We start from the raw sequence: 224,089 nt of genomic DNA on the forward strand, positions 1-224,089 counted from the left end.
TTGACCTTTTATAAGCATTTAAATAGAGATAAAGAGAATATTGCACTTAAATTAAGAGATGAAAGAAGAAGCAGGAAGGAGAGGAAAACCCTCACAAGGCTTTCTTTACCGCACAGCAAAGCCGGGTTACATGTGCCTCCTTCAAACTGGACAGTTTTAGCTTCTCAAAACCACATCATGTAAAACAGCATTTCAATAATGAGTCGTTTTCATGTCAATACAGGAGAACTCAAAAGGTACGCATGCACAAACAGGCCGGGCTCAATCCAACGGAGGGCGGTATTTATCTCAGATTTTTTTCTTTTAAATGTCTGGATGCAGATAAATGTGAATAACTGATAAAACTGTGTTTGCATGAGTGAAGAGAAGAGAGCACCTCAGGTCTGGCAGTTTGGGCTTTGAGTGATCAACCGATTGTTACAGTGTTACAGGAATGCAAGAGTGAGGTAATGTGAACTTTGACCCTTTTTTAAAAATCTGAGCAGAAAGCACAAGCATTGACACTGATGTCTCTCCGCAGGTGTTGTAGACAACCTGTGTGTCATGTGATGCATGGTAACCAAGGCAACCAGGAGATCCGAGTCCTCCGTGGAGAACGTAAAGGTATAATCTGCATCTTCACATTCAGGCCGATCGGGTGCAGTTTTTAAAAACAGTCGCCTTTCGTTTACATGTCGTCGCATGCAGCTCCTGTGCATGCATCAGCAGATGAGCTGGAATTAAATAAATTAGCTGGAGGTTCACTGGGATTTCATCAAATTTAACAAATAAAGTCTAAAATGTTACTTTAAATTAAAAAGGGGGGGAAGCTTTGCTCACTGGTTTGCCTTGTGCTTCTTTAAGTGACAGCTGGAACTCTGAGTCGGTGCTTTAAAAGTGCCGTTTCACCAGGGCCGGCCCAAGGCATACAAGAGTTAAGCAGCTGCTTAGAGCCCCCCACACCACCAGGGGGCCCTAAGAGCACCAAGGTAGCATAATTTAATAAAATTGCATTGTAAATAACACAAGCTAAATTCTATTACACATAGAAAAAATTTCCCATATTGTTTTTTGTTACATAAATAATTAATATCATCCCATTTATTTCTGCTGCCTGTTGGGAAAATATAATATCAACTGTAATGAATGTAATGACTGTAATGTTAGTGTTTATCAGCTGATGTTACTTTTAAATAGCTAAAATATGACACACTTAAATACACTGCAAAAACACAAAATCTTGACTAGTATTTTTTCTAATACAGTTATTTTAAAACACTTGAAAAACTAACTCATACGTAACAAGAGGATGTTTTAGTCAATAATTCCTTAATGGTGATGAAAAACTATTATTTACTGCTATTCCTTGCTGAAAAGTTACTTGTATGTTAGTGTACTAAGATATTTACAGGAGAAACTAGATTAAAAAATTACTTGGTAAGATTTTATTTTTGCTATGCAACATTGATTCCTGAAGCAATTAGCAGTTAATTTGTACTTTTAGTAGATTCCATCAAATCAAATTCAGTTATCTTTGTAAAAAGTTACTTGTTAGTTAGTTTTGCCTTAATTGAAGTGTACTAAAATAACTGCATTAGAAACCAGACAAAAAGTAGTAAGATTTTTTGTTTTTGCAGTGTACAACTATACATTTCAAAATCTAAATGTTTTTTATTTTAGTTTGATGCTTCTGTAACGTTAGAATCAACAGCCATAAAACACTGATATGATGCAAGCTAATAAAGTATGCAAATGATAACAGCATAGAGATAATGAAGCATCTGGTGTTGACATGTTGGTATAGGGAGCCCACAAAAAATCTACTTTGGGCCCCAGAAAGGCTTGGACCGGCCCTGTGTTTCCCTCTCATTTCATACCGACATCTTGGGCCTCCGCCGCCCGTTTTTCTTTCAGAACCGCAGAAAGGCACATGTGGGGTGACGGTCTCCCATCAACCAAAACAGCCATCGTCTTCTTCAACACGTCCTCGTTGTTCTGTAAAAGCCTCTTTTTTTTCTGAGCTCTGAGCTTCAGGATGTTACGATATAAACATGTTTTTAGCGCTTGCAGCTCTCTGCGTGACGATTGGCTAACTGGAAAAGTACATCAAAGACCACAGAAATGGCTAAGGAGAGCTTCACCGTAAGAAAAAACAGCCATCAGGAAGGTTTTAACTGGTTGAGAGAACAGTAGAAATATCAGAACTCACTACAATACAGATTTTTGATTATTATGTACCCATTGCTACAACAAATATAGTCTAAAAGGAGCGCTGGGATCTAGTTTTCTATCCGTTTATGTCACCGGGAGGCCAAAAACTAAACACTGTTACTGTTTCAACAGAAAAGAGCAAAAAATGACAATCTAATCAGATTTTTTTTATGTTTCTGGATTTAAAGGTAGTTCTGGATCTCATCTTAAGCAATGGGAATCGGAGGACTTGTATTTATTTGATCAATTAATTCATGTCTATATTCCTCTGCCAGAAAAAGTCAGGTCACGACTGGTATTAGCTAAAACAAAATTGAGAACTGCTGCTTTGATTTCTTCAAATTTGTGCTTCTACTGCAACAGTTTAAAGGAGCAGCCTTGTAAAAGTTTTCATGTCCCTGAAAATCTTCCACCTTCTGTCATCGTACAACCACAAACTTCAGGGTATTTTATCTGGAGTTTATGTGACAGATTAGAACAAAGCTGTGTGTCGTTGTGGTGTAGCAAGAAAATGATAGATGGGGTTTCAAAATTCTTTAAGGACAAAATCTGGAAAGTGTGGAGTGGATGTGTTCTCGATGACGGCATATTAGGGCCATTCTGGGTAGAAAAAAAAGTGCATTTACGCCATAAAATCTCAAACATTTTTCAGATTTTTTATTTATTTATGAGCATCAAAATTTGAAAATTAGCTAGACAAAAAAATCTAATTTTGAGATCAATCTTCAAAATATTCTAAAAAAATGAAAAGTTATGAGTTTCAAAAGTTGAGAATTTTGAACTTTCAGAAATTTAGAGTTTCATCCAACTCCAGTATGTTGGATGAAACCGGATCATTTGGGGAGGCGTAACCGTCTTATCAAACTCTGATCTGGACCAAATTGGTGAACTCTGATCCGCCTAAAAGCTGAAGTCTCACTTCAGTTCGAATGCATATCTGAACGCCAAACAGAAAGGCAGGGAACAGACTACCCTGCAGGGCATTCTGGGTAAATACAACCAAAACAAACATGCTAGTCTGGCACTAGCGGGAGAAATGACTGGTGGTGTTTTGCTAACAACAAAATAGAAATCCTACAACTGCTAAAATCTGACACTGCTTTGTTTTTGTTTATATTATATGAAGAAGGAAGTTGCATTCAGTGTCTTCTTCTGAGGTTTTTGTGTCGTTTTCTTCAGTGATTCTTGGTGCAGCGCCCCCAACAGGTTTTTTCAAAGGGTTTTAATTCTTTTAATGCAGAAAATGTAACAAATGTTACAATTTTGGTCCCCAATCAAACTGAGTTTACCAGACTACCGGTGTGTAAACACTCTTAATTCCCAGGGAAGGATGCTGGTTTGTTAGGTCTCCAGGCTGAAATGTTCTCCTGAATTTATTAAAGAAATTCTTTATTAATTCCTTCATTCCTTGACATTTCTTCAGTTTATTTTTTTGTGTTGTACTTGTTGCTGCCTCTTGGCCAAGGCTTCCTTCCTTTAATCTCAATGGGTTTTTTATTCTGGTAAAAAAAAAAAAAAAAGTTAAAATAAGTTTTAAAAATCTTTGTTGGTTGTCTAGCACATGGCTGAAAATGCAAAAGACAAAAAAATTGTTGCAACTTTGGTCCAAATCGAACGGAGTCAAAAACACCCTGCAACTCCAAAATGAAATCCAGTGCAACCAGTTACCCTGATAAATCACCTAAAATGGTGAAGGCAGCATCATGCTGTGGGGTGCTTTTCTTCGGCAGGGACAGTGAAGCTGGTCAGAGTTATTTGGAAAATGGATGGAGCTAAAGGCAAGAAGACTTGAGAATGATAACTTATGGGAAGGTTTAGATAAAAGCAAAGACTCTGAAATCATTTTAGTTCCTATAAAACACTTTGAAGTTTGTGGTTGTAAAATGATTAAATGTGAAAACGTTCAGGGTTATGGCATAGCAGAGATATTCATGATGTTTACTAAACCACAGGGAAATGACGACTAGCTGAAAAGTACCATTAGGACTCCAATGGCGATGGTCACACCAAGCTTAAAAATCAACAAAAACACTAATAAAAGTTCTCCAGATCTGCCTCTGCTTCGCTGTGCGGCATAAACGACCGGAGCAGAGACACATCGGGTTGCATATCAGGATACAGAAAAGAAGAACCAGAAAGGATCTACAGCAGGGAGGTTATGGAGAGAGGAGAGGCAGAGGGGATCCTAAAACTCGATCTTGCAGGCTGGAAAAGATTCGTCCTGCATGACGACGGTGCTGCTGGAGGCCAGAACCATGATGTTCAGCTCCTGCTGCCTCTCGTGGGTCTGCTGGTACCAGTCGCGCGTCACCTCTGTGTCGTGGGTTGGGATCAGCGTCACCTGAGAGTGAGATGGGAGGAAAGAGCTTACATACCTTATGTAAAATGAAAACAACTTGCCAACAGGTGCAAAATTTTAAAAAATGATGCAAACGCTTCCTGTTGGTCCTCCAGACCACTAGGGGGAGTTGAGCACAAAATCATAACAGACTTTCTGTAAAGACGGGATGTCCAGAAGAAAGAAAAGAAGTGCTATACTTTATGCTTTCTACAATAATATGAAATGATTTCTTGCTCCATACTCCCCCTAGTGGTCTGGAGGACTTTTGCAGCGTTTTATTCTTGCTGTTTTTGTGATATGCATAATTTTTCCTTTTGCTAGTCTTTCCTATGATGCCATATTAGGGCCTTTGTGAAAAACAAAGATGAGTACATTTCTGAAATTTGCCTTTTTCTAGAAGATTTCTGAGCTAAAGCCCAAAATTGATTTTTTGAGTGAAAAATTACTCTTATTTTGTATATCTAACAAGGCCTAAGACGCTGTCTTATATTCCTGCAGTTGCAACATTTGTTTTTGGTATTTCTTGTTTATTTTTCCTTTGTGTGTTTTGGAGTTTGCATCCTTCATGTGTTCCACATTTTGAAGTTTGTTGTGCGTTTGCTCCTGTCGGCCAACATATAAGCCATTTTCTTATTAAAGTCTTTAAACATCAAACAAAAGCACATTTAAACATGACAATTGTCATAGAATTCATCAACTCTTGGTTTTAGTCTGAATCTGAAGAGAAATCCAAGTTATTCTGTTGAAAAACACAATTTACTTGAAAATAGGAGTAATGTCACATCCTGGGGCTCCTCTGCTCTACATTGACCAGAAACAGGAAACTGTGGACAAAAGCTGCTTTCATACCTGCAGGTTTGATCCCCACTGAGCTTTGGCATCCAACAAAGCATCAAGGACCGCTCGGCCAGGTTCACCTCCTGCAGCGTCGTTGCCGCTCACTACATAGTACGCAGAGCGAATGCGTTTGAAAAACTCCTGGTCCACGTTCTTAGCACTGCAGTGGTTGGGAATGTAGGCTAGATCCACATAAATCGGAAGGCCGGGAGCGGCCGCCGTGCCGGACTTCTGGGAACCTGAGAAAACAAAACGACACCATCACTTTTAGGCAAACACACAGTCAGGCAAATGGTTCAGTTCAATCCAATTTATCTCAAAGTAATACAATACAATTAGTCGCCATGTTTTCCTTAAATATTATTACAGCAACATCAACATCTAATGAAATTATGCTTTGTGTACCCTGGTTGATTCGATCCAAACCAGTAGATAGAAATACGGCTAATTTACATTGTGCTTTTTTTTTTGTGCAACATTTCAAAGGTTTTCTTAAAATTTGCATGACAAAAAGTCTATAACAACTGGAAGATCTGGCATCCCATGTAAAAACATGGTGTTTTCTCAGCTTTACTAGTACTTTAACTGGAACTGTAGGCTTTGACAAAATGAAAATCCTAAGAAAATCTTATATCCTTCACCAGAAATCTAAAAACAGGTTGCCAATGGGATTTTTAGTGGCATAATAATCCAAAACATATGGCCAAATCATCACAAAAATGACACAAAACTACCTTCTTCCATGGCTATGAGCTTGTGCTATGAGGAATAGATTTTCAAAAAATTATTCCTTTATGATATTTCAAGGGTTTTAATGAATCTCTACCAGAGTGGCACTTTATTTTAACATATTGATGAAATGTAAAGAAACCTAACAGATTATATCAGGACATTACATTTGCTCACCTGAGCTGGTTTTGACCCCGTTTGTCAGCCCTTTACTGGGGTTGTAGCTTGATCTTGAGAGGTCGTCGTCCTTGGAGCCTTGTCCATCTGATAGACGAGACATGCGCGAGCTTTTGTCTGCGTCCTTTTTCTTCAGCGAAGCACTCCGAGGTGACGGCGTCTGTTTGACAGGCATTGGGGACCTCTTACGCCTTGCTGGAGATGCTGATTTTGTTTTGCCTGAAGACTTCTTCAGACTTTTTGCTTTTGGTTCCTTTTTCAGAGAGCCATTGCCTAGAGAGTCAGGATCCACCATGCAGACATCTGGGTGGGGTGGATGAGGGAAGCGGTCCAGGAGGGGAGCAGGAGGAGGGTCATGGCTTCTCTTGGAGGTAGAGTGATGGCTACCTCGCCCTGTGGCAGATTTATCAATTGGCATGTATTCTCCATCCTCATCTGAGTCCATGTTGCCTTCACCGGTAATTGATGGGTACTCTGCAGTGCCAGGATGCAGATCTGACTCTGACTGAGAGGGTAAAGACTCGCTGACAGAGGTGGGCGGAGTGTCCTCTGTGGCCAGACACATCCCTGCAGGCATACCACCAGACTGATGCAGAGAGCTACTGTCCCTGCTGTGGGACTGGTGAGTATGGGGTTGCTTGTGAGCCCTCCTCTTGACTGACAGGTCATGTTCATCTCCTTCCTGTGACTGATCGCTCCTGCAGCCTTCCTCCTCATTGTCCTCGTCACTGGAAAGCCGCCTCATGCAGGGGTTGATGAAGGACGGTGACAGGTCTTCTTTGCGCTGCCTGAATTCAGAGGAAGAGTATCCAGGAGAGGTGCGGCTGGTGTAAGAAGAGGTTGCTCCAATGGGTAATTCCTGATCACTGTCATCATCATCATCTTCCTGCTCTCCTCGGCTGCACTCTTCTGCATAGAACGGTGAGCAGAACTGCTGATCAGGTGAAGCAAGTGAAAGTGGGCGAGGAGGATGCTCCGGCTCCATCTCACATTCCTCCTCAAACTCGTCATCATGGCGGTAATGAGGAGGGGAGTCTCCAGGTACCATCCCCATCTGAGGCTTGGGCATTTCCCACTCATACGAACTCCGGACGTACCCTGCTGCTCCCTCTCTAGACTCCACTCTGGCTGAGCCTGAAGGTGCTCCGGCTCCTGTTACCCCAGTAGGAAGGGGGCTCCTGGTGCTTACCTCTGTTGGGCCATTTGTTGTGTCTGGCTTGCTTGTCTGGAGAGGTGTGGACATGTAAGAGCCAAGAACATCTGGCAGTGCATCACTTGTCTTTGCACTGAAGGCTGGAGCAGCTGGCTTGTCACAAAATGGGAGACTACCAGTAGGAGCACTGGAAGGAGACCTCTGAGTCATTTCACGCATATATGTCTCCTCATCCTCCTCTTCACTGCTGTCAGTCTCTTCAAAGTAATGCTTTCCTTCAATGTCAGGCCGAGGAGAGGAAGTGACACCAAACAGAGCAGCACTGGCGGCCTCTTTATTCATAGAGAAGTCTGCAAAGGGACCCGCTGAGGCCCCAAACCCAGCAGCTGTGTCCAACTTGGTATCTTCAGGCCACTCAGGTTTAAAGAAGCAGTCAGCTTGAGGCCCTTTATCAGTGACTCCACATAATGGAGTTACATGTTCCTTCTTCTCTTGAACAGCGGCGACAGATGAGGCCATTGGGAAGGACTTGACTTCCTCAAAAGGACTAACAGGTGAGAAGCGAGCTAAACTGGAACTAGACTCTGCCGTTGTTGCTACAGTGATTTGCTTCTCAGACACTTCAAGATAATCATCTTTGGCACCAGCTGAACTGGAGAAGGGAGAATCCATAACAAGAGAGTGTTCATCTTTAAATGAGGAGTACTCAAACAGAGGTTCAGCGGACGCAGGTGTCTCCAGCTCCTCTCCAAACTGCCGGCTGGTGGAGAGGGAGCCTGAGGTGGAGGAGGAGTAGCTGTAGGCTGAAGATGAGGAGTAGCCAGGGGCAGCTGCTGTGGTTGTGTACTGAAAGTTTGCTTCCAATGAGCTCTTACTCAAAATATCTGGTGTCTTCTGTTTCTCAAATTCAGTATCAACTGTTTCGCTTTGGTAGTAACTCGATTTTGAAGAGAAATCTTCTTTTTCTTTGTCTCCACTCTGACTTGACAGAAACGACTCTTTTTCATCGGTTCTGTATGGGTATTCAAAACCTGAAGAGTAACTAGATAAATTGGTAGCTCCTACATCCACTGGCTTTTCACTGACACAGGAGGAGTCAGCCTGAGCTTGATATTGAGCTTTAGTTACTGAACTTGAGCTGGTTTCTGTGATGCTCGGCTTTCCCTGACTGTTGTAACCGTACCCTGCCATAGAAACCATAAACTCAGGTCTCTTTGAGGCTAACATTTGACTTACTGGACTTTGTACTTCCTTTTCAGATTTCTCTTTGGCACCTTTCTCCATGTCAGAATCAATGCCATCTTCATCCTCCTCCTCTTCATCTTCTTCCTCCTCATCGTCATCATTGATAACTTCATCATCATAATCTTCCTCATCTCTTGCTGTTAGCTTTCGCATATCAATTTCTAAGCAGGCCCCTTTCTCACTGTAGCCTGATGCAGAAGGGACGCTGGAAGTGACTGAGGAGAATGTTGGGGGCGTTGAGCCAAGAGTTTGGTCCTTTTCTGACGACAAACATGTGGTCGAGGCTTCAGGTCGGTCAGCAACTGAAGGGAAACGACTAGTCTGACTGTAAATAAATGTCTCTTTTTCTTTAACATCTGTTTTAAATTGATCAGTGACAGATGTACTCTTGGGCTCTAGCCATGAAGAGGAGGAGTAGTCTCTTTGTTCTTTCTCTAAAACCTTGTCCGATACTGCGTCCTGTGATGGAGGCTCATGTGTGTGCAAATCCTCTTCATCCTTTGAAGGTTTTTCTTCTACCTTTTCTTGGGACTCCTCTCGATACAAGTCAGACTCCTCTGAGCTTGTTTTGCTGTCGTAAATATCACCATAAGAGAATGTTTTTCCGTGAACATATGGTGTATCCTGTCTTGTGTACACTGCTCTCTCTCTGCTCTCTCTGCTCTCTTTCTCTGGATATTCATAAAGACTGAAATGGACACTTTTCTCTGACTCTTTAATTTCAACATCTGTTGTCTCACCTTTGTCTTTTTCATCTGAAAGGGTTTTAGAACCTATCCCACCTGGAAAATCATCATCTTTTTCATCTTCATCAGAAAACATCACTTTTGGTTTGGGTTTGTCCGTTGTGCTAAAGGACACCTGCGTCTTGTCTGAACTCAGAGCTTCTGATTCTGTCTTTGCAGGTTTTCCCTCGAATGAAAAGTCGTCATCTAAAAAGCAACCTTCTTTTGCTTCCATGAGTTTAGCTTTTAAAGTGGGCTTTAACTCCTTTTTGGTGTAATAGTCATCCTCACTGTCCTCATCAGATTCCTCCGATGCTTCGAAAGCTGTCTTGTCGCCTGGTAAGCCGATAAAGGAGGTATTGTCTGAGATGGTGACTGATCGGTCAGTTTTCTGAGCGTCAGCTTTAATTGCATGCAGTGCTTCATCTTTTTCCTCTGGTTTAAAGGGTTTTTCTTCTGTTGGAGAGTAACCACTGCTTGTGGGCACTGACTGTGTGGGTGAAGCCAATTTCATGGTGCTGTCATCAGGACTAAAGCATCTCTCCTCACTGTCCTGCCTGGATCGGGATTCTAGCCCAGGGGAGAAAGATGGAGGGGGTGAGATAGGCTTTACATCAGCAGCAGTCTTAAACGCTTCTGTGCCGAGGAGAGTCTGGTCTTCCTTGACAGTCTGCGGAGGAATGACAGTAGAGGGATATTTTTGTTGCTCCTGGTGCATCAGTGAGGCAGCTTGTTCATAGCCCTCTTGAAGTTTACCCAGAGGGATGTCAACATTTGGAGTTTGGTCCTCATCCTCCTCTTCTTCATCTTCTTCTTCTTCATGGACGGTTTTGGTCTTTGCATCACTCTCTATCTCCGGAATGTTAGGCTGGTATTCATCAGAGGACGGAGACTTAAAGCACTTGTCATCTTCCAGAGAGGATGTGGGGGATATGGTGCCTGCTGAATGGAGATAGTCTTTCCCTTGGGCAGCCTCCGCACGTGATGGAGCGCTGTTGACTGTGTCCAACAAGAGGGAATTCCTCGCAACGTCTTCTGTTTGAGGTGCCGTCACCGAGGCAATTGATTGGTCCTCAGCCACAGATGTGGCGAAAGATGACAGTCTGTCATAGTCTGTGATAGATGTTGCAGAAGAGATATGCTCTTCTTCTGCAAGAGGAGCAGCAATTATGGCAGGGTATGGCGCAAGCTCAGGTTCCTGACCAAAAGCTTTAGGTTTGACATCTGGAACATCAGAAACTGCAGAGCTTTTCATCTCTTTAATACCATGCATGGATTCAAATGTACCAGGAACATCTGGAACAGAAATGTCGTAGGAGCCCACATCATAGCGTAGTTGTGGAATCTTGTCTTCAGTTTCCTCATGGATTTCCTCATCGGAAATCGTCTGCTCTGTCTCTGAGTAACCAGGGATGGTCTCGTCTTGGATAAAGGAGAACTGCTCAGAGGCAGAGGCTGGTAGGGGTGCTGCGGTCGTTGGTTTAGTTGGTTTCACCTCCTCTGTTTTAAATTTCAAGACCTCATCATCTTCTGTTCCTTCTAGTTCCGCTTTTTCTATCACATCACCCTCCTCCTCTGAGCTCTCACTTTTCTTTGATCTGTCAGTCACATTTTCTGTTAAAAAGTCATATTTCTCCATTTTCTCCTCCTCATACTTCTTGTCAAAGCCATGACTCACATCTTTTAGTTGAGAAGCAGTAACTTGTTTGTCATTTTTGTCTTCTTGGATGACAGGGGATTTAGATCCAGTAGGCTTTATCTCAGTGGTTGAGGATGTTAGTTTCTCACTTGTTACAGCTTGAGGAGAAACCTTAGTGTCTAGGTGTGCTGGGGATTCAGGCATCGCATCATTCTGGACATATCCAGTCTTCTGGATGGACATCTCCTCTTGTTTGAGTGCCTCAAAGTCCTCAGTGAGGTCCTCAGGTGAGGAGACAATGGACCTGTCAGCCAGAGCTGCCGCTGCAACCTCATCCAAGATGTTCTTTGGAACAGGCTTTTTCCCATTTGTTTCCTCTTTGGCAGCCTTATTTTTATCAGTTTTGGGTTTAGCCTGACTCTTGGCCTTGTGCAGCGTTTTTCTCACTTCAGGGGTGAGCGGCTTCAGGTCGGGTTTGGTGATTTTTCTAAGCTCTGGTTTACTTGGCTCCTTCTTCTTGTCTTCCTTTGCTTTACTCTCTTTTTTGTCTTCCTTTCTTATTTTTTCATCTTTCTTTACCTTTTCTTTCTTGGTGTCTTTTTTCTCTTTGTCTTTCTTTTCATCCATTTTAGATACTTTCTCTTGTTTTGAAGATTTTTCCTTGAAAATTTTCTTTTTTGCCGTCTTCTCGGTTCCAGGAGCCACTTCGCTGTTTTTCTGCTGTTTGGTGGCTTTTAAATTATTACTTTTAGGTTTCTTCTCTTCTTTCTTTTCAACTTTATTCTCTTTAGTGGTGTCACTTCTTGACTCTTCCTCCTGCCTGCTGGCTTCTTTCTTAGATGCTTTAGTATGGGGTTTAGGTGAAGATTTGAGACTCTCTTTGCTCTCTGTTCTGGACCTTATTTTAGTTTGCTTGATGATTGGAGGTGGCACGCCAGATGATATGTCTTTTTGAGTGGCCACTGGGTATCGCAGGAAGTCCAGATGTTTCAACTTCTCAAGCCCCTCAAAAATTTTATTTTGTGGTGCATTTCCAGGAAACAGCACACGCACTATCTTTTCTGTGGGTCGATGTGGGATCCAAACAATTAGAGCAGTGACTGACGTTAAATAGGGCACAGATATTTCTCCCTCCTTCCCGTTGGGCATCATGATTCCTGTCTTGGCTTTGCTATTCCCTGCCCATTTTTGCATCAGAAACTGCATTTCTTTGCTTTCCTTCACCGGGTTTAAGACGTACATGTCTAACTTTCCCACACCAAGTTTGTGGAACAGTGTTATTGGTTCAATAGTGTTACTGACTATCCTGTGAAGAGGTTCAGGAGTGATGCCAAGCTTATTAAGGTACTGCAGAGTGAGAGATGCCTCTTCAATGCTCCGCTTTACCTTGAGAGTAGACTCCGGCATCTTTAGCTTCTCTGGGACGTTGAAAAATACAATCCCAAGTTCAGGGGAGATCAAGTTCTTCATCCAGTCACCATTACTACTGGAGCCAGACCCTTGGTTTTTCTCTTCCTCCTGCTCCGCAATTTTTCTCTGGAACAGCCCATTTATGCCCGGCAGGTTGTCTGCACCAATGTGGGTGAGCAGGACGGAATCGATCCTGTCTAGGTGTCGAACTAGTTTCCAGAAGCAGGACTTCCTCTCTGACCCGCCGTCCACTAGGATGTTGAATCCATTGACGGCAAACAGAGCTGAGTCCCCCCTGCCTCCAGGAAATATGTAGCAGCAGGGTTTGGACAGCTTTAGAAACCCACCGGAGGTCGGCGGCTCCAGAAGCTCGAAGGGTGATGGTACATCCACCGTTTCCGAGACATACTCTGTGAACTCTGTGACCCCGTCCATTTTGGGGAGTTGGGGCTCTGGGTTTAAGCAATACTCGAGAATATTAAGCAGTGGCTGCTGCTCCTGGCTTTGGCCCAGGGAGCTCCAGCCCCCGTCTCCCTGACAGGAAACAGTAAGCCTGGACAGCAGCTGCGAGGAGGCCCTGGACAAGACTTCAATAACCTAAAACAGAGAGAGAGAAATGTCAAATCAGATGTCTCTGAATATAAATAATGCTCCAAGGTATTTGAAGTCAAAAGGCCTACTTGAGGGTTGGAGATTATGTCAGAAAACTGTTGCCAACCGAAGACTCCACTTTGCAGAAGAATATCGCCTCCCTGGTCGGAGCTCTGGCCGCTCAGAATTAGCAACTTATTAGTAGCAGTGTCAGTGATCAGAGCAGTTGTCTGGGTAAAAGACATGACAAAAATCAAACCGAGGATTATTGTGATTCATATTTTTGCAGCATGATATTAGCTAAGTTCATAGGTAAAAGAACAGAGCTCTACAGTGACGGCTTGGTAACATTTTCTGACAGATAAAGTTCAAATGTTCAAACCCAAACTGAAATATTGGGTGAAATGAAGTGAATATTTTCACTGTTCTTGTACTGATGCAAGCTCTGCTTCACTCAACTTCAAATATGGAACACCTTAGGAGAGGTGTTCAACGTTTCTCCTCAAGAACAAAAACAGGAAGGAAAGCTGAGAGATCTTCAAAATTTGAGATGCTTCGCTGCTTTAACCTTTGTCAACCTTTACCTAAGAGATGGATGGATGGATGGATGGATGGATGGATGGATGGATGGATGGATGGATGGATGGATGGATGGATGGATGGATGGATGGATGGATGGATGGATGGATGGATGGATATAGAAACGGATGGATGTACCCTTAAAAACGGATGGATGGAAGGTTACAGTAATGGACGAGAGGATGGATAGATACCAAAACAGATGGTTGATAGATTCAAGGATATTTAAATAAGTGGATGGACAATGAATGGATGGAAGGATTTCTTCTGCATGTGAATAAACCCGTTTTTCATCCAGAACCGGCTCAGAGTGGCCGAACAGAACCTCGTCATGGCGTCTTGACTCACCTCTAGAGAAACCGCCTCCTGTGCCGGGTTCACCAGCACCACCGTCTGCAGGACGTCGCTCTGGTACCGCAGCGTTCTCTGACCTGCAACCAAACAAACCCAAACATTGAGTCTTCCTGCCTCCCCTCAAACAGCAAACAGCCGATCTGACAACCAGCAGCAGGAAAAACGTCTAAATGACTCCCAGGCAGTCGCAATATCACTTCAGTTCACTTTATTTTGGTAAATTATCAACATTACACACAGAAAACTAAAAGCTACTTTACAAACTCATAATTTACCAAAAAAGGAAAACCCTGCTCATGAACTCAGCAGCCTGCAGTAATGAAATACATCTTCAGTCCATATACATACACACGTTTACATGTAAATATGAAGTATATACATGGATACACAATACATGTATACATCTACATGACAATATATACAACATTTTAAAGCTCACCAAGAAAAGATGTAATTTGAGATCATCATTCAATTCATTTCATAGTTTTTAACGCCAATAACTGACTTTATCTGACTTTCCTCTTTAGCATGATTTAACTTCAGTCATTTTTGAATTTTAAATCAAATCAAATCTTCATTTTAATTGTATTTCCGTTATTATTTCTGCTGTAACTCAAAAAGTTATAATTGGAAGTAGAAGGTCAGTTAGTAAAAACTGCTTTGCAGTTAAAATATATTTTAAAAAATCAAAGGTGTTGAATTATTCATCTTCACTTTAATGTTTGACCCAAATCGATTAGTGACTCTGCCCCGATTCCCTTTTCAAACCAACATGAACGGGTTAAATGAGGTTAAATAAAGTGGGTCCCTGAGGCCCGGCATCCTGCATGGTTTAGTCTCTCCCTGGTTTAACGCATCTGGATCAAATGATGGATCATTAGAGGCCTAAGAAGAGCATCGACATGCTGAGAAGGTTGTTGGTACCACCAGGGAGAGAACTAAACATGCAGGATGCCGGCCCTCCTGGACCCACTTTGGGTTAAATTATCAAAAATCACAACAGAACAGCAGAAAAACCCGATCAGCGTTGAGCCTGATTGGTTGTTTCTATGGTGAAGCTCCACCTGCTGCTGCTGGTTACACTGACCCAGTGCTGGCTGAGGAAGACGCATTGCAGCATTTCTGACAGAGGGAGGGAAGGCAGAGGGAGCGCATGCACGCAGCATCGCATGCTGCATGAGGACAGGCCAGCAGCTGCTTCACAAGCATGCAGCCGCTTCATTAGAGGAGGCTAGATTTAGCAGGAAGCATGTTGACATCAAAACTGCCGAAGCAGAAACGTAAATAAACCCTCAGATCTCCATTTTAAATCATTGAAAACAATCTAAATATCCTGTGAAAAGCATCAAAAAGAGGAAATTTGTTGGTGATGGTGTGAGAAAAACAGATTTGATGTGATATTTTGTTGTAGCTTGCAGAATCAATCAACTGGAAGTAAAATAAAAGCCAAGGTCAGCATCTTGCTTAGTTATTTATAACCTGAGCTCCTCGAGTTCTGCATGAGCCTTCAGTGATTCCCTCCCATCTTGTTCCGTTGCTCTTCATTCTTCCTGAAGATCTTTTAAAGTTTTACTTTGGTCAATTTTCCCTCCATCTCAGTCCAGAACCCGACATTTACAGCACACTGGCTGTGAAACATAACTTCTAAATATTCGCTCTAAATTCAAATATTTATCGATTTTTCTATAGAATGCAACTACAAAATACTTTCAAGAAATTCACCCATTTGTGGATTTATTTCTGAACGTGTGTCAGAATTATTTACCGTAAATCCACCGATTCACATCTAAAATAGTCAAAAGAAAATGCGGCTCAGGAAGCGGAAACACCCAGGCTAACGATACTTGGCTGGTGTTTGCAAAAAAATGAATTAATCTCAGAATTGTTTCTAGAAAAAAAACTTTGAGTTTGAAAAGTCAAAAATTTGCTAGAAAAACAAGAACATTTTTAGTTTAATCTCAGAAATTTCTAGAAAAAGGGACATTTCTGAATATGAAACAAATAATTTGGTACAAAAAAACTATTGAAATTAATCTCAAAGATGTTCTAGAAAAAACAAGGAAATTTGTGTTTAAAAAGTTTAAAATATGCTAGAACAAACTCCAACATTTAAGTTCTACATTATGTATATTTTCCTTCCAGGCATCCAATATTAATCCCTTAATATTGGTGTTAAATGTTTGACCCAACGTGACTTTTAAACAGATCTAACCCGATTTTATCTGGTTGAATGTTGTTGCTCTGTGCAGAAAAGAAGGTGCAGAGGAAGAAACGAGCCGTCTGATGGTCAGTGGGCGCACATCACATCACAGCCGGCCTACACACTCCTGCATCTGGTGCATGATGGGTAATGTTCTGAAACGCAGCTGCATGTTTACATGTCGACTCGCTTCCAGGTGGAGGTATATGTAACGAAATGTAAAATGTTAATTTCATTAGATGTAAGTGGACAGTGGTACATACAGTATTTACCATAATTAAGTCAAGATGTTGTGATTCTGGTGCAGAAGTTTTAAATATGACTGAAATGTTTCCTGAGGTTGGTGAGAAAACAAGCAGACTCGATTCATCTGAGTTATTTTCAGCCTTTAAGTTTCCCAAGCAACAAAATGCTGCTTTATTTTGACCTTCAGGGTGTCGCTCTTTGTTTCTCAGCCACTGAATGATGAAGTCCTCAGATAACAAAAGCAATAAGTTGGCTTCATTATGAGAGATTAGAGAGAGTCGTTAATCTCAGCAGGGCTGCTGGTGTCACTGCTGTAATTACATCCACATCTACAGGAGGAAGTAATTCAGTCACATATAGCAGCACTTTATTATTTTTAGTGTTTATATGGTAACGAAATGATTCAATATGTGAAAAACTATGGAATGAATTCAGATGTTTTCCACAGCACCACGTTTAATTTCATACTTTCTACATGAAAACCTCTGAATACAGTTTCTTACTAATCTAGACAAACTTTTCTGTTTTCATTAATGCATTTAAACGGATTTTTTACTCCAGTTTAACTGCGAGTTTCAGTTCAGGACAGGAACTAAAAGTGAAACGAGAGCAAAATCCCTAACAATATAGTAGAAGTTGGGACTGAAACCGATCGGTTAAACTGAGCAGGATGGTAAACGGGTCATGATGATGAAATAGGAAAGGACCAACGAGCAATGAAGAAAAAGAAAAACCTTTTTAGATGTTTCATATAAATCTTTATGGGTGTTTTTCACGCCTGATATTCCAGTAGACTCGATTTGATCGGGAACCAAAATTGCAACATTTGAGTCAAACCAACCAAACCCTTTGAGCAACCCGTTCCCCTCCTCACCTGTGGGGGCGCTGCACCAAAAGCTACTGAAGGAAACGACACAGAGGCCGAGTGCAACTTCCTTCTTTATGAAACGGAAATAAAAATGGAGTGGCATCAGATTTCAGCGGTTGAGAGGATTTCTCTTTAGTCTTTGGCTAAAAACCACAAACCATTCTTCCCGCTAGCGCTAAGCTAACACGTTTGGTTTTGTTGTATTTACCCAGAATGCCCTGGGCTGTAGTCCACTTCCTGCTTATGAAGCGGTTTCCAGCCGCACCAGAGTTCACTTCAACCAATTATTTAAAGAATTGATTAATCCCAATTAATTGTTTCAGTCCTAATCAAAATATAAAGCTGACCCAAACTTTCTCTTTTGATTATTTTTTCCATAAATACATTAATTGTATAGCTAAAGGTGCTTACTTGGAGATTCTACAGAATTTGAATGAAGTGAAGTTGAGTCATTCTGGGTTTAACATATTCAAAGACAAATCAGTTTTTTATCCTAAATGTAAAATGAATTTATCTTTTAAACAGTTTTGGTTTAATTACTGCTCTAAATATGTTCTTCTTTTAGCAGTTAGGGTTTTTTTTTCTGTATACTCCAGTTAACAATCAATTACTAAAGTAGTTGATGACTATTTCAATAATCGATTTATCACGATTAATCTGATTAATCGTCTAAATAACTTTTCAAAATAAAGAAAACCCAAACTTTATTCTTAGATTATTTTTTTGTTAACTGGTTAGTAATTGAATAGCAAAAAATGCTTAACAGGAGATTTTACAGAATTTGAACCAGTTGGAGCTAAAACTGCCATTTGAACAGGTTTTAGTTTTTCAGTCAGTTTTGACTTAATTACTATTCTGAAAATGTTCTTTAAGCAAATGGCTTTTTTTTTAGACTGAGTTCACCCAAGTTAACAATTAATCGATTACCATATTAGTTGACAATTAAATCAATAGAGATAGCAAAGCCGCTGTCATGGTTTTTTTCAGCAATTTTCAGCAGAAAATTGGGAAGAAGACATTTCTCTTCTTCTTGAGCCAAACGCCCCTTTCTCATGCCGCCCTGGGACACTGCCCATGTGAAAAACCGCCACTGACTGAGACCCAGTAATGTCTAACCTGCAGCGTCAGCGTTTCTGGTTTGCTCTGCCAACCGCTGCACTCCACCTCCAGATGGGACGTTCAGTTCATTTCATTGTTACATAACTTTATTTACTTCATTCTGCTGTAATTTACATAAATCTGGAGGTTTTACGACGTAAAAACTCAAACTGAGCTGCTTTAAAAACCAGCTTTAAAAGCATCCAACCTGCCTGAAAAATGTGAAAACAGTCGATGAAGGTTTTTGTTGAAGGTGAAAACATGACAAACAAACTCCTGAAATGAGCTGCGTCTGTTTTCTGTCTTCGTTCTCGGCTGGAAAAGACTCTGAACTCGTTAAGAGGAGCAGGAACTCATTTTCACTGCCAGCCGAACATCTTCTCACATACAGACAGGAAACAGTCTGAGGTGTTTATCTGATGCATCCTACAGTTTAAAATAACTCTCCCTATTCTCTTTACAGATGGTATTTGTTAATACTTTTCATCCATTTTGCAGTTTTTACCTTTAAAACAGATGTGTGCTTTTAGAAACACTTGCTTCTAATGTCTTTAACACAAGCAGGCAGGAGGTTTCATCAGGTTACTTTTCAACTAAAACTAGCTTGTTTTGTTCAGCTTACAGTATTGTGTTTTAATTCTTGCTAATCACATAGTTGCAGATTTTGTTTTTGTTTCAGTGAAGATTTGTGGCCTTAAATTCTTTTTATAAATAAAATTTTGATTTTTATTAACAACATATTTAATGTAGAAAACATTAGACTGAGCTCAAAACATTTCTAGAAAAAACATGGACATTTCTAGGTTTGAAAAGTTAAAAATTGCCACAAAATCTCAGAAATCTTGATATTTATGTCAGAAATTTTCTAGAAAATCAAGGAAATTTCAAAGTTTGAAAAGTCAAAAATGTTTCAGAAAAACTCAGAAATGTTGAGATTATTCTCAGAAATGTTCTGAAAAAAGGAATTTTTTTTCTCAGAATAGTGAAAAAAAGTTTTCTTTTGAAACTTTTTCTGAGAAATTTCTGATAATCTCAAAATTTTTAGGTGTTTTGGCATAAACTCTTTTCTTCTCCCTACAATGGCTCTAATCCAATCCTCTCCTGTTGCTGAGTGTTCGGTTCTGTTCGGTCCGTCCCGCCTGACCCAATCTACCGAGCTCAGCCCTCGGCCTCGCCCAGGCCTGAAGCATCATGGGAGTGCAGAGAAGGAAGGGCTCAAAGAACCTGAGCTGAAGTCGCTCCGGTCGGATGACGACTGCAGGAGATCATGTCCTTCAGAGGCTTTTTACCGAGTCAGGCTGACCTGGGAAAGACGACACCTGGAGCCGCAGGACGGATCCCGGTTAAAGTTCTGGACTGTAAAACGTGGCTGGTTGCAGCAAATCTGGAGAAACTCCTCAGATTTTAGCTCCTCGTCTGGTTCATCTAAACTCAAGCAGCACATTTCCATGATGAGCCGGCCACAAAGCCAACCTTTCTGAACGGCGTTTTACTGGCTGTTTAAAAATATTCTGCTATTCTGACCTGATTCTCATTTGAACTGTTTTCTATGGAGTGCCAAACAGTCAAAAATGAACAGCAATAATTTGAGGTTTTTAAAGCCAATGATAAGAGAAATCTGAGTCATATTTTCACCATGCTATTCATTCATCAGTAAATGTCACAGTCCCAAACTAAATATATAGTTTGGAGCTAAATATTTAGTTAGCAGCCTAAATGTTAAGTCGCAAAGTTAATTGTTAGCCATCAAGCTAAATATTTAGCTTGCTAACAAAACAAAATATTTAATTACTAAGCTTAGTAAAGTCAAAATGATGCTAAATATTTAACTTGAGGACTAAATGTCAATTATTTAGCTCCAAACTATTTATTGAGTTTGAAACTGACTGATGAATGAATACCATGGTCGAAATTTATCTTATTATTGGCTTAAACTCAAATTATTGCTTAATTGTTGTTTGTAACTTTAACTAAACCAAAAGCACACTGTTGCATTTACAGACTGAACAAAGTGGGAATTTCCAGTTGTGAAGCATTTAAACAGGAAAAAATATTTAATCTAAAGATCACAGATCTGAGCCAATCACAGGGTTGATTTCAGAAGCACATTTGTGAGGTCAGACACTGATGTTGGACAAGCGTCTCCTCTCTAATTCAACTCAAAAGTGTTGTGTTACGTTCTTCTGCTCATTGTTCCTGCCTGCATGGTGAACCGTCATGTTGGAACAGAAAGGAAGCGTCTGAAACCCTCCAGAATGTCTGGATCTGCTGAAGTATTTCACTGAGCCCAACGGCCCACACCATTATCCCACCACCACCGAGCTTCACAGCTGTTCTGACATTGTCATCTTGGAATATTTCCATTCCATCAGCATTATGCATTTTCAGGCACATGGAGACATTTTACAGCACAATCAATTAACTGTTACCTTCAGTTGTTAAAATTGAATCGTTTTAACTCAAAGAATTCAGTTCCTCCCACTCTTACCGTCAGACTTTAGACCCTGTGCTGAGCATTAATAAACCATACTTCCCTAAAACTCTGTCCTGTCTCATCATTCTTAATAATATTTCAGCTTTTAAACTTGAGAGAATTTTTTATTATTGTAGATTTTGATCAGGTAAGGCTGTAGCAACTTTTAAAGGGGCAGTGTTGTGTATTTTCCAGGCACAGAGACATTTTACAGCACAATTAAGTATCTGTTGCCTTCAGTTGTTCTACAAATGCTACATATATAAAACAACGTTTAAAAAATGGACTTCGCAAGTTAACAGAAAAATCAAGTAAGAGTAGTTCTACTTCAGCATATTTTTACTCAAGTAAACGTAAAAAGCAGCCGTCCAAAAAATTACTAGAGTACAAAAGTATTTGATAAAAAGTTTACTCAATTACTGAGCAACTGATCAAATTATCAATCATTTATATTTAGAAATCACATCATCAGATGGGTCAACATGTAAAGTTATGTGGAAATTTTGGGTTTTTTAAGGACGAAATGAAAAATAATTCATATAAGTAACAAAAATAACAAATCAAGTAAAATGAAAGTTTTTCCAAATAAGTTTCTTTCATTCAAAAACTCACAAAACTTTAACAAAACCTGTCTGGATTTTTGGTTAAAACATGTTTTTAATTCAGTGGATAGAAAATCCAGAAATTTTTACTCAAGTAAAAGTAGAAATACTTCATAATAAAATTACTCAAGTAAATGTAAGAAGTACAGCGTAATCAAAATACTCCTAAAAGTACTTTTTGTTTTCAAAAAGAGTTACTCAAGTAACGGTAAAAGTAACTAAGTCCTACCCAACTCTGGACTTAACACCTTGAAATTGGGTCTCTGTCTCTTTAAGAAGCTCCTGCTCTTCCTGACAGAACAACGCTCCTCCATTTGTCTCATTTTATGCTATTTTATCATTTATTTTTGTGTGTTTATTCCTTTTTGCTTTTTTAATTATTTTTAACATAATTTTTACATAAACCTGTTTTGTTTTTTAAATTGTATCCTGAACCAAAACGCTTCATTTAACCCGTTAATTTAACTAATTTATGATTCTAAAAGTGATTTGTCTGGTAGAAATGTCCTTATATTTGCTGTTTCTGTCCCTCCGAGCTATTTTTAGGCATTTTTCGTTGCATAACTCAGAATTAATCCTGCACATTTTGCTCATGAATTAACTAAAATGCTCCACAGCTGTTGCCTTCAGGTCTGTTTTCACCACCATAAAATAAAAATAAAGAATCAGGTCACCTGAATCTGCTGGGCTGCGCTGAGAGCAGCATGAGTCAGGGAGGCTGCAGGCCTCACAGCCAAACAAACTGCAGCCTCATCTCAGAATCACGGAAAAATCCCAAAACATGAAGCTGCCCGGGGACGTGTGTGGAAATAAAGATGCATTTCACCCTTTCTCCCATTTTAAGCACTATTTCAGACACATAAAGCATAAATTAACCACAACATGCATGAAATGTAAATGTAAACGAGATGACAACGCGAATGGGGAGATGTTTCTGAAATCCCGCAACGATAATCCGAGCTAAACGCGCCAGATGAACGCAGAAACGCTTCAGTCTCAGCTGAAGAAAACCTCCTGCTTTTTTCTTTTAAACTCCAGATTTCAGTTTTTACTCACGTTGCACGAAGCGGAACCAGAACCTCGGATAATTTTATTGATTCAGGCAGATTCCTTCAGTTAAACTAATGATAAAAATAAGCTGAATCTAATCCTCTTTCAACGCAGCCCAGGCGCGACGCGTCTCCGTCTGACGGACGGACGGTTGGACGGATGGTTTAATGGTTGGATGGATGGATGGTTGGATGGATGGTTGGATGCCTCTTACCGTCCTTCAGCGCCGCGGGTGCAGCAGGGAGGGGTCCTGATGCTGCTGAGGATGAAGATGAGGATGAAGGCTGAACGGTCTGGATCGGTTCAACCTCCCACACTGAGCTGCTGCCTCATGCTGCCTTCAGGAGCCGCTCGGAATTTGTACTTGTTATTGTTTAACGAAGTGGCAATGAGGCGTTCAAATGCTAAATCGTAGTAGTTGTGTTTAAATATTAACGCTAAATTAAGCAGATTTTTAAAATGATCATTAAAGCGAGAGATTTGGGTCAAAGGTATTAATGCATATTTGTAAAAACGCCAGAAATGGGGAGAGTAGCCAAAAATCATACTCAGGTAAAAGTAGCAATACTTTAACATATTTTTACGCAAAAGTGAAAATTACTCAGATAAGAGTGAAAAAGTATGAGTGAGATAGTAACAGATCAAAACATTATTAAAATTTTAAAATTACACCATCAGAATTTAAATTTATGTGGAAATTTTAAGAACCAAAATGAAAAATAATTAATAGAATTTATCTTTTTTTTGGCAAATCAATTTCTTTCTATATAAACTTTAAATTGTAACTTTAACAAAAACTACAGGTGTGTTTGCTGAATATTTGTTTTCTTATTTTTTTTAAAAAAAAGCTCATTCTTCATTAAATTAAATACATTTTTTAAATTTCCCTTTGGGATCTATAAAATGTTTTTGATTTGAATTAATTGAAGTTACTCACAGTGGGTAGAGATACCAAATAATAAAATCACTCAAGTAAAAGTATAATAAAATACTCCTCAACGTGTTTTTCCCCCAAAACATTATCTGAAAAACCCAAATAGCAGATATTTCATAATTAATCAGTAAATTAATCTTTCCTAGGTGAAATGGTCCAGAAGTTTTGTTATTGCAGCTTTTCTGACTCATTTTGTGCTAAAATTATCTTCATAACAGGCAGGAAAATTACCTTTGTAAGAAACTATAAAAAGGTTGATGATTCAGAGGTTCCAGAGTTGTTTTTTTTTTTTTTTTGCTTAAAGTTTCTGAAAATGTTTCTTTTTTCTCTTCTTGCTTTATGGCAGCAGACAAAAAAAAAGCTTTCAAAAGACAAAATCTTGTGTCTTTAAATGAAGTAATGTGCAGCCCAGCAATAAACAATCAATAAATTATAAATCATAATCATAAATATTAAGGAATAAGTAAATTAAAAAAACATAAATCGACATTTAAAATAAGTATATTTATTATTATTATTATTCATAAATATATTTTACTTATTTATAAAACAAAATCAATTTCAAAAATACTTTATTGATTACAAAAGAGAAATTAAATATTGTTGTAATTCATATTGATTGAAACTTTTTCATAAAGTTTTTGTAAATGGTGAAGCTCCTGACATGAGAGCTCTCCTCTAGCAGTCTGTATTACAGCGAATGTGAAGAAGCCTCTGACTGAAGACAGTGTATTTGTCTAAGACGGAACCACAGCGCTGTTGTAATTTAACTCTTTGGTTTCTGGTGTAAGTTCAGTTTTGGAGTTTTAAATGAAAAGAAAAATCGATTATATCAAAAACTTGTTTTTTTTTTATTCTCAAACTGAAAGTTTACAGTTGAAAGTGTAGTTCGTGTGGCGGATTATTTCACTTATAACGAAACATTTTTCCTTGTTACAAGTGACATAATCTGCCAGAAATAGAACTTTGTCATCAGTATTAAGTAACTACTGACTTAAAACAAGCTCATATATATGTTGAAAAGTTGCTTGTAAGTTTTGTCTTATTTCAAGTGTTTTATGATGTCTTCCGAAGAAATAAGGCAAAAATGCTTAAAATATTGTTTTTGCAGAGCAGAAACAGCGGACTCAGAATCTGCTGACGGTTTGTAGTAAATGCAGCCATGTCCAAATCCAACGCTTTGTTTTTCTCTGTTTTTCAGAAGATTTGGCATTTATTTGATTTGCTGTTTCTAGTTGATGTTGTGTTGTTCTACACTTCATACATATTTGGGAAGATTCATTTTCAGCTGAAGCCTGTAATGAAGTTCTGTGTTGAAGTGAAAACTGCTTCTGTTTCTTACCCAATAGCAGCAGTAAACATCAGCCTGTGACGTTTATTTTAAAAAATAAAGGTTTAGTTTGATGCAAGCTTGCACCTTTTAGACTCAAAACTAAATAATATTTCAATTAAACAAATCTATCTAAATCCTATGTGTTTATTGTTGGGTATTAAAGGTAAATGAGGCTGAAAATAAAAAGGAGTGACTTAGAAAAAAACATTTTGAATTAATGCAGAGTCGTCAGTGAACCCAGATGAACTAAAACCCAAATAGACTCAGAAAAGTCTGTTTGTCTAAATGTTTTATGGACTCTTTGCTCTCTTGTCTCTTTGTTCCTGAAATAACATGGAGAATAATTCTCTTTGGTGCAGAAAATGTTTATTTCAGGAAAATAACCTTCATCCTCTGAGTCTATAATTAAACCTTTTCTAATAAAGGAACAAACTTCAGTGGGATGAGGGTCTTTACACAAAAACATAATCCTGCAGATTTGCCTAAATTTTAAAAAAGGTGAACTTTGTCCTGTAAACTTGTCCTTAAATGCTGATTTAACTCGTCACAATAAAACTGGAAAATAATCTCAATCTGACGGTTTCAGCGTTGTTAATAACTCATCTACTGCAGCAGTAAACACAGAACTAATGGAGTCTGGTTTCATTAGTGTCTGCAGATTAGTTCAAGCTTTCACTCAGATCCTCCACTGACCGAAAAACACCCAGTGGAGCGACTCAGTCCAGCCCTCTGCATCCTAAAGAATTCATATTTTAGCATAAAGAATGTCAACCTGAAACTCTTAAATCCTTTTTTATATGATTAATAATTAATAGGTATAGCACTTTAACATTAGCTTTCTCTAAATACTATGGTGGTATATCACATTAGCATTAGCTTCCACTAAATACCATACTATCTTTTCATTAGAGTCCACCGACTACAATGTTGGCATAGAACGTTAGCGTTAGCTTGCACCAAATAATACGCTGGTGTAGAGTTTTATTATTAGCTTCCACTAAATATCACACCCACCGCTTTAATGTTTCTGGAACAAGTGTTTAGTTAGTTCTTTAGAGTTAGCACCGCTAACTTGCACAGTTAGCGGTGCTAACTCTAAATGACAAACTGTGTTACATAGCAAACGACATGTTCTTTAAAAATAAACAATCGGAAAGCCTGAAAAACTGCAGGTTAAAATCTGATTCAATCCTCTAATTGTCCCAGAATATGGAGCCCAGGGGATAAATCAACACTCTTTCATGATTTTAGCAAAGTCTTCTGCAGGCTTCTGTCATTACAACATGGTGCTCTCTGCTGACCTCCTGTTTTCTTAATGTCTGTGCAATAAGCCAGTTAATGAAACCGAGCTCCTTCACAGCTGCTGTAGCAGCATCGTCTCCGATGCCTGTTGGTCTCCTCTAAAGGTCACGCAGCTCTTATGGCCGACCCGCCACGCCTTTTTTCTCCCCTCAACCGCTCAACGATGCCAGGCGTCCTCATCTTCTCTCCCCTCCCTCCTTCGCCGCTTTACATCATCCCTTTAAATCCGTCTTGCACGCGGCAGCTGGACGTAGTATTTTTTTCCTCCAGTAGTAGCAGATTAATGCATTTTCTGGGAAACGTTCCCGATCTGTTTGTCTCTGAATGACGCAACCCATCTGAAGGTCAAGAGTTTTCTCCTTTTTTACATGGAAATTCTGTTAAACATTTATAGATTTAGTTTGATTTTGCTTTCTTAACCACTCTGTAGTAAATACAAAAAGCAGCTTTCTAATCTAAGAAGGGGAAAAAAGCTTTCAAAACCAACATGGCTCCATTAAATAACAAAAAACTATTTTTTGTGGTGAAGTTTCTCCAGTCACACCCATGCCTAATTACCACCAGACCGAAATAATGAAGAAATAATTAAGTAAAACACATCTGACAACTTGAAGTCGGCTATAAGATGTCAGAAAACAACACATCTGCTCCCGATTTAAAGAAACAAAGCCCCTGACATTAAGTGATGAGCGCCGCTAGCTAAAAAGCTAGTTGCGCTAACCTTAAACCACTAATTATGAACTTTAGTTCTGCTAATGCTAAATCAACTAATTGCTACATCCACATAGCAATTAGCAGAAGCAACATAGCTCCATAAAATAACAAAAAACTAATTTTTGTGGTGAAGTTTCTCTAGTCACACAGATGCCTCATTACTATCAGACCTGTATCAACAAATAATTGATAAAGTAAACACATCTGATAACTGGCAGTCAGCTTTGAGATCTTAAAAAACAACACATATACTCCCGATTTAAAGAAATAAGATCCCTGACATTAAGCAGTGGGCGCCGCTAGCTAAAAAGCTAGCTGCACTAACACTAATCATAAACTTTATTTCTGCTAATGCTAAAGCTTTACATCAACATAGCAATTAGCAGAAGCTAATGCTAACTTCAACCATGTTGACACCCACCATATATCAATGACACATGTTACATCATAGCATATCGCCCTCATCAGGGCTAAATTAGTCATTACACACCAACCTGTTAGTTCAGTGTTGCTAAATCTGTTGCTAATTTTGCCTAATTGGCCAGGTCAGGACAGAAGCACCTCAATAGATTTTAAGCTGTTTTAAACGGAAAGCAATGCATTATGGGAACTAAATAAAACAAACCAGGTGAATTTTTGCATGTATTTGTTTAATTAACACCTTCATGTAAGTGTTGTATTTTTCTGTATAGCTCACATTTGTTGCACACTTTCCATTTGCTCAGTTGAAAAAATAATAATAATCTGAGAGGAAATAGCAGAATAAAACGTCCTCTCAAAATAATAGCATAAACATTTTCATCCAGCTGCTTGAAGAAGATAAAACTTCAACAAAGATTTCAAAATTTATTCAACTGAAAGTTGTGCAGTAAATTAGCAGTTCAAAATTAATTCAAGGGAATTGATGAAACAGTCGTTTCATTCAAATTAAAAAGGTTCTAGTTCATTTAAAGTGGATAAAAAATGTGAATACAGCCTTGATGGAGTGACTCTGAAAGGAGAGTTTGAATCGACGTATCTTCATGGAACAGCAAAGGAAACAGGGAGTGAGATATTTGTTGTTGCCTGCATGGAGCATTTTTCTTACCACTTATGCCTGCAGCCTCTCTTCTTTCTGGCACAGTTCGCATTACAATCATTAAACACTCAGAAGTCATGCATTAGTGTTAGTCTGTCTGGTGTGGATGGAAGAACCTGAAACAGGAGGGGCAACATCTTCAGGAACAACCCCGGCTGCATGAGAACGATGGGGCAAATCAATAAACAGCGCTGAATTTTAAACCGGGACACACAGGCAGCGCCTACAATCAATAACGTGTCTGAGTTTTTACTGCTATCTGAAATACATGTAAGATATATTGAATTACAGTGTTATTCAAGATGCATGTAAGTAGAATTATGACTAGCCAGAACAAAAAGCAAGATATTGCAAATTTATTTCATGACTAGTTATAATTTAATAGTACATATCTGAAATAATATTTCAGATAATCAGTAATTCATTGTAGATATCTTGAACGGAAGCTTACATACAACCGAATGGTAAATCTGACGTCATTTGATCCAGTCGAAATATAAATAGAGATATCTTAATTTACTAATCCGTAGTCATAAACCGATTTCAAATATCTGGACTGTAAGTGTGGTGAAACCATTTATGTTAAAACGGTCTGCCATAGAAACTGCGTTTCCATAGACCGGAGGTCATCATACAGGAGCTGTCCTAGCTAGCTACATTAGCTAAGCAAGTACTATATACAGTTAGTACTACAGTGAATATCACTGATATTTGTCCTAGTAATACACAGAGGTGTGTAGAGTACTCAGAGAATGGTGATGTACTTTTATTGTTTATAAGTTAGATAGGAATGAGGTGAGAGCTAGTTCTAAGCTTGTGGTTTGTTTATTGTTGTCATAGCAACTCCTTAGCAACTGCCTGCCAAGATGGCTGTCGGTTACAAAGTTTCCGAAATTGTGACGTCACATTAGAGCTATTGTATGTTTTAGAATTACGAAAATACATTGGCTTTATGGAAATACGCCATTTCGATAAAATTGACGGGTTTTTTTTAGCTTAATTAGGATTTTTTTACGGCCATATTGAAATAGATGTATTTTGCAAAGCACTTCATGCGATCAACAACCAGGTGTTACTGCTGGCAGAAGAAGACGACAAGAAGTGGTAGAAGGATGATGGTGCAGCTCGATTTTTATCTGTTACAGATTTTTCAAAAATTAAATCTTCAACGAAAAAAAATTCTATTAATTGATAAAATTGTTATTACCCAGGCCTACCTTAACTCCTAATCAAACCACGAATCGTGTTTTGATGAGCTATGTAAAAACTGTGATTAAATCATCAGAAAGCTGACAGCAACACAAGCTGCATGTGTGAGGTTATCATCCGAAGGTTTCTGCTTTTCTCAGCACATTGCGATGATTTACTCTGCATCTGAGAGGCTCCTCAGGCAGAAATCAATAGAGGAAGACTACAGCAGGCCAAAGATGTGCAGCGTGGGAGAGAAAGTCATAAAAAGCTCTTCTGTTGGTTCAGCAACACAAAATTAAATCTCCCTACTGAGAGAAAATGACATAAAGACCAGACAAAAATGACATTACATGAGTTGTAACAATTATGCTGTGTCTGCAGTATTACATTACTGTCACTTCTCTATTACTTTAGATAGCCTTCTGTGCCCTTTTCCCCTTTAAGGGAATGTTGAAACTCTTAAAGTGGGATTCTGGGAAAAAAACTGAATAGTTTTAGTGAATTCAGTTTAGAAAATTAGGTGGTCAGACCAAATAAGTCAACACTTTCCAAACGGTTCAACCAAAAAACCACAATCAAGCAAGGAACACAAATTGTCTAAAAAAACAAAATCACTTTTATCATTTAGTTATTTTGTAGCTGAAGTAATCAACATTTCAACCATTTTGCTCAAATGTTGATTTCAAGGTTTTAAAAAAAGGACAAAATGTGAACTAATTTACTTCAGACCCAAAGAATATTCTTAAATAGCTTGACATGAAACTACAGAGATGTGTTTTTTTTAGTTTTAGTGATTTTACAAGATATGACCATTGGTGGTTAACATCAGTCCATCGACTTCTTTCTGTATTTATTAAATAATAAATGTCCCTAAACAAACTGCGGAGCAATGAGCCGTTGGCAGTGGTTAAAAATTAAACTAAGCTAAAGTTAAAAACATAGAAAACATGACAAAGTTACTGTATGTAATTGATTTTGTTTAGAATATGTGCTAAGATAAAATAAGAAATGTAAAGAAAACACAGAGCTGATCCTAATTTACACCACGGTTATTGACGGCAACAGAAAAAGGGGGAGGAGCTGTCAGTTACGGGTTGCTATGGTAACCACCAACCGTCAAGAGCAGCACAACAGAACCGGTAAGTTCTGTCAAGAGGAATCAAGTTTTTGACAAAACAAAATGAATTTGAAGAGTAAATAAACACATTTTGACAAACTTCTAAATTTTTTAATTGTTTAATATTGCAAGACAATTATTGTTTTGCAATATTAATATTATTAAAATAAAACCCAGCTGTTACATATGTACATTAATCCCTCAGATAAGTGGTTTCAGATGATATTTGTACACCAGATCTTTGTAGCGTTGATGGTCCCTGTTTCCCCTGAGGGTCTCTGATTCCACCCGGTTCTGTTTCACCAGTTATCAATCCGCAGAGCCGCTCCACTGGGCCTCTATTAATCGCGCCGTGTGGGTGACAGCTTCATTCATCCTCCTCTTCCTCCTCTCTTGGGGAGAAAGGAGATCTTTTATGTAGCCTGGCTGTCTGTGTGCCTCATTGTTCAGCGAGGAAACAGTGATGTCACCAGCTGAGAACCAATCACAGACCTCGATTGATGAACTGACCAAAGGCTCAGTGGTGGTGTGTAGTCAAAGTCCGAGGTCTGGCCACACCCCGTTAGCATGCTCAAAAACTCACCATTTGTTCAAATTTTACTGCTCTATCCCTTAAGATCATTCGAACCAGATTTGAAGCCGATCGATCCAAACCTCAAGGATGAGTTGGAACAAATGCAGAGTTTACATATGGCCAAAAGAGGGTCAGCATTTCAACTTCAATCCAAGATGACCGACTTCCTGTTTGTTGTGCAGCAGTGGTTCCCAAACTTCTCAGCCTGTGACCCCAAAATAATAACACTGCCAGAGGCTAGCAACCACCTAAAAATATATATATAAAATGTTTTCCCTCTACTTATTTAAAAATAAATATGAATAATTTTAAGATGAACTAAAATCCGTATTAATATAGAGTTTTTAATGAAACATTTAATGATATTTTAATGTAGCTATGTATTTAATATTCTCCCTCTTGGCCCTAAGTACACTTCAGGAGTCGCATCACTATGATTCTGAAAACCATCCACAACCCCCCAGTTAGTGTTTTTATGGCCCCTCCAGGGCTCCCGACCCCTACTTTGGGAACCCCTACAGCAGAGTACAGTACAACAGAGTTTTGAATAGACAATAGCAATTGAACCAGTTCAGGTAGCAATATATGACCACAGTGGAAAACATATGATGTGACATAAAGTTCATCCAAGTCATGAAAATGGGAAACTGTTTGATTGAAAAGCCTCAAAAATTGCGGCCATCTTGAAAAATTATTTATTTTTAATCATATAAGCTCCATTTTCATTGGTATGCTGATTAAATTGATAGTGATTTCAGCTGATATAACGAGTCAGAAAAAATGCAATAAGAATATTGTAAACTATATAATCTCTTAATTTATAATATGCAATAATCTGATAACACACCTGCATATTTTAGAAGTTACTGCTGTTAAATCCTCTGCTTTTCATCACATTCTGCTAGTAAATTTAAATCAACTGCTGACAGAATCACCAAAAATCTTTAATTTTCCTATCTGATCAATTTTACAGTATTTTGTTTTACTGCCACGTCTCTTTATTTGTAAGTATCTAAATTTATAAACTTCTTGATTTTGATTATACTTTCCATCTGACAATTAATTCATCACAACTTTGGTGTATAAATTCACACATTGTTCATAATTCTGCACCATCCGTCCCACACTCCCATCATTTGATCATCTGCATGTTTTTTCTGATTAAGTTATATTTAGAGGTGTCATGATTTTACACATAATTACAGAAACACTCCACATAAAAAGGGGCCCAGTAAAAATGAGTGAAAAGCCTTAGAACAGGATCTCAACCCGAGTATATTTTTATATGAATGTGCCTTAAGATTAAAAAAATATGCTTGTGAATGCAAAATAAAGCTTTTTAAAAAAGAAAACATCTTATTTGAACTGGTCATAAACAAAAAGAATGAATGAATGAATAATAATTAAAAAAAACATAAATATATGAAACATTTAAAAATAATAAAAAAAACACTTCTGCATTTCATGAAGTTGTATATTTCCAGCTGACTACGATTTAAAGCAAATTCATTTTTTTCATGTAAATGTATTTATATTCTTCATATTAATTGATAAGTGGATTTTCATGTTGCTCAGTTCCTGTCTGCAGTTTCTTTTCATTTTCTCAGATATTCAGGTGAAAACAGATGAAAACAGTTTGAATGGTTAAAAAACAATATAGTCAGTCAGAAATTATCATAAATAATCAGCTGATTTAACTTAGAAAACTTGCATGAAAAATCAAAGATAAGCCTCTGTTGCTGTGTTAAGTTAAGTGGAGGTGACCAGTGAGTGGTGGAGCAGGTTTCCTCTCTCTGTGCTCTTTGTGTCTGGGTTTGTCGGCCATGTTGGCGGCGCTGCCCCCACCAGCCGCTGCGTTAGTATTCATGGCACGGCGTCGGGAGCCGCAGTGTGACGGGCAGAAACGAGGAGGCCGCTTTCCAAAAGGTAAACACAAACGAGCTGGGGGGATTTAAACCCCCTCTGAACCACATCTGAGGACTGACCTTTCAGATTAAAAGCACTTCCTGATCGCTTTTCCACACTGACCTTTCAGAAATGTTTCTCTGCCAAGCAGTCAGAAACACTCCCTGAGTTATTTTAAATCAACGTCAATAAGAGCAGCTCACAGAAGGGAAAATTATAAAATAGATTCCACAAAACCTTACCAAAACTATTATCTATAAGCAGGGTCAGTCCAAGGCATGTACGAGTTAAGCAGCTGCTTAACTCGTAAATCAAATGAAAAATGCTGATTAATTCGTTTTTACAAAGCAGCAGAAATGTGTTTTAGACAAAACTCCACTCGTATTCTGTCCATCCAGACTGATCACAGCCCACACACACACGGCTTTACACACCAGGAAGTCCTGCTGCCGTTCAAAGCTTCTGCAAAATGATCGATGAACTGAGTCTGACCTTTGACCTGAGGAGAAAACTGAGCGGTGTGTCTGTTCCTGAACAGCTGTAGCTCCTTATTCAGGTCGCAGACAGACAGGTCGACGTTCCAGGAAAGCAGACCTGATACAGAGGAAACAACAAACAGAAAGAGATATAAGCGGTCATATTCACACTTCAGGTTTGAGGCATAAATCTGTATATTTTTGAGTTCCAGTATTTTTTTTATTTAAACAAAAAAACAATAAGCTAAAATGTACATCTCCAATATATATTTTGTATAAATACTGAAATCTGAAAATAGTCTATGGGTCATATTTCTTTTCTGACTTGAAATGCAAATTAATTTTTGTTGTAAATTATTTTGTATTTTACTTAAAAAGTTCTTTTATCATTATCACAACATTGCTAGGCCTGTCACTGAAACTTTGCTGGATGATAAATTGTCCCAGAAGTTATTGAGATAAATTATAACATTGTCATTTTGAGCCCATTTTCAAGTTATATAACAAGAATGTTATAATGATTGATTGATTGATTGATTGATTGATTGATTGATTGATTGATTGATTGATTGATTGATTGATTGATTGATTGATTGATTGATTGATTGATTGATTGATTGATTGATTGAATGCATTCTCAAAGATAAGTGAACTTTGAAGTCTAACAAACATTTAGCCCTAAACTTGGAAGACATTTTAAATATCCAAACAAGTACAATGAATTATAAAGTTTCTGTAAACAAAAGTAGTCTTCAAAAAAGTGCTAGTTGAGACCAAAACAAAAAACTGAAAATTTTTCATCCAATTTTTGGTAGAGAGAAAAGAGAAAAACAATAAATCATGCAAATGGAAATTATTAATAGTTTTATTTTATCATAAAATTCATTGATTTATTTCTTATTGGCCTAAATATCAGCCACATCAAGGTTCCAGGGGCCACAAAATGGCCCTCGACCCGCACTTTGAACACCGCAGTCCGAGTAAAGCGGTTCGGTTTTTTTTTGTTTTTTTTTGTCTCACCTCCTGTGATCTGACTCCGCGCCGCTTCCAGGTGATAGTCTGTGGAAATCTCTCCGATCGCGATCAGCACCCGGTAGTTTCTGTTCCGGACCGCTGGGACGTCGATCCGGTCCGGTTCTGCCCGCTCCGCCGAGCCCGAGGTCTCCATGGTAACAGCGCCGGCAGCGGACGCCGAGCTCTCTCCCATCTCCATGACAACTGCATCCGGAGCGAGCATCATGACGGTGCAGGATGGGCTCTGGGCGAGGCAAAGCGTCTGATTGGATGGGCGTTGATGTGGCTATGTGACGTCATGGCTTCTGATTGGATGGATTTCAGGAATAATTTTGGTCATATTTCATGCGGGGCAGCAGGAGGAGGCGACGCAGAGACATTTCTAAATTTGAAAACGAGTCGATTGGAGATGATCCGTCTCGTTTTTCATGTTCAAACCCCGGAAATAAACCCGGTCCGCAGATCAGAGCCGCTCCGTTTCTGTCGGTGTCACTGTGAGTGCCAGGCAGCGCGTTTTCTGACGGACCTTTATTCTCCAACAGAGACGCGTCTGTTGCAAGAGATCCGCGCTGACAAAGAGAGATCCTCTTATTTTAGCCTTCATTTGCATAAACTGCAGCACAAAAGCTGAAAGTCGGCCATTATGATGACAATAACTGCGCGCACGTGACTGTAGTGAGACACAGACAGTGAGACACGGACTGGTACTGTGGGTTCATCCAGTTCACACGACAACACACAGACACAGATAAAAAAATATAAAACTCCAAAATGCTGACTTCATGCTTTTAATATTCATTTTTAACATAACAAGCAATAAAAAAATCTTTGGACTATGTTTCAATTGTTGACATCTTTAACATGATGCAGTGAACTTTATGTTACGCCCATTTAAATGATTTATTTTTTTTACCAAAAGCAAATGCAAAGAAGTATTAGACACACAGGCCAGATATTTAACATGAGGTAAGTATCTGGATTAATTTAATTCAGTTTAATTGAATTCAATTCATTACAACTCAGTTCAGTTGCATTGATTCAATGGGGTTCAATCAATTCAGTTCAGTTTGATGCAGTTCAGTTCAATTTAAATGAATTCAGTTTAATTCAATTCAGTTTAGTTCCAATCAATTCACGTCACTTCAGCACAATTAATTTCAATTCGATTCGTTTTTTTTATTCAATTCAATTCATTACAGGTCAGTTCGATTCCTTTCGATTCAGTTCATTCAGTTTAGTTCATTTATTTTCAGTTTAATTCTGTTCATTTCAATTTAATTCAATTCAGTTTAATTGGATTGAATTAAATTATTCCAATTCAGCTCAATTCAGTTAAATTATTAAATCATTTTCAGTTATTTCTTTTTTATTCAGCTCATTCCATTTTCATTTCGTTCAGTTCACTCCAATTCAGTTCATTTTAGTGTCATTTAGATTCCAATACGGAGCCGTTTCATTACGGCGGAGCTGAATTTAGCTGATGGCATAATGGAGGAGTACAGGCAGTATCTGGAGCATCTGACAGTCATTTACACCAGAGACTGGAGCAGCTGCACAGGTTGTGTTGTAGATGCATTATTACCTTTGATTGGAGGTTTTCACTTCTTGTTATTTTGAGTCAAATAGAGAAACACCACCATGTTTAACTGTGAGGATGGAACGAAGAAGCTTGTCTGTCTTCTGCTGTAGGGCAGAAATGTTGGAGGTTCAACTTGAAGTAAAAGAAATAAATAACATAATTAGTCCTGACACAGATTTCTCTTGTTGCTTTTATTTAAAAAAGTAAAATAAAAACAACTAAAGAATTCATCTATTGATTTGTGTTACCCGGAGTGAGTCAGCAGTCTGCTGAGCGACACTTCAGAGCGTCTGCTGCCCTCTGCTGGCGGGAGGAGTTACTGCAGGAATTGATCTTAAGATTTCTTCACGTCTCCGAAGCAAGACCAAAATATATAATAATTTTACATAAATAAATTGTATCGAAATTGCTTAAAATTACAGTTTAAAAATATTTGCTTTGGGTGTGTCTTAAGCAGAGAAAGCATTAGGAAGATTGTTTTATTTCTAACAAAGTAAACAACAAGGCGATGCATGCATTTTTATTTTCCATATAAAATAAATTAGCTTGGAGATTTTTTTATTTAAGGCCTAAATTATGATTGCTTCCTTTCATGATATTTTATTTAAAACAACATTTTATTTACAAGTTATTTAAAACAAGTACAGGAAAAGTTTTAAGGTCAGAATAAGATTAATTTTCTCATTTGTTGTTTCACTTTTGGTTTGTTTCCCTCTGAATTTGGATTCCTTCAAATTATCTTCACATTTTTTCATTTTAATATCCAAATAGTGAAATAAATAATAAAAATAATAATCCACATTTGGGTGTGTTTTCTTGTTGCATCTCTACATAAATTGGCATGGATTGGATGATTTCTGGCTGATATTAATAAATGCTTGTGCATCTTTACGTGCCATGCGTCCCACACCCTGACTCTCAGCAAAACAGAGGCACGGCAGGGCTGAGCGATGTTTGACGCGCTCCTATTACAACCAGCGGGACCCTGAAACAAATTGGAAAGCCCAGGAGCGGACATATTGATTCCGAAGGTAACGCTCTTTTCTGTCTCTTTTTTTGCGCTAAATCGGGAACTATTGTGCAGCATTGAACAGGCGCGGATAAGGATCCGTGTGCGTTTCCGCACAGCCGGAGGTGATTAGACATTTTGTGCGGTGCCTGCGCATTTCTTTAATGTAGATGTCTGCAGAAATTAACGACGTAATGCTGAAGTTGTCGGCGCCCGCTGCTGTTCGGGGAGGCTGCAGGAGGCGCATCGAGAGCGGCGTCACTTCATTCTAAAACCAGAGGCTGCATCACATCTGATTTTCATCTTAAAGCGAAAACACCTAGGATGTGTTGACCCAGCCATTTGGCTGAATGTGGCATTCACGGGTGCGTTGTTGCCTCCCAGGATGTCTCCACTTAATGAAATGCCGGTCAGCATCCCTGCTGCTGCTTCCTGGAGCTGAAGCCCTTTGTCTCACAAGAAGCACTGAAAACTGAAAAGGATTTACACCTGAAAACTGATTACATAAGATTAAATGATTAGAATTTGAGAAAAAAAAAGGCACGACCACTAATCCTAATGAATGAAGTTGTGTAGCAGGGGCGTTCATTGGATTACTACAGAGGGCTTCAGGTGGGATCCACAAAGTAATACAGAAAAAAAGATATAAAAATATCTAAATATTTTAGTAAGTTAAATTTTAATCAGAAAGTTTTACATTTATTTAACTAATTTGGTTAAAATGGCAAAAAAATATACAGCAAATTTATCACACATTGTTATTTTGAATAATTCTGCTCATAAAACATATATTTAAACTGTCACCATGTAGTGACAGTTTATGAGACAGATAATATGTGAAAATATTGATCTCCTCCATGTGCTACTACTGCAGTCTGAAGAAATGAACCAAAAACAACCAATCAGAACCAGGAGGCGGGTCTTAGCGCTCCCAATCATGTTTGTGTATTCTGCTTAATGTGCTAATGGTGGAGAAACAACTCACCGTTACAGTAAAACTGTTTATCTCCCATCATTGGTGGGTATGCTAACTAGCCTTAGCATTCATGCTAGCTGCAGCGTAGCAGAGAGCAAGAGGGAGAGAGAGGATGAGCAGGTCCACATGAGATTGTGATTGACAGAGCTAATAGCATCTCTGTCAACTGTGCAGTAGACACACTCAAAATGTGGTCCAGGGTCCTTTTACATGAGTTACTGCATCAACTTTGTCAAGCCCAGTGACAGTGTCGATACTAAATCATGCTTGAAAATTTTGGATTTTAAAGTCACTGTTAGTGAAAAATATTTGACATGAGTTAATTTTTTGAGTCTTAAGAGTATTCAAAGTTAATTTTGATAAGAAGAAGCTCAGAAAGTTGTACTGTAGTTTTTTTCTCATTTTGCTAATATTTAGTTTGGTCACTCAGAAGAAAGCTAGCTACAATTAGCATAGCATAGCAAAGTAATAATTTGCTTTCAAAGTACTCAAAAACGTTGTGGCAGCATGATTGATTGTGAGGGTTTTAGATGACTGTGAACGGGTCGTTTAAGCTAACAGAAGTGCTAACAAACAATTTGTATCATAATGCAGTTTATTCAGCTTTTAACTAAAAGGCAGCCATCTTTGACTTTATGGTTTATTTTGGTGAGAAGTCAAACTTTATGAGTCAAATTGTTTTTGAATACAGTTTTTTCTCATTTTCAGAATATTTAATTTGGTCACTAAGAAAATCCCACTTCTCTACTGAGTTGCAGCTGGTTTAAATTTTCAGATTTTTATGTAATATTTGAGTCACTTTCAACTAATTTAACTGGAAAATGTATCTAAATTGTTTTAGTCATTTGCACACTGGATAAACATCATTCTGCATGCCAGACGGTGGCTCAGGATGTGAATTTAATTCACTATGAATGTTTTTATACATGAAAACCTCAAACAGGATTTGAACCAGTGACCAGACCTGCAAGCCATTCACTCCAAAAACACAAAATCTACAAACTCTTATCTGTTTTTGGTGGTTTCTTGTGCAAATATATTCAAAACTACTTAAAAACTAACTTAATTACAGGTTCCACATTCATAAAGTGTAGAACAAAACAGCATACCAAATAAATGGCAACATTTCTGAAAAACAAGCAACCAGACAAAAATAATGGGTTTGATTTGGACATAACTTGATTTGGAACAAGAGTCCGACAGTAACCTACAGGCAGTTTCCACACTGCAAAAGTTCAAAATATTAAGTATGTTTAGTCTAGTTTTCAGTCTGAATATATTAGTACACTTGAAATAAACAAGGCTAACTTACAAATAACTTTTCAGCAAAATATAGGAGCTTGTTTTTGGTCAATAGTTCCTTATTATGGATGAAAAAGAACTAATTCCACTGGAAGATTATTTCACTTATAACAAGGGGAAAATGTTTTAACAATCTGAAAGTGCAACTGGAACTTTTTCATCATTATAAAGAAATTATTGACCAAAGAAAAGCTCCTATATCTTGCTGAAAAGTTGCATGCAAGTCAGTTTTGTTTTATTTGTAGTGTGCTGAGATATTTGCAGTAGGAACTAGACAAAGGACCAAAAGTATTTGGTAAGATTTTGTGTTTTTGCAGTGTACTGTCATAATATTATTTCTTTAAACCCAGAGGAGACGACTTGACCCGACCTTTTCCGGATGTTTGACGACGTTCTGTCATGAGCGATGCTTTCATATTTTTCTGAAAACCTTACTGGTCTCTATAAAAGCAGGTTATTAATAAACGAACTTTAATGTCTGAGTCTGTAAATGATCCTGAGAATCGTCACGGCGTCGTTGGGTCCATTCGGATCTGAGTACCACGCCTTCCCGGCAGCCTCAGTCAGTCAGACCAGAACCGCTTTTTATTGTCTCGCCACCAGAAACCTCTGTGATCTGCATGAGCTTCGGCTGCTGTGCTACTGGAATATTTGGTCTCCATGGAAACAGAGGCTGTAAAAAAATTATGGTGATGATGATGACAAAGTGCTGCTCAAACCTGCAAATTACAAAATGCATCTAATCTAAGATCTAAATCAGCATAAGAGAGTGATTGGATCTGCTGAGACTCAAACATGAACGCGCTATTTAAGCGTTTTGCTTGTTTGATAAGGAGAAAAGAAACATTTCTACAAATCCGCCATTAAGATTTATGACTCTGATGGTGATAAGGGGGGAGGATCGGAGGCAATAACAGCTGGATATAATGAGAACAGGAATAAAAAAAACCTCTGCAGCAGCTCCATGCTGAGGGTGATTTCAGGGAGGAAGTTAACCTATATCTTATTTTAAATGAGTCCTTCCAAAGCCCACAGGGATCCGATGGAGGTCTCAGAGATCCCGCTGTGCAGCGAACGCCCCAGATTTCTATTTTTCTTTACATGATTTATCTCAGCAGGTGCAGAACTCTGCAGTATAACATGTAAAACCTTGAAATGCCCTCTCATTTAAAAACACTTTCTGAGCCTCCAAGTTATTCTTTATACTTTGCTTCATTATAATCATTGTTTTGTTAGACTTTCTGATGTATTTCATGAGTTTTCTTTGAATGTCTGCTAAATTAAAACTCAAGTATTAGTTAAAACTTTTATTAAAATGACTGAAACCAGACAAATTGAGTAAAGAGGAAGAAGTAAAGCATTAAAAACTACAAAAAAATCCCTTCACGGATGATGTTTAAAGGTTTTTGCTGGTGCGTCAATGCTATTTTTCTACATTGTAATTACTTTTTTATGTTGATAATGTTGATAAAATATATTTAAGAAATTGCAATTTGTCTGGAAATAATTGCATAAAGACAGAAAAAAAATGCTTAAATCTTTAACTTTCAATAAAATTCTGTATACAAATTCGCATGAGTGTGGAAATAGGCCCAAATTTTTACACTAACCACTTTATAATTATTTTAAAAGTAAAGCAGTAAAAAGGCTTGTTTTATATTAGAATTGAGGATACCATCAGTCGGCAAGTCAAAAAGTAAAATGCGAATGAGAAAAATGGTCAAATGTAATCATTCCCATACCGACGCCTCAACAACGCGTTTGAGTCTAAAAACGCCTGGCAACCATAAAACTAATCGACGTTTTGTGACGTCAGTGTCGTTAAACCAATGAAATCGCTTTTGTTAAATTTTTACCGCGACGAAGCGAGCTGAAGTGGGTGTTTCTGTTTTGAAAGAAGATCCATAATGATTTCTTAAAGGAATATATGAATCCATATTTTAATACTTTTGAGCTCTTTAGGTAAGTATAAAAATGTTGTAATGATTTCCCTTCCCTGTTAATGTGATTTTCTCTGGGATTGTAACCAGACAAACCCTGAAATGTTGATGGGCGGAGCGTTAGCCATTAGCTTGTAGCTGAGGCTAACATGCTAACACCGGTGGGCTCAGGTAGCAGGAGCGGCTGAGGTCTCACATGTCGCCCGCTTTGTTGTCTCTCTTCTGGCTTGGCTAGCTCACAACAGTCGCCGTCTCCTGCCCTCGGCCTGACCTCATGGATCCCGGTGGAAGCGAACTGGACTCCAGCCTGCCTCAGCCGGAGAACCCGTGCCTGATAGTGGAAGATTCCCAGCCGGACAGCGTCGGCCTGGAGGACGACCCGGAGAGCAGCTACCGAGCGCTGCTAGCCCGCCGCCTGTCCAGCCTGCAACCGGCCGCCCGCAGCCCGGTTCTGGTGAGATGGATCTTTAAAAGCTGCTGGTTTATTTCAATCAAGTTGGAAAAATAAATACATTAGGATAAAAAATAATATTATCACACCATTTAAAAAGAAGTAGCATATATCTCAGTATATAACATGTTTAGCTATTTCCCCTCAACTTTCTAATAGTAATTTCTTTATTTTCTGTTACAAATCCTACTTTACTAGTTAGTATCCCAACAGCTACAAGTATTTACTCCATATTCATCATACTTAATCAGAGGCAGAAAACACCAACATTTTACTCGAGTAAGAGTAAAACTACCTCAAAATATTTTGACTCAAGTTAAAGTAAGAAGTAACCCTAACCCTCCAAGAAATGACTCAAGTAAGAGTCAAAAAAGTATTTGGTGAAAAGTCTACTCAAGTTCTGAGTAACTGATCAAAAATGATATCATCCAATGGACCAAAATATAAATTGGAAAAGGACCAAAATTACAATAATTCATATAAGTAACAAAAAATAAAATCAGGCAAAAGAAAAATGTTCCAAATCAGTTTCTATCAATAATGAAAAACACATTTATGAAACTTTAACAAAAACTGTAGGTGTGTGTGTTTGGTTAAAACATGTTTATTTTTCATTCAGTGGGTAGAAAATCCAGAAATTTTATTCAAGTAAGAGTAGATATACTTCATAATAAAATTACTCAAGTTAAAGTAAAAAGTAGCTTTTCCCACTTTTTAACTTTTAAAAAGTAGTAATAAATAAATTCAGAACAATAAATTAAGTGCTTATTCAGAGCAGCTCTTGACACTTTGATGCTTTATTTAAAAAAAAATTAATTATAATTTTTTTACTAAAGGTGTTTATTTTCTTTTTCCAGGAACTGATATCATCACCACCAGGAAGTAGATGCTCCCAAACTGACAGCCAATCAGAGAGTAACAACCAGGCCGAACCAGGTACGTAAAATAATCCATATTTTACTACGTTTGCATTTTCATCTTACCTGTAATGTTTTAAAATATGTTGTTTTTTTGGTTCAGAGGTCATGGCTGCAGCCAACCCCAACTCACTGCTGCAGGAGGAGAGTCAAGTTATCAACGTCTGTCCGCATCCCAGCAAGAAAAAGTAAGTACTCCCTGCTTCCTGTCCTGGTTCAGGTCCACATTTAGTGGAAATATTACATGGGAAGTGAAATAAATGAGGGTGGAGGAAAGTACTGGATGTTTATGAACTGGTGCTGCTGGTTTCCAGTTACATAATGGACCAGTTCAGATGTTATGATGGGTTTGTTTTTTGTGTTTCTGTAAGATTCAACTTTGTCCACCGTAGTGGCGCCACCTGCCGGTCACAGCAGAGCTTATACACTTGAGTAGGAAAAGGAGAACAGATTTTATTTTTATTATCAATAATTCATGCAGAGTTTCTCTGGAGTGAGGAAACGATTCAACTTCACAGATAAAGATAGAAAATAGAGGAAATATTTACAGTTTTTATTTTCATTCAAATGTTTCATTCTTTCCTTCTTTCTTTCATTAATTCCTTCTCTTCATTTCTTCTTTTGTTCCTTCCCTCTTTTCTTTTTTCTGTTTTTCTTCCTCTCTTTCATCCCTCCTTCCATCTATCCATCCATCCAGTGGAATAACAATGTTTTTTCCATTAATCTCTCCAGGTTTGTACCTGAGGATTCTGAAATGGATCCTGGAGCCGATTCTACGACTAACTGTGTTCAGTCTGACGGTCGGTGTTCCTCCTGCTGAACACTGAAGTTTAAACTAAATGTTTTCTGTTTTTATGCGTCATATCAGCTCCTTCTGTGTGTTTCCAGGTGGATCGTCTCAGTTTGGGTTTCTGGAGCTCTCACAGAGTCAGGACCTAGAAGCTGGCGGGGATCTCAGCCATCACTCTGAAAGTAAAAACCCAAAAAATCTCTTATTTTAAAGCAGGAAATTATCACATTTACATGTATTTCCTGTTTCTGTTGCTAGATGAAAATGTTTTATTGCATGCTAACGGTGTTGACACTCATCAGGCCAACATCTGTGTGTTTTTTTTATTTCAGAGCAGCAGCGTTTTGCCCCCAAAACTTTGCCGCATCAAGATAACAAAGCAGTGAGGTAATTAATTTTTAATCAAACGATTACATTTAATTAATTTAATTAAACAATTAAAAATAAACTGAAATTAACCAGATAAAATCTGCTAAACTTTGAGATAATAAGACTTTAGCCTTTCTTTTTTAGCTTCTTCAAATGCTAACCAGTGGTTAGCACTTCTGCTAATTTGCTAATAGTGGAGCTAATGTTTTTGTTTAGCGTTTTAGCATTTTTGAAACTTTGAACTGAAAGTGTTTAGTGCACTTAGTTTCCCCTAAATGTATTTTTCCAGATACATTCTAGAGAAATAATTTACTTGGTTGTTTTGTTGACATTCTTCAAGTGCTTTAAATTTATGCTCTTATTTTGAAGTCTGTTTACACAGCACTTCCATTTCCTCTCATTTTTTACTACATTTTTAAGTTAGTGGCACCACTGGTATGAACCACAAGGATTTTTATATAATTATATGATAATAGTTCAGACCTATGACAATATTTTACCTGATCATAAAATGTTCAACCACAGAACTCCTGGTTAGCTAAAATCACAAGGTTTGAGGTTAGCATTTATTCTACGCAAATAATGACTGAATAGTGAATAAAAGTGAGAAAAGAACAGTTTAATTCAGTGTTCCTTTGCATATTTTGTATTATTGTGTATTGGCTTGCAAATGGGTTCCCGGTCAGAAGCTAATGCTGTGGCAGGAGAAAGTTTGGGAACCTCTGGTTTACATAATGCAGCGTGTCATTCTCCGCTAATAGTGGAGCTAATGTTTTGGTTTAGTGTGTTAGAATTATGGAGATTATGGTACAAAATGTAGCTGTAATACATTAATAAAATGTTTAAGAAGGCATAAACTAAAAGCGGCCCCAGAGCAGAGCCCAGAGGGACACCAAATCTAAGTTTAGCGCTTTCTGATAAACATCGCTGTCCTGCAGGTCGGAGGTTAGCTCCAGCAGCTCCTCAGAGTCCATTTGCCAGACGGGTCGCCAGCTGACCGTCCAGGTTCTGCTGCACTCCCAGAACCTGCAGGAGTCCGAGGAGCGGGACCAGCAGGACTGTGACGTCCTGTCCTCACAGGAAGATCTGTTCGACGCCGACAAGTCGGGTATGTTGGTTTGGCTAGCTGCGTTTCTGCAGTGAGCGTGTAAAACCGGTAAATAACTGCGTCAGGTTGAAACCTCTCAGGCGGCGGTGTGGACAGCACGGTGTCGGAACCGGAGCAGCCGGCTCGGCCCACCTCGACGCCGGCCCACAGCCTGCAGCTGCTGCATCTGTCCGGACAGGGAACGCTGGTCCCGGAGAGTCTGTCCCAGTAAGTCACCAGCAGTAATCTGATTACTTTTTTCAAGTAAAGAGCAAAGTAAGGGATTACGAATCCTGAAAAAGTAACTAGATTAGGGCTGAAATAATTAATCCAATTAATCGTGATTAATTGAAATAGTTGCAATTTCTTAAAACATCAAAATTAATTGAAACAATCATGATTAATCTTAACAATATTGATTAATCAAATTAATTGGGATTAATTGAATCAATCGGAATAAATTCAATTAATCGATAATTAAAATAATCACCAACAGTTTTAGTAACCAATAAATTTTTATCCAAAGCATACAGACTCTAAAAACACCCAGAGCAGCAATGAAGCCAAACTTTACAAAGAAATAAATACATTACATTTTAAAATAAAACTTTTTTGTAAATGTGTTGTTGAACTCCCCAAGTGGCAGTTTTAGTTTTACCTGGTTGTAATTCTGTAAAATCTCCTAAAGTTCCAATTATTAATCGGTTTATGGAAAAAATGATCAAAAGAGAAAGTTTAGTTTTTGTTTTATTTCTATTAGGGCTGAAATGATTGATTGTTGTTTGGTTCTGTTTGCCCAGAAGCTCCGTTGACTACGTCGCCCCAACGCCAGACAACTTCCCCCACACTCCTTTAATCATTCCAAGCTCGCCGACCGAAGCGGAAAACGAACGCGACGGTGAGTGAGTGAATTTAAATCGGCCGGTGAGCAAATTAAAACCGGCTCTAATGACCTGAATATGTGCAGAGGACATGGACACCTCGCTTCCGCCGGAGGAGCGAGCGGCGGCGACGGACGAGCCGATGGAAATGGACGCCGCCTCGAGGCCACACTCACCTACCTCTGCTCCGGTCTCCCAGAATGCCTCTGGTTCAGAGCGAGCGCTCCCTGTGCCGTCACAGCCAGAGTTCTCTCATGTACGCATTTCCAGAGTTGGGTAGTAACTAGTTACATTTATTTGAGTAACTTTTTCAAAAAATTGTCCTTTTAGAAGTATTTTTACTGCGCTTTACTTTCTACTTGAGTAAATCTTCTGGACTTTCTACCCACTGAATGAAAAACAAACATGTTTCAACCAAAAAATCACCAGATGCAGACAGACTAGTCAGTTAGCAAACAGCAGATGGAAATGCTGAGCTCATTATAGGAGCTGCTTGTCAGTGGTAAAAACGTTGTTAAAGGGTTAATAGAGGAGCCATGTTGTGATGACCTCTGAAGGCGGAGCTTCAGAAAGAGCAGGAATTCATTAAAGAGACAAAGGCCCAGTTTCTAGGCGTTGAATTAGGAAGTCAGATTTAATCTAAGTCATATTTTATATATGTAGCATTTTTTTAACAACTGAAGTTAGCATAGTTATTTGATTGTGCTATAAAAAGGAAAAAACTCAATACTGGCCCTTTAAGAATGAAAGCAGCAACACTCACTACTCTTTATTAACTCATATTAAAGACGTGGTTTCACCATCCTAACCTTTCTCTTTGTTTCAGGATGTTTTTGTTCCAACACAGAGCCAAGAAGCTAGCAGGAAGTCTCCATCATTGCCTTCTGAGACCCAGTCTTCGCTCCGGGAGTCGTTTCCCTCGGCGCTGCAGCTTTCTGTGAACGCCGATAGCGGCGACCCAGTTCTGGTGGAGGACGACAGTCAGGACACGCAGATAGAGGAGCTGGAAGAGCCGCCGGGCGTCGACGCCGCGGCTCTGGAGGAGTCACAGCAACCCGGCCGGACTGAGCCGGACCTGCCGCATGAGTCCGACAGGCAGCAACAGGAAACAGAGACAAATGTGAACGAAAGTAGCAACACTAACCACTCTGATGCGGCGGCGAACAGCTGCGTGCAGGAGACACCGTGCAGCACCACGGAACAGAACCATTCGACGGACAAAAACAAGATGGACGACTGTGAGGAAGAGGAGGTCATGAAGGAGGAGAACGCTGGTGGCGCCTCAGCGATGGCGCTGGTCCTCTCCGAGAGTCAGCTGATGTCCCCAGAGCCAATGGAGGAGGAGGAGATCCAGGACAGCGTCGTCGTGGCAACCAACGGAGAGAAAGACAGGGCCTCACAGCCGGAGTCCGGCATTTCGGAGGCCAACGGAGCCAAACGGGTCATCACGGCTAACGGCCACCGGCAGCAGAGCCAGGAAGAGAGAGCGGAGGACGCCCTGGGCGGGCGAGAAATGGAGGGCGTCAAAGACAAGAGCCTGAGTGACAGCTCTGGAGGTTAGCGCTGCTTTTATTCACGTAAAAACGTGTTTTTTATGTCTGGATGATATGGCTGAAAAATAATATAGGAGTTTTATTTTAGTTGCTATCAATAATTGGGGTCGGACAATAAATCAGTAATGATATATATCACGATTGACACGTGATCAATATCAATAAATAATGCATCTGATAGAATATTAAATATTTTGGATATTCACTGAACTCTGATCCAGAACCGCACAGCATTCTGCAAGATGCAGGCAGAGGAAAGATGTTAGCTGCTCAAATTCTCACAGCTAGCTAAGCAAAGTTGGTGGAATCGACTAACTCGCTGTTTGGTTACCTAGCAACTGACTTGTTCTTTGGTTACCTAGCAACAACCTGCTGATGAACTGGCGCAGCAGCAGTTCCAAATCTCCCCACTTTGCCTCTTAACTGCTTAAAAGTGAAAAATAACGACGTGGAAAGAAAACTGGATAAAACAGGAAGGGTCGTGCCACTGGTATGGCAATATTTCAGATATTTAAAACAAAAGAACTAATCAGTAATTATTGATATCGAAGGATGTGAAATGCTTATATCGTGATACGTTTTTCAACAATGTAAACTTTTTTTATTTCCAATTTCAAATCCTTTTTTGAACAAACTTTTTGGCCCCAGCTTAGCTCTGTATTACAGGACTAAATATGAACTTTGACCTGAACATTTTAGCTCTGGTTTGTCCTTTGTCTAAATATGAGTAAATATTGCAGATTTTTACTTGTAAAAATGTTTAAAAATAAACAAAAATCTCAGTGCCATGTTCTGTGATGCATTGAAAAAGTTGCATGAAATCTTTAGAAAATTTTTCCTTATATTTAGTTTTCTTTGGGTATTTTTTTGTATATTTTATTGTTTTTTTGCTTCTTGCTCCTCTCAGCTGGTGTCTTCCTTTCTGTCGCAGACATTTCTTTCCACTTCACTCTCCCTAAAGAGGGCGAGCTGATTGGTCCGGCCGTGGGGTCGACGCCGCCGCCGGTCAGCCAGCTGAAGCAGACGCTCAGACACAGCACGCCCATCGGTGGGTTTTCCAAACCGGGAAAACAATGCCGCCCGCTGTCAGACAGCATCTGGAAGGTTTGTTTCTACGTTTTTAAAAATTTTATTTGACTTTTTGCGCAGAGATTGCTCCCTTTTCGGAGAAGCCGTGCGGTGGGGGCGACGACGCGGCGGCTGACGGGGAAGACGGGAAGCTGAGCCTGAGGATGAAGCTGGTGACGCCGGTGGAGGAGGGCGGCTCCGAACGCTTCAGCCTGCAGAGTAAGAGCCTCACGCCGCCAGACTTCCTGTCGCCTTCTGACTTCCTGTCGCCTTCTGACTCACATAACTCTTCTGTTTAGAGCCGGTGCTGTCGGAGGAGGAGGAAGAGTCGGTTGCCACGGTTACGACGGTTTCCACGGCTGTAACCAGGTAACGGGGACTCTCTGACCCCGACTCCTCTCTGAAGTGAAACCCTTCATGAAAGATTTCACCGCTAGCAGCACACAGAGCAGAGCCGAGTTCTGAGACAGAGAATTAATTTCAGAGTTTCTGCAGATAAACTCTGAGTGTTTTAGGTCTAGAGGAGGACGGAAAAAATTACTTCCTTCCTAGCATCCTTCCACGTTTCTGAGGAAACCATGTTTAGCTGCTGGTTTGATCCCAACTGATTTGGGTTTACTGTGTTTATTTGCAGCCCGTCGGTGTTCACTCGGGTTCGGCAGGCTCACCGGCAGCAGGGGGCGGAGCAGGACGCTCACCCTGGAAACAACGCCGTCCTCAGGCAAGAACTGTTTTTGGATAAATTAGGCTGAAACGTCATGAGTCAACAGAGTAAAGAACAGAGGACTGAGCATACATCCCTGAGGAACTCCTCTGATCTGTCTGTTTCAGGGGGAAACTGTTCGCCTCGCCACAGAGGAACTCCCAGGTTTCTCCGCTGGGATTCAACAGCCTCCCGAACAGCCAATCAGAGCCGTCGCAGCCAGATGCGTCGTCGGCGCCGCAGAACAGCCTTAAAGATGCCGGCGTTCCTGCGGAGCCGACCAGGAAGAGGCGAGAGCCGTCAGAGGCTCCGGACCTCCGTCCTCTGACCAGCGTGGAGGTGGGGCAGAAGGAGGCGTCCCAGAAGACGCCTGACGGCGCCAACTCTGCCACTCCGTCCAGCAAGGTCAGTTGGACCGAATGGAGAACAGAGAGGATCTGGATAAAAAAACATACAGCACGGTGGTGGAGGGCTGGTGATGGGGGATTTGATAAAAGTGGTTCTACAAGGTGTAGGACTGATGTTTGTCCTTCCTTCAATTTTTTTTCCTTTCTTTATATTAAACTTAACTTCCTTTCTTTCCTTCCCTTAAAATATTCTATACTTCCTTTTTATGTTTCCTTCCTTCCTTTATCTCTCAAATTTCTTACTTCCTTGTTTTACCTTCTTTCTTTCTGACCTTCCTACTTTCCTCTTTACCTTTCTTTCCTTCATTCATTTTTATATTTGTTTTTTATTACTTCCATCTTTTCTTCCTCATATATCTTAACTTCCTTCCTGTATATTTTTCTTCCATCCTTTTATAACTTCTTTCTGTCCTACCTTCCTACTTTCCTTTGTCTGCTTTTCCTTCCTTCCTTCTATCCATTTTTATATTTCTTCTTCTTCCGTCATTTTTATGACTTCGATCTTTTCTTCTTTCCTTTCCATCCGTCCATTTATTCATTTTTTTTACACCTTTCCTCCTGTTTTATTCCTCCCAGTCCAGAAGAAGGTCTCTGCTAAAGAATCTGCAGTGCTGCATATTCATAGAAAGTTGAGTGGAAAGAAAAAGTGCAGCAGCCACAGAGTTAGTAGCCGCATCATTGATCAGATTGTTGTATTTATTTATTGTGGGATCTGTTGTGTGCTGGAGGTTCAGTCTATCAGAATCGGACTCATCAGAACCTTTGGTGTCTTTCAGGCCCGGCAGCGGATCGCCTCCCAGCAGACCGGTGTGGATGGGTCGGGCCCTCGCTCTCCTGGCGGCCGGGTACGGATTCGCCGTCGCCCTGATGGTTGACAGGAAGTGCGCCGCTCTCTCTAACTCTCTGCGTTTGTCTCTGAAGGGCGAGCCGGAGACGCCGTCGTTCAGGAGAACCGCGGCGCCGGCCCACCGTCGGCACGTCCGCACCATCCAGGAGGTCCGGACCACCGTGACGCGGATCATCACAGACGTTTACTACGAGGACGGCAGGGAGGTGGACCGCAGGGTCACAGAGGTACCAGGGGTCAGAGGTCACTGGGGGCCGGCACCGGTTCTGACTTGATCTGATACCAAATGTTTAAGTTTACTGGAAGAGTTCAGAGGTCGTGACGCCGGATACTCTTCCTTGCTACTTGCTACTTCTTTCCTTCCTTGCTTGCTTCCTTCCTTTTTTCCTTCCTCCTGTTTACATTTGTTATGGTAGGACAGCTCCTTCCTGGTTTCCGTTTGGTGTTCGGATTGTGTCATTTTTGTAAATATTCCTTACCGTTTCTGAAAAAGCAGAATTCAAAGAAAAGTGAATATTAGATAAAATAATCATTTTAATTGATTAAATGTCATTTAACGCCTGTATTAGGACGTAAACAGTCCTGCTGAAAACGACTGACTGATGTCCAGAAAAAAGTCTCTGCTAAAGAAGCTTGAGTGCATTTAAGCATATTCATAGAAAGTTGAGTGGAAGGACTAAATCCATCAGAATCCCTTTGTATTGGACCCATCCTGCTTGTTGTCAGGAGAACGAGGAGCCTGTGGTGGACTGTCAGGTTCTGGACAGCGACATTTCTCCGTGCCGCACCGGCAGCAGCTCCATGACCTCTGGTGACCTTGGCGACATCAGCTCTCTGTCCTCCAAGGCCTCCAGCCTGCACCACAGCTCCGGCGGGACGAGCGGCAGCACCGGCCTCAGCAGACCCGACTTCGTCATGCCGCCCAGCAGGGGGTTCCGATCCGTCAGGTACCGCCCCAACCAGTTCTCCTCCTTTTTTCTGTCCTCTTCCTGCATGCAGAGCCGCCACTCCTTCACTTCTTCTGACTTTCTAACCTGATTTCTCAGTGGTTCATTGACCTTCGCCTGGTCCAGGCTGCCACAGGCGTCAGTCTGGGTCCGTTTAAAGGGGCAGTATCGTTTCTTACAGGCTTTTTTATAGCACAATCAAGTAACTATGTTACTTTCAGTTAATGTAAACATGTTGGAGCATGACGGCACACAAAAAAACTGCTAGCCGACGATGGCTAGCATTGTTTTTAGCTGTCCTGCTGTTAAAATACCATGCTAAGTCTTAAATGTACGTACACCTGATATATAAAAGAAAAATGGACGCAGTGCTTTGCTACAAATTGTCAACACTTCGACAACTAGATAAGATTTTTTTTTAAATAGCGAGGGAGAAGAAAGTAGGGCAGTTATGCTAGCTTGACTTTGATTATCTTAACATGTGGATGTGATGTGGAATTAGGTGTTTTCTGGTTCATTTAAAAACTAAAAACAGCCGACCTGAACATCAACTCTCAGACCATCTGTGAAGCAGGAGTTTAAACTAGTTAATCAACCAGTGTTAGATTAGCTAATAGCTAATAGCAGCAGTAGCTGCTAGCAGCTAATAGCAGCGGTAGCTAATCTAACACAGCGATCACATATTAGTAATTGCAAAATGAACATTTTGCAATTAGTACTCCGTTTTAGTACTAAAAACGTACTACTGTAACGGACTGAATGTTCTGTTTCTGTGGTGGAAATGTTTGAGAGATTTTTGGTGTTGAATACATTACATTGATGATACATTAGTGAAGTTGTTGTCAGTTAGTTGCTATGGCAACGAGTCTGTGTGTAGCATAGCTGACACAGAGAACGAGAAAAAGAAAGAATACAAGTGATTTTTAGTTGTTTTTCTGCATTATTTGTCCTTGTGCTGTGACCCACTGCACTGAATTAATCAGACCTCCAGATTTTATTTGAACAGAATCGTTTTACTGTGCCAGCGCCGCTACAGAGGGCATGTAGAAGAATCATCTTTTTGCCCTTCACAGTTATGCACATGTGCAAATTTTCTTCATGAAAACAATATCATTAAACATGAATATCAAAATGCTACATATGTCAAATATGACTTGAAAGAAATTTTACTTCCCAGTGTTACCCCTTGAAATTGGGCATTTGTCTCTTTAAGAAGCTCCTGCTCTTTCTGAAACTCCACCTACAGGAAGTCGTCACAACATGGCTCCTCTATTAACCCTTTAACAATGTTTTTACCAGAGACGTAGCTCCTTTAATGAGCTAATTGCTGCTGGTTAGTCTAAAGGAGCTGAGTGGGGGAGGAGCTGCGCCTTGAAGGCGGGGCTAGGCCCACCCAGGCGTTTTACACACTGAATGGTTGCCATGGAGATTAAAGGATTTTTCAAACATGCATGAAAGAATCGAAGCAACATTAAAACATGATGTAAAGCTTAAAAAAAGCTTCTTTAACATGATACTGCCCCTTTAAGACGTCCGCTTGGGTCGACGCCTGTGCTGCCGGTCCGACTCCGTTCGTCCCCTCTGTGTGTCTGCAGCCTCAGGAGGGGAGGTGGGCATCCACAGAGGGGTCACAGGGGTCAAAGGGCGGGGTCGGTGGTCACTGTGGGCAGAGGCGGCAGCAGCTTCGTCCCGCTGACCCCCAGAGGAAGGGCCCGTAGGGGCCGGCCCCCGTCCCGCTCCTCCCCGTCCAGGTGAGTCCGGCCTGAGGCTCCGCCCACAGCAGGAGGGCCGGCTGCACCGCCGCTCCTCAAGTTAACCCTTCGCTTCCTTCTGTTCTTCACTAACATGCCTCACACAGAGAATCACCAAACTGTGTTTGCTTTGTTTTATTGAAAAAATAAAAAAATAACCCAAAAATTATTCATCTGTGATGAAAATCACTTTTCTTAAACTCGGGGCGTCCAAACGTTCAAAACTAAAATTAAACAAATAAAGCAATCTTTTTTTTCACATTTTAGGAAAGAGATGTAATTGGATGTTTGCATGTTATCTGTATTGATAACAAGGCATTTAGTTTTCTCATATTTTAAGCTGCATTTAAAAGATTAAATTTGTTGTTAAAACAGATTTGAGTCACTTTATTTCAAAATGTTTGCTATATTTAGCCATTTTTTATATTAAAAGCTGATTTTGGTGCAACAAAGTTAATGTTTCAGTAAAAGTCTCTAAACATCTACTTATAAAAACTATGTACTTTTATGTGGCATGTTGCATTTTCCATTGGAAGAAAATTATGTCTAATAATTTTAACTTGATTACAAATAAAAAGTCTTGACTGAACTATTACATTTTAGGCAATAACATGTTTAATTTCTTATTAGAAAAAAAATATTATTTCTTTGCACCTTTTAAGGTATATCTAATATTGTATACTAAGGCTTAAATGAATTTTTTTAAAACCTGATTAATCAGCAGAATAACTAAATGTCTCGCTCAGACAGCAGATCTTTGATTAAATCAGATTTTTAAAACTTTTTTATGGTTGTTAATGGTACTATTTAAAGATGACCCCAGACCTCTTTATGAGCAATTACTAGTACAAACTACTAGTACTAACTAGAAACAACCAATCACAGCCAGGAGGCGGGTCTTATTGCTGTCAATCATCCCTCCCCTTTGTTCTCTGCTGCGCTGCAGCTAGCATAGTCTGTCATGAATGCTAGTTAGCCATCATGGCAGAAAAATGGTTTTTATGCAACGATAAATTGTTTCTCTGCCATTATCACAATTAGCAGCGTTTACATGAGGTAGATTGACAGCGCTAAGGGGCCCTCACCCAGGCAGTGATTGGTTGTATTTGGTCAGGCGCGGTGCGTTTCTTCAGACGGCAGTAGAAGCTCAGGGAGGAGGTAGAAGAGAACGATTTGTTTTTCTCATGTTAAACTTAATGACATGGTGACAGATTTAACAAATACGTAAAAAACATATTTCCTACAAAAGCTACACAACGAAGGTTTAGAGAGAGTCAAAGAAAGGCCGACAGTGTAACTATGGAGGAACGATGTTTGACTATGTTTCTGTCCGTCTCTTAAAGGGGCGGCGGCGCCGGCCCGCTGCAGAGGCTCGGCGCTCTCGCCCAGACTCACTCCTCCTCTGAGGACGAGCCGTTCGCCTGCATGCTGCCGCCGCGGCTCCCCGCCAGCCCGTCGGACGCCGACCCCCCCGGCCGCTCCGACTCCCTGCGCTCGTCGCCGGATGCGTCGCTGTCGGCCGGCAGAGGCTTCGTCGGTCTGCGCGTCGTCGCCAAGTGGTCGTCCAACGGCTACTTCTACTCTGGTCGGATTGTGAAGGACGCCGGGGACAGCCGCTTCCGGCTCCGCTTCGACGATGGCTATGAGTGCGAAGTGGCGGGGAAGGACATCCTGCTGTGCGACCCCATCCCGCTGGAGACGGAGGTCACGGCGCTGCTGGAGGACGAGTACTTCAGCATCGGTGAGGAAGATGACTCGCAGTTAATCAATCAGAGGAGATGTTTTTGGATATTTAAAATGTCTTCCAGTTCCGAGTCTTAAATATTCACTAGAATTTAAAGTTTATTGATCTTTGAGAATGTGTTCTTCCATTATGTTAGGTGAAAACGGTCTCAAACAGCATCATTCTTTTTATGGCAATAACTTCTGGGACAATTTAACATCCAGAAATATTTGTCTTTGTGACGGTGCTCCTGTCCTCTGCAGGGGTCGTGAAGGGCCACAAAACGGAAGGCCAGGATCTGTTCTACAGCGTGGAGAAGGACGGCCAGAGGCAGTGGCACAACCGGACGGCGGTCATCCTGTCCCTGGATCAGGGCAACAAGCTGAGGGAGCAGCACAGCCTGGGGCCCTACGAGCCCACCACCCCGCTCACCAAAGCCTCCGACATCAGCCTGGGTACGAAACTCTGAGAACCAATACGCCACACAGCATTGCTTTAAACATGCCACACCCACAGGGGGCGGTGTAGTGCTAAGCTGAAACCTGTATCAGCCAATCAGATTACTTCTAAACAACCATGACTTCCTGTTTGGGGCCAGAAGGTTCACTGGTGTGGACAGGTTTATATATAAATACTTTAAAATAATGTATTAGCATATAAAGTTAATAAAACACAAGATGATGTTGATTGTAGATAGAAAGAAAAATGAGTAAATTTACCCCTGAAATCTCAGAAATTTTCCAGAAAAGAACAAGAAAATTTCTGTATTTGAAAAGTCAAATTTTCCTAGAAAGAAGTCAACAACTTTGAGATTAATCTCAGAAGGTTTCTAGAAAAATCATGGAAATTTCAGTTTGAAAAATTTAAAATTTGCTAGAAAAATCAAAAATTTTTAGATTAATCTCAAATATTTGAGGTAAAAAAAAATTTAAATTTAAGTTTGAAAAGTTGAGTTTCATTAGTTAAAATTGTTCAACTTTTCAAACTTTTTTGTAGAAAAGATTGACATTTCTGAGTTTGAAAACATTTTCTACAAATAAAATCTCAGAAATGTTCAGATTGATCTCAGAAATTTTCAACAAAAAAACATAGAAATTTCAATGTTTGAAAAGTTGAACATTTTTGAAATTTTTCAAACTCGGAAAAATCCATGTTTTGTTCTCAGATATTTCTGAAATTAATCTCAACATTTCTTTGTTTTTTTTTCTAGAATATTTTTGACATTTTGTCAAACTTGAAAATATCAGTGAAATTAAACTGAGTTTTCATGTGGCTGAAAGGCCCAAATGCATAAAAGTATATTAATTTTCCCTGGAAATATGGCTCTATGTGAAGGAGGTTTGAGTCAGTAACAGAGTCCGCACTGAAGAGTGTTGTCAAACTGAAGTTCTGTGGTTGAAGTTAGGTCCTTTGTGTTCCTCAGATAACCTGGTGGAGGGGAAGAGGCGGCGCAGAGGAACCCCAGGGGGCGCCAACACGCCGAGCCGCAGCTCCTCCGGCGGCGCCCGGACCCCCGGCCCGTCCGGCAAGAGGAAGCTGGTTCCGTCCGAGGAGAACAAGACGCCGTCTAAGAGGGGGCGAAGAGGGGGAGGAGCCAGAGCTGGTACGGGGCTCTGCCCACCTGGACCGTGACTGGATCTAAATGGACTGGGGGAGGGGCTTAAATGGGGCGGGGCTTCATGGATCCTTGGATGAAATTTTGATTTTAACGAGAGGAAAATTATTTTTGTACCCAAGATTATTGGGGCCACAAAAGGACAAAAAGAATTCTGATTTTAATCTTAGAATTCCATTTTTTTCTCAGATTTTTTTTCAGAATTTTGACTTTTTTTCACCAAATTCTGATGTTTTTCTTTCTTTGAATTATTTTTTTCAGAATTCTTACTTTTTTTGGAATCCTGAATTTAATTCTCTGAGCTCAAAAGTCAGAATTCTTCATTTTTTCCTTGCTGGCCCTAATCCTCTTCTCTGTTTTTGGGATTTTAACTTAAATTATGATATTATAATGTTTCCAGTAAAATCTTTTACAGAAGGACTTTTAGGGTTTTATTTTTTCTCTGAGGGTTGCTTGAACTTCCTCCATCAGAACGTGTTTTAAAGGCTTTGATTCCTGATTGTTTGTGAAATCTGTTGTGTGACCCGTTACCATGACGATCTGGCCCACTCTCGGCCCGGCGCCTCCATCCTCCTGAGTGACGTCTGCTGCTGAGGCTGAGCGGGTAACGAACTGCTGACTGGTGTGTGTGCACAGGTGGAGGGACAATTCACCCGGTGTCTGTGACCTTTGACCCTGTCGGGATGCGTTTGGTGGTGAAAAGAAGATCAGATTAAAAATTTTTATTTTTAACAGTTCTTTTAGTGAACTGTTCATTTACTGACCAGTTTGTTTCATCCAGCTCAGTTTTCCCGTCACCGTTCAGCATCGACTCTGGAATTATGGGATGTTTGAAGGAAACTTCAGGATTTCTGCCTCAACATCTAAAAAACTAGAAAATATAATCTGTTGGCCTTCAATTCATCAATCTATTTTAAAAAATCATCCATCCATCCAAAACTTTTCTTCTTCTACACATTAAAAATGATCTAGTGATTCTGTAGACCTTTGAGTTCATCAGTTTTAGATCCACACACGGAGAACATGAAGGAATCCTGGGATTGGCTCATTCTGTTTTAAAATGGCCGCCCTTCCTGTTCCTCTGTAACGCTCTCTGCTTTCTGGCTGTTCTTCAGGCCAGCGGCTCAGCGTGTGTAACACGTCCGGCAGCGGATCGGACCTGCCGGGTCGGCCCAGCGACGTCGTGGAGACCCACGGCCCGCTGCCCCAGAACTCGTCTCTGTTCATGGGCTTCGCCTTCATGCTGACGGCGTCGTCAGAGGTCGACCGGATGACCAACAAGGTCACCAGTGACGACGAGGAGGGTGAGCTGCATCAGCGCTCCAGATCCAGAAGCTTTTTTTTTTTTTTTTAGAGGGTTTAATGATCGATCTGGAGTTTCCTGGATGATTTCTTTTTGATGACGCTTTATTCTCGGCCCAGATTACGTCCAGACGGGTCCGTACAACAAACCGTACACAGAGTCCCAGCTGCAGGCCGGCGGCGGCTTCATCCTGCCCGACTTCAACGAGGAGCAGGTATGATCTCACAAATATCAACAAGTTTTCCTCCTTATTCTTCAGTGTCAGGTCTAAATACCTATTAAACAAAACACAGGAAAGACAAGAGAGTTAGATTCTTTGTTTCTCGCGAGGAGAGCAGACAGAGATGTGCTTTCAGTTACAAATCTCCAACCGCTCTGAAAAACACATCTCCCGCTCCTCTATTTTATTGATTGCAGGATCCCTGCCACACGGGGCGCTGTAACTCTATGGGGTGGGGTCAAAGCATTCATCATATGGTTGCAGCGCTAAATAACATTCACTATCTAGACACATGTTATCTATACTCTAAATCTTTCTTGCTCCAGGCACGGTGTGGAATAAGACACGTTGCATAGCTTCAAAGCAACGGCTTTGTATCACAAAGCAGAGTTTGTTGCAGGATTGTAAAACTCTGCTGGGAGCAACTAACACCTCCATTTCCCAGGGAGTCCTGCTGAGAATATCTATCACCTCTCTCTCTCAAGGAAGCCTTAGGAAAGAATCAGAATTATTTAAAACACACAGAAGCATTACTTATACTAAAAATAAAAAGTAAAACATATAAGTAAACATTATCTAAATGTAACTACAAGGCTACATAATACAACGAATATTTGATAATACTAGTAACACAATTTACCCTAACATTCAGTAATAAAAAGTGTTTATTCAGTTAGTGCAGCTCTCTTTTTAAAGATTTTATTCAAAGGTTCAGGGTTACCCTGAAGCAGTTATAATTTATTAAAATATTCAAGTACGAGGAACAAAATACAAACATTGTGACGTGCCTTTTGTTTGTGAACTTTATGCCTTTAAGCTGCGGTATGTAACTTTTTTAAAATATGTGTTGAGACTCACCATGTAGTGACGGTTTGAGACAAATTGTGAAAAGTTTGATCTAATTCACCTCCACCACATAGTTCTGTCTCGTATCGACCCGTTTGTTTTTTTCAGTGCAAGGCGGCCTATCAGAGCCTGCTCATCGCCGACCAGCACTGCCGTACCAGGAAGTACCTGCTGTGTTTGGCCAGCGGCGTTCCCTGCGTCTCCCACATCTGGGTGCGTGACTGCTGCAAAGAGAACAAGCTGCTGAACTACAGGAACTACCTGCTGCCGGCCGGCGTCGGCCCCGACGACGCCATCGTGGAGTGGTGAGGCGCCGCCGCGCTAGCTTAACCGGGCCGCAGATTCTGTTTCATACATAACAGGATTAATACACTGGGGGGGAAATCAGACTCTACTGTCAAACTTTGACTTTCTCTCAGAATTCTGACTTTTTTCTCTCAGTGGCCCTAATCCTCCTCTTCCATCATTTCAGGTGATTTTAATTAGTTTTTTTTCTCTCAGGCATCCGCGCTGCAGCCCATTCAAAGCACTCCGGGTCCTCCTGGTGTCCAAGAAGCCGAACGAGTTGTGGGCCCAGCTGGTGACGATGGGCGGAGCTTCATCCGTACGGCAGCACCAGACCGACGGCGATGCATCAGGTACCGGTACCGGACCCACATCCCAAAATTCTCCCTGAAATCTCAGGGGAAAACATGGCCGACCGTTGGACTAAACATGGCTGACTGTTGGACTAAACATGGCCGACCGTTGGACTAAACATGGCTGACTGTTGGACTAAACATGGCTGACTGTTGGACTAAACATGGCCGACCGTTGGACTAAACATGGCTGACTGTTGGACTAAACATGGCCGACCGTTGGACTAAACATGGCTGACTGTTGGACTAAACATGGCTGACTGTTGGACTAAACATGGCCGACCGTTGGACTAAACATGGCTGACTGTTGGACTAAACATGGCCGACCGTTGGACTAAACATGGCCGACCGTTGGACTAAACATGGCTGACTGTTGTTTCTTCCTTCCACAGAGATTCCTGCCGGGAAGTACGACGTGGTGGTGGCGGACCACACCTGTCCGCCGGCGGTGGAGCGGAGTGTGACATCACAGGAAGTGCCGATTGTGTCTCCGGAGTGGCTGGTCCAGAGCGTAATCTGTGGGGAGCGTCTGGGTTTTAACAGCCGGCCTCAGTGCTCTTCCTCCTCCTCCTCCTCATAATCTGACTGTAAGGCCTTGGACCAAGCTCAGTGTTCTGTTGCATGCCTCTGCTGTACATAAACGTGTTTTTATGGGACAATAAATTGTGACATGTTTCATTTTAACTTGCCTGGGTTTATTTTTACACAATATGTCTACATTTACATAAGATATATCAGTTACGCGCTGGACAGAATATCTGCAAAAGCTGCACAAAAAAGACTCATGTTGGTATTTAATTATATAAAATCATTTTTGAGTCTGGATGGAAACTGATCACATATAAAAGGCCCAAAAAGCTTCCTACATGTTTCAGTTTCTCCCTTACGACGGCGTATTGGAGCCATTAAGGTAGAAGGCAAAGAGTAAATTTCTGCAAAAATTCAGCTGTTGAGATTTTTTTTCAGAAGTTTTCTTGAAAAAACTTAGCTATTTCTGAGCTTGGAAAGTTTTTTTCTGAAAAAAAACCTAAAATGTTGAGCTAAATCTCAGCAATTTCTTACCTCGGAAAGTCAAAACCATGCTAATTAAAAAAACCAGGACATATTTTGTGTTTCTTTTTTGAGGAAATAAAAAGTAAATTTTCCTGCTGAAAAATTCAACAATATTGAATAATCTCCAAACTTTTATTAAAAAAACAACAACTTGGAAATGTTTTAATTTGAAGACAAAAATTTGCTAGGAAAGACTAATTTTGAGAGTAATCAGAAATGTTCTAAAACTGAATTTTTCCACTTTTCAAACTCAGAAATTTCCAAGTAAAAATTTCAGTTATTAGCAATGAAAGATTTCCTGAGTTGTTTAGTGAAAATTTATTATTTTTGTCCTCATCTACTTTGGCTCTAATACCTTCATCCTCCCAGCTGAACACACCTGGATGGAGACACTAAATCCTCACATCACACTGCAGGTATGAAGAGCCCCAAAATACCTTCAGAATGAAATAAAGTCAAATATTTATACTTTTCTAAATTATGAAAAGAAAAAGAATATAAATGCATTAAATAGATTAGATTAACATGATTCTCTATGAAATTGAACATACATTTAAATATTGACATTGAAATTTGAATAAATTTTATTTCAAGGAATATGTGGGCATTTAATAAGTTGCAGTGCTGCAACTGATTGATTCATAGATCAGCCAATCTTTTTTTTTTCAAATTTTATTACAGTTTTATGAAAGAAGTATTTCACTATGACTTATTTGTTCTTGCAGGCGTCTTAATGAGCCTGCTAGTGTGTCCAAGCAGGAGAACCCTAACCACAGCCTTATGTGCAACATTCCCAGTACTTCAGCCCAAAAATATATATTAAATTCTTCCGATCTTGCAGTCTGTACTTTACTAAGCAGCTTAAATATTCTTTTATGTGAGAAATGAGCCTTAAATGCTGCTTTACTTGTGTGAAAAGTCCAAACGGAGATTGAAGCAACGAGTCCAGAGGAGTTTGAGATCGAGGTTAATTTTCTGGCTATTTGATCGTCTTCCTGCTTCTCTTAAACCCTGGAAAGAAAGATTTTATTAGATTAGATTATTAGATAGTTTGAATCATCCTACGACAGCAGATCAGGGCCATTTTACATAAAAAAAGAAGTAAATTTACGCCGAAAAATCTATGTTAATTTCTGAACTTTTAGAGAAAAAACAAGAAATTTCTGAGTTTAAAAAGTCGAACATTAGCTAGAATTAAAAAAAAACTTGCTAAAGGGTAGCAAGCTTTTTTGCTACCCTTTTAGTAAAACAAAAAAGAAAAGAATCAAAAAATTTGGTTTTTAATTCCATTTTTGAGTCGAGTTACAGTTTTAAACGTTAAGAATTTAAAGAACTAAAATTTTCTATAAATTTGAGTTCTTTTGAAACTCAAATTTCTAAAAAATTTTTAACTGCTCAAACTCAGAAACTTGAAAAAAAGGAAAGAGATTAATCTCAAAATCTGAGTTTTTTCTAGAAAATTTCTGATATTCTTCTCCAAATGTGTGATTTTTCTTGGCAGAAATGTTCTCCCTTTTTCCTTTCTATGTACACTGGCCCTGCGTCGCCGTGGTATTTGCTGTAGGAGGTTCTGGTTGCAGTGTGGGTCGTACCCGCCCAGCGTGCCGCCGGCCTGTGTGTAGTACTTGTTGTAGTCCAGACGCAGCAGCAGCTGCGCCAGGTCCGAGTTGATCTGATGGTTTCTCACGCTGGAGAGGATTTTGAAGAGCAGGGACGACTGGCGCCGGAAGCCCTGAAACGACACGGCGTCAGCATCGAGTCGGACCCGCGGCCGGCGCCGGGTGGGCGGGGCTTACCTTCACCAGCAGGTCCAGCTGCTGAGCCGCTCCGCGTTCGTCCAGCGGCGCCACGCTCTGCCCCACCAGAGAGCAGAAGCTCTGACACAACTCCAGGATCTCACTCAGACAGTGGAAAACCTGCAGGCGAACGCACTGGAGGTCAGACGCCAACTGGACGACCTTTGACCTTCTTCAAATCTAACAACTTAGTGTCAGTCAACTCAGCCATGTTTGTGCAGCAAAACTGATTTTCTTATGATGCTTTCGCTTTGAAGATATTAATGAAAGTTGGAATCAAGCAAAATGTTTGTGCAGCAAAGATTTTAGTTTGTGTTGCTATTATTTTAAAGATAATAATTAAAATACTTACAGAGGTCATCCGAGGTCAATCATTCCCACTCCAGCCTCACATTTAGCTTTCAAGAATATTTTCAAAACAAATGCAGCACAAAAAAAATGCAGCACAAACAATTGACATCAACTTGATTTGGGTAACATGGTGTGGTTGAACTTTTTATCTTTAAACTATCATTAATATGTTTAGAACAAAAGCAGCACAAATGACGTACCGGCTTGAGCAGGATGAAGGACTGAGCCAGCAGGTTGCTGAGGAAATGGTCGTGGGCCAGCCGGATGCTCTCAAAGTCTCTGGTGGAGTTGATCTGCTGCAGCAGCTGAGTGAACTGAGACTCCAGGACGTCCACCTGGAGACGACAAGCCGTTAGCGATTCAAATGATCAATTAATGACCCAACGTTGACTGATCTTATCTTTTGATGACGACTAAAGTTAGTCGACCTTATAAAATAATGGATAATTTATAAGCCATCATTTTCTTCAAAACCTGAGTTTTCTCCTCTAGGAAGACAATCGACTGCATTTCCATAACATGAAGCATGAAATTTTACATAATTTTTCATTGTGAACCAGATTTTTTATATGTTTATATTTCAAAACAAAACTGCATAAAGTGCATTTGTAACTCCGGACTCGGTTATGGCCGCCATTTTTAACTCTGTAACAGCTGGATAAGGATGAGCAGCAGCGCCCTCAGCTGGAATGCGGTTATACTACAACACTAAAAAGGTCTAATAGGACACTTTTAGTTAATAGATTGAAACTCATTTTAATCTAATAAACCATTAATCAAGAAGTCGGTTAATTGTTTGCAGCATTTGGCTGCAGCGTCTGACTGTTCGCCAGCAGCACAACTCTGAACCAACATCTTGTCTAGGCTGAAAAATAACATCTGATGTTTTTCATACCAGATCCGATTTTCTCACTTTCTTCTCTAAAAAAGAAATTACATATGACAGAAAGTATTTCCAGAAAGAGGTTTTTATTTCAGTCATCCTTCTTGTGAATTGTACAATGGAGTATTAAAGCCAGGATAAGAGAATTTTGGTTTAATTAGGAGAATAAAGTTATAGTATTACCAGAATACAGAAGCGATTTTACCAGAACATTTTATATTACGACAAAAAAAGTTTTTTTAATAAGGAAAACGCTTCTATAGTTATCAAGTATAACTTAAAAAAGATGTTCAACATTCCTCATTTAAATTTTTTGGTATTTTTGTGAAAACATCTCTTCATTCTCCTTGTATTGTGACTTTATTCTGGTAGTATTAAAACTTTATTCTCATATTATTTCGACTTTATTGTTCTACTTCTGTATTCTCGTAATTAAAATCTTAGCCTGGCCCTAATTGTACTCCGTAGAGTTGATCTGAATTCAAACTCCAAATAAATAAAAGCTGTAAAACAAGATGGCCACCCTGGGCCTGCTGACATCAGCAAGGAGTTCTTTGGTGAAAAACAAAAATCCAGATATTTAAAAAAAATAAACAAATTTGTATAATCAATAAAACGGACCTATCGCCCAGATCTAGTTTTACCTGTAGGTAGTACTGCAGGTTGTCGATGAGGAACACCATGTGGTTGCGGAGCCTCCACTTCACTGCATCTGATTGGCTGGACTTCAGGTGCTTCCTCTGCATCTGCAGAGCCCAGCAGTGCTGCAGCTGCGACTGCACCCGCCGCACGCTGAGCAGGTACCTGAACACCACGTTGTACCTGACGCACAGGAAGTGGAGATGAAGGCTGACGTCAGAAACCCAGAGATTAGAGCTGCTTAAAGGGCCGGTGCTCTGTGTTTTCCAGAGACAAATGATCATTTTATAGTATAATCAAGTAACTATGTAAACTTAACCCTAATCAAATAAATTTTACTTCCTGATTTAACCCCTTGAAACTGGGCCTCTGTCTCTTTAAGAAGAACCTTCTCTTTCTAGAAGTCGTCCCAACATGGCTCCTTTATTAACCCTTGAACAATGTTTTTACTGAGAAGTAGCTCCTATAATGAGCTCAGCAGATGTTTGGCTCCACCAGGTGTTTGCTAATTGCTGTTGGCTAGTCTGAAAGAGCTGAGAGGGGGAGGAGCCATTTTGCACATTTGAATAGTTGCCATGTAGATTTGTCAAACATGAATGTGTAGCAGTGTAATTGTAAAAGGGGAAGTTTATTGCGGAAGGAAATTATATGAGCTTTTATTTTGAAAAGACGTCAGTTTCACTGTAAAACAGCAGGGTAATTTCCGATTTTGAAATTATGATTTCATTTGCATTTAATGTGTTGTTGTGACTGTAACTGTGAATTGTTATCTTTGCTGTTGAGTGTATTAACCTCTCAGGTTGTTGTGAGTTTAACGGATCGTACCGTTACCGTGGGTGAAATGTTTTCCCACGCTTCCAGATGGTCTCTCTTTCCGTTTGGAACCCGTGAGAGAAGGTATGAAGTCTTTTCTGTGCGTAATAAGTGTATTTTATGTATCATGAGTGATAGTTAAAACACTGTTTTTGTAAAATAATGTTTTATGGGGCAGTTAAAGTTTGTTAAAGAATGGTAGGAATGTATTAGCAGGTATTTAGCACCTCTTATGCTAGATAAAACCTTGCAAAAAGTAGATTTTACGTGGTACTGCCCCTTTAATGATACGCACTTCTCCAGGACGGCGGGAGTGAAGAGGATGTGCAGCGGCCACTGGACCTTGTAGGCCAGGCCGAGGGCCGCCCAGCCGGTGGGCGGAGCCTCCCGAGGAGACGAGTCCTGAGGAGGAGTGGCTCCGTCTCTGGGACCCGACGCCTCTGAAACACAAACCAGAATAAATCTCACTGGAACCAGCTTCAGAAAACATGAAACTAAAGGAGCTCTAAATGTTTTTAGGCTCTTCTGAAAATGAATCGTCTGTCTGTAAATGTTTTAACTGAGGAGTCTTAATTAATTTATTTATGATTGTTAACTTTTTCTGTTTTCTCTGAATTTTCTGTAACCTCTGTGTGTCGCTGCCACTACAGAATTTGAACTGGGTGAAGCTAAAACTGGAACTTGAAGAGTTTTGGGTAGAATATATTTACAAACAGGCAATTTTTTTAGTCTTAAAATGCAAAATGTATCATTTTTGTACAGTTTTGGATTATTTACTGGTCTGAGTGTGTTGCTCTTTCTGGAAATGGCCTTTTTTACAGTCTGTATGCTAACGATTAATTGATTACTAAGTTAGGTGACGATAATTTTCAATAAGTTGTACAAAAAAAGTACTACAAAATACACTATAAGATGATGAATGGAGCCTGTAATCCCCCAAAAACTTTCAAATGCCTCAAATGTTACAGAAAGTACATAAAAATAACCGGCTGGCGCTTTTTTCTTCAGTATACTAGAATTTAATAAAAGTTTCAAACAAAGAACCTTGTGAAGTAGCAGAAGAATGTTCTTAAAATACTCCCAAGGTACCAGAAAGTACTTCAGAATAAGTACTTTGAAAGAAAAGGTACCAGAAAGGAAACTTCTGGCATCATAATTACCACATTTTCAGCTTAAAAGGCATAAATTATTCCAAAAATAAAAAAAACATTTTTATATATGAGAACAAATATTTCTGCCTCACAAACTCTCCAACCAGCCTTTAAATCACCGGGTAGCGTTTGCTGCCGATGTTTCTCCGCTGATCGGCTGAATGGTTTGTTGTTTGCAGTGAGGTTGTGAGCTGACCTTTGGCGTCTTTCCCCTGGTAGTCCACAGTGAGGTGCAGCAGAGGCAGCAGGTTGTCGTCATCCAGGAGAACCTTGTGCGCCGCCTGCTGGAAGGCAACGTTAACGTCTGAAGGCAGAAAGCACAGAAACATGTGAAAACTGCAAAATAAATTTTAAAAATAACTTTAAACACATTTACCAGCCAGAAGGTAGGAAAATAAACAGACAATGAAACAATAAAAAAAACTAAAACCCAAAAAGAAAAATATAAAATACAAGAAAACAAACAGCATAAAAAGGAAAGAAACAGAATTGAACAGAAAGTAAAAAAGAAAAACAGACAAACAAAAAACAGAAAGAAAAATAAAACAAAAGACAAACAGAAAGATAAACAAAAACAATAAAAAGAAACAAAGGAAAGAAAGACAAGCAGAAAGAATGAAAGACAAGACAAAATCTAAAGACAAAGAAATAAAGGAAGGAAAGAGAAAAAAGAAAGCCAAACAGAAATAACTGTGCTAACCCCTGGGTGTGAGTGTCTCGGCAGCCATATTTACCGTGCTCAGTGACCGCTGTTGGCGGCGCCTTCAGCATCTGCTGGGCGAGGTCGATGAAAACCTGGTAGAGCTCCCCGCGGCCCAACAGGTAGAAGTCCTTAACGATCTGGAAGAGGCCGGGAAACGTCAGCACACATCCATCCTTCAAAGATCTCTGCTCCAGAAAACAAACGGCATGACCACAAACCTTGAGCTGCTCCAGCAGATCCGCCTCCTCCACCATCAGAGTCCAGAGATGCTGCAGAGCAGAGAGACGTGATCTGGACCGGCCAGCAGGCAAGGTGCCGGCGGTAGGGCTGGGCGATTAACCCATTACTGATCAATAAAATTAGTGCTTTCTGAAGATTTAATTTTTGGAAAATCAGGATTTTCTTTCCACCAATGATCTCCTTGGGTTTCAAAAGTTCCAAAAATTGACTTTTAAAGGGGGCCTATTATACAAATTCACATTTTGCATATGTTTGCTCTCCCATTTGGGTTTTTATTGTTTCTAAAAAACAACCCAAGTGCTTAAAAAAAAAAAAAAGCCGTTTTTTTGGCAATAACTTAAAAGTGTTTCTGGAGCCGTTTTTAAAGCCCGTCAGATGTAATGTGATGGGTCAGCAGGCACTACCTCGTTACCTAGCAACTCCAGCCTGTTACCTAGCAACCCAAGCAGAGTTCCAGCACGTACAATGGCTGCTGGAAAAGAAAAATGTTATTTCAAACATCTGAACCGACCTCGGCCACCGTGCTCCGGATCCCGTCGATCACATTCTCAAAGTCCACCAAGCTGAACAGAGGCTGCTGTTTGAGTCTGTGCAGCTCGGCAGCAAACGCGTCCTCCTGGTGTTTCAATATGGAGCCTGAAACAGAACAGTGATCAGAACCAGGAGGCGCTCTCACGATGCTGGGCGCAGGTCTGCGGGTCAGTACCAGCTCTGGACGGGCTGTGGTTGTGGTTTTCAAACATCTGAACTGACTCGCCCACAAACAGGATCTTCTCTGCCACCCGGATGGGAATGTAAGACGGCAGCATCTCCGTTCGCAGAGAGAACTGCTGCAGAGACGGCGCCAGCATGTTCTCCTCCTCGATCAGCCGCTGAGCAAAAGACAAAAGTTAGAAACCATCAAGTCAAGTTTATTTTATTTTAATAGCAACAAGGCACTACAAAGTTCTATGCATCATAAAAACAGAAAACAGCAGATCTTGATGCGACTTTAATCCTTATCACCTTTATTGAAGAACAATTTCAAAAAAATGTCATAATTCCTTTTATTTGTTGTTTTGTTTATTTATTTTGGATATTTAAAATGTCTTCCAGTTCCAGTGTTAAATGTTCATTGGAATTTAAAGTTTATTGACCTCTGAGAATGTGTCCCTGCATTATTATTATGTCATTACATTTATATTAAAATAAAATGTTCATTTATGGCAACAATTTTTGAGGAAATTTATCGTCCAGCAAAATTTGTTACCATTCTTTAGGTAAGATTTGAAGCAGTAAAGTTCTGTTTGCAGCGCCTCACCAGGTCCTGCAGCTCTCTCAGCTGTTTTCCACTCAGACCGCCCAGGCCCAGGTCCTCCTCCTCCTCGTCCTGGTTGGCGGCGGCGCCTCCTGCGCTGGGGCCCTGCTTGATGAAAAACTCTTCGCTTTGGTCCAGCAGCAGCCCGTGCAGCATCCAGGCGGCGAGCTGCTTGTACATCACACCGTGACACACGGCCAGAATCCTGCAGGAAGCATGAAGAGAAGCACAAGAGGAGGGTTTTGTTCTGCATCTCAGAGTTAAACAGAAAAAAACTTTGAAACGGGCGCGGACTTACTTTTCTAAAGCCATGCGCACTGGAGGAAGCCCCCCGCAGCTGTGCTTGTACACCGTCTCCAGGATCTGACAGCCATGGATCTAAAACAGCCAGACGACTCTGTTAACCGACTGCATTTTAAAAACATGAGAATGGAGCTAAATTGGTGCCATAAAGTTTGTTCAAAAGAAAAAAAAATGGCCTAAAACAAGTTTTGAAACTGAAAAGTTAATTGAATCTGGAAAAAAAAAAAGTTTTAAAAGTGAAATACATTTTTGAAACAAAATTTGAAAAAATAACGTTTTGAACGTGAAAAAAATACTGAAAATAAAGATAAAAACTGGAAAAAAGTTTTCAGTTTTGAAGCTGAAACTTTTTAAAAGTTTCATTTTTTTAGTTTCAAACTTTATTTTAGTTTTAAAATATTTTTTGTTTCTTTATGTTTTGTTTTTTTAACAAATTTTATGGCCCTAATTTAGCTCTATACAGGAGTCCATTTAAGGAAGAAATGGAGTCCTTGTCACTGGTTTTCTTTGTCATATCTGAGTGACAAGGACTCACTCAGATATGAAGAAAACCAGTCTTCTAATATCAGAAGATATGTCAAAAATCTCCAATGAGTTTCTGAAAAGGGTTAAATTATGAAGAGCTGCATTATATACCAAATCACAATTATCATCGCAGGGTTATTGTGGCCATCAGTATACATCAAAATGAAATGTTTTAGATCATAAACTCCTCATAAACGCTTCTTACCTTCTGTGACTTTATAGTTTCCACCACCACGATAACAGAGGGAAACAGCAACTGAAACTTAATTTAAAAAAAAGCAAAAGTTCAGTCAAACTGTCACATTTGTAAAATACTTAATCGTTCGTTCCCTGAGTTACCTGATCGAGCTTGTAATTCACGTGTGATATCGTCAGATGTGGGTCTCCCAGGAACTGAAACATAAGCGGAAGTTAAACGAGCGTCCTGTTGTGTGCTAAGCTAGGCGAAGTCTTTGGCTGCGCGGTGATCTTACTTCCTGTTCGAGGTCCAGCAGCGCCTGTCGGTACGGCTGCAGCATAGAGTCCAGTCCGGTGCAAAACGCTCGCAGGTGGATTCCATGAAGACCCGTCTGGTTCGGCTGGTTGGTGTGATGTTCCTGAAAAACACAACATTTTAATTTAAAGTTAAACAATTCCAGGTAAACATGAATTAAATGGGCAGTTGGACTCATTGAGTTCATCATTTTTGCCAACTTTAATGTGGAAGTAAAGTTATGTAACATAGAGACTCACTTGTTGATGAACGTGGCCGGTGTGCTGCTCTATGAACTCAGTGAAGCGAATGTAATCTGAGCCCAGTTTACACAGCCGGTTCAGGACACTGGTCTCACTGGGGTGAAGGAAGGGAAGGTCCTGGGACACCTAGGAGAGAAACCACATATCACGTTTAACTGAGATAAAAATTACAGTTTGTCAAACTAATATAACCTCACCAAGCACTGCAAAAACATAAACTCTTACCAAGAACTTTTGTTTAGTTTCTAGTGCAAATATCCTAGTTCATTTTAAATAGAACAAAACTAAACAAGTAACTTTTCAGCAAGATATAGGATCTTTTTCTTTCTTTTCATCCCTATTAATGCCTTAATAGGGATGAAAAAGTTCTAGTTCCATTTTTTTAATATAATATGGAAAAATGTCTTGTTAAAAGTGAAATAATCTGCCAGTGAAACTTCTACTTATTCATCAACATTAATTATTATTTACTGAAAAGTTACTTGTAAATAAATTTTGTCTTCTTTCAAATGTACCAAGATATTTGCACTAGAAATTCTACCAAAATACTTGGTAAGATTCTGTGTTTTGCAGTGTACACAGAATTCCTGATGCTTTAGAGAGGAAACTGCTGCGGCTCATCAATCTGGGAAGGGTTACATGGCCATTTCTAAACTATTTGAAGTCCTTAATCCTAAAAAGAAAGTCTGTTCACAATCTCAAGTGGGAAAGCATTTTAGATAACCATCAATCTTGCCGGGAGTGGAGAAATGACGAAAGCGCCATTTCAGAATCTAGTATGTTTTCACACAAGGAATCTCACATTTGCATCTCATGTCCTGGATACTCAGAACAGCGACTGTTGAAAATCTGCAGCTGCTTGTTTAACTTTTCACAACCACCTTTTCCTTCAACTCAACTTCCCATTAAGATGTTTGGATGTAGCACTCCCTTTTATTGGACTGTCTGCTGGACAACTGTCTATTCAGCAGTCTAACCCATGATTATGTAGGCCAAAATCTCACATTTTTCATCGGCTTTATATAATATTTAAAGTTTGTGAGAAACCGACAACTAGATTTTCGCTTCCTGAAAGCCACGACAAATAACTCTGTGGACTGAATATATTTATTTGTGTTTTAGTCTTTTAATTAAATTACTCAAATCATTTCTCTCATGTAATAAAAAAAACAGCTCAGAATGAATGAAGGGTTTAAAATTCACATAACAGCTAGCTGGAATCCATTTTGCAGCAGTTTTACCTGTAAACCTGTCCGCTTGTTCCATGTGAAGATGGTTCCGGGGTATCCGCTGAGCGCCAACAGCAGCTCGTGAATCATATTTAATATTTAAATTATTATTTTTTTAAAAGCCCGATAACTCAAAGCAGAGTTTTATTTTTTCATTCACGGACAAAAACAAACCGCCATCAGACTTGAGAACAACCGGAAACCGTCACTGGATGAACGCTAGCGCTTCCGCGGCTGCTATGGTTACCAACAGCAGCCGAACGTAAGCTAGCCAACGCTAACTCGTTTGTGTCTGTTTTAAAAATATTAATAAATATGCCTCAAAAATCGGACTGGGTGGTTTAAAATTTTTCTTTATTTGCGAATGTTATGCCATTTGCGAATGTGAGCCGGTAGTTTACGTCCGAGTTGTGGGGATTGTAGTTTTTCTCCTAAGTCGCGGCTCTTACGTCACTGTTCGACAATGTAGCTAGCTAGCAGCGTATCGCAACAGAAACAGCGCAGCATGTGAGAGTTTCTTAATGTTAAACGAGGAGATATTGACTCCAAAACAATGGCGGCCTTGTTGCTTATCCCGTGTAAGATAAACGATGCTTTGTAGTTCTACGTGGGCCTTCTGGTTTAGCTAATGTTTCTCGACTTGACGTTTGGTTCAACTTATCGTCAGCAGGTGAGTGCCACTTTTTAACATTACTGGTCAGTTAAATTAAACAACCAGGTGAGGTAATAACAGCGCAACACGAAATATTCAACGGCTTAAGCTATCCTTACTTGATTTTCATGCTGGTTAATGCTAATCTGAGTCGGTCTAACTTGGGTGCTGCTTTGATTCAGAGCGGAAGTTTTGGAAATCACTGTCCCTGTGTCCATCAGGGATGGCGGGGGTGAGATGTGGAGATGACGTCTCAGAGTACCTGAGCCAGAATCCGCAGCTGGCCCAGTGGATCGAGTCATTCCGGGGCTACTGTGAGAGCAACAAGCAGTGGTCTGCTCGGAGGGAGTTCATTCTGAGGAACATGGAGGCTTTCCCCACGGTGAAGCCGGGGACCTGCAGCAGCAGTTTGGACAGACTGCTGTCTCTGTCCATGGTCTGGGCCAACCACGTCTTCCTTGGCTGCAGGTAGGTCCCTGAGGGCCGGCCCAAAGCCTATGAGAGTTAAGCGGCTGCTTAGTGCCTCCACACCACCAGGGGACCCCAAGAGCACCAAGCTAGCATTATAAAAACTATATATTTAAAATGACATTAAATAAAACAAACTAAACGCTATTATACATAAAAAAAACTATTAATTTTTTTTATAGTTGTTGCACAAATAGTGTTTAATATTATCTTATTTTGAGTATAATGTCCTCCCAGATTTTGCATCAAGTTATTTTCAATATTGCACACATTGATATAGAGTAATGTCTGTAATTTAATATATTGTGCAACTTTATTTTTATGCCATACTGCCCAGCCCTATTGTGATGACTTATTTATTTATTTACTATAAATAAATTTACAATTTATAGATTTATTTTCAAACCATTTCCGATTTAAATCAGTGTTTTCTCACTAAATAAATTAAAACAGAATACTTTCAAAAAGTGGTTTTTATTTAAATCGTCTTTTCTGTAAGTTGTACAACGGAGTATCAAATTCCAGTCATAATTTGATGCTGATGAGTTTAAAGATTAAGTATTTATCTCTAAAACCAATACCAAAGTATAACTTCACAAGGTGCTCAACAATCCTCATTTAAATTTTTTGTTAGTTTTCGTGTAGAGTTTTCATAAAATTACTACTTTATTCTGATAATTAAAAATCGTTGCTTGGCCCTAATATTCTGTCGAGTGACTTTGTGTTTATTCACCATTTTAACTAAAATGAGATGATTTTCAGCTTTACCATCAAGAAATGAAGTCAAACATTTTTTAGCAGTTAATAACAAAGTTTACTAATTTTAGAAATCAACAACCAGAAAACGGTACCTTCTGAGCTTTTCCAGCTTCTCTGCACATCCGGCTGATGTAACTTTGCTCTGCTCTCCGTCTCAGTTACCCGCAGGCCGTCATGGACAAGATCAAGGATATGGGCGAGGGAATCGTCGTCCAGGACCCACCGGTCCACAAAACGACGAAAGACGGAATCACAGCCAGAGGAAAGCGCAGCGCCCCAGACGGTGATGAAAACCACATTTCCATTATTGTGAATCATAAAAGTGACGCTGGTTGGGTTTTATTGAGCAGTTTGAGTTTTGTTTGTTCTAACTTGGGATTTTAAAAAGGACATCTAATTTTGATGGAGTGTTTACACAGTTACTGGCCTTCAATTTTTTAAAAAGCCTTAAAATAAATGAATCTGGATTTATCTCATTCACAACTAATGGCGGCCATTTTCTTAAAAACCTGAGTTTTCTCTTGTGTCGAGATGACTGATTGTCTTCATAAAGGACAACATTTTTCATATGCTGAATAAAAAAAGAAACGTATGATCAGTCAATCAAGTCTATTTATATAGCACATTTCAGCAACAAGGCAGTTCAGTGTGCGTTGCATCATAAAAACACAAAAATATTAAGTCATTAAAGACACCACACAGTCAACAATTGAGAAAACCAGGAAACATTTTATATATTGCTAAATGCCATAATTACACATCAAAATATTGGTCAGTGTTTCATTTGTTATGGTTCAAAAGTAACTCTAAACATCTGGGTTTTTAGTTGAGATTTAAAAGAACTCAGTGTTTCTGCAGTTTTGCAGTTTTCTGGAAGTTTGTTCCAGAGTTGTGGTGCATAAAATGCGAGTTATGGATTAATTGAGATTTTTTTCATTACAAGGCAAAATTTTTCATAATATGTTGAATTAATATGTTCAACATATTTTTCACAATATGTTAAATTTCATAATATGTTCTATTGAATTCAATTGAATGAATTCATTAAATTGAATTCAATTTAATGAATTCAAATTGTTAAATGCTGATTGAATTAACATAAAATTGTGTTTTTCTGACATTATTAAACTTGGACAGTCCTCAAAATCATGTTTTTATTTATCATGCAATAATCTTTTCAGAAATGCTGGCAATGCCAGTTCTTTAGTTCACTTCCTGCTTTTGGAGCGGCTCCGGTCCGCTTGGCATTCACATATGTATTCAAACCGAACCAGAGTTCACTTCAACCAAACCGAGACCGAGGTTTCGAGGCGGACCAGACTTCAATTATGTATTCACACATCACACGAACTGGACTTTCTAGGCAAACAGACTGGAGTTGGATTAAAACGGTCTAAACAGGGCTGGTGTGAACACAGCTTAGCTAATCATTTGGATCCATCCATCCATCCATCCATCCAGCCATCCATCCAGCCATCCATCCATCCATCCATCCATCCATCCAGCCATCCAGCCAGCCAGCCAGCCAGCCAGCCAGCCAGCCAGCCAGCCAGCCAGCCAGCCAGCCAGCCAGCCAGCCATCCATCCATCCATCCATCCATCCATCCATTCATCCATTCATTCATTCATTCATTTATTTTCTAACACCTTTGTCCCTAGTGGGGTCGGAGGGGTGTAGGTGCCTATCTCCAGCGAATGTTTCAGGTGAGAGGTGGGATACACCTGGACAGGTCGCCAGTCTGTCGCAGGGCACATTTGGAACTAATTTTAATCTATTAAAACATTAATCAACCATTAATCATAAGCTGATAAATTGTTTGCATCGCTAACATGTGACCAGGTGAGAAGTTTTCTAGTTGATGGTTGATATTTTCCTCACCATCGGCTCTTTGTTCATCATTAAACATGTCTTCTTCTGCATCAACAACATTCTGTCTTCATTCCCAGACGGCAACCCTGAAGGTTGTGTGAAACGATCCAGAACCGAGGCCGACAGCCGGCCGTCCGGGAGAGCGGCGGCGCGGTCTGCCATCCAGAAGTCCGGGCCGCCACCTCAGGCTCCGGCGGAGCAGCAGCCCTTCTTCAACCGCCTCTACAAGGCCGTGGCGTGGAAGCTGGTGTCTGCCGGCGGCTTCGGCCCCAACCTGGACCACTTCGAGATCCTGCGTAGCTGCGTGGAGTCGTGCAAACAGACGGTGACGTGCGTGTTCGTGCCGCTGAAGGACATCGAGGGCCTCCCGGCAGGACGCACACAGAAGGATGGCCACGTGTGCGAAATCCGCTGCCAGACCGTCTACATGGGCACGGGCTACGGGCGCGACGAAGCCGCCGCCAAGGCCATGGCTTCCAAAGAGGCACTGAAGGTGTTCCAGGGCCGGAAAGTGACGGTAAAGATCTGCAGGCGGCGCTACAGAGGCAGGGAGGTGGAGGATCTGGTGCTGCTGGACGAGCTGCCGCGGACTCAGGGCTTCCCTCCGGCGCTCAGCTACCCGTTCCAGGACGAGCCGCAAGACGAAGGTCCAGACTGTTAGCCAAACCCGATGCATCTTAAAACAAAAGGAAAGCGTTAAATTTACAAAAAAAAAGGCTTCTTGACTGATTACAACCAGTAACAAGCGGCCATGTTGTTGGTTTTGTTGCTGCTGATTTGTAGTTGAACCTTTGACTCAGTTGAAATAAAACTATCACTTTTACTTTAGTTTCTGAACAGTTTCAGCATTTTTAGTGACAGGAAACATCCAAATGAAGCAGATTAGAAATGCTACTATTTCCTTTCTGACGGTTCCAGTAAGCCCTTTAATTTTAGGGTTTCCTTCCTCAACCTTCTCTATTGCACTTTAAGTTATTTTTGACCAGGACTGGAGCTCTCTGCACTGCAAAAACACTAAATCCTACCATTTTTTTTGTCTAGTTTATAGTGCAAATATCTTAGTGCACTTGAAAAAAAGACAAAAATAATTTAGAAGTAACTTTTCAGTCAAATATAGGAGCTTATTTTATGTCAGTGATTCCTTAAATTATGTACTTAAAAAAAATAACTGAATTATTTAATTCGTTAAATAAGGAATTCTTTAAATTGTAATTCCTTATTTTACTTGAATAATTAAATAAAAAAATTAAATAACTACTTATTTAAATATGTGAGTATTTATTAAAGTAAATAGTTATTTAAATAATTAAATGATTATTTAAATAATTGATCATTTGAATATTAATGATTTGTTATTTCCATAATTCTAAAACATAATCAATAGCTATTTTAAAAAAGTTAAATATGATTAGAAAAAAATTACATAATTGTTTTAATTATTAAAATAATTTTCTTGTGATAAGAAAAAAAAGTGAAATAATCGGCCAGAACTTCTACTTTTTCATCGTTTTTAAGGAATTGTTTCCAAAAACAAGCTGAAAAGTTACTTGTGAATTATTTCTTTTATTTCAAGTGTATTAAGGTTTTGCACTAGAAACTAGATCAGAAATACTCTGAGATTTTGTGTTTTTGCAGTGTGGCAGTCTCTGGTGCTGCTGAAGTTTAGTTGTTTTTTTTTTAGTTTTAATAAAAAATAGGAGCTAAAGCTGCAAACATTTGCGCAGAGTTGAGGGTCTCCGGTCATTTCCCAGATTCCTGCAGTAGTTGCGTTTCTGTACAGCGAATAGTTAAACTCTGTGGCTTTTATTTGTTTTTCAGGATAAAATGTTTGCTGAAGTTGTTGAGGTTTGTGATGTTGGAAGGATTTACATTGAGAGGGTGAAAGGGCTGCTGTGAAATTAGTTTTTTTTTTGTGCTTTTTGTGGCTTTTGTTCCGGTCCAGGTTGATGCTGAGAGGAGCGTCTCCGCTGTTGGTGTGTGTTTACACATGTGCTCCTGTTTCTATATATTTTTAAATAAAATTTAACCGAGAGCGTTGAGCAGTTCTGACTTTTCCAGGCTGGTTTTGAGCAACTTGTGTGTTTTTTTGGATTAAAAAGAGAATTATTAACAGACTTGTGTTGATCTCTGCACTTTTTCATGAAGTAGATTTAAAGATAAATAACATTCAGAATTCAGTTAACTAGAAATGAAAATACTGACTTTTCTGCATTAAGATCAAATGATGAAAATATAGAAGAAATTAGGTTTTAAAAAATTTAATTATAGTAAAGCAATGTTTTTTGTGTAAAAATAATTTTTTGTTTGCTTGATTTGGAAAAACTATTAAATCAGCTTAATTTTAATTGCAGCAGTTTTTCAGTTGATGGAATATTTGGTGTTTTAAATAAAATGTTAAAAAAGAAGAAAAAATAGCCGAAAAGGTTGCAGTGAATCTGACTGCCAAATTTGATCCATTTAACTTCAAACCTGAGTCTAATATAATTAATCTTTGTATTTTCATAATTAGGTACTTTGTGTTACTTTTGACAATAAAAACTAATTTGATGTAAATTGCAGGACTGACTTAGTGTTTTTTTGTCTTTACTTAAAATTGATGGATTTTGCTTGAATCAAATACTATTAGGAAATAATTTATTAGCTATGTAAAATAGATAAAAAATTCAATTTTGATTTAATATTTCTTTAAATGTTAGATTAAAATTCAAAAATAAATCTTTTAATAAACTTGAAAATAATCATAAGCAATTTTTTTTATATATAATCCTGTTTTGTTTGTGTTTTACAGTGGTGTCCCCAAGAGGGGGCAAGGCGGGGCCATGGACCCTCATTGAAAAATGCTGGACACCCCGGAGAATCATGTTCATGTCATAAAAAGGCATACAGAGCCATATTTTTTCAATGAAGGCATAAATGTAAAACCGAGTAAATAAATACCAAATACAGTACATAAAATTATATATATATATTTATTTAATTTTAGGCTGTTCCAAAAAGATACAATTAAAATCTTAAAATGTAATGTACAACACAAAATATTCATCCAGGTTTTTGCTTTCTATAAAATGTATTAGTACTAGTGAATAAAAATATCCAGTTTTTTCCTAAATTGCAGTCTTGGACAAGCCAATTTAATAAACCTAGCAAAAATAAAGCAAGAGTGAGCAATATCCTGTTTTTGTTGCTAATAAGATTTTTTTAAAAATCTAGATAATTGAACTTGCAAACCTTGAAAATCTACAATGATTTACACGTCGATACACAAATTTGACTGCTTTGCTTACTTTAAAACATTGAATGCTTATTTATTTAGCAGGTAAACATACAAAATAGAATATTTTTTGCAAACATTTGGTGACCAATAGCAAGTCTCAACATGATGTTTTGGACCATCATGCATGCCACTTTAAAAAAATGTTTTAGTAGTAAAATATGTTGAAAAGAAAGTTTCATTCTCCGCTTTGCCTGCGTGCGCTGGTTTGTGTTTGTCTGCAGATCATCACTACATTTATATGAGCCATCAGGGAAATAATGAGGAGCTTCTCTTTGAAGTACAAATGTGCCTCAACGCAACAACGTAGGAAGTGACAAGCAGATCACATCAACTAATGAAAGGAGAAACACACACACACACACACAGAGCACATGTTGGGTCAGCTGTGTTGATGAGGGCTGGAGGCGTTCGACTGGAGGAGGATATCATGCATAAATGTCACCAGATTACTTCTGATGCTGACGTCTACAATCATCTTTAATGAGAAACTGACTCAGTTCTGAGGTGAAGGGAAAGTCAGCGCATACCTTCCCAAATTATTAAAACAGAGCATGGAGAAAACCTGATGATTGAGCTGGTGACAAAAGGACAAAAAATAACAACCTGAAAAATAATATTTTTTCTTTCTTTTATCCCAGATATTCACCAGAAACCAGTTTAAACATTTAAACCAGAAAGAAAACATGACAACCAGTAAAAACGTGATAAAAACAAGAGGGTGTCTGCATTAAAGTTGTGGTTATAAAGAAAGTAGAAAATTTGAGCAGGTGTAAAAACTGATTCCAGATACTGAAGGTAAATCTGGGGATGAACCACTAGAGGGCAACAGCGTTCAAATAAAGCTCGGACTTCTCCCGCTTTTCTGTTTATCGGCAAAACAAATTTTAACAGCTGTTCCCCAACAAACATTTAACCTGTACAAAATATCAAAAAACGACATTTTACATTCTGAATAAAATGTTTGCATGTTTAGGTCGTTTACAACACAACTGTCCAGTTAGTGGAGCAATTTTCTGAGTTGAACAGCTGAGTGTTCAAACTAGACAATGAGCAGCAAAAACTGGTTTTAAACTGAATGAAGTAACAAAAATCTTGATAGAGTAACATTTTTCATCTCGATTTCTGCAGTCTGACTGGTATCAGCTGGAAAGTATTTAGACCATCTTCTGCTTGAATCTAATACTTTATTGGATTAATGTGCTAATAATTACTTTATTTAATATTTATGCCACAGGTGAGTCAGCTTCTTTGAAACAACTTGACATTTTCTGCTATAATAGCATGAAATTAATCAGTGCTCAAGTGCGCTTCAGATATTACATTTATTTCTGGAACTCTTTGTATCTTAGCCCATTTTTAAAGGTTTATTTATGTATTGAAAGTAGGAAGTAGCATTTTGAGCTTCATATTAGTTAATCTGCTCTATTTATTGTCTCCTCTGTCTTAGCTTTTCCTAATTGACAAAGTAAATAGCACTCTCTGTGTGATGGTGGAAAAACATGGTGTTAATGTTTTCCACCATTAGAACATTGAGCAGCATACAGGAGGGTGATTGACAGCGCTAAGACTCTCCTCCTGGCTCTGTTCTGCTAATGCTAAAGATAAATGTTAGCTCCACTAACTCTAACCCTCTGCTAATGTGATATACAGTATCTGGTATACTGGTTTTTATTGGCCTGTTTCCATTAAGCAAATTTATTTTTGTAATCCCAATTTGTGCAATTTTATGATCAATGGAAACGCAGCTACTGTTCCCCACTGAGATTCGTCCCGATCTTCTGAACCCTCTGGACATTGCTGGGCCGCCGTTGTTGACATTTTTCTTCAATAGCTGCGTTTCCATTGACGATACAGTTGTTCAAATTGGAATTTCAAAAATATGAGGTGGCTTCTCGGTTGCATCAAAATTAGCGTATTTTGCAAAACTGCAATGGAAATACTTTTTTGCATCTCACGAGTCACATGATCACCAACTGGATGCTACTGCTGGCGGAAACCACAAAGAAGACGGCAGGAAGTGGTAGGAGAATAACAGCGCAACATGTTTTTATTGACTTATTGAGTGAACAAACTTATTCACATGTGACTTTAATTGCAGTTCTTATTTAATGGAAACACTGCAATTGAGAGATTGAGTTTTTTTTTTTTTTTACATTAGCAGAATATAAAAGTGTTGCTCACATTTGCAATGGAGACACAACTCATGAGACATGAAGGAAGACATTCAGGTTGCTGTTGCCGGTTCAAACGATTCTCAACCTCCTTGGAAAGATTAGTAAAAGGTGCTGAAAAGAAACAATGATTAAATGTAATGATTGCGTAATTCTAATTTAAGCAATTATATGCTGGATGGAAACACATCTAATGACATTTATCCTACTGTTAAAGATTCTGTCTAAACTAAGTACATTAACAAATAAAAGAGCTGGATATTTGTTTTTGCAGGATACACTTTGCAACCTCCCCAACCCTTCAAGGTTATCAAGACAATCCTGATGGGATCCAATCCTGCAGGACTCGAAATGACCATCTGTGGAAATCTAATTTCATCACAAGCATCCTGCAGGCATCACAGAGCAGCAGCTTCTCATGGATATATTCTGACTGTTCAGCCAGAAAACCATCGGATCGGAGAGAAAATACAGTAATCATAGACTGTTGTATGCTGCAAAATAAGGCATATTTGAATTGCCACAAATGGTTCTGAAATCATCCTTTACAAAGAAAAACACTGCAAAAACACAAAATCTTACCAAGTATTGTTGGTCAAGTGTCTAGTTCAAACATCTTATTAGACTTGAAATAAGACAAAACTAACTAATATAGTTGCTGGTTTTAAGTCAATAATTTAAGTCAAACGTTCCAGTTCCACTGTCCGATTATTTCACTTACAACATGGGGAAAATGTATTGTTATAAGTGAAATAACCTGGTAGTGGAACCAGCACTTTTTCATCTATAATAACGAATTATTTACTCTAAAAAAGCTCCTGTGTCTAGCAGAAAAGTTACTTGTAAGTTAGTTTTGTCTTACTTCAAGTGCACTAGAAGCTAGACCAAAATTACTTGATAAAAAAGCCACTTATAAAAAAGAACAATCTGGACAAATCACTAATGCAGAATTACAGGCTGACCTCTGACCTCCCATTCATCAGCAAAGTTATTGAAAAAGCTGTGTGTAAACAATTAACTAGCTTCCTAACTATAACCAACCTCTTTGACTCCTTCCAGTCTGGTTTCCAGGGTTACCACAGCAGAGAGACCGCCCTTGTGAAAGTGTTCAATGACATCCATATAAATACGGACTGTGGCAGAACCACAGTGCTGGTTCTGTTGGACCTCAGTGCAGCTTTTGACACCGTTGACCACGACATATTACTGAATCGACTGGAGAGTTGGGTCGGACTCTCCGGTCCAGTGCTTAACTGGTTTAAATCCTACATAAAGAACAGGGATTTCTTTGTTTCAATTGAAAACTTCTCATCAAAGAGGTCAAAGGTCACATGTGGGGTACCCCAAGGTTCAATCCTAGGGCCCCTCTTATTCAATATTTATATGTTCCCACTAGCTCAGGTTATAACAGGAAATAATATTAGCTACCATAACTATGCAGATGACACACAGCTCTACATTACGATGTCACCAGGTGACCTTTGACCCCATCCAATCACTGAACAGATGCTTAGAACAGATAAATGTGTGGATGTGCCAAAACTTTCTCCAGCTGAACAGAAACAAAACTGAAGTTATTATTTTTGGACCTAAAGAGGAATGATTTAGAGTTATAGATCTAGAGTTGTAGAGCTAGAGTTATAGATCTAGAGCTATAGATCTAGAGTTATAGATTTAGAGTCAATGCACAGCTTCAGTTATTACAACTGAAAACCAGCAATCAGGCCAAAACCTGGGAGTAGTGATGGACTCTGACCTGAACCTCCAGAGCCACATAAAGACAGTTACAAAGTCGACCTTCTATCACCTGAAGAACATTTCCAGGATTAAAGGACTAATGTCTCAGCCAGATCTAGAGAAACTCATCCACGCGTTCATCTTCAGTCGTATTGATTATTGCAACAGCGTCTTCACAGGTCTGTCCAACAAATCAATCAAACAGCTGCAGCTGATCCAGAATGCTGCTGCTGGCGTTCTCACTAAAACCAGGAAGATAGAGCACATAACACCAGTTTTAAAGTCCCTCCACTGGCTCCCTGTAGCTCAAAGAATAGACTTTAAAATACTGTTGTTAGTTTATAAATCACTGAACGGCTTAGCACCACAATACATTAAAGATCTGCTTTTATTGTATCAACCTTCCAGACCTCTCAGGTCTTCTGGTTCTGGTTCTGCTCTGCATCCCCAGAACCAGAACCAAACGAGGAGAAGCAGCTTTCAGCATCTATGCACCACAAATTTGGAACAAACTTCCAGAAAACTGCAAAACAGCTGAAACACTGACTTCTTTTAAATCTCAACTGAAACACTTGGCCAGCCAGCCAGCCAGCCAGCCAGCCAGCCAGCCAGCCAGTCTTTTAAATCTCAACTGAAAACACTTGTTTAGAATTGCATTTGAAATGTAATCAATTACAAATTTATTGATGTAACTTGACTTAATGATTGATTCTATGTTGCATTGTGATTCTGTGTTTGTAATGATGTAAAGCACTTTGAAATGCCTGCTGCTGAAATGTGCTATACAAATAAAATTTGATTTGATTGATTGATTGATACGATTTTGTGTTTTTACAGTGTATGGCCGTCCTGGAGGAGAGAGGTGCTGTTACATAAAACAAAAAAACTTCATAAAAACAAATTTATTTACTAAGATATTTGCTCTAGAATCTAGACTAAAAATATTTTGTTTTCTGCCATGAAAGGCAAAACATTAAAACACTGGAAGTTTTACTGTTCCAACTGTTACTAGGAAGAGCTTAAAAAAGCCCCACAAAGAGTTTATTTCTTTGTTGTTATTGATTTGGTAAGAGAAAACCTTTTTTTGTTTTGTTTTGTCTAGACATACCACTTTTCTTTCAGAAATAAAAAATAAAAACCTTAATCCTGAATGCGCCTCAGTCTCTTTTCAAAGCAAACAGCTCGACTATAGAAAAGTTTCTTTGTGGCTGCGGCTGGGGAAAAGGCTGTTTATCTTATTTCCGGAGCAGCAATACTTTTCCCCGACAGCAAGGATTTGTTATTGATTCTCCGGGGAATTACCGCTGATTCCGATAGAGATTGTAAACGTGGACAAGAGTGTTTCTCCCCGCCCACGTCGCGGCCCCTCCAACCTGCGGCGGCTGCCCGTCGGTGAGGACGTTTGTTTGCGTTTGATAATTGGACAGAATGACAGATGGCGATGTTGACAGAAGCAGGAAGAGGCGCGTGATGATTTAGAGAGGGATTGATGGAGACACAAAGCAGGAGACAAACGACGCAGCCTGAAACAGAGAGCGGCTCTGTGAGAATGATGGCGGCTGCAAAATGCTCGATACGACGAGAGGAGGCGATGCTTCCGGCAGGGCGGCTGATTTATGACGTCTGAACAAAACGTAAACACGATCAACCCAATTTCCTATCATGTTAAATAGTTAGAGCATCTTATGTTTGTTTGTAAAGGATAAATGTCATCAAATCAACAAAAATACGTCAAAGTTTGTTTGGTCAAAGATGCAGTGTGTAACTTTTAAAAAGAAAAGTATGTTTTTTCTGTATTTATTGTGTCGTGACAATATGATATGAGAAAAAAATTGAGCTACTCTTTGAGCTACTGTCTGCAAAAAGCGCCGATCCAGTCAAAAATAACCAATGAGAGCAAAGAGGAGGGTTTTAGCGCTGTCAATCACTCACCTGTATGATGCTCAATGTGCTAATGATAGAAAAACAACTCACTGTTACAGGAAAATTGTTTATCCGCCATCATCGGTGACTATGCTAACTAGCTTTAGCATGTTTGGCAGGCTATGTTGTAATGAACCAGCTGGATTTGCAAATAGCTTTTCCTAATTGACAAAGTAAATAGCACTCTCTGTGTGATGGTGGAAAAACCATCAGCACTAATTGTAATTGTCAGCACTTTGGAGTAAGCAGAATTAATATTTATGCCTTGTGCTTTAGGGTTAGCAAAACTAAAGTGATTAGTGCTTTAGCATTAGCAGAATGAATGTTCTTTATTAGTGCTTCAAGGTTAGCACAACTAATTTTGTAGTTTGTGGTGTGCACCACTGGTAGCTGGTATTAATGAATCTCACTTCATCTTCCGCTCCTTATCACTGATGAGGTGACTTGACTTCATTGCAACTTCCAGATAATCAGGGTCACAGCTGAACTGGGACCAACCTCCATTTCTCCTTACTAATAGGTGATGGGGACACATGGAGGTAGCTTCCTGGTATTCTTTTGGGCCACAGGAGATCGTACCACCCCTAACGTCACCCCTAGGATCGTAAGGTTACTCAAACATTCCTCACCTCATTAAAGGACGGGTAAAATTACGATGTGAAAACATTTGATAATGAGCAGACCGTGTCTGTCTGGAGCACAAAAGCTTTTATCCTCCAATTCAGTCTCTGACAGAATCCAGTGAATCCTCAGAGGAATTAACAGAAAAGCCTCTCTGTCTGCTGGAAGTATTGCTTTTCAAGAAATAAGATAAACGGTCCAATTTACAACCTTGGCACAGACGAGCCGCACCGTAAAGCATTTCTTCTCATACAAGAGACACTTACTTCCTCCGACTGTATCTCATCTCTTATGTTTACATTTGAAACAACTTGGCGTTGTTCACAGACTCGCACCATGACCTTATCTAACTTTGCAGCTCAAAGTTACGTGATTATATAAGCTGCCGTCTCATTGGCTCGGTGTGTGGATGAATTTAATGAAAGGACGCTGGTAGAATGTTCTTGGAACGGTTCATCCTCCGAATGCTTCATTAGACGCCGTCATTGGCACATAAAAAAAGACGAAAGCTTTTAATGAGTCAGCGTGGCGCATAGGAAACAGGCTGCTAGTTAAATGTGTTGAGGACGGCCATGTTTGGAGGCTAAAATGGCAGGAATCCATGGAAGTAAAATCTTTTAATCATTCGACTGATTCTGCTGCATCTTGACTCGATGGTGGAGATCAGAAAGTGAAGCCAGGAGAAGCAATGAATGCCTCACTTTATGTGAAGCATTTAGACATGTTTAAATAAGTGTAAATAATAAAATTAGGGATGGTTAAATTCCCTTCAGCTTCAGGGGCTTTGAGTAAACTGGGTGACTGCGGCATTGTTAGTGTCTCATTTTCAGGCATTAGAATAGATCAGAGTCTCTACTGCTGTTCCTGGAAGATGCTGTCAAAATTCAAAGCATTTGTTATAAAAAAGGTAATGTAAGAGGTAATTCACACCAGTTGTGTTTAGTCTGCTTTAATCCAACTCCAGTCCGTTTGCCTAGAAACTCTGACTTGTTTAGGGAGTTGTTAACGCTAATCAACCATAAAAATCAGACTCTGTTCTGTCTACTAACTTCGGTCTGAGTTTGTGTCGTTTGGGTTCGGTCTCAGTCTGGTTTGGTTCGAATTCATATGTCAACACTAAGCTGACAGGAAACTGTTCCAAAAGCAGGAAGTGGGCTATCACACAGGGCATTCTGGGTAAATACAATCAAAACAAAAGTGCTAGGTTAGCACTAGCAGGACAAATGGTTCATGGCCTTTTACCAAAGACAAAAGAGAAATCTTGCAACCGCTAACATCTGACGCTACTCTATTTTTGTTTCCATTTGGAGAATGAAGTTGTGTTAGGCATCTTCTTCAGAGGTTTTTGTGTTGTTTCCTTCAGTGGTTCTTGCTGCAGCGCCCCCACAGGCGAGGAGGGGAACAGAGTTTGGTTTGGCAGTGCAGAGAGAAAAAGAATCAGCGGCTGAAAATGTAACAAATGTTACATCTTGGTTCCCAGTCGAACTGAGTCTAACGGACTGTGCTGGAGCAGAGATGCATGCAAAAGTTGCAGATTAAGTTTTGGTTAAGGCCCCGTATGACTTTGCTGCACACTTTCTAAGAGTTTTGACATTTTTCTGTGCGCTAGAAGAAAAAATCAGCAGGTCACATTAATTAGCAGCTGTGACTTATGCAATAATAATCATGACGAATGTTTTGTCAATCCAAGCATGAGAGCTTTTGACAGATTGGCTGATGGCGTCTCTGTAGCAAAGGTCAGAAAGCCTCAAAGCGTGAACGTTTGCAGAAAAAACCAATCATTTCTCAGCAGGTAAAAACTACTTGAACTAGAGCTGATAAAAATAAATTATTTTGATGTTTAAGTGAGAGGAAACAGATATTTTCACAGGGTAAATTATGTTCTATAAGCAACAATTTCTGATTTGGGTGAGAATAAATATGAATTTTAATGCTCTTTCTTTCTGTGTGAGTTTCTGTCCAGCTATCAATGATTTATTAGTTACTATAAAGTTTCTTCCAGGACAAATAAAGAAACAGGAAGGAGGATTTTGTTGACTTTAGGAGCTGAAACAAGCAGAACGTTGTGCATCATTGATGAGAGGCAGCTGAGAATACGGAATAAACACATTAATGGTGGACATGAACAAAACTAAAGGAAATATCTACTAATACATTTAATATTTTTCATGTCACTCTGTCACCTGTAGTGGAGAGGATGGATTTATTTTTTATTCATTTCTAAATTCATTTCCTCGTGGGTTAGGATGAAACTTGTGAAGTCTGTGGAGGACGATGAGGTGCGTCATCATTTCTGAGGTGAAAAAAGTAAAAATTTAAAAACCTAAAGCTTCTTTCTAAGTGTCTCTGAAATGCTGATTACTCTGGACCAGATCAGGACTGATGGGGATCCAGTCTGGTCCTATTGGAGTTTCTGGTCCTGCCATTTTGTTGGTTTCTGTTTCTTGATTTGCTTTTTGAAAATGTAAAGGTTCTGTTCTTTTCAGCCGCCTCAGATTCATAAAATCGATCCCAGTTTGTTGGCAGATGTTTTATTCTTCATCTTCATCTTCTTTTGTTTTGTTTTTTAGTAATCTTCCACTTCTTTTGCTATTTCTGGTTCATTTTTCTCCATCTTTCTCCTCTTTTGATTGTTTTTTATTATTATTTTCATTCTTCCCAGCATTCAAATTCTTTTCCCTCTGTTGTTTTCTTCACTTTTGAATTTATTTTAATCTTTGTTTTTCATTTTCTTTCTTCTCCCCTCTTCCACTTATTGATATTGATTGATATTTTCTCATGCTGGTAAGCTGCATTACTTTCTCATTCTCTTTCCAAAGCTACTCATATTTTATTTTTACCAGGTTTACCTGCACTTGTACTGTTTCATATCTATGTCTTTGCTTACAGTATTAGCAGTATAAGTAGAGCAGTTCTTCCAGATGTTTGCTGTTTATTTGCATACAAAGCAGGACGTCTTATGGATTTATTCCTGTATTATTGATACTCTTTCATTTCCACTAATCCGAAAGTCAGACATGATTTTATTTAGCATATCAGAGTGGAAATTGAATATCCCTCTTTTTATATTTTATTTGTAAAATATGTTTTTTTACACTTCATGTTTTTGCTATTTATAGATATTGTTTATCTATAATCTATTTTTGTATTGTTTTGTTTTTTGCCTTTGTTTTTTTGTCAGCATTGTTTTGTTTTTTTTGTGTATTTTACCCACGTTGAAGACTATGGATGTCAGGATCTGCTCCTTATCTGTGTTTATTTTGAGTTTCTGTCTCTTAGTCTCCGTGTTGTCCTGTCTCCCCTTGATTGTTTCCAGGTGTTTCTTGTCTCCTTGATTACCCTCTGTGTATTTAACCCCACCTGTGTTCTTTGTTCCTCGTCGTTGTCTAGTTTCCAGTTGTCACCTGTAGTGATCATTGCTCTCTGCTTCTCTGTGTTCTGGACTTTTGGATTTTGGATTTGCATCTTATTAAATCATCTACTTTATCGCTACCTGGGTTTGCTGCCTCTGCCTCACCACCACTCACACCGCAAAACCTGACAATGGAAGTGCATTTGACAGAATTGTGAAACTGAAGTCAAAATTCTGAAAAAACTCAGAATTTTGAGGAAAAAAAATTGAGAAAAATATCAGAATTCTGAGTTTGAAGTCCAAATTTTCAGAAAACAACTCTGAATTTTAAGAAATAGCATTCTGGGAAAAAAGTTGGAATTCTTTCTGGGGTTTTTTCAGTGGCCCTAATTTTCTTCCGTAGAAATCTGGTGATAATTTCACTTCCACTTTCTGCGGCCACATGTATTTTCTTTCGCCCTAATCAGATGCTCTTAATAATCCAAAGTGATAAAAGAGCAAAGCTGTGTTTTAAAACATAACAATATGCAAAACAAAATCTGTTCCAGCAGTTTTATTCCTACATTTCATTGATGAAAATACTTTTATGATCTTCTTGCGGAGAGTTTACAATTCCCCTGAAATCATAAATAAAATTATCGCTTTTCAGTCATAAACAAGTGAGTTTTATACTGCAGGTGCAGGAGCTATTTGTTTTGAATTTTTATGAAGGTTGTACAGCTTTAAACAAAAGTTAATTATTTAGAGTGAGGTTATAAACGGCTGAAGGTTTGTGACTCATTGTCAGTCTCATGAAGTTCCGGTTAAATCGATGGTGTTTGCGGTTTACAACACCACAGAATGCTCTATAATTATGTTTTATCTGAAGCATTGCACTTTGTTGTGTCACAGAGAAATTAAATTGAGGGCTGCTGCCAGTGTCTACACTGAGGCTCAGCTGGTTTGTTGTTGGTTTTTCTGAAAAATCAGCTGCTGTTCAGGAGCTTATAAATAGAGCTCAGCCTTTTGGCGTTGGGGTGTGAGTTTTGGCTCATTTGGAGGTTTAGGAAGCAGAGCCAGGTGAGTGTGATTACAACAGCTGCAGCTTCGTCTGACTTCCTCTGAGAAAGCTGTTCTGCCAGGAATCTCAGGCAGCTTTTCTAAGTTTTAAGTTTTCTCATGTGCTTAATGTATTTTTCACACGCGATTGGCTTTAAATTAGCAAAACATTACATTATTTTTACAGAAAGGTGGATACTCAATGAAAATTGAAAATGTATAATAAAGGAGATAATAGGGTTATTTTACTGTAAAGTAAAATATCCTGCATGAGCAGAAGTTTTTCTTCTCTTGGCTTCAAATGTCAGGACTGGGTTATTTGGGTTATTTTGATTATTTGTTTCTAATTCTATTATTAATTTTGCTTCAGTTTCTTGTTTCTCTTCAATCAATCTTGTTTCTATTTTTATATCTGATAGTCTGGTAGACTCGGTTCAATTTGGGACCAAAATATCTGAGTCATACGATCTAAACCTTTTGAAAAACTTGTTCCCCTCCTCGTCTGTGGGGGCGCTGCACGAAGAACCACTGAAGGAAACGACACAAAAACCTCTGAAGAAGACAATGAGCACTTCCTTCTTCACGAAATGCAAACAAAATGGAGCGCCGTCAGATTTTAGTGGTTGTAGGATTTTTATTTTGATAAAGGAACACAAGCCATTTCTCCCACTTGCGCTATGCTAACACGTTTGTTTTGTTGTATTTACCCAGAATGCCCTGCGCTGTGGTCCGCTTCCTACTTTTGGAGCGGTGTCGTGTCCGGTTGGAGTTCATATTCGGACCACAGCAGAGTTCCCTTCAACAGAACCGAGACCGAGGTTTGTAGGTTTGTTGGTTTCGACATGGATTAATCCTCACTCGGCTCATTTTTCAGATATTTTGGATATTTTTTTCTGTCTTAAAAATCAACTGTTGAAACTATTTTAGTCTCTAACTCATTTTCTTACCTAAACTTTACTCTTTTCTTTGTCACACAGCTAAATAAGCTGTCAGTCATGAACAAGGACAAACTGAGGGAAACATTATAGAAACTCCAAGACAGACTTTTATGGTGCTGTATGATAATGTTTGATTTGAATCGTATCATTCAGTTTAAATGTACTTCCTTTCATTTTGCAAATTGATTGTTTTCATATTTTATTATGTTTCAGCCACTAAGATGAATGCATTTCATTGGGATTTCCTGACAGACCAGAATGATGTACACAACCTTTCACAGTGGTAGCCATAAATGAATCCAGTACAGTTTAAGAAATCAGCTAATTAGTAAATAGAGTCCAGTTGTGTATAATTTATTCTCAGAACAAATGTTGCTGTTCGGTGAAGGAGAATATTAGAATAAGAAAACATTGTTTATTCAAATCCAGCTCTTCTTATTTCTGTAAATAATTAAAACACAGCTAATTTTTAGTGTTTGTGTAATTTATGGAACATAAATGTGGCAAAATATGATTTATGCCAGACATTCAACACGTTGTGTAGTTATGCTTTTTTTATTAGAATAATGCTACACGGGCTAACATTATGCTTGTTAGCATAATGCTGCCTTACTAATTATTGAAAATCTGTGTCTTGTTTTGTTCACAAACGTTTAATGGCGTTTGAGTTATTTTAAAACACAAAATATTCAAAATTTTAAGTCTTTACATGTGGAATGTTGGTAGAAACGTAATCAGAAATACTTATAGCTTATGTGATTACTACTGAATCTTATGGGGGAACTAATTATATGCGTCAACTAATTAACCATAGATTATTTTTCAGATTTATTTCAGGCTTTTATTTTTGTTGTCAGCATCCTGCAGCTGCCCAGGGGGAAATGAAAGGAGGCTCGGTGTTTCTGGCTCGGTGTCAGCCTGATGTCACTTTCTGGCTCATCTCCGTTTCCTCTGAGGCTCATCTGGGTTTAATTTTAAACATTTTAATGATATTTTATTTTCTGACCAGCCTGAGGATGCTTGATGTCACAACACCTGATTATCCAGCTCATTTTAACACATTTTTAAAGAACACAGCCACTCCGCTGCTTTAAAAAACAACAGGACTTTAATATCATGACACATAAAACATTCAGCTGAAACAAAACACAGCGGATGAAGGGCATAATATTGCTGGTTTGACATTACAGTGTGCTTATGGTCCCACGGGTTGAGTTTATTGAAGTTGAAGTAAATATTTACAGAAACGTTTTATGATATTCTCATCCTCATGTCATTTTTTTGTTGTAAAATAACACGGAATGTTTTACTCCTAATAATACAATTTCTACAGTTGTTGTAAGTGTTGGACAGTCACTCCAGCTGCGCCTGAGCTGTGCAGTAAATAAAAAAATCTGAGCGTAATTACAAAGGGGTTCAGTGAAAGTCTTCTCTTCCCGAAGCTACATTCCGATCCGGAGAGGCTCATAAGCACTTCAGCAGGAAGAAGTTGCAGAAAGCTCCCCGGGGACAGTCGCACATCTTCCCGATTCGTGCGCCTTTCCTCACCGCGCACTGCTCTCCAACGTCACACTGACGGGGAGACAAAAGTGGAAGATGTTTAATTAAATTATAAACATATATATGAAAAGTTTGGTGAAAAAATGAAATACGTGTTTTGCATCTACCGTTGGGACTTGACCAAATTTCTTCTCCCACGATGGAAGTCGTTTAGCCTGCAGCTTTTCAAGAACTTCTTGGAGAGCTCCAAGCTGTCGGAAAATAGAAAGTTCAGATGCAAAATGTTATTATCTGCACATTAAAAACTACAATTTACGCCGTTTTATTTTTAACTGGGCTTAAATGAAAGTTTATGTGAAGAAATTTCAAGTGAAAATTGCGTAAAAATATCTAAATATCCGGGTTTTTGCAAGGACTCACCAGCTGCTTTTCACTGGTCAGGTTCGGTCCTTTCGGGTAGAAGTCCCGCAGCGCTCTGGGGCTCAGCTCCTCCTCGGACTCCGCATCCAGCAGCCCCTGCGCTCCGGCTCCGGCGGCGCCGGCGGAGAGCAGCAGCAGCGCGCAGAGGAGCGCGCCGCTCAGCATCCTGGAGCTCTGCATGGTCCCGGTGCGCGGCGACATGTGGCCCTTTTCCCCGATCTCAGATAGTACTCAGGTCCTCCGCGACAAACACCTTTTTATGTGAGATGCTCCATCTGCTTGCTCCACCTTATTCTTTGATTTTTTTTTTACCCCCCTCGTTTTGTCATGCGTAACAGCCGCCTTGGGTGAGTCATCCCGTAAAAGTTGCTGGGCAAGAAAAGCTCAGAGAAGTCAACAATAACAGCATGGGGTTGTTACTGACAGAGTAATGGATTACTTGAGCAATAAATAGGAGCTTCGTGTAAACAGCAGGGAGTTTATTCTCAGCTAACCAGATTATCTGAAACCAGCAGTAAAACATTAAATCTTTAAAATTACCCTAAAAATCCCCATCAGTAGCTGCGTTTCCATTAACCATAAAATTGGTCAAATTGAAATGAGGAAAATTAATTTCTTTAAATTGAAACAGGCAAATTTTGAAAAACAAAACAAACTATTTATTTTTAAAAAGGTTTTGCACTAAGCTAAGGTAGTTTTTTTATGTATCGAAATAGATGGTTTTGGCAAAACTGCAATGGAAACAGTCATGTGATCGGCAGCCGGATGTTGCTACTGGCGCAAACTATGAAGAAGACAACAGGAAGAAGTTTTAAAATGCTTTTTAATGGCTTATTGTTTGAACAAGCTTATTCAAGTGTGATTTTAACTGTTTAACTGTTTATTTAATGGAAATAATTGTGGTTTTTTTTACATTAGCAGAATATCAACAAAGATCTGCACATATTTTTAATAGAAACCGAGTTAGTGAGATGTTTTAATCCCTCATTACATCAGATGTAGCTCTCTGTAGCTCATTTCCAGCGTGCCCTGCGTTTAAACTGTCTCAGGTTATTCTTGTGCAAATGACCCAGGTTTAAACGTCATAATCTTCTTTTGTTCCATCACATTTTCAACAGACCGCTGTCTGACATGCAAAATAATTCCTCTCAAGCTTGAAATTAGTCTTCAGCCTCACTGAAAAGTGGCTGAAAGAATCTCTGAATATCAGCTGTGATCAAACTGCTGTTGGGTGAAGGAGCCTGAGAGAAAGTTTGTTCTTCTCACTGAGAATATGTTGATGCTGAGATGAAGTTATCGTTTTTCCATTTCATTTCTCTGACAAAAAACAGAGAACTTCTTCCTTTGAATTGAGATTTTTTTCATTCTCACCAGACAAATTTGCTCAAAATCTCCTTTCTAGGGAAGAATAAGAAATATTTTATTTGTTTTTCTTCTTCTAATTGGCATTCTGTGCAATGATGTGTTTCAGAGAGTTTGGAAACGCCTTTTCCAGATTGATGGGCAGCGTCCCAGTTTGGATTTCGAAGTACATTTGTTATAATATCTATGCTGATGACACACATCTTTATTTTTCTCCATTACCACCTCACTGTAGTTCACTTTAATCACAGAACTGCTGTGGTTTATACAAGTGATCACATGTTTCCAGTATAAATGTGTGCAAAACTTTAGCCATATTCTGCTAAATAAACCAAATTGTGCAATTGCAGTGTACCGTAAATACGTTTGTTCCCACTATTAGTTATTAAAAACATGTTGCACCATCATCCTCCTACCACTTCCTGCCATTTTCTTTGTTGTTTCCCTCAGTAGTAGCATCTGTTTGTTGGTCATGTGACTCTTGTGATTCTGTTTCTGTTGCAGTTTTGTGAAAATTTTTTCTGAAAAATTTGATTTTTTTTATCCCTGTGTTTCCATTAAGTAAATAATTCATAATTCAAATTTGTATAATTATACGGTCAAGGGAAATGCAGCTGCTAATGAAGATCAGTTAATTAATTGCACCTGACTGCTATATCTTTCTGAGTTATACAGATTTGTTTTCCTGCATTGCAAAAAATACTAAATCTTACCAAATATTTTTGGTCTAATTTTTACTGCAAATATCTTCGTACATTTGAAAAAGGATCAAAATTACTTTTCAGCAAGATATAGGAGCTTGTTTTTAGTCATTAATTTGTTCATGTTGATGAAACAGTTTAATTCCTTTGGCAGATTATTTCACTTGTAAAATGGGAAACATTTAGTTCTATAAGTGAAATAATCATCATGTTTATCTACAACTTTTCCATCAATGTTAACAAATTATTGACTTAAAACAAGCTCCTATATCTTATTTAAAAGTTGCTTATCAGGTAGTTTTGTTGTATTTCAAGTGGGCTAAGATATTTGCACTAGAAACTAGACCAAATATACTTGGTAAGATTGAGTATTTTTGCAGTGTATGCCTGTATTGGAGCATAAAGCTGCTGTTTACCTTCCTCTGACGTGACTTCCAGTGCATGAAAAGGAGTTTATTTACTCCAAACCAGCCTGGATTTGTTTACACGTGTTTAGCGTTCACTCAGACAAGTCGACATTTTCTTTTCTGATCATTTATTGTAAGGAGTGCAGTCTGCAGAAAGTCGAATCTAATCACCTAATGACCTCGGCGGTGCAGCGGAGCAAACGAGAGCGCGGAAGCGTCTCCTACAGAACCGAGCCATTGAATGTAAACGATGCACCGCACAAAAAACTAATGAAGTCATGTTTGTGAATGAAATGGCCCGGTTGTCCTGAATGAAACGTTAAATTGGCGTCTCAGTCGTTAAAGCCGGTGTAGGGAGGGAGACGTGAGTCATGCAGCTTCAGGCACAATCAAAGCTTCCTGCTCCTCTATCTCCATCAGCTCCGAATCCAGCAATCGGTGCCGGGTTTAAAGCTGGATCACTCCAGAACAGGATGAAGGACACAACTGGAGCCACAGCAAGCAGAGGACAACATGCAGCCTTCGCCGTGTTACAGCATGAGAGCCCAGGTCTACTTTTAAACACATCATTTGCATTTTGGCCTTTTATTGCCTTCAAATAGCTTCAATTTATCTGGTTATTTTATTCTTTAATATATTAAATGCTGGGCTGCACAGTGGCGCAGTTGGTGAGTTCTCTCCGGCTTCCTCCCACAGTCCAAAGTCCTCTAAATTCTCTCTGTGAGTGTGTGTGTGAGTGGTTGGACAAACATGGTTGTTTGTCCAGGGTGACTCCGCCTCTCGCCCAGAACGTTAGCTGGAGAGGCAGCAGCTCCTCCCGACCCTCTAAGGGACGAGGGTGTAAGAAAATGGATGGATGGATATTAAATGCCATCAATTTATGCAATTCCAAATTGCAATAATTTTACCAGTTTATTTGCATAATGAGGTTGTCTCTTGGGAAGAGTTGGGTAACTAGTTACATTTACTCAATTACATTTACTTGAGTAACTTTTTGAAAAAAAATTACTTTTACGAGTACTTTTACTACGCTGTACTTTTTACTTTTACTTGAGTAATTTATTATCAAGTATTTCTACTCTTGAGTAAAATTTCTGGATTTTCTACCCACTGAATGAAAAACAAACATGTTTTAACCAAAAATTCACCAGACACAGACACAGCTGTAGATTATATTAAGCTTTAAAATTGCACATGCCCTTTTTAAGAAGGATTTAGTAACGTATTTGTGCGTTTACAGGTTTTGTGATGCAGTTTCTTCCTTGTACTAAACTTTCTGTGTGTATTCTTGCTGTCATGTCTACAGACTTGTCTGCTGGCTGTTTGGTGTTTCACTCACTAAGGCTCACCAGCACCTTCAGTTCCCATTAAAGACGAACCTGTGGAGAGCGTTGGGTTCTGTAAGTACCTGGGAGTTATCACTGACATTTACTGAAAAATCAGATTTGAGAAAATACTGATATTTTGACATAGATTTTTTTTTACTGTTTTGATATTGTTGTTGTTTGATTGCATGTTTTATTAAACAGTTTTATTGAAGACATTGTAGCGTTAGGGCCACACTAAGGAAAAACAGAATAAAGTTGTAATATTATGACTTTATTCTTGTGTTATTTAGACTTTACTCATTTTTTTTTAGATTATTCTCATAAAATGTTAGTTTTCTACTATTATGAACATTCTCATATTTTCACTTTTTTCTAAAAGTATGATTATATTCTCATATTATAACTTTACTCTCATAATATTATGACTTTATTTTCAATTTTTTTATTTCTCAGTTTGAAAAGTTTTGACTTTTGAAATTCAGATTTCCAGACTTCAAAATTTTTTGACTTTTCAAATTTAGAAAGTTACAAGTGTTTTCCAGAAGATTTCTGAGATTTTTTTCTAGCAAATCTTCCGCTTTTCAAACTCAGAAATTTCTTTGTCTGTTCTTGAATACCTTTTTAGATTAATCTCTAAACCTTTGAGTTTTTTCTAGCAAATGTTCAACTTTTCAAACTCAGAAAATGTCTGAGATTAATCTCATATTTTCAGACTTTTTTGGAGGAAACGTACTCATGTCTATACTGGCTCTAATACGTCGTTCTGCTTACTGTTTCCATTTGTTTGTCCAACGGATCACCACCATCCTGAAAAGAGAAACGCTCACCTTCCTCTAACTCCTCCCCCAGCCTGACACTTCACCCAGTGACACAAATATAATCAGAACTCATTTTATTTCTAAGTAAATTCAGTTTTTCCCCCTTTTATTAGACCTTAAATCCTTAAAAGTTGTTCTTCTGCTTAGCCGCTGCACCGTGTTTGAGACTGGTGAGTTAACACCAACTGACAGAGAGTCTAATGAGCTCTCTGCCTCCAGTATCTCCAGCAGCTATTAGCCCAAGAAGCATCCAATCAAGCTGTTTGTCTGTCACTCTGTGTTTGTGTTGCAGTTATACATTAATTCATCCATGTTGAACCTACAACTGCTTTGCCTCTCATTGCATCAATCAAACCTGTTTTAAAGAAACCTAATCTAGTGCTTCGATAATAAGTAATGACAGGCACATATCTGACCAGACAGTTTTAAGACATTTCACCTTATAAATTACAATTTTTGGTCTATTTTTGAGTTATTTGGTTAATATAAACCCGAGAAAACAAAACAAAAATCAGATCTGGAGGTCCTCAAGGCTCCGTTCTTGCACCACCATATATATATCTTAATCAGAATATAAAGAGAAAACAGTCTGATGATTCATTCCTTAAGTGCCCAATGGATCTAATTAGCATCATACCTAAATTTACACTAATGAAATTTACAATGTTCAAATGTGTAATCTAATAAATTGACCATCTAACTCGCATCAAATGTTTTGAACATTTTGATATGAATTCACGCATTTATTCAGAATGGACAAAATACTTTGTTTTGCAATCCAAGAAATGTGAGGTTAGAAATGTGGCTAAAGACCAGAAAGCTAAAATAAAAATTGGTGTCACTATGGATTCAGAGTTTAATTTGAACAACTAATCAATGTCTATTACTATTTCAATTAATACAAACCATTAGATATCGCCAGAATAAAATGTTTTCCAACTGAACTCCAAACAGAGAAAATGGTGGATGTCTTTATTTGCAGGAGATGAGATTTCCTTTACATGCGGCTCCCCAACACCAAGAAAATGAGATATTTTATTAAATACTTAACCTTTGTTGTTTAATCACCAGACTGGCTAAACAAAGTGAGGCAGCTTTTAGTTACTATTCTCATCAACTCTGAAACAAACTCCCTGAAAACTGAAACTTTTGGTTTAGATTTGTTCATATCTATCAAATCTTCACTTTTCATGTGTTTTTAATGCGTCGTACAGTATTTCCTATAAAACACGTTGAATTACTCTGTGTGAATGCTGCAGCGAAAATAAAACCTCCTTGCCTTTTGTTTTTTCCATTTGATCTTCACTGACATCAACACCCACTACTCCAGTATCGGAAAAATAACAGCTTTATTTTTGACCTCATATCTCACAAAGGTCAATCTATCAAAAGCTAAAAAAAAGAAACGTGGGTTGCTTTCAGCCTGACCCCTGATGTGGCTGTTTGTGAAAAATGAGGAAGAAGAAAAACAGAATTTACCAAAATAAAGGAAAACGATAAAATAATCCAGGTAGTTTATATAATGTTATAGAAAGTATTTGTGTTCTTGCAGGTCAATTGCAGAAGATAATCCTCCATGTTTGATTTCCTAAAACAGGAGAATAAAAATAATTTCCATTTTGTGCCACATTAGAATCAGAAATGTTCTCAAAGGGTCAGTTATGCCAGAATGCATATTATGCACATGCGCCTTATTATAGTGAAATAATCTGCCAGTGGAACTAGAACTTTTTAATCAATATTAAGGAATTACTTACCTAAAAACCAGTGTCTTATATCTTGCTGAAAAGTTATTTGTAAGTTAGTTTTGCATCATTTCAAGTGTACTAAGATATTTGCACAAGAAACTAGACAAAACGTTCAAATCAACACTGGTATAATGTAAGCTAATTACAAATTATGCTAATGATAGCAGCTTTGTTACTCATAGAGGATCATAGGAATAAAGAAGCTTCTGCTGTTGACATGTTGATATGACGGGCCCCCCCAAAAAAACCTGTTTAGGGCCCCAACAATGCTTGGACCGGCCCTGCTTGAGGGCTATTACATGGGAAAGTTTGGGTTTAGACCTGCAGAGAAAGATGGCAGATTAAAAGTTCTAGTTTTTATCAGTGAAGCGTGACTTCCAGGATTATTCTCGCATCAATTTGACGTCTGCCAAGTTCTCTTGTTAGCAGCCGTCCAGCAGAGAACACCTCCAGTGGGAAAGCAGAGCTTCAGCCGTCCTGCATGAACCGACCGGATCTCACATATAGGAAGGAAGAGTGTCGTCCTTCCTGATTGGTCGTCGGCCCGGCTGCTCGCGCTGTGCGGATCGAGGTCGGCCGTTAACGTGGTGACTCATCACTAATTGCTGCATCTCGAGTCCCACGAGTCGTTTGAGAAGGAATAAGACCAGCATGATTAATGAGCATCATTACAGCGCCGGTGTCACGTCGCCGCAACGCAAACTTCACCGACTGCCGTCACAACTAATTTCATGACTGAGTGACTCATCAGTGTAGCTGCCATGAAAGCAGACATGGTTTCAAGGCTTTGTCTGCCATTTACACCCGGATGTTATGCTGGTTCTTCTTCTTCTTTTAGGTTTTTTAGTGGATTATTAAGATAATGTCTGGATCAAAACTATTCGGGGTTAGTTGTTGGTGGCAGTTATTTTACTGATCTTTGTGGAAGAAACACTCCCTCTGATTGGCTGCCTTCATCAGTGTTATTATTGATCAGTGCTGCTATTGATCAGTGTTATTATTGGTTTGTCTGGAAAAGATGTGTTATGTTTCCAGGAGTCACAGATATGAACAAAAATAAAGCTTCACAGGAAATGCAAACATCCAACAAAACATCTGTCCGTCCGTCCGCCAGTCCATCCATTCATTACACACAAATACACACCACACTTTTCAGATTTTGTATGTAGCTGCGTTATTTTCCTTCCATCTCACAGCGATGAGCTGTTTTATGTCGGTCTATCAGATTAAATTTTTCTGTCTCTCTCTCTTGTTCTTTCTTTGTTTTCATCCTTTAATCTTTTCCAAGAATTAAAATAAATATTTAAAATAAACTGCTGGGCACCAAACCTCCAGCAGACGTCATTTCATCTTTAATTTCTTTCTTTGTGACCCAAGACTCCAATAATTCAGCTGCTCAACTGGATGCTTAAAGGTTTCCATTAACAGGCGTGAAATTATCACAGACCTGGAAATTCAAACCAGAGGCTGAATTACGCAGCACAAATTGAGTTTTTTTCCACGTAATATCATTTTAAAAAAATGTATTTAGTATTCATGGAAGCAAAACTGAAATAAGTTTGACTTGATTATTAATATCTTGAAGCTCCTTCATGACGGATTAATTATGAATCAGACTAGAATGTCCAAAAGTTTCCAAAAGAGAAACCAGATTGGGGATTATTGACAATATTTGGCAATAATATTATGACCCAAAATTGGAGATTTTGCTTTTGTCTTCTTTAGACAAAATAACTTATAAATACAACTTTCCAACAAGAAATATGAGCTTGTTTTCAGTAAATAATTTCTTAATATTGATTAAAAAAACAACTAGTTCCACAGGGAGATTATTTCACTTATAAACATTTTTTCTCTCTTGTAAGTGAAATTATCTTCCAGTTTAACCAGAACTTTTTAATCAATATTCAGAAATTATTCACTCAAAAAAAAAAAAAAAAACCCTGATATTTCGTGTTGGAAAGTTGTAAGTTAGTTTTGTTTTATTTTTAGTGTACTGATATACCTGCACCAAAAACTAGATCAAAAATACTTGGTAAGATTTTGTGTTTTTGCAACACTACGTGTTTCACCAATAGCAATACTTTCCCCGTATTATCAGTGAAGTAATATGAATGAATAAAAATACTTTATTGAACTTCTTCTGGATCTGACCGTGGTTCTTTATAAATTCATTTGTTAAAGTTTTAAAGAGTTTCTTGTTAATAAAGGTTCATGTGGATATGAAACATAAACCTTTTTATTTATTTATGGTATTTATTTTTTACCTGTATTCCAATTAAAAGTAGAGAAATGTTTTGTCTAGCTGTGAAATGAGTTTCTACATTTCTCTTAAAGGTTTGCAGAATCTTCCTCTTCATTATTTTCTTTCTTTCTGTCTGAACGATGAAGTGAACTTGGCGTTCTGCAGCCTGCAGGCTCATCTCGTCCAGCTGACCTCCCATGCCTCCTCTAGTTGCCAGTTATGGCTCTGAAAAGCCTGAAATATTTCTGCCGGTATTGATTTCTTTTGCTCCTCTGACTGGCAACCGATGGCTTCGTATCTGCGGACAATCTCAGAAACGGCAGATTGGAATTGATTTAATTCCCAGTTGAGTCGGAGTGAAGTTCGGACACAAACATTCCAGGATTCATTTGTTTTGTAACCGGATACAGATTGAACTGATTAACCTGCAGCAATCATTCATCTGTTGTTCATCTACAAAATTATTTATTATTCATATACCTAATAAATACTAAATAAGTTAAAGCTTAAATGTTAGATTTGTCTCCTAATTGCTTAATTTATAACATTCTGACTCCTAATAGGTTGTCTCAAAATGGATCAATAATAATCTGTGGATTCAATAATGAAGGTGTGTTGTTTTCTAATGGAAATGTTTCATTCAGCTGCATGAATTATTTCAGAATCCAGGAAAAAACCTCTTTTTCAGTTCTTCATTTCAAACACAAAGTAGAAAAATGAAAAGGATCCATTTTGAACCTTAAAGCTTTACAAAACAAGCTGTCAAAAGAAACTGGCAGATTTCTTCAAACCCTTTTGATAATTTCATTGTTTGCCCATTTATGTTTATTTCATTTCTTTGGGCTTAAACACAAAGAAGTGTTTATTCTTGTGTTCTGTTTTTTTGTGTATTTAGATTTATTAATTTACTTATTCTTAGTTAGTCTGTTTGTTAGTTTGTAGCGCAGCTGAGCTTCGTCTGAGACGTTAAAGTTAAATTGAACATTTTATTTATTTTCCAGCCTTGTATGGAGAAATCTCTAAAGTACAGGAGATTCTGCAACTGCAATAAGGATTGGGAAGAAAATAATCTGTGGTTTCAATCTGTCAGTGCTTGAAGTTTTGCACTTTATGCTATTAGGAGTTTTCAGTTGGACACAGAGGTGAGGATGGTTTATCTCAGCTGTTTAAATGAAGCCCACTGATAAATAAGCAATATGCTTCTAAATAAAAATGCATTATGGTATTGTATTAGTTTTTAAATGTGCCTTTATTGTGGGGACTGAACTGATTAAAGACATATCTGACAGATTTGTTTTGGGGGGACTAAGCTGTCAGTAAGTCCTTACATGTTTTTGGACTGTATATGAACGCTGCAAAGAAAACACTGGAAGACGAAGCATCGTCTTGCAGATGCGCAATTATTGAAAAGAAGATTTCCTGAGAGATTTCATAAAACAGCCTGAACTTTGCTGGTTTTGTTAAATGCTACCTAAAGATGTGCCCTATTTGAGAACCTCACATTTTCTTTAAATGTTAACAGCCACTTGTTACGAAAGCGAAACACTCCCACTCTGTCAAAAACAGCATAAAAGTATGTTTTCCTTTGCTCCTGTAGGTTTGTTTGCGCGTAAGGCTGAAGGCGGGCGTATTTTTGTATTTCTGGACACAAACGTTTTATGCAGAGAAGCAGCAGGGATGAGGAAAAAAATTCCTCTCATTGCTGGGAAAAAATGTCACTACAGTTTCTGCGCACTGCAATTACACAAGGATGAACAGTGTGCATTATTTAAGGACAAATGTTCACCGTGTAGGCAGACAGAAGCGAAAAGGTCCCAAACCCGCAACCCTTAATTACCTCACGATGACGCACAGGGCTGACAGAGCGAAACATGTTTTTACTCATCCTTTGTCCCCCTGGATTCAAAAGCAATGGGTGGAGTTCAGCACTTTTCCTCCAAAAAGAGTTTATTGTTCATAGAAAGTCAGTTATTTCTCTGCTCTTTTAAAATTCCTAGCCTTAAAAGCTGAAATATTAATCCCAGTGACAGAGGATCAAAGCTGCCTCATCATCCCTTTAACAGGCTTGAAATGCTCTGCAGAAACATCCTGAGTCCCCATCGCACCTGGCAGCCTTTAAGGGACTTATGATTTATTGGTGAGGAGTGACAGGTTATGCAATAATTATCTCCTCCACCCACTCAGGTCTGCAACAGATACCTCTCAACACGTTAACGCAACAGAACATGTCAAATAACGAGACTTTAATGACAGTAAGACTCATATCAAAGGATTTCCTTCCTTCTGCAACTGATTGGATGTGTAAAATATTCTGATTGAGGACAAATAATGGAAGAAAAAGAGGCAAAATTTGCTGTGATCACATTTTTAACTGCAGATTAATATTTTTATTTTAAGGATGACCGTCTCTTTTTGCTGCAGAACAGGAGTGATGGATGCTACTGCTGCAGTTCCAGCTCAAACAGAAAGCTGCTCTCTGCTGATAATTGTGTGAACAGAAAAGCTGCATGATGCCTCCTGCTGAGTTAAAACACCTCGTCATACCTGGATGAACGACCAGGACCAAACACAACCTGCCAGAAAAGTAAAAAAAAAACAGGCAGGTTTTCATGTATGCTTACAATCATTATCATTTCATGCTGAATTAGGTTCCTGCTTCATCAGATTTTCAATCTTATTGGGATTTTTCAAGGATTATTTTGAGTTTTTGTGAAAACGGGATTGTGTGGAGTAATCAGAAGCAGTCAGTATCTTACATACGACACACATTGAGGTCGCGGTGAGTTCAGTTTGAAGAATACATAATTCTCATGTAACATCACACCTCTGCAAACTTTGTAACTGACAAAGTTTGCTGTGACAACAACTAACAAGCCACAAGCTTAGAACTAGCTCTCGCCTTCTTCCTATCTAACCTATAAACAACATAAGTACATTACAGCTACTCTGAGTACTCTGCCCTCCTCTGTGTAATGCTAAGATAAATATCAGTGATATTTACTGTAGTACTTACTACCGAACTAGCAAAGTTAGTTTAGCTAATGTAGTTTTTGTCTGCCAGCTAAGATGGACATGTAGCCTACATGTTTGTTACTACATGTACTTACTTTCCTAGTCATCAGAACCATAATCATGTATTTTTCTTTCTCTTTATTCAAGAGTGTCCACATTTCTTTTTTGTTTTGGAACTGCCTATGCATTTCGCTGCACTTACCTACCAAGATGGCGCGGATCACTTCTGGTTCAGATGTGACCACGCCATCATGTGATACTCAGCCAGAAGTTTAGATACTTTAAATTTAAAAATGTTCAAAAGTACACAGACATGGATGCTTAAAGCTGCAGTATGTAACTTTTATAAAATATATTTTTTAACATATTTGTTGAAACTGTCACCATGTCGTGACATGAAACAGATAATTTGTGAAAAAATAGCTCTTCTCTGCTTTCTTCCAGTTCCAACTAGAAATAACCAATCAGAGCCAGGCGGCGTGTCTTAGCGCTGTCAATCCTCCTCATGTATGCGCCACTCCCCTTCCCAACTTGCTCTCTGCTATGTTACAGCATCTTCCTGATAGAATCTGACACGAATGTTAATGCTAGTTAGCATACCAACCGATGACAGCAGATAAATGGTCATTTAGCAGCGTGGTCATGAGTTTTATTGGCATCATGAAGACCCTCCTCCTCACTCTGATTGGTTGTTTTTTGATTGCGATTGGAGGAAATCGATCTTTTCACAGATTATCTATCTTCTCTTAAACTGTCACAACATGGTGACAGTTTTAACAAATATGTTAAAAAAACAATTTTTAAATCAATGTTACTGCTTTATGGTAATGTTTGTATTATAAATTTGTTCGTGTTCTTCATATTTTCTAATGTTTTCATAAAAATTAAGAACCCTGAGATAAAACAGTAATTACAATATAAAAATAAATAAATTGAAATGTACAGAGGAAGAACTGTTGGTCCAGGATTAATTTAGCAGCAACTCTTTGATTTTAGCTTATTAAAAATATTCTGCATGTTTTTAAAACCTCCTGAACAGGTTTAACGTTTTCATTTGCCAAATGTAAGCTAAAAAAAAAAAGAAAACTTTGAGCTTGACGTCAAATTAAAGCAGATTAGCTATTATTATCATTATTATCATTATTATTATTATCATTATTATCATTATTATCATTATTATTATTACTATTATTATTATTATTATTATTATTATTATTATTATTATTATTATTATTATTATTATTATTATCATTATTATTATTATCATTATTATTATTACTATTATTATTATTATTATTATTATTATTATTATTATTATTATTATTATGAGTTGCGGAAGCTGCGCGCGCCGCAGTGATAGCTGTACGGCGCGCGCAGCACTGGACGCGGTGCGCTCGCGCGCAGCACTGAACGCGGTGCGCTCGCGCGCAGCACTGAACGCGGTGCGCGCGCAGCAGCGTGTTTATCTCCGGGTTTGTGTCCAGACTGAAGAGCAGCAGCTGTTTCCACAAGGAGAAGATAATTATCAAAGCAGCTGAAAGCCGGAGTCAGCTTTTCCTCCGTCTGATGAAAAGAGGATTTCACCTCCTCGGAGGGGAAACTTAGAGACTCTCCCACAGCAAAAAATATAAATATATATATATTTTTAAATAAATAAATAAGAGGCCTGGTTATATTTAAGCTGAAAGCAGGTTCTGCTTTTTAATGCGGCTCGTCAAACTCTAATCTGAGTTCGGGAAACTCGTAAAACATGCTGACTGAGTAAAAGCGGGGAAACTTTGTGAGCACAGCAGGGCTTTGCTTTCGGCTTCATCCTCCTCCTAAATGTGTCTGGTGGTTGTTTCTGCTGCTGATGAACAACCGAGTTTCCTTCACCTGAGCAGGGAAAGGTCGAGGAGAAACTGCAATATTTCCTCTGCTAGACGCCCGAAATGTCAGGGCAGCTGGAAGAAATACGACTCAGAGTCACTCATCCTTTATTTGATACTCTTAAATTATTCACATCATTATTGAGTCACTGCATTATAAAATATACCAGTATAATGGAGCTCATCCTTAACCAACACAGATACATGCATAAATGCACTGTAAAACCTAACATTATGGTTGTCGCAACGTTTAGCTACTCAATTCATTTGAGGAAACCGATTACAAGGAGATTTCTGAGATTGAAAACTGGAAAAATTACTAGAAAAAAACCTGAATTTTGAGATTGATCTAAAAAAAATTATAGGAAAAAAACATGGAAATGTCTGAGTTTGAAAAACGTGGAAATTAATTTGTAATTTTTGACTTTGCAAAATTTCTTGTTTTTTTTCTAGCAAATTTTTGACTTTCCCATCTCATACATTTCCAAGTGTTTTTTCTAAAAACCTCTGAGATTAGTCTCAAAATGTTTCCGTTTTCCTAGGAAACTTTTGACTTTTGAACCAGTTTTCAAATTTTTAACATTTAGGAAATTTCAAATCTTAAGTAATTTTTGACTTTTTAAGTAATTTTTTTCTGAGATTATTCTAAAAATTTCTGGGGTTTTTTAAAGAAAATTTTTGATTTTTCACACGTATATTTCCATATTTTTCTCGAAAACGTCTGAAATAAATTTCAAAATTTCTGGCTTTTTTTTGCAAAGGTTTGACTTTTCTAACTCTTTTCAAGGTCTTTATCTGGGATATTTAAGAATCTCAGAAATCTTTCTGAGATTAATCTCAAACTTTGAGATTTTTGGCAGAAATATTCTCTTTTTTCTGTCTAGTGGCTCTAATACTCATGTGGCCCTTCAGTTTTGGGGTCGATTTGCAATCGCAGCAGAATGCTGAGTTTGTAAAAGTCGTTCATTCATCGGGAGTCATTAAAACCATCTTTCACACCAACACATAAAACCAAAATAAGATGCTGTTCAACAAGCATCCAAAACTAATTACAGGCCCTGAATAATTAATCCTAGATGGCGGCTGATGTAATGAGGACATTCGTCACCCCGCTGCCGGACCTGAGGAAAGTATTTCTGTTCGACACTCAAAGTAGAGTTATGTCCCAACAGAGAGCTGCTTTCTGCTCCCAGTTACTCTCTGACAAAAGCATCACCTGTGTCAGGTCGCGTCCAGGTGAGGTCCAAACACAAACTGCGGTCCTGAAGGACGCCCGCCGTCATTCAGCCGCTGCTTTGACATTAAAAACACGTCGATAAAAAGCTTTAAGAGGAAACGCGTTGGTCACTTCCTTTGCCCTTTCGTGGAGCTGAGGTTGCCATGGTAACCTGTGCCTTTGTTTAGGGTCTGAAAAGGAAAGGGTCTCATTTTGCTGCTTACATTTCTGCATTTTCATGCGAGTCTGCATGAAGAACTGCGACCAGAACCCGAGATCTGACTGACTCAGTCCGGAGCAGAGTCTGTTTTTAGATCGTGTGGGTTTTTTATTTTAATCCTGCTCAGAGATAAATCTGAAACTTTGGCTTTTTATCATTATTATTAGGTTTTCTGCAGATTCAGTTATAAAAACCTGGAATCCTTTGCACTTCTATGCAAAAAAGTAAGATTTATAAAGATGTTTTATCTTAACACTGATTCTTTCTTTGATCTTTTTCCTTCTAAAAGCCGATTATGATTTTGAATTCAAGTCAAATGGGAGAATTAGTAAAAGAGATAGATAGATAGATAGATAGATAGATAGATAGATAGATAGATAGATAGATAGATAGATAGATAGATAGATAGATAGATAGATAGATAGATAGATAGATAGATAGATAGATAGATAGATAGATAGATAGATAGATAGATAGATAGATAGATATAGACTGCAAAAACAAAATCATAAGTATTTTTGTTTCTACTACAAATATCTTAATATGCTTACAAAAAAAGGCTAAGATAACTCACAACTAACTTTTTAGCAAGTAAATAATTCCTTAATATTGTTTATTAAAAGTATAATCAATATACTTTTTATAAAGTACATAAAAAGTATATATGCATATATACTTTTTATATATAAAAGTATATATACTTTATAATCGGCCAGTTTTACTTGGGACAAGATATTGCTCCCATGTTATCCGTGAAATAATCTTCCAATAAAACCATCAGTTTTCATCAACATGAAGAAGTTATGGATTTAAAACAAACCCCTATTTCTTGCTGAAAGTTACTTGTTAGTTTTGTTTTATTTATCTTCCGTATGATGTAGATTTTGCTTCTCAAAGATTTATTATAAAACTGTATCTAAATATATAGAGATGGACAGAGAAAAAGAAATGTATAAGAAAAAATATTTTTTAAATTCTTGACCAAATACCAACGGACCATCTCAGGTTTAATCAGGTACTAATAATTTTTTTTATTGTTGTGAAATGTATCATTTCTGTTTTGTCAAAATGTGAAAATAAAATGTAACAGTTTCTTCCAAAACATATAGTTAAGAAAGAGCTTCAAAGTTTCACTTTCTTCTTTCAGGTCAAATAGTCGTTAAGGTTTGTGTCTAATGTGATTTCTTGATTTCTTTTTCAGCATAAAATCTAAAATCAACCCGCTGCTGGGATTCTGGATCCCATCTAAACCTCTGACGTCAGCGTTAATGGGTGAACTGGTGTTTCAAACTGGGCCTTCTTTAGTTTTCCTGCACATTTCTGCTGATGACCAGCCAACTTTACCAAACGTTTCTTAAAGAAACAGCGCCATCTTCTGGTCGGAATGAGTAGTTGATGCCTTAAATAAAAAGGAAAACATTCTTTTTTTGTTGCGCATCCATCTGGTTTGATCTGAAGATGAAAGTCCAAAAGCCTTGAGTTATATTTAAATTAATGGACCCACATCATTCATAATGAAAACCCAGAGGCTCGTTTTGCGTTTTGCCCGGAGACGAGCGTGATGGATCTGTTTCATAAGCTCTGAGTCGCTCATGAGACGAACATATTTTACATATTTAAAGCTAAGTGCCAAACCGACGCAACGCGAGTTCTGGGAGATTCAAACCCATTAAAAAAGCGAAACAAATCTGCGCAAAAACACTTCAAACTTCGTCTATAAAACATCCTGTCAGAGGACGGGTCGCTGCAAAACTTCTCTTTTAATTCGTCTTTGAAACAAAAGTTTTCAGAGTGAGATGAGTTTTACTGTAAAGTGAGGAAATATTTAATTAGTAACAAACTGAATGTTTCTGATGAGCTTAGAGGATTTGATTAACTTCCCATGAAGACAGAAAAGTTTCTGTTTTCATTCCAACAGTTTATTCTCAGACTGGAACATGAAAAAATCTAACCTTTAATTTGAGAAAAGAGAATCCAATATTCAGAAATAACAGTTTTTAACAAAATCACTCATCCAGTCCTTCTAATGTAACTGAAGTTATACTTTAATTTAAACTTTGCTATCTGCAGTTTTCAGAAAGATAAATGAATAAAATTGGAAAAAGGAGAGAACATTCAAGTTGATAAAATTATCTCCAAACACTCAGAAGCTGCATTTGCATTACAAATGTACACAAAACATTTTTGATAATTCGCAAATTGTGGAAAACAAAAAAACACAGTTTTGCATTTGCTGTGTTTCCATTAACTAAGAAATGCAACTAAAATCACACTTGAGTAAGTTTGTTCACGCAATAAGTCATTAAAACATGTTGCAACATCACCCTCCAACTACTTCCTGTCGTCTTCTTTGCCGCTTCCGCCAGTAGCAACATCTGGTTGATCATGTGGCTCATGTGATTTGAAAAACGTGTTTCGCTGGTTTGCGAAATACACAAATTTCGATGCGACCAAATGGCCGCCTCCTCCTACCGCCAAACAAGAGGTCAATGGAAACGCAGCCAGTGTTGGAGAACAGCAACAGAACGAGGCATCTTGGGGCCAAGAGGTCTCCATGGCAACCAGCTGCTGGCTACATGGAAACTGGCGGTCTGAGAGGCATGCTGGGAAAAAAAAACATTTCCAGTCCAACCATAACAAATGTATTTTGTGGAGTTTCTAAGCTCTGGTGGAACTTCAGCTGGAACCTTGTGGAAAGAAAGTTCACCTGACAGAATCAGCTATTTTTAAACGACAACTAAATATTTTAGGCTGAAATAGCTTTAAAGGGGCAGTAATATGTGTTTTCCATTCATATAATGCCACTTTATGGTCTATTCAGGTCACCTTCAGTCATTATAAAAATACTATAAATATCAAAAATGATGACAATAGAAATTTTACTTCCTAACTTAACAGCTTGGAATTGGGCATCTGTCTCTTTAAGAAGCTCCTGCCCTTTCTGAAACCCTGCCTTCATTAAGTCATCACAACATTTCTCTATTAATACATAAACAATGTTTTTACCAGAGTTTCACTGAGAAGTAGCTCCATAATGACCTCAGCAGTTCCACCAGATGTTTGCTAATTGCTGCTGGCTAGTCTGAAGGAGCTGAGCGGGGGAGTAGCTGGACCTTGAAGGCAAAGCTGCGTCCAACCAGGCCAAGAATCAGTCATGCATGAGGAAAATCAAGGCAACACTCCAGGTCTGTTTTTGATGGTGGAATAACATCAAGTTATGACGTGAAGCTCAAAAAGGTTCATTTTTACATCATTTACTTTTTAGCTCTGGAGGGAGTTGGCAGCAGCACTTTTAGCCGTTTTTATGAGAATTATGTTTATTGGAATAGAATAAAAACAAAATTCTTCGCAGGTTTCTGAAGCAGCCTACAAGTTCACAAAGTTTTGGTTTCTCTGCATGCGCTGAGCTGCTGAGCTCAAAGGGCTTTTAAAACGTAACTTTGACTCATTACCATATTTAACACAGATGTCTGACGAGTCTTGTGACATCATTTGAAATATTTGGAAAGGAACTTTCATCCGTCGAAATGTAACTGAAGATATCTTAAATTATTATTTTTATTACTAGCCAGAATGTGAATTCAGATATCTTAAATTATTATTCAAGATTGTCAAATTGCAGTTGTGTCTAGTCAAAAATAATTATGTAAACTGACTAAACTGATTTTATGTCAAAACGGCTTGCCATAGATCAGTTATGGACTGATGAGGTCAAAAAATATTCCAGATGTTCTTTCCAGCTTGATTTCATGACAAAAACACACTTCATTTTTTGCTAGGCGATCTTTAAATGATCTTTATGGACACAAGTTTCTGAAGTTAAATCCAAACCAAAGCCTGAAAAAGAAGTTTGCTGTAAGAAATGAAAGAAAGGGAAGCTGCTGGTTTGCATGTTGACTATGGGTTTATTGGACAGGCAGCATCTGCATGCTTCAGGCCGCTGTCAGGAGTGGAAAACACATGCTAGACCTCAGGCAGCAGCGGCGCACGGAGGAAGACAAATGACGGCGGATGTGGACAGTAATTGGGCGACCGGGCTGGAAGCTGAAGGATGTTCAGCCCTGCAGGAAGTCAGGAGAAAGAAAAAGCTCCTCAGATGCATTTCAGCAGGTAAGAGTTGCAGTTGGCGCCTCTTCCGCAGTCGCAGAGCTTCCCGATGCGAGGGCCGAACTTCACGGCGCAGCGGCCCCCCATCCCACACTGAGGGGGACAGACAGGCGGTAAAACTTTCCAAATTCAGTCAGAACTAAATGTTTAAAGCTGCAGCATCTAAATGTTACAAAAATATGTTTTTTTCATCCATACTTATTGGTGTATTAGGGCTGCTGTAGGTGAAAAAAAGGAGCACATTTCCACCAATAAACTCAGAAATGTTAACCTAAGAAATTTTCAAGAAGAAACATGAACATTTTTGAGATTGAAAAGTAAAATAATTGCTAGAAAAAAACTCTGAAATTTTGAGATAATAAAAAACATTGACAAATCTGAGTTTAAAAAGTCAAATATTTTGACTTTTTAAACTCAAAATATTTCAAATTTTGAGACTAATATTTCAGAGATTAGTCTAAAAATTTCTGAGTTTTTTCTATAGCAGTTATTTGACTTTATTTCCAGTTTTTTTAAATTTCTGAGATGTTTCCCAAATTTGTTTTAGCTTTTTTTAAGGGGATTTTAAACTTTTTCAAACTCAGATATTTACTTGTTTCTTCGAACAGTTTGTTGTGAGGCAAATAATCTGTCAAAGAAAAAATGTTTTCCTCCATCTCCTTCCTGAATTACTATCGCAGTCTGCAAACATTTATTGCTCCCGGTCAAAATCAACCAATCAACACTAGGAGGCGGGTCTTAGCGCTGTCAATCAACCTACTGTATGCTGCTCAATGTGCTAACTTATTGCAGGAAAACTGTTTATCCGCCATCATCAGTGGCTATGCTAATTAGCTTTAGCATACGTAGCAGGCTATGTTATGTTGAACTAGCTCTAGCACAAGAGTGATTGACAGCACTAAGACCCGCCTCCTGGCCCTGATTGGTTGTCAATAATAGTGCTGTATTTCTACAGCTAGTAATGAAAATTTTAACAAATATGTAAAAACATTATTTTATAAAAGTTACATACTGCAGCCATATTGAAGCCTGATGTCTTTTGTCATTTCTGTCTATTATTTCAACCTTTGATTAAACTTTCAAATGTTTTTCCTCTGAATAAATTGAAAGCATAAATCAGAGTCAGAAGAGGGAAAATCAGCTAAACGTTTTTCATCGGAATAATTGGATCTCGCTCATTAGCTCAAACTGAGTCTGTAGTTTCAGCGTTGATTGATTTTCTGAGAGGCTTTCATGGCCTGAAATCAGGTTTAATCTTTATTTGAGCCGTAATTACAGAGGATTGTTATCTTTTAATTAGTGGCAGCAGGTTTGCTTTTCAACAGGCTTTTAATGAACAATGAGCAGAAAGATGTTTACAGCACAGAATAATGACTCAGCAGACGTTATAAATGAGTGAATGGAGCTTTAAAATCAGCTGCATTGCATCAGTTTAATGCAGGAAGCGGCGCTCACCAGCGGGATGCTCCCTCGTTTCTCTGTGGAAGAAACCCGGCTGTGGATCCGACCCAAAAGAACCTCAAGAGCTTCCACCTGCAAAAACAGCAACAAAAAAGGATTTTAAAGGTTTAGAGAAATTTATTTACCTGTAGAAGAGAAGAAAAATGTAAAGAAGATGTTATGGATTTGTTGTCAATTTAAACATTTTTCCTCATTAACTCATTTGGTATAAATCTGCTGCACAAAAGACGGACATTCATTATTGTGCAAAAGTTTTTGTTGCAATATATATATATATATATTTCTTTGCATTTTTTGTATTTTACAGAAATATGTTATATTTCATGTTAAAAAGGGACATATTTTAGATAAATGACTCTTTTGTTTCTGTTTTTCTTGTTTTCTTTTCAATCTTATGACAAATTATTCATTATTATTCATCTCTTTTATATATTTTTTATTTTTGTTTGGAAGTTTTTTCTCGTTTTTATTGATTTATTAAACAGATATTCACAGATTTAATCTTTCTCCACAGGGTGATGACATGATGCCTGGTCACTTCAGTGATTACTGAACAGTTATTAGTTTAATCAGTTTCTTAATGGACCACAGAATTGGGGTGTGAGCAGAATTATACTTTATTATATCTTATTCAGATTGTGAAGTAAATATTCGTCATCCTATCTGTAATGCGCCTTTGGTCATTTTGCAGCCGGTTGCTGTTTTCATACGACAGTTTTTTATTAAAAACAAGAAGCTTGATGCAGCCAGAGAAACCAGAGCAAATAAAATTATAAAACTATCAATACAGATCAGTTTGAAAGATAAAGTTTAATTGTAAATATATAAATAATTAAAATATATTTATGCAAAATGTGAATTCTAGAAATCAACAACTCTGAAAATGAGATCCCAGATAAACAATACTAATAATCATTTTACAAATTTCATGTCAAATCACTTATAGACTCATCAGACTGCAAAACAAAAAGTATTTTTTTGTCTAGCTTCTAGTGCAAATATCTTAGTTCACTTGAAATAACACAAAACTAAATAAAAATTTACTTTTCAGCAAGAAATAGGAGCTTGTTTTAAGTAAACAATGCCTTTAAAAAGTGGCAGATTAATTCACTTATAGCATCTTAAAATATCTTTTTCCAAATGAGATAATCTGCCAGAGGAACTAAGCTTTTATTATTTAACATTTGGTGTTTTTGGAGTCACTGACCAGGTCTCGGTCTGCAGCTGGGTCCAGTTTCTCATCCTGGAAGTCGTCTGCGGAGACGTCCGGTGGCGCCTGGCCGTGACACCGGGCCCACAGCAGGCTGAGGAGCAGCAGAGCCTGGAGCAACCCGGAGCTCTCCATGGTGCTGGAGGAGGAAGAGGAGGAGGCGGAAGAAGGCAGCAGATCAGATGGAGGAACGGAGAGACCCGGCCGCTTCAACAGCAGAACCTCTCTCTCTTGTTTTATGCAGAATGGCGAAGCTCCGCCTGGGAGAGGCCAAAAGGAGAGACAGAGTCCAACAGTGCAAAAACACAAAATACTACCAAGTAACTTTGGTTCAGCTTCTACTGCAAAAATCTTATTACACCTGAAATATAACAAAAATAACTTGTAAGTAACTTTTCAGCAAGATATCAAAGCTTGTTTAAGTTAATAATTCCTTAATCTTGATGGAAAGTTTTAGTTCCACTGGCAGATAATTTCACTTTTAAGAAGAGAAAAATGTTTCGTTTCAAGTGAAATAATCAGCTGAACTAAAACTTTTTCATCAAAATTAAGAAATTATTCATTTAAAACAAACTCCTGTTTATTGCTGAAATGGGAGCTTTCAGTCAGTTTTGTCTTATTTCAAGATATTTGCAGTAGAAACTAGTTTGTGTTTTTGAGGAATCCGAAGTTTGGTCTGGGGGCCATTTGAGGATTTTTGGATGATTCGTTTTTTTTTATTAAAGGAGCCATTTAACAGCACAATCAAGTAACTATGTTACAGTTGTTATAAAAATGTTATACACATGTCAAATATAGTTTAGGAGAAACTGACTTCATAATTTAACATCTTGAAATTGGGCTTCTGTCTCTTTAAGAAGCTCCTGCTCTTTCTGAATCTCTGCCTTCATCCCAACATGGCTCCTCCATCAACCCTTTAACAATGTTTTTTTACCAGCGTTGCTCTGAGCAGCAGCTCCTGTGATGAGCTCAGCAGCTCCACCAGGTGTTTGCTAATTGCTGCTGGCTAGTCGGAAGGAGCAGAGTGGGGAGGAGCTGTGCCTCGAAGGCGGAGCTAAGTCCAGCTAGATGTATAGCACAACTGAAATATTTAAGTTTTTAAAATGTGTTTAGACGTGCTAGACGTGTTTATATTTTGCATCAACACGGATTTACAGATTTCTTTTCTACAAATGTACACTGAAGAATTTTGCCAATATAAGGGCTCACTATACTCGCGCTGGTAGCAAATATTGTGCCAAGAGCTCAAACATCATCTGTCAGGTTTCGGTAGCTCCCCTTCGCTCAAGAATGAAGTTATAATCTCAAAAATAATATTTTATTCCTGGCAATTTTTACTGAACTAAAATAAAAAAATTTGGTTTGATTTATCTCCAATTACTGAGAAAAAGAAAATATGTGTCTTTTTATTTGGAGTATGCAAATTTTTGATTTTAACTATTTTTTATTGTTGTTTAATTGTAATCTTTATATAATAAGGTATGACACGTTGATATTATAAATCTCTAAGATATTTTACCCTGAATGAGAGAAAATCCCACTATAGATTTAAACCTATTTACCTAATGCTTTATATTTATTAAGTATATAAAAATAAATTAATATTTAATTAAATATACAAAGAATATTGAAATATTCATTTAAAATTTCTTGTATATTTAAATACATATAGAATTGTATATTTTCATATTTATGCAAATACACATAAAGTATAAAGCTAAATAAATATAATTAGCATTAGGTAAACTGAAAGCTACAGATCCAGTAAAGTATTATTAAATTACTGGATTTAATTTATTAACGGGACGGATTTACTTATTTTTTTGACTAAAAGCAGAGTTACTTCACATCTATGTCCTGTTGTTGGTCTTTCACTAAAAATAAAATAAATGCTTTATGTTTGTAAAATGTAACTTTAGGCAGTTTTGTGGTGCAGTTCGCGTAATGAGCAGCAGGGGGCGCTGCTTCTTCAGCCGCTGCGCGCCGCTGTGTTTCCTGAAACGCATACTTCAGGATTAAGAACACACCCTGCTGCAGTGACATCAGTGAGGTTAGAAGAAGCAGAAAAAAAGAGAGCCTCCGTTCAAACTGTGTAGAAGAGGAAACAAGAGGGCCGAAGGGTCCTGAACGGGTTTCTGTCGGAATTTGGCGCAGTGCAGAGTCTGGAAAGAGCGGATCAATCCGTGCGCAAAGTTTGAAATCTTCTTGTGAGGCGAGCCGTGGAGCGCGGAGAGTTTCTCTGAACGGGAGGATGTCAACTTCAGACGACGTAGACGGGCAGCGGCCGAGATATGGCTGTAAGTTTCTGACTCTTCACGCTTCGTTTCTAATGAATCTGCGCAGTTTTCAGACTCTTCTGGCGCAGAGCGGAGCCGCTTGGCGCTCCAGCTCGTTTCCTCCTCATGCAAACTCTTAACAGATTCCCTAAAAGTGGCTCCAGCCCTCCAGGTTTGGCGTTTACCTCTGACAGCGTGTTCACAGCTTTATTACGACTTCCGCGTTTTCTCCGCAGCAGTGCGGCGGGAGGAGGCCCGTTTTCTCGCTCTGCACAACTTTTCCTTTACAAGTTTTTAATTTTTATGGATTAATTTAATACTGACACGAGTCAGGATCAAAGTTTCCCAGATTCTCAGGAAACCAGTTTCCACCGCCCGCAGGTCGGCGGCTGGGTCACCAGCTGGCAAAGTTTGGAGAAAATCAATGAACTGATCCTCATTTCTTTTGGTTTCACCAATAAAACATCAATATTCCCAGATTTATTGATTAAACTTCATTACACACGTTGAACGCCAACCCTTATTTCGCTTTTGGAGACATTTTGAAGTCATTTTAGCTCTTTTTTTTTTGGTTCTCACGCAATTACGTCTTACTCCTCTCTCTTTTTTCCAAGTATATACGTTTGTGGTGAAACATTTTTTGGCTTTGAGCCCTAAAATATTTCCCTTCACTTTAATTTGGGATTTAAAAGCTGCGGTCTCGCTGGCACACTGTAAAAACACAAAACCTTATCACGTACAGTATTCTTGTCTAGTTTTTAGTGTCAACGTGTTCAAAACCAACTAAAAGTAACTTAAAGGAGTTTGTTTTAAGCAAACAATTCCTTAATATTGCTGAGAAAGCAAATCTGCCAATGGAACAAGTACATTTTGTATCAATACTAAGGAATTATTGGCTTAAAACAAACTTATATAAGTTAGTTTGGTCTTATTTAAAGTGTACTAAGATATTAGCATTAGAAACTCGACCAAAATACTTAGTAAAATGTAGTTTTTACAGTGTGATAACTGAAAATGTAACTAAATTTAAACAGTGTAAGTTAGGAAAATAGCCTGGTCGCCTGATGGTGTTTTATTGGTTGAATCGGAAGTTTTCTTGGAATTTAAGTCTCTTGAATTGAGACAAATTGAATTTACAAGTAACTTTTTACCAAGGTAACTGAATTTAATTAAATTAACTAAGACTACAAATGAACTGTTAATTGCTTCAGGAATCAGTTCTGCGCTGCAAAAACTAAATCTTACCAACTACTTTTGGTCAAGTATCCACTGCACGTATCTTACGTCACTTTTAAATAAGACAAAACAAACTTAAAAGTAACTTTCCAATAAAAACAGAGCTTGTTTTAAGTAAATGATCCCTTAATATAGATGTGAAAAGTACCAGTTCCTGCCAGGTTATTTTATTTGCAACGTGGGTTAAAATGTATTTTTATAATGAAATAATCTTCCAGTGGAACTAAAACTTTTTCACCAAAATAAAGGATGTTTTGACTTAAAACAATCTTTTATTTCTTGCTGAAAAGTTCCCTGTAAGTTAGTTTTGTCTTATTTAAATGTTCTAAAATGTCTGCAGTAAAATTCCTGGTAAGGTTTTGAGTTTTTGCAGTGCATGCTGACATGAGGAGCCCTGACGTGTGTTGACTGGTAGATGACTAATGGATGAGGTCGGCTTCTTGTGCAAGATGTTTGGAGGAACCACCTTCCTGGACGGAGACATTTTTTTCCCACTCTGGCGTTTTATCGTTACGTTTAAATTAAGTTATCAGGATCTAATTGGAGATTCACTCCACAGATTGGAACTGGGCCGATTTCTCCGATTTCTCCTGATATTGTGAAGATTCAACTTTTATTCTTGGTCACTGAATGCAACAAAACTAAAAACGATGAATATTTTTGGTTAAAATGTAACTTTGATGCATCGTTTTTCTGGATTTAAAGAAGGCTGGGATGATAACCTTGACTAAAAACACAATATTATCAAAAACGAGAAAAAACCCAAAATAAATAACATGAGTTAAAAGGGTTTTGTCTTGTAAAAGGACAACCTGCTTTCATCCAGCTGGCTGGCAAAGCTCAGCTGTTTCTGTTGCATTTCTTGTTGCAAACTTTTGTGTTTTTCAAGCAGCAACTTTTTAAAACTTTTGTTTGAACTTTAATATTTAAAAGCAGGACAGTTGAGGCATGAAAGTAAATTAATTCTTTATCTGGATTTAAAACTGCTTCCATCAAAGAACCTGAAACTTTTTAAAAATATTTGTTTAATCAGATAAATTGATTATTGTAATCGATAAATTGTTAACTGGAGCACACCGAGTCAAAGATGGTCGTTTGCTGAAAGAACAACTGAGCAGAAATGAAGCCAAAACTGAACAATAAATATATAAATTTTGCATTTAAGATAAAAATAAATTATTTTTCTGTAAATATGTTTCACCAAAACTCCTGACAGGCAGTTTTATCTTCACTTGGTTTAAATTCAGTTAAAAAATTATCTCCTTTTAAGCACCTTTTGCTATCCAATTATTAATTGGTTAATTGTTTTTAGATTAACCATAAATTAATATAATAATATAATAATCAAGATTGTTTGATTGTTGGAAGTATTTTTAAACTGAAGATTTTTCCTTTGCTACAAATGAATGAATTTGTTTTTTGCATTTAAGAGAAAATTGGTGTTCAAATGAAAAATGTGGCAGTTTTTAAAGGTCTGACTAATCATTAGAATAATCAATTACTAATCATTAGTTGCAGGGAATCAGTCAAAATCAAAGATCAAGTTAAACCTCCAGAAGTTATTTCTGTCGTTTTTACATTTCTAGGCCTGTCATGATAACTTATTTTCCTGGACGATAAATTGTCCCAGAAGTTATCGCGATAAATAATAATTAAGTAACATAATGGTAATTGAATAATAGTAATGGAGGAAAACATTCTCAAAAACTTTAAATTCTAACAAACATTCAACACCGGAGCTCAAAGACATTTTAAATATTCACAAATAAATAAAACAACAAATAAAATGAATTAGGTCTCCGAAACAAAATTTCTGCAGTAAAGTCGACTTTTCAGTAAAAGTCTCTGGATAAACTTGATTTTACCTTTTGACAAAACTTGGTTGTGTTGTACTTTACATTTTCCTCTGCAGGAAAATGACGTTGGTAACATTTTTTGTCCTGATTGCAAAGTTTACGTCTGCGGGGCAAAGTAATATCGTTTTTGAATTGCAGTTGGGGGGCCGCACAAAATGAGTCCGGGGTCCACAAAAGGCCCCCGGGCCTCACTTTGGACAGCCCTGGCCTGCATGGTTCACACACTGTGTTCTGTGTGCAGCCGTCCTGGATGGCGTGGAGCGGCTCACGGCGGAGGAGATGGACGAGCAGCGGCAGCAGAACATGGCCTACGAATATCTGTGTCACCTGGAGGAAGCCAAAAGGTGAGAGGCTGCTGGGCCGAACCAGAACCAGAACCACTGGGTTTCACTTTCCACCAGCCTTTCTGTGACTTCTTTATGATCCGTTGATCATAAAGTCGTTTTCGTGGACTTTATGGCTGGTGGAGTTTGTTGGTTTTGGGTTTTCAAGTCTCCCTCTGTTAGTTGGAGTTGATTGAGATTTCAGACATGGATCGTTTATCGTTTATCGTGATAAATTTGTTACTATGATGAGAGTTTTGATTTATTGTCACAGAATTTGAAAATATGATCAGAAGCTGTTACCAAACGCAGTTTAGGGGATAAAATCACATTTATTTGTGTCCTAATGAAATTACAAATGGGAATGTTGCTGGTGTTGATTGGAGTTGGACTTTTATTGTATCGTTTATTATTTATCGTGATAAATCTCTTACTAAGATAAAAATTTTGATTTATTGACACAAAAACGTCAAATTAATTGTTTAAAGGCCCCAAAACTCTGAATGGATCATTTTACAATTTGTTCAACTAATAACTAATAGATGTGAAAATATGATTAAATGCATTTAAGATTTGCAGTTTAATGATATTTATGCGATTGGTGGACTAAAAAGACGTATTGCAAATGGTTATTTTGCTGATTGAATTGTGGTTGGTGGATTTAATGATGTTTAAAACTCCTCCAAACTGTCCAAATTATTAACTTTACTATTTTTTTTCTACTGTTTCTTCAGTTAAAGTATCAATAAATGTGAAAATATGACTAAATGTATTTAGGTTTTTCATGTTAGTGATATGAATCAAACGTCTTTATGTGATTGGTGTCTTGAAGAAGCAGATGGGAATGTTTTTCAACAGCAGCATTTGTGTTTGTGGGGCTGTAATTACTGTGACTCACAGTCACAACCTAAAATGAAGCAATAAATAGTTTTTACTGTTTTATCATTGTCATAGCATTACCACAAAATATCAAAATAAAACTTTAAGTCCATCTCAGATTATTTTTTTAGTTTCATGCTGGCCTTGAGGTGAACTGGAAATCCATGCAGTTTCTGTGGATTTCTACTTCAGATAAATGCTTCTGATTAGATGTTTGGTGTGACATTTCTGATCTATATTTGGAAAAATCAAGTGTTGGTTTCAGATTTGAAATCTGCAGGAAGCTGCAGCGATAGAGAGCGTCACCACTAAAATCTACCTCTCACGGTTTCTTCTGTGCAGCTCAGTGAGGTGGAAACTTGTGCAATTGTGCAAAAATGAAAACTTTTTAGAAACTATTTAATCTAACATATGTAACAGATTAAATGTTCTTGCTGAAGTATATTTAATCTATCCAGTTTTTTTCTCTTAAATGAGGGAATTCAGGCTGTTCAAAGGGAAACAAAGCCTTGTAGTAAACTATAAAAACTCTGAATTAATGGCTGATTAATTCAGCCATTAAGGTGGAGTTATATATTAGTTTTTTTCCAAGCAGGAAGTTCTCAGATATTTACGTCACCAAGTTTTGTACTTAAAATGCAAAAACACAAAATCTTAGCAAGTATTTCTGGTCTAGTTTTTAGTGCAAATATTTTAGTTTCACTTAAGTTAGTTTGTCTAACTTAGTCATTAGTTAGACAAACTAACTTATAATGAACTTTTCAGAGAGATTGGCAGATTATTTCACATAAAACTACTTCATTTTTATCAATATGAATAAATTATTGACTTAAAGCAAGTTCGTATACATTGCTGAAAAGTTACTTGTGCGTTTGTTTTTGTTTTCTTTCCAGTCCACTGAGATACTGGCAGTAGAAACGAGAACAAAAATACTTAATATTTGTGTTTTTCAGTGCGATACCTGAAAATGCTGCTGTTTTTAAACACTGGGTTTAGCTTTTGATGAAAGGAATATATAATAGTTTTGTCTGTTATCAAACGCCACACTGTAAAAACACAAAATCTTACCAAATATTCTTGTCTAGTTTCTAGTGCGAAAAATCTTAGTACAGTTGAAATGAGATAAAATTAGTTGAAAAGTGCCTTTTCAGCAAGATGCAGGAGCTTGTTTAATTAAATAATTCCTTAATATTGATGAAAAAGTTCAGGTTCCACTGGCAAATTATTTCACCTATAATCAGGGTGTCCAAAGTGCGGCCCAGGGCCGTTTGGGGCCCTGTCGAGGATTTTGTGCGGCACCCAAACTCAAAAATAAACATCTGAAATAAATATGAGATACAAAAACAGATTCTCATTTATTAACAACGACTCTGTATTAATTTGGAGCAACTAGAACCACAAACATTAACCTACTTTTACTCAAATTCAAAGCATTCAGAAAATAATCAGCCTCAAAGGTTAGAAACTAAATGCAATTCTGCAAAACCTTTTTATGTTTTGGTCTAAAATCTTATTTAAATTTATTATTGAGCAGATAAACTTAAAAAAGGCACAAAAAGTTTGATTTAAAATACATTTTAAATCAAAGTGAAGTGCTTTAAACGTAACCATTTCGGCCGTCGATATTTACACCAGAAACTAGACCAAAATACTTGGTAGGATTTTGTATTTTTGTGTTTTTGCAGTGCGTTAATGTTACACGTCTGTTACTGCTGGTTAATGACTAAGTTGTAACGCGGCTCTGACCTGCTGGAGTCGCATTAATGGAGTCAAACCGGAGCCCACGGTTCTGTTCTTCCTGTGGGAAAGTTTTCCCTCTTTCACTGCGTGTGAATCAGGAGCTTAAACAAACTCTGTTCTGTTTTAATCATATTTCTGTTTAGTATTTCAGAAAACCTTTTGTTGTGTTGCATGAAAAGTCTCTTTCAGGGATGTTTGATCCTCCCGCTGTTGTTTTTCTGAATTCAGAGTTTATTGACACAAGTCAATGAAAGCAGAGTAAATATCGTGACCTTTAACGTAGAAAAATGGAACCGATGCTTCTTTTTAAAATCAATATTAAGGAATTATTGACCTAAAACAAACTCCTAAATCTTAATGAAAAGTTATTTGTATATTAGTTCAAGTGTACTAAGATATGTGCACTAGAAACTACAGTATATTGCTTGGTAAGATTTAGTTTTTTGCAGTGTTAGTTGCTTAGTGGTGAAAACAGAACTGAGACAAAGTGATTGAACTAGACCTTCTTATGTTGGTGGCGCTGTTATACATCGGATTTAAGGAAATTAAAATTGTTAGTTTATCTGTTTAACGTTTGGAAACGACTGCAGGAGCTTTTTAATTTGATGGCTCAAAATTGAAACAACCTTTTCAATTTCGTCTCTTTTGTTTTGTAGTTTTTTTTTTTTTATTGGAGAATAAAAAATAATCAGATTACTTCTCAATAAAAGTCCCACTCATCACTGCAAGAACACAAAACACCAAATTACCAAGTATCTTTAGTCTGATTTGTAGCATCTTAATGCTTTGAAATTAGACAAAATTAACTTACAAGTAACTTAAGATATAGCAGCTTGTTTTATGTCAATGATTCCTTAATATCACTGAAAAAGTTCTAGTTCTGCTGGCAGATTATTTAACTTATAACAGCATATTTTTACATATTATAAATTAAATCTGCAAGCGGAACAAGAACCTTTTCATCAACATTAAGGAATTATTGACTTAAAACCAGCTTCTGTATCTTGCTTAAGATATTTGCACTAAAATTAGACCCAACATAGTTGGTAAGATTTAGTTTTTGCAGTGTATTTGACCCATCAGCCTGAAATTATGCCCAATTTCTTCTTAGTTTCCTGAATATTTTCTCACATTCCTCTCCGAGAATTTAATGTTACGGTTCAGCAGATATCTTGAAATGTTGCCTTTAAATTATATTTCATGTATTTAGTACCAGCCTGATGTTAAACAGGGCCAGCAGTGAGTGATGAAGTAGGCGCGGTCGGTTCTGCGTCCCGGCGGCTCAGTCAGCAGACGCACTTGAAAAAATATCGGCAGGTTCAAAAGAGGAAGGATCGCGCGAGACAGGAAGTGACTCAGTCCTTGCTGATTCTTTTGGTATACCCCCCCCCCCCTTCAAACACACACTCTGTTGCCACAGAAACCTGAGGTTGCCGTGGCGACAGGTTCCGGTGCAAGCTGAAGGCTGCTGTTGCAAAGTGTGTTGAAGAAAAAGAAATGGCGGATCCGTCGCCTGCTGGTCTGTTATCGTTCATCTGCGACGTTCAGGAAATCCCTGGATGATTCGGTTGATCTGGTTTTCCGGTTTCCCTCCGGCTGAAGCCTGTCGTCTTTTTTCTGCAGGAACTCCGAGGGAAATTATCATAACTCCATCTTCATGCTTTGTGTAAATTGGGCCATTTCCTGACCAAAGTAGGAATAGAAAAAATCACATTTGGCGCAGCAGTGTGATCTCTGAGATTTATCTCTGTGCTCCGTTTGCTGCTGCAGGTGGTAGAAATATCTCAACTTCAGGATTTAAAACATAAACCTCCACAGCTGCTCAGTTCACGTTTTTTTATTTTCTTTGAGAAATCGTTGTGATGGCGTTTCCTGCAGATGAAAATGTGGAAGTGCACAAAGGGAAGGAATTACGTCTGCACTTCTGTTTTTATTGAACAAACCCGTATTAGTGTCCGAGGCTCTGCACTGCAAAAACACTAAATATTACTATACCAATTTTTAGTGTAGTTTGCAGTGCAAATGTCTTAGGTTTGTCTTAATTTCAGCGTGCTAAGATATTTGCACTAGAAATTAAACAGAATACTTTGTAAGAGTTTGTGTTTTTGCAGTGTGCCGCAGCAGGTAAACCCCAACAAACACAATCAGTGCTCCTGAAAAACATTTCCGTTTGTGAAGCGCTTCTTCTCCAGAATTATGATTTGTATCACGAATTTGCACATGGTAACTTTATTTTCAAATTTATTGATGCTTCTACTGAACCCGTTGTGCAGAAAAAGGTCAAATATGAATCCTGACAGTAAGAACAGCTTTTGGAGTTTTAAACATAATTGGTTGGAATTTATTATGACAACAATAAATGAAAATTTATCACCATAAACCATAAATGATGGTTAATTCTCACTCATAATGTTAAGGTATATTTGAAAGATTAGAGCAGTTTTAGGCGTTTTTTTCTTTTTTTAAGGATTTTTGTGTATTTGTGGAGGATTTAAAACTTTTCACATGCTGATTAAAGCTTCCTGTGTTGGACTTTCCTCTTTGTTGCTCTGCAGCTTGAATGAAACAGGAAAGTTGGGACCTGGTTGTGTTTTTGCTTTGCTGACTCACGGCGGTCGTCGCCTCTGATCATTTCCATGTGGTAGTTTTCAGCACTGAGGTTTTTCATGAGCCACACGCAGTTTATGCCAAAGGCAGCAACATTTTGTATCATAGTTTGATGTAGTAAAATAGTCTTTGTTTGCATATTTTTTTGATACCTGCACTGCAAAAACACAAAATCCTGCCAAGTGTTTTTTGCTCTAGTTTCTACTGCAAATATCTTAGTACACCTGAAAGTAGACAAAGTGTTCACTTCCAAGTAACTTTTAAGAAATATATGTGTGATAATATTTACTTAATATTGATGAAAAATGTCTAGTTGTAATTGAAATCTGCCAGTGGAACTTCAGTTTTGTAGAGTTATTGACTTAAAACCAGCTCCTATTTATTGCTGAATAATTACTTGTAGTTTCTAGTGAAATACTTGCACTAGAAACTAGACAGAAAAACTTTACAATATTTAGTGGTTTTGCAAATAACGTATTTTTGGTCTAGTTTTTGTGCAAATATTTCATCAAAATAAAACTAACAATAACTTTTCATAAAGATGTTGGTGCTTGTTTAAGTCAATAATTTCTTAATATTGGTGAAATGTACTAGTTCTGCTGGCAGATTATTTAACTTTTAATTAGTACTTTTTCATCAACATTAAGGAGTTATTGTCCTGTTTCTTGCTGTAAAGTTACTTTCAAGTTATTTTGTCTTATTTCAGGTGTACTAAGTTGTTTACATTAGAAAATAGACCAAAAATACTTGGTAAGATTTAGGTTTTTTTACAGTTTTGATACCTGAAGCAGTTGGGAAATATTCTCCTTTTCGCTGTTTTTAAACAGTTTTGATGAGAGGAATACAAAAGGTTGATGTTCTGCTGTGGCTTACTGGATAAATTGCAGGTTTTGTGTGTTCTATTGAAGCCCAGTCGGTGTGTTTTCGTCAGGAGTCTCCCAGACTGTTGGGGTTTTCCGTCAGGTAGGGTTTCAGGTAAACCCAGACCCACGCGGTGAGCAGGTGAGACGGTGTGTTGATGTGTGTGGAACGATGGGAATGCATGCGGCGGGCCTGAGCCGCGCCTGCAGGAATGCCCTGCAGCTCGTTCAGACGGCTGTCGGAGTATCGTCATGGATCGGGTCGCTCGCCGCAGCTCACAGATGCAAACCATGTTATCGTTTTATTTTCATATTACCTTCCTGCGAACAGAAACGGAGAGTCACTTTATTTATCACACCTTTATTTAAATGATCGCTGATATTTTCATGTCTGTTGACTTTTCAAATGAGAAACAAAACGTGAGCGCAGCTGGGGTCGATTAGGTGGTTAAAGGAAAGATTCTGTAGTTAATGGATTCAAATTTAAAATCTAAAAGGTTTATATTTATGACTAAACAAGTCAGCTCTTGTTTTTATAGTCATATTAATAGTTGGATTTCTGGAACTCTAGTATTTTGCTCTATTTTCTAGTGCAAATAAGACAAAACTAACTTAAAAGTAACTTTTAAGCAAGATATAAAACAATAATTCCTTAATAGTAATGAAAACATTCCAGTTCTATTGCCAGATTTTTACTTATAACTCAAACTTCTTTCTCAATGTTAATGAATTATTGTCTTATTTCTTGCTTAAAAGTTTCTTTTTTCTTATTTCAAGTGTACAAAGACATTTGCATTAGAAATTAGACCAAAACTATTTCACAAGATTTTGTTTTCACATTTCAAGTAACAGAAAATATGCAAAACAGTATTTCTGCAAATATTTTATACTTGAAATGAGACAAAACTAATTTATAAGTAACTTTTCAGCAGGAAACATTAGCTTGATATAAGTCAATAATTCCTTAATATTGGTGACAAACTACTAGTTTCCAATATTTTCACAAAAAATATTGGAAAAATGTCTTGTTAAAAGTGAAATAATCTGCCAGAGGAACTTTTAGTTTTTCATCAATATTAGGGAATTAAAACAAGTTCACATGTCTGAAAAGTTACTTCTAAGATAGTTTTGTCTTATTTCAAGTGTAATAAAATATTTCCAATAGAAAATAGATGAAAAATACTTGGTAGGATTTTGTGTTTTTTGCAGTGTGGTACCTGAGGCAGCCATATTGGATTTTGGGATGGTTTTGGGGAGATTTTAAGATCCCTCATTGGTGATGATCTGCATCACTTCTACTTGGATGAATGGATAAAAAATCTCTTTAACTCAAAGATTTTAGTCTTTTTTTGTGTAAAACACTATTGACATAAAGCGTATTTCTCCAAACAGTCTGTATTAAATCTGTACTTTTTTCTGTTTTGTAACGTTCCTCAAATATTGATGCTGTGAGCAAGAAAATTAGTCAAACTTCCTTTTTCATTGCTTGTAATTCTGATAATTTTATGGTTTTTAACTGAGAACACTAATGCTGAGTGTGGAGATCCAAAATCCTACTTATTCTTCCAAGCAATTTCATAATTGTCATAACTGCACACCAGTAAAACTCTTAACACGTCTTTAGGAGTAAACTAATCATTTCCGAACCTGTTCCCCTCGTACACTTTTCATTTCAGTAGATTTGAATCAATCTAACATGAAAGCAAAGGTTTTCTCACTACTGAAACCTGCCAGTCGTTTTGGATGCCTTTCCTGCTAAAGGTCTAAATATAAATGTTCTTTACTCTTGCTTTCATTTTTTCCTCACACGCCCAGTCTTCCTGGGAATGCAGTTGTACGAGTTTTCAGAAATCTGGTGTTAATCGATCCGTGGATCACGCCAACAGCCGTCATTTACATGATTTCCTCGTGTTTCTGGCTATTCACAGGAAAATGTGAATATATAAAAATAAACAGAGGTTGTGGGGTTTTTATGAAGACATGTAACGGATGTTTCCAGGTTTTTTGGTGCAGATTTATATTTCCATGTGAGTTTATAGTCGGTTATTTCTGGACATCCTGTGCTGCTGCTTTTAGTTATTCTCCTCTGGTTGTAGTTGACCCAACTCTGCCTCTGCATTTACAGAAGATTAGATCATCAGTGTTTATTATTTTTTTGCTACCTCATCCACCACTAACAAAACAACTCGGCATGCAGCAGCTTTGGAGCGGCTAAAAGAGTAAAATCTACTAGAAAATATGCAACTTCTTCTTTTAAAAGATATGAAATAAGTTTAGAGAAGTTTTCCTCACGTAACTGACCTGAAACTTTTCAAGCATTTCCACATGAAGTAGTTAAACAAAATGTCAGAATGTGCAGTTAAGTCCAGTTATCTGTCGTTTGAAAGGAGAAACTAGGATTGAAACAAATTGTTTTTAAAGATGGTAATTCAACAAGTTTGGCAAAATATGTTGTTCTTTCCAAATCAGCTGAGTCTGAAATTTGAGCTTCAACAAACGGAGAAAAGGAAAAACTGCAGATACAGCAAGGAAGCACTCAAAGCACTTAAGTAAAGGAAGAAAGAATAATGTAAAAGGGAAAAGTTTGACAAAATTACATGAAAATGTTACTTATTTAGAATAATCAAGCAGCTTGATTCAAAGTTTAAGGTGTGAGATTTCCCTTAAATTAAACCAAATCCTGAATCAGCTTCCAAAAACCTCTGAGTCTGAAATTAAGATTTTAAGCTTGATCTTGGTTGGAAACTCAAAAATCTAGTTTTTCATTGAGCAGTGAACGCATCATGCGGATGGTAAAAATGTTTTATATTTTATTCTTTTGAGATTTCAGCCTTTCTGTTCTTTAATATTTGTTTTCCAAAATCTCAGTTGGGAAATGTCTCTATATCCTCCAGAGCACTGGGGCTCAAACTGCGGCCCGCAGGCCATTTGCGGCCCCTGGACTGATTTTGTGCGGCCCTGGAATGATTTGTCTCCTCAGAGCAAATGGTTGATGCAGACTGAGTTTTCTTTCAGTTGAGACAAAACTATAATTCAGGAATGAAAATGTTCTTTTCAGGGGGAAATCTTTCTAAATTTTTAATAGTTTTATTGCTATTTTTAGTTTCAGTTTGAGCTGTTTTGCCTTGTTTTATTGGCCTTTTTAAACCTTTTTAAAGAACAATCTGACATGAAAATAGTCTTTTGCTTTATTTTATACCAAGAGTACATGATATATCTCTAGGCCTGTTGCAAATCAATTATATGATAAAATAAAACAAACTCAATAATTTCCATTTGCATGAGTCTGGTGCTTTTTTGAAGCATAATTTTGTTTACAGAGATTTATAATTCACTTTATATGTTGTTAATTTTAGAATATTTAAAATGTCTTCCAGCTTCAGTGTTAAATGTTTATTGATCTTTGCCAATGCATTATTATTGTTATGCCATTATCATTATATTACCTGAAAACAGTGTCAAAACAGCGATATTATTGTTTATCACAATAACTTCCAGACAATTTACTGTCCGCCAAAATTTGTTTTCATGACATGCCTATAAATATCATAACAAAGATTAAAAGTTAAATTATTTAAATTTATGAGATGTATATCATAGTATCTAATAAATTATAAGATCTGCTGTAAATGCAACACAAAACTTTTGTTTGCTGCACTTATATGAAGCAATTTAAAGTCAGAATTAATTCATAAAATCAAATGTTATTGGATTTTTCTATATTTGGTAGCTTACTTGATTAAACAAAATTTTAAATATGACTCACATTTTTCTCCAGTTCCTGCTGTAACTTGATGTGAGTGTTTTTGATGTCATTTCCTGTTACATCTGTGCTTATTGTTATAAAACTGTGTGGGACTGAATTTAACTGAGTCTATATTTACTCTCCTGCCATGAACTTTCCACCCCCCACTCTGTTCAGGCGACTTTGACCTTAAGCTTTTATTCTGGCGGGTCGTTACTTATTTTAGCTTTATTGTTCCAGAGCAGAAAGTTTATTAAAGTCGTGATGACGACATTAAATTACTAAAGGTGTACCCTTCCTGCTGAAATATTAAGTTTTTTATTGTTGCTGTTAATAATGTTGGTTCTGCATCACAACGACAACCTGCTTTTTATGCTAACATTTACATTTTTTTTTACAAATATTCCCTTTTCTTGTTGGGATGTTTAACATGAGCCGTCACTGAATAATGAGAAGAATTTGCACTGAAACTAAAACAGCTGAGTAAATATCATGAATGTCCTGATGGTGACGTTACGGTGCGAAAACATCAACAGGTGTCAGGGATGCAACTGCAGTTATAATTTAATCTGGCGTAAAATTTTTTTAATTTATTTAGCTATTTTTACCATCTGGAGTAAGAAATGATTAGGCCTGTCATAACAAATGTTGCTGGACGATAGATTGCCCAGAAGTTATTGCGATAAAACGATAATATTGTTGTTTTGAAACAATTTTTAAGTAATATAATGCAAGAACACATTCTCAAAAATGAATAAACTTTAAATTCTAGTGAACATTTAACACTGCAGCTGGAAGACGTTTTAAATATCCAAAATAAATAAACAAAACAATAAATAGAGTGAAGTAAGGAGCAAAGTAAACAAAATTATCATTCAAAAATTTTATTCACAAATTTCTATTAACAATAGAAACTAAATCTGGAAAAACAAATTTGTCTTATAGGTTCAGAAAACTTCAGATATTTTTTATTATTTGAGATAAGAAAAAAGATTCTTTGTAATATTTTCCTGTTATATAATCAACAGAATGGTTGAAATGAAAACACTTTTATTTTAGTTTTTATAAGAGTTTTTTTTCCTCAATTTTCCAGATGTTTTCTTCTGGTAAACGTTCATCTTAATTCTCTTAAAGAGAATAAAATACTGTCATTCTTTATAGTAATTTTCTGTCGTTTAACTAACAGAAGGGATGATTGAAATTAGTCACTGTTTGAAAATACTTTTTGTCATTTGAAATGTCTGTTAGAAAAAAATCAACTTGTAATGGATCTGGTTTTAAAAATCTTGATTTTATTTGTAAGCCAATCCTATAAAAATCAGTTTTCTTCACTTCAATCAAATCCGTCTGTGTTCTTCTGGAAAGACTTCCTGCATAAGCAGATGATTCATCTCTGGCCACAAAATGTTTAATCTTTAATCCGTCATGCATGTTGAAGTGTTTGTTATGACACTCATCCTCTCTGAAAACACAGATAAGAGGATTCGAAGTGAATCCGCCTCTAAACGGAGGCTTTTATTCCAGAAACATTCCGAGTTTTTCTGTTCGCTGCCTGACCGGCCAGTTCCTCCTGAAGCTCTGGCTGTTTGCCTGTAATTTCCTGTTTTTGAAAAAGTCTCAACCCTCCTGCCGCTGCGTTGCTGCCGCTGCAGGGGCGATTATGTAAGCCGACATTGTGTTGGTGCGATGGGGAACAATGGCTCAAGACTGACGTGTTGAAAACCTTCAGAGGGCGATAACCTCTGACCTCTGACCCCGTTCACTCAGAAAAGTCCGTCTGAACTGAGTAAAAATCTTGAAACTTTTTAATAATTGTTGTTTTTCCATCTCCGTTCATTTCCCTGAAGAAACCATTGCAATAAATAATGTTATGGTTGATTTCAGAACATTTTCAGGTAGTATAAAGCAAAAACACATTCTCTAAAATCAATACATTTTAAATTCTAGTGAGCATTTAATACTGGAACCAGACGACATTTTAAATATACAAAATAAATAAACAAACAACTAAATAAAATCCATTATGAAGTCTCTGTAAACAAAATTATCCTTCAAAAAAGGCTAAAGAAGCACCAGACTGAAAACTTTCATCATCCAGTTTTTGGTAGAAAGAGAAAAAAAGAAATTATGCAAATGAAATTGTCTTGTGATTAATTGATTTATTACTAACTGGTATAACTGTAATCACACTTTTTAGTGGAAAAAATCTAAAGAGCCTCAAAGACTCGAGATGAGAAGAAAGATTTGCACATTTAAATTGAAACACAGTGAAAAAACAGACCGTTTACTGAGCAGACGTTCATTATTCTGATGTAACTTTACCTTTATGTTTGCTTTGCTAATCTCTTTTAATCCGGATTAGCTGTTTTCAAACAGAACTTTAACATTTAAGGTTTCAGGCGTCGCCATCGGTGCAGATTTTTGCAGATTCCTTCAGTTTTTTGTCATAAATTTTCCATATATCAGATTGTGTGTTAGAGAGTTTTCTCTAGTGCAGTTCAGATTTGATCAGTCCAAGTGATTCCAGTTAATATTCCTCAAAAATGGTGAAATATCACTTTGATTTGTCACTGAACTGGAATCTCAGATCCGATAATGGCTTTGGCAGATAAACAGAAGCAGGTTTGATTCTTTTTGATGTGCTACTGCTGCCCCCAGACACACAGGCACCCTGGGCAAAGAGCCGCATATTGGATATATCCAACCCTGGAACTGTTTAAATCTAAAACTAGATCAACATGAAATAAAATATTCTTAATCTGGTTTCTCCCAGTGATTTCAGTCCAGATTATAAGAACTTTTTTCATCTTGAACAAGAGGAAAAATCAGTCAACCATCTCAAGTTGTTTCAGTTTATCGGTTTGCTACAAGAGTTCAAACAACGCAAAAAAAAAGAAACAAGATTTGTTGAAATGTTTAAAACTCCTTCGTGTTTGTGTCAGTTTACTGTGACCTTGACCTTTGTCTGCCTGCTAATCTGCCTCGTAAACGAGCTCGTTCGCGGTAAAACGCTGCTCTTAGTGGTTTTTGTGTAATCCTCTGTAAAGGTTGTTTCCGTGGAAACGGGGACGCCTCTGGGAAAACATGTCTGAGTCAGCCGGGCTGGCGGCAAGCGGGACGGAGAGAGAGAAGGACAAAAGGAAATGAAAGGAGACGGATCAGGAGCCGTCCCTCCCGCCTCTTACCTGGATCTCACCTGGCCGCCGGTGAAACATGAAACTATTCACCTTTCAGAGCAGCAACACTCAGTCTCTGTTTGGACCTTTTACCTCTCCAGGTTTCTAGCTACTTTTAAACTCTGAGGCTTTTTTTTTTTGTTTTTACTTTGGAGAAGGTTAAAAATGTCGTTTTCATGTGAATCCTTTATGTAACTTTTACAAAAATATTTTTCCCATATTCATTAAAACTGCCTTCCTGTTATGAGACAAAAACGCACCGATTCTGGTCAAAAACAGCCAATCAGAGCCAGGAGGAGGGTCTTAGAGCTGCCAATCAACCTTGTGTACACGCTGCTAAATGTGCTGATGGTGGGAAAACAGATAAACAGATCATTTTGTTTGGCCCCATAATTTAAAAATCTTGCATTAAGAGTGAGATTTTTTATAGAGAAATAAAATCTTAAACATTTTTTTTTTTATCAATGAGGCAAATTATCTGTTTTTATTAACATTGTTTATGTTTTCTTTGATTACATTTAGCTAAAACGTGCAATGACTGCACTAATATTGGCTAAAAGGTGCAGGCATGCAGCAGTTTTTCAGAATAAAAGCTTTTTACCCAATCTAAGCAGGAGCTGGTTTTAATCTTTATTTTGAATTTTCAGGATGTTTTTTGGGGAACAAACTGAATGCAGAAACTAAAAATGACTTATTTTTCCAAGTTTTGAGCCATTCTCTGTTAATGGAGGCCATTAAAACAGCTGGAAAATGTCTCAGGTTTCAGTCTGGGAATGTGTGAGGCTGTGCAGAGAACATGTCTTGGTTTTTCCAGTTCGCCCACCATCGTTAGGACTTTAAACCGGGAGGCTGCAGTGAGTCCAGCTGCTGCTGGAGGCTCAGCGGACAGAATAAGGTCAGATTCCAGTGTTCCAGTTAAGCATGTAATGGACAACTTGGCTCTCATTCTTTCACTTTTCTCCCACTATTTTATTCAGGCTTTGGTAAAGTCAGTTGATTTAATCTGGGTTGAAAATAAAGGTAGAAGGAAGTGAGAAAAGCAGGAGAAGGATGTCTGTAATTAGCCTTTCCAGCTATTCAGTGATCGCACTTCCGCCTTTCTTTATTCAACATGCAGTAAAGATTTATCTGTTTGTCCAGAGTTATTGTGTGTTTGCCTTTGTGATGCGTGTGTTCGTATCTGCATGTAAATCGGAGGGGTTTCCCAGGTTAGAGCTAGCGCCGCTTTGCATTTGTTTAGAAGAAACGGTCTGAGGCAGTTAGTTGGCAAACTGTTGAAGAAGTCCCGTAATGCACATATATTAAGGTAAAACCTTCTCTGCACCTAAAACTGTTGGTTTTTATTGTCTATCCATGAATAAATGGCGGTCTTAACTCATATCATCAAAGTATCTTCAGAGACTGATGCATGGTGATGCAGTAGCAGTCAGTCCTGCAACGGATCTGAAGAGGCCTCTGACTGAAGATTGTTGTTATAAGACTCTCATGACTGTCATGTTAATAGCTCAATATGTCATAGTAAACATACCCAGGATAACAAACACTGCTAATCCACCTCATTTGCTTTTGCTTCTCCTCGTTAACGGGGCAGTATTGTGTAAAGATAAAGTCAATTTTTACATAACGCTGCTCCTTTAAATCTCTCATAATTCAAAGTATTTGAAATGAGCTTCAGAGCTTTAAAAAAATGTAAATGATCAGTTTTTACTGTCAGTTTAGTTGGAGTTCATTCTTCTAATAATAATTTATCTGATCCATGACCAACCTTTAGACTTAACTTCCTGTTATTTTGACATTTTTGGATCTATTGTCAACATTTTAGCAAAGTTCATGTAGTTTAGAGTTGAGAAAATGCGATACAGATTTGATTTGTTTCTAATTTTTTTATGCCCACTTATTTTGGTAAATGTGCTGCAAATAAATCTCCATCCTGGGAGAAACATTGTGCAGAAACATCAGTATTGGATATCATCTTGAATGTTCTTTTGGTTTTCTGGTTTTTACTTTGCCGTACTGGAAGCAGGAGTTTCTGATAAACGTCTAAATGCCCAACATAAACTTAAATTGTGTGAATAAGCAAATGTTTTCTGGTGCAACAGTTTCAAAATGTTTCCTACATGTTGGCAGTCTTTTTTTGAAAACTGTTGCATCATATCTATAAAAATCCCTGTTCATCTTTAAGAAAAAGATACAAGATGTTGTCTTTTTTTTACTGCTTATTTAAGCATGGTGTAGACTTGACTGGTCCGTTTTTTTTTTTATTTAATCAGTGAGTCAAACCTTTTGGGCCGCTCCCTTCAGCAGGACAACAATACTTTACAGTCATACAGAAACGGCTTGTGGTCTGTTAGCTTGGCCATAATTATCTGTTCACTATGTGACTGAAGCAGGAAGCTGTTCTCTCACTGAAACTTAGGACATACAAAAAGTTCAACATTTCTCATCTTTGTGGAGGAAAATTTCTTTGATTTTTGTGTCATTTGTTTGAATTTATTTTGTGTCTGAATAAAGAGTTTATGTAACATCTTTATTTTGGACTTGGCTACAGCGTGTCAGTTTCCTGACAAGAAGTCAGAGCGTCTTCCTGTAGAGATGATGGTCAGCAGAAGAACTCTTCCTATGAGATTGACCTCTGACCTCTGGTTGGATTACAGCTTCCTAACAGCAATCTGGAAGCATGTTCTACGTTTCCCTTATGCTGCAATATGTATGCGCTATTTTCTTCTAGGAGTCACAGAAATGTGTCAGTTTATTTCACAATTATTTCCAGAATATTTTCTATCTGAGAAAATAATAGTTTTCTACATTGGCTCTTAATTAATGTAGCTCTTAATTAAATTTGATTAATTGATTCCTAAAAACTTACATTTTCTCTCGTATTGTGGGGTTAGACTCTCTTTAAATTTACACCAAAAACCTAGAAATTTTTAGATTAATTTCAGAAATTTTCTAGACAAAAACTTGGAAGTTTTTGAGTTTGAAGTCAAATATTTGCCTGAAAGAAAAACTCAGAAATTTTAAGATTAATCAAAGAATTTTTCTATAAAAAAGGCAATTACATTTTGGTGTAAAAAGCTGAAATTTTACTAGAAAAAAACTAAAATTTTGTGAATATCTCAGAATTTTTTGAGTTTTCTAGAAAATGTTTGACTTTTTCTAGAAAATTTATTCTTTTTTTTCTGTGTACAATGGCTCTAATACTTTCCATAATGTAGTCTTTCCATAAAATGAAGGGCTATTTTTTCATAATATGTCACATTGAAAAAAGAACACACATTTAAAAAAATCAACTGCATTAAATACCAGAAAATTGTGGGGATTTTTTGATATTATTAAACTTAGATGTATTTATAAACTCATGGAAGTGCCCAGAATCAACCGTCCTTATTGGCATATCATGTCTATTGTCGATCATGTTACAATTTTTCGATATTATTCTCTCCACATTTCTGTCTTTACGTCATCGTCTTATCAAGGCGATAACTAAAGGATCTTATTAAGTTTTTATATTTCTGAACGGAACCGCATACGGAGCATTTTTGGACCGTTTCTCTCCTGTAAACGGACGCATCCTCCACCATCTTGTTTGAAATAGGCTTCCGACCAGTGGTGCCCTCTGCTGGATGGTGGCCAAGCTACAACACAAAACGGGTATATTATTGGTTAATCTATTAGAACTAATTTCAATCAATAGTTTTCATGACATTTTATTTACATTTTTTTGATGTAATTATGACCTCAAAGCCATATTTTACTATTTTAAGTTCAGAAATGCCTCCAACCTTCTGATGGCATCAGAGATAAAGCACATATTTCTTTCTTTGTAAACCGCAGCTTTGAAATGTGTGGAATGAGTTGGAGCAGTAACCTTTAGACAGCTACACCTTCATGTTTTGAGTGATGATTAGGATTCCAGTCGTTGCTTTCATATCTGTGGCTTTATTTTGAATTGCAGACATGCTTGTTGGAGTCAAGAACACAACTGTACATTTGTTTCCTGTGCTGTTTTCAGAAAGGCATTCTGAAATCCCATTCATAGCTGCAGATCTTGCTGGTTAAGTGGAGGGTGTGACCGTGTTTGTGCTTGGCTGGAAGGAGTGTGGAGCTTTGATAAAGAGAGTCATTACTTAGGAGTCTTTATGGAGCCTTTCTCTGCGCCAGCAGAGAGTGAAAATGGGGGCTTGTTCCTGAGAGAAGGGCCCCGGCCCCGCGCCACGGCTCGGTCGCCCCGGCCTCAATGGCAGGCCTGTCTGAAAGCCCCCATGTCACGACTTCCTGAGAGGGAAGTTGTTTCAGCTGGTGTTAGCCGCTCGCCCTTACATTTGTTTGCAGACCAAGAGACTTCAGGAAACCCAAGTGTTGGGAAACTCTGAAATTGAGGCTCTACGTTGAAAATGAGACACAGTTTGTACAGCTGCTTTAAAGCTGCAGTATCTAAATATTTTTTATGCATTTGTTGAAACTACCTCTATGTTGTGGCAGTACAATTTGAGACGGATAATCCGGGAAAAAAAATTATCCGCTCTGCTTTCTCTCAGTGCTAACTAGAAACAACCAATCAGAGCCAGGAGGCGGGCCTTAGTGCTGTCAATCACCACTCCTAACGGTGCAGCTGCCTCCTGACAGCATAACCTGTGATGAATGCGAAGGCTAGTTAGCATGGCAGATAAAGAAATGTGTTTAGTAGGAAATTATTATTATTAATACAGATTTTTAAATGAAACCAAAAGTGACTTCAGGAGTTCTGGGTTGAACATATTTACTGACAAACGGTTTTAATTTACCTTAAATGCTAAATGTTTATATTTTTGTATAGTTTCTGCTCAATTACTGCTTTGAGTGTGTTCTCTCAGCAAATGGCCTACTCTACGATTAATCGATTACTAAATTACTTGACAATTACTTCAGTAATCGATTTATTACAATTAATCATTGAAGTCCTTTGGATGTTAAAGGGCCTCTGGGGCCTTCATGTCCTGATAAAGGCAGATTAAAAGCAGCTCAGAGTTGTTGGTTAGTTTGGGGTGTGGTTTTTGTTTAAAACGGTTCTTAAGATGAGGCTAATGAGTAAAACCTTCAGAAGCACCTTTTTGTTCTTGCAACAGAGATGCGTGTGTGTGCAACAGAGATGCGTGTGTGTGCAACAGAGATGCGTGTGTGTGCATGCAGAGGGAGGCTGGTCTGAAGGAGCAGAGGAATCTTTCCCAGGACACAGGTAACCCTGCTGCCGCTGAGGCTGCAGGGGAGTGGGAGTGTTTTCTCAGCAGATTAAAGGAGAGGCTGTTTTTCTTTCTTTTTTTTTAATGGGACTTCACTAAATCCGCTCTGGCACTGGGAAATTCCTCACGGATATCCAGCTTTCCCAGTGAGAGCTGAGGTTTCGGCTCAAATTGTAAAAATCTATTGTGTGTAAATGTAGATTTTATGTTTTATTTTTCTATTTATTTGTAATAAAAAAACTTCTATTTATTATGTGCAATTCTAATTTTATTATTTATGATGATGATAAAAATAGATTTTATTGTAATTTTTAAATGATCTTAATCATTATTTGCATTTTTATCATTTTGCAAACAATAGTTGCTTTAATTTCAAAATTTCAAATAAGATTTGAAATGTAAAAATACTTAATGTCCCTCAGGGATCAACTCAGATAGTTATTGTAGATGCTGATGCTACGGGCAGGAAGGATCTCCTGTAGCAGTCTGTGTTACAGTGGTTCTGAAGAAGCCTCTGACTGAACTCACTCTGTTGTATAACACAATATATAAGTATGCAATTTTGCTACAGTTGTGGACAGTGTCACCATAAAGTCTGATTCTTCAACTAAACCTAAACAAACGTGAATAAAACCGAACGCGACGCTCCGTCCATCAGCGTTTCCACTGCATGTTTTCAATGCTACACTCATTTACAAGAAGAAAATATTTTTCCAACATGTTTAGCTCTTGACAGTTAGTTGAATTGTCTTATCCAAACCGCCTGGAGTGAACACTTTTAGTAAAACTAGCGTACCGTAGTGATGTCACAGTGACACGCCGTCATTCTATTGGCTGAAACTCCGACCTTTTCTAGTTTTCCTGTGAGAGACGAAAAATTAAGCTAAACTACAAAACCACAACATGTTACAAGCACTTCTGGTCTAGTTTCTAGTGAAATTAGTTGGTTTTCTTAAAACAAGATAAAAATAGATTACAAGTAACTTTACAGCAAGATATAGGAGCTTGTTTTAGGTCAGTAATTCCTTAAAACTGATGAAAATATCCAGTTTTCATCAAATTGATGAAAATATCCACCAGTGCAACTATGTGGACATGTAGTTGCACTGGTGGATATTTCTCCTGTATTATAAGTAAAATTAAGCAATTAATTACTTAAAATAAACTTCTGGATCTTGCTAAAATGTTACTTGTAACTCAGTTTTGCCTTATTTCAAGTGTACTGATATATTTGCACTAGAAAGTAGACAAAAATACTAGATAAGATTTTGTTTTTGCAGTGTAAAGTGGAAAATCAAAATAAGTCTTTTCTACTGCAGTAATTAAACTTCATATGTCTCAGATATTGTGCACGAAAACAAGTTCTGCACAGAAAATGCAACAAGAACTGGGTGGAAGAACCGACCTGATGTCATTTTGTTCTGGCTTTTACCTTCATAGGTAGAAATGATACAAACAGGAGAGAAAGTTTGTGCATAGGTTTGAGAGTGGAGCATATTTGTTTCTGAGTGAGCGCAGAGTTTTACAGGAGAGAAGCACAACACCTGAGATTAAAAGATAACTACGGTAATCATGGTCTTATGTTCAACACAAACAGAGAAACTCTCAAAGTAAACATCCTAACTTTCTGTAACTGCAGCAGGTTTATCAGAGCGGTTTTATTGAGCCAGACTCGATGGTTCCTGCTGGTGTCTGAATCCAGTCTTCCCAGTGAGGGAGCGCAGCCCAGGGCTGACTCAGCAGGAATGTGATTTCATAATATGACCTAGAAGAAATGAAATGTCACGCCTGAGGAATCCTGGGAGCGCTGGCTGCGTGCTGCAGGCGAGCGGTTACCAGCACAGAGCTGTAATAATAAATAAAAATGAATTAATCAATCATCAGAACGCGCAGAACATCACTTTAAGTTTCAGATTCGCTGTTTTACCGACTTCATGTTGCATGTTTTTAGTGTAACATGATCAAATAAATGGCACATCCTGCAGGTTTAACCACAAGCCTTTGTTATATAATAAAAAACTGACATAAAGATGCATATGAACAATTAATTAAATTAATTTTTTAAATAAGAAAACTAACATTTTATTGGCTAAAATATAGTAGCAAAGGATACAAAAAATCCTTCTAGCATCAATCTGTGAAAAGTTCAGCCTTTTCTGCTCGGCAACGTAGATCTGATGTTTTTAGTTTTAGTTTAAAAAACTAAAAACTAAATGAATGACAAAAACTGCTTAACAAGAGAAATTTCACTGAATTGCCACACGAGGAGGCATTTAAGTTTTTGATTTTATCTTTAATGCACAATTAATTTTTTTTGAAAGTTCAAGTTAATGATTAATCAATTACTAAATTACTTTATGATTACTTTACTAATTGATTATTCATGATTAATCTGATTAATTGTTAAAGCCCTTCATGTTTGTGCAGAATCAACCTTTAAGATCAGTTCCCCTCGTTGCGGAGGAAGTTATCTTTGGCTGTTTGGCTTCATGCCTCCCTCCTCTTCCCTCCGCAGATGGATGGAGGCCTGTCTGGACGAGGAGTTGCCCCCGACAACGGAGCTGGAGGAGGGGCTGAGAAATGGCGTCTATCTGGCCAAACTGGGCAACTTCTTTGCCCCGCAGACGGTTTCCCTCAAGAAGATCTACGATCGTGAGCAGACGCGCTACAAGGTGAGAAGATTTGAGATGTTTTCCACCGAGACTAATTCGGATTTTCTTTTGTTAATTTTTTTTACGTTCGATGAAATACAGTAAAGAAAGTTCAGAGGGTAATAGTGTAAATTAGTAAAAGTTAGCCTAGGGTATTAAATGTGGAAAAGTGATCATCTGTTGAAAGAAAAGTCACTGGTCAGATGAGAACAAATATGATATTTCTGACCTAAAATCTAATTCTTCACATCACCCTGAAACTTTTCTGTTTTGATTGAAACTCTCATAATAATCTGGGGTTTTTAAACCGTCACTTTTTTGAAAAGATAAAAATGACGGACAGGGCTGGATAATAACTTTTCGGGGTCCTAGTTATATTATCATTGGGGGCCCCACACTAACATGTCAACACCAGAGGCTTTATCATTCCAGAGCTGCTCTGTGTGTAACATACCTGCTATCATTAGCACAATTAGCTTACATCAAGTTTTCTGACTGTTGGTTTTAACCTGACAGGAGAAGAAAACAGAAAATAAATATTTGGATTTTGAGGTGCAGAATGGTATTTAAGTGTTGCCGTATTTTAATTATTTGAAAGGAATGCCATTTGAAAAACACAACATTTTCAGTAAACAAGTTTGATGTCTCATATTTGCCCAACAGTGGCAGCAGCCAACAGCAGGAAGAGATTAATCTGGGATTATATGTACAAACTATATAAATAATATAGCAATGGTTCTCCCAGGCTCAACAGCTTTTAGTTTGTGTCATTCAATATTATTAGCTGCTTATCTTGCATATGCTGTCAGTCATGTTTAGCTGAATTTAATTTGCGTTCATTTTCATTGATATTCAACCAGATAAAGCTGAACAGAGAAGCAGCAACACACATCATGCATCCGCTTGATGTGTGATTGCACAATGTGGCTCCTAAATTCATGTAACATTTTCTCTACAGTGACAGAAACTGCTGACTGAGGCTCCAATAACTGCACATAAGCAAAGAAATTAAATGATTGCAGTTAAATTATGAATGATTCACCTGCTGCAGCCTGAACTCTGTCTCATAACGTCTCCTGAATCACATGGACAGGAATTGCTGACCCAGTTTGAGTTTAATCATGTGTCTAAAGGGGGATTGCTGCAGAAGCTGTGGTCATGAAGATGTGGACTTTTACCTCAGACGACTTCTCTGGGGGTTTTGATTTAGGTCTGAAGGATGAATCTGCTCCCACGCTGGAGGCTGGAATTACAAGCACCACTTCAGCCAAAGTCTTGAAGTCAGGGAGCATTTCTGCAATTGAAGTAGTCAGAAGAAAATATCTGCACCGAGAGTGTGAATCGTATTCTGTTAAAAATGACAGCTGGCCTTAAGATTTCTCCATCTCAGTAAAAAAACAAAGACAATTTTTATTCCTGAAGGAGACCTATTATGCAAAATTAACATTTTATATGTCTTTATATTTCCTGTTGGGTTTCTACTGCTTCTGAAAACAACCTGAATGCTTAAAGAACCCCCAAAGAACACCAAGCTATTTTTGGCAATAAGTTAATGTTTCTTGGTGCGGTTACCTAGCAACCCCAGCAGAGTTCTGCCTGTTGCCTAGCAACCCAAGCTGTATGTGCTTTACAATGGCTTCTGGAAAACACAAATGATTGTTGACTTACCATCCAGAAACCACTTGCTGCATTCTTGTAGGTTGTGCAGGAGGCTCCACTTTTGCTTTTCAAAGATGTGCGGTTGTATAATTGCTCTTCTGTTTTCAGCCATTTTCATGCGAGTTTGAGGTGGGGGGGCGTGGCCAGCAGCAGCTTATTTGGATTTAGAGTTTCAAAGAAGTATAACATATCACTTTTAATTGTTGGAATCCACATTGTTCGCCTCCATTTTCTTAATGTTAGACTGCAGCATTAAATCCAGTGAAATGCACAGATTTCTGCAGCCGTGCAACAAGATGAAATGTGTAACGGATTCATAATGTAAATCCTTTTACCAGACGCTGTAGCTCACAGACCCATTTTCATGTGACACGCGTTTTGCTGAATAAGGTTTCCTCTTACAGTTTGCAGCGCCAAAATGTAACAGTAGCTTTTCAAAAGACTGAAATTGTGTTTTCTTCAGTTCTGATATTGTGTTTCTCTCCTGCAGGCAACCGGCCTCCATTTCAGACACACAGACAACGTCATCCAGTGGCTCAACGCCATGGCAGAAAAGGGACTGCCAAAGGTGAGCACAACTCTTTCAAAGGAGTGGAGTTTTAAATGCTGATAATTGCTCCCAGAAATGTGGAAATCAATAGCTAACATCACCAGAATACCTCTGAGTGGTAACATAGAGGAAAATTGGGGCCAATGGTTCCCGTTTCCAGCAAAAAGAACGTTTTTGACTCCAGAAGCAGTGAGCTTTGCCGCTGGGTGTGTAAATGATCATTAACATTGTGTAATTCTCACTCTGAGCTCATCTTCTGGACACATGCTCCAACATGATCCTGAGTTTCTTACCTCACTGCTTTTGTTTCAGATCTTCTACCCAGAAACCACAGACATATACGACCGAAAGAACATGCCGCGCTGCGTCTACTGTATCCACGCTCTCAGGTTGGTTCGCTCTCCACCTGCTGGTCCAGAGACATTTAATTAAAAGCCAAACACTGAAGTCAAACTCAGAGCTCTGCTTGGATTTCTCCTCCTGTTGGTGGATTTAACTGACTACAAGGCGTGCTGAAGTCACAAAGGGCCGTTTGTTTATGAAAGATGGAGTTATTTTCTGGTTGCATTTAAAAAACTCTCCATTCAGGCTTTGTTGGCCTGAAACCTGTTTAAATATGTTGAAATGAGGTGAACAATGCAGGTATTGAAGAGTGGAAGCCAAAACAAACATTTAAACCAGAATGGAAAGACTTTGTATGGAAACACGAAGGATTTAACAGCTTTTAAATGCATCCTTACCATCAATAACAGTCAGTAATTGTTTTCTGTTTGTACACATTACTGTGTGTTAGATGAGTTTTATACAGATCGGGGTGTATATATAGATATATATAAATAAAACATATTTTTGTTAATATGTTTTGCTCAAAAAACCTCAAGTGGCATTTTCAAATTCACTAAAGGACTTCTGTTATCGCATTTTAGGCAATAAAATGTTTATTTTCTTATTTAAAACTGGAATTGAATTATCTATTTCCATCTTTTAATGTATTTCTAATATTTTACAAAAACGGTTTAAGTAGTTTAATGGAAAATTTGCAGAAAGTGCCAATTTTTTATCTGATTAATGATGATGCACATATTTTTCTATAGTTTCTGTATAAAATTGACCTCATACTGTGTTTTTCTATTTTCTATTATTTCAACAGTCTGTACTTGTTCAAGCTGGGCTTGGCTCCACAGATCCAGGATCTTTATGGAAAAGTAGCGTTCACGGGTAAGTGAAGGAGTCTCTGCCTCTATTTCCGTCAGTCTTGCCATTTTTAACCTGACCATGTCATCGTAAGCATTCCAGATGTTCCTTTGTTTATAAAGTTCAATTGAAAGTTTAAATACTGCGGAGTTGTTCACACCATAAAACCCTGAGCGAGGAGAACAAGGCAGGCAGAGCAGCTGCGGCCAGAAGGAGCAGCTGGAAATGTGAAAGTCATTAGTAACAGTGAGAGCTTTTCCTGTCTGTGGCAGCTTCAGGAATCCGACTGTCAAACGTCGGCCAGGAACAGTTCGTCCCTGCAGCCTCCCTGCTTTTTCCTTCTGCTTTCGGTTTTTCCACCGCGGTCCCTGAATGTGTTGCTTCTGCTCTGTGCCGTCTCCTACAGAGGAGGAAATCAACAACATGAAGAACGAGCTGGCGAAGTATGGGATCCAGATGCCCGCCTTCAGCAAGATCGGAGGGATTCTGGCCAGCGAGCTGTCGGTGGACGAGGCTGCATGTGAGCTGCGCTCAGATGTCAACGGAGGGGGGGTCTGACACTGCAAAACACCAAACCTTACCAAGACTGCTCTCCATTTTACTGCAGTTATCTCAGTAAATTTAAAATAAGACAAAACTAATGCTTAGGTAACTTCTCAGGAAGATACAGGAGCTTGTTTTAATTAAATTATTCCTTAATAATGAGGAAACAAATGACTAGTTCCACCGGCAGGTTATTTCACGTGTTTCCCATATTATAAGAGAAATAATGTGCCAATCAATCTAGTACTTTTTCATCAATATTAAATTACTAACTTAAAGCAAGCTTCTATATTGTGCTTGAAAGTTACTTGTGAATTAGTTTTGTCTCATTTCAAGTGTACTGATATTTGCACTAGAAACTAAACAAAAATCCTTGGTAAAATTTGTGTTTTTGCAGTGTACAAGTGCCTCACAACAAAAACACAAAATCTTACCAAGTATTTTTGGTCTATTTTCTAGAGCAAATATTAGTACACTTGAAACGAGACAAAACTAATTCACAAGTAACTTTCTAGCACAATATAGAAGCTTGCTTTAAGTTAATATGACTTAATAATTAATATATTTCACTTATAACTTGAGAAAAACTTCCTCTTTAAAATGAATTAATCTGCCAGGGGAGCTAGTACTTTTATTCTGTTTTAATGAATTATTTACTTAAAGCAAGCTCCAATATTTTGCTTAAAAGTTACTTGTAAGCTAGTTTTGTCTGATTTGAACATTGTACTAATGTATTTGCACCCCTACATTGGTAAGATTTAGTGTTTTTGTGTGCAGTCCAGTTTTTGTGTGCAAATTTTCCCTCAAATTCTCAGATTGATGCCACTCTGGATGTGTTTGTGCCATTATTGCTCATCTTTATCCCACTCTCATTTTTTGCATTTTTTTTTCAGGAACACTGTTTAATTCAAGTGAAAAATTGCAGTGTTTCTTTTTACACTGCAAAAAGAAACAACAAAAATACAGCCGTTTTTTTTCTTGTTTTCCTCTGTAGCCGCAGCAGCTCAATAATAAACAACACATATCTGATTTAAACAGCCAGTGGAAAAATAATTAATCATCATTACAGTTTATGTGGGAGTCCATTTGGGATTAAATGTGTTGATTAGACTGTCAGAGCAGCTGGCGGTTTTTTTCCCGCTGGTCTTCGCTTCATATCAACCACAGCAAAGTTGATGCTAATTTTAGTTAAAAATGAAACGGGCCGGCCGCTCTGACTCGGCTCCTCCGTCCTCAGTGCACGCTGCAGTGATCGCCATCAACGAGGCCATCGACCAGGGAGTCCCAGAGGGAACCCTGGCCGCCATGCAGAACCCCAACGCCGTGCTGCTCAACCTGGACCCGGACTCGGCCCAGAAGTACCACGACACGCTCTACCAAGCCAAGGGGGAGAAGGTGGCCAGCTCACGAAAACGAGTAAGAATGGCAAGGCTGAAATTATAGAATCAACATCGCAGCTTATTATGAGTGATAATAAACATACCTGGATGTTTGAGAAATACTTTAATCTCCATGACAACCAAAACGGCAGGTTGGACCTAGCCCCGCCTTCGAAGTAACTGTTTTTATTGTCTAAAGCTAATAAAATGCCGTCGTTTGTGTTGCAGCAACTGGAGAACACCGAAGCAGAGCGAGACATTTATGACGAGCTTCTGACTCAGGCAGAAATCCAGGGCAACATCAACATGGTCAACGGTAAGATCCGCCGAAACGAAAGTTAAATCGAATCTTTGACTAAATCAGTTTATCAATTTCTTGAAACTTGGTATTGGTTAGGTGTCGTCTGTATAAAGTATCAGTATCATTTTAATAGCTTCTATTCTTTGCATAAATCCCAAATAATCAATTTCATTTCCCATTTTTTCTACATTTTCTTTGACAGTATTATTGGACTCAGCATTTCCAATGTGACATAATTCACAGTATTTGCCTGAAGGGTTGTTAGAACTTTTGCAAGGCGCTGCTTGCACAGGCTCATGAATATGCCTTGTTTTTCCTGATGCGTTGGCTGACCTTTGACCCTTCTCCTACAGTGAGCAACGCCCTGAGTGCGGCAGAGCAGGCTCTGGTTGGAGGAGATGAGGATAAGTTGTATGAGGCTCTGAAGGCCGTCGGAGTCCAGAACCTGCAGCCTGAGAACAAAGGCTGGTACCTGAAGCAGCTGCAGGGCGAGAGGGAGAACAAAGAGCAGGTACACACACACACACACAGATTATCCCAGATTATCCCAGATTAGCTCTCCTGGCTCCTCATCATCAGTTCTCCATGCTAGGTGTCTCCTGGACAACCTCTGACGAAGGATGAGCTGCAGAGCGGCGTGGACGTGGCGAACGAGGTCGCCGCCGGATACCTGAAGAGTAAGAGCTTCACACACCGACTGTTGGTGTGAACTGAACCGAAACACACCGAACTGCGAAGCATTACGGTTATCATAGTCAAGATAGCATAACTGACCTACTTCCTGTTTCCTCACCGGTTTTTAAAATAAAACCTTTTATTGATCTTTTTGTGCTGTTTGTAAGTAGATGTGAATTTTTCAGTCATATTTTCTCCATGTTATTCTCTTATTTATAAATGTCAGAGTTAAAAACTGAATATTTAATTTCAAGCTAAATATTTACTTTAAAATTAAATATTCAACTTTCAAATTGAATATTTAGTTTTCAAAATAAATATTTATCTCTAATTAAATACTTATTTTCCTAACTAAACATTTATTTTACAAACTGAACATTTAGCAAGCAAGCTATATTTAGGTTTCCAACAAAATATTTAGCTTGTAAATTTTGTTTAGTTTGAGTAGCTTAATACTTTGGTCCTAGCTAAATATTTTGGTTGCTAGCTAAACATTTAGCTAATACGCAAATTGGCATGACAAACTTTACAAACAGGACGCCGTTATCAACTAGTTGTCATAATATTGACAATAGCATTTTTTTCAGATTCTTTGTGTGATTGTTTTATTTTATCGACCACTGAGTGGCGTACGATAATTCACATGACGTCCATTAAAATCTATTCATTTTATCTCCCACCTGTGTCCGTTCCCGTTGTGAACTTCCTGCCTGCTGCAGTGCTGAAGGCGGTGGAGCGCATCAACGGCGCCATCAGAGCGGGCGTGCCGGAGAAGACGGTGGAGGAGCTGATGAACCCGGACGCCCAGCTGCCCGAGGTTCACCCCGGCGCCGCCGACCTCTACCAGAAGGAGCTGGCCTGTCTGCAGCAGCAGAGCGCCGAGGTGAGGCGACATGAAAACTGCTGACCTCAGCACAAATTGATGCTTTATAACATGAACTAGCATGACTCGGCGATTCTGACCTCAGAGGAACCTACAGAGATCAGTCAGCAGTTCTTCAGATGAATCCCAAATTCCTGATTTACTAAAGCCTCGTTTCATCCACCAATTTATTAATATATCCATCCATCCATTTGTTCAGTCATCTATCCATCCAAAATTGATAAATCTCTCAAACTGTAACATATTTCCAGTGATGACATCATCAATCATGTGACTTTTCGCCGCATCCCGTCCTGCAGGGCTGCCTGGCCCACCCTGAGCTGCTGGTTGCCGTGGAGATGCTGTCCGCCGTGGTTCTGATGAACGAGGCGTTGGAGGTGGGAGACCGGGCCGCCCTGTGGAGGCAGCTGGCCAGCTCCGTCACCGGGCTCAGCAACGTGGAGGACGAGTACGCGCAGAGGTCAGGGTCAAAGGTCACGCGCCCGACTCGTTTCCAATCGGACGTTTACGGAAGGCTGACTGATGTGTTTTGTTTTCTCTGCCGCTCAGGTACATGGACGAACTGATGCGCCTGAAAGCTGCAGCCAAAGAGGAGGGGAGCAAATATCTGACCTGGAACGACATCCAGGCCTGCATCGACCAGGTCAACCTGGCCGTGCAGGAGGAGCACGAACGTAAGACTCACAATGTAGAAACAGTTCAGACCCAAATGGAAATATAAAAACATGAAAAAAGTGAATTTCGCATAATATGTCCCCTTTAATAACCATCAACAAACTGATGAGGATAAATAACGAGGGTTAATTAGCTCAGTCTGTTGCAGTAAACTGTTTTCTTTGTCCATGCAGGAATTGCTGCCATTGGACAGATCAACGAGGCGCTGGACGAAGGCGACCCCATGAAGACCCTGGACATGCTGCAGAACCCGTCCGCCAAGCTCACAGATGTGGACCCGTCCATCGCTCAGCACTACCATGACAAGCTGCTGGAGGCCCGCAGGGAGAAGGCTCATGTAAGTCAGACGAAGCAGACGGCAGGAAGAGGCGCCGCTCTCAGCCAAGCCTCAGTCCTTCAACAAGCAGCTTTCACTTCATTTTTGGTCTACTGCAAATATCTCAGTACACTAGAAAAATACTAAACTATAAGTATTAGTTCCAATGGCAGATGATTTCGCTTATAACATAGAAAAATGTTTTGTTATAAGTGAAATAATGTGCCACTGGAATTAGTAATATTTCATCAATATTAAGGAATTGTGTTAAAAAAAAAGCTTCTATATCTTGCTGAAAAGTTACTTACTTTAGTCTTTTTCCAAGTGTACTAATATATTTGCTCTAGAAATTGCATTTTGGTGCAGTTAATAGCTATTTTTAAGGTGCTTTTTTTAATGCTGACATAAAATCATACCAATTTTATTTGTCTAGTTTTTTGTTTTTGCAGTGTATGCACAGTATATGAAAGCTTGGTTAAATACCAGCTTTTTAAACTGACACAGTTGGAAAATAGTGTTTTGGTTTTCCTATCTCATAGATTTTTGTGTCTCAGTTTGCTTTTCACGCTACTTTTTAATTAAAATCTGCAGAAATAAATGTCACATTGATTCAGCTGCTTGATGCCTGGATATCATTCTGAGATATTAGAGATAAATATTGTGATGCAACAAATCCACGTTCCTCCCTGCTTCCTATATTTATCACTTTGGGAGCCATGATTTGTATCCAGAGGTGGCTAGTAACTAGTTACATTTACTCAGTTACATTTACTTGAGTAACTTTTTTGGAAAAAATGCAGTTTTAGGAGTATTTTTACTTGAGTAAAGTGGAGTTGAAGTGAGTTGAAGAGCTTTGGCATCCCTGCTTTAGAGAAAAAACAGTCTTTCTATGAGAATTTGGAGCTCTATCCCAGGAGAAATATGTTTTCTTTCTGTGTCTTGGTTGCACGGTTAATCATATTAACAGCTGGGTTTTGAAATTGGTAGCTGAGATGATGCAGGAAGCTTCAGTTTCCACCACCTGCGCATGTTTGCATTTCTGTGCAGCCTGCATGGAGTCATGTTACAAACCTGCAAATCTTTTCTGCACTTTCTACCCAAACAGCAGCACATCATGAGGAGTTTTGTTGCATTTATGCCTGGCTAATGTTGCAGCTTTGTTTTCTTTTCTAAATCGGGATCCACATGCTGTTTCTTCTGTCTTTTGTTTAAGAAAATGTCTCTGAAGCAGCCTGACTCTGAGCTTCGCTAAACCACCTCACAGGTGTAAATGGGTCAGAAAAAAGGGTTTCTAACTGTAATTGTTGGTTTCAGCCAGAAAGGAAAACGAAGAAATACTTTGTAATTTTCTCTGAATGCAGCCAGTGATGTGTTTTTAGTTGAAAAACATGCGTCACTGCCTCCAATTGAACTAATTTGTCAAAAAGACAGAAAATGTGTCAATTTCTTTAGCTAAATCTGTACAAAAGGCCCAAAATAATTCGACAGTCATAAAATGACAAAAGTAGACACCGATAATTCAAAACTTAGTTTCGCTAAAGCGCTACACAAACATGGTATGTAGTGAAAGCTGATGCTAAAGCGCTGGTTTTGATTCAAGTCGTATTTGAAATCCTACACTCCTCTAACATACTTACTTAGGTATTGTATTTACATTTATATCTCTTCTGTTTTATTTTGTTTCTTGTTTTAAATAAAGTCATTGGGAATAAAAAAACGAGACAGTAGAGGAAACGGAGCTGCTGCGTAAACAGCCTTCACCTACTTCAAAATAAGAGCATAAAGACAAATGTGAAGAATCCTCAATAGTCAATAAACTTCAACAAAGATGTTGAACTTTGTTCAGCTGAAAGTTTTACAAAACATCCACATGAATTAATCTGTAAAAGCTAATTTAGGGAAACCCAGAGGTTAGGGTTGGGCTAAATGAAAGATTAGCTTCGCTGTTGGCGGATTAACAGTAGTGTTGTTAGCTCCAATAATAATATTCACAAAGAGCTTGTAGCCTAAAGTTTGCAGTCGTATGATATTATGCTGAATATTAAGTAGTATTTTTCCTCTCTGTGGAAAAAACTGTAAATAAATGAACTTTCTGAATGCTTCCCTGCTCAGGTTACCTCCAGCTTCACAAGTCTTTCTTCATCATTTGCTTCTTCAGGTTTTCTTAGTGAGCTTTATGCAAACGGCTCATGCAAACTGCCAGACTACAGTTACTTTATTTTACTGCTGCTCACATTTTCACGCTGACACGACTTTATTTGAATTTTCCTGCTGAAGACCTTGGATGAAAAGGTCAGGTGTGAAGATGATGTTGGGAGGAAAAACATGCAGTTCTGCGAGATTCAGTGTTTATCTCATGTCTTCTGCTCAAATATGCTGCATTGTTATAGAGTTTGTGTTTGTTACACTGCAAAAACACAAAATCTTAAGTATTTTTGGTCTATTTTGTATTGCTAATGTCTTAGTACACTTAAAATAAGACTAACAAGTACAAGAAAAGAAGCAATTTTTAAGTGAAAAATTCATTAATGTTGATGAAAAAGTACAAGTTCCTCTGGTAGATTATTTCACTTATAACATAATAAATAAAAGAAAAAATCTGCCAACTTTTTCATCAACATTAAGGTGTTATTTACTTAAAACAAGATCCTGCATCTTACTGAAATGTTACTTCTAAGTTAGTTTTATCTTATTTTAAGTATACTAACATATTTACATTAAAACCTAGACCCAAATGCTTGGTAAGATTTTGTTTTTGTATTGCATTGTGGGTGTTTTTTGACCAGTTTGCATTCATGATTAGCGTTGCAACTTATTATGTGAATTAATTATTCTGACAATCAATTAATTAGATAAAATCAAATTGGCACATTCTGCAGATTTTTATTTAGCCACCCAAGCTTTTTTTTTACACATTAGAAATGCATTCAAACATACAAAGAAACTTATCATTTAATAACTTTCTCATATGATAAAATAATAATTGTATTTCTTAAACTGCAACAGTTTAGGAAACTGTTAACAAAAGCATTCCTTTAGTGAATGCTTGATTATTTGCAACAAAAGATGGATCTGCAGTTAAAAATAATGCTGACTACTAATCTGTTTTATTTTTTGGATTAATAATTTAATAGCAAAAAGTATTTATTTGAACCAGGTGAAACTATAACTGCCACTTGAGGAAAGACAAAGAAGCTTTTTAATAAATTAAAAGTGTTTAGGTTTCTGCACACTTTTGGGTTAATTACCGATCAGCAAATGGCCATTTATTGAGTCTGTAGACTCCAATTAATCACAATGAAGTCGATTAATTGTTCCAGCCTTATTGTGACAGAACTTTTGAAGTGCTGATCTACTGTGAATGCGTTCAGTGGGGCTGGTAGAAATGTGCAGATGACTCCATGTGACTCAGGCCTGCAGGAGACGCTGATGTCATGGTGTTGTCACTCCCCAGCCCCCCTCTACTTCCTGTCCCGTATCCGTACAGGATGTGTAACTTTGGCTCAGCAGCCGTTCCTCCTCGGCTTGTGAATCTTGAGACACAGCAGACCGGAGCTCCGTCTGCCTGGAGAGCAGCTCTTCCTGCTGTCCCCGACTCATTTGCCTGGCTTATCATAGAAAGTGTGGTTCTTTCGTGCAGAGCGTGTGCAAGGCACATTTGTGTGTGACGTTGCGAGCAGAAGCTCCTTATTTGGGCTGTTTTGTTCGTTGTAGGGAGGGGAAGCAGAGGACGAGCTGCAGCTAGGCATGCAGGTGTTTGTTGCAGCTTTACTTTTGGTCCGTAGTTTGTGTTGAAACGGAGCCGCCGCCCATTTTGTTATGTATGTAATCATAATGAGTCATTCAGCCTGGAGGGTTCTTTACACTTTGTTTTTTTATGGTGTTAAACTTCAATGTTTTGCTGGGATTTTATGTGATTAACCACCTCAAAGTAGTGCATAGTTAACATTTTACACTTTGAAGGAATACCTTATAGTTGTCCCTGCAGTTACTGGGAACCTGTAGAAATCAATACCAACCTGCATTTAGGTTGTTGTAGTGTTTTAGTACTGCTTTCATATAAACTGTCCATTGTGTCTCTGGTGGTGTTAACTGTGTTAGTTCATGTTTCCCAGTGAATTTTGTCTCATGTGAGTAAGGGCTGGGCAATAAATCAATAACGATGTGTATCGAAATCAGCCTGTGATATTTCTGTTTTTCTTTTTTAATAAATTTGCAAGGATAAAACATGAAAAGTCACTCTTCCAGTTCGGCAGTATTTCATATATTTAAAACAAAAAAAAATTCAATAGTTATTGATGTCAACTCATATGAAACGGCTGTAATCTAAGGAAAGCCTTACATGTCTGAAACAGAAAATGCTGCCGCTACACGACTGAACAGGTCTTACAAACAAGATCTCAACATAGCTAGCGAGTTAGCTAACACTAAAACGTCACTGCCTCCATTCGGATCATGTGTTCCTCAATAAGACAAAAACAATGGCAAACTGTTTGTTATAATACTATTTAACATGCAGTACGGTTCTGTCCTCAAGGAGCTAACAGTTAGCACTAACATTAGCAGAATTGTTTAGCTAGCTACTGCCTAAATAATTCTCATTACTGTTAGCTAAACAATGACTTGGGCATTTTATCAATGCACAGTAAATTCATGTCTAAAATAGAATTTGTTATTTTATCGTTATTTGCAGCTTATCACTTTGCAGTTGCTGTTTTTATAGACAGAAGGAACTGAATAATCAGTAAAGCTAATTTGACTTATTTGGCAATGAGCAAACTAGCATACCTGTAGCATTACACAGAGGTGGGTAAAGTGCTCAAAAATTATAATAAAGTAATAGTCTAACTTATATTGATTATAAATTAGATGGGAATGAAGCGAGAGCTAGTTATGAACTTGTGACTTGTTTATCGTTGTCATAGCAACTGCCAAGACATTTTGGTACCGATACCTACCAAGCTGGCTGTCAACTACAAAGGTCCTGGAAGTGTGATGTCAAGTGAGAGCTCTGTATTGGTTAACCAGAAGTCCTTGTTTGGCAGTTCTGCAGCAGATACTGTTTGACCTAATTGTTCAAAAGCTGTAATAAGGAAGACAGAAATATAAACAAATTGAAAAAATATGACTCAAATAAAATCTAAAGCTATCAACGAAGCACCAGGAGGGATTAAATTAAACTTTCCTGCACTCCTACAGACTCAAAGTACACAACAAAATGTGTTTAGGGGGCTAAAAAAGTGGCTTTAGCATGACATGTTTGTGTAGATTTTTTGGGGGGGAAACTATAAACGGTTCCACAAAGATGGTAAGGAACAACATGAATCTGTTTTTCCTGCTGATTTCACATGCGTAGGAAATAACAAGCAGGACCTCTGCTGGTTTGTTCCTTAAAAGGACAGAAAGCTGAATGCTACATGAGCACACACACCGATCCCTGGGCTGAAGACTGAGTTGGTGATTACAGCGGCTTCCTGTCGTTTTTCTGATGAGGTATTCCCCGGGCGAGCGAGCGAGAGAGAGAGAGAGAGCGGGACCATCGGGAGGACGAGCCTCGTGGCTGAGATGAAGTGAAACTGGAAGTTGGGAGTTTGCAGCTGATCTGCTGATCAGAAACAAAGGAGCGAGTGTGTTTCCTTCATGGAGCTGCGTTTCGCTTTGGTCTCATTAGCTCTGCAGTCTTCGAGCTGTTGGTTAGCGAGGCGGGAAGCAGAAGTTAGCTCAGCGCTGCGGGCTGCGTCTACATAACCAGCAGGAAGTCCAGCCCAGAATCCACTGACTAACTCAATCATGTTTCTCTTCAGATTATTATCATGTTATTTTGTTGCTGCAGCAATCCTACCAAAGATGGAAAGATTCAGCACAGACTCAGGATTTAAATTTGTCCTATACTGGAAATAAATCCAACCTTTAATTCAATATGGAACACATTAGAGGATGATCATTTTTGCAGAATTACAGATAAAGCAGTGACTGTTCTTGCAATATATTGGTTTATTTATTGGTTTATTTAAGGCAAGAGAAGGTAACACCATATTGGAAGGGGTGTGCATCAGACAGGGACTGTTATAAACATACCTGTCATGAACAAGAAGGAGTCTTCATAAATGTTTAATTAAAATTCAGAAGTTCTTTATTGATCCCAAAGGGAAAAAACTCTTATTAATTCAGATTCTTGAAGTGTCATTGTAGATGTGGATGGCTGTTGGCAGAGGGAAGACCTTTTGTAGCAGTCTGTATTACGGCGAATCTAAAGAGGCCTCTGACTGAAGACAGTCTCATGAAGACGATGGTCAGGGTTGACCATCATTTTCTTGGTTTACGACTGAAGTCATAAAGTGTCATTTGGTAAATAATCAGACTTAATGCAAAGTTTACACTTTTAAAGACACTTTTAATACAACTTTGCATTAAAAGTGTCTTTAAAAGTGGAATTATTTATTTTAAGTAAATCATACTTTAATATTGATGAAGCAATACTTGTTCCATTGGCAGATTTTTCCTCTAACATGGGAAAAATGTCTTGAGTTAAATAACTTGCCAGTGGAACCAGTACTTTTTCATCAATATTAAGGAATTATTTACTTTAAACAACATCCTGTATTTTGCTAAAAAGTTGCTTGTAAGTTAGTTTTGTCTAATTTCAAGTGTACTAAGATAATTGCACTGGAAACCAGACCAAAATTACTGGCAAGATTTTGTTTCATAGTGCAGACACTGAAGGATTTGCATTTGTATTTCTTTTAACATGTCCAGAAAAAGATCTTCAATCAGTGTTGACCTCAATAAACCTATTTAGCTCAACTTCCCCGATTGCTGTAACTGCGGAAAAATGAGTAAATAATAATCCTACGCAATGTTGTAGAGGCAGATTCTAAGGAAGTGAGATGAAGTGCAGAATAAAATGTTAGATAGTTGAACTAATGCACCTCTAGAAAACGCAACCGCCCCAACTCTCACTTCCTCTATTTCCTTGATGCAGTCATAAAGTTTAAGCTGCACAGTCTTCCTCCTCCTCCTCCTCCTCCTCCTCCTCCTCCTCCTCCTCCTCCTCCTCCTCCTCCTCCTCCTCCTCCTCCTCCTCCTCGTCCAGCCAGGCCCCTGCCTGCTCCGGCGCCACACCCTGTCGACCGCCTCCCCCAAACTACAAATCAAACACACAAACACTAATCTACACTCAGGTTTGTTTACTACTTTCTGTGCACGCGTCTACAGATGTTATCCACCAACACGGCCCGTTTTTTTCTCCCCTTTGCTTGAGACATGAAGATCAGGTGTCAGTTTTACCCAAACTTCTAATTCTTCTTCTTCTTCTACCCGCCTCCTTCCATGTTCCCTGAGGGGTGGGAGGTATGAAAGGGGACGTTGCAACCTGAGAAGCGTTAGAAAGCAACTTTTATGCAGAAAGAGTGCCATCTGGTGGCGGGTTGGCATTACTGCAGTGGAAAAAAAGCGTGCGGGTTCTGATGAATCGAATAAGAAGCAAAATAAATACACAGTATTTGCTTTTTGTCAGGATTCTTTTAGAAAATATCAAAATGTAAAAATGCAATGTGAACATATTAAGTGAACCCCGTGATTAGGCAGCTATCAAGTTTTAATTCAAGTTTGCAAACATTTGTGCACAACTGTTGCAGAAGCAACAAATTGTAAAAAGATTACACTTGTATTTATAATGCCTTCCTTCTTACCTTATTTTATTCTATAATATTGTTCTTATACTTGTGCAGTTTATCCAGATGTTTTTGTGACATACACTGCAAAAACACAACATCTTAACAAGTATTTTGTTCAAGTTTCCAGTGCAAATATCTGGGAACGCTTGAAATAAAACAAATCAACTTACAAGTAACTTTACAGCAAGAAACTGGAGTCAATAATTATTTAATATTGGTGGAAAAAGCTTTAGTTACTCTGGCAGATTATTTCACTTGTAACAAAACATTTTCCATGTCATAAGTGAAATAATTTGCCAGAGGAACTAGAACTTGTTCATCAATATGGAGGAATAATTTACCTAAAACAAGCTCCGATGTCTCACTGAAAAGTTGCTTGTAAGTTTCATTTCAAGTTTCCTAAAATATTTTCACTGGAGAAGAGACCAAAAATACTTGGTAAGATTTTGTTTTTGCAATGTAACATGAATAGTAACTTTGTTCTGCAGTGCATCTCTGATATGTCGAATGACAATGAAGTGAGTCTGACTCTCTTAAGGATCCACCACAGTGTCTGAACTTTGACTAGGCCATTGCAACATCTTGATTAATTACCTTGTTTTTTAGCCATTTTGTTGAAGATTTGCTGAAGTGGTTTGATCATTGACTTGTTGCTGACCCCGTTTGGGCCAGGCTGACTTATGGCTTCACATTTCACTCTAGAAAACTTTGCTACGCTCTGACATTGTGCTAATTTTGCTGGGACACTCTGTCTCACCCTTGGGTATTCTTTGTCTCTGATAATTCTATTTATTTATTGATTTTTAGGTTTTGAAATTTCTTATTAGGAATTATTATATTTGTAGCTTTCCTGCTTTAAGAACAAACTCTATTGCTGATGTCTTTTTCTAATTGACATTGTGCTAACATTCATTAAAAACCATTTGTCTTGGTTTTATTGTTTTTGTGTTTTTAAGGTTTTTTTAAAAATAATTTTGCTTGTATTTTTTTTTTATCTTTCAGGAAACTCAGGATCCGTCCGCCGTGCTGTGGCTGGATGAGATCCAGGACGCCATCTTGAAGGCAAACCAAGACACAAAGGAGGCCTTGCTCTGTAAGAAAACACACACACACACTCTCTGCTTTCCAGCGTTTCTGTTTATGTCGGGGAAACTGTAATGCTTGACGTTTGGTTCTTTTCCAACAGTCTCCCAGTCCATCCAGGCCATTAACGAGGCAGTGGATACTGGAGATTCAGCTCGGACTCTGGCTGCTCTGCGCAGTCCAGGAGCCGGTCTGTACGGCGTCACCGCGGAGTGCGCGCCGACCTATCAGGACGACTTGGCCAAGATTAAAGAGGAGAAGAAGAACGAAGGTGAGGAGATGCAGAAATGATTCATTCTACTCCTGGTTTGAGTCATTGCTTATGTCTTTTCTCTGTATAATTATCAAGTGGAGATTGATTAAAGGAATAATTTGCAAGAACAAAATGATCTGAGAATGAGACAATGGGTTGCAACTCAGGAACAAACAATTCAGTTTAAGCCTCGACAAGCAGGTCTGCATGCACACCTGCACAGCTGCATGCACACCTGCACAGCTGCATGCAGCTGCTGGCTAACAGTGTACACCACCCAAAGAAGGGAGTGTCCAAGAATCCTGGAAAGACAAGAACATTAATAGGAAGTATTGAAATATGTAATTATGACTAAATACAGGAGAATTTCTCATTCACAGCCTGCAGTTTTTCAGCAGTAGCTTTGTTTAGAGATGCACCGATCCGCGTTTTTCACTTCCGATACCGATATCTGATACAGAAAAATCAGTGCTCAACTGACTTACATTTCTTTTTTTCTTTTTTTTCCACAGACATAAATGTCCTGAATTACAAATTTATTTGATAACTGCACTAGTAAAGCACATTTACACTGCAAAAACACAAAATCTTACCAAGTGATTTTAGTTTAGTTTTTAGTGCAAATATCTTAGTTCACTTGAAATAAGACAAAAATAACTTGCAAGTAACTTTTAAGCAAGCAGTAGCTGCTTGTTTTAAGTCAAAGTTCTGGTTCCATTGGCAGACAATTTCATTTACATCAAGACATTTTTCTTATATTAAGTTAAATTAAATAATCTGCCAGTAAAACTAGAACTTTTTCATCAATATTACGGAAATATTGACTTAAAACAAACTCCTATAACTTACTGAAAAGTAACATCAGTTTTGTCTTATTTTAAGACAAAACGTCAAAAATATTTGCATTAGAAACGAGATCAAAAATACTTGGTAAGATTTTGTGTTTTTGCAGTGAACCAATCATCAACACCCTCACACACAAGCATAACATCCATTAAAAATCTATCCTTATCTATTGCAAACATATTTATCTTCCTAAATGTCGAAAACAATCTTCCACGGATTTTGTTACATTTAGCAAACAGTGGGATTTTTGTAGCTTCATCTTTGTTTTCCTTTTTGGAGACCAGATTGATCATTGGGATTACCTGCATAAATTAAAGTGAAAACAATCCATCTGTCCAGGTGATAATGGCAGTGAGTGGGTAAAACACTGGGTGAAGGGTGGACACAACTACTACTACAACCTGCAGACCAAGGAGGGCACGTGGGTGGAGCCCGAGGCCTTCGAGCCAAACAACATGCAGATCAACAAGGAGGAGATCCAGGTAGGGCTCTGCCAGGTATGGGCCTCACCTGAGGTGGGAAGCCTTGTTTGACTGTTTATTTTCTCCCATCAGGGGGTCGTTTCTGGGGTAACTACCGCCTACAACCGGGAGCAGCTCTGGCTCGCTAACGAGACTCTAATCGCGAAGCTTCAAGCTCGATGTCGTGGCTACCTGGTGAGAAACGGCCTGAAGGAGCGGATGAACTTCCTGAAATCTCAGGACCCAGCTGTGATGTGCATCCAGGTGAGAAATTCATTATATAACATCTAGACGAAACCCAGATGTTATCAGACAGTTTGATACCCAAACGTTTCTTGTCAGGCTCACTGGAAAGGCTACAAACAGAGGAAGGCATTCCAGGAGCGCAAGCAGCACCTGAAAGATCACACCAACGAAGCCATTAAGGTAAAACTGGGAAGATGTTCCAGTGATCTGTCGCCCGTCTGTAGACAAAAAGCATTAAAAATGTAAAGATTTGTCTTTGTTTCAGATTCAGTCCATGGTCCGAATGCATCAAGCTCGTAAGAAGTATAAAGATCGTCTGAAGTATTTTGAAGATCATGTGAGTCTTGTTCACCCGCAGTTCTACACCAACCTGAGACTATGAAAAGTAATCGCCCCCTGATTGTTTAAATTCATTCACTCTAGGACAGTTTCAAACATGAACGCACCAAAATTATTTATTTTGGATGAGTTGTTGATGCACTCTTTGAGTAATTTTGGCTGATGGTTCTCTTGGAATCCCGTAGGAATAACTTGGTAACCCTTTCCTGGTCAATTATCTGATTTTGAATATCTTTAGATTGTTCCTCGATGGTTTGAGATCTTTAACCTACTTCAACTCATCAGAAAGATTACTTTCCTTTCTGAATCAATGTGGATTGAAATCTTTGACTCACTGATGAATGTTTTGCGCTGCAGATTGATGATGTGGTGAAGATCCAGGCATTCATCAGAGCTAACAAGGCGAGGGATGACTACAAGACTCTGAGTACGTAGGAGATGAAAGGGGGGATAGCCTGGCCAAGTTGGTCACCCACTTTGTCACATGGCCTCTTGAGTTTGGTGATCATGTGACATTTCTGCAAACTTTCCACAGTCAATGCCGAAAATCCCCCAATGGCGGTGGTGAGGAAGTTCGTCCACCTGCTGGATCACAGTGACCAGGACTTCCAGGAGGAGCTGGAGCTGATGCGGCTCCGTGAGGAGGTGGTCACAAACATCCGCTCCAACCAGCAGCTGGAGAACGACTTGAACCTGATGGACATCAAGATCGGCCTGCTGGTGAAGAACAAGATCACCCTTCAGGAGGTGGTGTCCCACAGCAAGAAGCTGACCAAGAAGAATAAGGGCCAGTTGTCCGACATGATGATGATGAACAAGCAGAGGGGGGGCCTGAAGGCTCTCAGCAAGGAGAAGAGAGTCAAGCTTGAGGCCTATCAGCATCTCTTTTACCTTTTACAGGTGACAATCCTTCACAGTATTTGTCTGTTGCTGAATTCTTGTCTCAAATCTACCCGTCTGCCTGATAACGCCTCTCTTTCCGTCTGATTTGTTGTAGACCAACCCGACATATCTGGCCAAGTTGATCTTCCAGATGCCACAGAATAAATCTACAAAGTTCATGGACTCTGTCATCTTCACCCTGTATAACTATGCCTCAAACCAGAGGGAGGAGTACCTGCTCCTGAAGCTCTTCAAAACTGCTCTGCAGGAGGAGATTAAGTAAGAATCAAAGTCCTGATATCATAACTCATGCTATTAGTTTTACAAGAGAAGAATGCTACTGTCTGACTGAGTCAGCTCAGGCTCTTTTATGGGTCAGTTTACGCTGAGGATCATTATGAGTCGGTCATTCCTTTCTGTTTATAATGCTGTCTGCATCTGAAGTGAAAAACTTGACGTCCAACTTGCTCTGCACTCTGTAAATATGATAGTCTCCATTCCAGTTAGCTCGGTAGAACTTGAGACTATTAATGTCGGGGTTGCGGGTAAAGTCCCACATTTGGGTGCCAATTTTGTTGGAAATTGATCAATAGCAAACATACAGAAAAGTTTTGTCCAGTCTGACTTTCCAACATGTGTTGATTTGTTGACTTGCTTTAGTCTGGAGTTTCCCCACAGTTTCTCAGAATCAACACATCTGGAGTTTCTTTCAACAGATTATGTGACTGACTGTTTATAACAATGTCTCAATCTTTCTACATTTTGCTAAGTTGTAAGTTTTTCCTGGCAGCAAGCTGTTTGTCATTACGTTTGTGATGGTAAGTCAGAAAAGGCTTTTTCTTGGCATCCCTCCAAAACAACCCGTTAGCATGTAGCTGGCACCTAAGGGTTGTCGTGGAGACGCCCTCATAGTGGATGGGGCAAGGTATACTTGAGACTTTGTCCCTGTTTGTCACAGTTCCAGTTGTTTCTGAATGCTTGTAATTTTTTCAAGTTTATTCAAGTAACAACCTTGTTGTAACCATTTCCCAACTTACAAAACTGAAATCACATCTGCATTACACAAATGTCGTGTTCTCTTGTCTTTTCCATCTTAAAGAGTGCCTACCAGACCTTTCTGTGTGTGTTTAGATGAATGCCTGTATGGTTAACCTAATGCAACACTGTATATTCCAACACGCATCAGTTTCTACTAACTCACTATGTTTTTAAACTGCTTGTAGGTCAAAAGTGGACCAGATGAAGGAGATCGTAACAGGAAATCCAACAGTAATCAAGATGGTGGTGAGCTTCCACAGAGGCGCACGAGGACAGAACGCACTGAGGCAGATCCTGGCACCTGTGGTCAAAGAGATTATGGACGACAAAACGCTAAACATCAAGACGGACCCAGTGGACATCTACAAAGGCTGGGTGAACCAGATGGAGTCGCAGACTGGAGAAGCGAGGTGAGATGGAGGTCGGGTTGCATCATAAGATGGGACTTGTTTTGAGTCCTTGTTCATTCTAGATATAGTTATTTTAACTTGTTTGTTTTTTGTTTAGTTGCACTTCTTTATCAGATCAGTTCCTCTTAAAACGTCATGCAATAAAGCAAGATGAAAATAGCAGCTTGTTATCTCATGGAGTGTGTTGTTTCCCCTCTATGCTGATGACACTCATATCTATTTTTATCATCTCTCTTCACTCTGATTAAACGCACACTGAGCACTGAATGTCAGATTCCTCTATTTTACCTATGTTGTCTGTTCTTTCTTTTGAGAAAATGAAGATGTTTACTGTTTAATGGTCCATGGTTATTTCCTGGTATTCAGCTGCAAGATATCTGACTTTCTGCACAAATTACTGATCAAATATTTCTGTTGGTGTGTTATTTGCATCAGTGGTTCAAAGAAACATTTTTGCTGTCAAATTATTTATAACTTTCTCAATTGAGAAGTCTTTATTGCCATTAAATATATGAAACATATCTAAACAGTTCAAAATGAACATTTAATAGTTATGTACAGCTTCTACCGTTTTGTTTCTAAGAGTCGCTCTGGAAAATCTTCTTTTTTAAGAACTACAAGTCAGTTTGCCTTAGCTTTTCCCCAACTCCACCATTCCTTGTTGAACTTGTTGATTTCTTTTTTGTTTCTTTGTTGTCTTGTTAACAGTAAGCTGCCTTATGACGTCACTCCAGAACAAGCTATGTCTCATGAGGAGGTTAGGACGAGACTGGAAGCCTCCATCAAGCACATGAAGAGCATCACTGATAAATTCCTGTCAGCGATAACCGTCTCTGTGGATAAAATTCCGTACGTTCCTCATTTATCATAGTAAAGATGATTTTTTCCCCCCCAGCATAGCCAGATTTTCCAGTTTTACATCACTTTGTTACTTTTGTGTCTCAGATATGGAATGCGGTTCATCTCTAAGGAGCTAAAAGACACTCTACAAGAGAAGTTCCCGGATTCTACAGAGGATGAGCTGCTTAAGGTTTGCATCGTAATTTGTTAGGTTATTTCTGTCATTTTCCACAAAACAAAAACGTATTTATGCTGCATGACAAATTATTTCAGATTTACCTACTTAATGAGTTTGGAAATCAAAATAGTTAACTTTGGAAAACGGTATTGTCAGAAGTAATTATGGTTAGCTGATGTCATATGAATTTCAGCAATAGTAACAACTAACTGAGGATGTTAGCGTAATAGGCTAATAATAACAACAGACATGGATATTAGCATGTTAATGTTAGTCATAATGACCAACTTTAGATGTTGACTTTAACATTTTTTACAGTTGACTACAGCTATGCTAAAGCTTACATTGCTAAAGGATAGCAATGTTAGCATTAATCAAAATAGTTAACTTTGGATGTTAACCTTGCTAAAGTTGACATTGGATATTGGCACTAATAACAATAATCACTTTGGGCTGATGGCCTTCTAATGTCAACCAAAACTAGAAAAACAAAATTTCTGAAGAAATTTAGCCGGGGCCTGCCAAGGCGCGCCCGTCTGGTTTGTGCCCGGCGTCGTCACGCTACAAATTGGCATCGACGCTAAAGGATGCTGCAATGTAATCAAGTTCAGATTTCTTTAGCCGAAATCTCTTTGCTTCCTTGTCTTTCGTTAGGCGATGAAATACGTTCATGTTTGGTTCGGTTCAGTTCTACTCTAGTGGGCAGACTGTACCGCAGCTGCTGCGCTACAGATATTTCTCCGCTGATTTTCAGTAAAACTCTACAACGGAGAACCTGGAGGTTCTGGTTCGGATGAACAAAATAAACCCAGATATTTTATGTTTTATTATTAGAAATTATTGATAGGCCAAGCATAATGAAAAAAAACTCAGATCATGAAGTTATTTTATGTAATTCAAACAAAAATTATAATTTACATCATACCAAGGTAATATTATGTAGTTCTGCTGTTTTTCACTGTCGGCACAAGACGGCAGCTGAGAGTATCTGTATCCGAAGCAACTGATTCAGTGAAGTAGCTTAATATGCTAGTTCCGGTTATTTGTGGCAATTTCTGCAAGTCACAATAGCTCTAGGTTGAGGTAAAACAAAATTGCCTTATTTCAGCTGATCAGATTGATGTTAACAGAGATTTTGTAGCCTAACAGGTTTCACGAAAGCCAGTTAGCAAAGTGCTAACATGTGAACAAATTGTGGTTCCATCAAGCTAGCAGCTACGCTATCAGAGCCACAACAAAATATCCCACAGCAGTCAAACTTTTAAAATCGATCACATTTCTTAAAGAACACATTACATTTAACAACTGTAAGCAGTTCTAATAATACTTACCTTAACCAAGCAGTCGGAAGCAGAAAGCTCTTCTTCTTCTTTTTGTTTTTAATGGCGGTTGGCAAGCAACTTAATGGTGTGCATTACCGCCACCTACTGGTATGGAGTGTGGATCAGGGCGCAACTTAAAAAAAAAAACACTAAATCCTTTCTATCAGTTTAGTTTTCTTAAGAAATTTTATGAAATAACATAAATATTCATGGGGCGTGCTGTGGTGGCGCAGGGGGTTAGCACGCCCCACGTTTCAGTTAACCGCTCCCCAATCTAAAGTCTTACATATAATCCTGTTACCTTCAAAAATGTAATAACCGCTTTATTTATTTTGTGTTTAATTAATATCTTATTAAGTTTAAATGTCTCTATATCATATTTCCTAATTTATTGTACTTGCTTTATATTTTCCACAATTAATTATTACATGTTCTACTGTTTCCATATCCATACCACACTCACATCTACCTGTTGGATGTTTACCAATCAAATTTAAAGTTTTGTTTAATCCAGTATATCCAAGGCACAATCTTTTTTTTTTTTTCATACTTGCTCTTTTCGCTTTTCAGACTTACAATACTTCATTTGAGCCAGCTGGGGGAGACAATTCTCTGTTTTAGCCAGTAGGGTATTAGGGCGTTTGTAGGAGTTTTCCCATTGAATTATAATGGGGTTTTTTTCGTAGTTTTTTGCGAATTATGTCGCCATGTTCATCCCGAATCCCACCAAAAGTAATAGCTGGAATGGCGTGAATTTTCTGCAGGTTTTGATACCTCTTTTGTAGGTGTGCACGCAGCAGTATGAGCCGCATTAACGGTTACGGATGAAAAATAAAGAATTATAATAATAATAACTAGAAAATTTCGGAAGAAATTTAGCCGGGGCCTGCCAAGGCGCGCCCGTGGGGTTCGGGCCCGGCGTCGTCACGCCACAAATCGGCATCGACGCTAAAGAACGCCGCGACGTAATCAATGGCACGCGGAGAACCGCAAGAACGTTAAGCGAGGCGGACGTGCACCATTCAGTACGATTTAAAATTTTTGTCAAGGCTTTTATTTTGGAAGTTTTGTTAAACTTCATTTTAAAGTTCCGAACTAATCCCATGTGTAACAGTGCTTTGGATGAAAAAGTCATACAAAGCCAAAAACAGCAATTGCATGATGTAAAAATATTCAAGGCTTTTATTTTGAAATTTTCAGTATGCTCCATTTTAAAGTTCTGAACGAATCCCATGTGTAACAGTGCTTTGGATAAAAAAGTCACATAAAGCCAAAAAGCGCAATTACCTGATGTAAAAATATGCAAGGCTTTTATTTTGAAATTATTATTATGCTCCATTTTAAAGTTCCGAACTAATCCCATGTGTAACAGTGCTTTGGATGAAAAAGTCACATAAAGCCAAAAAGCGCAATTACCTGATGTAAAAATATTCAAGGCTTTTATTTTGAAATTATTATTATGCTCCATTTTAAAGTTCCGAACAAATCCCATGTGTAACAGTGCTTTGGATGAAAAAGTCATATACGGCCAAAAAGAGCAATTACATGACGTAAAAATATTCAAGGCTTTTATTTTGAAATTTTCAGTATGCTTCATTTCAGAGGGCCAAACTATTCCATTGTGTAACAGTGCTTTGGATAAAAAAGTCACATAAAGCCAAAAAGCGCAATTACCTGATGTAAAAATATTCAAGGCTTTTATTTTGAAATTATTATTATGCTCCATTTTAAAGTTCCGAACTAATCCCATGTGTAACATTGCTTTGGATGAAAAAGTCATATACGGCCAATAAGAGCAATTACGTCATGTAAAATATTCAAGGCTTTTATTTTGAAATTATTATTATGCTCCATTTTAAAGTTCCAAACTAATCCCATGTGTAACATTGCTTTGGATGAAAAAGTCATATACGGCCAAAAAGAGCAATTACGTCATGTAAAATATTCAAGGCTTTTATTTTGAAATTTTCAGTATGCTTAATTTTAAAGTTCCAAACTAATCCCATGTGTAACAGTTACTGAGTTCAATCAGTTATATACAGCCCATAGCAGCAGGTAGTTCTAAAGGCCAGTTCTCAGTCCTGATCTGTTTCAACTGAGGATAGATAGAACTACAGCGATGCGTATCTGTAGTCCAAATCAGCAGCCAATAGCCTCTTGAGTTCCGTTGCTATGGTAAATAATGGTCTCAGCAGGTGTGAGCTCTGAGCGCTGAGCTCTCAAACACACAATTGTGTGTTTGAGCAAACACATTTTACTGACAAAAAAGCATTGGAAACAAATCCTTCTTGTTCGGGAACCGTAATACATATTCGAAAAGCGTTTGCAGCGTATGACAGTTCAATGTGTCTTCTGCGATAGTCCCGAGATTCATATCTGTACCTCACTCAGAACATTTACAGCGATGAGAGAAAGAAATGTTGTGCCCAGATCTGAAATTCTATTCAAATACATGGGAGAGAGCCTCAGACAGCCTCAGAAAATCCTGTCGCATGACTTTGCTCTGAAGCACCGTGACAGAAAACCGTACGGTCTAGATAAATTTCGAAAACATTTTACCGGAGCAGACAGGCGTATCAATGTCAGGACCGATTTTGATACTAATCGTGCGATATTTGTGGGCGTGATGGCGATTTCAAAAATGATTTGGGTTGAAAAAGTTGTCTTCATCTCTCACTCTAAGCAGCCAGAAACGCACTCTAACTTGAGCAAAAATGAGAAACTTTGGGTCGCTTAGAGGCAAATTGTGGACAAACCGTAACTGGTATCGACGAGCCGTCTTCACTTTCGAAGAGATCACAGACGTATCTACAAAATGAAATTTGAATGGCATTTCTAGGTGAATTTGTGACGACACAGCAAATCCTCAAAAATAGGGTATTTCTAGGATTTTTCCCATTGAGTTATAATGGGGTTTTTTTCGCAGTTTTTTGCGAATTATGTCGCCACGTTAAGCCCAAATCCCACCAAAAATAATAGCTCCAATGGCGTGAATTTTCTGCACGTTTTGATACCTCATTTGTAGGTGTGCACCCAGCGGTACGAGCCGCATTAACGGTTACGGAAGAAAAATAAAGAATTATAATAATATTAAAGAGACGCTTGTTGGGTGTAGAGTAATAGGTTCCTGCCATTGCTTTGCATGGCAGGCCCCAATAAAGAAACTTTTCTTGGGAGAATAGCAATAGGTTCCTGCCATTGCTTTGCATGGCAGGCCCCAATAAAAATGATGGATTCTAGCATTCTGATGTTAGCAATAAACATAACCAACTATGGACATTATTATGCTAATGTTTAATCATAACAACTAACCATGGAAGTTAGCATGCTAAAGTTGATCATGATTAACTTTGAATTTTAGCATGCTATTGTTAGCATTAAAAAATAATTATATATATATACATATATATATATATTAGTATCTGTTAATAATAATAATAATCCTGTGGAAGCTGGTATGCTAATGTTAGTACTGACAGTGTTTAAGCTGTTAGCTTACATCAGCATGCTAATGCAAGCATTTATCACAATTTACCATGAATGTTCAAATCCTCTTGTCAATTATAATTGCTGGCATTCTAATGTTTGCATTAATCATAACAAACTATGGATGATCTTATGGTAATTGATCACTAATTAACTATTGAAGCCTTTATGCTAATGTTTGCATTAATCATAATGATGAACCATGGCTCATCATATGGTAACAATAATTAAGAATGTTATCAGAGTAATCAACAGTGAATATTAGTTTGTAAATGATTTTTACATAAAGTGTGCTTAATTGACCCATTATCTCCAACCCATTGACTTAAATTTACTGCTGCCTCTCATTTAACAGTTTTCATGCCCATTTTCTTCCAGTTCTGCCTTTCTTTGTTACACATCTCTTTCCTTTATCTTCTTCTGGTGTTACCCTCTTCCTTCCACGTTTCCAACCAGCTCCAGTTTCTCTTTGTCGATTTTCAGCTGCTCCCTTATCTCTGCTGACACTAAGGTGAGCCAAGCCATCTTTTTAGGCTTTCTGTCATGCTACTCTCTTTATCATTTAGACATTTCTGCATCTCTCTGAAGCATTTACTAAACTGTTAAATCCCCACTTCCTTCATTCTTATGCTAAAGGTCTTGTAAAATGGGAAAAAAGATTATTTGCACTAATACCACTTGTTCTGAGTATCATCATTGAAGTGATGGAGCCATTTGAACTTTGCAGATCGTGGGAAACCTTTTGTATTATCGCTACATGAACCCTGCTATTGTAGCACCTGATGCCTTCGACATTATTGAGGTGTCTGCTGGTGGTCAGCTTACCACTGAGCAAAGAAGAAACCTGGGTTCTGTGGCCAAGATGCTTCAGCACGCTGCATCCAACAAGATGTTCCTGGGAGACAACGCTCACCTCAACCCCATCAACGAATATCTCAGCTCCTCCCACCAGAAGTTCAGGTCTGAAATCTTAATCCTTCTGAATACTAATGCCGAAAATGTTTCTTTTTTTATTTTCAAACTCATTATTTTCTCTTTCTTTCACAGGCGTTTCTTTTTGTCTGCATGTGACGTTCCCTCACTTGAAGATAAATTCAATGTGGACCAGTACTCAGACTTGGTCACGGTTACCAAACCTGTCATCTACATCTCCATCGGAGAGATCATAAACACTCACACTGTGAGTTTAAATCACCCCATTCTAAAATTGATTGATTATTCCATGATTGATTGTTTGATCAAAACAAGCAATCTTTTGTGTTCTGTTAGCTGCTGCTGGATCACCAGGACGCCATTGCACCTGAACACAATGACCCCATCCATGAGCTGCTCACGGACCTGGAAGATGTCCCCACTGTGGAGTCTCTTATTGGTGAGTGGATTAAAATGACCAGATTATTTAAAAAATGTCTCTAATCTGTTCTGTCCCTAAACTGACTCGTCAAACCAGATTTTTAAAGCGGCCGTATTATGCAAAAATTCACATTTTGCATGTTTTTGTACTTCCGTTTGGGTTTCTACTGCTTCTAAAAACAGACCAAAAACTCAAAAAAAAGACAACAAACAAAACACTCAGCCAGTCTTTGGCAATGAGTTCATGTTTGTTTGTGTCGGGAAAACAAGTGAAGCCCATTTCACTACCTAACAACCCAAGCTGAGTGGCAGCCTGTTTGGTCAGCTGGTTTTACAGCTATATGCGCTGTACAACGGCTGCTGGAAAAGACAAGTGTTTTGTTGCTAATTTACTATCCAGAAACCACGTGCTGCATTCTTGCTAGTTGTGCAGGAGGCTCCACTTCTGCTTTTTAAAGATGTACGGTTGTATAATTGTGCATCTGTTTGCAGCCATTTTCAAGTGCGAGTGTAAACATTTAGTTGGGGGGGCGTGGCCAGCTGCAGCTTATTTTAATTTGAAGTGATAAGATGCCCTAAAATAGGTTATTCTGAAAGTAGGCAGACCTGAGCAGACTAAAATCTCATTATCTAAGACAGATTTTGTGGAAGAAAAAAAAATGTAATGAACATGTTTTGTATAGCTCATAGACATATGCTAACTATTTCAAGGAAGCATATTATGTCTCCTGTAAGGGTAAAAACCACAGAATGAACCAAAAATGTTGATATTTAAAAAAAAATTATTTTAATCAAATGAGCACCACTTTACTTTCATGATTTGTCTACATTGGTGATGAGAGCAGTTTCTGACCGTTTCTGCTCTCCATCTGTCTGTCAGGTGAAAATCCCCTTCCTCCAGACGATCCCAACAAAGAGCTGATGGGAAAGACGGAGGTCTCACTCACGCTCACCAACAAGTTTGACGTTCCCGATGAGGCCAATACAGAGATGGACGCCAAGACTCTCCTGCTCAAGTGAGTTTGGCCCCTACAGGAAAAATCTACCGAAGCGTAATCAGAAACATTTTCATCTTCGTTTTATCGTTTCCAGTACCAAGAGGCTTATTGTGGATGTCATCCGGTTCCAGCCCGGAGAGACGCTGACTGAGATCCTGGATTCAACAGCGTCTCCAGAGCAGGTTGGATGTGGTGAAAATGAATGATTTGAGTCATTGCTTCAAACAGACACCAGAGGGCGCCCAGCATTTAGCCATGTCCACAGCGTTTTTCTTTGATTAGTGGAAAACTGCAGCGTTAACTTGAGGCACAAAATGGGAACTTAACATGCTCGAAGACAAATTACTTCACTTTGTGACGGATAAAGTGCAAACAGAGTTGCACTTCCCATCTATTTGGCAACATCCTCTTTTTGAAAAATGAAAAATTTACGACCCAGAGAAATTCCTTCATGGAGTCGTTCTGTCATTAGTTATCCTGATTGCTCTGCTGTTTATCCACTGTAAATTACCACCAAATCAGTTATAATCACACTGTGTTGAGCAGAAGTGTTGAACGACTCCTGATGTTTTGGTAACTTCTGTTTTTTAACCAGACAGTCCTAGTCATTTTTTTCAGACTGACGCCTCTTCTTTCCTCATTTTGCTTTTAAGCACACTGGATGTTATCACGGTTTGCAGAAACAAACCATGAAAGCAGCCAAAATCCAAGAAAAGAGACCTTCAGAAAATCCAGTTATTCTTCAAGCACCTGTACTAATATCTGGCTAAATAAATGCATAAGTATCCAGCCATTTATTTTAGCTAATGAGCCAATATGAGCAAATTTTTCTTTTAGCACAATCGCGTTTTTGCTAGCTTTGAAAACGTTTAGTGCACTTAACTTTGAATGAATTAATTCTTTCAGATAAACTCAAATGCTAATTTACTTGGTTGTTTAAAGTTTGAGTTGAATAAAGTCTGAAATCTGTGTTGAAGTTTTGGTTGTCAGCCATTAAGGATTCAATTAGACTTTTATATTCATGCTCTTATCTTGAAGGGGGTGAAGGCTCTTTATGCAGCTTTTCCGTTTCCTGAAGGTCTCTCTCTTTTTTCTCTGATAACTTTATTTCAAACAAACGTACAGAAACAAACTTCCACTAAATACCATGTTGGTTTAATGCTTTAGTAGAACTGAGGTTTACAATTAGTGCTTTAGGGTTAGCACAACTAGCTTTCCAGCTAGCAGTGCCCACCACTGGAGTTGAAGTTAATGTCTTTCCAGAAGCCAAAACCGATAAATCCAAAAGGTTTAGATGTTTAGACAGTTGGAGCTCTGTCCAGATTTTTAACATCCGACTCAAACTGACCTCAGATAAAAGGAACGTTTTTAGGATGTTAATGAACAACCTCGGAACCACCAAGACTTACGTCTACAATGGACTAAAAGATGCTGGAACAATCAGAGTTTAGAGATCTGGTAGCCACGTAAGACATAGATTGATAAATACATTTGGAGGAGTCCAATTTAAAACTACAAAGTAGCAACTATGGCTGGACAATATGGCTGAAAAACGTGTCAAGATATAAGCGTTTCGTCTCAGCCGATATCAATAATTATTGATTAGTTTTGTGTTTTAAATATCTGAACCACAGCCAAACTGGTGGGGTGACCTTTCCTGTTATATTCACAATTTTCATTCCACTGCATTGTTTTTTATTTTTAAGTAGTTTGAGGCAAAGTAGCATAACCTGAAACTGCTGCAAGTTACTGAACAGGTTGTTGCTAGGTGACCAGTCGTTACTCAACAGGTCGTTGCTAGGTGACCAGTCGTTACTCAACAGGTCGTTGCTAGGTGACCATTCGTTACTCAACAGGTTGTTGCTAGGTGACCAAAGAGCGAGTGAGTTAGTCGGTTCCACCCACCTAGCTTACCTGGCTATGAGAGGTTGAGCGTCTAAAGCCTTTCCTCTGCCTATATCCCCCAGAATGCTGTGCGGTTCTGTCCCAACAGGAAAACAATCCAAAACACACATCTAACCTGGTTCTGAAATGGATAAATCAGCTTCTGGGAAGGCCTTCCTGTAGAACCTCTTCATCTTTCCCCTCATTAGTGAACAAATCCCAGAGATTTCTAACAATTATTGCAGTTGCATGTTGTGTTTTCAGGCCTTAAAAGCCCAAAAGTTGCAACCAGGTTAACATTGTTCATGTAGTTATTGAGGCCATGTTGTTTTTGTGCTTTCAGGAAGCGGAGTACCAGCGCGCCATGCAGAGGAGAGCCATCAGGGATGCAAAGACCCCAGAGAAGATGAAGCAGGTGAAGCCGGTGGTGGACGACAGCCTGACCCTGCAGGGCAAAAAGGACAAGATCAAGAGCAACCTGCAGCGGCTGGCCGAGCTCGGGAAGGTCCACCCGGAGAACCGGTACCAGGACCTCATCAACGACATCGCCAAGGTTGGAAAAATAAACTCTTTATCTGTGGGGTTTAAAAAACAGCCGCCTCAGTTTTAATCAAGGTTACTGTATTTCACTAAAACTAACAAGATAATGGAAACTGAAATTCAACATTTTTGTTTTCTGAAATAAATAAAAACTGTAATGAATGGGTGGGAAACTATATTGTGCTTTTATAAGACTAAAACCTACTGAAATTATATCTATAATGTCATTTGTTTTAGTGTTTTAATCTATTTATTGATCTTTTGAACTGATGTAAAATTGGTTTAAATTTTTTCCCCCCACAAAAGTAGTTTATGGCGAAAATGGCGGCAGCAAACGTTGGGAGAAAACACCAGTCAGTCGGCTCTTCAACAACATTTTAATCAAAACATTTGGTTGAGTATTCATTACCCAATCAATGTAAACATAATCACAGTACAATACTTAAACCTTTTTGAGCTCTGCATCTAAATATTAACCAAAGTTTTAAAAAAAAAACAACTACTAATCTAACTAAGGAAAAACAACATTTAACTAATAAAAACTAGTAAAAAGGCCTGTCAATATTAACACACAAATCAATAAACTCTTATAAACATTTAACACTCTTATTAACACATTTAGTTTTTTTTATAAATTAAAGAAGAAAATAAACAGAAACAACAAATATGATGAATAACGAAATCTCTGTAAACAACATTTTCCATCAAAGAAAGGCTAGTTGAGACCAGAGTGAAGATTTTAACATCCAATTTTTGATAGAAAGAGAGAAAACATTAAAAAAAATCTAATTAAAACTAACTGCATTACAGAAACAAAAAGTCACAACAAAATAAAACTAAATCATAATGAAATACCTAAATACCAGGGTCACATTATCACCCTGGTTTTAATGTGACGTGTGTGTGTGTGTGTGTGTGTGTGTGTGTGTGTGTGTGTGTGTGTGTGTGTGTGTGTGTGTGTGTGTGTGTGTGTGTGTGTGTGTGTGTGTGCTGCAGGACATCAGGAACCAGAGGCGGTATCGGCAGCGCAGGAAAGCCGAGCTGGTGAAGCTTCAGCAGACCAACTCGGGCCTGAATTCAAAAACCACCTTCTACAATATGCAGATCGATTCCTACAACCAGTACATCAAGACTTGCATGGACAACCTGGCCAGCAAGGGCAAGTAAGTAAACGTCACACCTGGGTTCCTCCAGGTGATCCTCCTTAAAGCCAAACCTCCGGCCATGAGGGCCAAAAGCACTTAGGAGGCCCCAAAAAGCATTTAAAACAATCTTTCTGCTCCTTTTGTAGAGTTTATCTGCTGAGTAATAAACTACAGTAAAACTTGAAATCATTGTAGATACAAAACAGAAAAATATTTTTCAACACTGCATTACAGGCCCACAGTTTCTAACTGATTATTTGTTGATGTTTGTGGTTTTACTCCAAAGCTATGACAAAAGTAGAAATGTTAATAAATGAGAATCTAGGTTTTGGTACCTCAGATGTTTTTTTTAAGATGTTATGTATAATCTTGCTTTACAATATGAAAAAGTTGAGGTTGGGGAACTGCACAGAATCCTTCAGAGGGCCGAAAATGGCCCCCGGGCCACACTTTAGACACCCCAGTTTTACGCCTTTATTTGAGGCTATGTGGAGTACTTATGAGTAGTCAGTGACCCATCCAGATCAGAGCCAACCAGGAGCAGAGTTTTGTTTTAATCCATCTACAGTGCTGTGCAAAAGTTTTAAACCACTCCAACTCCCATTGAAACAGATTTTCTGGCAGCCATTTTTCCAAACTTTCTACGAGTGTTTAAACTGCGGGTATGTGGGGCTGATTTAGTTTTTCTCTCTATTTTTTATTTTTATTTTTTTACAGTATTCAGTCCAGTACCTTAGCATTTTTAGAACAGTACTTTTTTGTATTTAGTCTTTAAAGATCAGTTGTTTATAACCAAAAGACCAGTTTACACTCTCAGGCCGGCCACATAAAACCTGCTTACAGATTAAAATGTCACACGACTTTTTGAAAAAAGACAGCTTATAAGATTATATAAATATTTACTATGGGAAACTGGTTTTTAAAGAGTTATCATTATTTTTTTCTATTTTTATCACTAATTATTTATGTTAATCCATCCATCCATTTTCTCTATTACATCTGAAATTAAAAATATTTGCTAGTTCTTTTTAATGTTTATCCAGCGTTAAGAGCCATTATGGAAGGTCAAAAGAGACACTAATTTGCAGACAAACAGGGTTTAAAGTTATAAACTCCTAAGTAATTAAGTTCTGCATAAATGCATGTTGTTTTCGCCTCCTAGTGGCCATCAGGTGTAATGCTGTTTTTTGACCAACTCTAAAATATTTTTAAGTTGGAGACTTTTACAACAAAGCCAGTAGGAGAATAAGGATGTGTGTCAAAAACAAAATCTAGAAGAAACTCAAGTGCCTAAAAAACCTCTTATAAACTTTGTTCTGAAAGCCTACTTCATGTTTTCCTCTCAGGTTGTCAAGGAAACCAGGCGACAACAAGGCCAAGAAGAGTAAGCAGGTTGCCCAGAAATACACAGCAGCTCGGCTGAAGGAGAAAGGAGTCCTGATCTCAATAGATGATCTGCAGCCCAACCAGTGAGTGAAGAACTGCAGCTCAATGAATCGGCCTTTTGGTTAACGCATGCTGTTCTAAAAGGCTGAGTACGTCACTGTGTTTTCTATCAGATTCTTCATGAGTGAATCTGTTTTTCCTATTACAGATATAAGAATGCCATCTTTGAGATCTCTCCCTCCGAGACGGTTGGCGTGTTCGACGTGAAGGCCAAGTTCATGGGCGTACATTTGGAGACGTTACCATTAGAATATCAGGTACTGCTCAGCATTTCAGCAAACCAGGAGGCTTGGCAGCGACACCACCGTGTTTTACAAACTCTGCTGATGTGTGCTGATGAAACCCTGCGAAAGTTTTCAATTTTTTAAAATGTTTTTGTCTTCTTTTGTCTCCCAGGATCTCCTCCAGCTGCAGTACGAAGGCGTGGCGGTGATGAAGCTCTTCGACAAAGCCACCGTCAACGTCAACCTGCTCATCTTCCTGCTCAACAAGAAATTCTACGGGAAATAGAAAGAAAAGAAAAGGAGCAAAGAGCTACAGACACTGAAATGAAACAGAACCTGGGGGCTGCCTTACCGCCTGCTCTCACTGCACCTCTCATTTCTGCCTATGCAAATTTCTGTGCATTATTTTTATTGTTTTGTTTTTTTTATAAATATATCAGGTGCGTCTCCATGCGCTCTTTTGTCCAAGTTTTCCATGCATCTCATTGCATAGCTGCAGCAAAGTCAAATTTGTATTTTTTGCTTGAATTATTCTGAATATCTTGTACACGGGCTTTGATTTGTTATTGAGATTGCTTTTTGATTTTTTTCCCCCCAGTTGTCAGTTTACCTACTCAATCCAGATTCTTTGAGCATCAGTAGAAAAATACATGGCAGCATTTTGAAGCCCAGGCTTTTATCTGCACTGAGTTCATCTTCCTGCTGCTCCCAACAGAAATATGTTTTGAAGGGAAAATGATAAATTAGCTCTATTTTTGGATATGACATTCACCCCTAACTGTAAAAAGTGGTGAATATTTGATGAAAAAATCTAAATATTTCTCTTTTTTAGATGTATGGACAATAAATATTGGCACTAATCTGACCTCTTAGTGTTTTTCCATGTTTCTTGAAGCAGGCAGAGTCCAAACTTTTGCTCAGATGGATTCGTCAATCAGCTTTTTGACACATTATTTTATATATTTGAATATATATCCACTTTAGTCCATTTATCTTCTGATTAAAGCAGGTCTATGATTGCTGCAGTGAAGATGTCTGCTGATTTGCAAAGACTCTGTTGTATTTTAAATGGAAAATGCATCAAAGTTGTCTTTATTTATATTTTATATGTTGTCAGTTTCCATTAAATGATAGCTTATGTTTGCTAAGCCTGAGACGGATCTCTTGCATGAGCTCAAGGATGTTCAGTATTACATTGATAAAATGTGGGGAGGGGGAGTCCAGCAGATGGCGCTATACACCATCCAGTTTTCCTCAGCGATCATTTGATTTGGCCTGAAACTCGGACTGTGTGGTCTCAGTTATCCGGATGTTAAATTTTCAGTCTGTGTAAAGTTGTCAGTCGGTGGCGCTGTCTGCAGCCCAGACTGTGATGTACTCTACCTGTTTTAGAATAAAGCTCTTTCAATGCATCGTGGTTGTTCCTGAGGCAGGTTGCTGGATCTGTGATTATTGGATAATATTAATTAATAATGAGTTGCAGCTGGTACCACTGTTGCCTTGTAGAAAGAAGCTCCTGGGTTCAAACCGCAGTGGGGGTCTTTCTGTACATGCATGGGTTTTCTGCGGGTACTCCGACTTTCTTCCACATTGCAAATGGATTAATTTTTCTCCTTGGTCCCTGGTTGTTTCGCCTAGTCTGTTTGCTGCTCAAATTCATAGCTTTAGGATAATTGAATTTATCTTCTCACCCCATATAAGCGGCAACCCCAACAATGAAATCATCTTGTATGCTTGTCCAGAAGACTGGAAAGCAGGTCTACATCTAAAACATTCAGTAAACCAGTCCGAGGTCCAGAATGTCCCATCGGTTCTACACAGCAACAATTTCACAAATTGGTTGATATAGTGATTCTCCAAGTAGCTATAATCACAGTTTGGAACTGAAATAGGTCTGTGTTTAGTGAGTCTGTTTGGAAAAACTGAAATATTTTTGGCTTGCTTGGGATGGGAGAAACATCTGTGTTCAGGCTGATTCAAAAATAACTTTTTAATAAGGATTGTCTGGAAGGTGGATTTTGAAGATCTGATAATTACAAAAGACAGAAGCAAGAAAAGTGAATCAGGAAGTACAGACAAGAGGAGCAATCAAAAGAGGAAATGTTGCAGGTATTCAGACTAAACCTGATTATTAATGCATCATGGCAGCTCAAAGCACTTTCCTTGTATGTGTGTGGATTTTAATGCCACTCTTCATTGTATTATGGCACACACTACCATCTAAGAACTAATTACTTAACTTGATTTACTGATATTTTTTGCAGTTAATTTCCTGTCCTTTAAAGTGGACAACATTTTTTTTGCTCTAAAAATGTAATCTATTTTAGACTTTAACCTGCAGTTTTGTAACTAAAGATATTTTGCAGATTGACCAACTCTTTATTTTGTAAGGCTGACATGCTTTGGAGGTAGGGTAGTAGAGGCAGTATTTATATTCAAATAAAGCTGGTGATCGTGCCTATTAATAGGTTGCATCTTTCAGGTTGAGGCACATACTGAACTGGGCTAAAAGGTAATGGTTCCTTTGGACTGTGTCCACATGCTTGCTCAGGATAATCTTAACATTTACTGTAATCTACAGGACTTTATATGCTTTTAAAAGTAAACTTATTTTGTTTTAGTATCAAATGTTTAATAAAACACATTCAGGGAGGGGGGTCTGAAGAGTTGAATGAAGAGTTAACAGAACAGGAGCAAGTTGATAAATTGTTATTTTTAATTGCATGTAAACATCTATTTTAAAAGTACATGTTGGGGGGGGAAAAAAATATTGTTTTGCCGAAAAACGAGAGTGAAAAGAGGAAAAACGTTTTGGATCACAGAATGAAACGGTTAATCGTCCAAGGCAGCATCGTTAAGGTGACTTTGTCTCCCTCTTGTGGCCACCGGCAGCGTCGACAGAGTTTAACGAGGTAATGTTTTCCTCGCAGGCAGCAGCAGTATGGGGGATAACAAGCCTGTGGATCTCACTGCCGTTTTCTAGCTCTGTCATTCCTGGACTCATGTACTAAAGAACATCTGTGCCGTTTTTGGAAAATAACCACCTCAAAAAAGTGTGATATTGGCGAGGAAAAGACGAGCGTTTCCGTCCGCGCTGCTTTGTTTATCTTCATGGAGTCGTCGGACCGGAGTTTGTCTGAGATCTCTGCGCTGTCCGTGGATTAACTCGGGACTCGCCTCTTCTGTGGAGAGCCGTGATATATCTATCCCAACTACCAGCGTGGATTGCGTCGCACACGGACAGTTTGGGAGCTAATTATTCTCACTTTAGGGGAAATAAAGTGGAAATTGTATCAAGCCAATGAATGCGGGACCAGCGGACACTTGTTGAAACAGTTTAAAGCGTCGCTGTTTTGTCGCAGCGTTTTAGCCGAAGAGGTTAAAAACTTGAGTTGTTTTTTTTAAGCAGAGGAAGACAACAAAAGGATACGTTGTTAAAAATTACAGGCATGGTCCGTTCAGCAGCTTAGCTAAAGGGGTTAGCTGCCGATGTTCGTTCAGTTGTGTTATGTTAGCAACATGCTAACGTTATCCTAACATTCAAACAAGTAGTTTGTTCAAATGCGCTAATATGAGGTTAAATACGCAGATAAGTTGCCGTGTTTCTTATCAATGTATTCTCGAAACTAAGTGTGAATAATTTCCAAACATTAAAACAGCAGCAGAGTTTTAATTTATTCCGTTACAAGTAATCGGGAGATAACTTTTATGACAGCTTAACGTTAGCTTAGCCGCGTTAGCACGACCAGGCGAACGGAGTCAGTTTGCGGCAACTTGGTACTGCCGCTCATGTGCGGAGAGTTTCCAGGGATTCTGATGGGTCTGCAGCTGCGGTCTCAGAGAGGTTTTGGAAGATAAACAGCCGCCCGCCTCATCTCCAGAACGGTCTTCCACTTTTCTACCCCCCGCTAAAGTTTTTAAACTGCGGCCCGCACAATGTCCGGCTCCGCGGGCACAGGTGGCTCCAACCCCAGGAAGTTCAGCGAGAAGATCGCGCTGCACAACCAGAAGCAAGCAGAGGAGACGCGGGCCTTTGAGCAGCTCATGACCGACCTCACCGTATCCAGGGTAAATACAGCTCGTTTTCTCCTGCATGCGGTCCTCTGAACCCGGACAGCCGCTGCTGCTAGTCGGACAGATTGGGCTGAGATTTGTGGTTTTAGTTTGGTTTCCCTTCCTTCTGGAGGTTGACTTGCAAAACATGAAATGACTTCAAATCATTTTATGATTTCTCTTAAATATTTCAATTTAAGAGAAAACATAAATGAATCACTCATTTGCATGTTCATCTTAAGTAGTTGTTCAATGCCCTGCAGATGTGTCTTCCTCTGACATCTGCAGGAAGAGGATCCAAAAGGTTCTGTCTCCTCCTCCACATTTCCTTCAGTTCTGCAGAATCCCGTTAATGAGCCACTTATTTAAATCAGGTGTGCAGAAGCACCAACCCTGCAGGAATAGCTTTGCTCAAGGGCTTTTAAAAATCAGATCAAACATGCAGATATTCAGATTGGCTGGTAGAATAATTATTCCTTATGTATTGTTTTGTGTCTATTTTAATTGTTAAATAACTAATATATAAGGAAATATTTTATTTGTGGCTTAGTCAGTTTCAGCAAAAATCTATTCAATAACTTATTTTACTTTTTAATTTTTTTTATCACTTTGTATATCTATGTTTAGGAATTATATGTATGTGTGTGTGTGTGTGTGTGTGCGTGTGTGTGTGTGTGTGTTTGTTTGTTTACTAGTTTAATCATTTGCAATATGTTTGGCTGTGATGCCTGTAAAACACACTGTGCTGCAGTTGTATAATTGAACACTGCTCTACATATAACTGATTGGCTGGAATTACAGCTGCCTCTAAAATTAATTGCCCCCTCCCCTCTTTAATTTCAAAGGTAACACATTCTTTTAATTTGTTGACTTTTTTCTACAGCCAAATTTTGCATTTGTTTTTTTTCTGTTAAACCCTTTATTTGAAAAATAAGTCTGCTGGATGTCCATGTAACATAAATGTTATTGAATAACATATTTATGGGCTTATCTGGTTTGAATGTGATTCATTCAGATATTAACATGATCTACATGGAAACTGAAACTAAGTTATTTTCTGGCTGATATCCCAATGTGCTGACTTGACTTGTAAATTCAAACTTTGTCTTTCTTTTGTCTCTCTAAATTGTTTTGTTACCATAAAAACCACAGTAATGGGTTAAAATTAGTCTTAAATACATTTTTAAATGATACCAATATCATGCCTGGATTCTGCGTTGTTTAGATCAGCGTCTCTCACCTCTGGTCCTGCACGTTTTAGGTGCTGCTACACAGCTGACTTGATCTAAATCAAGTTCCGTTGTAAGTGGTAAAGATTAAAAAAGACGATCAAAATTAACTGTTAAAGCATTACAAAATAAAATTGAGAAGCTTCAAAAGGATCTCAAAGCAAAGGTTCATCAAATTAAAGGAGAAATAAACATTATTAAAGAGCTTATGAAAAATGAAGGAAATCTTGAGAGTGTTCAGTCTCACTGTGATGATTTAAAACTAATGCTTGAAAATGCAAATCAGCTGTATGAGTCTGTTATCCCACTGTTTCCTGCTGAAGAACAAGAAAAACAAAGCACTTGGTTTTCAAGCTTGTGTGAATATAATTCTGAATTTATACACGAAGTTGAAAAATGGCTTTCAGGTGCAGAACAACTCAACAATTCAGCTTAAATGGGTAAAGAAGCTGAATTATATCAGGCTCAATTGTCCAGTGTTGATCCCTGTGTGAATAAAGAGCATAATGCACCTTTAGTTTCTCAGCATTTAGAGTGTGATGAAAATGCTGATGTTGAGGATGATGTTAAGCCAAGTGACAGTGTTTCTAATGTTGACAGCAGAAGGTCTAGAGGAAGTCGTTCATCAAGAATTAAGTCCTCTGTGTCTTCTACATTTTCAGCTCGTGTTAAAGCAGAAGCAGATATGGCTGCATTAAAGGCACGACACAAGCTGTTGAAACAAAAACATGCTTTAGAGGAGCAGGAGGAACAGCTAAGGAAAAAGAAAGAAGAACTGGATTTGGAGATTGAACTTGCAGCCTCAATGGCTAAAGTTAAGGTGTTTCAAAGCTCTGTCTGTTCTCAAGTAACTAGTGCTGCACAGATTAGATCTGATGGCATGAATTCATATTTTGAGCATGAAAATAAAAGATCTCAAATGTTGAATGTGGATGCAGATACATTTGTACCTACAGCAGCTGGAACTGACTGTCATGAAAAAGCTCCAACCTTTCAGTCCTATTCTTGTTTGGGTGCACGACCTAAAGACACAAAGGTTAAACAAAATCCAGACACATTTACTGACCAGGTGAAGATAAAACCAACACAAGTTGAATGTTTCATCAAACTCAGCCACAATCATCACATCATAAAAATTCATTGTCAGTTGATGAAAATAAACAACTGTTATGTGTATTGGAAAGACAGAATGAAATTACAAGCTTGCTTGTAAATCAACAATCTTTATTTTTTCTGCCAAAACGAGACATACCGATATTTGATGGTGATCCACTATAATTTAAGACATTCATGACGGCGTTTGAACACAGCATTGAAACAAAGGCGCAGAGCGCCAAAGATTGTTTATACTTCTTGGAGCAGCACACTAGAGGTCAACCTCATGACCTAGTAAGAAGCTGTGTTCATATCCCTAGTGATTCTGGATATGCTAAAGCTAAATCTTTACTTCAAGAACATTCTGGTTGTTCATTGAAGATTATTGCTGCATATATGAATGAAGTTTTGTCATGGCCTGCTTTGCAAGCAGAGGATGTAAAAGCTTTACAAGCATTCAGCTTTCTGCTCAGGGAATGCTGCAATGTGATGGAAAACAATGGCTGTATGCATGAGTTGGATGTCCCTGCCAATATGCAAGCAATCATCAAAAAACTGCCCTTTAAACTGCGGGACAGATGGAGAAATGATGTGTGTGATTTACAGGAGAAGTTCAAAAGAAGAGTAACTTTCAGTGACATTGTTCGGTTCGTAGAAAGGCAAGTGAAGATCGCCAGTGATCCACTTTTTATTGATATTCAAGATTCTTTATCTAGACCAAAGAAGGATGTAGGAATCTATAAATCACAGCAGCGATTAAAGATGAAAGGAAGTAGTTTTGCTACTATTGTTGGAGATATGGAGAAGAAAGCTGACCTTGAAGTAAAGAAAGGACAAGAGACAGTTGTTATAAAGAGTTGTTTATTTTGTGGAGCTGGACATTCCTTGGACACATGCCCTCTACTGGGAAGGAGGACACATGTTGAGAAATGGACATTTCTGAAAGAAAATGGGGTGTGTTTAGGCTGTTTATGCACTGGGCACATCAGCAAAGACTGTAAAATAGAATATAGAATAGAATTACTTTATTCATCCCAGCAGGGAAATTATTTCGCTGTTACAGCAGCATAGAGACAAGACACACAACAACCACCACAGAGTAGCAATTGTAGACAAAATAAAAATAAAAATAAAATATAACATGCTGTCAATATAAAAAGCAACTTAGAGCATCTTAGTTCATACCAAAAGTTTGGACACACCTTCTCATTGAATTCAATGAGAAAGTGTGTCCAAACTTTTGGTCTGTACTGTATGTTGATACGGTCCTTGAGGTTTGTGATGATGGAAAAGACAGAGAAGATTGACGACAATTGGGTTCCTAACACTGTGGTAGTTTCAGCAATGATTTAATACGGTGGTTTTTCTCTGGACCTCCAGTTCCTCACGTTTTATGTCTCTCCTTTTTGCTTAAATAACTGGGCGATTAACCGGCTTCGGCAGCAGTAGTTGGCCTGCAGAGAAGGTCCTGCAGTCACTTTAATCAGCCCTGCTGGAGCTGAACATCTAAAACATGAAGACTGGTTGGGAGCCATTGAGAGCATATCATGTATGTAGTCTGTTTAAATGGTATTGTTCAACGCTAGTTGATTTAACTTTAACAACCTTTATCTTTGAGTTGCCATACTTCACCATAATTTCTCGTCCAACTGATTAATTTGTTGCTTTTCGGGTTGGGCTTTTTAACTCCCTGCAGAGAACTTGCTTAGAAATTATTTACTATGTGTGTAAGTGTTTACACTTTGTTTACTTCTTGTTAGATGAGAAATGTATCAGAGATCACAAACTGTTCTTTTCAGGTATTCATATTGAGTGGCTAATAACAGAAAGTCCTCATATATTATATTATGTGACACCAGAGCCGATCAAAGCCATGTTGCCAGTTAACATATTAATGTCTTCTGACTGTTTGGTTTCTGGCTGTAAATTATAGCTGCTCGAAATATTGAATTGCAGTTGTCATCATCTTGTTGCAGGTGCGCATCTGTGGCTCCATGGAGGCAATATTAGGCCTGGAGAGCCATGGATCATAACGGCGGACTGTTATGATCTAAAATCTGCTGATTACATGTCTCGATTGAGGTAGAACCTTATACCAGGGGTGTCCAAAGTGGGTCCTGGAGGGCCGGCATCCTGCACGTTTTAGTTCTCTCCCTGGTTTAACGCACCAGGATACAATGATGGCTCGTTAGAAGGCCTAAGAAGAGCACTGACCTGCTGAAAAGGTTGTTGGTACCACCAGGGAGAGAACAAAAATGTGCAGGATGCCGGCCCTCCAGGACCCACCCTGGACACCCCTGCCTTATACGATCCTTTAATAGACCTCAAGACGACCAGTTTTTTTGGTTTCATCTTGCCTGTAGGAGCTTTTCTAATGAAAGGGACGTTCTGCGACATTTCTGTTATTGTCCTTGGTCCAGAGAAGCGTTTGAACATAGAAACTCAACGCCGTAACCTGTCCTCACAAAGCGAATCCTGGGGGTTATTGAGTCTATACGAAATGGAGGAATCCTGAGGTTGTTTCGGACTTGTCTTCCACTTCCTGTCTTGTTGTTATGTCACTGTGCTGTTGCATCGGAAGGACATCGTCCTTTAATTGCATCCAGAGAAATTCTGACACTATTTTCGTACGGTGTTCGTCTGAGCTGTGAGATTCACAAATGATGTGGTTTTGAGTTGCGCCTGAATGTAAAGTGTGAGCTGTTCAGTACACGGGATAGCTGGGTTTAGAACCAGATGGTTAAATATTCACACCAGCAAACAAATGATTTAGGAAACCATCCTCTGTAGCTGAATGCACAGACAGTTCCAGGACTTCCCTCAGTGGCTTTTTGCGGCAGGTAGTTTGCATTTTGATGAACAATAGATGTGTTATGTTGGATGGGGTTTTTTTAATGAAAATATCACCGTTACTATCAGAGGCACTTTGTTTACTGCCGTTTGTTTATGTTTGTGCAGTACCAGAATTAGTTCTGTCATCCTGGAAGAGAACATCTTCAGGTTGCACATTTAAACTGAAAAAAATAGTTAGGATTTTTTCTTCAGTGCAAGATTAAGAAATAGAAAGCAAAATTATTTGATGATTTAGGAAGTGTCTTATAAACGTCTTTTTTACTTCTTCCAGGCTTGCAGGAGAATTATTTCTAATAAATAATTCGGTAGTTATTTGACTTACTTTTCTTAGTAGAGAGCGATTTACAGAAACATTTATTAAGTCCAAGTGAAACACATCATACACATTCATTTATCTTCATTTTCATTCGAAATGTATGAAACTTTATGAGAAATTGCTTTGTTTTTTTTAAATGTAATGGACACAGTAAGTGGAAAAAGGCCGAAATTTGGGGAAAAGGTTTAAAGTGAAGTGAGATAAGAGAAAAAATAAATCAACACCATAGAAGTCTGCCTCTAAACCTGCAGAAAGACAGAAAAAAACAAAATGGAGAAACCACAACAACAAGCAACTTATGCATATATAATGAAAAGTTTAGTTTAAGTTTTATAAAAGATGAATTAGTGAACTGCTCCCCAACGTAGAGTGAATCTGAATACCTTTATTTTTCTTAATCATGATGATTTTCTAACAGGTAATGAAAACACATTTAAGATTAGAATATTAAATCAGACCAATAAAAAACTATTTTTAAACACAGAAATGTGGACCTAATGGAAAATGTTTTATTACCTGTTTAAAGGTTATTTCCAAAAGGTGTTTTTAGTCAAATAAGACTCACCAGGATGTGTATCAGACTTTAATGAATATGACTTTATTTGGTTAAGTTACCTGCCTGATCCTTAAAATAATGCCTGTTTCATATACACACAGTTTTTCCACTCAAGATATTCATAATTTATTTTCTTGGTTGGTTCCATTCTAACAAAATGTAATTGTCAGAGATGTCCTAATGAGGAATTTAAGTCCCAGACAACATGCAATATCAGATATTACTTTGGGTTTCCTTACATAAGCTTCTCACTGCGGTTTGCTGGAGTTTTTGCCCATTCCTCCTGACAGAACCGGTGGAACTGGGTCAGGTTTGTAGACCAGCCGTGTCGCTCGCACACGCCTTTTCATCTCTGCCCACAGATTCTCTATGGGACTGAGATAAAGGTTTTGTGTTGGCTACGCCAAAACGACTTTGTAGCGCTTTGTAACCACTCTGGTGATAAATTTGTTTATTTGGACGACATCTTGGGAAGTCTTACGACGTTTTGAAGTTGTGGCTTCTTCATCACTGAGCGGCATTTCATCTTATGTTGGTAGGAGACTTTTTCTTAACCACCGAACTGAACACATGGATGTGGAACCTTCTCTACCTGATATCTTGACTGTTTTTCTTATGGAGACATATTGTATAAGGTACACCTTTTGCACATTTTTGTATTTCCATTTGGGTCTGCTTCTAAAAACAGTCCAAATGCTTAAAAAAACCACCCAGATGTTTTTTGGCAATACTCTAATGTTTTTTGGTGTCTGGAAAATGAATCAAGTGTTTTGTTGCTAATTTACTATCCAGAAACCACTTGCTGCATTCTTTTTGGTTGTGCAGGAGGCTCCACGTCTGCTTTTCAAAGATGTATGGTTGTATAAATGTGCATCTGTTTGCAGCCTTTTTCAATTGTGAGTGTAAATGTTGAGTTTGGGGGCCTGGCCAGCAGCAGACTAAATCTCATTATCCAAGAATGATTTTGTGCAAAAAATGTAATGAACATGTTTTGGATAGACCATAGATCTATCCTAACCTCTTCAAATAAGCATCATTTAAAAATACCTCAACAGGTGTGCCTCATTTTAACTCAAATGTTGTGAATTGACCTGTCAGAAGCATCATCATCATCATCATCATCAGGATTTTCCTTGCTGTTAAAGGGACATCAGCAGTTCTTCCTTTCTGATGCCTGTTTGTCTCGGCGTCCTGCAGGTGCAGTTCCAGAAGGTACAGCAGCTCCGTCTGTCCCAGTCCCGGGTGCAGTACTATGGTGGCTCTCTGCCCAACGTCAATCAGATCGGCAACACCAACACAGATTTTCAGGTGGGAACTTGTAATATGCCTCCAGCTCTGATGGGCGGAGAGCAAAATGAAATGTTATGAATTGTTTCAAGGACGAGTTTCATTGAGTAATTCCTTCGGTTTGTCAAGGATTTGGCTTATTGTGCAGGAGATCATACAGCTCAAAGACTTTTTAGCTGTTTTGCATCAACACCATTCTGCTTTTCTGAAACTTCTAGAAGCTTCAGCACAATCTTTTGTAAAACAGATAAAGAACAGCCATGTTTTGTATTGTTTTATTGAAGGCCTTTGCATCACTTCAAACAAACAAAGCAAAGCCATTGTGCTGAAAATTTTCCATGTGGATAGAACAGATAAATAAAAGACACAAACATGGATGTTTTCTGTAGTATCTGCTTATCTTTAGATCACAATCTGCCAGATCAAGGTCTGCCTCATCTTCTCAAGGCCAGTTTGGCCAGGCAGCCTCTCCTAATTTCTAATTCTCCAGCAAAAACAGCTCAACTGGGAACTAAACTCACAGAAATGCAAATAAACCTTTTCTAGAAGCTCTGAATAATTTAGAGTTATGGACAAAGAGGAGAGAGTGAAACATCAGTGCATTAATCCTTGACAGTTTTCAGAAGCTGAGTTTTTCTCTTTCTGTGTCAGCTCCCTCAGGAGTGCTGGGAGACTGCAGGTCCAGGTAAAGGTGCCCTTGTTATTTGGAAGAATGGCTCTTTTTAAGTAGAGCTGCTATCCAGAAATCAATCCCAGCACAGAGGGAGAAAGCTCCTCTTACTCAAAGAGTCCATTTATCCTTCTGAGAACAAAACGGAAAAAACCCTAAATGGCTCCTTGATTCCCCTTTATAATTATTTATCAAACATTGTTCAAATGAACAAATCCTCTCTGGCTAATGCAGCACTCCTAAAAAGCACTGAAAAACACACATGTTTTATCTGTAACTTACATTGTTAAGATGTGTCTGTGATGTCGTTTGATTTCTGCAGATCTTTGTTTTATGAAGGAAGCAAACTGCACCATGTGGGAGTGCTAAAAGAGCTTCATGCTGGTTATTTTTTACCATGGTGATAACAAAAACATCCTAGAAAACTTCTCCTCAGTGCATTATAAAGATTCTGACGTGTCAGATTTTTGTTTCTACTGATTCAGATCCGTATCCGAGGGAGACGGACCCTCATCGATCTGAAAAGGGGCTTTATGCTCCGGCTTGTGTTACTGTCACGCTTTGAGTTTTAGCCAGCAGGAAATTGAGTCACTTCATCCTTCATGCTGATTGGTAGCGAGGATAAACGTCGAAAGAGCATTAAATTAAATTCAGCTTTTATTGCAGTAACAGAATCGCGCATTGGAGTTTTTAATTTGAATTATTCATTCAACAAAGAAATATGATGCAAAGCTCAAAAAAGTCAATTTTGCAGAATACTGCCTCTTTAATTATTGCTCAGGCTTCAGATTTTGGTTTGCTGCTACTTTCTGCCTTCCTGGAATGGCATTCTGTCTTATCTTTCCCATTTTGAAAAGTGCTCAAATTAAGGGTTGGATGATTAAAATGGTTTTAATGTGGAATAATGCTGCTGCTTTTCCAGAAAAATAAACTCAGATCATAACATCTGGATGCTAGATGTGAATAACTGACTTTTTTTGGGAATGCTGCTTCTGTTGTTGTATGTCTGATGTAAGCTTCCTGCTCCTGTCTCCTCCACAGGGTGGCTTCCCCTCAGGGCTGGACTCGGTCCGGGGGACCCGCCACCACGGGCTGGTGGAGCGGGTCCACAGGGACCGCAACCGCATCAACTCTCCTCACCGCCGACCCATCGACAAGCACGGCCGGCAGATATCCTTCCATACGCGTTTCACGTTGCCACAGTGAACCTGGGACCATGCAGTCGGTCCTGTTTGTTTGTGTTTACGTTGCTCTCTATATTGTGACGATGGAGGTGTATTGTTGCCTCGGGAGCGGAGTTGGTCATTAAAATGAATGTGACGCAGAAACGCCATGCTCAGCTTATGACTAATATAAAGTGAGAGTGGTAGGTTTACAAGCAGGTTGTAATCTGGTGAGAATGGAGTGAAAAGCAGAGCGGTTAATGTTTTCTTCCTGTTAGCTTTAATTGTTTGCAGACAGCTAATGTGTGCTTGTGTGGGTTGTATAAATCTCCCACCATCAGAGCATCAGAGATAATCACTCAGCTGTTTAATATTTGACCCGAAACGGTACCAACCATTTTAATTGATTCTATCCAACATGTTGTCCTGACAGCTGAACCTAATGAGGAATCTGCTTCCAAACACGATGATGATGATGATGATGATGATGATGATGATGTCTTGCTGATGTTACGAGTGTAGTGAGTGTTTCGAATCAAATCATCTTGTGCCGCCAAAAGCAATTAATCCTGAGCGGCAGTTTAATTAACTGACCTGTTTTATTATTTACTCTTTTTCTTGATCCTTCCTATGTCTTTGTTTGATTTAATTTCAAACACTACACTGCAAAAACACAAAGTCTTAAGTATTTTTGTTTAGTTTATTCTGCAAATATTTTAGCACACTTGAATTAGGACAAGACTCCTGGTTTCATTTTTAGAGTCGTTGAGTTTTGCTAACTTTGTCTTAATTGACCACGATATGGTTTCAGTCAGGACTGACGCAGATTTTAAAGTGTTTACGATGCATTCTGGGTACAGAATAAACATAATTTTGCTGCGTAAACAATCTGCACCCACTTCAAAATAAGAGCGTGAATATAAACGTCTTAACTAGACGAACAGTCAGTAACCAAAACTTCAACAAGTTTATAAAACAGCCCAGTTGAGGGACTTAAATGCACTAAAGGTTTTTAGCATTATCTAAAGCGCTAAATGAAGAATTAGCTCAGCGATTAGCGACGCGTGCCCCTCACTAGGATTTTGGTCGCATTTTCCTGCTGTGTGAAGGTATCTTTAGTGAAAAATAACGCTGCATTATGTAACTGCTGCTCTGAAGTTGCCTGTTTGTTTATTTTTTAACAGCAGTATTTGCGTTTGTGATGATATTTTACGTTGAAATTGTCGACCCCTACCGGCCGGAGTCAGTCAAGCTGAGAATAAATTCAGTAAATATCAGATTGTTGACGACCTGCTGAACTCTTTTAGTTCTTCCTTTGCATTTTAATGTTTGATGTTTTTCAGTTATCGCCACCTACTGTTGGGCAGTAGTATTTCTTCTTATTTTATTGTAATTATGTCAGTTTCCTCTTGCTTCAGGCTTAAGGAGTCCTGCTACAGTTTCTCAGGCTGCTCTCTCTGCTAGATACTTGTTAAAAAAGCGAAACCCAGGTGTGTCGTACGTTAGAGAGGTGCTTGAATTATCCTCGTCTGTGTTTGGAGAAAGCTGTGTGTTTGTTAGTCCTCTCCACTTTGTGTTTGTATGCGCTTGAGTGGCTTATCTCATGTTTTGTGTTGCATGTGATGAGTGGCAACAGACCTGCAGGCTTTGAAAATCTTCGTCCCTGCTGATTAAACTTTAAGTACAGGTTTTTGAAGAGTTGCTGGCTTGTTTTTTTTTGTGATGTTTGCTTCTGGTGAAAGTTTTTCCCGCGTTAACAGGCTCAACTATCAGGCTCTGTGATAGCAAGATGAAACATGTTCTGCTCTACTACACACAGTGAGAAACTGCTCAGGGTTCAGATAATTATCTTGTTTTTTTATTAGCTGTTGAACTGGGAAACTTCATTGTTCACTGTAATTTGCGCCACATTAAGGCTCTTTGTAACAGTAAAGTTTAATCACAATGATTTCATGCCATTACTTCTGTTTTTATGTTGATCTTTTCCTTGACATAACCCTACATGGAGAGCTCACCATATGCAGCCGTGTACCTGTCGCCGCCGCCAGACAACAGCTGGAGAAGGTGAGACCAACCTTATGGTTTCTGTTTATTCTGCTTCCTCTCACCGGGACGCCACCGTCTTTCCTCTCTGTTCTGATCCAGACGCCAGAATTTTCCCTATCAAACCCGGATCACAGATGTGAATGAGAGGGGAAGCTCTTGAGTTGAAGGGTGGAGCTGCTGGGATTTCAGCTCAAATGTTTAAAGTGTTAGAATGCTGCGTGAACTGCATGGAGGCTGAAAGTGTTTGACAGGTAGCCTTTCCTGTAAAGGTCATGCCCAACAGCAGATTTTCCACTGTTAGGGTTTGTTGTGCTGTCACTGAAAATCTCTGAACTCGTGCAGCACAGTGTGAGACACAAGGTTTTCTTTTCTCCAACCAGCTCTGGTCGTGCCCACACAGAGCAGCAGCGTATTGGTCGGCAGCTTTCTCTCAGTGTTTACAAGGGAGTGAATTATGGGGCTGAGATAAAAAGCCATGCCAGGCTCCTCCCCGCTCGCTCGCTCGCTTGCTTTGTCTCCGCTCTTGTGTTTAGTATGCTGCCTTGGCCAGCTGCCAATCACCCTGCCTCGTCTTCTTCCACGACCCGGACGCTGGCCAAGATCGGCGCTGAGCGCGCTGTAGCAGCTTGTGCTGTGGAAGCGAACGAGGCCTACACCCTCTTATTGTTGACGACACAGAACAGGTTGGCTGACAAATGTCTTTACGGAGCAACCCGACGTCAGCGCTCTCAGGCTGGGTGGGATTCTCTGACAGACATGTGGGAGCGGACTCTTCAATTAAAACAACTTCACTCATGAATACAAAGGAAAATTAAGTATGCTGCAACGATTAATCGATTTGTGAAAACTAATTTAGTAATCGATTGATCATAAACTGGACTTAAGAAAAGACAATTTGGTGATAAATACATCATATTTAGAGCAAGATTTAATCCAAAACTGTAAAGAAATATGAACAATTTGTATTTAAGATAAAAATACCTTTATCTGTAAATAGATTTTAGCTTCTCCTGGTTCAGATTCACTAAAGGAATCCTTCGTTATCGCATTTTAGTCAATAATATGTTTATTTTCATATTTAAAAAAGAAATTGAATTATTTGTTCATTTAAATCTTTTAATGTATTTCTAATATTGTATAAAAAAGGCTTAAGTGATTAAATGAAAAATCTGTGGAATGTTCCATTTCTTTTACTGAATAATTGATTAATTGATTACCAAAATAATTGCTTGTTGCTTCCCGACTCTATACTAAGGAATCATTTTATGAACCATTTGATCGGGTTGAAGACCAGGAGACCGTATGCTTCTGGTCTTCTGGAAGACCATTAATTGTTAAACTTAATGTTAAGTTAAGTAATGTTAAGTTTAACATTAAGTTGTTAAACTTAATGTTAAGTTTAACAATTAATGTTAAACTTAATTGTTCTCAGAGCTCAGAGTGGTCAGACATGTGGGCATGTCCACATGTCTAATGTTAAACTTAACATTAATTAGGTTTAATTAATGTTAAAATTAACATTAATTGTTAAGTTTTTTCTAAACAAAACTTAACAATTAGTTATTCTCAAAAAAGGTTTAGATTTTAAATAATAAAATATATTTACAAAATGAGTAAAATAATTTTATTAATGTACAATAAATGGTTGATTACATTCACATTGATAATCAATCAAATGTGCGTCTAATTGTTTCTGTAAACATTCAGTGGAAAATGCAGAAAAATCTGTTTTCATAGAACACATTCAGTATGTTTGGCTGTTGTCTTTTCATGATTTATGTATTTCCATGCCTCTTCTGTTAGCTGTGGTTTGCAGGAAAACCACACTTAGTGTAAAAACATGCCGGTTATCATCACCTAACTTGAATAATTTCAAACTTTAGACCACTCTGAGCTCTGAGATCAACTTTTTCACAACAATTTGGAGGAAATTGCTGCAACTCTTGGAAGAATGTTGAAGAAAATACTAAAAGATGAAATCATTACAATGATTTTTAGGTAAAAATATGGTTTAATAGTGATAAGAAAACTGTTATCATGACAAAACAGACTATATATTTTGGCATAAGGATGCACTGATGCACAATTTGGGCCAATATCAATATCCAACACCAGCAGGGATGCACCAATTTATAATCTATAAGAACGCTGATAATGTTGTGAAATTAAATTCCTATGAATGACCAGTCAGCTCCAAGAATACCGATACTTAACCTTAAAAAATGCCACTTTGCTCTTAGTTGTGATCCAGATGTGTAATTTTGCATTGAAAGTGATTCACCTTTTTTTAATGGATTCTAAAAAATTATTTTGAAATTGGAGATATTAGAATTCTGCTGATTGTAATTGACAATAATACACAATGGAAGCCATGCAGGAACTTTTGGTTCTCTAAAAGCTGGTCTTGCCCAGACAAAATGGTCAGCAAACTTACATGACCTCCAAGGAATGTTCAGTTTGAAGTTAAAGAGACACAATGAGGCTTAAAGCCGCTGAACTCAGCGAAGCTTTACATTCAAAACTGAATATAAAGCACTGAGAAAAAGGACCAGGAAATCTGGCTGCCACCAATTTAGTTCAATTCAGTTCCCATATGTAGGGCCAAATTACAACAAATTACCAACTGTAATCCAGTTTTATAGATTCCCATGTCATCTAAATTAAGTTTAATTCATTTCATTCCAGTAAAATCCAGTCATTTAAGCTGAATCAACAACAAAAAACACATACAGTCTGATTCAATTGTTTTTATACAACTCATTGTCATACTACTATGATAATAAAATCATAACTGGATTACAGTTGGTAAAATCATAACATGATCGATCTCAGGAAGCTCCGCTAAAGCCTCCTTATGTGCAAGCATATGGCGACAGTAGAAAGGAACTTAAACTGAAAAACAGCTAACACAAATGCAGCCAACTTTACATTGGGAATCTAAATTCCCAACTCGAGTTTTAAAAATGACTTTGACATCAGCAATTAATTAAGCAATTAATCAGTTTCTTAATCTAGAAATACATTCATCTCATTTAAATAATGTGAAAAATGTGATGGTTCTTTTTGTTTTATTCACAACACTAGATCACAGAATCAAACCTGTTATGTTTTTAATGGAAGTTTATGATTCAGACTTTTGTTACTAATTTTTACATTTGTTTGAGCCTTAACCCACCAATCCCAGTTTTAATTCAACAAGTAAATCTCATAAAGATTTACTGTTTAGGAAAAGACTTTCTGCAGTTTCTTTGACAGATGAAACGATTTGGGATCAAGCGGGAAATGAAGTTGAGATGTGTTCTTGATGCATTTAACTGATGCAATCACCCCTAACTAAAAAGGTATTTGCGCTAACTTTAAGGCGCTAATCATAAACCTTAGTTCCAATAACGCACTAAACCAACATGGTATTTAGTGGAAGCTAATGCTAATGTATTAAAATAAATTAACGCATTAGAATTTATCTGGAAAAAAATTATTTAATGAACGCTAAGTGCGCTAAAAGTTTTCATCATTAGCTAAAGCGCTAATCAAAAAAATGAGCTCTGCTGCTAGCACATTAGCAGATTAGTGGAAGTGTTCCCTGTGCTGGAGGTAATGAATGAAAACAACTCAGATTGTTTAGAACATCAGCCAAAAATAGAACAGACCTGATAGAATACTTGCTTTTATTATCTAATGTCTGTTGTTTTACTCTTTATAAATACATATTCCTAAAAACATTTTAGATCCTTGTTTCAACACACACAAAAAACCCTACAAGTAAATAAAAACAAAGTAAGTATATTGCCTGTAAATTTGCAAACTTAATGCTCAGAATCTGACCTCACTGCATGAGACTCATTCATTCAGCAGCACTAAAGATTGTTTAACTCATAACTGCCAAATTTCTTTTTAAGTATTAATATTGCATCTTTTCCGTCTCTTCCAAACATGCATTGCTGTCATGTTGCTGCAGGCCATATTGAGCCTCCTGCTCCAACCTGCAGCAGATTGCTGTCACAGCATGCATCAGGGAGAAACTTCCTCCGTAGCTGTGGAGTTTGGCCCACATCGCCTGTGAAAACACAGGGACACACAGGAGGGCCTCAGTGGCACTTCAACTGGCCCAGTCCAAACATGCAAGATAGTTTTCAGAGCCTGAAGAGCAACCAGATTTTAGGAAATCTATCGTTATAAGTCACTTTCCAAAAATTTCTTCACCACTTATCAGCATGAAAACCAGTAACGCACCAATCCACATTTTTCACTTCTGATGCAGATACCCGAGGCTTAGTCCTGTCCAACGCAGAAAAAAAGTGACTTAAAAGAAACAGACATATACTATGTACTGAATTACAAATGCATTTGGGAACACTGCACCAGTACAGAACATTTAAATACACCAACAGCTTCACAAGCTTGGTCAGATCTTTAAAAAGAACTCAACTTCAATTTGTTCAGTCAGTGCAATTAAGACAGGAACGGCCGATGTAAAATAAATAATAAAAAAAACGAAACTGACAAAAACAATAGATTGACTACTTTGGTGAAACATGTAAAAATGGTTCAGAAAGAGCAATTAGGACTGCTAAAAATAATGTAAAATAAATAATAAAATCAGAGAGTTAGACTGAACAGATCCGCCCTCATGGATTTTGCACTTTGGCACCAATGCCCGATCTGCAATTTTTTTCAATACATAGTTCTCATGTGAGGTTACACTTCCGTGACAGGCAGTTGCTATGGAGTTGCTATGACAACAATAAACAAGCCTCAAGCTTAGTACTAGCTCTTGCCTCACTCCTAACTTATAAACAATAAGTTTAAGTACATTTCAACTACTACTCCGTTACAATTTGAGTATTCTGTCCACCTACGTGCAGTACTAAGATAAAGATATTTACTGTAGTACTTACTGCTGAACTAGCAAAATTAGCTTAGCTAATGTAGCTTTTATTTGCCAGCTAAGACAAACATGTAGCCTATGTGTGTGTTGATATATGACTCTGCCAATCACCAGAACCTTGTTGTTCATCTTGTTCGTATGTCCTTTACAAAGCAGTTGAAACGTTGAATGTGTGCGTCCATAGATTTCAGGACCGAAGCTCCTCCATGGTGTACGCACTCTTCATGTTCACTCTGTAGTGAACTGTGTTGTAGTATGAGATCAGAGGCAGCTTGTCCACATTGTCTGACATGTTTTCATTCTCCATCTCATACGGGTCGATCCTGGCAGCAGCCATTTTGTTTCTGTATCATTTTCTCACACATTAGTTAAGAGTGTCAACATATTTTTTGTTGGTCTGGAAGCAATGGGGGCACTATACATTCCGTTTGCCTACCAAGATGGCACTTCTGGTTCAGACTTGTGGGAACCAATACAAATATTAGTATCGGATCTTTGCATCTCAGCCTGAAATCAGATGTTTTTATTGCTCCATGTTCCTGTTTTGCATCAGAATGAAGACGCAGCTCAGCGTTGTAGAGGAAACAAAGACTCTGTTTGTGTTTACTAATTATCATCAGAGCAAAAAGCCTCCATCACTAGGAGTAATACAAGCTTTTTGTACTTTTTGAGAGTACAAAAAGCCCTTCATATAAAAACATCGTCCATGTGAAGTGTTTTGGCTATGAGGGCAGATTCTCCGCTTGTCCATCTCTTGGGAAAGAGAGGGGCGGTAAGTGTTTACAACTCCAACTACATCTGCGCTTCATTACCGTTAGTCAGCTGTGGACGAGAGCCTCAGAGCAGCTTTAACTCTTTCACTGCTGCAAACATCTGCAGTGCCAGTCGCACCAGGAGCAACAGGAAGCAGAAGACATGTGGCGTGTGTGTTTTAGGAAGGCTGACACAGATATTTAGAGGCTTGTTGATCAGTGTTTCATCAGGAAAACGTCTGATGAGTTGGAAACGTAAAGGTGATGCAATCAGGAGCCAACAGTGAGAGAAAACGAGTCAGGTGATTAAATGCCCCCCGCTGACCTCTGATTAATGAGCCTGGGTTACAAAACAATCAAAGAGCCCTGAAAATCTACAAACTGTGGTAGGATAGTACATTATACAACCACCCCTCCCCCACCTATTGATGCTTCTGTTAAAGAGCTCCAATTTATGTTGTTAGTTCAGTGTTTTTGAAGTGGGGCTTTAATGAGAATGGTTGAAAAGTCATTATTTTACCTGCAAAGGAAAACCCACTGATGAAATGTTTGGGTTTTTTTACTCAAATTAGGACTGAGCGATCAATCGGTATTATTGATTGATTGAAATTTTATTTTATTTTTTTTTTTAGATAAAATTTTCGGAATATCTAGATTTTTTTTACAGGTTCACTCTTTAGTTTTTCATAGTTCAGAGTGACATCAGCTCACAGAGGACGGCCATCTTGTTTGACAAGCGTGTTTTACAGCTTCTATTTATTTGGACTTTGAATTCAGGTCAACTCTAAGACTGAATATTAGCACCAGGCTATGATTATAACTGTATTCTATGTTTAAGAATACAGTCGTAATATTAGTAGAATCAAAACACTTACACAAAAAAAAAAAAATTAAGATGAGGAATGTTGAGCATCTTGTGAAGTGTCGCTTTTAGAGATAAGGAAATACGTTTAACACATCAGTATCAAATCATTATCAGTAGCAGGACTTTGAAACAACCAAATCTATTTTGAGGAAAACGACAGACAAAGTCATGTTTGATTTGATAATTATAGAAACTTTTTTCTCATTAAAACAACTTTTTCTTGGTTTTTTTGGTAAACTGCGTCTTTCCTCTGCTAATATTAAAATTATTGTCTGGTAATTAAACAAAACTTTATTGTGGGTTGGACCTGATGCTGTGTTGTGCAGCTTACAGAAAGGATGATTGAAATAAAAGCCACTTTTTGAAAATATTTTCTGGCATTTGTAAATTCTTTGTCAGAAAAAAATTTTAAAATTGGAACTGGTTTGAAAAAAACTTTTAGTTACTTTGTTACATCTAGATGTGTAGCTGCTGTTTGTTTCCCACTGAAAGCCCAACTGTGACTGATGACTGATGCACTTGAAGCAGGAGTTTCTGGATGTTTTTTTAAGAAGAGTCTTTACAATCAGTGTCACTATGACAACGGTCACATTTTGCTAAGTGTGCTACTTGAGGAAACTCTGAGCTGTCCCTTTAAGAGCAGAGTCCTGAAGCTTTCTAGGGTCTGTTCCACGAAGGCCGAAAAGCAGCAGGTCGGTTCGCAGAGATGTTGAGGCGTGACAGAAAAGCAGGGGAACTGAGTGGTTCACACAGCCTTTATCCGCGCGGCGACCAGCGCTCTGCTCGGCAGATTTTATCTCCTCTCCGGAGTTCCTGAACATGTCTTTATTTTTAGCCAGAACATGGAGGATCAGGCCCGTTTGGGGGTTTAAAGCTCTAACGGGAGTCTTGAGACTTCAGACCTGAAAAGAGTTCTGCATCTGCTTCAGGGTCAGCGGCCGGGCCCGGTCCCACGCCCTCCCCTGGTCCGCTCACCCATCTTTGGCCTGCTGCTGGTGCACCAGCCTCTCTGGGGATGAAATCACTGTTTCCCTGGAGAACCCAGAAACGGAGCGGCCTTCCCGCAGAGACATCTGAAACTTTTCCAACGCGGCCTCTTGGGGAGACGCTGTGCTGCAGTTTTTAGCTGCTGCTTTATCTCATTTGTGAACAAATTGTTTTTAAGCAAAAGCCAGGAAAGAAGTCTTAACCTTTCAAATCCAGAACTCCATGTGTCTTCAATCATTAAAAAACAACAACAAAAGAACAAAGTGTGTCAAACACAAGGCCCGGGGGCCAAATCCGGACCCCAATACTTTTTTGTGGCCTCCAAACTCCAGAGTAGTAATGCCCAAACTTTTTGTCACATAATTCTAGTTTTAAAAACTAAAACTAGCACAATGTTTTGATTTTTTTACCTACTCAACAATTAACATGAGCTCTTGTAATTAAACAAATAAAGTAATCAGATTTCTTTGTATGAATTGGATCGTAAATCCAAAACTTGAAATGTTTTTTTCCTTGTTTGCTTATTATTTTGGGCTTAATGGAAGAAAACAGAAAAAAGGAACCCTAACATAAATAGCTGCCAACAGCTGTGTGCCTAAATATTATTTTATCAATGAAATCAAGTCAGTTTTTATCGATAAATTTTGCCACTGCTGGCCCTTTGAGTGGATTCCGGATCTTGATGTGGCTCCTGGTGTATCATATAGAAAGTGGTTGATGTAACATCAAGACGACTCCTTTGTGTGATTTGTTGTCAAGCTGGGAGTGTCACATCTACTCTGCATTCCTTAACCTGCGTCATATATCTAAATATAAGCATGGAGCGTGCTGCCTACAGTGACGACCATCCCTTAGCCAGGTAATTTGACACACACACAGAGTTTTGTATTTTGCCTGCTTTGTTTTTCAACTGCTCAGCAAATGTCAGCGAGCAAAAACCCCAGCAGACGCTGGGAGAGGCGTCCTCTTCACAGCGAGGTATCCCCGACCTCCAGACCTCTGCAGGTTTACTTGCAGCACGCTCACGGTAAATCCAAAGCTAATCGTTGTCATAGTGACAGTGATTGTAAAGACTCTTCTTTAAAATACAAAACTTCCCTCTTCAAGTGCTTCAATGCTTGGCTTAACAGCCACAGAGGAGCTTTCGGTGGGAAACAAGTAACAGCTACAAAATGCAACAAAGTGGCTGGAACTAAATGTAAAGTAGGGTTTAAAAATGTTATCTTGATATTAACATTGGTGTTATGTAGGGATGCACTGAAACACATTTTTCAGCTCCAATACAGACATCTGAGGTTTAACATCAGCTGATACAGAAAAACACTGGAAAATTTACTTAAAACTAGGGGTCCACTGAACTTTTTCATTTTTTTTAAAGATCTGTAGTCAGAGATTGGACAGGAAACTACAATTGTTGCACCCTGTTTTATTTTTAAACATAAATGAACTGAATTACAAATTAATTAGATAATTCTGCACCCTTACAGCACACTTAAATACATCAATAGCTTTAAACATGTAAAACCAATTTTAATTTGTTCAGTCAGTGCAATTAGGAGAACAGCCAACATAAAATAAATAATAAATAAAATGAAACTGATAAAAAACAAACTTCAAATGGCTCAGAAAGTGAAATTAGGAATTCTAAATATAATGTAAAATAAATTATAAAGCATGATGATACTCGGAGCATAAAGCACAGAATTAAAATGAGTAGATCCGTCCACATTGTCACTGATACCCAGTCTAGATATTATTAATAATATCGCCCCAGTTTTACCTATCAAACCAATACTGATATCAATGCTGATGCATTGTGTATTTCTAATGCAAAAAGTATTTAGTCCTTTTTAGAGTTCTTTGTTTCAATGAAAGTTTCAGATCATGAAACAAATGTTTGTCTGAAACAAAGAAAACCTGAGTATAAACATGAATCAGTTTTCAAAACGTAATCACACTTCATAAAGTAACTGTGATTAAACTGTACTTCTGGCCTGGCTTATAGAACCTGTCTGACAACATGAAGTAGTCCAGAAGATCTCATTGACTCTTTCTCTTACTTAAGTTTACCATGAAAATCTGGATTTTCTAATTGGTGTTTTAGTTCCTTATCAGCAATTTTTGAGTTCTGATCCAAACTGGGACCAGTGTGGCAGTTTTGTTTCCACTTTCACTGCACCAAAAATTGTTTTCTTCCACCAGAAGAAAACATTTATATATGCAATAGTAAAGAAATCCCATCATCGGGATCTGCAGGCTGGTTGTTGGAGAATGACAGCAGATCAAAACATTTGCTCTGGGTTACTGGCTAAACTACAAAAACAGCCGAAATAAATGGAAATATTTTCTGATGCAGGAAGTTTTAAATTATTCATGAGGTTGTAGCATTTTTTTTTATAATCGTTTATCTCCATAAATTATGTAATAAACTAACAAGAAAGGGACACAAAAAGATTTATTTATGGGTAAAAATAAGGATTCACTGGTTATTAAAACAAAAATAAGAAAAATCAGCTTTTAGCCTAAAGAAAGGTCATGACCTCCTTTTCCTTCTGAAGTATTTTCTTGAGCTCCTGCTCTGCCTCCGGTTTTCACCACACTGACCTCATCAGGTTGGTTTGATTTGATATTTAGGAGCTTTGTTTGTTTGGTCGTCCAGCTACAAAATGGAGCCCAGGCGGTCGTTGCTCTCATTTAGCCTCCATGATGGTTTTTCATCACTTGTAACTCTCCTGTGAATTGTCTTGTTTTCCCCCTGAAATAAAACGGTTGTGTTGAGTGCTTTCCAGGGTTTTTCTTCTGTCAGCTTTCTGTCCAAACACCAACATGTCCTAATTCCTAGCAGGGCTCTCCTCTTTCAGCCAGTAATCATGTCTGTCCTGGTTTTCCTCTGTCTTCGAAGGGAACAGCAGCCATGGACTGAGGAAAAACGGCCGGGGTTTAGATTAATATCACAGCTCAACAGGTGACCCTTGACCCCCTCCGTCCCTCTTCCAATCTCTCTCCTTTCCTCAGTTTATCTTTATCGCTTTGTCCCTCGCTCGCAGAGACCAACGGTTCTCCTGTTTCTGTAATGTTCTTGTTTGTCTCTCTTGTAAATCTCCATCTGATTTTTATCATCTCAGTAATCCTCTCTTTTCCTCTTTGGTGAACTAATGTAAACATCCACAGTCTGAGTGTAGTGGATGGATTTATTTTCCCCCTTTTTGCAGTATTTCATGCATCTTTTTAATCTGTTCTTCCTGAAACAATAATCATTTTTCTCTTACTAACCAAACGTTAGGACTCTTGGCCCATGCGGCTTAACAAAATGACTCCTACTTAATATTTTCTTCCTTTCAGCAATTTGACTTCTTAATTCAATTGCATTCATTGTTTTTGGCTTCGTTTTAAGAATAAAAGCTAATAATTATTCAGTTTCTGTAGAGAACACATAAATTATGTTTCAAGTCTTATTTTTGTGAATGTGATGTTTTTGTTATAGTGTTACTCACTAAAAAGTGTAACTACTTTTTGTGCAAAAGTGTGAACATTTCCACAAAACTGCAGATAAAAATAGATAGGTTCAGATATAGATTGGAATATATCTGTGAATTATTCAAAACTTTTGAATTTATTTTGATTTTTAAACTTTTCTTCTTAGCTTAATGCAAACATTTTATTATGTAATAAAATAAAACCCACCTGTTTGTAGTAAATGGGTGTAATTAGAACACCTTTATTTAGATTAGTGATTAAAACAACGTTATAGAAAGAGGTTGCATGTTTTAGAGGAGCGACACGTACAGCTTTCTGATTATAAATTAATAAATGATTGCATAAAATACGACTCAGAGATAATTTCCTTCATCTCAACAAGGTGAGATGAGATATTCCAAAATGCATCAAAAATTAAAATCTATTAATGTGTCCACATGTTTGAACCTTTAACAGACACAAGTACAGAGGTAAAGATTTCAGGTTCATCTTGTCTGACCTACTTCACCGTATCTGGAAAATAATGCATATTGGCCCGGTCCACACAAACATTGGGACGCTTTGTGAAGCGCAGATTTCCTGATGCCTTTGCACAGCTTGAGCATGTGCAAATTAATTGTTGGTGAGAAAAAAGACAAAGATCTGAAATGTATGCATGAATTTCAGGGATTATTAGAAACAAGGAGGGAGAGGGATCCGCCTAACGCATGTCACAATGTTTCAGTTAAACTTTAAAAATAATCTGAAGAAGAAGAAAAAGTAAATTCTGTCAAAGAAATGAGTTACATCTGTTTTTAAAATAAATCTAGCCTGGCACTCCTTTAGCCATGCAGCAAATCTTCTTCTTTTGACTCCTGACCTTAAACAACAGTGAGGATGATAATACCAGAGATCATCTATCCATCCATCCATCCATCCATCCATCCATCCATCCATCCATCCATCCATCCATCCATCCATCCATCCATCCATCCATCCATAAATCCATCCATCCATCCATCCATCCATCCATCCATCCATCCATTCATCCATCCATTTATGGATCCATCCATCCATCCGTTCACTTTAACGATAAATTAAAATTGGATTCAAAATTTCTATTAATATTTTTTGAAAAGCGATTTTGTTCATGTAGACATCATAATCCATTTTATTTATAGTTTCAGTTGTGTGTGGTTTTTATTTCCGTATTATTTATTGTTTGTTGTTTTATTTTTGATATTTAACATATCTTCCAGTTCCAGTGTTAAGAGTTCTTTACAAAGTTAAAGTTTAGTGGTCTTTGAGGAGACGAACTGGCATTATGATGCCATTATCAAATGGAAGTGTTCACAAAACAACAATATTATCATTTATCCAACAATTTATCATCCAGCAGTATTTATTTTTATGACAACAGGTCTAGTTGTTACCAGTTAATCTACTGGTTGTAAAGTTTGGACCATCTCTCTCTGCTTTCTAAACACTTAGCAACGAGCAAAATGTCAACAATTTCTTTATTTTATACAAAAAAGTTCTCAACTGTTGGTTATTTTATCACTTATCACCTGTGTCTGGATTAAGGTTCAAACAAAATGATATTGTGAAAAAAAATCATTTTCATTAACTTTCCAAGCTGCATTAAAGGACAGTAGTTACATTGCATTGGTAACTATATATTTATCAGACATTTCTTGCTTTCGGGGTGAGTGTTTGGTCGGAGAGGCAGTTTGTGTTTTGCTCACAGGGTGCTGCTCGGTTAGTGCGATCCTGTGAGGGTGTAAGTGTAAGGTCAGCGTGAGCCTGCAGAGAAAAGCCGCCTGCGTGGAGGCAGAGAGGAAGCGGAGTGAATCACTGACCCTTACGGCCTTCACAAACCCTCCTGCCTCTGTCCAAGGTGCTGGAACACTTGGCATAACTCTCCTCTTCCTCCTACTCAGAACCAACTCGGACTCTGCTCTGCATACGAGCGCTATGAACCCAAACCCTCAGGACCCCTTCGGCATGAACCAGCAGATGGGCCGAGGTCCTCCGCAGCGCAATGGTGAGAGTAACACACACTTACTCACTTCATTTTTTACTTTCTGTTGTTTTTATTCATTTTATTTGACTGTATTTTTATGTGAGAAACTCTTTTGACCTCACTTTTTTGTACTTTATTTTTGATATATAGTTTAAAATTTCAGAGCCTGCAGATATTTTCTGCTCCAACGCTTCTAAGTAAGAAATTGCCCCAACAGCTAAAAAACCCCCTAGAATAAACATATTCATTTTTCTTCTCAATTTCAGATACTAAACAGATATTATGAATGATCAGAAACATCCAGAGTGAAACTGCATTCTGTTAGAAACATCTTCCTTAAATGTTTTGTTCACAAAGTGTAAAATTAATTGTCCTTTGACAAAAATACAGCAGTAAAATGCTTATTTGAATGAATCAGTAATGCTTTTAGAATCTTCTAACAAACATTTGAATTTTAGTCAAAGTTGTGTTCAGGCAGTAAGGTGTTTAGTAGCATTGCACTGGAGTATTTCAACTTCCCAAGTTGCATTTTCATGTGAATATTTTATACATTTTCTATCAACAAATAATCAGTGAAAAAGTATTGCTGATTATTTTCTCATTTATTTCATCCTGAAGTCCAACAAACGGAAACCAGTTAGCTAGTGAGGCTATCTGTTCTGTTGCTAGCCTGAACCCCGCAGCTTTACAGATGCGTGGCTCACTAAATATTTAATTTTTATGAACAGTTCTTCAAAGAAAGTCAAATTTACAGAATTTGACCTGATTTGGTCGGACTTCAATGACAAAGTTATGAACCCTTAAATGTGAAAACCTCGAATACATTTCTGATCATAATGTTAAACAGAAAGGCTAGAAATCAGGTGAGGGATCGAGTTCTTTAAACTGGATCCAAAATCTCCTCTATTGTCTCATAAAATGTTTTTTTACCACAAGATGTGTGTTGGAAAATTTGAGTAACTTTTTAAAGTTGAAGTGTACTTCTGTGTCAAATTATTTCACAATTATAGATCCTCTTAGATTAGGGTTTTAAACTTGACCGAAGGTTTGTTTATCGAGTTTAGCACTTATGGCATAAAAATAATAAGAGATTTCTGTATCCAGATTTTAGCACTAATCCATGTTTGTCCCCCCCCCAAAAAATGAAACAGTTATTTACCAAACCAAACTCCATCATTATGTTGTTTTGTGATTTGTGGAACATAAAATAATAAATATTTTCAGCCCACATGTGCAGAATGCCTCAGAACTGTCAGAGGAATCTATAAATCTGAGGAAAGGCTGGAAAGTGAACCACAACACGCTCGGCCTTGCATGTGTTTCCTGCTGTCAGACAAACTTTCTGTGTGTTTTGTCTTTTGTGTGAGAGAGTGTAAACGACCATGAGGAGCAGGGCAGACATCACGTTATATCATGAAAGAGTAGGTGGAATGTTATCGGCGGGTCACGCAAACCACCGATCAGGACAGGAAACCACCATCTGGGAGGAATTTCTCATTTTATGGAGAAATTTTGCCGCATATTCAACATCTTATCTCTAAAATCAACTCCAGTGGTGTTCGGCTTGCAGGCAGCTCCTATGGTTGTTATCATCCAGCTTTATGGTGTTTGTGTTTCTGTTCTTCTGGTCACTGATTAACAGAGAACACAGTCCATCCAGGCAGCTTCTCTCTCTGCTGATCCACACATCTCCAAACCTAAAAGTCTGAAAATCCCAGGTTCTGCTTTAGGACAAACCCAGAAAATTTCAACTCTTTTCGTTTTCTGACATTTCCTCTCTCGCTTCCCAGATAATCCTCCTTTATTTCAGCGCATTCAAACAGGATGTTGCCTTCAGAATGAGCTTCTGACACTCCGTCTGAATCAAACCTGTTCAGAGAGCTGAATCACAGGATGGTGTGTGAATGGGCGACCTTAGACCCAGGTGGAAGTACCGCTCTGTCAGTGTTCAAACAGTCGATGGAGTCAGAACCGAAACACGCTGCTTTCGTTTTACTAACAAAGGAAAACGTATTAATGATCTTACTTAGAAGTTTTCATCTCTTTAATCATTAATGGTGACTTTACTGCCACCTACTGGCCTAGTGTGATTATTTAATTGCTTTTTTGTTAAAAGCAGAATAATACCAGATAACTTTTTGTAGTTAAATCATGAATATTTTTTCCCATCTGTATTTTTACTGTATTTCCAGATTAGTACAAACATTGTTGAACTCTTCTTCACATCCTCGCCATCGTTTTCTGAACTGCTACAGGAAAAACTAACTGACTGCCACGAAGTAAAACAGTGACACATTCCTGCCTGTCGAAGTGAAACTTTATAACCGCAACCTCTGACTGAACTCTTTCAACCTCTATGGAAATATTCTCTCATTCTTTCTTTTTAAATATTCAAATTTATTTTTTCTTTACTTCTAATAAGGTTCCTGGTTTGTAATGTTGAGAATCTTCCTGTGGGGAATGATAAAATATTTCTGATTATGTTTTTAGTCCAAAGGATGTTCCTAAAATGCTCTAAAGAGCAAACTGAAGATTGCTCCAGCATCAAATCACTACATTTGTAATTTATTTGGTTTCTCGGTTCAGATCTGCATATTAGACACAATCCATACCGTTTCAGAGTTCAGAGGTTCAGGATTTCAGCCTCTAAATACGTTTGGGATCAAACAAAATGACAAGATTCCTAGAAAGGTTGTGGAGGCGAAAGAAGTTTCTCAAAAAATAAACTCAAAATGTAAATGTACTCAAGTAAATGTACTAGGTTACTGTTCACTGCTGGTTACATGCTAACTTCAACATAAGCGAAAAATCACACAGTTTTTTCAAAATGTGTCAATATAAGTCGGCAGATAAAAGGAGACAGACCAAACCCAGTCCTTTAAAAATAAAGAATAGTCATGATTTAAACAGCTTTTAGTGTGATTTCACACCTGATGATTCCGTAGACTCGCTTTGATTTAGGGCAAAATTGCAACATTTGTTGCATTTTCAGCTGCTGTGGTTCGTTTTCACTTCAAACAAACCAAAATAATTGAAAAACATGTTCCCCCCGTCGCCTGTGGGGGCGCTCCACCAAGAACCAGTGAAGGGAACGACACAAAAATCCTCTGAAGAAGACACTGAGCACAACTTCCTTCTTCAGGAAATGCAAACAAAAATGTAGTGGCGTCAGATTTTGGCGGTTGGAGGATTTCTCTTTATCCATCCATCCATCCATCCATCCATCCATCCATCCATCCATTTTCTAACGCCCTTTTGTCCCTAGCGGGGTCGGGAGGGGTGCTGGTGCCTATCTCCAGCGAACGTTTCAGGCGAGAGGCGGGTTCAGCCTGGACAGGTCACCAGTCCGTCGCAGATTCTCTTTAGCTTTTGGTAAAAAACCATGAGCCACTTTTCTGCTAGCGCTAGCGTGTTTGTTTTGGTTGTATTTACCCAGAATGCCCTGCTCTGTAGTTTTGGAATGGTCTCTAATCTGCACCAGAGTTCACTTCAACCGAAACAAGACCGAGATTTGTAGGTGGAACAGAGTTCGCATTCACACCTTCCCAAACGAACCGGACTTTCCAGGCAAACGGACTGGAGTTGGGTTAAAGCGGACTGAACAGGGCTGGTGTGAATGAACACTTAATACCAGTCTGTGAGATACAAAGGCAGCTTTTGTTGGAGAGCGAGCGGCGCTTCCTCGCGGGCTGACGCGTGAGCGCGCCGAGCTGTGACGCCCCGGGGCCTCGTTGACACCTCTCAGGGTTCTAGCCGGTTTGGAGTGGTGTTAAGCCCCGGCTGATTAAAGAAGCAGCTAACTAGAAATTACAGCACTGACTCACTCTGCCGTCCGGGCGGAAACACTTCTGCTACACTTCTGCTGCACTCTCTGATTTTCCTGCCTCTGGGAAATGAGCGGAGATCTAACATTCAACCCCGCAGCTGTCAGGCTTTCGGTTGGTGCAGACCGCGTTTTAGCATTTACTACCTCCATATTGAGTTCCCTTCTGCCAAGGACACAAGCCAGCCATTTTCCATCTCAGTTCCCTTGCTTCCGTCCTACTTGCGAGTGTGAGCAACAGTGAATAAACACGTTGGAAGGGAGGCTGAGGGCTTTAATGGGGCCAGTATTGTATCGCCTCATTGTCCCATCTGCAGCAGAGGCAGAAAGGGAAGTGTCTGAAATGAGAGACTGATTTCATGCACTGCAAAAACACCAAATCTTACCAAGTATTTCTGTTTAGATTTTTTGCAAATATCTCGGTACATTTGAAATAAGACAAAACTAACTTTCAAGTAACTTTTCAATGAGATAAAGGAGTTTAAGTCAACAACTCCTTATAGATAGATAGATAGATAGATAGATAGATAGATAGATAGATAGATAGATAGATAGATAGATAGATAGATAGATAGATAGATAGATAGATTAGATCTTTATTGTCATTGTCACAAGAACAACAAAATTTAAAAATGCCATCAGTCAGTGCATATGCTTAAAAACAAAAAATAATAAACAAAAAATAACTTGAAAAAGTGCCAGATCCACTGGCATACTGTTTTACTTATAACATGGGAACATGTCTTGTTACAGTCCACCAGTTGAACTAGTATTTCCATCAATATTAAAGCTGTAGTTTTGTTAACATATTTGTTAAAATGATCATTATGTCGTGACAGTGTAACAAATAATCTGTGAAAAACTCAACATCCTCTGCCTTCTCCCAGTGCTCCCAGTACAAACTGAAGAAATACACCTCTCATTCAGAAACAACCAATCAGAGCCAGGAGCCGGGTCTTAGCACTGTCAATCACTCTCATGCTCATGCCCTCCCACTTCCTCTTTGCTACACTAGAGCTGATTCACTACAACATGGTCTGTTACCAATGCTAAGGCTAGTTAGCATAGCCACTGATAACTGAGGATAAACGATTTTCCTGTAATAACTTGTTTTTCCACCATTTGCACATTGAGCAGCGCGTACAGGGGGTTGATTGACAGAGTGACAGTTTTAATAGATATGGAAAAAACATTCTTAAAACATGCTGAAGCTTTAAGGAATTATTGACTTAAAACAAGCTCCTATATCTTGCTGAAAATCTACTTTTAAGTTATTTTGGTCTTTTTTCAAGTTCACTAAAACATTTGCACTAAAAACTAGAGCAAATATATCGGGCAAGATTTTATGTTTTTGCATTGATGGAGGAAGAAGGAACGAGCGGTTAGGGGATCAAAGGAGGAAAATCTGATTTATTTCCTAACAGAAGTGTTGAGCAGGAAATATTCATCAGAATCAACCAAATGAAAAGCTAAACCAAAATTAACCTGCAGTAAAGAGGAAGAATGTTCTCTTTGTAGCAGAAAAACAGAGTTTCTCTCTGTTTTCGTCTTTCTTTGATGTCCGAACCAACATTCCTCATCTTTGATTAATAACGGCGTGCCAGCTGCTTGGTAACAGTTAGCATGTTAGCATGCTGCTCCTGTCAGGGTGCTGACTGCTGAGCCAGACATGGTGGCATTCTTTACAGCAGGTGGTTCTAATTAAGCATCCTCTAATCTTCCCCTGCTCTGGTTTTCTTTATGTCTTTCCTGCTGTTGTTCATGGAGGCTGGCATGCAGCTAGTGTCAACGAGGCCGACGTAGACGGCAGCGGAGATGGTGGGTTCACATTTTTTACTCCCTTTCTAATATAATTGAGATTTTTATTGTTTTTGTTCATTTGCGTGTTTCTCTCTGCAGTTTTTTCCTTTCCTGCTCTGCCGAACGAGGAGAATCTGATGGGCGTTGGGAAACCTCTTCCCAAGCAGCTGTGGGAGGCCAAGAAGGTAACGAGGTTTTACCGCTTCATATCAAATCGTTTTACTGCTGCCAGCATGAAACAAACAAAAAATGTTTTAAAATGATTCTGTCTTCCCTCGAGAAGAATTTAAGTCATTTGCTGAGCAGATTTTTGGTGAAATTTTAGTAATTACCAAACATAAACCACACAATTTCATGTTTATTTATGCATCACTTTAAAAAATGATTGATTAAAGTGCTGCACATCAAATAAAACACAGGATAAATATAAAAGCAATTAAAATCCTACAAACAGTCAAATCTCCTGCTTGGTTAAAAGCAGAGGAATGAAAGTTGTGAGTTTTTAACTGGTTATTCCAAACAAATTGATTGTTTATTGATAAGGACACATACAAGAAACATAGATCGTGACAATCTAATTCCTCCATCACAATTTTTATAGCACAGCTAATTCAATAGCAAGGCCTTTAAATGAAATATTAATACCAATACCATAGAAAGGTCAAAAATAAATATAAAACAATGTATTTATTTAAAGCTACTGAATCAAGTCTAACAACTTGATCGGCCATGTTGTCACAATAAGTGTTTCATCCTGTTCTTTTTCATAAACTCAAACTTTCTATGATTTTTGTGTTTTTGTATGTAAAATTTAAACAACCATTTTAGCACTCTTTAATATTTTTCTGCTCTAAAAAGCCTGGTTTTCATCATTTACCTCTTTTTAAAAATGATATTAAACTTACAGATATGAGCACTAAGCTTTAAAATATTCTAACATTTTACAGTCTTTTCATACGCAATCCACCCCTCCTATGACTACACCACCTTTAAGCTTTATTAAATTTTGAATCAGAAAAATTTAAACACAGTATTAGGATAATCATAGACTCAGTCCAGCCAGATCTCCAGTAGCAGTCAGTCTTGCAACTAATCTGAAGAGGCCTCTGACTGAAGAGGCCATGCTAACAGCTCCATTTCCAGGCAGCAGAGACGATAATCCAGAGTAGTATGTCTTGGATGACATCATCAGTTGTTAGCTCTGATAGTCCAGCTCGTTTGCTTTTGCTGCTCCTCTTTGAATTTTCCTGGCTGTGTGGTTAGAAAGCCGGATGAAGAGACGTTTGAACTTCCTCCTCTCTCTGCTCTGCATCCATGAAGTCTCTGTTTCATTTCCTCTGGAATTTGGGGTCATAGTTCAGATATTATTTGTGCCTTTGAGATGCTAATCAACTGCTCCCAGTTGTAAAATCAACACCTTGTTGCTATGATTGTGCACTATAAAAACTGAACAAAAGTAATAGAAAGGTAATAAAAATGTATTAATTTATTTTGTGTAAGGGGACATAATAGAAATGTCTGTCATTGCTGACCAGACTTCAGCAGGTTTAAGTTCATGATCAGAAAAATGTTTGTAAGCCTCACTGTGGTTTATTTTTGACTGGACCAGTGTGGAGATGTTTGGGTTTTACACCTACTGCTAACCTCTTATCACCTGTGAAGCACAGCGGTGGAGGCATCATCATATGGGCTTGTTTAAAACAGCTGAACTTTGACCCAAACCGAGTCATTCTGTAGTGGAGAATGACTCTGAATGCTTTGGAAATGTATCCAAAGCATTGTGAGAGGGAGGCTGCTGAGAGTTATTGCTGCTAATTATTGCTGACTCATGGGGTGTACTTAGTTTTTCAGACTGTGATTTAAAGCTTCAGCTTTATTTATTCATGACAGCGTGGAATCTGTGTGTTATATACACTTTAGATTGGATTTAACTAATTTTAGAACCTGGTAAACACCATGTTCATTTTATCCTGTTCTGATACCTAAATCCTCAGAACTGGCAGAGGGTGTACTTTCTTTTTACAGAGACTGCTTTCTTTCTTTTTTCATTTTCTTTGTTTTTCTTTTTCTCTCTTTTCCTTTTATAAATTTTTTTCTGGTTCTCTTTTTCCCCTTTGTCCTTTTTTCACTTGTTTCTTTTTCAGTTTCTTATTTTACTTTTTTAATGAGAAATATCACCAGAGCTATAAATATGACTCTTGTTTAGAGATGGGTATTTATCATATCTTATATCTTATTCTAAGAAAGAGTTTTGATTTATTGTTGTCACTATAAATTCCAATTACTTATTTAAACTCCCCAAAACTGTCCGAATTATTAATTTTAAAAATGTTTTTCCAATGTATACCAATAAATTGGAAAATATAAAGATATAAATCAGACTTCTTCATGTTATTTTATGTCCTACAGAAGCAAATAGGAATGTTTTTCAAGAACAGTATTTGTGTTTGTGGGGCTGTAATCGCTGTGACAAGCAGTCACAACCTTAGAGCTACCTAAAAGAGAATCAATAAATAGTTATTATTGTTTTTATTGTTATCACAATAGTACCACAAAATATTGTGGTAAAACTTTAAGTCCATACCACCCACATCTACTCTGGTTATCTTTATATCCTGATATATAGACTCAGTCTTAAGTGCATGTTTCCTCTTGTCTGAGGAGAGTATTTAATCTGGGTGGGAGCTTTGAGTCCAGATTCCTGACTTCTGTCATCACCCTCGTAGAAACCTGAAGCGAATTCGATGCGCCGCCTCTTTAAGAGCGGTTTGTGAAGTGTTCCAAGCGACGCCGAAGCGCCTGGGTCAGTTCGGGTGATCACAACACCTTAAATTCCTGCCGTGACTTGGCAGAAACATGTTCTCCCACCGGTCCAACCAGTCCTTCCTGTTCCACTCTAAACGGACAAAACCGAGCCAGACACACATTTCTACAATCCCGATTGTTGACGACAGCGCGAGGTATTTCTCTGACTTCAAAGAAACTCGCCTGCGGTTGCAGAGCGCTGCGAAGAGCTCCTTCCGCTGGCTGCCCTTCAGCGGTTCTCGTCCTCTGAACCCTCAGCGTTCCCTGCTAGGGTTTGCTTTCCTGAGTCATCAAATGGTTCCCCAGTACTGAGTCCAACTGGGTGTCTTCTCTAAAAAAAAACACACAAAAAAAATCCCACGCTGAATCTCTTGGTTGTGAAATCCAGAAACCATGGCCCCATCTGGGTTTCCCAGTAAGCTCATTGCAAAAACACAACATCTTACCAAGTATTTTGGTCTAGATTCTAGTGCAAATATCTTCATACACTTGAAATAAGGCAAAACTACGTTTTAAATAACTTTTCATTAAGAAATATGAGCCTGTTTTAAGTCAATAATCCCCTAATATTGATTGAAAACTACATGTTCCATTTGGAGATTATTATTTCACTTATAAAAAGATATTTTTGCCATGTTTGGTGAAATAATTTGCCATTAGAAGAAGAACTTTTTCATCAATATTAAGAAATTATTGTGTTTAAATTATGAACTGGTCCCACGCTGCAAACCTTCCAGTTCAACAAATTAGATTTCAAATTCCAAAAATATTGATCAGAATTATCATCTTGTTTATTTTAGATATTTGTCTTTCCTGCTGGTCCTTATCTTCAGATGACAACTCCTTCTTATACTTTTTTATGTATTTTACTTGTATTCTTTATTTTAGTTTAATTAATAATGCTTAACTTGTGACACATTTTGTTTTAAACAATCTGAAGCTAACATGTTGTTTCAAGATCAATAAAGTATTTTTGAATTTTCTGTTTAGTTTTTCCCTCTTATAAGAACTGTAATTTAATGTAATTTTATGCTTATAAGACTTAATTTGCTTCTCCTGGTAGTTATGTATTTTTGATGAATCATGGACATGAGAAAAAACAAAAATGTGTGAATAAAATAAAAAAGGAGAGAAAAATAAAAATTATGGAGATAAACAGTTAATAAAAATCTCAGATATCTGTATCTCAATCCCTAAAATAGTCTGGTGCAATATGACTAAGCATACAAAGTGGCAGAGGGTGGAAAATGATCAGTGATTGATAATAATCAATTAATTTTGATTATGTTTCAGGTCCAGTCTCTGGCATCAAGACCCAAATCATGTGAAGTGCCTGGAATCAAGTAAGTCCTCAAACATTTACTCTGCACAATTCTAGAAATAAATAATTTCCACAAACAACTGAAAACAATTAAACTAGTTCAAAGATTTAAATATCTTTACTGGAGGAGAGGTCAACATAAAGTCAGGAAAACATATTTTCCATCGCATAGATTTTGTTGTTTTAGTTCTTAACCAGTTTAAGTTCAGCTCTACTCTTCACATAATTAGACGTGGCTTCAGAAGCCCAACTCTTGCAAAACTTTATATTTTTTCACTTTACAACCTCATATTGTGATGCATTTATGTAGATTTTATTGGAAAATGTTAACACAATTTATGTATAAGTAATTAATAAATGCACTCCAAACGTTTCAGATTTTAGACGCCTTTCCTGTGGATGAAACCTGCCACCCTGTTACTGTAACATCATAACTGCTGTCTGTGATTCATGAGTCATATTTTGATTTCACAGAATACAACATCCTCCTTCAATGAGCCGCCAAAGATTCAGGATGTCTGCGAGGATGTTTGTTTGAATGCACATTTAAATAAATGAAACAAAAGGATCAGGATAGCAGTCTGTCTGCAGCCTGATTTGCTGGTTTCTGATAAACACGTTTTTATGAAAGCAAGCATTGTTCTGTGCCAATTCATGATGAGTCATGGTTGATTTCCATAATCACATGTTAGAGAAATAGGAACATTAGCAATAAATAAAAAAGGGACAGTTAATGAATAAAAAATAAAACAAGCAGATGAAGAAAGCTGTGGTTACGTATGATGCCATGTTAGGGCTATAGAAGACGGAGGAGAGAGTACATTTCAGAAATTTTCTAGAATTAAGAAAATTTCTGAAATGTCGAAAAAAAAAAAAAGCTCAGAAATTTAGAGCTTAATCTCAAAAGAATTCTTTAAAAATACTTGGAAATTTCTGAGTTTGAAAAATTGAAAGTTTGCTAGAAGAAATTTAGATTAACCTTTAGAAAAAAGTCAGTAAATTGACTTTTGAAGCTTTGAAATTTCAAGTTTTCTTTCTACAATTTATGTATTTTTTTGGATTAATCTCAAATTTTCAGAGTTGTTTTTCTAACAAATTCACTAGAAAATGCAGGAGCTTTTCTCACAAAGAGACTTTCTTAAAGTTGAAAATTTTCAAGTACATAAATTTCCAAGTTCTTTTCTAGCAAATTTCTGAGATTAATCTAAAAATTTCTTAGTTTTTTGGCATAAATTAACTTTTTGTTTTCTATCTACAATCGCCCCATTATTGCTTTGAAATGGCAGCGACAGCAGCTTTTAACAATCGCTCGTCATTTTTTCCACAGTATATTTCCGTCTCCGGAGCAGAACCCGGGTCTGTCCCACTACCAGGGCTCGCTGAGTACCGGTGGCTCTCTGCCGGACCTCAGCAACCTGCAGTTCCCCTCGCCGCTGTCCACCCCGCTGGACCCTGAAGACGGCAGTGGCTACCCCAACCTGAGCGGAGGCAGCAGCACCGGAAACCTGCCGGCCGCCATGATGCACCTCGGCATTGGGAACTCACATGGTGGGTGGAGACTTGCTTTACGGATCCAGAAATCTGTTAGAATCAAATATCAGATGTATGGATGCAACATTTAATTGTCGATTAAAGGTTTATTAGATCAAAATTAGTTATATTCGATTAACTAATAGCGTCCGCTTAAGTACTTCTTTTAGTGTTGTCGTTTGACCGCCATCCAGCAGAGGGCACCGATGGTCATTGTTAAAGCGAAAGACGTTGTAAGAGATTGTTAAGGAAGAATAATTTATAAATTAACTTTGGACAAAACGTTTGGCTCTCTCTTCCTTAAACTTCCGGGTCCTCTCAGCGGGCGACGTGCGGCCACAAGGAAAACAACAATGCGTGTTGACGTCACAGAATTACAGAGTTTAATCCCATACAAAGCAACGTATGAATCAACAACAAAGCTGCAGAGGAACAGAGATATGCATTCTTTACCTGAGACAGACAAAGACAGACAAAGACAAACAAAAAAACAAAACAAAGACGCGTCTTTGGAGAGAGCCGATTCAAAAAAGCAAAAATAGTGGCAGCTCTCTGAATTTTTACTCCTGTACACGAAGTCTTATACTGAAGGTGTGTCTTTCTTTTTTAATATATTCAATTAAGGCGTACCTCCGGCTGACCAACTGGAAGCTACCTTGGACACTCAGAGAAACTTAGAAACTCCCTCTAATTTACGCCAAAGATCAAAGGCCATTTGCTCTCTTGGTAAAACAAAACAGCCAACAGCTGCGTCCTGGCCTCCTGTGGTTCTACGGTCATTTTGGGTACAGAGAAACATGAGATAAGATTTCACAGATACCTGTGAAATCTGAAGTCTCTTCCATTATCTCTCCTTACATAAATTCTCAGAAGAAACTTAAATCCAGTAATTTTGGTTCAAGGAAAGGTTATCTTTACAAACCCCAGTTTTGCTCCTCTGCAGTCAGCACCTCAAAAGATTGAGTCCTGCCAAAAATAACACATAAAATCAACAGAACAAAATGAGGTATAATTCCTGAGCAATTTTCTAATACTAAACAAAACATTTTCATTCAAACAATTTCCATTTGATTCTGATATAGTCACAGATAGTACAATTTTCAAATACATTCATCATTTACTAGATTAATAGTTTTAAAATGAGATAATACAATCTTCAATAAAAACATGGTATTAATACTTAGAAAAATGTCTTAGAAATTAAATGTTAGTGGTTTCAACCTTCTATGTTGTATTCAGTTTTACACCATCCCAGATGTTGGTTTCTGGAAGGCTTTTGATCTTCTGTGAACAAAACAGATTTCTCTCCCCCTGCCTTTCAGCAGATGCTAATTTTATGGCGTCCTGTGCTCTAACAACACAGCAGGAGGCCCCATTGAGAGATCTGCATTTGGTTCCTGGGTCTGAATGCTTGCCCATCTGGTTTAATTTTAAATCCTTACATAAACCTGTTCAAAATTAAGAAATTTGTTCAAAATAAGAGTGTTCAATATGCCTTTTACACATGCCGTAAGATTAACTGTATTAAGCACTAAAAATAATCATTTTTCCTCAACAAGATACAAAGATGGCGGCCATACCAGAACGCAAAGAGTTAACAGTTCCTGATCGAGTCCGATATGGCATGAAAAATATGCTTAATGTGGTTCTGTTTAGAAATATAAACACTCGACAAGCTCCTTTTAAGTTTCACCTTCATAGCTCATTCAGTCGAGCTGCATGACGGAGCAACGTCAGCTTCTCAACCGAAAATGAATTATTTGCTATGGAGGTGATGATGAGATGACGGAAAAGCAGAGGCGTGGTAAAAAACAAACAAACAAAAACAGTCACGACACTAAGGAGCGCTGTTGATTTTGAGGACGGTCGTGAGTTGTTGTACTTAATTTAGTGAAGTTTAACTTTCCTTCAAGAGCCACCACTGACAATACTGTCTGTAGCTACACGGGAGGTTAATATTTTCTTCTTTTATTTTTCTATTCAGCAACCTAACAAGATCCTGCTGCGTTATATTTTATAGACAGGTCTAAGTTTAATAATATTTATTCAAGCAGCATTTAATACAGCTGATACAAAATGTTAAAATTTAATGATTTTCTGTTTAAAAATTTAGCATGTGATGAAAAATGTAGCTCTTCATGATGTAAAAATGTGGTCAGCCCTCTTGAAGCTCAAGTTTTTAAGAAAACGGCTGCTTATCAAATAATCATTAGTCGATAAATAAGATCAATCAGCTTTAGATAACTTGCCTCCCTAGTCAGAGGTGATGATAAAGAACTTTTCTCTGGTTTTCTGGCTCGTCTTCCTCACGTTTCTGCCTCTATGTTCATAACCCAAACATGAAGTTTGAAGCTTCTCAGATGCTTCCTCTTTGCTGAGGCTGAATATCTGCTTAAAGAGGAGGCTGATCTGCTGTTGATTTTCAGTGGTGTTGGCTTTAATATTCAGCTTTCAGATGTGAGAACTACTGCTGCAGCATCTCAAACATGCTCCGTGTTTCTGCGCCAGCCGATCATACATTATTAATGTCTGTCTGAGGGATCTCTCTGTCTCTGACTTGTTCACTCACAGATCTGATCACACCCACTGTTGCTCCCTTTCACTCCTTCCTCTTTGTCTGCACTGTCGGCCTCTCATGTCGGACACAGTTCAGCTTTGCCGAGCACCAACGCCACGCAGGAATTTCAACCCTCTTTCTGGCTTTGGACAATCGGCTCTTTTCTTCCATGCTCGTTTCCTGTTCACCCTTTCCATCCCCGCTCGCACAATACAGTCCAGTGTTTCACTTTTGAAAACCAGGAACATCCATGCGCATGAGTTCTGTTGGTGAATCTGATTTTTGTCTTTCTGTCCCAGCAGGTCTGTCCTCCTCGTTGAGTAACCCGTCCATCCAGGCGTCCCTCAACAACTGCCAGCTGCAGTCGTCGCTCAGCAACCCGTCCATCAACTCGTCCGTGCGTCTGCCCAGCAGCTCGCCCCGCCGGCGGCCGGCTCCCATCAGCCCCCTCACCCTGTCTCCTGGAGCCGAGCAGCGCAGGGGTCTGTCCAAGCAGCTGTCTCCCACCATGTCCCCCTCGTTGTCCCCCATCACACAGGTACATCAACTTCACACAGAAACACAAGCTGCTTTCACACCAGTCCCATTTAATCCGACTCCAGTCCAGTTCATTTGGGGAGATGTGAATGCGTAATCAGACTCCAGTCTCGGTTCAATTGAAATGAACTCTGGTGGGGTTCGGATGTAAATGTGAACGCAAGGCGTACCAGAAACAGCTCCAAAAGCAGGAAACAACTATAGCACCGGGTATTCTGGGTAAATACAACTAAAACAAGTGTGAGAGTGTAGCGCTAGTGGGAGAAAGGTACGACAGCGTATTAGGGCCATTGTATATAAAAAGAAAACAAAAACAAGAAGTTCATTTCCACCAACTCTAGAAAAAACATGTAAAACTTTTTTGGAAATATTTCACTTTTTTAGAGAGATTTTAGAGATTTGTGAGATATTTTCAACTCTTCAAACTCAGGCATTTCCAAGGTCTTATTTTCTCACAAACTTTTGCCTTTTCAAGTTCTGAAATTTTCTTGTTTTTTCCAGAAAGTTTCTGAGATTATTCTCAAAATGTCAAAGTTTTTTGGCAGGAAATTTCTTCAGTGGCTGCATTCCTCTGTCGTAGAAATAGTTTGTGGTATTTTATCAAAGACGAAAGAGAAATCCTACAAATGCTCAAATTTGACACCTCTCCTTCTTGTTTACATTTCATTGAGAAAGAACTTGCACTCAGAGCCTTCATTTGAGGTTTTTGTGTCGTTTCCTTCAGTGCTTCTTTGTTCAGCGCCCCCACAGGCGAGGAGGGAAACAGGTTTTTCAAGGGTTTGGTCCATTTCAGTGCAGTGTGAAATAAAACCGCAGCAGGTGAAAATGTAACAAATGTTGCAGAAATCGAACCGTGAAAGCACCCTTAAGGTTTATTCCCACCTGAGAATCCGATAGTCATTCTTTTATGGGATCATACTGCATTTATTCTATTAGAAACTAACAAATTGAGAACAAATCAACCTTTAGGTTCTATTGTGTCTTTTTGGGTCCTCGCCGTCCTCTCTGCAGGGCGTCGCCTTGGATACCAGCAACATGCCGAGGGAACCGCCTCCGCCGTACCCAATGTACCAGCAGCCACAGCATGCAGTGGATCACGGCCGACCGCACCAGCAGCACCAACAGCAGCCAGCGCAGCATCAGCAGCACCATCAACAGCAACAGCCTGTCTCACCTCTTCAGAACATCCCTCTGGACTTCAACACAAGCCAGGTGAGACCTACACACAGCAACCTCATTCTGTCAAGTCTTAGTGTTTCTTAAATTGTTTACATTTATGATGGTTGAACAAAAATACAATTTTAAATAAAATTTTTGTTCAGTCATGTAGATTGTGGCATGTAGATGGTGTCTAATGGTTACTATGAAGACTTGGTGACCCCAAGAGGTCACACTTTGCTGCAGTGACCTTTGAAGGATTGTGTTACATCTTTCTAGGGGATCCTACAGCACATTTATTAGCTCATTTGTCCGTAAATGGGTCTAAAATTGTAACTCTTAGAATGTTACTTGAAATCAGCCAAATTCTGCAGGTCAGAATTGCAAACTGAAATCTGAATCAGGCAGTGAGGGTCTGAGTGGTGAGTCTCTTAAAACATGTAAAAGCACATCAGATTTAACAGCTGAAGCAGTTGCAGCAGTTTTCTGCTGCTGCGTGTCCTTGGGAGCTTTTGCTCCAAACGCGTCATCCTGATGAATCGTCTATTATCAGGTTTCTCTTTCAGCTTGTTGATCCATTCTTCTAAATCGTGTGAAATCTGACTAAACATGCAGGTCAAAGGCAGAGTTGAGTAGTAACTAGTTACATTTACTCAGTTACATTTACTTCAGTAGCTTTTTTGAAAAATAAATTACTCAGCGCTGTGCTTTGAGTAATTTTATTATGAAGTATCTCTTCTCTTACTTGAGTAAGATTTCTGGATTTTCTACTCACTGACTGAAAAACAAACATGTTTTAACCAAAATGTCACCAGTCACAGACACACGACTGTAGTTTTTGTTAGTTTTTATAGAAAAAAACGTATTTGGAATAAAACTATTTTGCCTGATTTTGTTATTTTTTGTGACTTATATGAATTATTTTTCTCTTTTAAAGTAGACCTGTCACAATAACAAATTATACTGGATGATAAAATGTCGCAGAAGTGATGGACGATAATATTGTTGTTTTGAGACAACTTTCAAGTACCATAATGATAGTGGTGTGATAATAATACATAAACACATTCTCAAAGATCAATAAACTTTAAATCCGAACTGGAAGACATTTTAAATGTCCAAAATACATAAACAAAATAACAGAAACAACAAACCAAATGAATTATGAAGTGTCTGTGAACAGAATTATTCAAAAAAAAGTTGAAACCAAAGCACCAAACTAAAAACTGTTATCATCCTGTTTTTGGTAAAAAGAAAAAAATCATGCAAATGGAAATTATTGAGTTTGTTTTAATTTATCATGCAATCAATTGACTTGCTGCTTATTGTCACAGGCCTACCTTAAAATACCAAAATTTCCACTTAACTTTACATTTTGGTCTGTCAGATGATGTAATTTTTAAATGTTAATTGATTGATAATTTCATCAATTGCGCAAGACTTTTTGTATTTTTTAGCCAAATACTATTTTTCATTTTACTTGAGTAATGTTTGTAGTGCCACTCTTACTTGAGTAAAAACTTTGGGAACTCTGCCCACCTCAGGTCAAAGGGTCAAACTCTGGCCTCTGGTATGAATAAATCTGGTTGTAATGAATGAAATAAAACAATAATAAGTTTGAATGTTTGTGTTTTTGCCTCCCTACCAGGCAAACAGCATGGCGTCGCTCTTCAGCGACCCGTTTGTGGAGCAGCAGTTCTCGACCCGGCAGAACAAGACGCTGCCCTATCAGGTGAGGGCAGAAGAACATGTTCGCACATCTGGAGCCGAGATGTTGATCCCATTGCCACTCAGAGAGGAGAAGATTCTTAATCTGCATCGTTTGTTTGCAAAATGCAACTTTACGGTTTAGCAAAACTAGCTGCAGACGTTTCTGAAATCAGTGTTAGAACTCCATGACGCTTTGATTTGTTGTCGTTGTTGTAAATAAAATGCTGTTGGAGGAAACTCCTGACACAGAGAGCGCCGCTATGCTAACTGCTGCTCTCTGATGGCCATTTTCTCCCCATCTGCTCCCAGTTGGACCAGTTCAGCCTGCTGGAAAACGCTCTGAGCTCCTCAGCAGGGGGGTCCTGCTACGACCCGTCCTCCTCCTCCTCGCTCTACTACTCGCAGGCGGCGCTGTCCGGTCTGGGGGGTAGCCATGGCAACCTGCAGGACCCCTCCCACATGAGGACCAACATGCTGTACGCGAACTGCAGTGGAGGGCTGCCCAACATCATTCTCACAGGTGAGTCTGACACTAAAAAAAAAAAAAAGAAATGTGCTTTCCTTCTGGAGGAAACCCATATATGGGCGCAGGATGCTTCCTGTTGCTTCTAAAAATTCAGATTCACTCCTTTTGTTTGACACCCTAAACTGAGCTACATCTCACACTGAAACGATTAATCGGTGAATCACGATTAATTACAAACTCTGGTGAAATGTGCGCTCCAACTGGAGGAAACCCACATTTGGGCGCAAGATTCCTTCTGGTGCTTCTAGAAATTCAGGTTCACTCCTTTTGACTGGCGCTCTAAACTGAGCTGCAACTAGAACTTGAAATGATTAATCATGATTAATCAATTACTAGTATGATAGAAGTAAAATACATAAAAAAGAAGCATGATCAGTTTTGCCATAGTGAAATGAACACCACTTAAAAATGGTTGAGATTACCTGGGGGTTTAAATTCACATTTTACATCATTCAAATTGTGTTTGGATGATTTGTAACCAGTTAGAAAGCAAAATATTTATGAAACTGGAAAATATTACTTTGCCTTCAAAATATTATTTTAACTGATGAATTATAACAACATTTAATTTCCCTTTGGGATAAATTTTTGAATTAAATTGAATCTGAAAATGTCCTCCATCAGTTCATTAATAGAAGCAACACAAGTTGTCCTGCAGAGTGGAAATTCAGATCAGATGTAGTTTCACATAAAAAAAGTACTTCAAATGTTACAGAAATAACAGGATTAACATTAAAAACAATATTAAATCTCAAATTAACTTCCTCCAAGTGGCTTCCAGGTTTTTTTCCACCAGTAGTTCCTGTTTTTATAGTAACAACCTGGAAACTAAAGATTTTTTTATTATTTTTGGTTTTAGTGTTTTAAGGTCTTCCTTCTGTGATATTTTATGTAAAATCATCCAGTTGATGAGTTTCTGCCTCCTGCTGCTGCTGCTGATGATGTCAGCGTCGCAGTGAGAGGAAGTGTTGTGACTCTCCCACCTCCATCGTCTGTTGTCTCCGTCTCAGATGACTCCAACCCGAGTCTGTCCAAGGACATCAGCAACGCCCTCTCCACCGTTCCCGAATGCTTCGACTCGGAGGGAGGCTTCCCGCTGGAGGACGAGCTGCGCATCGAGCCGCTCAGCCTGGATGGACTGAGCATGCTCAGCGACCCCGACATGGTGCTGCCCGACCCGTCTGTGGAGGACACGTTCCGCAGCGACAGACTCTGAGCGCAGAGTGCCGCCGCAGCCAGCACCGCCGCGTTGGAAATGTGAGCAAACAGTTCACTCTGCTGCAGGTCTGTCATCTTGTTTCAAACCATCCAGTTTTAAAATCTGATCTGGGTTCTGGTTCAGCCCCCATCCCCTCCTCACACCAAAAAAAAAAAGAATAAAACGAGATCCAGGAGCGCCGGAGTCCCTCCTGCGTTTTTTTATTTTTTCCTCAGCGCCAGATACCCTGAAGCCATGGAAACACCATAACCATGGTTACACACCATAGCAACCCCATCACCGTGCAGAAGAGCAGCAAAAATCCAACACATAATTTACGTTTTCTGTTGCGGCTCTAATAAAAAAAAGGAGCTGGATTCCAGGCGGCGCCGGCAGCTGGAGCGGAGAACCCGGTTCTGGTGGAAATGAAGAAGGAAAATAAAGAAAAAAAAAAGGAGGGATTAAACTTTTTCAAATGTTTCTTTACATGCGGTGTCAGAATGTTTTGAAATGTATGCTTACAAGAAAAAAGAGCCAATTAGAGCGTATTTTCAAATGAGACAAAAAGGGCAAACTGTTTACAAATATGAGACTGTATAAAAATGGCAGATATTTTGAATTGATCGCATCGAGTACAAGCTCTATTTTTCTCGCATTTTGGACGAACATTCGGGTTCCTTCCTGCGTCATTTTTTTACCTTTCTGTTGCAGATTTTCTTGCCCTGCGTATGATTTTTGTTTTACATTTTGTACCGACTTGTAAATTTGCTTGTACTGTACCTAATTGTGAATAAGGGCATGCGCTATTATGGATCCACTTTTCTGTTTTTGTTACTGAAGTTAAAGGAACCCCCACCGCCGGAGCAGACTGACCGTGTGAACATCGGACACCATGTAGAAATGCACTTAAACTCTTTTTTTTTTTTTTTTTTTGCACTAATTGGTTCACATTGTGTAGATTTTTTTTACACCGTTTTTAGCTGATTAACCCAAAGAAGAAGAACGAAGCCATCAGTCAGAGACTTTAATCGACGGCACACCATGTTTGGTTCATATTTGATGTGAAAAAAATCTGATTTTCTGTTTGTGCTCCTGTGATTTCTCCCTATAGCTCATTTCTGCAGTGGGTTATGTAACAGCTCAGTCATGGCGGGGATTGAGCGCCCCCTTGTGTCACTTTTGAAGAAGAGCCTTCGATGTTTGCTCATTTGTTGTTTCCTATGCAACCTTTTTCCACGTGAAACCTGTTGAACAGGTGCCGCTTTATGCAGTGCAACATGGCTCTCTGGTTCTTTGTCTTTTGTTAAACCTACACAATGTGAGGGATCAAATTATTTTTATCCTAAAAAAACTACAAATACTGCATGTGTCCCCTGGCTATGCTGGTGTTGCTCTGAGAAGAGGTTTGTGTTTGTTTCCAGTCAAACTGCGGCTCCTTCTTGTGCATGTCGATACTCTAGGCTTTTATTTTGAAGGGTTTCTCTATTTTCAGAAGTACTTTGTGGTGTGAAGTGGCTGTTTTCTAAGGGTTTCCTGCTGTCTGCTCGTCCGCCTTCTGTTGCCTTACTGACTCTTTCCTTATTCCAGCAGCTGATAATCACGTCTCTTCAGCTTCAGCTCACTTCTAGCTGCCTGTGGTTGTTTTCTGTCTCAACATCCAGTTTGGTTTTGTCTTTCTTTTTTTTTCTAGGTGCATATAAAATGTACAGTTCTGTTATTTAAAGAATGTTTATGCCCTTTAGTGTTATTTTTTTAAAGTCATTTGCGTTTTCCCTCAAAATATAAAAGTTTATTGGTTTATAACATGTTATAGTGCTTATCTTTCCAAATTAATATAATCAATAAAAACAACTTTACCGTGTATAAAGTCTATAAGTTTTGTTGTCATTATTGGATCTCCCAGTAGGGGGCAGTAGTGTGTAGTTGAAATGCAGCACATCTGTTTGCGATGTTTGTTTCTTCAGAACTTTAAAGTTTAATTGGACAAGTGGAAACTAAATACTAACTATTGTTTTTCACCTATAACTTAGGAAAAATGTCATGTTAGAGGTGAAATAATCTGCCAGTGGAACTAGAACACATTTATCAATATTAAGGAATTATTTACCTAAAACAAGCTCCTATGTCTTGCTGTAAAGTTATTTGTAAGTTAGTTTTGTCTTATTTCAAGTGAACTGAGATATTTGCACAAGAAACCAAAACTACTTGGGTTTTAAAATGTAGTTTCTTTGTTCTGTTTTTGGTTTTGTTAGCATGTTGGAGGAGATTTGTTCTTCTGTTT

At 38.4% G+C, this 224,089-nt stretch overlaps 8 protein-coding genes and 1 long non-coding RNA gene across 17 annotated transcripts; 5 read left to right on the forward strand and 4 right to left on the reverse strand.

The window, feature by feature from the left end:
• Positions 1–3,695: 3,695 nt before the first annotated feature.
• Positions 3,696–34,371, reverse strand: map1a (microtubule associated protein 1A). 2 transcript variants are annotated; one of them, XM_005808098.2, is made up of 7 exons: positions 34,152–34,371; positions 33,148–33,249; positions 13,965–14,047; positions 13,127–13,267; positions 6,275–13,043; positions 5,381–5,607; positions 3,696–4,531 (listed from the first exon to the last, which is right to left on the reverse strand). In XM_005808098.2, exons 1-7 carry the CDS (start codon positions 34,369–34,371, stop codon positions 4,376–4,378), a joined length of 7,698 nt encoding a protein of 2,565 aa, XP_005808155.2. In that variant the 3' UTR covers positions 3,696–4,375. The 2 variants fall into 2 exon arrangements, with proteins under 2 accessions (XP_005808155.2, XP_014327645.1); XM_014472159.2 differs by lacking the exons at positions 33,148–33,249; positions 34,152–34,371 and adding an exon at positions 22,722–22,822.
• A 2,254-nt stretch (positions 34,372–36,625) lies between these two features.
• tp53bp1 (tumor protein p53 binding protein 1) lies at positions 36,626–59,751 on the forward strand. 3 transcript variants are annotated; one of them, XM_023331802.1, is made up of 29 exons: positions 36,626–36,755; positions 41,187–41,405; positions 42,260–42,338; positions 42,423–42,507; positions 43,052–43,119; positions 43,208–43,291; positions 43,442–43,496; positions 44,417–44,586; positions 44,667–44,793; positions 45,366–45,463; positions 45,533–45,702; positions 46,273–47,002; positions 47,931–48,047; positions 48,149–48,286; positions 48,367–48,436; positions 48,702–48,788; positions 48,899–49,175; positions 49,954–50,022; positions 50,099–50,251; positions 50,751–50,971; positions 52,567–52,722; positions 54,066–54,463; positions 54,709–54,900; positions 55,869–56,048; positions 57,176–57,364; positions 57,483–57,577; positions 58,538–58,734; positions 58,931–59,067; positions 59,460–59,751. In XM_023331802.1, exons 2-29 carry the CDS (start codon positions 41,226–41,228, stop codon positions 59,645–59,647), a joined length of 4,710 nt encoding a protein of 1,569 aa, XP_023187570.1. In that variant the 5' UTR covers positions 36,626–36,755; positions 41,187–41,225; the 3' UTR covers positions 59,648–59,751. The 3 variants fall into 3 exon arrangements, with proteins under 3 accessions (XP_023187570.1, XP_023187572.1, XP_023187571.1); XM_023331803.1 differs by lacking the exon at positions 36,626–36,755 and adding an exon at positions 40,860–40,973; XM_023331804.1 differs by lacking the exon at positions 52,567–52,722 and having other exon boundaries at positions 36,627–36,755.
• Positions 59,752–59,854: 103 nt separating this feature from the next.
• tubgcp4 (tubulin gamma complex associated protein 4) lies at positions 59,855–70,979 on the reverse strand. Of its 2 annotated transcripts, XM_005808097.2 has the most exons (18): positions 70,798–70,976; positions 69,554–69,682; positions 69,295–69,417; positions 69,161–69,214; positions 69,027–69,083; positions 68,292–68,371; positions 67,997–68,198; positions 67,403–67,568; positions 67,208–67,332; positions 66,675–66,725; positions 66,488–66,593; positions 65,950–66,057; positions 64,898–65,042; positions 63,795–63,972; positions 62,468–62,602; positions 61,917–62,036; positions 61,713–61,852; positions 59,855–61,131 (listed from the first exon to the last, which is right to left on the reverse strand). In XM_005808097.2, exons 1-18 carry the CDS (start codon positions 70,873–70,875, stop codon positions 61,125–61,127), a joined length of 2,004 nt encoding a protein of 667 aa, XP_005808154.1. In that variant the 5' UTR covers positions 70,876–70,976; the 3' UTR covers positions 59,855–61,124. The 2 variants fall into 2 exon arrangements, 1 of the variants encoding a protein (XP_005808154.1); XR_002752610.1 differs by lacking the exons at positions 59,855–61,131; positions 61,713–61,852 and having other exon boundaries at positions 61,948–62,036; positions 62,269–62,602; positions 70,798–70,979.
• Positions 70,980–71,228: 249 nt separating this feature from the next.
• Positions 71,229–75,572, forward strand: LOC102226075 (CDKN2A-interacting protein). Its single transcript, XM_005808121.2, has 4 exons — positions 71,229–71,455; positions 71,659–71,905; positions 72,823–72,947; positions 74,612–75,572. Exons 2-4 carry the CDS (start codon positions 71,661–71,663, stop codon positions 75,193–75,195), a joined length of 954 nt encoding a protein of 317 aa, XP_005808178.1. The 5' UTR covers positions 71,229–71,455; positions 71,659–71,660; the 3' UTR covers positions 75,196–75,572.
• Positions 75,573–86,454: 10,882 nt separating this feature from the next.
• Positions 86,455–90,097, forward strand: LOC111608478. Its single transcript, XR_002752689.1, has 3 exons — positions 86,455–86,558; positions 89,362–89,468; positions 89,628–90,097. It is a non-coding gene; the product is annotated as an uncharacterized LOC111608478 (long non-coding RNA).
• Positions 90,098–90,673: 576 nt separating this feature from the next.
• LOC102219664 (cocaine- and amphetamine-regulated transcript protein-like) lies at positions 90,674–91,832 on the reverse strand. The gene is made up of 3 exons (XM_005808096.2): positions 91,509–91,832; positions 91,256–91,339; positions 90,674–91,160 (listed from the first exon to the last, which is right to left on the reverse strand). Exons 1-3 carry the CDS (start codon positions 91,707–91,709, stop codon positions 91,053–91,055), a joined length of 393 nt encoding a protein of 130 aa, XP_005808153.1. The 5' UTR covers positions 91,710–91,832; the 3' UTR covers positions 90,674–91,052.
• Positions 91,833–110,353: 18,521 nt separating this feature from the next.
• Positions 110,354–115,319, reverse strand: LOC102225815 (cocaine- and amphetamine-regulated transcript protein-like). The gene is made up of 4 exons (XM_005808120.3): positions 115,239–115,319; positions 113,209–113,471; positions 111,996–112,073; positions 110,354–110,633 (listed from the first exon to the last, which is right to left on the reverse strand). The coding sequence occupies exons 1-4, from the start codon at positions 115,252–115,254 to the stop codon at positions 110,526–110,528; spliced, it is 465 nt and encodes a 154-aa protein (XP_005808177.2). The 5' UTR covers positions 115,255–115,319; the 3' UTR covers positions 110,354–110,525.
• On the forward strand, positions 115,271–176,016 carry iqgap1 (IQ motif containing GTPase activating protein 1). Its single transcript, XM_005808095.3, has 37 exons — positions 115,271–115,508; positions 118,821–118,923; positions 139,644–139,800; positions 141,929–142,006; positions 142,301–142,377; positions 143,139–143,206; positions 143,589–143,702; positions 144,963–145,141; positions 145,333–145,420; positions 145,759–145,916; positions 145,998–146,082; positions 146,800–146,963; positions 147,263–147,423; positions 147,513–147,637; positions 147,812–147,975; positions 156,633–156,723; positions 156,817–156,984; positions 158,152–158,294; positions 158,367–158,537; positions 158,616–158,699; positions 158,785–158,856; positions 159,216–159,285; positions 159,394–159,758; positions 159,856–160,019; positions 160,964–161,188; positions 161,897–162,037; positions 162,134–162,218; positions 167,742–167,974; positions 168,062–168,194; positions 168,284–168,386; positions 169,248–169,383; positions 169,460–169,547; positions 171,593–171,802; positions 172,786–172,952; positions 174,281–174,403; positions 174,529–174,637; positions 174,777–176,016. Exons 1-37 carry the CDS (start codon positions 115,463–115,465, stop codon positions 174,888–174,890), a joined length of 4,962 nt encoding a protein of 1,653 aa, XP_005808152.1. The 5' UTR covers positions 115,271–115,462; the 3' UTR covers positions 174,891–176,016.
• Positions 176,017–177,481: 1,465 nt separating this feature from the next.
• On the forward strand, positions 177,482–223,680 carry crtc3 (CREB regulated transcription coactivator 3). 5 transcript variants are annotated; one of them, XM_023332010.1, is made up of 15 exons: positions 177,482–178,672; positions 185,904–186,014; positions 187,705–187,833; positions 189,829–189,890; positions 200,267–200,329; positions 202,761–202,864; positions 208,434–208,484; positions 208,566–208,651; positions 212,565–212,614; positions 213,920–214,140; positions 216,979–217,217; positions 218,228–218,428; positions 220,023–220,106; positions 220,394–220,604; positions 221,621–223,680. In XM_023332010.1, exons 1-15 carry the CDS (start codon positions 178,541–178,543, stop codon positions 221,824–221,826), a joined length of 1,950 nt encoding a protein of 649 aa, XP_023187778.1. In that variant the 5' UTR covers positions 177,482–178,540; the 3' UTR covers positions 221,827–223,680. The 5 variants fall into 5 exon arrangements, with proteins under 5 accessions (XP_023187778.1, XP_023187779.1, XP_023187780.1 ...); XM_023332011.1 differs by having other exon boundaries at positions 216,982–217,217; XM_023332012.1 differs by having other exon boundaries at positions 208,446–208,484.
• Positions 223,681–224,089: the final 409 nt, after the last annotated feature.

Source organism: Xiphophorus maculatus, chromosome 4, assembly GCF_002775205.1.
Source record: "Xiphophorus maculatus strain JP 163 A chromosome 4, X_maculatus-5.0-male, whole genome shotgun sequence".
NCBI classification, from domain to species: Eukaryota; Metazoa; Chordata; class Actinopteri; order Cyprinodontiformes; family Poeciliidae; genus Xiphophorus; species Xiphophorus maculatus.

Excerpts from the sequence above, each read along its gene's own strand:
- tubgcp4 (XM_005808097.2), bottom strand. The coding sequence starts at position 70,875 with ATGATTCACGAGCTGCTGTTGGCGCTCAGCGGATACCCCGGAACCATC. Across the intron at positions 67,333-67,402 it reads CCACAGCCCGTCCAGAGCTG|GCTCCATATTGAAACACCAG; the intron begins GTACTGACCCGC and ends GTTCTGTTTCAG. Across the intron at positions 61,853-61,916 it reads AGCTGGACCTGCTGGTGAAG|GGCTTCCGGCGCCAGTCGTC; the intron begins GTAAGCCCCGCC and ends GTGTCGTTTCAG.
- LOC102219664 (XM_005808096.2), bottom strand. The coding sequence starts at position 91,709 with ATGTCGCCGCGCACCGGGACCATGCAGAGCTCCAGGATGCTGAGCGGC. Across the intron at positions 91,340-91,508 it reads TGACCAGTGAAAAGCAGCTG|CTTGGAGCTCTCCAAGAAGT; the intron begins GTGAGTCCTTGC and ends ATTTTCCGACAG. Across the intron at positions 91,161-91,255 it reads AATTTGGTCAAGTCCCAACG|TGTGACGTTGGAGAGCAGTG; the intron begins GTAGATGCAAAA and ends TCTCCCCGTCAG.
- tp53bp1 (XM_023331802.1), top strand. The coding sequence starts at position 41,226 with ATGGATCCCGGTGGAAGCGAACTGGACTCCAGCCTGCCTCAGCCGGAG. Across the intron at positions 45,703-46,272 it reads CACAGCCAGAGTTCTCTCAT|GATGTTTTTGTTCCAACACA; the intron begins GTACGCATTTCC and ends TCTTTGTTTCAG. Across the intron at positions 48,789-48,898 it reads GGAAACAACGCCGTCCTCAG|GGGGAAACTGTTCGCCTCGC; the intron begins GCAAGAACTGTT and ends TGTCTGTTTCAG.
- LOC102226075 (XM_005808121.2), top strand. The coding sequence starts at position 71,661 with ATGGCGGGGGTGAGATGTGGAGATGACGTCTCAGAGTACCTGAGCCAG. Across the intron at positions 71,906-72,822 it reads CACGTCTTCCTTGGCTGCAG|TTACCCGCAGGCCGTCATGG; the intron begins GTAGGTCCCTGA and ends TCTCCGTCTCAG. Across the intron at positions 72,948-74,611 it reads AAAGCGCAGCGCCCCAGACG|ACGGCAACCCTGAAGGTTGT; the intron begins GTGATGAAAACC and ends CTTCATTCCCAG.
- iqgap1 (XM_005808095.3), top strand. The coding sequence starts at position 115,463 with ATGTCAACTTCAGACGACGTAGACGGGCAGCGGCCGAGATATGGCT. Across the intron at positions 147,638-147,811 it reads CGTGCAGGAGGAGCACGAAC|GAATTGCTGCCATTGGACAG; the intron begins GTAAGACTCACA and ends TTGTCCATGCAG. Across the intron at positions 174,404-174,528 it reads GATGATCTGCAGCCCAACCA|ATATAAGAATGCCATCTTTG; the intron begins GTGAGTGAAGAA and ends TTCCTATTACAG.
- crtc3 (XM_023332010.1), top strand. The coding sequence starts at position 178,541 with ATGTCCGGCTCCGCGGGCACAGGTGGCTCCAACCCCAGGAAGTTCAGC. Across the intron at positions 186,015-187,704 it reads ACACCAACACAGATTTTCAG|GGTGGCTTCCCCTCAGGGCT; the intron begins GTGGGAACTTGT and ends TCTCCTCCACAG. Across the intron at positions 220,605-221,620 it reads GCCCAACATCATTCTCACAG|ATGACTCCAACCCGAGTCTG; the intron begins GTGAGTCTGACA and ends TCTCCGTCTCAG.
- LOC102225815 (XM_005808120.3), bottom strand. Across the intron at positions 112,074-113,208 it reads CAGCTGCAGACCGAGACCTG|GTGGAAGCTCTTGAGGTTCT; the intron begins GTCAGTGACTCC and ends CTGTTTTTGCAG. Across the intron at positions 110,634-111,995 it reads AACGAGGGAGCATCCCGCTG|TGTGGGATGGGGGGCCGCTG; the intron begins GTGAGCGCCGCT and ends TGTCCCCCTCAG.
- map1a (XM_005808098.2), bottom strand. The coding sequence starts at position 34,371 with ATGATGCTCGCTCCGGATGCAGTTGTCATGGAGATGGGAGAGAGCTCG. Across the intron at positions 33,250-34,151 it reads GCGGAGTCAGATCACAGGAG|GTCTGCTTTCCTGGAACGTC; the intron begins GTGAGACAAAAA and ends CCTCTGTATCAG. Across the intron at positions 13,044-13,126 it reads ACATAATCTCCAACCCTCAA|GTTATTGAAGTCTTGTCCAG; the intron begins GTAGGCCTTTTG and ends TCTCTGTTTTAG.